This window comes from Harpia harpyja, chromosome 4, assembly GCF_026419915.1.
Source record: "Harpia harpyja isolate bHarHar1 chromosome 4, bHarHar1 primary haplotype, whole genome shotgun sequence".
NCBI classification, from domain to species: domain Eukaryota; kingdom Metazoa; phylum Chordata; class Aves; order Accipitriformes; family Accipitridae; genus Harpia; species Harpia harpyja.
The window spans coordinates 19,740,914-20,029,271 of NC_068943.1; the positions used below are offsets into that span (position 1 = coordinate 19,740,914).

The 288,358-nt window shown below is 36.4% G+C and overlaps 1 long non-coding RNA gene across 2 annotated transcripts; it reads left to right on the forward strand.

The window, feature by feature from the left end:
• The first annotated feature begins 81,565 nt into the window (after positions 1-81,565).
• Positions 81,566-218,370, forward strand: LOC128141363 (uncharacterized). Of its 2 annotated transcripts, XR_008234979.1 has the most exons (4): positions 81,566-81,704; positions 85,022-85,115; positions 170,830-170,967; positions 218,232-218,370. It is a non-coding gene; the product is annotated as an uncharacterized LOC128141363 (long non-coding RNA). The 2 variants fall into 2 exon arrangements; XR_008234980.1 differs by lacking the exon at positions 85,022-85,115.
• The last annotated feature ends 69,988 nt before the right edge of the window (positions 218,371-288,358 follow it).

Genomic DNA, 288,358 nt, shown 5'->3' on the forward strand with positions numbered 1-288,358 from the left:
GGCTTTGTGAGAAAACTAAGCAGTGTGTAAGTGTACACAGAAGTCTCCTATAGGGTAGTTTTGACCTAAAAAATCTTCACAAATGATTTGTAATCAGTCTTTCATGCTGGTTAAATCTGTGGATCAAGTGTTTTGAACTCATATTTTGCCAAGAGATTTACAATGGTCAAAACTTGCTCTTGAAAGGTTTGTAGGCTTGTTGTTTGGGGGTTTTTTTGTTTGTTTTGTTTGGGTTTTTTTCCTCCTCCATTAAAACCTGGCTTTTGGATTGGCTTTAGCAAATGAGCCCTGACTTGCCTCACTCATGTGGACTTGAAGACTGAATAAAAAGGTTAATATAAGGAGTAATAGATTTGAACAACCATAGATTCTTTATTAATGGAAGGTAAAGTGACTGAATTTCACCGACTGGGAACACATTTCAGTTTTAAAAAAAACAAAACAAAAACCCTTTTAAAATTTAAAAGAGATATACTTATGTTACTGTTTAAAAATCATACAAGACTTAAAATTCTATTGATTTTCTATTACTATCTTAAATTTACGATATTCAGTAATCTATCCTGCACATAATTGTTAACGTTTATGTGGACATAACATTGATTCACACTATCTACCCGACATGTGTAGAAAGTTAATTTGGGGAGGAGAAGAAGGAAGAAAATGGAAGTCAATATCCATTTCTACTGATGGATTCAGCCAGCTGTGCCATTTGAATTGTATTTTGGATCTAAGGGGGCTATTCCATGGCACTCATGAAACTTCTATGGCTCAGCCACTTTCAAAAGTCTCTTTAGTGCTGAAAGGAGTCCTTAAGCTTTACAATCCTGTTAAAGCCTTCATTTTCCACTCAGATTAACCTTTATACTTTGAATCATTGGGGTATTCATCCTCACTTGAAAGCAGACTGAGGAAGCTATGGGAAGTTAGAGAGAGAAGTTCATAGTTTTGAGGTTTGGCTATTTTTTTTTAAATGTGGGGGAAAAATAAACCTCTCTCTTTGAGCCCTGCAGAAAAAAAAAAAAAAGAAAAAAAAAAGCCTCATTCTAAGGAAGAGACATAAACTATCAAATGTAATGAAATGTTTTTGTTAAATAATAAGCAACAGAAGCATAAAGAAATAAATATTTTTCATAGAGGTAAAATATATACAACTATAAAATCATAAATATACTGGAGAATTATAATATGAATTTGTAAATTGTATGCAAATAGCTTGAAACCAGATCTACAAAGACATAAATAAAGCAACAAGACTGAAAGGTTTATATGTTGGCTTGTTTATAGAGTAGCACAAACATTTTTCTTTTTTAATTGGCAATTAATTTTCGGCAGCCATCTAGGTACTTTCATGTCAAATTACTTTCCCTATACTAAACAAGATTAGGCATCCAAGCAGCAAAGCACTTATGTGAAAAGTGAGAAACTGACTGTCAAGTAGATATTTTCCACATATAACCAATTAAAATGTTTCTTTTGTGATGAATGGATGTTGTAATTCCACATCTTGTATTTCCACTTTGGTCTGCACACCTGCCTAACTTCCTGGTTCTTAAGTCTGAGGATAGATAAAAGCAGTACTGAGTTCTCTTACTGTTCTTCTTGCTCTTTAACTCCAGGACAAATGTAGTGTACAAGCATCTGTTATTGAGGTCTGAGTTATAAATAATATATCCAACCAGTAATGCTGCCCATACATATTTTAGTTCAGATGAATACCCACAATACAATGGATGAATGTAAGCTTTTTAGCAGGTCATTGCTTTGATGACTTTTTTCTTTTACCTCACTTCAATATTTTTTCTAGATATCTCTACATTTAGATGTAGGGCTACTGACACATAAGGTATAAAGTAATATATTATTGATACTCTTCAAATGAATGACATAAAAAGGAAAATATTGATTTTAAGAAGATGTCTCATTTTTCTTATTTCACAGAAGACTGATGCAGGTTCATGTGGCTATCAATATTATTTGAATTAATGCATATTCCTTACTATTGATTGTTTTAACAATGATTGTCATAACTGATTTATGGGCACTTATGCATGTTAAATTTTTAAAAAGGCAAATATCAGATTTGTATATATAGATGGATTGACTTGAATAAACAAGATTGCTAAATGTTAATGACACAGTGTTTGATAGAATTTACATTATAATACATTATGTTCAATACTTTGTTTTTAAAGTCCTACTGAAAAAACTCAAAGACTTCTTGGAGAAATTTTTCTGTAGGACAGATTCTGCTACTCTCATTCATGTTATCTTATTCATCAAGTCATACCTTTGATTTCAACGAGATTTATTATAAATAAATAAAATAAAGAAAAAACCTAAATTTACCTTAAAAATCAGTGGAAACATCCACATTGACTTCAATAGGCTTTGGATCAGGCTCAAGGGTGGTCCCTATTTAACCTGAACATAAACAGGAAAAAATGGGTGAGAGGGAGGGAAGCCAAACCTTTTCAGGGGAGGTGACTGTCTTTAATAGGGAAATAAACCCAGGTCAAAAGGAATGACCAGATCAAAGTAGTTGAGATGAGTATAAGGAATTTAAGATACATAGAAGAGAAATTCTGTATTTCAGAAGTGCCTTGAATTACAGAGAATAATCCTGGACAGCACCATACAGTGACTTAAACTACAGAAGTGCTCTGATATAGTTAAGAATACATTTAGGGAAACATCTAGAAGGTTTATGAATTTGTCTTGCTGTGTGTATGTCTAAAGGACCAGTATTGGCTGAAGAGTTGGGCTGCAGCACCTCAGCTGTTGGGCAAGTGCACTAGAGAGAAAAGTACGGATTCATTTCATGTTAAGTTCAGTATCTGTAGGGTCGTTGCTAGTTTTCTAAGTCTAATCAAGTCACCCACACATAATAAATGGGGAAAAAACATCCAAAAGACAATGCATCTCATCTTTAAATGGCTTTGCAAAATAAGTGAATTGAAACATACTTCTGAACTACTTATTTCTTTCCACTGACTGGAAAGGAAAACCAAGATGATTACTTTAGCCTTAGTAGACTATGTGTTAAATATTTCCAATTAGGTGAAATGAATTGCAGGTATTTGGAGAGTGCTTATAAACATCCCAGTAAGTAAAACTGTCTGGATTCTGTTAGGACTCAAGGAAATTAAGGATGACCAGGGTCTAAGTTAGAAGCCAGCACAAGATCCTGCTGTATGTCCAGCAAAGCAGTTTCACTAGGATAGTTACCACATTTGCTTGACATGACAACAAATCTCTTTTTCAGAAGAAATCTTGAAATAAGCAGAGGAAGATTTAAGGAATGTTTTGTTTCATCCCAACCCTGACTGAGAAAACAGCTTTTGAGCTTATCTTTAATCACATCAGCATTCTTTCTGACTTAATCGTATCACTTTGTGCTTAAAGATAAGCATGCACTTATATTGTGGGTTCGTTTGGTTCATTTTTTTGGTTTGGTTTAGTTTGGTTTGGCTTTTTTTGTTTTGTTTTGTTTTTTTTTAAAGAGCCATACAAACCAGTTTGATCAAGGCCAGAGCATGTAACTTTTTAACCATGCATTTTAAAAATGATAATCCCTTACCTCAAAATCTTGAGGGGCAATTATCCTAAATTCACATGTGATTTAACTGTAAAAATATTTATTGACGATACTAATACACAAAATGTCCAGACTGCCTTTATATCAAAAACATTTGGAGGGGGTTTTTTGTTAGCATCTCTATTAATTACAATGACAATATTTCTAATATGTAATGACTTCATATTGAGAGCTCAATCGCTTCCCACTCTTACTACGGTTCCAACAAAGCAGCTGACATCTGATAATCCTTGAGATGCTTTGAGTTCTGTCACTCTCTTATGTCTCAGATTTGGATTGGATAGATTGCAAACAGATATACAATTATTTTTTACTCACAACTTATTTTACTACGTAATTACACAGTAAATACAGTATAATTACAAGAAAATCACATGCTTGCTTATCTTAGTTTAAAAAGTCAGATATTCTGCAGCTATTACTGTTAGAATCATGAGACAGTTACACTACAAATGCTAAAATATTTATCATATAATTAAAAGTAAGTATTATAGGTTTTATTTAGTAGAAAAACAGACTCCCAAAGACTGTCACCTTTGGAACTTTCACAGCACTTCATGCTATGATTAAGAAAATTATATCTCCCTTCATATACACATATCATACGTCTCCCACACAAGGGATAAATTAGTCTTTGCAATGTATTCAAAGTCTACACCAGTAAGAATGTAATAGCTATTTGCAAAACTTGTTTAGAAGACAGGCTTGAAAGATGGTGGCGTGATTTAGACAAGCGGTTTGTTTCCCAGGAAACATAGCTTTTTCCTGTCTCTCATTAAGTTTTTGTGGTTACGTCTAGAGTAAGGAACCTGAAAGTGTTTCTTGTATCCCATGATCATATACACACACTGGCTGCATCCTAAATCTACGTTAGGTGAGACCTAGGTTTGTTTTGCTGTTTATTGTTGTTGTTTGCCTGTTTGGTGTTTTTAATCAGCTTCCACAAAGAATACATGCTGAGGCATTGATCAGGTGGTATCCATGGCCTACTCCAAAACCTAGCCAGTCTCAACAGTGAGAGGAGTGGGACACTGGGGTACAAGAACAAGTCTAGATCTAGCCCAAGACCTCAATACCGCTATGGCTTAACTTTCTGACTGTGAAACAAGGACAAGGATACTTTGCCCATTTCAAAACATGAAGACAGGTCACAGGAAGATGGCTGTATCAATACTAGTGGTACTTACTCACAGGTTAGAACTATGCAAAGCTTATTTATTTATACATGCTATTGCTCTAGTAGGGTTATAAATGGCTACAGTAATAGAAAACAGGCAAGACTCAGGGAGGCCTTCAGTATATCCATTGAACCAATCTAACACTTACATATTAAATAGTCTTATCACTTTCATGTAAAATGTCACACAAAAATTACAAATCCATTACGCCAGAATTTCTATCATGATACAGAATATGCTGCATTCTTAGCTGATTTATACCTCCTCTCTGGAGCACGTTTTGTCCCATCAGTCAAAGGAACTGTGAATTTCAAGAAGAATTTCCACTACTGAGGAAGATCACAAAGTCTCATGGGAAATGTAGCTACTCTATGGATAACGACTTACAAGGAAGAAGGGGTATGTTAGGCCTTCAAATGCAAGCCTTCATGACTGAATAGGGAAATGAAACTTAAGATTGCTGTTAAATAGTGCAAATGTGAAGTAAATGGATGTTGTGGTTCAACCCCAGCCAGCAACTAAGCCCCACACAGCTGCTCACTCACTCCCCCCTGGTGGGATGGGGGAGAGAATCGGAAGGGTTGAAGTGAGAAAACTCATGGGTTGAGATAAAGACAGTTTAATAGGGAAGGCAAAAGCCACATGTGCAAGCAAAGCAAATTCATGCACCACTTCCCATTGGCAGGCAGGTCTTCAACCATCTCCAGGAAAGCAGGGCTCAGTCACACATAACGGTTACTTGGGAAGACAAACGCTATCACTCCCAACATTCTCCCCTTCTTCTTTCCCCAGCTTTATATGCTGAACATGACGTCATATGGTATTGAATATCCCTTTGGTCAGTTGGGGTGAGCTGTCCCAGCTGTGTCCCCTGGTACACCTGCTTGCTGGCAAAGCATGGGAAACTGAAAAATCCTTAACTTAGGATAAGCGCTACTTAGCAACAAGTAAAACATCAGCGTGTTATTAATTAACATTATTCTCACACTAAATCCAAAACACACTGTACCAGCTACTAGGAAGAAAATTAACTCTGTCCCAGCTGAAACCAGGAATATGGGATTGGTGAACTTTCCCTTAGACTCCCCCACACCTCTGCTGTAAAATTACCTAAAAACAATTATGCTGAAATCATTTCATTACAAGTGTAAGAAAATACTGCCTCCCTCTTCCTGATGTGACTATATCAGCAAAGCCTTCATACTTTCATGTGCCGGAGTAGCTTGGAGAAGAAAGAGGGATATCAGATTCATGAAACTATCATTAGTCAGTGACAAAGTGATACTGCATACTATGGTCTTAGTCTGGTGGTGATCTAAGGTACTGTGCTTGGCTTTGTGCTGAAACAGGCTAAGAGTATCCATTGGATCAGGTACTACACTTCAGGCAAAAGGGCAATAACTAGCTTCTGAGGACAGAAAATTTCTTAGATTATATGAATTTTTCTGTGATGTCAAACTTGTGGTGGTTTAATTTGCCCATAAGAAATCCTGGGCATAATTGATGGAAACCTGGATAATAACAACATTCTGTCTTACAAAGTAGAAATACAAAATCAAAAAGATGAAAAAGACATTTTCTGAGCACCAGTTCAACAGCAGTTTTGACAACAGTATGTATACTACACTTACAATACACATTCATTCTGATTAGTAAAATATGTGTCATTTAGGAAGGCTAGACGGATTCACGCACAGGAACAACTGTAACTTTTTAAATCAGAAAACAACAAAAAAGTAAATCCATACACAATTTATAGCATGGGGATACCTCAAGATTGTCTTGAGTGATGACATTAATACTTCTATTGCTGCTGGCACTTTGCTGAGTACACCCTATCTATCCTGTTTGCCTTTTTTCCCAGCTACATTATGCTGATGGTTCTCAGTTATGCCTACGGTTCTGATATGGTTCTAAAGACAGTTTTCATTGTATAAACACTCAGAATAGTTATTTTTGTTTTGGGCTGGAGTCCATAATTATTTTCAAGCCTGCAAACACATTACGCTTTGCCAATCCAACCGAATCTTTCTCAGCCATCCTCTACCAAATAATGCATGACCTCCTCGTTTCACAACATAAGGATTTAACATATGTTGTTTACAGTTATACGTTACCTTCACCATTACAACACTCAGGGGAGTGAGGATTTTCCTAGTATATGTTTTAGAAACACTGAAGTTTTCTGCAATTTCACCTTCTTAAGTAGCCTCTGACAAACCTGCCGTGAGATTACAGAAGCAGCAGACTCTGGATCAAACTCAATTTTATACTGCATTGCTTTCACTCGCAAAGGAACTCAAATAATAACTTCTAAATTAAACAGCTGTAGAGATGTTAAGGTATTCCCTATGGACTCTGTGCTGTCGTCTGCAAGCTGATGATTCTGGAATTCTCAGGTATGGTCCCCATGAGGTGCTTTTTGCACTGACCTGTACATCTTTTCTGTGTATGTCCCAGTTTCTTTGCACAGTGTTTGTCCTTGAACCAACAATAATTGGCACTGTGAGACTGTGTTTCATAATAAAAATCTACAGTCTGTAAGTGTTCCCTACATTGTCCTTCCTGCTCCTCTCCTGGTTTATTTGTTGATAAACATATTTTCTGATGCTGCTGTGACCCCTTGCCATCTTCAGTAGCAGTCCAAATTAAAATAATAATATCTAATATACATTTTACGGTGAAAGAAACCCCAATCAATAGCTGATTTGTGTTTTCTTAATTTTGCACACTACATACTATATGTCCCTTTAGAATTAAGAATTGTCCCTTAACTCTTCATTGAAATAACCTACCCACTGGCAATGCATTTCTTTAATTCAGCCACTTACTAATATTTTTTTGTTTTGTTTTCTTTAACCAGTCTGTAAACACTCTACAATCACTAGCAACTTCTGAAGTAAGGTACATTTCTAAAATTTCTACAATGTCAGCATTTGTTTATTACTGTGGTTTTGTGAAGCAGCAGAGGATATGCAACAATTTATAGGTTCAACCCCTACTGCACTCAATAAAAGTGCTACCTTTTTCTCATCAGTAGTATCATTATTGACTATATACTGTTACATTCTCTCAGTATAGGTGCTTCAGTCCTCTACTGAGCTATCAAATGAGAATGTTTTCCCCAGGCGGACAGTTTAAGTTCCTTTTCCTTCTATATTTGAGCTGCGCCACACCAGTGCTGCAGGATGTGGTTTTAGCTCTACTTTCCATCTCCAGATAATTTGTCTTTTACTGTATATGTGGAATAAGGTCTTGTGTTTGTCAGTAGTTATTATGTCTTGCTGCTTGCTTGCAGAACAGAATTTCAAATAATAGTATGTATTACCTGTGTAGGAGTGCACAGAGTGTGCTGCAGTCTCAGGGTTGCAATTCCTACAGTAGGTATGAGAGGCAGGTAACTCCATGGCTCTTGAAACAAGGCTGGTGCTTTCAAAGGAAGATGTTATCACTACATTCATTTTACAAAAGGAACTTGTGTTATCAAAACCAAAGTTGTGTATCAGACGGTAGACATTAACAAAAATCCAACACTCCGGTGCACCTAACTTACAGAAGAAAGCATGCACTTCATTTTGCCTTTATTATATACAACCCAACAGGTGTTTCATTTGTAACTAGAAACAATCCATTCATTTTGAGGTTATAAGGATAAGCTATAAGGATGAAGCTCAACAGCAAAATAAGTACCTACCTTTTATGGATTGTATTATAAAGGAAGAGATAAATCACCTAGTGGTATATTCTGCATTTATTTATTAATATTGAGAGAATCTATATGAAGCCTCATGCTTACTCACTTGTCAATCTTTGTTTCTGAGTGTGAAGGGATATTTAGTTTTAGATAACAGTCTGAATTTTCAGTAACAATCTGTTTTTGTGGATTTGCTCTATTACAAAGGATGTGTTAACATGTCAGGTTTCTGAAAGAGGGGAGCCTGTGGATAATTGCTCATATGTTTAAGCATTTAGTACCTAATAGAAGAAAATCCATTCTTCGCTTCTCACAAATTCAGCTTCTTTAAGAGTAGCACATAGCTGGAAAAGCAAGACGTCTAAGTGGACACTGCCATAACTAACTAGGTTATCATTCTCTGTACTACCATCAGAAGTATTCCTGTCTCTGTATTTCAACCAAGGAATGCTAGATATGGAGAGAGCTTTTTCCCACAGTCTCTGTAGAATATATATGGGTCTAACTAACACTATCTGTACAGTATTTCATAAACTTGATTCACATAAAATATATAGAAAAGAGGTGAGAAAAAAACCCACCTTTCTCTCTTCTTCCTTTTTCTAGTTCTATTTCTCCAACTGAGTAGTCCAAGCCTTCATTTGCCAGCACTCTTGTTCATCTCTTTATTTATGCAAATGGTTTACACTTACTTATGTGTACATTTTAGAAATGGACACTCAAAGTGTATTAGTGACCTATTGATTTTTTTCATATTATTGAGTATATGGTTTGTAACTTAAAGATATTGTGAAAAGGGAACTTCTTCTGGATTGTCAAATGTTTTTTGTTCATGTTTGGGATATAGCATGTCATAGAATCATAGAAAAGTTTGGGTTGGAAGAGACCTTTAAAGATCATCTAGTCCAACTGCCCTGCAATGAGCAGACATCTTCAACTAGATCAGGTTGCTCAGAGCCCTGTACAACGTGACCTTGAATGTTTCCAGGGATCTGGAATCTGAATGTTTCCAGGGGCATCTACCACCTCTCTGGGCAACCTGTGCCAGTGTTTCACCACCCTACATCATAAAAAATCTCTTCCTTGTAACTAGTCTGAATCTACCCTCTTTTAGTCTCAAACCATTACCCCTTGTCCTATTGCAACTGGCCCTGCTAAAAAGTTTGTCCCCATCTTTCTTATAAGCCCCCTTTAAGTGTTGAAAGACTTGGTGTCATCTGAAAACCTGCTGAGGGTGCACTTGATCCCACTGCCTATGTCATTGATGAAGACATTAAACAGTACTGGTCCCAATATGACCCCCACGGGGCACCACTTGTCTTTGTATCCATCTGGACATTGAGCCATTGACTACTACCCTCTGGATGTGACCATCCAACCAATTCCTCATCCACAAAACAGTCCATCCACCAATTCCATATCTCTCCAATCTAGAGAGAAGGATGTTGTGGGGAACCATGTCAAAGACCTTACAGAAGTCCACAGAGATGACAAGCTCTTCCCTTGTGCACTGATGTAGTCACTCCATCACAGAAGGCCACTAGGTTGGTCAGGCAGGACTTGCCCTTGGTGAAGCCGTGCTGGATGTCTTGAATCACCTCCCTGTCCTCCATGTGCCTTAGCATAGCTTCTAGGAGGATGCGTTCCATGATCTTCCCAGGCAGAGAGGTGAGGCTGACAGGTCAGTAGTTCCCAGGATCCTCCTTTCTACCCTTTTTAAAAATGGGTGCAGTGTTTCTCTTTTTTTCAGTCACTGGGGACTTTACCTGACTGCCGTGACCTTTCAAATATCATGGAGAGTGGCTTGGTAACTACATCAGCCAATTCCCTCATGATTCTGAGATGCATCTCATCAGGTCCCACAGACTTATGTGTGTTCAGGTTCCTCAGGTGGTCGTGAACCTCATCTTGTCTTACAGTGGGAGGGACTTTGCTCCCCCAGTCCCTGTCTTGCAGTCCACCCACTCAAGAGGTGTGGCAAGAGACACTGCCAGTGAAGACTGAGGCAAAAAAGTTGTGGAGTATCTCAGCTTTCTCCTTGTCTGTTATTATCAGTTTGCTAGTCTTGCTTGTCAAGGGTGGGGGTATGCTTTCTTTGATCTTCCTTTTTTGGCTGACATACGTGCAGAAGCCCTTCTTATTATTCTTGTTAACTCACATCGTGCCCATCTAGGCACTGAGAAATAGATTTGCTAAAGGAGAGGAGGAAAACATGAAACATGTTTGATAAGCCAAAAGGAAGAAGACTAATTTTTAACTGAGTTTATTGGAGAGAAGAATTGGTACAGGAACTTATCATATTTTTCTAGGGATCTGAGGATAACCTGGATAAAGTAGTGATCTTTTTTGTGCTTAAGGGCTGCAACTGTCTTTATCCATTACGTGTCTAAGAACTGATTTCCTTCCTTAATCTCATTAGGTATCAATCTGTACCTTGTTCAAGGATTCATACACTAATTTATGTTTTTACCTAAGGTGCACAATAATTCCAAACCTCCAATTTTACAGGACAGTTACAACATTAACAGGTTCAGTCTTAGTCTTTAACACTATGGGATAATGGTAATGGAAAACTTGAAATGAAAATAAAGAAATTTTGCAAGTTAATTTGTTTTACTTATGACTGTTTTAGCCACCCAAGAAATTTCTTTCCCTATACATTCCACATATTATGTATTTTAGACCTGAATGTTACACAAGTAGTTTTAAAAGTTTTTGTGATCTCTTGTTGAGTATCTATTCAAACATACCTCTGAATACTTAAGTTAACATGAAGACCAATTTATGGTTGAACTCTCATTCATCCTTATTCTTTTTGTCTCTAATTTTTGGTAGAGGGTCCATAGCTAGAGCAGACAGCAGTGACCACAATGACTATTTCTGATTATTTCCTTTTTTGGACTGACATAGTACAGTTGTTTTAAGTTTCTAATAATAGAGCAGGTATGCGAATCCTCAGTTTAACTGAGAACAATTTTTCTTGCAGAGTTCCTAAATATACCTTTTGTATCCTGTCAAGTACATTTTTACATATCAGCACCTCTCTCATTTTAAGGTGCTATATCTGAGGCCCAATATATCCCTATTATTACAAGTCTACTTGGCAAGTAGCCCAGTGTGTCTCTTTTTTAGCTGTGACAGATCTCTTTGATTCTTTCTAAGAAAAGGCAACTTCTCATTGTGTGATCTCATTAAGTAAGTCTATTTCCATAGGAGTTAAAGATTGTTTTAGAGCCCTGTGAAGGCTGGCTATAAAACTTTGAGCAAACTGCCTTAGATTTCTAATAACAATATCCAGTTCCTCCTTTGTAATGGAGCAACACAAGAATTTCTTTTCTTTTCCCAAAGGAATGACACTTCAAGATTGATTTTTAACCTTCTTTTTGGTTTCTCTCTATCTTCCGTTATAAAATTAACAGAAAATGTCCATTCCCTCTTCTGAATAGTGATCAACTTCACCTAATTTCATATTTCTTTAAATAACTAACTAACAGGGTTACTGTAACATTTTTCTCAACACTATGAGTATATCAAATAATCTCTCTTTTTTAATACAGTGGTGAAAGATCAGGCCAGCTTCTAAGAACAGTCTGTACCCTGATTTACTGTAGAAAATATTATTTATATGGTATGTATAATTGGACAGAAAATGCTGGGGTCTATAATACTAACACATAAATTAAAGGCTCATTAGCCTCAAGATCTCATTTCTTAAACCATGTTTTCAACGGTTCAAAAAATCATCTTTTGTGCAGTTCCATATGTAAAACTTTGACAATAAAATAGTGTGCTCTGACAACCTATAAGAGAGAAGTTCAACACCCATATTCACAATAGACCATTTATTTGATAGCCATGCAGTGTGGCCTTCTTACCTGCTAGCAATGACTTTGTCTGAACTTTATTCCCATAAGAGTATTTATTTCTGAGCTTTGTATTTCTTTTATGTGGTCAGTTGCTCTCGATCTCATGATTAATTATATTTCACTAGAAAACAAATTAAGTCATTAAACACCTGATATACTTAAAATAATATCACAAAGAAAAGAAAAAATACGATAAATTACATACATAGTATATATTATATATACAGGTAATGGTATATATGCATGTATATATACACATATATAGTTATGTACGTATACAGCTTTTATTCTTTTTCTTCAAGGCATATTCGTCATTTTTACAGTGAGAGCACACTATGTCCTAGTGCTGTTTCCTAAGAATGACAGACTCCTCTTTCTCTTGTAGCCCTTTGTACTCTAAACACATCACACTAGCCCTTTCTTTATACACTTTCCTTTCTTTAGACCCTCCTCATTCCACTAAATCTTCCCCTTACAAAATATTCTCCCTGTAGTCTGATGTATATGAAAGAAGTACAGACTTGAACAAAAATATTCTTTCCATTTGTACTCCATAGCACCAGAAGGTTAGTGATACAAGGCCCTAATGTTAGTGATACGGATCTGGGGATCTGGATTGCTTTTCAGAGTCTTACAGAGAAGAATATGGGCATTCAGTATGATGTCTCTGCCATCCACTTTGTCTGTCTAAAAGTTAGTGTGAGTTGGTCATCTAGAATCTCTCCATAATCATGGAGAGAAATGGGATCTTCCACAGTACAAGTTTGCTTTTAAAACAGATGAGAAGAATGGCTCTCCATTGACTGCAGAGGGAGCCAGAAAAATTAGCTTAGGCTACACACTTAAACTTCAGATGGCTTAATTTAGGTAAGATTAACCTCTTCCCACGAGTAAGGGATTTCTTCATGACTCTTTTTAAATAGGGAAAAATAATATCTTTCTATGCCAGAGGTGGTATTAAGCCAAATTAATATTATTGAAGTTAATTTCGTCTTACTATCTTGAAGGTATTGTCAAAATCCAATCTGCACCTGCAACGCCACCAATGCAATACTATGGTATGTTGGACAAATACATATAATTGAATAAGTTGTTAATACATGAATAAAGTAAAAATTGCATATTATAGGGTTTATTCTCTTTCAGGAGAAGGCTAGATATCAGAGTTAATAATGAACTACAAAGCTTAATAGCAACCTATATCTATGTCAACATTTTTATGAGTAGATTTATTCCCCTTCCATTCCTTTAAAATCTCTAAAGGACTATATTAATCACAGCAATTTTTTTGTCTTTTAAAAATCCATGTGGGGCTGGCAGATATGACACAGTACCTGCAAAGAACCCGTACCCTTCCAAAATGGCAGCTAAAATTGAGGTAGGACACTCTAGCAATCTCAGATGGTGCTTACGGTTAGGCAACTGAATCACGCTATTATGAATTACCACATGACTAAATTTATGGAAGAGCTGATGGAACTGCAAAGCATTTTCTGAACATATTAAATGTATTTTGTATTTGCACTGTCAAGCTTACTTTTTCACTCTCCTTCTTTGAATATTCAATTAATATTTCCCTGGCAATTAAAAGTTAAACAGCAACACTATATGTTTTTTCTGATTAGCAACAATGAACCTCAATGGGCCAAAATGATGAGAGCACAGATTATCAAATACAGTCCAAATTTTCTCTCACTTTTTGCACATAGCTAATAAAGGTTCACAGTAAAGGAACATCCACCCTTAGAATCACCGACCAAATATTTCTTTAAGGTCAGTTGTAGTGTATTTGCAAAGTTATATGATAGATACACAGCTGTAGAGTGCTCATTCCCACAGACTGGACAGAACGTCATGTCCAGCTTCAAGGACAGGGCTGGATGCTAATGCGACTATGCTTATGGTGACATAGGTCACCAATCGATACTCTTTCTGTGCCACCCCCATTGAATCTAAAGAAATAAACAGAGTAACAGTAGAAAAGAAAACAGAAAAAAAAAAAAGAGAAATAACATTAAACCAAAATAAAATAAAATAAAATAAAATAGGGGTTATCAAACATTAGAACAGTCTGCCCTGGGAAGTGGTTGAGTCACCATCCCCGGAGGTATTTAAAAGACGTGTAGATGTGGTGCTTAGGGACATGGTTTAGTGGTGAACTTGTCAGTGTTAGGTTTATGGTTGGAGTTGATGATCTTAAGGATCTTTTCCAACCTAAATGATTCTGTGATTCTAACTCCTCAGTAATACAGTGATTCACAGCTTCTTTCTCAGGGTATCCAACTATCTCCAAAATGTAGCTGTCTTCCAGTTTTTCCAAAGTCTCATCAGGTATTCAGTTTCCCAGATATTCCCCCTGCACAGCCCCTCCCGCCCCCCTGCCAAGTTTAGCTATCAACTTCTTTGCAAACATTTCCTATCATCCAGTCCAGCTTCCCTGGCAGTCTCCTCACTAATCCACCTTCTCTATCCACTCTCTTCATATGAAACAAGCTCAAGGCATTACTGCTTCTCCTAATGCAGAATCCTGCTTTTGATGCGATAATTTTATCACCTAAAGAGATGAAAGAGAATGAGCTTTACCTGAGGAGGCATGTAAATGGCACTGATTCTGGTCCTAATTGCCTAATGAATCAATTTTCATTGCAAAATTCAGAACAGAATATTTGCAGTACATTCTTTGAAGTTTTGTCAAGTCATATTCTACCTTATTTACAATATTGTCCTGGGAAAATAATTTCATATAATGGCATCTACGACAGAATATGTAGCCACATGCTCTGCTGGACAGGAGCTACACTCAATCTTCTTATAAACTCTTATACTATATGTTGAAACACTAGCGCAGTCGTCATGTTGCTTAATTGCTGTCTAAGTCCTAATAACCTCAAAGAGAATAAGAGCAGCTACTGGCAATTTAACAGCACTAACATCACAAGATGAATCTAGGTAATGGATATAACATGTGAGGGACCAGCGGGCTAATTTACTTAAAACAAAATGTGATTAAATGATCTGAATACAAAATACCGTCAGCAGGTCAGGTACATCTATACCATGTGATGAACTGCTGGATGGATGCCCAAGCCAGCTCTGGAAAGCTAGTATTTCTAAACTGTCAGTTCAGAAACCAAATGTGTTATAGCCTGTAGCAAACTTTGCATTTTCTAAGGCAAAGGTGAGTTGAGAGTACTGCATTAAAAGTGCTGTTATGAAGCTCTGAGGAATGTGATAAAAATAAGTTCTAAGTGGAAAGAAATAGGAAATACTGAAGTATAATTTGTCTGATGTATTTAGATGTCTAACTGAGAAGAGATGAATTGTACCCTAGAGTGCCTATTTATTTCCTTGGAGTATAGGTGAACTCATACAAAGATATATCTGGCTTGATTCATTTGCATGCAGAAAGGACTCTGATGCCACTTGAGACACTCTAGAATATCTGAGACAACAGTTCACAGATGTGACACGCAACCTAGAAAAGCCAGTTGCTTCTGCTATTGTAGCCATAGGTCAGATGGAGCATCTAAAGCATTTCAACTGGTATTACTGGCCTCTGTTGTAAAAGTGAATTGAACCCCACAGTGTAAGTGTGAGCAAATGAGACCTCAGGATTGCAGACACCCATATGTCGGCCTCTGAACATGAATGTCTAGCTGAGGGGTCTATTTCTAAGCCCTCATTATAGTCTACTTCCCTGTAAGGGAAGGGGTTTTGTTGTCCAAGCATTGGCATTTTAGCACCATTTCTATCCTAGATGAGTTTTAGTTGCTACTCCTGAATTGTGCTTGTACTCATTTTAGTTGATGGAGTTGGGAGAGATACTTAACTACCTATGGGTCTTTGCTTTAGGCTGCGCTCTGCAGACTACATTGATTGCACTGACTATATCTCCATTGACTGTATTTCCATTGTCTATAGTAAGAGCACGTTCCACATGTGGTCACCACCATTTAGATACCTGTATATAAACAAACTTGTTCACAATTTGGAAAGAAGTCCTACCCTGTAGTCTAAAGTTAAATCGCATAAATCCAGTGCCTTTTGCTGAGTCTCTCTTGACTCCTACATCCTGCAGTGATCTAGTGTCTGGAAATTAACTTCAGCACGGTTTGAGTTTAACACATAGAGACAGGTCAGGCCTGGAACTATATGAAAACTAATATGCCTTCTGGTACCTGTAGCACAGAGAAGCAGATTCAGAGAAGGCTGCCTTCTAGCTAACCTTATTACCTCCATCTTAGGACTGGTCTTCTCAGTTTTATGCTAGATTTTACCTGGCACAACGGGTGTCTCTACATTGTGTTTTTGAGCACTTTGATGGGATAGTTTATTAGACTGGCACAATGCTAAGATTGAGTTATAAGCCTTCTCAACTGAATAAAATGCCCAGAATTTAAGTGTAAAGAACAGGTGTGGAATAAATGGCTCAGCTCAGATCTGGCATATGCAGTACTAATAAAACTTGTCTGCTCTGTGTAGAAATCTGGATTGTCTCTTCACAAAGTTCTTGTTTCTAGAAACTTGATGCAGACGTTGGAGAGCAGCGCAAAGGAGATGGGCTGCAACACACAACTGCGTATTTTATCAGTCCCACAGTGCCCAAGGACCATACATTTTACCTCTCTTTATTAAAACTGTGAAAACCCTTTCCAATTCATAGACAATCAACAGTGGGGATAAGAGATTTTTATTTCTAAACTCTGATTTAATTCCATGTGAAAACAGTCCATTGTACTTGATGTATGCAGTGACAGCGAGCTGGGCAGGTGTCCCATCCCTGTGCTAGCAATATTACAAAGCAGTTTGTGAGTTGATTTTGCCTCTGTTCTCTGTACAATGCGAATGATAGTTATTTCTCTTCCAAGTGAGAGGAAACTGGAGATAAAGATTAAATTTGGGGTTTTGTTCAGCTAAAGCAAACAGAAAATACTTGTATGTATAAAGGATTTCTCATCAAATGCAAATACACAGGCTTTCCAGTTATTAGTAAATAATGAGGAAAACTTTAAAAGAACAATATAGAATATAAAAAAAATCACAATAGTTCTCCTGAGAAAATTATTCCATCAGTGGTCCTTCCATTAGGAATGAAGCGTAATCATTATTTGTTTATGTCAATCTTAATGTTGGTTGTGTATTCATAATGCAATATTTCAACCTCCTTGTGTTTTAATTGCCATGTGAGATTACCGTGCAGGATTTTAGCATGAGATCTACTGTGTGTTGCCAACATTTCCTTAATTTACTAAGGCTTATAAAAGTAAGACATAGTTAGGTTGGCATGATTTCTCTGTGACTACTACATGGTGCCTACTTTTTATCACCTTGCTTTCCTCTAGGTGCTTACACACTGACTGCTTTAATAAATGTTCTAGCAATTTACTAGCTATTGAATTTAAACTTGCTGTTCTGTAATTTCCTAGATTGATTCCTCTGCTGTTTTAGTGGAGGCTATCCAATATTTTAGAGAACCCGTTCTTCCCAGAAAAGAAAACATAATACCCGTTGAATGCTTTTCAGCAACATCTTTTCTATCTCACGTATACTCTCATGATCCACTGGTGTCAGTTTTAGAATATCCATGCATGGTATGAACCTCTGCTATGGTCCTTGGTCCAATTTGAGTTACATTTAAATCCAGACAAATTCCGTTGAAATGCTTTCAGTCAGTCTGAATTGCCTAAACACTTGAGAAGAAAATGAAGCCTCAGGAGCTATGGGCATCAAATTCTTAGTTCAGCTAACTGCATAAAGTGGGTTCACAAAACTGGAATATGACAACATTTGCCATTCTTTGTGATGAACTGCTTCCTGAATTTGCTTCTACTCTGTATAGAATGGTGATTTTAAAAAATACTTTTTAATAAAAAATTTCTTTTTCATGGACACATTTCTTTATAATTAGTCTTGGAGATAAAAAGTTGTGGTTCAGTGAAATGCATCTATATTCCAGTTGACTGCCTGTTTTACACCTCTACTCCAGGGAGCAGAGGATTGTACCAGATGCTGAGAAACAGAAGGTGATAGAAGGTTTAATACCAATAAAATACTTGTGTAAGGACATAAACTTAAAGAACAAACAAGCAAAAAAATATAGCCCTTTTAGGTACCTACTTATTTCTATCTTCCATAACAGGTATCAGCTACTGCTTAATACCAGAGCCCGTCAAGCTTTCTCACGTTTTCACACACTCAGTAAACACCAAGTTCCTTAACTATGAACTTCTTTGAAGTGCTTCCTTGTTTTGTAAGTTCTGTAGAGCTATGCTTTTGATTGGAAGTGGGTTCAATGGTCCAACAGATAATGTAACCAAAACTATGCACTCTGAGAAAAACTTCCTTCAGAAAAAAATTTCCTTTGCATAAAGTCCTTCATATTATCAACAGATTCAGAAAGCTTCAATGAGTAACATGAAAACAGAATCTTCAAAAAATAACAAAGAATTATTTTGATTTGTGGTATTATGCTTCATCCAGTTGTATCTACCTTTTCCACCTCATTCACTAGTATGCTCAAACACATGTGTATGTGAATATAATGGGAAATCTTATACAGGTTTATTGTTTCTAGGGCTTATAATATTGGAATGGCTTGTGTTACATGATTATTGAGTTTTAGGGGCAGTTTTGCTGCTGTATAAAATGCACAAAGCTAAAGTTACATGTGGAACATTTAGGGACTGAAATCTGTGCAAGCGCTAAGTTCATTTATTACCCGCTGTTTGTATTACAATTCACTTTTGAGACTATGCCTTTGGCCTGTTTACATCTTCAGTGTTTTGATAAACACTGGTAACCCTTATCTCTTATGTAAGAAATTGGAGAAGGGAAGGAAAATGAGGACGTTTAGTACTCTCTCATATGTCACCGAAACTCTTCCTCATCAGAAACAGCTAAAATATTATTTTTTCTCTCTGAGGAGCCTCTGCATGACAAATTTTTGCAGGTGCTCAGACTGAAAACATATGTTAGGCCTGAATAATGATGATTCTTAATGATGTCTAATTTGGAAATAAGAAAATCCCAGGGCCCATAGTATTAATTTACTAATAATATACACACAGAGGCTTTATTTTTTAGAATTTTACAGATACACAGTTTACATTCATCATAGTTATAATTACAAGGGAAAAATAAGCATATAATGAGTGAAAGATACCATTAATATTTTTTTTTAGCCTTTTTTTTTTTGGTTCAAATGTTCATGTTTCTTGGTTTTGATGAAGAGTGTTTGAGGGAAATTAAAAAGAGAGTGGTAAAAGTGACAAATAATTTTGCTACTAAAATTTGGAAGGATATATTTTATTATAGTAAAAAAACTGAAAGAGGAAATCTGGCTAAAACATGATCAAAGAGTCTGCAATTTTTTTTTCTCTAATACTTTATTTGTTTATCCAAAGAGATGCCATGATGAGACCCTGGGATAAACAGGAGGTTCCTGAAAGCAGTCGCAGGAGTAGAACAGGCTCTATTCCCTTCAGACTTTCTGTTAGGAATGTATTGAACTGTTCTGAGCAGCCCTTCCCAGACCTCAAGCAACAAGTTCAGGCATACTGTTAATTTGTGAGGGACAAGAGAAATTTAGATTGGGACCATGGATGCAAACCATCTCAATTTGTGATTTTAATAATAATAGGGGGAAAAAAAAAAAAAGGAAAGGGGGAAAAAAAAAGAAAAAAAGAGACATCAGGGGACTGTAAATCTAAGCTGCATGCTAGTGCCAAAAGATGCAGCAGCATCTCTCTCAACTTGTTGTGCTTGCCAAATTCACTGGAGTAATGTCTGTTACAATAACATCTTCCAAAGAGCAGCAGTGCAAGATTGCTGCTGTCTGCCAAAACAAGACAGCAAGTCCTTAGAACAGTATGACTCACATCTAGGTTCTTCCCCAAACAGACAAACAAGCCAATCCCCCCCTCCAGAATTACCACCCAGAAAAACAAAGGATGTGCCCAAAGTTTTGAGGTTTTCTTTATTTGTTTTCTTGTTTTTATGATGCAAGATTTGGTAGGTGATTTTGGAATTCTGAGCTGTATGTGGGCTGAGATTAGAAAAAAAATAAAAGAAGGATTTCCCCCCCCCGAAGTTTGCTTCCTAATTCAGAGTGCATGCTAATGGCAGTTCTTAGGTGACATCATGTCGAGTATGTCAAGTACAGAACTAGACCTTAGAGCCCACTGATACCTTTTATGACTTTTATTCCGGCATTTGTAAGAACCTGCAAAACTGCTTAAGTATTAGAGAAGATTTCAATAAATCAAAAGTACACAGATAACCTGCAGCAATGTAATTCCTAGTGCTTGTGCCTATATAAAAATGTTTAATGAAAAATATGACCCTTGTAATACATATAATGGAGATACTGTACACATATAGGATCTTGACAGTTTATCACATTCTTAGTGGAATTTGGTGCTATGTAGATCTAAAACCTGCCCTCTTAGTTAACTTGCTGTAATTATACTCTGTAATTAAACGAGCAGTTGACTGACCATCGCTGATACCAAGGACTCTTTATAATAAGGTCATGCTTATTGTAAGAAAAGTTGGCATATACCACACGTATTCCACTTGACAAGCAAGTCTAATATATCCCATTTGATCCAAAACTGGAGGCCTAAAAGGACTCAGACTTCATGCAGATTCTCTCTTATTTGCCTACTTCACACAGATATCTCAGGTACCACAAATGGCACCAGATACCCAAATGTTATTCCTAAATCAGACTCTAGAGAAGACCAAATGTATAGGTCTACTTCAAGGCACATTAAATCGTTGTCCAAAAGCTTTTCATGTACTAAGTAGGTCTGTGCTACCTACCACAGACATTTGAATACCTTGTTCAGATATGAAGATCTAAATGTATGCATTTAAATTCAGGTGTCTTCAATCTGATAGTGAACCCACTCTACTCACAAAAGCAATTTTTTCTTCACCTCTCTCTCCAAAGTGGAAAAAAAAGAGGATGCAGCTTCTTTAAGTAATTTGATAAAGAGATGAGATATAGCTGATATGATTGTATTTCTATGTTCTTCATTAGTAAAGTCCTACTATCCTCAACACAAGAAGAGTCAAATGATACCAGGTGATGCTCTGCTCACAGCTCCAAAATTCTTTAAATCAGCATTTTACTAACAGCTTGCTGATACTCATTTTTCTCTAGAGTCACACTGTCAGTTGAGCTCTGGCAGTCTTTTTTAGTTTTATCCTATATTTTTGTCAGACATATGTGGTCTTTCCATGATTTTGCAATTACAGAATAAGACAAAGAATCAGTATCCTGATTTTCAGTCACTAAGCTGTAAAGGAGGCATGCCTTGATCATCTTTTTTACCCATGATGCTTTTATGCATTTTGCAGTAAATGGTAATTCAGTAAAAACTAGAAATACGGCAGAGACTGGATCTCAGCTCAGTGATCTTCAGGCTGGATGCAGAACTGAAAGTCTTGAGTTCACAGAGATGCTATCCTGGGTGAAGCACTTAATTTTTTAGGTATTTCAGGTACTAAATCGTAAACACTTAACAAGGTAGGTCTCACTTACAATGATTTTAGTGATGCTAGAGCCTGGACAAAATTAGAGACTTAAACCTTTGCTGTCTAGCTCTCATGATACTATACTTTGTTAAGTCTAATGTAGAATTTATTTTTAATCTATTAGTCATTTTGTGCCTAGAATGTTATTATGAATTCTTAGATCTTTGATATATAGGTGAGATAAACCAAGGAAGAATAAGTTATATGAAGAGTTTTGAGACTAGAAGCTCCAGATTATAAGTAGATAGATAGATTCAGTTTCTGGTTGAAGGCATTGTTCTCATTTAACTTGCAGAAAACTTGTTTGTTGATAACCAGGATTCAATTATCATTCCATTTAATGCTAAAGAAAAAAAGAAAAAAAAGAAAAAAAAATCACCACTTCTAATATGGTCAACTTTTGGACTTCATAATATTAAATATATTTCTTTTTCTTAATCATATGGTCTTTTCTGCTTTTGCTCTGAGAGGAAATATGATTTCAATCCTCATGTGAAATTCAAAGCAGAAACAAGGTTAAAAATGTATAACAAATTGTCGTCTTGTTCTAACCAAACCGGACAATTTTTCTTGGTCCTTGGCATGAGCTTCTCACATCTATGCAAAACAAGTAAAAGAAGTTATTAAGTCACAGAGGTATTATGTGAAGTCATCTTGTGTTTACTTTGCATACACAGAAATATGCATCATCATGTGAAAAAAAACTGGAAACTAAACCAGACCAAGTGCCCATAGACTAAGCACCCTGCTATAACTATTGATGTGTATTTTTAAAAATTTTTTATTTCTATATTCTATTTGAAAGCATCTTAAAATGCAACTTAAAAAGCTAGAATTCTTACCCATTATACATGTAGTAATAACTTTCTAATTAGTGAATTCATTGCTACAACTGCATAATCAGCTTGTTGAAGACATGCATTATAGTAAAAGAAAAAAAACACTCAATAGTAACATAGCTGTCCCATTAAAGTCTTGATTAACTTTATAACAATAACGCAATATCATTATACATTCATAAATTAGAAGACAAATTGGATCTATATCAAGTAATGATCTTCTATCTTTACAAAAGGACACATGTTTAATTTAAAGTAAAATAACTCCAACAACATTAATTTCTTAAGAAATGGATGACATATATAAACTCAACACAAAAATGTAAATGAAATATTTTAACATCTCAACAGCATTATGTTGAAGGTTTCAAAGAAAGTTATACAGCTCCTAAGCATTAAATGACATGCAGTAACATCAAAAGAAATTGATGTGAGCAACGACAATTGATATTATCTATTACAGATGGGTTGACCCATCGAGGTTGAGTCCCAGTGCTCCTGTTTGGTCAGCAGGCACCTTTTACCATCTGCTTTACTTATATTAGCTCCATCTTTTCTATTATTATATAACAGAGAAATGGCTAGATGGCAATTTGGATCCAAAACGCAGTCTGAGAATCACAGAATTTTCAAATTTTCCAGTTCTGGAAAATATTTTTTCATTGTTCAAAATAAAAGCTAAGGTTAACTTTATGAAAATCTGGAAGAAGACAGTATTGATATCTTAATCTACAGTTTGTATGTGTATTTATAAATAAGAAAGCAAAGACTGGTTTCCATATGCCAGAACTTTATATCTAATACCAAAATAACTGAATGAAATGTTCATAGGCTAAATGGGACCTAAGGGAAAAGTTCTTAAAAGTAAAAAAGATTCTATATGTCACTGTTAGGAGCAAAACTCCTCTCACCCCACAAACAAACCCTGCAACATCATTGCCCTGTAACTATTCCAATAATATTTTTGAAACTGTATTGCACAGTATCATCTCAGAAATTGAGTGAATAACAAAGCATTTTTCATAAAATCATTGGATATCAATCAACCAGTCATTTAAAAGACTATACGTTGAAGTTCAGCCTCAAAGAGACATATGAGCTTAAAAGAAAGACAGTATATACAGAAGGAAGACTGGGTCAAACCCCCAATCCATATCCATGCCCCTACATGGCTGGCAATTTACTTTAAAATGTAGCTAATAAATTTTTGTCTACTCTTGCTTCTCTCCTCAAAGCCTATTGCATACAGTTCTAAAATTTTATATACTTTCTATTATGTTTATATGGTACCTGATGGTGGAGCTTCATCCAACATTTATGTACTAATACTTCATGTATTTTATAAGGTATTTCTAGCAGTAAGATATAAGGAAGATCCCAACTTTCATCTTATAAATAAAGTGAATCCTGTTTGAGGAGAAAATAAAGCAATTTATCAATAATTTCTTCAAAAAGAAATGTAATATACTGGAAATCTGAATCACATTATAGTAATGAAATATCTATTAGCTATTATCTTTTTTTTTTTTAGCCCATTTCCCAGATTGTTCCAAAAAGTACTCATTTTGCCTTATCCTTGGAGAAATAATTTGGATTTTTTCCTCATTGCTTTCAGCTCATGCAGAGATTTTTTGGAGAAATTTTGTTGTTATTCAGATTTTTTTTGGAAATGCTACAAAACAGAAACCATGAGTTAGCTAAAAGCAATGGGATTCTAGTGAATAAGATATCATATCAGTATCCTAATAATTTCACAGCCTAAAGACAACTGCAGTGAAGCCAACAAACAGCAAGTAGGGACTGCCAATGAGGCAGATGCTCCTGTTGGAAAAGAAATATCTATGGTTTAACATCTGGGCACTGTGAATACCTTTCAGAAATGAAGGCAAGAACTATCCTATGCTGAGGTACAGATTATGTTTATTACAATACATATCACTAGCAGATACTTGCCACTTAAAAAAAAATGTCATTAGAAGGTATTTCCTTGTAGCTGAATTTTTTTAAAAAGAGAAGGAAAATAGAAATGTATCCTCTAGAATATATTTTAAAGCAGCCCTTGTGCTCATTTTGAATTATCAAAAGTGGTTGATAGGAGTCTTGTAATCAATATGGCAGCTATAGTGTGGGTGTCATTTTGATTCTATTTGACTTTAAAGGAAGTCTTAGTTGTAAGCATGGTTTTACTTGTGATGTTATGCAGCTTCTACAGCTCATCTGGAGATCATTGTTTCCTAGCAGTCCCATTAGATGTAAGCTTTATCTGTGTAAAGGTATTGAATAAAGCAGTGATTAAATGGATGCTGCACATGCTAATTTTGATTCATCTTTCTCTAAGGACTGTAGCTTGAAGATGTGGGAACAGTGAGAATGAGATTGTAGGCATAAAGGTGGATGGTATATTGCATTGGTCATATTCTCCAGCACAAAGAACAAGCAGATGAAAAAGATGTGAATAAAATAGGCTGATAGCAAGTGTAACTTAACATTTTATGTTGTTTTTCAGTCCCAATTTTCATATTAAATGGAAAGGAAGCAGTAGGAATGGTCATAGTTTGTGCAAATACTGATGGGGAAGGCTTATGCCCTAACATCACCTTGTTTCTGAAACCTGCTCATATAATAAAATGGAAAAGATATGTGTCCCGGAATAATAGCTAAACTAAATCCCTTCAAAGTCTAGAAAAGTGGGAATTGAGTATAGGTGTACAGATCAGCTCTGCTATGGCTCAAACACTAGACTTCAGATTGTACTAGAGCAACGTAAGTAGGAAAAATGGAGGTAGTAAGACTATGGCCAATTTAGTCAATGGAAATAATTAAACATAACTTTTTATCAATCCCCCTCCTTACTTTTTTTTTCGCTGTATAAAAATAATTTTTGGAAATGTAAACTTTTAAATGAGACTCTTCATGGGAATGAAATGAGAATAAAGCTTACTGAATTCACATTAAAAACCATCTTCTTGGAAATATCCAATTCTACTTTTATCAGCAAATACTCAATTTTTTTTTTTTGTTCCACTAAAGGTAGCATTATGTACAATATTGCCTATCCACACTCAGGCAGGATGATAAATATTATCTAAAGCATCGACACTGTTAATGATGATAAAATATAAACATATTGTTTATACTTATTACAGTTCCTCTTTTTAAAATAATAAAATATAGTCACACAGAAAAAGCACCTTATTACATAACTACTCTAAGTAAGGATTTTTTTCAATAGGGTGCCTGTATACTTGAAATTTCTAAGTGTGTTAAAAGAACAGCTTAGGAAAATTGAGACAGGCTTGCCATTACCACAACACATGCTTTGAAGAAAACTTTTACAGAAACATGAAATCCAAACAACCTCTGAATTTGACTTGATAAGGAAAAAGTTCTAACATGAAGTCCTTAACCAACTTCTCATTCATTATTGATTTTATGTGGAAGCACTCAGAATAATGGCAATGGACACCATTATGCAATCCTGGTATAGCTAAGAGTCATACTCTATTCTCATTGTTATTATGATGTCACCAGCATTACCACAATGTCTTAGGACACACAAACCTTAAGCCATATCTTTTATGACTCTAGTTTTACCTCTAGGCTACTAATACCTGTGTGCTATATCATTATCTAAAAAATAATAGTTCTTAAAATCATGCACATATCTTTTCACATAAAGTGGGTGCCTGATGAACCAGACACTATAACATTACCTTTTTTCAAACAAATAGAAAATGTATCAAGAATAAATAATGTCTAGTTTCCAAATAAGAGTTTTATAAAATACTGCCCAGGGAATAGAAAATTTACCACAGTTCAGGAATAATGCCCATAGCCTTTATTTTCACATCATAATCACAGTTTCAGATCTCAGTAATTTTTTTTTCTCCCTTGGGTTATATATTACAGCTATTGACCTTAGAACCAGTCACTGTTTATTTGCTGCTTTTTTCTAGTGCAACATACACAATTTTGTGTTTTCTCTAGTGTGTTTGACAAGCATAAAAAGAAGTAGAAGAATAAGAAAATGGTTCCCAAATGCTGAAAGAAGTTGAATAAATTTAAAAGCCTCAAACCTTAAATGGGCTGCAGCAGCTGATATATCCTGTGCTCAGGAATTTCTATTTTAGGTCACAGAGTCAAGTGAACCTCTTGTAAGACTTTTGCTAGCTGCCTAACAATTGAGGGGAAAAAAAAAAAAAAGTTGAACAACTAGCAGTGCAATGCTACAAAATTGTCTTTATTATGAATAATACCTTAGGTCATATGACCCTATGTCAGCCCATTGAATTGTGCTTCGCTGTTAAGATGATAGAATCCAGTCCCATAATTCTTGGCCTTGGTTACAACACACCTTAGGTGAGGAATCTGACCCTCTGATATAAGGCAAATGTCTACAGGTCAAATTTCAGACTTATGCTATGTTTGTGGCTTTTAATTCAATTACAGAACTTCATTAAAGCCTGTTGGAAGTACCTATGGTGGACTGGAAAGACCAGGTAGGAACTACATCATGCTGCTTGTGTATGTATGAAAGAAAATGCAATCATTAAGATTTTATAATTTCTATAGGATTTGTTGTTGCATGAAACAATGCTTTGATGTACACTGTTTATTATATTTTAGTTTCATAATTGATTGCACATATTTTTAATGGAATTAACTTTTTGTTCATTTACTTCTAAATGCTGCTTCCATTTTCTAGGCTCTGTCATTTGCAGCAGATGAGTAAATATACTTATATGACTTTGAAACTACCCCATTTCTGACTGCAGTTTTGTTACTACTATGAATGACTTTCACAACAGGAACGCAGGCCAATTTAAAGTCCAGGCACCAAGCAATTTGAGATCCACCAGCTTTATGCAGTAATATAATTATTCCCTCCGAGGCTCTTAATTGTATTCATCACACCATGATTTCTGCACAAATTAAGCATGCATTTACTGCTATATATAACTTGCTTTGCAGTTAACATCCTGGAAACAAATTTCAAGGAGATAGAATCTTGAACTTAGTCATCCCATGAAATCACTAGTTTCACTGCTCGGAAAAGTCACTTAGACTGTAAGGTCATTATATTTTTATATCACCAAGTCATATACAGAGAAGCAGTGAAAAAAGACTGTGATGAAAAGATCAGCAAACTTTTATACAAATATTTTTTCAGACTTTAATTGTTAAAGCTTCTAGTAAAAAAATCCTTAGATATATTTTTAAGACACAAAGCAAAAAATGAACATTAACAAAAAACCTTGCAATCTGCAGAAGACAAAATGTGTGAAATTCAGAGAGAAAAAATATGATGGATATATATATATCACATATATATGTGTATGCATATGGATGTATACATGTGTGTGTGCCATTCTGTCCTTTGACTTCACAAATTTTATAACAAATCACACATTTCTAAGGAGCATTTCTAGTTAAAAAAAAAAAAGTACTTAGAAGGTACTTCAGATAATTGTCCAAATAATAAATTACAGTCAGTGTATCATCTTTGGGAAATAATTCCATGTCAAATACTTTTCCATGTATGGTTTTGAGCTTCCTTGTATGGGGGTATTTCTACTCTGTTACCCAGTTAATTTTAAAATATATAAGTTTTCATAATTACATCACAGTAGTGTTGATATATGTGAATCCAGAATAACCCACTGTTTTTTTTTTCTTGATAAACTAATTTTTTAGTGGGTGGTATAGGGGGATGGAAAGGAAAACAAAGTCTGATGTTACGCCTATCTCAGTAACCCATAGCTATGTGGGCCTAGGCATCCCTTTTGTATTTCACTGGAAATTGTTTTCTTTCTGTGGACTTTTCTCTATACCCACAATTGTAGAAGACACTTATGAAGCAAAGACAAAGAAGGAAACAGGATACAGAGCTTGTGATCCATCTCCACCTTTCCATACTCATTCTTCTGGGATTTTAAATTAGAGTACCATTTTGACATGTCTGTAAATTGCTGTATAAATTGTCCAGTATCCCACAGAGTTAAGAATCAAGATTTTAGCAAGCTTCAGAGTTGTTGTGAATAATAGAAATATGCAGAGTTAATGACAGAGTTAGGGGCTAGAAAAAAAAACAAAAAATTGGGAAAAAAAATTATAGCTTCATGACTTGAATTAGCCTTTACTTATTAAACATCAAACCAGAAAGCATCTCTGAAATGTCAGAGGCTGGTGAGCATACGTAAAAGAATACAGGCCTAATCTGATTGAGATGGTGACTCTTACATCCTTGCAATATTATTTTCTATTCTTTCCATCCTTTCTTCCCCCTATTTTTCCTTTATTATGTGTAACATGTTTACTGAGTCCATAAACTCTTTCAGGTTTTATTCTATTTGTATTTAATGAAATTGGAAAGACTGATGGCTAGTTTAATGTTTGCCTCTTATCTTAATTGTTTGAGGTGCTAGTAAAATAGTGAAAATATTAAGTGTATTCATAATCAACAGACCTTTCAGTAAAGGTTTGGCTTGGCCTTGGTGTGTGATTAGACTCAAAGTATAAGGCCAAAAGAACAATTTCTACTTTCAGGAACAAGCCCTGATCTCCAGATGCCGGTGAAAAACATCTATTGACTAATAAAATTAAATTGGATATCACCATGTGTAATGTGAGCAGAATTGCACTGGTATACTGATAGAGCAGATATCTCATCTCATCATGCACATATTATAATATAGAAATATTTCTGCATTGGTTGCATATATGAGGGAGAACCTTTGTTAGAAACTACTTGGGAAAATTCCCTTGAATATCTATAAGACATTTGCCTAAGGTCCTAAATTTGAAGTTTCAATAGCCTACAGGGAGCACCTCCCTCACAATTAATATACTTAAGAATTATAACATGGGAACAGCATGGAAGTGACTTGGAATGTTATATCAGGGCCAAGGGAGTCTTTAATTTAATGATCTCTTTTTAGTTGCAGTTCACATGTGTGAATCCTCTACCCTTCAGTCTGATATGAGCATTCTCTCAGAGCAATGCATAGTGTGAATGAGCAGCTATTATTTCTATATTTACAGTGCAGAAATGTTCCTTCAAAATGTACAAAAGATACCAGGCATTTTGCCACCAATTAAGAAAAAAACCATAATCCCTAAGCATAGAGCAAAACCAGCAACAAATTTTAACCAAAATACAACAACCAATCAACAAACATCTATTGCCAATGCAAACTGCCAGCCATTCCAGGTCACTAAAAGAAGCTTCTTCCTCAACAAACCTCAAGTCTCTGCATGCATTTGTTCAATACGACTAGCTTTGCAAAAATCTGAGAAGGGCAAGACATTTAGAATATTCTTGAATGAGAAGGGAAAGAGCTCCAGGAACATTATGGAAAATTAAGTGTTAGCATTGTCTTTGCTCCTGTCATGGGATTTGGAATTCCTCCCTGATTAATAGTAGAATAAGAAAAAAGCCTCTCCTGAGTGCCTTGCTCTAAGCCATTTGGAGCCTTAGAAATCAGGAGCAGTACCCTTGTGTCCTCCTGGAAAGAGGAGACAGACAGTGAAATTGTAAACCAGTTTCTTTATACTCCTTTAAAAAGATTATCTAAAATATTATTGAACTGAATTCCCCTCTCCCCCCCCAGAACGTCTTCCAAATGGATTCCGAGCTGAGAGTGAAGCATATTAGAGTAATCCAGTTCAGAAAATCTGAACACGGGCTATCAGATTCTTCTTCTAAGAAAGAACAACAGTCTCAGTTACTGCTGCTGTTTGTTTACATGAAACAGCTCAGAGTATGCCTTGACGCCAGAGCAGTAAGATCTGGCAAATGACCATGAGTCAGGAGTTGTTGCAGGAGACTTTCTTCTTACTTGGAAAGGGAAAAGTGGTAGTCATGCCCAGGTTTTATTCTTAACATCCTAATTTACAATAGCAACACATGGATGCTTCCTAAACTATAGACAAATACTAGCTTTTCCAGCACAACAGTATGACTTACTGATTTTTACCAGAATATTTCTTAACTCTTTATTTTAATCCAGTCTTTCCAGCTCCAAATACCATCCTTGATTTCTACATTCCCTGCTGAAAGAGATATTGTCCACTGGTTATTAACATAATAAAACTGAAATGCTAACATCCATGCATATATAGTTCTTGGTTTGTGAGATATATAAGGGCTGTTTGATCAGTTGGATTCTGAGCTCAAACACTTCTTGGGCCATTATTGCCTTGCTGAGGGTACTGCCACTTCTGGCCAGATCTCCCAATTTGGATAAAGAATTATGTTTATCTCTGATAATTTAGAGTACTTCAAAACTTATCAGAGCCTTTTCCTGTCACTATATAATATATGTTCATGTAGCAAAATGAAGACAAGATTGTAACATGTTCAGTAAATCTCTGTTTTCCCAATCTAATAATAGCATTTCAGGCATGGTGCCCAAGCCTTGGCATCTACTATTGGCCAAAATACAGGCTCCCTGTTCTATGTATGCCGTTATTCAAGTTGCTACTATGTGCTGAAGCACATGCCCTCATCTTCATTTGTTTTGTTGCCCTTGTTAAGTAGACAATACCAGAACACTGTTGTTTTGCTCCTTTGACAACTTAGCCATGTGAAGAAAACTAGAATTCTCTTAATTTTATACACCCTGAGTCCCCAAAGCCCTGCCAGATGGAAAGGATACTCTGTTTTGGATAAAAAGAAATTAAAATCTTAGTTTTACCAACATATTAAAATCACTTTGGATCACATCTCTTGAAAAGCCCAATCCACCAATCACTGAGGCTGGTAGATTTCAGTAGCCACTGAATTATAGAACTATCAGCTTTTTCACATGCACCAATAAATGTAGCTGCATATTTGCCACCTAATCAGTGTAGATTTTATCTCAGTAATAATAACAATCTAAAGCCAGTTACTTTTAATAGAAAGTATGTATGTAAGGCAGAAGTTCTGAGTAATCAGACAAAGCAGCACAATTAATGTAATAAAAAGCTTCAACAGGAAGTCTGTTGTGTCTGTTTCCCTCTTAATCAACTGTAAAATTATAAAGGAATTGCAGGCACTCACATGAGAAGTATGTCACAGACCTTTTCTTCGTTATTGGATGAAATTCCCTATTCCTGTTGGGAAAAGTAATCTGAAAAGGTAAATATTTTTTGTGGGTGCTTCTGACTTTTTCCCTTTCAGTTATGGGGGGACGAAAATCCAGATTTCATGTTGCTGTTTTTCTCATACCTGCATTTTGACATTAAAATAATAGCACCAATGAAGTGAACATATTTTTAGATTTATGTCACACATATCACACTGTCAGTTAGTAATTGACATAATGACAAAGTGGCCAGGGAAAATGAAGGTGGAAAAAAAGGGATTTGAACAAACAAGATGTGCAAAAGAAGCAGTCTGGAGAGTCTGCATACACCCAGTGGCATGACTAGCTGCATTCCCATTGTATTGCTTAAAAAAAATCAAATATTCTAGGTCTTGTGGGTATGAGGTAAGTCTGATAAACACAAACCTTCTAATTTTCTACTTCCAAAGAAAGGTCTGTCAAGGTTAATGCTGAAGGTTCCCAAAGAATTTTGATTGGCACTGAGCAATAGTTTGAGAAGTATAACTGAAGAAAATGAAACAATAGGCTACTGATATATCAAGGGAACTAAGATCGTTAGCAGTGTTCATACAGCATTGTACACCATGGCATCCTGGACATGAATATTCATGCAGCTACAGTTACATATGCACAAAAGCCTTAAAAAGTTCCCTGAGATATTATCATGCTGTAACTATTAATCCCAGTTAATATGTCCTGAAAAGAATAAGGCCTGGGACTACACAAAAGGAAACTTTTACTAGCAATACTTGGTTTATATAGGAAACTTCTTTATTTGTATACACAGAGTTTTGAGCTCTGGCATGAGGACATGAAAGGTGTTTGGTTGTGTCCTAGAGTAGTAGTACTACATACTTTGTGTTCATATTGTGTTCAGTTCTCTCTCTTCCCAAAACAATGATCCTGTCCATAATTTCTGCCAGAAACCATGCCAACCCATATCACATTCTGGATTGTAAGTGGGCACTGGTTTGTGTAAAAACATTCCAGGAAGCATACTAGAAACCAAAAACATGAATGATTTTGTGGTAGTGTTTGAGTCTGAGCTCCGGCCCTGCTTGATCTACAAATAACCAACAGTTACATTCATAGTTCTAATGAAGAGGGGCATGGATATGCACAACTGTAACTGGTTCTAACTGCTTATTTGGTTATTGTTTTAAAATTCACTCTCTGCTTTTTCTTTTTTTTTTTTTTTTTTTGGATGGCTCTCCTCAAAAAGAAACTGGTACAGAAGGTAGCCATAAGCAATGTCAAGCATGGAAGCCAGACATTGACAGTCAGCCTGTAGATCAGTGTTTGGTTCCTGTCCTTTTTTATTTAAAAGCATGGTTACAGAGAGTAAATACTGCTTGGTTAGACACCTGTTTAAAGAAAACACAGTGTCTAGTGGGAAAAGTAGCATAATCTCCAGAAAGCAGGGATAGTTCAGAAACATCCCTGCACTTAGCACTTCCTGTTGGCTATTCTCCAGGTGACTTCCCACGCAGTAATGTGCTTTCTGGTTCACTCTTTAAGAGACATCTTAATCACACCGTTGAGTATATAAAGAACACCACTGCTTAGTTTATATATTTTAACACTTTTGTTCACAAATGTGTGCAAAAATCACAGAGTTTGGCATTTATAATTATAATATATATAGACTCCTTCACTTTACACGTGAGAGTCCTATTACTGATGATTTCCAAAGGCATTGTAAAGATGTATGATATAAAATTATAAATCCTTATGAAGATATTCTAGCCAATGCTGAAATAGATCTCACAGATCTGCAGAACACCGAATTAAAAAATAAGCAGTTACTTAGAAGACGGAAAAGTCTCCAGTTTCATTTTATTGTCAATATAAAACATGTCCCCCCCAAATGACCTATCTGAATTGATATTCATAAATAATATGTAGCTACTTTAAAAAAGGGGTGTGTGTGTTTGTGGAGTTTATATAATGCATATTTATTTCTAGTTAAAGCAGCTCAGGAATTCTTCATTATAAAATAATATCCATAATCTTATTTGTAATAGAATCTAGCCATTATTTGAAAGACCTTTCTATAGAAAATACAGTTTAGTTCTACACAATAATCCAAGCCCAACAACACACACATGCAAGACCCATTACAATTTTCTCCTACTTGCCTCATTAGGCTCAATGCTCAAAAGAGATCAATGACTCCGAGGTGAATAGACAAAATGTGTACTTTACCTTTTGCTTGTGCCCTGCCTTAAACAGAGAAAAAGATTTAGTTTGTATTTATTTTCTGAAGCATTTCTACTTTCATTTCTCTAAGTATTACCACATTCAGCTGCTTTCACACTCTTTCTGTTTCACAAGCAATCTGTTAGTGATCTTTTCCTTTCATCTTTCCACATATATATCCTAATGAAATCATTATGGCTGACTCAACCAATCATTATGGTTGGTTTTCATCCTCCTCTATTCCTACAGTATATGGTGGTAATGATCTCATTTTATTTTGATACACTGACATTACAGCTGTCCTTTTCATCCCCCCAAATCTATTTTATGTTTATTTAAATAAATATATTTAATTATTCAAATCACACAGCTGTATAACCTCACTTGATGCAAAAACATTTGATTATCAGATATGGGATACTGACATGGCTGTTAACATTTGTTTTGTTGTGTAAATTACAAGTTGTTAAACCATAAAACCCTGAACTGCTGTATGACAAAAAAAGAAAAAAAAAAAAGGTTTGAGGATGGTTTGAAAGGTTTTGTTATTAAAGGGGGAAGATGTGTCTCATTTTATACCTTCTTGCATTATAATTCATTGTCAGCTCACATTATCTTACATTTTTAACTTAGAGGACAATAATTCTTCCACTATGAATCTATTTCACCTTTAGTCTCAGGACTTAACTGAAATGTGGAAGTCTTACCAAAGAACGGATTGCAACAATAGGCAACTATTTCTTAGTAGGCCACTGTATGAATAGTGGAGCTTCACAAATTTCTATCTATTTCTGGAGAACTTCTTGTGCAGTTTCTGGAGCTTGGAAACAAGTGGAAAGTTTAATCACCTTTCTGGCCTTGTGCTTTGTCTGAAAATTTCTCCTTACCCACAGAAGTACTAGTTTTGACTTAGTTCATAATGCTGGCCAGCTTTTCTTCATGAACAAAATGTAGTCAAGATCTAGGAAAAGGGTGGTGGGTTTTGTTTTTTTTTTTTGGTCTGCTCATTTTCCATGTTCCATAAGGCACTGTTGAAGGATTCCTTAAAAATGCATGATTTCCCTGAAGGTATATGCATAGGGAAGAGGGATTTTCTACCTCCTCCATCTTTCCCTTCTGTACTTCCCCATACTAAATGACAGAAAGAGCCTTCTGCGTAATGGGAAATTTGTGTGGGTTGATGAGAACTAACCCTTCAGCTGTCTTTAGCTGGAAACTATTGCTAACCGATGTGAAATATCATAGCTCATAGTTTTGATCTGAAATGTCTCAGCTGAGTCAGACAAAAACTCAACTAAACCATGTAGCTCACCAAATAAAAGCAATAAACAAGAGAAAAAGGGTGAACAATTTTGCTTATTAATGTATCTCCCTTTTCTTAGCTGTTAAAAAACCCTACCTCTGCTAGCTGCTGCTGCGACTCAGGGAAAGTTAAGGTAACTTCCTCTATTTCTTTCCCCTCTTCCAAAAGAGATACCAGGGAGTCAGTGCTGCCAAGGGAAGGACAGCCCCTGCTCACAGCCTTTCTGGTCAATGTCAGAAATGATGGAGTCTGCTAACGAAGTCTGCTAACAGAGTCTGCTAAGCAGTCCCCCTGCTAACTTCGACCCTCAATGCCTTCCCTCAACAGTAAGCATGGTTCAAATACTTCAGTATAAAATCCCAAGGGGAGGCTGATGGGACACTTCCACCTCATAAATGTACACAAGTTTTCTCCTTACCTCCTCTCTCATGAGAGCCAGAACTTGATGTCCTGAGGGTCAAAAGCACCCAAAGCTCACAGTTTGAACATCATTGACCCAGGTCACCCTTACTCTCACATTTTAGCTATCTTGACTTAACATCCCAGGCACACTATTCTTATATTAGCTCAACTTCCAGTATTACATTTGCACAATGATACTGCTACCTCAAAGAGTGTCCCCTGGAAAGTGATGTATTAAAAAATATATTTGAGACATCTTTTCTAAAACATTATGAAATAATGTGGCAGGTTGACCCTGGCTGAACACCAGGTGCCCACCAAAGGCATTCTATTGCTCCCCCCTCCTCAGCTGGACAGGGGAGAGAAAATATAACAAAGGGCTCGTGGGTCGACATAAGGACAGGAGAGAGAGATCACTCACCAATTACCGTCATGGGCAAAACAGACTCAACTTGGGGAAAATTAACTCAATTTATTACCAATCAACCAGCGCAGGGTAATGAGAAATAAACCCAAATCTCAGAACACCTTCCCTCCACCCCTCCCTTCTTCCCGGGCACAACTTCACTCCCAGATTCTCTACCTACCCCCCCTTCCCCAGTGGCGCAGGGGAATGGGGAATGGGGTTTACAGTCAGTTCATCACACGTTATTTCTGCCGCTTCATCCTCCTCAGGGGGAGGACTCATCACACTCTTCCCCTGCTCCAGCGTGGGGTCTCTCCCACGGGAGACAGTCCTCCATGATCTTCTCCAATGTGGGTCCTTCCCACGGGCTGCAGTTCTTCATGAACTGCTCCAGCATGGGTTCCTTCCACGGCTTGCAGTCCTTCAGGAGCACACTGCTCCAGCGTGGGTCCCCCACGGGGTCACAAGTCCTGCCAGAAAACCTGTTCCGTGGGCTCCTCTCCACAGATCTGCAGGTCCTGCCAGGAGCCTGCTCCAGCGTGGGCTTCCCACAGGGTCACAGCCTCCTTTGGGCACCCACCTGCTTCAGCGTGGGGTCCTCCCTGGGCTGCAGGTGGTTATCTGCTCCACTGTGGACCTCCCTGGGCTGCAGGCGGACAGCCTGCCTCACCATGGTCTTCCCCACGGGCTGCAGGGGAATCTCTGCTCCGGCGCCTGGAGCACCTCCTCCCCCTCCTTCTTCATGACCTGGGGGTCTGCAGGGTTGTTTCTCTTACATTTTCTCACTCTTTCTCCAGCTGCCATTTCTGTCTGTCCTGCAACTTTTTTTCCTTCTTAAAAATGTTATCACATAGGCGTTACCACTATCACTGATTGGCTCAGCCTTGCCCGGTGGCAGGTCGGTCTTAGAGCTGGCTGGTATGGGCCCTGTTGGACACAGGGGAAACTTCCAGCAGCTTCTTACAGAAGCCACCCCTGTAACCCTCCCCACTACCAACACCTGGCCAGACAAAGCCAATACAAATAAACTATGTTTTGGGGCTTTCCTTAAGAGCAAAACTTGCAGTTTATGCTTAAAGAAACTTAATATCAAGAGAGTTGTCATCAAATAGTAAGCTTTAGTTGAACTAGGTAAGTCAATAAGATCAGATATATAATGTGAAGTTTGAGTTTATATCCCTGGGTTTTCTAATTTACCACATTAAGGTTTATCTTCTGCATTTCGATCTAACTTAAAAAAGCAAGTTTAAAAACCTGAATATGGATTTTCATTTTTTATTTAGATGCAGGCACAATTCCCATGAAAATGTTATTAAGGAATAATGGATATGCACAGGATCTTCATAGGCCACACACTAGAGACTCACATCCTGTGCATAAGTAAGAAGGAGGATGCTAACTGAGAAACAGATATTAAAAATAAAATAAGCACAGAAAATTTCCATTTTCTTCCTCAAAATAAGAAAGATGTTTCAGAGTTCAGGAGGTTTCATGAATTACAAAGCCATAAAGCCAAGGTACATGTGAGAACAAAGAAGTATATGAGCAGGGGCAGTTGCATGGGGCAGCTACTTTCATTTCAGACTCAGCTTTCTCAAGATGTTGAGTACTACTGTATATAGGAAAGAGAATTAAATCAGTGTTTACAGTTCAAGGGTCTTGCTTTCTTGGATTCGTACTTTGTGTGAGAAATATCCATTTTTCAGACATCAGGCAAAGGTTCACGTAAGAATGATATGTCTGTTTTATTTTGAAAGTGAGAAAAGGTTTCATCAATACCTGAGCCTATGCTAGACTTCTACAAAGTAATAAAACTTGTTCACTGACTAGTGCATTGTTATCACTGAAATTAGTGCCTGAATAGATTACTATTCCATGTGAGTAAGGGGAACAGATCCAGGACTATGTATCTTACTATCAATCAGTGAAAGAAATAAGAAGCTTTGTAGCTTTGAAGCTTCGTCATATTTTAATAAGAGAAATCTAGTGAAAGGATTAGAAGAGAATGAGTAAAAAAAGAAATATAGTGTGCATTGGCAGGCAAATATGGTTTTGGGTTTGATCTTTACAAAGTATTTTATGTGTATGTCAAAAAAACCCAACCAAAGCATTATTTTTCTCATTTATGCAAACAGTAGGATGGTATATCCAGTAAATAAACTGATCTCTCTTTTCCTTTGAGGTCAGAGATTTAAACATAATGGACATATGAATTATCTATATATATTACATATATTATTTATATATATAGGCCAAGATAAATATATAGATGATTGTGGTAGTGCAACAAATATTTTTATTTTATTTCTGATTTAGCTATTGTTCTGTGCCATCATCTAAGCAGAAGGTATTATATCATCTAAACTCTGGGAATGACATGATAAGAGCAATGTTGATCAGGACAAAATACTTTGCTGTATTTTCACTAAAGGGTGTGAATCTCTCACTGATATAGTTTATACAGAGTCCCTTTCAAATATATTCCTCCTAGATAAATACTTTCTCTCAATCTTTCTTGTTTTTATGCTTTCCCATTCAATCTTTACTTTGTCATTTTACTCATATCTATGGAACTTTTGGAGTAAAACCCTTTCCCGCAGCTGAAATTTATTAAATACATGAGAAGAGGTTACTGTTTGAAAAAATGTCTGCTTAAATGAGTGGATGTAAAGTGACTTTAAAAGTGACATAAAAGAAATCATTCTCTACAGCTATTTTGTGCCATTTTTATTTCTGTACATATTATTTTTGATTAATTCCTGCATTTTCTGCATATTAACAATGTGCTTGATTTCAGGAATTTATGTTCAATTACAATGAATTCATACAATTAAACTCCTCTTAATTCCAAAATTACATACCCACATACTCCATTTCTGCAACCCCTGAAAGTAAATGTTTAAAAAAAGAGATAAGCTGAGTCCCTTTGGTAAAGACCAGCTGAATGGAACTCTTGCACATTCACAGGGAGGGTGGAATGAAGAATCAAGAAACGTCATCTACAGTTGCACAAATATTTTAATTTCTGAAAGCTCTCTTCTCCCGTGCTCATCAGTTTGTTCTCTCCCAATTCAGACATACAGTTTGCATTCAGTTCACTTTTTTTTTCTGTGTGAGTCTTTTAATCTGGCAGATGTTTGAACTTCTGCTACCAAAAAAAGCTCATAATTCTTTAAACCAACATGTTTTAAATTACTTGCAATCAATAGTGTAAAGTGATGAACACAGTGCTCTTTGCTCAATGGATTTTTTGATATTTTTGTTACAGTACAGGACTCATAAGTGTAGTGATTATGGTACCTTCACCTTGGTCTTAGAGTTTGCAGCCTTTAGGTCTCACCTGTCTTACAGCAGTATGTCACTGTGGTAGTTTAATTGTCCTCAGCAGAGGTACTCCCAAGAATATTCTTGAAATGTTTTGGGAAAAACATGTTTCCGTTGGTGAACACTACGCTAGACAACTCCTGATGAACTCTAGCAAACTTCAGCTGCTAATGACCTGGCTTTAAGTCTCTCTGAAACTATTCAGTCCGGAATAACCTTAAACTACCATTGTTTTTACATATCAATTATGATGTACTCTCTTTTTTTCTCTTTCTCCTCTCCCATTTCCCTTTCATGGGAATTTAATTAATTAATTTTGCTTGAATTCAAATCTCTCACAGAGTGAAGAAACAGGTTTTATTTTCTTTGTACTTAACTTTTGCATTTCCTCTTCTACTGCAAATTCCAGACAATTTTCCAGACACCAAAGAAAAGCAGACTGATTTTCATTCCTTTTATCACCCTAGTGTATTTTAAAACAAGAACAACATTAATATTTTCCAAATCCATGGAACTTATTTTGGCCACACAACAGTTGAATCACTTAACTAAATCAGTATGAATTTCATTTATTTAAATTGGCTCAACCCTGTCATGGAATACCCCTTAATTATTTTAAGAATTCCTTATATCAGTTTAGATTACATTTCTAAAACTATGTATTAAATGAATTGGATATTTTTGTTATAATTCTGATTGCTTTATTCTTACTTCTGATATTATAGCCTTTGCTCGCAGTGAATACTTCCTTATGAATGTATAGTTTTGTTCAAATATAGTCTGTTTTGACACACTCATCTCTTCCTGTATTAACCCTTTAACACCTGAAATATATTTGTTCAAGGTGGATATGTAAGCAACATTATGGTAAAAAAAATGTACAAAGAAAAATGATTCACCTGATGTATAATGCCTTCTTCCATTCCAATTACTGCCTTTTGCTTCAGTGAACTGTTAGATTTCCTACACAACTTTATTATACTTTTCTTGACCCTCCTATGTCTATTTTATATAAAAGAAAACACATGCCTATGAATGCATGGTACAAATTTTAAATAGACTTCACAGATTGAATTTCTTCTCCTTTGACGTAGGGCATTCTTGATGAGCTTCTTCATGTTTTGTAACCTTTTCCCAAAGTGTACTGTCTAAATTTAGGTAGAGCCCTTTTCCTGAAGATGTTGAATGTAGACATACTCTTGCTTGTGCTGTTCTCTTACTCCTTAAATTGAGTTCAGAGACAACAGCTATATGTTACTTAGTATTAAATAAAGAATAGCATTTTCTTTTCTTTTCTTTTTTTTTTTTTTTTGTAAAAGTACTTGTTTAGGGAATTGTATTGGTTTTGTGTGGCAAGGTTTTGGTAGCGGGGGGGGTTACAGGGGTGGCTTCTGTAAGAAGGTGCTGGAAGCTTCCCCTGTGTTCGAGAGAGCCCATACCAGCCGGCTCTAAGACGGACCCGCCGCCGGCCAAGGCCAAGGCAATCAGTGATAGCGGTAACACCTCTGTGATAACATTTTTTAAGAAGGAAAAAGTTGGGACGGTGGTATTCGGCAGCCGGAGAGAGGAGTGAGAACATGTAAGAGAAACAACCCTGCGGACACCAAGGTCAGTGAAGAAGGAGGGGGAGGAGATGCTCCAGGTGCCGGAGCAGAGATTCCCCTGCAGCCCGTGGGGAAGACCATGGTGAGGCAGGCTGTCCCCCTGCAGTCCATGGAGGTCCACGGTGGAGCAGATCTCCACCTGCAGCCCGTGGAGGACCCCACGCTGGAGCAGGTGGGCTCCCGAAGGAGGCTGTGACCCTGTGGGAACCCCGCGCTGGAGCAGGCTCCTGGCAGGACCTGTGGATCTGTGGAGAGAGGAGCCCACGGAGCAGGTTTTCTGGCAGGACTTGTGACCCCGTGGGGGGCCCACGCTGGAGCAGTCTGTGCCTGAAGGACTGCACGCCGTGGAATGGACCGACGCTGGAGCAGTTCGTGAAGAACTGCAGCCCGTGGGAAGGACCCACATTGGAGAAGTTCGTGGAGGACTGTCTCCCGTGGGTGGGACCCCATGCTGGAGCAGGGGAAGAGTGTGATGAGTCCTCCCCCTGAGGAGGATGAAGCGGCAGAAAATAACGTGTGATGAACTGACCGTAAACCCCATCCCCATCTCCCTGTGCCGCTGGGGGTTTGGTAGAGAATCCGGGAGTGAAGTTGTGCCCGGGAAGAAGGGAGGGGTGGAGGGAAGGTGTTCTGAGATTTGGGTTTATTTCTCATTACCCTACTCTGGTTGATTTGTAATAAATCAAGTTAATTTTCCCCAAACTGAGTCTGTTTTGCCCGTGACGGTAATTGGTGAGTGATCTCTCCTATCCTTATCTCAACCCACAAGCTCTTTGTTATATTTTCTCTCCCCTGTCCAGCTGAGAAGGAGGGGGAGTGATAGAACGGCTCTGGTGGGCACCTGGCGTCCAGCCAGGGTTAACCCATCACAGGAATCAATTATTTATGTTAGTTCAGAAATTTGATCTTTTAAGTCTTGTTCCATTTGGGTATTTGACCAACAACTATGCCAATAGATGAAGCAATCCAACTCTTTGTTTTCTATAGACAGTCCCATAATGGTCTTCATAGAAAAGCAGTCTAGGCTGAGAAATTGATTTCTTTTCCCAATTAATACCACATTCATTGGCAGAATTTTGGTGAGATCTTAAAGGACAAGTCAAAGGGTAAGATCTGGAACTGATTTTCATTCTGTGTCATGGTCATAGAAATTACAAAAATTGCTACTTTTAATAGTTTAAAATTATTTCCTACCTTTCATTGGTCATTTCATAAGGAATGGCAGTCTTATTAGAACTGTCAGCTGAACTATTGTTCAAAGTATGGGAAAGTAGAGGGAAGAGCAGGAGCAGTCTAGTGTTTTGTTTTGCTTTATTTTTCCCTTTTCTTTCATGGTGGTTAAGAGTCTGTTTGGGCTTCTGATCTGAAAATGAGAAAAAGAAAAGTCTTTGCAAACTAGAGTCTCATAAGTCTAATAACTCTAATGGGAACAGTCTCATTAAATATTCTCTACTTCCCTCTGGAAGCATAAATTGGATTTGGGTCTTTTTTTTTCCTATGATAGTGACCTCAGCCAGAACTAGTATTTCCATTTCTTCTCTGTAATAAACATCCACGTCAAAAGATTAAGATTATACACATAGTCTTTCTCGTAAAAGTTATTATGAAGTACAAAGGTAATGGGAAGGATGCAATGCAAAAACTTGGTGTGTTTGTGGCAGGACATGTGGCTTGCTGTATTTCTAGTGCATTTCTATCCTGGTGCCCTTTTCATGACAAACATGAAAATGATCAAAATAATAACTACTTAGGTGTCTAACTGTTATTTTAAAAAGTAACTCTAGGCATAAACACTTGGAAAAAAAGCCTGTAACCCTTGATTTGATGTTATTGTTCTCTTTCCCATATGAAAATCACTAGATTTTATGTTAGCCCCAATGCCTGAGTCTCTTATGATTTTTGGCTCAGTTTTTATTCATAAATTTAATTTAATTTCGGTCCCTAACATGCTCTGCAATTCCAAGCAAACTGTGTTACCCACCTAAGCTGTATGAAACCTACAGGCCCTCTATATAACTTCTGAAACTAGTGACATCTCTTCAAAACTTTAGTAATCAGTCATTATTATGTAAGCTATGGTCCCCAGAGATGGTGCAAATGTCTTCTCAGTGCATCCCTTCCCCTCTTAGTTTCTCTCTCTCCAGGAAACACTGATTCTAGTTCTGGACCCACCACTTCTCTTAACTCTGAATTCCCTTAAGTTAGGAGAAGTTTTTCACATAAAACTGCACTCACATGAGACTGGTGAAGTCTCTAACTGTTTCAAGCCCTGATCAGACAATTCTCTTGGCTGTATGTTCATATCCCCCCCTGCACACTGTAGGAGGAAAATATAGCATTGCATTAATTAATTTTACCTGAATTAGGAAAAATCTAATTAAATGAGCAATTGATTACTTGATTACTTTTCATTGTTAAAACTCCTAAGTTCTTCTTAAGATCTTTAACTTTTGCTGAGTGCATTGCTGAGATGATAGGTCTCCTGATGTTTAGTTTCAGATGTAGGTTAAAAGACATCAATAAGAATATAATGCTGATAAAAGCTAAATGAAGTATATAAAAAAAAATCAGCTTCTAATATAATATATGAATAAACAACTCCTCAGGGAATAACAAAACATAATAAAAAGCCTTTTTTCATATAAACCTACAGAATTTCTGTATAGAAGACTTTTTGGTAAACATTTTGGGAAGAGGGTCATAGAACAACTAGCCTTTTAACTAATACTATTTAATGTCATTGTTAACAAAGAATCTTTGATCTTATAATTACTTTAAAGTAGGACAGATTAATTTTATTTAAATTCACTGATTTAAATGAACAATTTTAATCATTATTTAAATCAGCAAGCTGAAAAACTTGATTTAAAAATGATGTAACATTTTTTTTCTTTTTACTATTTAGCAATTTTTCTAAAGAAAGACTGAGTCCTTGTTTTCTATAATGTTTTATTTTTTACTTGCCTTTTAGGATAAACAATGCCTACATATATTTAAAAATAACTAAGTTATTAAACAAAGAGACTATTATCTTTAGTTACTGTGCTGAAGTGATTGTTTCTGATCATTGTGTCCTTGAAGAACTTAAAACTAATATACCTTAGTTTCTCATATATAGATTTTAATACACTGTAAAAGCCTTCTTGCTTTCTCAAACCAAATTTTTGTTTGTTTGTTTGTTTTTTAAGTTTAAATAAACTAGTGTATTGGCTTTGTGTGGCAAGGTTTTGGTAGTTGGGGGGGTTACAGAGGTGGCTTCTGTGAGAAGCTGCTGGAAGCTTCCCCTGTGTCCAACAGAGCCAATGCCAGCCGGCTCTAAGACAGACCTGCTGCCGACCAAGGCCGAGCCCATCAGCGATAGTGGTAGTGCCTCTGTGATAACATTTTTAAGAAGGAAAAAAATCGCTGGGACAGACAGAAATGGCAGCCGGAGAAAGAGTGAGAAAATGTAAGAGAAACAATCCTGCAGACCCCCAGGTCATGAAGAAGGAGGGGGAGGAGGTGCTCCAGGCGCCGGAGCAGAGATTCCCCTGCAGCCCGTGGGGAAGACCATGGTGAGGCAGGCTGTCCGCCTGCAGCCCAGGGAGGTCCACAGTGGAGCAGATAACCACCTGCAGCCCGGGGAGGACCCCACGCTGGAGCAGGTGGGTGCCCAAAGGAGGCTGTGACCCTGTGGGAAACCCACGCTGGAGCAGGCTCCTGGCAGGACCTGCAGATCTGTGGAGAGGAGCCCACGGAACAGGTTTTCTGGCAGGACTTGTGACCCCGTGGGGGACTGTCACGGTCCACTCGGTGGACTCGTGATGGTTCGTTTGCTACGATCTCAAAAGTGCAAAATTAAGGTGACAAACACCAAAGGGGATAGCAATAATCACACAGTAAAACTTCATTGTATTGCCTGTGAAGAGGCACGCGATAGTTAGGGATGGGTGAAAGAAAGGAGAAAAGTAAAGTTAAGTTTAGAGAGAGGAGAAAGAGAAGTTATAGCTACCACCGCTGATCTCAAGACGTCCTAACAGTCCCGGGTCCAGCTAATGCTGCGTCATCGATCGTCGTGGTCCTTGGTGGGGAAGCTCCAAACTTCCGTTGTTCAGAAGTCATCTTTTATGCTTAGTAACACACCTTGCTCCACCTCTGCCTCAGGAGTCTCCGCCCTTCTCGAGCGAGGCTATCACGCAGGCGCAGGGTCAGTGTCCGAGGTGTGGTAAGTCTTGGAGGCGGGTAGCCTTCGACCAGGAGGTGTGTTTTGGTATTATAATGAAGCAAAGTTCATTTAAAGTTCATGATTTCTTCATCGATGTTATGGCAACAGTTGCAATCCATCCTTTTTGACAGTCTAATGGCTCTAGCCAGGTACCTTCCAGGAGCCTTGTACCGTGCGTTCTGTTCTTGGGATCGGCCACTGCGCTCCAAACAGGCCATTCTCAGGAAATGTACTGTTCATGTTCCTGATGACAGTGTTGAGACAATGCTGATTTTCTGACCGACTCCCACAGGGACCCACGCTGGAGCAGTCTGTGCCTGAAGGACTGCAATCCGTGGAAGGAACCCATGCTGGAGCAGTTCATGAAGAACTGCAGCCCATGGGAAGGACCCACATTGGAGAAGTTCATGGAGGACTGTCTCCCGTGGGAGAGACCCCACGCTGGAGCAGGGGAAGAGTGTGATGAGTCCTGCCCCTGAGGAGGATGAAGCGGCAGAAATAACGAGTGATGAACTGACCGTAAACCCCATTCTCTGTTCCCCTGCGCCACTGGGGAAGGGGGGGTAGGTAGAGAATCTGGGAGTGAAGTTGCGCCCGGGAAGAAGGGAGGGGTGGAGGGAAGGTGTTCTGAGATTTGGGTTTATTTCTCATTACCCTGCGCTGGTTGATTGGTAATAAATTGAGTTAATTTTCCCCAAGTTGAGTCTGTTTTGCCCATGACGGTAATTGGTGAGTGATCTCTCCTGTCCTTATGTCGACCCACGAGCCCTTTGTTATATTTTCTCTCCCCTGTCCAGCTGAGGAGGGGGGAGTGATAGAACAGCTTTGGTGGGCACCTGGCGTTCAGCCAGGGTCAGCCCACCACAACTAGCTACCAAATATAACTAGTTCAAAAACTGAAACAAAATATTCTGCTTGCATGCACAGAAGATGCTAGTTACTAAAAGTTGGTTCAGCACATAATGCAACTAGACTACATTACTGATGGTTAAGTCACATTTCAGTACTGGCCATTCTTCATTATATAAATATTTGGAAATTATTTTTTGTTCATCCAGGCAGACATGATTATTATGAAATAGCTACCCAGACCTCAGGTTGCATGGAGCTCCAGCACCTGGAAGACCCTGCACCTGAAGGTTGCAGTGGATGTCATAACTGCTAGTGTGCCCAGCTAGAAGAACTCTTCAAACAAGTAGCTGTGGTACAAGAGGAGCTCAACAGGCAGCGGAGTCTCTTGGAATGTGAGTGGGAGATTGATGCATGGTATTGCACACTGTCCCAGGCTGAGTGACAGCTCTGCCTTAAGGCTGTGCAAGGGGAAACTAAGCCTGAATTCAACCTCAAGCTCACTGAAGCAAGTAACCCACGAGACGAAGGAGACTGGACCCTTGTCTCTGCTTGGGGCAGAAGGAAGAACCTTCCCCCTTCCTTCCCCTAAAGTGCCCCTGCAGAACAGATATGGTGCTCTGGGGGGGTGGAGAATGAACAACACGTGAGTAATGGACAGGATCCAGGGGAAGCTAATCACGCAACTTTGATCCAACTGCTGAACTACGTTAGAACCATTGCCACCAGAAAAAACAGGTAAAGTATTACTAATTGCAGATTCCTTACTGAGAGGCACTGAAGCACCCATTTGCCTTTCAGACAATTTCTCTAGAGAATTTGCTGCTTACCTGGAGCTTGCTTTCTCAACATCAGTGAGAGGCTGCCGAGCCTGGTGAACACTACAGATTATCATGCACTCCTACTATTCCATGTAGGATCCAATGATTCTGCAATGAGACAACTTAAAACCATCAAAAGAGACTATATGTCCCTCGGAGCAAAGTTAAAAGCATCTGGAGCACAGTGGTGTTCTCCTCTAGCCTCCCAGTCAGAGGAAGTGCCCTAGGAAGAGATGAACTGTGTGGCTCTGCGCTGTACTGAAGATTTTGGCTTCTATAATCATGGGTCTACCTTTGAGAAGCTGGTCTGTTGGGAGCTGATGGGATTCACCTGACCAAGTAGAGCAAGACGGTCTTTGCCAACAAGCTAGCCAGACTTGTATAGAGAGCTTTAAACTAGGGTTAGCAGGGGAAGGGAATGGAGTTTTGAGCAGCCAGGGGCTGCTGATATATTAGGAACCAGCAGAGAAACACCTGTGAGGTGCCTCAAAAGAATTAGGGTGTGTTCCTCTAAAAAGGTGACATGGTCAATAGCCCAGCTCAAGTGCCTCAACACCAATGCATGCAGTATGGGTAACAAGCAGGAGGAGCTGGAAGGCATCGTACAGATAGAAAGCTACAATCTAGTCGCTATCACTGAAATGTGGTGGGATGAATCGCATGACTGGAGCACTGCAGCTGATGGCTATAAACTGTTCAGGAAGGACAGGCAAGGAGGGAGGGGCAGGGCAGGGGGGCATGCCCTCTATTTAAAAGAAGGCCTGACTAATCTTGTAGCCTTCTACAATGGAGTGACTGCATCAGTGGACAAAGGAAGAGTTACAGATGTCATCTATCTAGACTTCTGTAAGGCCTTGATACGGTCCCCCACAACATCCTTGCTGCTAAGTTGGAGAGATATAGTTTTGAATGGATGGACTGTTAGATGGACAAGAAACTGGATAGGTGGCTGTGTCCAAAGTGTTATAGTCAATGGCTCAATATCCAGTGGAAACCAGTAATAAGTGGTGTCCCTCAAGGCCCATGTGAACCTCATGAAGTTCAACAAGGCCAAGTCCTGCACGTGGGTCAGGGTAATCACCAGTATCAATAAAGACTGGTGGATGAAGGGATTGACAGCAGCCCTGCAGAGAAGGACTTGGAGGTATTGGTGGATGAAAAATTGGACACGAGCTGGCAACCTGCACTTGTAACCCAGAAAGCCAATCGTATCCTTGGATGCATAAAAAGAAACGTGGCCAGCAGGTCGAGGGTGGTGATTCTCTCCCTCTACTCTGCTCTCATGAGACCCCACCTGGAGTACTACATCCAGCTTTGGGGCCCCCAGCAGAAGACAGACATGCATCTGTTAGAGTGGGTCTAGAGGAGGGCAACAAAAACAATCAGAAGGCTGGAAAACCTCTTCTACGAAGAAAGAGGGCAGACCTTCTCATTGGGTCTGTAACAATAGGACAAGGGGTAATGGTTTGAGACTAAAAGAGGGTAGATTCAGACTAGATATAAGGAAGAAATTTTTTACGATGAGGGTGGTGAAACACTGGAACAGGTTGCCCAGAGAGGTGGTAGAAGCCCCATCCCTGGAAACATTCAAGGTCACGTTGGACAGGCCTTTGATCAACCTGATCTAGTTGAAGATGTCCCTGCTCATTGCAGGGGGGTTGGACTAGATGACTTGTAAAGGTCCCTTACAATGCAAACCATTCTATGATTGTATGACAGGCTGAGAGAGTTGGGGTTGTTTATCCTGGAGAAGGGAAGGCTTCAGGGAGAGCTTATTGCAGCCTTTCAATATTAAAAGGGGGCTTATAAGAAAGATGGAGAGAAACCTTTTACCAAGGGCTGTAGTAACAGGACAAGGGACAACAGTTTTAAACTGAAAGAGAGTAGGTTTAGATTGGACATAAGGAAGAAATTTTTTACCATAAGAGTGGTGAGACACTACAACTGGTTGCCCAGAGAAGTTGTGGATTCCCCATCATTGAAAATGTTCAAGGTCAGGCTGGAAGGGGTTTTCATCAACTTGATATAGTGAAACCTGTCCCTGCCCATGGCACGGGCGTTGGACTAAGTGACCTTTAAATTCCCTTCCAGCCCAAACTTATCTATGTTTCTATGATTATTATGCCTGTAAAAGTAAACTTTTCTAGAATTGAATGACTAGGATAAATTTTGATCATCTTGTGACCAAATATCAAACAGTTAAAAATACAAGTCAGCAATTTCAAAATCAGTATTATTTTTCCAACTGAAATTATTATTGTTATGAGATATCTTTTTCATAGTACTGAAAATTACTCACGTGTATATATATTCACACATACACACACACATAGATATACAATTGTACAAATGAAGTGCTAGGAAGAAAAAAAAAGCTTATATGAAATACTTTTCCCCTTTCTTCCAAATATGGAAGTATTTTATAAGGTCAGCAAATCCAGATAAAGCAGATACACTGCGGTTAGCTCCTAGCTAATATGCAATGGATTAATTTCTTAACTTTTTAAATAGCTTTTATAACCTCTGAAAAGATTCTCATCTGTATTTTCGATCTCACTAGAGCTCAACAAAGGATAAAATGGTCTCATATGTCTCCTACTTCTTTTTTATCATGTTTGAGGTGCAAAGATGAGTTCACCTAGCTTAGAAGCATAACTAAGTCACTTTCCCTGCAAAATTGTGGTTTTCTGACTTAACACTCCTCCGCGCACACACATGCAAACATGCACACAGAGTCCTAGTCAATGGAGAGAAATTGTGTTTCTCAGTTGACGAGAATGTTCTGGAAAAGGTGATCCAGTCCCTGTGTCCAGTGTGTGCTCTTCTATTGGTATACAGAGCAAAGAGGAAAAGGGTTGGTCCCCTCTGCTCATTTAGCAACTCATCGGTTCTCCCTAACCTGATGCTGGGCACTTAATTCTTTTGATGAAACCCAGTATCTCTATGACAGGCTCTGACGTGACTACCTGCCTAGGAAATGGAAGGTAAGAATTCCAGACTGTGTCCCCATTTCATGCATCCAAAGGCATATCTAATAGACCATGGAATATATTTGTGGAGATCTTTCTATTGGCTGCCTGTTAAAAATGGCCCACAATGCAGTCAGATACAAGGTGAGTAGGTAAGTGCGTGATGGTTCATTTTTTTAACTTAAAACTATATATCCATGGGTTCTGGTTTCCACTGCTAAGGTATGTTTAAATTATTATTGTGGTTGTCATTCTTATTGCTATTAAGAAAATTGATAGGCCAATGTAAAGAACATTCCAGAGACAGAGATATGGGTTTTCCAGTTTGACTCTCAGTGCTTCATGTTTGTATCTTCGGCAGCCTGAATTACATCAACAACGCATAAAGACCAAACAGGGCAAGGTCAGCTGCTGAGCAGTGGGGAAACCTATAGACTTCGAGAAATTACTTCTGTGACTGAGTAATGAGCCTTGGATTCTGCAACCTGGCACCTGCCATGAGTACTAAATTAATTGAAAAGGAAAGCCCTTAGAGTCGTTATAGAGACATAAAAGCTGGTGTTACAGAGTGGTGAATCAAGCAGTAGACTTTATGAATAGATACTGCGGTGTTTTACAATAATGATCAAAAGCACTATAGCTGGTAACACTATTACTGGACTCTTTATGGATAAGAAGCATTACTCTACTAAGAATTTTTATAGTTCTGAATCTACCAGGCTTTGTTGTAAGTGGCCCTCCGTAAAAGACTTTAAGGTAATACCAGTATTTTATGCTGTACTACCTTTGCTGTGAGGCCAATGTCTCCATTCGTCTTTATTATATTTTGGTAGATGGAACTGTAGGGCCAGATCCAAGAAAAAGGATTTGAGTGAGTTTAAGGTTTTATGCTGGAAATTGTGATCTAGAAAATCCTCTCTGAGATTTTGCTTAAAGTATTTGCAGTCAAAATTTGCTAGGTGTCATTTCAATGAGTTTCCTGGGAGCCTTGAATTCTTCTTCTACCTGACTTTGGTACCTAATGGGTAAATCACTTAATTATGAGGACAGAGGCCTATGATCTATTTTATGCCTATTTTCATCCATTGACTCTTAGCGTAAAATGCATTTTGGGTTTTAGCAGCCACTCAGCAGTCTGTCACCTACAGTTTACAAATTGCTGTATCTAACCCTATATTACTAAACTCTTTATTGGATCTGGCCTTTATTACATTCATAGCTTTAGCAATTATTGTGGTCATATTAATCGTTGAACTGGTAATATCATTTACTGTTGTATGAAGTACACACCATTCAGATATTCCTTCTTTGAAATTTGTGTGGTTCTAGTGTGTTTGTTCCTACAGAGAACCATGTTAAATATAACTAATATAAAGGATGTTCTGATGTAGTTATGGCATATAACTTTAAGATTATGGCTCTAGGAATATATGTTTATATGGTTATAGTATTATGTTTATACATTAGGCTCCAAGTGGCATCCCATAAGAACAGGCTTTCTGCATTTTGTTGATATGTAACTGGCCATTTTGTCCTCTTTCTTTTTTCGCAATCTTCTTAAAAGATTGTAAAACTTTCTAATTCAAGATCCTTCTGATAATACTGCAGTGAAACATGTCATTTAAAAGATAACCAGCTGTGGATTTGACAACGTGCTGCATAAAGTTACAGAGTAAATATATAATGTATCGAAGACTTCTGGAATTCTGCTGCCAGCAATGAACTCGACAGGCAAGCAATACCATATTAATTGGGGAAAACCTGTTTTAAAATCTGTTTAATTGCCACAAGGGGAATAAACCACAAGGATTCGAAAGAGTATGACGGGCTGATTTCTTTTGAAGCAAAGCTTTAACAGTTTCAGGCAAGTCCATTTATGGATTCACATTCACCTGATCGTGATTCCTTTAACTGATGCTTCCCTGCTGGTTGTACTACCACTAGGAATTTCTGCTGAGGCATGCACAGGACTATTTCTGCCTACAGGATTAACAAAACTCTACTTAATCTGGATGAACCAGTGAATAGATGAAGGTAATAATGTCCTGTCTCCCTCATCCTTTCCCATTCTCAGATTCATGCAATTAACATCTTCATTGCTTATTTACATTCTAGGAAAACACAGTAAAATAAAATATAAAATATAACACAATAAAGACTTTCTGAGCTCACTTTATTAATTTCTTATGGCCATGGTGCTCATATTTCAATGCAATATGTGTTTTCTATGCTACATGTGCCATGAAATACAAGCAGTATACGAGCTTAAGACATTTTTAGCACTATTTTGAAAAGACCTTTACTGGTCTTCTTAGATGTAAGTTAACCTTTTTCATATATGTGTGGATTCTTTAAAATATTTTTTTTTAATCCTGTATTAGGTGAATGGTTCAAATGAATTTCACTAAAGGTACTCAGTTTCACTGATGTTAATACAAATTTTTGCTAACAAATGCTGCAAACTTTGTCTCATATCTTCCCACACAGCTTCAATACTGGGGAATGCTCATGATAATGCAGTTTTCTACATCCATTAAGACATTGCAGTAACTTTCCGTTTGCAAGCCCATATGGTACAAATCACACAGTCCTCTGACATTAGAGGACTCTGATAGCAGGCAGAATGAGATATGAAATGTCACATCTCTTTATCCAGTTCAAGCTAGTTTGAAGTGCAAAAAGCTTGGGATACGGATTTCTGTATTGCTTGTAAACCTTGATAGTTCACTTCGGTGCAATGGAAAATGTATCTTGAATTTCCAGGATAATCAACACAAAGTTTCTATCCCTTAGCTTTCTCTGTTCATAGTGCATGTTTCTTCAGATGTATCAGAAAGCCTTATTTTGCCAGGTACCCTCAAAATAAAATTGAATGGTGACAGTGATTCTAAAACATAATAAAACTTAGAGTCTTTAAATTAAACCTTTAGCAAGATGCTTGATATTGCCAGCTGTGGAGACATCCTAGAACCTCCTTTACTGCCCCAGTAGGGGCTCTTGTCTGAACAGCTGATCTAGAAAACGTGTCACTCAGCCATGGAAACATATTTTCATGTCATAGAACTCCATGAAAATATCTATGACAATATTTCATCTTGGAAAGATGCTGTGACAGAACCTAGGTATGTTCAAACTGGGGGAGGTTCCTCAGAAGGTAAAATGTTCTTCATTCTAATTCCATGTAGATAAGCATTTCCTCCACCTCTATTTAAACAGAAGGATTAATCTAGGTTTTCTTATGACATAAATTTTATACTAATTTTACATAATGAAATAGATATTAATAGATGTTATTGTGGTTTAACCCCAGCCAGCAACTAAGCACCACACAGCCGCTCACTCACGCCCTGCCTGCCCAGTGGGATGGGGGGGAAAATTGAGAAAAGAAGTAAAACCCATGGGTTGAGATAAGAACGGTTTAATAGAACAGAAAAGAAGAAACTGATAATGATAATGATAACACTAATAAAATGACAACAGTAACAATAAAAGTATTGGAATGTACAAATGATGTGCAGTGCAATTGCTCACCACCCGCCGATCAACACCCAGTTAGCCCCCGAGCGGCGATCCCCCCACCCCCACTCCCCCCAGTTTCTATACTAGATGTGACGTCCCATGGTATGGAATACACCGTTGGCCAGTTTGGGTCAGGTGCCCTGGCTGTGTCTTGTGTCAACTTCTTGTGCCCCTCCAGCTTTCTTGCTGGCTGGGCTTGAGAAGCTGAAAAATCCTTGACTTTAGACTAAACACTACTTAACAACAACTGAAAACATCAGCGTTATCAACATTCTTCACATACTGAACTCAAAACGTAGCACCGTACCAGCTACTAGGAAGACAACTCTATCCCAGCTGAAACCAGGACAGATGTTAACAACAGTGAAGCATCAAAAAGGAAGATACTATTAAAGCAAAGTTAATTCAGGCAGGTGGTTGTCGTGGTTTAACCCCAGCCAGCAACTAAGCACCACGCAGCCGCTCACTCACTCCCCCCCACCCAGTGGGATGGGGGAGAAAATCAGGAAAAAAGAAGCAAAACCCGCGGGTTGAGATAAGAACAGTTTAATAGAACAGAAAAGGAGAAACTAATAATGATAATGATAACACTAATAAAATGACAACAGCAATAATGAAAGGATTGGAATGTACAAATGATGCGCAGTGCAATTGCTCACCACCCGCCGATCTACACCCAGCTAGTCCCCGAGCGGCGATTCCCCCCCCCACTTCCCAGTTCCTATACTAGATGGGATGTCCCATGGTATGGAATACCCCGTTGGCCACTTTGGGTCAGGTGCCCTGGCTGTGTCCTGTGCCAACTTCTTGTGCCCCTCCAGCTTTCTCGCTGGCTGGGCATGAGAAGCTGAAAAATCCTTGACATTAGTCTAAACACTACTGAGCAACAACTGAAGACATCAGTGTTATCAACATTCTTCACATACTGAACTCAAAACATAGCACCACCAGCTACTAGGAAGACAGTTGACTCTATCCCAGCTGAAAGTGGTGAATAGTATATAGATACCAGACATAACTTACTTAAGAAGCACTTTTAAAATTTTTTTTTTTTTTTTTTAGTTCAATTCAATTTCAGCTTCAAAACTTCAGGAATCATGCTCACTACAATTCTTAAATAATCAGATCTCAAAGGCAGAAATATACATCAGTATCAAAACCATAAAAAAATATCCCTAAGGAAGAAAAAACTAAAATACAGCATATTCAAAAAGCTTTCTTTTTCAAGAATATGCCTCTATTTTGTGGTTGCTTTTCAGTCTTGTAGCTGCCTCCTCTAAGCGTTTTCTGTTCACATTAGAGGAGAGGATTGTTTTTTGAATGTTGTTTTTACAGTTATGAACGAAAATAAAAGGTGAGGGCTACAAAGATAAAAGTATTTACATAAGACTGTTTTATACTTGAGTTTTTACAGTCACTTATTCTCTTTTTTCATTCTTATATTGTGATTTGCATTACTATAAAGTAATGCACAGCTTTTGCAAAAGATATCTTTACTCATAGGAAAATGGAAAAAACAAACACTGACTTGTCGGTGTTATTAGGCAAGGAAAATGGTATCTGGAAACTGTGACATAAAAGAAAAATATCAAAACATAACTGAATATTTTCCTATGCACATAACTAATTTAAGTTGTAGGATTTGCAATAATTACTTTGTATATACACAAAGTTATTCACACCATTTAACATTAGATATTTAACTTCACAAGCTTTATTAGAGGACTGAACTCCCTACATGTCTATGAAATCTGGAAAGGAAAATTCATAACATGTATGCTAGGAGCTGACTTGTCACATTAACAAGAACCTAATGCTTTAACCTGCTGCTTAAATACAGGGGGTGTACAATCCCTAGCAGTGTGAGGCAGCTTCCATTTTGTGACTTGCCTCTGCTGAAAAGGCCTGCAGTGATAACCTTTTCTTATGGCTGTACTAGAGTAATCTTTGTGCTAGAATACATGAGAACACATAGTACGGTGGATAGAGAAAAGTAATAGAAGAAAAGGCGTTAAGCAGGATATCCAACTTCTGTCTGGCTTGGGAAGCTTCAGAAGGAATTATATAGTACTGTTGTGGGAGAAGGAGTATATTGAAAGGACAGGTGAGAGTGTTAACAGTGAATGTATTCAAAAGCAGGAATTGTCATGGGGTAGAAATAGGACAGCAATATCTGGACCTGCAGGAAAGAACAAGTTTCTAAGATTCTAGGTTGTAATATAAGCTCTTTTCCCCATGTAACTAAGTAGAAGGATCATTATATCATTGGAGGTTTCACGGAGGCTTGTGGTCAGTTATACGTAGTTGATTTTTCCTTCCCCTATTCTGAAGTCCTTCATTGAAATGCCGATGTTGACCAAGGTAACAGATCTTATACAGCAGCAACTGGAGCTTCTGAATTTACAGCTGAATTGTATTAGGGGAATAGCTGTTTCCGTCACGAGTTTCTTACCCCAGCTGACACAATTTCTGAGGCATCTAGATATGGCTCGTTGGGCGAAACTGGGAAAACAAAAGAACTATAATTCTTTGGCTCTTAGTAGCCTAATCATGATGTGCAAAATAAATACACAACACTGTACACACAGCTCAGATTGATAGATCTCTTTTTCATATCTGAGAAACTCTAGACTGTATAATCATGCCAAAGATACTGTCCCTATGGTTTGTAAAAGTATTTCAGCATGTTGGTCTTCTCCTGGGTAAATTGTTTTGAAACTAGTGAGTGTTCAGGCTGCTGAAGTAAGATGAAGCATAAAGGAGCATTCAGATTTTTGTGAAGTATTTATCTCAAACAAGAGCTGTTGCCAGAGATGCAGGCCACATGCCAGGCAGAACTGGGATCACATGAATTCTGAAGGGAAATCAAAGAGCTGAATTCTTGCTGTGCAGGGCTTGTGTATGTGTGAGAGAGGACCAGATGAAATAACACAGAAGTATTGAGAGAAAGTAAGCAAGGAAACTCTAGAGATATCCACAGAAACAGGAGTTATTCTGTAATTGAATAGTCTGGAATAGTAGACCACTGACTATCCTTCATTCTGATTTATCACTTTTGTTTTGTCTTTGCAGGAGCTTGTGCTAGCCTTGTACAATAATATTGACAGAATGTTGAAGAAGATTGCTTTTGGAAAGAGAATGCTTAAGAAGTTTAGGTGCCTAAGCATGGCGCCTAAGCAAAACTAAGTTTGGGGCTGGCAGATGGGCTGCTTGGAAACAGCAGCTGAGGATGAGGAAAGATATCTCAGGACAACTCAGATGGCATTGCCCAGCAAAATTAAGGCAATGGAAAAATTCCTTGTATGCTCAGGCACACAACAAGCCTTTGGCCTTGTTGATTTAACTACATAAAACTAGATAGCAATTTGAAATAATCTGTATGTCTGGAATTGTGGGCTTGTCAGGTACTTCTGTGATTCCAAAAGCCTTGATAAAGTTTTGCAGCAAGCAGAAAGAAAATGGTGAAGACCTCTTCTACCTGAATTAGTTGTTGGGTGGCTGATGTTTTGCTGTGCTTGTGATTAGTGCACTGTTTCTCCTTGTTGGGTCCTTGTACATTTTATGGAATTTATTTTGCAGCATCATGTTCACATATTTAAAAATGTCATTACTTATTATTAGCTGTATTGATTATATGCAGCCACCTGCATTGAGATCTTTAGTTTCCACTGATGTTTTCTACTATTTATCCATTAGTAAGTGCAAGTAGGACTCCTCCCCTGCCTTCAGCAGCCTGAACTTTACTAGGTCAGAGCCCCAGGGCTTTGTGAGGAAACAGTCTGGGGGTTTTATAAACCAAATAACCTCAAGCTGTTCAATAAAATATTTAAAATGTAAGTACTGTACCACTAGTGTCATTAGGACCTCAAATGTGCAGCACTGTGGCTATCCTATTTCTAATACAATATGAAATTATAGATGTTTCTACATAATATTGATTTATGAGACCTAGCAATAAAATAACATATGCAGATGGTTTCTAGAATGCACTTGGAGCACCTCAGAAAGATTCTCACAGTAAGCGGCACCTTTGCATAGTGGGATAAACTCCAGAGACAAGTGTGCTACATTAGTATCAGTGTCAAGCTGACATTTCAGGGTCAGTGAATAAATATCCTAAAGCCCAAGTGTTTATTTTTGAGAAATTTCATATATAATGACCTTGACTTTACATTGGTTTTTTAGGTATGCATATGACCTCTATCCAAATCACAGTTTGCTGTGATTTACTTCAGGAATATTATTCCTGCACTATTAAAATGAATTAATCAAAGCTTGATACAGTGTTTTTTCTTTCCCATTTGTCCTTTTATTTTTTCTCATCTGTTGATGAAATAGAGTAATGACTTTGAATTATTAAAGCACATGCACCCACACATACATACACACATATATATTCATACATATATAGGATTTATTTCCCTGATCTCCAATTTGTAACCATATGATACATAAAAATGTGTCAAAATAAGGAAGATCCAGTTCACTATTAAACCAGTTGGTAATTTTTCATGTGTGCCTGGTGAGGTTACTTTCCTGCTTGCTCTACAGGTGAAAGCCACTATGCAAAGAGATTGTTACAGAATTTACCCTAGCAGAGTTGCCATGAAACATATTTGGCCATAGAAGATACAGGGACTTAGTCACCGAACCCTACGGATCTACAGATTGTTATCTTGTTTGCCTTTAACCTTGCAAGGAGAGTTTTCCACTACCTTTCTGAAAGCAGAACCCTGTTCTTCAGTGAGTATGGAAAATAATCCCTTCATTGGAACACTGTAACACAGAACAAGTCATACAGCCGCGGAATTCCCAACCATATGAAATTTAACAAGAGTAAGTGCAGGGTTCTCCACGTGGAATGGGGTAATCCCAGTTATACATAAAAACTGGGGCACAAGAGGTTAGAGAGAAGCTCCATGGCAAGAGATCTGGGGGTTTGGCTTGACAGCAAGCTGAGTATGAGTCAGCAGCGTGCCCTGGCAGCAAAAAGGGCCAACCGTGCCCTGGGGTGCATCAAGCAGAGCATCACTAGCCGGTCGAAGGAGGTGATTGTCCCACCCTGCACTGCACTGCTGCGGCCCCCCCTCGAGCACTGTGTGCAGTTTGGGGCGCCTCAGTACAAGAAGGACATCGAACTATTAGAGTGTGTCCAGAGGAGGGCGACAAAGATGGTGAAAGGTCTCGAGGGCAAGACTTACGAGGAGCGGCTGAGGTCACTTGGCTTGTTCAGCTTGGAGGAGAGAAGGCTGAGGGGTGAGCTCATCCCAGTCTACAGCTTCCTCATGGGGGGCAGTGGAGGGGGAGGTCCTGATCTCCTCTCTCTGGTGACCAGTGATAGGACACACGGGAATGGAATGAAGCTTCATCAGGGGAAACCCAGACTGGGCATTAGGAAAAGGTTCTTCACTGAGAAGGTGGTTGGTCACTGGCACAGGCTCCCCAGGGAAGTGGTCACCAAGCCTGTCAGAGTTCAAGGAGCATCTGGACGATGGTCTTAGTCCTACGGTTTAGTTTTAGGTAGTCCTGCGAGGAGCAGGGAGTTGGACTTGATGATCCTTAGGAGTCCCTTCCAACTTGAGATATTCTATGATTCTGTACTAATCTATACTATACTATTCTAAGTCATTGAAATTGAAGTTTTCAGTATGAAATGAAAGAACTAAAATCTTCTTGCAGCTGTTACTAAGAACAGATATGCACACAGGAAATGCAACAGCAGCAGTTGTGTGCTGCACCTATTATTTAACAACACTCTTAAAAGATGTGCTTTTCTGACGATTGGGGTAGGGGCTGGGTGAGGGGGGAGTTGACAGATGATGATTATTAATTATTCATGGGCATCTGGCAGTTACTTATTTTATCTCTATATTGTGATTGAGAAAGTGGGCTTCCAATCTGAGTAGGGTTCTTTGTATTTTTATAAAGCTGTTGTTAATAGTGATATTGACTGCTATCTTAGAAAACGTACTAGTGCTCATGAAAAGATGACAGACCAATCTTGTTATAAGATGAATATCTTTGTTTCTTCATTGAACAGAATGCATGGTATAATACAAACAGTAGCAGTTTAAGATATTCCATACTGCCTGTCCATGAGGGACATAGTCAGGCCTGGTTATGAAGAACATGTTTGTCATAGATAAAATCTCATTTAATCATAGACACAGATCTGGACCTATGCCTTCTGTTGTTTTTGCATCACATTAAAGCTGCACTGGGTACACTTTCCCCACATCTACCTGTACCTGAAACAGGAAGAAGGCTGGTTGGACTCTGCATCCCTGTGTTATCTTCTAACTTCTCTGAAAGACTTCAGTAAAGGGGACAAGGGGGAGCAGCCCTAATGCAGCTGTAAGGTATCCTGGAATCATTTGGCCAAATGACTCAATGGACTGATTCAATAAGACATGTACATAAGAGAGAATGCAGCCTCTGTGGTATACACAATGACCTTGGCTCCTGTACTGACAGCAGTACAGCTGTGTTACTGCAGTGTCAGCCAGGGATAGAAAAATGTTTTGCAGTAGCTTTCCACTGGCTTGATGATTTCTGTACTATGTTCCATTTTGTAATACAAAACATGCCATATGAAGACATTTTTGTGCTGCATCATAAATTAACTTACAGATTTAACCTCTAGGCTGAAACATTGGTCCTTTAAAATCTGTAGGTGTTTTCCCAGGATTTCAGCTGATCTGCAGTTTCATTTTGATCTTTGTTTAAGACCTGACCTTTATGTTTCATGGGCAGTTTTGCTTTTCTTTTCCTGGATTCATGATGCATGGAATTTTTGAGTTGGAATTTAGTAGATTTTATTGATTCCACTATTCCATACTCTGTTTTGTCATAGAGGTTAAGTTTTCAATGAATATTTTGAAAAACTGATTTTTTAATTTCAACTTACATTTTAACTTACTACATGGTAGAAATTTGTGTTCTGTGAGACGGATAAAAATTAGAGAATTTTCAAGAAGAGAAAGTTACAGATATTATGTATTATTACCCTCTCTTATTTATTTCCTTCCTATGTATGCAGATCCTTAAAAATATTTCTAAGAATCTCCTAAAGTAGTGTTACAGTTCTACTCAGTTGTCACTGATACTTCCATACTTTTCAGCATTTGAGTCTAATCTAAGATAAAGGTTTTCCAACTGGCATTTCTGTTCTATGTCAAACTTGAGAGCAAAAAGCAAGTCATGCATAGGTTCATCTACCCGTTTTTGTTACTGTTGATACTTTTAACCATCAAAGGCTTCAATAGGAACATTAGCTCTCTAGGTATCTGCTTTTATTTGTTAGAGATATCTAATTCTACATGTTATGAGTCTATCTGCTCTCTCAGTGATAGGTACTGGTGAATTGAACTGGAATATTTGGCTCTCAACTACCTTTTAAGCATTGGTAAATAGTTACTTCACAAAACCTCTCTTATTTATCCATCTTTTCAGATGGGAAAACACTTTTCTCAGAATTGATGACTACTTATTTTTCAGCTAAAGTAAATACACATCTATATCTCTTTTCATTTGTGCAAGAAGCTGACACATTCTGTCACAACATAGCATGAGTAAATGGGAAAGTGACAGCTTCCTGGCAAAATTTTAAAGAGATAAACATCTATTTTTGTTTAAACAGCTACTAAAAAAAAAAGCATAGAAGCTTTCCAAGCTGAAAGGCTGTAGAATATATGAGTGTTGCAAACTGGCAAATGAATGCACAAGTAAGATCCTGACGCTTATTGTTACCCCTACTATTGTTACTGTATATGTCCATTACCTAGTATGAAAAGTTTAAGTAATGTACAAGCATTATTAGCATAGGTATGTGAAACTATATAGCAAACACTGCATTTTATTATTTTTTAAAAGAAAAGATAACCAAATAAAAAAAAAATTCTTCTAAGCAGCAATGCATTTTTGCATAGTTGCATGCTGTTTTGGATTTATGTGGCAAGGTTTTGGTAGTGGGGGAAGGGGAGTACAGGGTTGGCTTCTGTGAGAATAGATCAGGAGCTGCCCCCATGTTGGACAGAGCCAGCTTCAGCCAGCTCCAAAATGGACCCGCCGTTGCCCAAACCTGAGCCCATCAGTGATGCTTGTGGTGCCTCTGTGATAACATTTATGAAAGGGTAAAAAATGCTGCATGGCAGCTGTGAGAGAGAAATCAGAAAATGTAAGAGAAACAACTCTGCAGACACCAAGGTCAGTGAAGAAAGAGGGGAGGAGGTGCTCCAGGTGCCAGAGCAGGGGTTCCCCTGCAGCCTGTGGAGAAGACCGTGGTGGAACAGGTTGTCCCTTTGCAGGCCATGGACATCCATAGTGGAGCATATATCCACCCTGAGGCCTGTGGAAGACCACATGCCAGAGCAGGTGGATATGCCCTGAAGGCAGTCCACTCTGGAGCAGGCTTCTGGCAGGAGCTGTGGTCCATGGAGAGGTGGCCACACAAGAGCAGGTTTTCTGGCATGAACTGTGGGGGACCCACACTGGAGTAGTCCATTCCTGAAGGACTGCACCCTGTGGAAAGGACCCGTGCTGGAGTAGTTTGTGAAGAACTGCAGCCCGTGGGAAGGACGCCGTGCTGGAACAGGGGCCGGTGTGAGGAGGAAGGACCAGCAGAGACGAAGTGTTATGGACTGACTGCAACCCCCATTCCCCATCCCCCATGTTGCTCGGCGGGAGGAGGCAGAAGAGTCAGGAGTGAAGCTGAGTCTGGGAAGAAGGGAGGGTGGAAGGAAGGTGGGTTTAGTTTTGGTTTTATTTATCACTATCCTACTCTGTTATTAATTGGCACTAAATTAAATTAATCTTCCCCAAGCCGAATCTGTTTTGCCTGTGACAGTAATTGATGAGTGATCTCCCTATCTTTACCTCAACCCATGAGCTTTTTTATCTTATTTTCTCCCCTGTCCTGCTGTGGAGGGGGAGTGACAGAGTGGCTGGGTGGGCACCTGGTGGACAGCCAAGCTTAACCCACTACACACACTTATAGATAGAGTGCTTACAGATTTTTACACCAATGGATTCAAAATAGTTTAGACAGTTATTAGATTCTTTTTGCTCAAAATTAACAGGATGATGAGATATCAGAAGTTCTTTTACTATATTTCTGAACTTAGAATTCAGAAATGGTAAGGAGCAAAAATAAAAAAAAAAGAAGAGATAAATGAAAAGGAAATCTCATAAGGAAGAGAATTATGGGTACAAGAAGAAGAATGAGAATGTCAGACTGGGTAAAGGATAAGTTTGGATAAGACATACAGCAGCTGAGAAAAGGTCAGAGAAAGGATGGAAAATGTATGCCATTGTGTGAAAGGAAGGCAGGAAAGACATTTATGAAGGAAAGGAAAACAGAAAATGAAAGGTTCACAGGTAAGAGACAACTAAAGAAAGAGTGAAATGCTGGGAGTGGGGAAAAAGACTATAAAATCACAAGAAAGAGAAGGTAAAAGATCTGGATGAAGGAAGAAGAATCATTGGATAATCTAGTCAAAGATCACAGAGATAAGTGGCATGAGAAAACAATGAGATAAAACAAACTTGCTTTTTTTTATGCTGCTAGGTTTGTAAGTTTCTTAGGCTTCTTCTTTAGCATTACAAAGCTAAAAGGAGAGCATTTACAAGGATTGCTGTCCAGGGCCTATGTGCTTTTTTGTTCATTTTGAACACTGGATATCTCTGAAGATGACACACAGTGTTGTTTAGCTATTGGCCAACATATCTGAGCATGAAAGTGATTTTATTAGCTCAGTTTTGCAAATGGGGAAATTGAGGTAGGGAATAACAATTTTCCTGGGTCTTCAGTGCAGTCACAATGATAAAGCCAGGATAACTGTTGCATTTACTTTTGTTGGGATCAGTGTAGAGCTGACAGAAGAACGAGAGTTGAGCTTGGATTTAAATACAGTATATCTTCAATTTCCATCAGTGTTTCTCACTTAACACTAGAGGACAATTCTTCTGCAAGCATCTGCAGTGTCAGTAATTCCATTAACAAAGCAGCCACTGTATTATCAACACACTGTAGCTTCATTTTAATGTGTCATTTGCACTTCAAAGTCACATAACTTTTATTATGGTAAATCAATTAAAACTATTTCTCATGATAATTTATCTTCTACTGAGTTTATCATCTCAGAGAATGCAATATTTCCCAATTTAACTTCCAAGACAAAAGTGATGTAATTTGAATGCCTTTTACTGAGCTTATTAAGCATAAAGATCACAGAAATTTCAAACCCTGAAAGATAACTGTTTCATCTATGTGATAAAATGGAAGTCACATTTTGTAGCTTACTGGAGGTAGTAGGAGACTGTATACTAATTAGTAATATAACCTCATTTACTCATTTGGTATGTCTCTTGTTTTAAATGATAGTCTGTCTAGAATAGATATCCAGCTTGATACAAATATGAAAAGGAAATCAAGTGAAGCTACTGTATATTCAATAAAGCTCTGTGTAGCATTCATTTGATTATGCTCTTCTTTGTGTGTTTATAATCCAGGAATCACCTTGAAATAAACATTTTCAAAGATCTTGCAGTGAAGAATAGAGGTTCATATAGAAAAGTTCCCCTTCAGAAGGGAGAGATGGGTCAGATCTTCAACTAACATAAATTGTCACAACTCCAGGGAAGTCAGGAGAAAAATGTCAATGTACAGGAGTTGAAAACCTGATGATGTACAAGTGTTAAAAAACCCACAACAAAACAAAAAAACCCCCATCCAGTATACAACAATCACCCCCTTGAAATCTAGAAGCATTAATATGAGATGAAAAGCTCATCTGTATCTTTAGTGCATGTATTTGAGTGTGACTGATTGTTTCTTTAGTGGCAGAAGGCTTGATTTTCAAATACTTTTTTTCAAAAGTGCTTAGGTGCACCTGCCCCCGACCTGCACTGTGATTTGTGCTCTTGGCTATTCAAAAGGTTTTCAAAATGTTTCCAGTCTCTAGTTCCTATCTCTTCTCCATGTAGAAGTGCTGGGTTCAGACATTACATTGTAATGTGGGTGAAACTAACAAATAAGAAAATAATAGTCCTTGACTCTCAAAATAAGACCATGCAAGCATATGCAGAGCAGCAGCAAAAATAGTCCCAACATCCAGTCAGGCCTCTGGCCCCCTTTCTTTGCAACTGCACTAGCAGTAAATAACTGCAGGACCTAAGCCCTAGACCTTTGCCCAGCAGGCGAAGGGAGAACTGTTACTGGGTAGTGTGTGTCATTTGATGGCCCCTCGCTAATGCCTCATGGCTTACCACGGGAGTCATTGGTGCATGGCAGTTCTCAGCTAGAGTGTTTTTGGCTGGGATACCTGGGAACACTGAGCTGCCCTTTAACCTAAAGCAGAATACATATTAACTATTTACAGGACTGACATAAAATCCTTGACTTGGCCTCTTTTTGGTCTCTGTTTCTGAAACTGGAGTATGAGGAGATGCTTCTACTGTAGGTGGAGTTTATGTTCATATTTTACATGGTGAGGATGCTTCTCTGGAATTACCATTTTGCACAGTGGAAGGCTAAACTGCTGAAAGTATTCTGTCTCGCTCTACAGTACTTACGCTTGGAAAAAAATTTAATTTTGTGTCTTTCCATGCAGCCTTGCTCATAAAAATACAGTAGTACCTTATCAGTTCACTCTTTGGGCTGTAAGACCTTTAGTGCATTGCTGGATTTTATTAACGAGTGATGTAAAAATCATTGAAAACAGGGTTTGTGATGATGCATGGAGATATAACTACATAAATGGGATGATGTATATATAAAAAAAAGGAAATTTAGACTGAAAAGCTGCCTTAATGGTGTGATTTATTGGACTACATTATAGTCTCCCAAGGGTGGTGGTAGAAGCCCCATTAAATAATGGAAAAACTCACATCTCCTGAGGACCAGAACATATGGGAACTAAACATAGGAAAACTGAACAGATTTTATCTAAGCTAGAACTGGCCACTTTCTCCTGCCATTACAGTATTCCCAAAGGAGTAGCAGAACAGCTATACAACGTTTTCCTACCATTTGTATTTGTATGGCATGAACAGTATGAAGTATGTTCCAAAATAATTTCCCTTGATTATGATTATTTGTTACTATGCAAAGTAACCAGTTTAACAGTAGGAATATTGTCCTTAAATTAATCATTTCATGTTATGGCCATTCAAGGAAGCAAAAAATGAGCCTTCCTTTTGTATAATTAGCCTGGAAAACTCTCACTTAAGAATCGTATATTAGGACTTGCTTTTGCACAAGTAAAAGGGAGTTTTGCTATTGACTTCAATGGGAACAAAGAGCCAGTTTCTCAGGAGATGCTGAGGCCTTTTTGAAATTGGTTATATCTGACTTTACTCAATATACGGAAGAAAATGCTTAGTATCTCATTGACAAAACCCATTTGGTCTAGGCCTATCCACTGCTGAAGTCATTATACTCCTAACATTTTGAGAACAGAATTGCATTTTTAACCCACGAAGGACCCAAATATCCCTTGCTTTGTACTTTGTTTAGTCCTCTGCACTCTTGAAAATGAATATAAAATCCCACTCTATCACTGCTTTAGGGTTCACAATGCAATTGTGCTTCCTTTGCTTTGATAAAAAAGGTTTCTCATCAACGTTCTATATTTCAGCTATTGGAGAAGTAAAGACCCGCTTATGCAAAGTTACTTATAAGAATTCTTTTTTCATACACTAGAATTATGCATCAAAACATTTGGACTATAATGCAAAAAGCTGCCTATCTATTATATTACCACCTGAATGTGTTATTAAAATGTTACTGGAGTGCTGCACTTTGATGATTTCATGCAGTCAGAATCCAACGAACAGCATTTTAGAATCCCATCTTTGCATTACTATTTTTAAGGGTATTGATTTTTTTCTAATAGCCTTTCTGAACTGTTTCTTGGGTTCAGTGAGGTTTCTTTATTCCCTAATTACAGAAAGCTTACTGAAGATAATACTGTTTTGAAAGACTTTTTTTTCAGTTTAGTTTAGTTTTGATATGCAGACGTTTATGTAAATAAAGACCTGTTTACTCAGTTTCAATATATAGTAGTCCTAAATCAGAGAGAGCTCATAATAAATATGAAACTAGAACATTCCTTTTTGTAAACACATCTGCAAGCCTGACTGCATCTCACTAAGCATTTTATAGGTTCATTACACTACTTGGCTCACATTGAAGTCACCTCAAATTTTATTTTTATTTTTTCTAACCATCATATGAATAAACTTTCGCTTCTGTTTAGACTGGAAAATATCCAGTATCTGCTTATAATCTACAGATTCAGGAAAACATAATGGTTATTACTGGTAGTACGGCATTTCTCTGCACCTGTGTGTCACATACTAAACTTTAGGAGGGGTCAGCAGAGGTGTCACTTACTAGAACCGCATCATCTATTTTATGTAGAGACCTGAAGCTAAAATGAATTGACTTTCACTTGTGTAAATGTGAAGTGTTTGGAGTAAAGTTAACTGACATGCATAAGTATATAACAAATGGTAATGAGGGATGGTTTCTAAACATCTTCTTGTTATAGTCTGACCAAGAGCCCTGATAACAATTATAACAATTGTTTGTTTATTTTTTTGTTTATTCCCCATTACAGCGCAGATGCTTTTGGAGATCTTCATCATTAGCTGCCTAAGAACTGGTTTAAGAAGCAGTTTAGAACAACTTCAGCTGGGAGTTCCCCTACCTGCAGTGATACAGTGCTCTAACAGGCTACACTGGATCAGCTTCCCATCTGGTCCTCTGGCCATTAAGATCCTTGCCACTCTATATCATATGCCTACAGTGCACTCAAAGAGTGTAAGATTAGGTCTTTGTTAAGAAGTTATCAAACGCTATTTCAATGTTCCCAGGAAATTCAACATAGTGTCATTATGAATTATATAATACTATAAACTGTAGAAGGACAAAGATACATACATATGCAGTCATGGCTTCAGCTAGTACAGTATATAAGACTACATTAAGGCATTCTTGAGAATGCATGAGCAAGTAATATAATGAGGAGTATATACTATACACTGAAGGGTATCAGACTTAAAAAAATACATTCTTCTTTTAACAGGATGCTATACTTACTTTGCAAACCCATTGACTTCTGCATAAACTCACCACTTGTAACAAAGTCAAGTCCATCAATGACAATACCTGTATTGTAACTCACAAGATTCTTTCATGCATAACAAATGATTAACTCCTTATCAGCATGAACAGAATGCTACTTGTATTATTTAAATGTTATTATTGATAGTTATTCTAAGTTGTTATGTGCAGCTAGCTAATATAGCAATTTCTGGAGAACAGTGTTATAAAAGTATTGTATTTTCCAAGACTAATATTGAAACTTAGTCACTTGGTCAGCTGGATTGGAAAAATTTTAATTCATCACTGTGAACAGTGTTGCAAAAAGTCAGTATGGTTAAGATCAATCACATTCTACTTATTGTTTGGGTGGATGTAGAACTGTCTAAAAGCTTGGAAAAAGATACACAAATAATTTACTTAATCTTGGCACTGCTTGTAAATCTTCAAGTAATAATTATTTATTGAATATATACTTGAGGTGAAAATTAGAATTCAACAATTGAAAATTTATTCAAAGATGTTTGGATCTGTAAGGGTTTTTTTCTTTAAATTTAAACTTTAAACCAGTCTCTTGAGATTCATCTTGTTTCTGAGAGCCCTAGGGAATAGCAGGAAATTCATACATATTTAATATTAGTCAAATCAACCAATGCAGTAACCATGCTAAAAGAACAATTATGCAGACTATTTATGTAAATATGGAATAGGAATTACGTGGGTTTATTTAGAACATTGGAAAGACTTGTAAATTATTTAATTTAAGAAGACATGCTTTGGAGTGATTTTGAGCAATTTATTTACTATATATATCATAGAAAAATATTTTAATATATTTGTATTTTCATATTCATTTCAACCATAACTAGGTTAAGACTAGTATAATCTTCAGAGAACAGAATTGCTTTGTCTTTTATGGAAAATACATACAAATGTTTGTAGCAGAGATAATTTATTTAACATTTTATTTAAACTTTTTTGAACTAAAGAGATGTGGCAAAATTAATTAACTCTGTGTTTTCAATAATAATAAAATAATAGTATTTTTCATGCATATAATAGCTTTAAAAATCTGCAAATATGTTTTATATTTTCCTGATCATTTTTTATATTTTTCTGATCTAATCTAATGATGGTGAATGATGCATATTTTAATAAGCCTGGAAACCAGTCTCCAGTTATCTTCCATCTCCTAGGATAGATATGCTTTTAGAGGAACAGTGGAAGTTATCCACAAAAACCATGAATTCACTCTTTCAGAAACTACTTTCTTATTTTAGTATCGTAGATAATCCTCAATTATTCATGTTTCTTGTCAAGTCTGTTATTAGATGAAGAAAATCTTGTGTTCAGAGGTTTTTGCACTGAAACATGGGGTGAAGAAACAATGTCAACAGTTAGGGTCACTGGAAGACCTTTGGAATCTCTGTGCTATTCAAAGACTTAATGCTGAGAAGGGTCAGAGAATTCTTACTAATTTAGGTCAGTTCAGAACTTCTTCACAGCCATCCTCTTAGTTGCTTTCCTGCAAAAAAAACCCAAGATAACTGAATTGGCAGTAAACAGATTGTTTATGTCAAAATGGGGGGAGGGAGGGGTATTATCAATTGATTTGACAAAGCCATTTTGTGGGTTTATTCTGGCCAGATGATGGCAAATGTCTAAACCAGAGAGAACTAGGCTCTTTCACAGTCATTTTTCTGACTCATTTGATATGTATGCATAAATATAAGATGTATTTTACACTAAACATGCAAGCTTTTCATTGACTGTAAGGAGAAGCTACGATGACTAGCTCAGCTAGTCACTCAACTAACTCCAGTGGAGGCGTCTGTAGTGTAGACACCGGTATTTACTCCTGCCAACTCTCCATGCAATTACACCTCAAATTCTCTAGGTCTCTACTGTTACATTAACTACCTGAGCTGGCACTTTGATTGATTATGCTTTTGGTGTCAGCCAGCACTTTGGCTTGATCCCAGAATGATATAGCTGGCCTGCCAAAAAAGGGAAATTGAAGATGGGTGTGGTTTCAGTTTGAACTCTGCCTTCACAAAGTTTCGAGCCGTATAGGCTGGCAAGGCTAGCCATAACTGTGCAAAGGTGCTTAACAATATAGTGTGCAAAACCATGGCTAGATCTAAGAAAGGGCTTGGATCCCTGGAATTAGGTCCTTCAATTGAAAACCCCGAGTTGAAAGCTGCAAATCTGACAACTAAGTGTACAGAGCTGCTACTTCTTTTGAGAGGCTGTATCTCATGCATACACGATGCTGAAATCCCACCAGATTTCAGAAACTAGTCCTTTTTACATTTAATCAGAAGCACTTCAGCTACTAGGGCTTCTTAAGAGAAAATCCATGTGCACTTAAGTAGAATGGGGTGTACTAAACACTGCAAGCATAGCTGCTTTCATATAAGAGGTCAGAAGAAAAAGATTAGCCCTCATTTTTATATAAAAACTCAGTGATCAGAATATTTACCTGAGTTTCTGAGTACAATCCCTGTCTGTCAAGGAAGATTTTGTCCAAGTTCCTCTTTTACAGTAGTGCACAAATGACATAGGGAAGGAAGGAAACATAAAGGAAAGGAACTCACTCTCTTGTTCTTTTAAGAAATTCTCTTTTAGCCTGCTGCTCAGGAAGGCACATATGGAAGCAAGACATTGCCTCCTGGAATTCAGGAGCGCAGCTCCGTTTGCCTTTCTCCATATCCAGCACAGACAGGCATTTGTATTGGGTGGCATTAATGAATGGGATGAATCTGAACATAGTGATGAAGAGATGTACCTTGAAATTCTCTCTTCAGTACGCTTTTTCTGTGACAATTTTTGGTTTTAAGATAGAAAAATAAAATCATAAGATAAAAAATAGTCTTAGGGACAAGGCCAGAATTTACGGACCATCCTTCTGAAGACAGTCTAGCAGTTAGTCTTGCAGTTCCAACTGCTGGGTTGTATTCATAAACTTCTGGTGTTGAAGAATTAAACTAACAAGTAGCCGTCTATTTCCTTCCATGGTTTCAGTGTTTCTTTTCCTCCTCACGAACAGAAATAACATTTTTTCTTTTTTTTTTTAGCTAGAATAGGGCCAAGATACTGTCCTAACACCTTTTAGCTTTGGCCTTGTCTTTTCAGGGAAAAAACAAAAGATGTATTTATGCCTGACAGGCTTAGCGTTATGAACCTTGCAACTAATATGCCTGCCTTTACTGCTCTTTTCTGCCTCTGTTCTGTTTCACATTCTAGAAAAGCCTACAGTGCTAAACTTAAATTAGAGAGCAGTACTAATTGAAGATCAGCTGGAAGAAATCAATAAAGACATTACTATATATTAACTGTTACTGTTATCCTAAAAGAAACATTGCTTCATCGGTTCATTTCAGAAATTAAAAAAAAAAAAAAAATTGATGTGATAGATTCCTGAGCAAAACAATGTAAAATATGAAGCTTCAGTAACTGCAAACAGTTGCAAGAACAATTTTACCTGCTGTGGACAAATGCTTTGTATTGTAATCCTGAGAAAGTCATGCAGCAAACTAGATTGGCAATTACAGCACTGTGGATTTTCAAGCATAATTTAATTATTTCATAGCCAGTAAATCAACATTTATTTTTACACGAACACCCATGGGGTGAATACTTTTAAAACCACTATGTCATTCTTTACTTCCCAATATTCTAATTTATAATTATTAACTGAGCTACAGTTCATACTAGGGGATATTTTGATTTATAATGCATCTTTAGCTTAAATCGTATTATTTCATCGTACCTGACCTGACCTAATAAAGTTGCTTTTGTTGTTGTTTCATTAGAAGTGTAATAGTTACTTTTGAAATGTTTATCCTTTCTGTTCTTTAATTTCTAACAAAGTGAAGTTTATAAACTTAAACTAGAAATAGATACTTTGTGTCAGACCCCATCTAGAACAAATAGGTTCTGATCTATTCAAGTCTAGAGAGTTATCTGATTTACTTGGGAATCTGGCCCATATGTCTCTTTTTAACTCTAATTTAACAGATATATTTAATTAAGTTTTAAATGATGTAGGGAAGACAATCCTCAAATCTTTCTTTTCTGATTGGAAGACACAATTCATTAGAAAACTGGAAGAAATCTGTAGGATCATCAGGATATTTCTGCAGAATTTCACTTTAATAATAATTCAGTTTGGTCTTACAACAAAAAAAAAAAACCCAAATGACATCATTACAGTGAGCTTTTGATAGTTAACTAAAATGATATTATCTTGGTAACTGCATTGCAGAAAGCAATAAATTTGTTTGTTTGTTTGTTTGAAATATAAATTATTAGTAGTATACCTAAAATGGTGTGTGTGTATATACATGTATACATTGTGGTGGGTTGACCTTGGCGAGCTGCCAGAAGCCCACCCAGCTGCTCTCTTAGTCCACCTTCTCAACAGGTCAGGGGGAGAAAATAAGATGGAAAAGCTCATGGGTCAAGATAAAGACTGGGGATCGTTTACCAATTGCTGTCACAGACAAAACAGACTCAACTTGGGGAAAATTAATTTAAATTACTGCCCATTTATTAAAAATAGAGTTGGACGGTGAAAAACAAAGTCAAAAATTAAAAATGCCTTTGGCTCTGCCTCTTTTTCCCAGGCTCAACTTCACTCCTTCATTCCCAATTTGTTGACCTCCTCACCCTCTGAAGTGACACAGGGTGATGGGGAATGGGATCCACACTCAGTCCATAACAGCACCTCTCTGCTGCTTCTTCCTCCTCATGTTTTTCCCCTGCTCCAGCTTGGGCCCTTCCATGGGCTGTAGTCTTCCAGGATGAACCGGCTCCACTGTGGTCTCTCCATGGGCTGCAGGGGAACTTCTGCTCCAGCTCGTGGAACACCTCCTCTCCTCCTTCTTTGACCTTGGTGTTTGCAATGCTGTTTTACAGACCTTTTTTCTTCATACCCCTCTCTGCTGTGCAGCATTTTGCCTTTTCTTAAATACGTTTTCCCCGAGGCACCCCCACCTTGGCTGCAGGGCTCAGCGGTGCCCTGCGGTGGGTCCATTGGAGCCGGCTGGAACCAGCTGGAACCGGCTCACAGAGGCCCCTGCAGCCCCCCGCTGCCAACATGTGGACACCTACACCAGATACAGTATATAAATAAAAATGTACCTCAAGATATATAAAATTTTTCTGATTTTTCTGTTTGTAAACCAATAACAGGCTCCACAACAGGGCATCAGCAGGAATTAAACTTATGACCAGTCAAACCAATCTCCTTTGGCCGTACCTATAACTGTAGTACTCAGTCAGTTAGTCAGCGCTGGAAGACTGATATCCGAAGTAATTAAAAACTAGTGATCCAGATAGGTCCATGATCTTGCTTTTACACTGGATATCTATATTGTATTCATTGGCTTGAATGACTAGACCACAAGAATATGATCTGCAAGTGTTATTGGCAGATTGAGTTCCTTTATTTCAAATGGAAGAAACTTCATATTAAAGGTTTCAGGTTCAATCTCTACAGGTGATCTCCATTTAGGTATATTACATGTGAGCGTAATAGAATGGAACGAAAGGTGATATAAAGAATTTTATTAAAAATGCTCTTGCATATTTATGCAATGTGAATACAGGAGTTTTTAATATACACATTCATCTTAGATTCTAACAGAGAACAAGACGCTAATTCTGCAAACACAATAGAGCTACTGAATCATAAATGTTACATTGATGACTAAAGTTTGTGACATCAAACTTGTAATCATATGTCTTAAATCAGTATGGTTATATTTTTAAATTAGGTTGTTATATTAGCTTTATTAGCCTCTGTGACAAAATACACAGTGATTTTCTGCTTTAAAGGCAAACTGCAAAAAAGGCAGCAGAATTTATTCCATATATAGCTTATCAAAAGATAGTTTCAAAGGTTCTTTTTAACTCTGGGGACTATGCCCGTTTATATACCTAGCTTTTGCAGTAAAAATACAAGGGAAAGTTAGGAAGCACAAAGCTGAAGTAGGTTAGAAATGGCACAAGAATCATACCTGCAGATTTTCCGACAACATCTAAATGAGGTTTAAATTAATCTAAAAACTTGAGAGGTGTTGCTGAGCTATGGTTTTAATGAACAGAAAACAGCAGAGATGGGAACATAACTCTGCATTGATGGCAGCAATAGATTTATCACAGAATTTCCCATGGTCATCAAACTGTGTGTAATTGGTAGCCAATACCCCCTGCCATATGACTACTGAAGTTTTCGGAAATGTTTAGTTTTCTGTTGACTACTGAGGAGTTTTATATGTGCATTTATCCTTGGAAAGAATATATAGCTCTCTTTTTTCATTAAAATGGACTCCATTGATCTTGGAAAAATCAAAAGGTATTTTAATGATAGAGCTACACAAGCAATTTCTTATGGAACTTGCTTCACTGTAGGTCCCTGTCAGACTGGGTTTTAGTTACATGGCAATGTATAGTAGTTTGGGGCAGCAATGAAAATTTTAGTTACCAGATGGTCAAATGTCTCCATAGCCAGTGTTAATCTTTCAAATGACCTAAACTGGGTTTTAAGACAAAGTTGAATTAAGGTGTAGAAGACTTTGGCAGCTTTTTTTTTTTTTTTTGGTTTTGTTTAAAGCAAACTTATTATAGGCATTTAACTATTAATACATAGATATCTAAAGTCAAACTGAAATTCTTTTAATGATCTACTTTGAAGGACAAATATACAAAATGAAACCAGGGAGAAATTACTTAGACCAGGAACCATCACATTCCAGCATTTTCACGCATTTATGTTTCCGAACTGCTTTTCTCAAATTCCAAAGCATGTATATACTGGTTAATAGTGGCCCACAACATGCAGATACACAGGCACATCCCAGCAAACAGCAGAACTGTGAAATGTCCATACAGTACACATACAGGCTAATGGTGAGAATGAGGACATAACAGCTAGGGTAGGTGGATGTTACAAGTATGAAAAATGCATGGCAAAAGGGGATCCATTCTCAGATCTCAGAAGTTATAACAGCTCTCATCATTTGTTTAACTAAGACTTTAAATTAACAACTAACTGGGTAATAAATGAATTAGAGGTGTATCCATAAGTTTCCCAAATCTTCCAGTCTCTACAGCTAGCCTTCTACTTCAGTATCAACAGAAATCCCACATGAAAAAACAAAATGAAGATTTGGATGAGACCACCCTCCTTCTTAGTTCTGTGGTTCCTCAGAGAACTTCAAATTTGCTGTCCTGTAGTTTAAAAATACAGTCAGATAATGTTGATTTCCTGTCCCTTTTTGCTAAAAAAAGTTTAAGACTGGCATGCAAAGTTAGCTCAGTTTTCCTCTTCTTTCTTTTTCATGCACCAATGTCATCAAGGGAATGATAAAATTCTTATTTAAATTTTTGATGATTACTGAAAGTTGATGATGAGAAAATACAAGATAAAATATGGATTGAAGCAGTCAGTATACTATGCAAATTATGAATGGTAAATTGGACAGATTGATTAGATCTTAGTAGGTGGAACAGTTTGAGAAATGATGCCTGTCATCTAAGCTTTTTGACAGGTGTCAAGTAAACTGAACAATTTTTTTTAAGGGATACCTTTTAATTGAAATAGTATTCTATAGTAATGCTTTTTTCTGTGCTTAGGGTCCAGTTATGAGCTTGTTGAGTTCTGGAATAAACTGTATCTACTTCTTCCCTTCATTTCCAGGTATCATTCCTGAGTTAGGATACTTGGTATTCTATTATTTTTATATATATATATATATATATATATATAAACTGTATTTTTCTGAAAATTAATCTTCCAAGAACTAATTAAAAGAAATATTTTAAATAAAAAATGTTGGAGAAACTTTAGTTCTAAGTTAAGATTTAAAATTATCCCTAGGAGGAAAACCCAACCTAAAAAAAATGGATATGACAACTTTAAAGTACTTCATGAAGTTTCAGCTACCCAGCTGCTGCATTATCAAAGTGAACAGCATTGATAAAATTCCAAAACTCTTGGAAAATGTCTCCACAAACACATAGTTAATCATTGCTATTAGATTAAGTATAGTCAAGCAGTAATAATTTGACTGGTAAATTACAGTATATTATGGATTATACTGTAAACACACATATTCATAAGAAATAATTATGTATTTTAAAAGACATAAAGCAAAACTTACACTTGTAAATGACAATTCCTTTCACATAAATATGATGCAAAGACATATTTAGCAAGTACAAGTATGACTTTTAAATTGGTTTCCACAGATTTTAGTGGCATGATGTAGATATATTTGGCCAAATATATAGGGGTTAAGAAATAACTCTTATTGGAAGCTTTGATCAATGGAAATGTTCACACTCAAAAAAAAAAAAATCCCAAATGAACCTGTTTAAAAAAAAAAAGTATTTAATCTGAGTGAATGCAAAATTTTCTATAGTTCTAAGTTTATCTATATGCTACAGGGTGAGCATATTAAGAAACAATAACAAGATCTATGTATCTATCTGTTTATATTTGTTCTCATGCTTGTAATGTCTAAGTGCCTGAAAATAAAAACTGTTTAGAAACTGGCAAGTAAGGAAAGTGAATCTGACCAGCCTCCTTTATTATCCAAGCCTAAAGCAATGCAAGATTCAAACACAAGGCAAAATTAAGTAAGCTTGCATTTAAATAAGACATGACAGTCTTAGATTTTGTTCTAGCTCCTTTCTCTTCACCCATTATATTCTATTGAATGCAATAGTCTATGTTTTAACAAGCTTTTGGTGGCAGCGTGTTTAGACTGGTTCCAAATTTAGCAAAACAGTGTACAAGAGGAATGGGAGTCTTAGGCCTGCAGAATCAATATGTTGATAATTGAGGATACCAGTTACAGTCCATTTTCCACAAATACTTATGTCGCTGCATGCATATGACTTGAACTCCCATGTGTACGGTTTGTTCAATCAGAGTGTACGAAGAAAAGAAAAAAGGAATAAGTTGTGTCTGCTATTGGACTAGGAGTGTTAAATTCAAATGAATAGGGGGCCTAGTGAAGTCTCTGGCAAGGTGTCCCCCTGCTCTACCTCAGTATGCCTGTGTCCATATTCCCTTTCTCTTTCTGTTCTGTCCCATGGTGGTATCTCTACTCTCAAGTCACCACTAATCATCTTTCCTTTACTGAAACATACTATCTTTCTCCTGTGACAATCCTGCAATGTTGGAGGGTGCCAGGTTGGCGGCTGAAAGATATTAATTAGCTAAATGACTTGTATCACATATTTCTTCTATCTTCACAGGGTACCAAAGAGCATGTACAGATGCTATGGAATCAAATGGGACAAACATATTGTTTGGTTGGATGTGTGTCTAAATGAAGGGTTACTGGAAAGGTAGGAAGACTACTGTTGGTTTATAAAGTGGGCAGGAAACATTTGCAGTAGTGATTTTGGGAAGCCAATTTCAAATCTAATCTCATGTTTGCAGTTCTTTAGCTAGCAAACTGAAAAGTCTTGCTTTATAGATATTTACAGGTTGCTCAGGGAGACTGTGGAGTCTCCATCCTTGGAGATACCCAAAAGCCATCTGGACATAGTGCTGGGCAACTGGGTCCCGGTGTCCCTGCTTGACCAGGGGGGTTGGACAGGATGACCTCCGGAGGTCCCTTCCAACCTCAACCATTCTGTGATTCTGGGATATATTTTGTATTTTTACAGTTTATAAATATATCAACCATAATTGTATTTTAAATCATTCTCAGGTCATTTTATCATTCTGTAAAAAATCTTAACTTGCAGGAATTTGTAAATCATTAACATGAATTCCTTTTTTAATCTGGTAATTTACTTCAAGTATGCAGCATACGGAGCAACAACATGGAATGAAGCTATTGACATCCACTACTTTAGCTTAAAAATATTATAAACCACTTGATCTTCACTTTTGTGCTTTCCATGATGTGGGACGACCTCCTTGAAAAGAAAGTCTCTCTCTCTCTTAAAAGGGAAGCTGTTTTCACCTTCCAACTCCAGTTATTAATCAATGCAAAACTGTTAGTTATGGCTGAAACTTCTTATCATGATATCATAATTTTGCTCTTGAAATGCAGTTTCCGTTTTAAGATATTGATAACAGAAACTAGATAAGAAACTTTCCTTTGCCTTCCAGCATTAGAAAATGTCTTGCACTGCTAATCAATTATCTCTCTGCTTTTAAAATAACTCTACTTTGGGAATAATAGGATTCTGTGTATGAATATACAATGTGCCCTTGTGTGCACATGTGTATGTGTGTAGATGGGTATGTACTCTGTCCTTTTTGTGAACGTAAGGCAGAGTTTTAAATAACTCTCTGTTCTCAAGGAAAAGACATCCCCTTCCTCTCTTATGGAAACCAAGATGAAATCTTTAAGCAGTGATGTAAAAATAGGTTTCACAGATGAACCAGGATTTCAGGCTTACAGTTAGCATGTTTTGTTTTAATATTTATTTTTTTCATGCCACATTAAAATTAGTATATATTTAACCAATAGGCAGTCTGTTCACATATTCCAAGGTCTTTTTCATGTGTTATATAATAATTGGAAAGTTTCTTTTTTCATTATGGTAAGAACAACAAAACAAAAGCTCTATATTGGGCATTTTTTGTGTCAAGAATTGTAATTATGTAGACAAATAGTTCCAACAATACATGTTTTTCATAGAAATGTTTAAAATCTCTAATCAGATTAGCAGTAATGTGGCCAAATCATAAAAGGTAATTTTCTTGAAAATGAGACTTCTTCCTAATTTTAAAAAAAAAACCCCAAACAAAATCAATTAAAAGCTATACGGGCCAACGGATTAAGATCAAGTTTCTCAATGATATTGGAAAATATAAACTTCTGCACCAGAGTAATTAATTCCCTGATTTGTGCAGCTCCGGTGTAAGTTTGTCGGCGCTCCTATAGCACTGCAAAACACCAGTCAACGCACTGACTAAAATTTCCCGTCTTTCATTAGGAATGCAACTTTTTAAAAAGCAACGTAAGCTTTTACGAAACACTTAGGAGAAGAGTTTTCCGCTGCTCCGAGCAGGGTCTGAGGGAAAATCAGGCGGGGGCCAGGCGCCACCTATTGCCACGGCTCGCCGGCTGCGCCCGGGCTGCGCCGTGCCTCTCCCGCTTGTGCCTAACGAGCACCGCCGGCATTTTAGGATGCGCCTCTCTCTCGCAAGTTGCGCTGTTTTCAGGCTTCGTGCTGAAGTGTTTAAAGGCTATATGTTCAAACGTAACTAAAGCTAAATGAATATTTTACACGGTAGTAATCCTGTAACATAGGAACAAAGAAATATTTTTCTTTCTTTCCCTTCTTTCCTCTGTCTTCTTTCTCTCTCTCTTTCTTTCTTCCTTCCTTCCTTCCTTTCTTTTTCTTTCTTTATTTCTTGTTATCTTCCTGTCTTTCTTTCTTTCTCTATCCCTTTATCTCACTCTCTTTCTCTCTTCCGCTTTATTCTCTGTCTCTCTTTTTACCGGGCGCTCTTCCTCTCTTTGTCTTTCTTTGCTCTCTCCCTTTCCTCTACCCTTTCCTTCTTCCTCCCTTCCTCCTTTCTCTCCCTGTTTCTCTCTTTCCCCTCCCCTCCTCCTTCTCTCTCTCCTTTCTCCTGTCTCTTGCTCTTTCTCGTATCTCTTGTATCTTTTTTCTCTCTTTAAAAAGAGCTTTCTTTTGTGATGTACAGTACAGAGGACCTGGGGAACAGCTTTAACAAAAATTCTGTTACAAGTGGTAGAACATGAGGCGATACAACCTGCAATACCTTCAAGAAGTAGTGGAGAACTACGTGCCGAATAGACAAGCTCATATATCTTCCAGTAGTTAGGGGGATAAACAGTTCATTTTCCCTTGGATTAGGGTGGGGTTTGCTACAGATATCAAAAAGTTGGCAACAAAGCAATTCTGATTTTATATTCAAAGATTATTGTGTAGATATTGCAATATATTTTTAACATATTTCAAATCCTGCCAAGATTTCTGGAATTTGACTTTTTTTTTCCAAATGGGCGTTAATGATGTACATATTGTGACTTTTAAATCACTGCGTTCAATAATGAATAGTTCATTGGCTGCTGGTTCAATGAATTGTGTGGAAATTCATGGACCATGCAGGCAAAGAGAAAAGGTAACTGTTATTTCAAACGAAGATTTTATGTCTTAGTGGCATTGTGAAAGATTGACCTTCACATGAGATATTGCTGTTCTTGCATTACCACCCTGATATCAATAGAAAACTGCTTTTAATCTACACAAAGGGTCCTGTTATCCTCTCAATGCATGGGGGATTATCATGCTTAACTCTCCAGAACATCGAGAGGCAAATAGACCCCACAGTGTCTATTGCTTGAAGCAATTTCTTGAACATATTTCACATGCTTTTAAATGATGGGTTTGAAAAATTTTGAGGGTTTTTTTTGTGTTTTGTTCTGCTTTGTTTTGAACTAGGAAGTTGACATTTTGTTGTAAACTTGTACAAGAGCACTACTGTATTTGATATGTGGTAAGTAAGGATTTACTGAGTTCTCAATATTGGTAATTAGATTAAAATATTCATGATCACCTCAGTTAACCATATGATCTCTTCTCAGTAATGCTCATTGTAGAAGCCAAGTACTTTGTGTTGTAATGGAACTGTAAATGTGATATTTATATAGGAATCTGGCAGAGGGAAAATCTCATTTACAAAAAAACCAGGTAATAATGATAATGTATTTGTTTATCAGTATTTGTTTTCATAATCTGCAGTTGTGATGGTACTCTTCCTTACTAAAATTACATTGCATATCTGTCTTTTGCATTTCCAGATCAATATGGTGACCATGAGTTACTGTGTTCTTATGTCTACAAACACATATATATATCTGTGTGGGTATGTGTGTACTGTGTCCACTCAGTGAAAACTTTTAAATATTAAAAAGAAGTATTGCATCCCATATTTCATCTATTCTTACAAGACAAGAATGACAGTATTAAGATGCACATTCAGGATAGCACTCTTTCTACTTTGAACGCTGTCAAGAACAAAGTGCTTTACAGACTTAAAATAAATCTAGGTACTAATCCATTGAATTTCTGACAACAGGAGCCCAAGGTTTCCATGCACTTAGCTGAGTACTGCATAAGAGCTTGTGCATTATTTATGTCCACTAATGGTGTTGCAATGCTCTTTGTGTGAAGCAGTGACAGTGCAATCTACTAAGATAGCTGCTGCTGTGGACAAAGCCATACATTTTCCTGGGCTTGAATTTTTGACAGAATACTCTATTAATGCCAATTCTGCTTAAGTAAATGCTGAACAGGGGTCAGTTCCTCCCCCCTATTCCCCTTATTATTTAAGAAAACAGTGCCATAAAACTGAAAATGATGTTCTGGGCTTTGCTGAATTTTGCAACACAATAGTAGCTGATAAAGGTCAGTCTGCTTTTTTGTCTACTTTTATGATTTTGTGTGATGGTCCACGGACTAAATAGGAAAGCTCTTAGCATTAGAGAAGGGAGGTGCTATTAATTCCAGTTTCATTGCCATTATACTCTTCAGTGGATCAATAGAATTAAATGAGCTGAGATATTAGGAAAATATTGTGAAGAGAAGTAGGGTGGTATTATTTGACCAAGGTTAGGATGAATAGAAAATAAAGAACCATTTATACTGGGATGTCAATAAATCATAGAACCCATATATAAAATGGAATAGAGCATAACAATCATAAGCATTCAAATGACCGTAATATCTTTCTTTTTTTAAATAAGTTAATGTTTGGCTGGCAATTTAAAGGGCCACTGCAAACATTTTTCTTTTTTTCTAACTGGATGAATTTAAAAAATAATAATAATTCTGTTTGTATAGTAGGTCCTGTTTAAATTGAGTAATCATAGTAAGTTTATAATGATTCTTTCAAAATATCTTCTTTACTTGCTTCTCTAACCATTTAAGACCTGGAAGTTCTAATGGGGCCATGGCTGAGCCCCAGGTACATTTTCCCCTGTGCTTTCCTGTTTGTACTGCCTGCTGCCTCTGCAATTTCCATTTCAGCCTTGCAGTTGCTGCTCCTAGCAAATGCTTTTCTGGAGAGCTTGTAAAACACTGCGTACATCAAATAAATCTGCAGAAATGACTAACCCAAAGGACATGAAGTAGCTCCTTTTGGAGTCAACATACACAGATGCCAGTGGGAGATAAGCAAAGGACTTTCAGGTATTTGACAAGGCGGGGGGCAGGGGGGGGAGGAACAATGGAGATTAGTGCATTTGTCTTTATTCTCTCTCAGATCCACAGTATTAACAGCAACAGTTCTCACCATCTGAAGAGCTCAGTGACTAAAAGCAAGCTTTTTTCATTGTTTCCTTTCTACAGATAGGAAAACAGATTATATACAGGTGAAGTTTTCCTAGAGTAATAGAACTAAAGGCAGAGATGCAGTCTTGTCACAGGCTTAATGGCTATTTGTAATGTAATTCAGCTAGAAGTGAATTCTTATGTATTTATTTAACTAAAAAAGAAATCAACAACAAACCAGGTTAACCTGTGTAATAATTTGGGATAAAACTGACAAATTGTAGATCTAAAGTTTTTGTTTAGCACTAGAATGATTCTATTTACTTTACATAAGTCTAGTAATATAAAATTAATAACCTTTCAATAACCTGTTGAAACTGAAGAAAATCTTCTCATCTTCTTCATGACCATGCTTTTTTTTCACCCTTACTCTTCAGTTAATCTCTCACTCTTTCTGCCTGTCCTGCCTCTGCCTTGTAATATAAGCAGTCTTCAAGTTTTTTGGTCTTTAAAAAATAAAAAAATTGTCTTGTCCTTTCTTAGAATCACAAAATCTTGTGGATTTTTCCAGGGCCTCTGGAAGTCTTTTGTCCAATGCCTCACTCAAAGCACATCCAGGTGTAGCAGGTTGCTCAGGGCTGTGTCCAGCTGAGTTCTGAATGTCTCCAAGGGTGGAGATACCACAGCTTCTCTGGGCAGCCTGTTCTGGTGTGCGCCTGAGCTCAGTATTTATTTGTTTTTCTTTTTGGGACAGAATTTCCCATGTTCCAACTTGCTTCATGACTTTGTTCTGTGCACTGTTGAATCTGGCTCTGTCTTCTTTATACCTTCTCATTAGGTAGTTGTTGATGGCCGTAAGGTCCTCTCCCAACCTTCTTTTGTTAAGGGTGAACAAATCCATCTCTCAGCCTCTCATCTTGGCTTACACTGCAAACTACAGAATTGGTGCTGTAAGCCAGTTGTGTTTGATTCATCCGCAACCTCCTCCAGCCAGTGGTGCTCTTCTTCCAGGAAGAATTTAAGGAATTCCAGGAAGAAATTCCAGGAAGAAATCTTAGTTTCTCTCAGTTTATGCATTCTGTTCTCCACCAGTTTTCCTCCTGCCTACCCAGTAATTACTTCAGAACTTTGTTTCCATATCACCATTATAAATTTTTGTGGGATTTCTACAGAGCTATGTTTCAGCCCTGTTCCTCTTTTCATTTTTAATACTTGATAGAGTTATATCTTCCACCTTTAGACCTCTGCAGTGTGGAGATTTTCACTTGAGATTATTGTCTAGGCTACCTTCGTTGGCATTTATAATGTGTGATTCATCTACTTTTAATGACTTATGCAGTATCTCTGATAATTACTTTTATTTTTCCTCCCCACTGGCTGTCATAAGGGACCACTGCTACTCAGTCTTAGGTTGTATGTGAGATGAACACTGTCTGCAGAGAACATTTTAGAATATTGACTATGCTTTCCTCCACTGTACTGATGTTTGTCTCTCTCACCCCCCGCTTATCTGTCTATTTCTTATCTCCAGACTATAGTCCCTCTGAGCAAATATTGTAAGCCTACCTCTTTAATATCTCATTTTCCCCCTCACAGTGTTCTTTCACCTCTGCCATAATGGGTAACTAACTTCACTATCCTGCTTATGAGTTGGGTAATATCTTTAATTAACTTCCAGGATGTATCTAAATTTGAAGGTTCTTCTTGCACATTGACTCTGATTCATGGTCTGTGGTATCTCTCCACAAAATCGGAACACTTGTCCAGGCTCTCATAACTTTGTGTCACCAGAAGGTTTTCGAAGATCTTTATGGGTCTTGCCCTTTCTATCACATTAAATACCATCTCTTAAATTTCCTTTTCAAGACTGTTCTTAAGCTACCCCTGACCTATATTCACTTCACATCAAGCACAGTTTTAAACACTAACCTTTGAGCACTGTGTGACATGTGCCATCACTGTCCGTTTGTCATATTTTTGGAATCATAAATCATTGTAGGGCATGCATTGTATGCCATGGGTTCCTTAGAAACATATCTAAGCCTACGTGCAGTCTTCCTTCACTTCTCTCACTTAAAACTCTGATGTGATTTCTTGTGGGGGGAGGGAAGGCAAAACAAACACCCTTGACAGCACTTATGTCAAATACATATTTGGCACCTTTAGCTAATATCTCATTGCTTCCCCGCTCTTAGCTTTTTTATTTTTTTTTCCCTAGCTCTTTTGACAGCCTTATTCTGAGATCAGGCATTGTATATTTGTTTCACCTTTGTGTGAAATCTAACTGCTCCTTGACTACAAACTTTGAATGCTTATAGTGGAATTCATCTTACCTAAGACTGGCAATGGAGATATCTAGAACCAAACTAATCAAGTTACAATACCTGCAATCCAAAGGGAAAAATAAACATAATTAATCTGATCTGTTTTTGATATCTGCATTTTGATGGAGTGCATCACACTAAAATTAGTTACTTAAGTGGTCTATGTTTGGTACAATTCTGTGTCTATCTATCTAAGCCAGTGGAGAATATATTGGTATGTTAGAGTCCCGAAACAGACAATTACAATGACAAAGAGTAGTGGGAAAAAGTGTAGAAGTCCCACAAAATGCTCAAATAACATAGAAGCAGGTCATGCTTCCTGTAAAAGATTAAGTTCAAAGGTCACTCTTGAGAGACAAAGATTAAATCATCTCTCTATTTAAGCTCTTATATAATTTAGTTTGCAATCTGTATTCTGAACTATGGCACTGAAAATCTGAAGTAGTTCAACAGTCTTGCAAGGAATTTAAGTAGGAGCTGTGTCTGGTCTACATGACTGGCTTTATACAGATAGATATATGCCTGCCAGCAATGTTGTAAATGTCTATATCTTTTCCTGATTTCACTGACCAATTTGCATGTGTTGAGAAGCTGATCCCTTATACCTAGAATAGAAGGAAATAAAAGCAAGCTTATTTAGTGTTACTATATAGCAGCTTCTCTATTTGTGCCAGCAAATCCAACATAAACCCTGATTTTCAGTGGTTTATCTCAGACATAAAAAAAATCACTTGAGTTTAAACTGGGTGCACCAGGTCTCTGCCTGAAGCTATTTCATTTTTGTAAAATTTGAAAAGCTGGTTGAGCTGATTTTAGTTATAAAAGTGTCAAGAGAAGTCGCTAGTGGTTTCAGAGAGTTGTACTCTCACAGCTAAAATACTTCAAACCTTTAAGAGCTCCCTTCAATTACAGATATTTTCTAGCTTCTGCAGAAAAGAATCTGTGGAAATCTGCTCTGTAACCAGACAGCTGATTCAGCAAGAAAGAAGCAATAAACAGTAGAAGTGTAAGTTACCATTTATTGCATTTGTTTATTTCTAGTAGGAATCTTGTATAGCTGTAACTTCTACCAGTATGCATCTCTACTGTGGCTGAGAAATGGTATGGGAGATACTAAAACTTTTTGGAGGTATATTACTACTTCTGTCACTACCAAAGAACAAGGTTCCTTCCTACACACACTTATGTCGTACAACCTTGTGTGACACCAGAGTACACCTGAGTTCATTGATCATCTGTGCCCATAGCATCGGGTCTATCAGGTCAGGAGGAAGGAGAGAGATGGCAGTGCTTGCTACAACTTGGTGCACGCTACTTAACATGTCTCTCTCTCCTCTCTCACAGTTGAACAATATGCCCCTTCTTGTTATGAGTCCTGTGGAGCTAGATGCATCCCATGGCATGTGCCAGACTGTTTTCCTGAGAGAACTGTGTGACTAAGTCTATGCCAGTACACTAGTAAATAAAACGGACTGTGCAAAGGTTCAAACAGCATACCAGGATTTTCCAGTGTTTAATTGTGATTTGTTCCCTGGCTTCTTTTTAGGTCTATACCAGCTACCACCTTACAGACAATGTTCCAGTCACTTTTATTTAGTAACATAGATGTAGTCTGAGTGCCACTCTAATGAGCACTAATTCCTATTCTACATAACATAAGGAAGAATACAAAACCACTTAAAGCTCTGGATAAGGGAATAACATTTAAGCCACTTGGGAAAGGAGTAACAGCTATATACAATGTTTTCCAAGACCATTCTTTTAAAAGTTATTTACAGTAAAAGTTAGGCAGAAAATCTCAAGCTAAAAGCAATCATTTTAAGCAGTTTCTTATAAAAAAAATCTTTATTTAGGTACTGAATCACAGTGCCAAAGATCATCCATTTATCCTGTTTCATAATCCAGATGCTATTATAATTTGACAGTGATTTTAAACAGCTAAGAGCTAAATTTGTCAAGAAAATTACCTGTGATATGTTCTGAACTATTTTAAAAACTTTCAGGGGAAAACAAATAAAGTTGTTTAAATAGTACAGCATATAGCAAGTGGTCTGTGTATTTAGTTCACAAATATTGTGTTCTGTCTATATGGCTATGTTTATAGTAGTTAAAAAAAGATGCCTAGGACTGTTTTCTGGCACTGAATTCAGCTAGCACTAAATAACTTACACCCATGCATGTCTTTGTCTGTAAGCAGGGTAGCCACAACCACCTGATGGGAATAGTTCCCGTCCCAGGCTTATTACTGAAATATGTTCAGAATTCTAGTAGCTGCATGTCTTTTTAAAAATTTGTTCATATACACATCAAATTCTATGGGCCTGAAACATTTCCTACACTGATGTTGTACATATGGTATAGCTGAGTGGATCACTGAAGGAGTAAGTTGCCAAGGCCACAGTAGCTACAACTTCTGATTTAATGATGAGAACAATAGCAAAGGATTTGAGGAGTATAGTATGGGACTGAAGTCTTTCTTACTTCCCAGAATTGTGCCCCAATCATCAATCTATTGGGTGAACACCTGGCATTTATAATTCATCCTGCTGAAGTAAATGAACTACCAAAAATGCAAGAGCTCTGGAGCCAGAAGAACAGAAGGGGGAAGAAAATGCAGCTTTACTGTCTCTGGAAGTATTAATAGAACAAGTTGAGAGTAGGAACAGCAGAGGCAGAGCACACGTGGTTATTTTAGATATGGTGTGATTGCTAGAGTCAAGAAACAGTCATGAAACTGGAGTTCACATTCTGTTTAGGAAATTTCAGTCTAATTTCGTAGATGTAAGAGTTAATACTGCTCAGAGTAAAGATGAAAACATAAGAAATACCTTACAGGATCTGGCCTTGTCCAGATCTAGTCCAGATCCAGTCTGGCCTAGTCCAGCTCCAGATCTAGTCCAGACTAGTCCATTTAGCACACTACTATGTGTCTGGTCAAAGATGCTGTTTAGGAAGAACACACTAGTTTCAACCCTTTCAGCTATTAGTCCTTATTAGCCCTTTCAGCACACTAGTCTCAGCCCTTTCAGCTATTAATTCTGCTCTTACAGCAGCCACATTTTTTATATTAAAGGTTTTAGAAGGTACCTCCCTGCTTGGATCAATATACTGGTTCAACTCTTGCCCACTTTACCTACCTTTTCGTAACATAGTTGTTCATAAAATGGTTATTATTCACCAGTTTGGATAGGCATCTCTATTGGTTCAGTAGCAGGTTAGCAAGCTGATAAGAAGGAACAATGCTGGGAACAACCACATAGAAAGTAAAAGAACTGTGAAGACATGCCTGTACATAATGTGATACTTTTTACATTGAAATCTTGGCACGTCTTCCTAACTCTCCTCTCCCTATGTTACTGTTGCTGAATAATGAGTCTATAAGCACATAACTTGCTTATGTTACTGAATGTTAGTTGTACTATTAGATTAATTGATTTAAGGTTCCAGACATGGAAATCAGAAACAATTAAGTTGTTGAATATATCTTCAAAGTGTATAAATTCAGAGATTTACATCCTTTTAAAATTTCTGGCAGAAAACAACACTGCTGGTAAATATATAACAGATGCATCAATGTGCCTTGAGATGAATACATTATGGACAAAAAATCATACTTATTCCCATCACAATAACAGTTTGTTTGGATCACCTGCTCTTTCTGGTTGCACCTGTGGCTTGTTCATTTGGTTGGAACATGGGAAAATGCCAGGATCAATACAAGCTGTGGATTCTTGCTCCCTTGTGTGGGTGTTTCTTTTAGTTATTCCCCAAATGTTCTTTGTGTACAGTCTTTAGGTATAATGAAGAAAAAAAAAAAGAACCCCCCCCCCCAAAAAAAAAGAGAAAGACATTAGTGCAATATTAAGGCTTGAGAAAATGAAGCAGTCAAAACCCAGGGAATTCCAAACTCCAGAATAGTTTCTAAACTTTATCTCAACTGTACCTTTAAAACATGGTGATGAACAATTCAATTTTCTTTGAAATGAAAAGCAATTGAACAGTATCTACAATATTCTTACTAGTAGGGGAAACATATAAATACATTGATATTTTGTAGGTGCAAAAGCAGTACCTTTAAATTTCTTAAACAATCTGTGTGTGTCTCCTGTATGACTTTTGCCTGTATGTCATTTCAAATTTTTTGCTGCATACACATGTAACATACTGTAGAGATGTTATTCACAAAGAGCTGCTCTCTCCTCTGCACAAAGTTCTACTGACTTCAGTATAGTATGTTGAAGAAGAAAGATACATCAATAAAACCTATACTGTTTAATGAACTGCCATGATAGGGAGAATAACTTTGTGTTTTCCCTTTCAGATAGTCACCTTGCAATGTTTAAGCTATATTCTCTGAAAAAGCTGTATTTTCACTCCTGAATTTGGGAGTAGTTACTATTCCTTGTGTTCAAGAGAGATACATACTACCCAAAACAGCACACCAGCATGTGGCATTTAATGTAGGAGCATCTTTATCTGACACTTTAGGTAAAGATGGTATAAAGTAGTGGGCACTTCCTCAGGGTGAAGTGCCTTTGAAAGGACATATCTTTAATTATTCAGTATAGCAGGAACCTCCAATGGCTATGCTTCTGGTTTACTTCAGCCAGGTTCCTAAAGTCAGTGAAGATTAAACCCAGCTTAAGGTTTCCAGAGATCCTGAGACATATGTACAGATTCAGATGCAATATAATTCTTTGAGTTATAACTTCTTTTGAGTTTTGTTTTACTGAATGCACGATAAGTGTTATGTTTTTCTAGAGAATCCTAATGTACCTGTAAAATATCCAAAACCAGTTAGGAAAAAGAATTTAAAAATTGTATGTGAATAGTCATGCACAATACACTATGAAAAGAGAAATCATTTGAACAGATTTATTTTAACATGTTTAATGCACTTCAACATATTTGTCTCCAGGAGTTATTCTTCTTCAGTTATGGTGGGAGAGGAGAATTCATAGCTGTGAGTAGTAAGCAACCATTTCTGATGTTATTTTCATATTTCAGGTTGGAATTGCTTTGTAATAAATTTACACCTGAAAAGATGTTTTAATGTTTTAGTTGATCAGTGTTTGAAATGTCTAGTGCATTAAGGAGCTCAGGAACTTGGTTGCTGTGTAATGATGTCTGGGTTCATAACAACACGAAATGTGAATCAAGATGTTTCTGAAAATGTTATCAGTTCAGGTCAAATACCATGATAATGGGTATTTTATGCCAACATTATGCCACAGCTTTTTTCTCAACTTTATGCCAGAGCTGACTCTGATCTGTGAAAATAAGGGTTGATCCAGTGCATAAATATTCTACCCTTCTATGTAACAAACACTAACAGTGTTGCACTAACATTTTCAAACTGTGGACTGTATCCAAACATGTCACTCTGAGCCAATTTCTTATTTATAAGACATCATTCTTTTAAAACAGAGGAACACAATTATTATTGATTAGAATAAACAGAATGCCTGAAATGGAATCTGAATCACTGGACCTCTCTGCATCCGGTATTGCTGAACAAAAGAACATATCCTCTATTTAGTAAAATGCATGGATTTGTGCCCAGTAAAGTTATCTGCTATCAGAAAGCTCTTCAGGAGATAAGCTTAATTTCCTGTGACGATATACTTTGCTGTCTGAATAAATAGTGAAAGGGGATAGCAGTCCTTGTGATTTCCTTTTTGCATGATACTGAACTTTAATATTCACAGAAAGAGTTAAAAGACTGCACTGATGATACAGCACCATCCATTCACCAGGAATGCTACTATGATAGTGTAAACTCATAACAAATCTTCCAACCAGAACAACTACTTACAGCTATTTGCACCAGATATAGTCTGAATATGAACATACAATATATCCCTCTTTTGTAAGAGCCTCTTAGAGATTTACTAGTCACTGGAACTTTTCCCCAGATGTGCTATCCTTTAATCTGTTACTTTTTTCTCAAAAACTGTGGGTCATTAGTTAACAGTGATGTTTTACAATGTGAGATTTTTCAGTCACATTCAAAGGCCAAGGCATTCCAGCCAAAAAACAAATATGTGCTTTTACACATCTTCTGTATTATAGTGTCAGTTCATTTCCAAATTTTTTTACCTCAATCAAAAAGAAACAGTAACAACAAAAAAAATGTAGGTAAAACCTAAGACTGGAAGATAGGATAGATAAATACACAGACGAACTCAAGCTGAACAAACAGATAGCTAAAATTTAAGATTAACCAGAATATGAGTTTACAAGTCCTTTAAAATTCCTGAAAAGTTGAATTATAAGTAAAACACCACAACTCTCCTCTTCAGCATTTTTTTCTTTTCCTTCTCTTATTTTTTTTTATGTTTAAAAGAGGGAATAGTTTTTCTCTGGCCTCACAAGATATCAGTTCAAGCTTTCCAATTTTGTTGCTCAAATTGCCATGACACTATATGAAATCCAAAAGTTGAGAAAGATGTTGAAGAGTCAAAAATAAAGATTAATTATTTTCTGACAGATTTCTCTCTGATATTCTTGCATTTGTTCACAAATGATATTCCAGAAGAGTGTACATGATTTGTTAATCATTGACCATAATCCAAAATTTCATTGCTTTTTACTGGCAGAAAAGCTAATGTTTGACTGCATTTCTTTGTCAAGTAGAGTTCTCTTAATTAACTGAGTACACAGACTGTAGAGTCAGCTCCAGATCTACTGAGCCTTGCTTTAAATGGCAGATTACAAGTTACTGAATAACAATTCCCTGGATTGCATTTTTCACATTTATTATCTTTCTTTTATTGCAATACATCTTCTTCTGTTGGCTAAGCAGAATTTAAAAAACAAAAGTATGTTTTCTATAGAAAAATAAATAAATAAATAAATAAATAAATAAATCATTCTTATTGAGTTTACAATGAGGGAGAAGTTATGGTTACAGAAACTCCTCTGCTGCAGATTATTCGTTGATAATGCCACAAAGGGGGAATGCCTTTAAATAATTTGCTTATATCATTAGATAGGTTACTTTCTAAGGGTAGCATATCTACTGGGTTATCATGTTTTTTAGTTACTTCAGGTAAATATCATGACTTGTAGTGAATTTAACTTTTTCCGGAATACTCTGACTTCTATAGTAAAGGGTCTAATAATTCCCATAAGTATAGTATTTAATGCTGCTTATGACATCCTGCATATAACTTTACATAATCCATCTTAATAGAGTTATTTTGGCAGGCAACTTTGTTAGAAGTGGTTATGTGTTTACTACATTGCTGTTTCATGAGGTTTCCAAGAAAGAGTTATAAGCTTGGCTGAATCACAAGCACTAGAGTTTTATTGCCATTCTTTTCAGTAGTTTTAACTGGTACTTATCCCACAGGGGTGGATAGTAAAAGGCAGATGCTTGTTTATCCTTTTTTTCTTAGTTTCCTTGGGTTGGAAGCCTTTAAAGATAGTAGTAGGAAAGCAATTCGTACAGAATAATGTGACAAATGCCATTTCAAAGTCCTGATTTCTCTTCCCTCTCTTCAGTCCATTACTGAATGATGTCTTTTGAGTTACACAGATGGGTTATTTGACTCCAAAATGAACTCTTAATTTAATAATGAGGATAGCAATAGGTACAGTAGATAGGTACACTGTGGTGATTTCCTCCTAAGTCCCTTACAAAATTCCCAGTTTTACAAAGTAAATAAAATTCATGGGAAATGAATGCCCATTTTTCTGCTGTTACTTTGCAGTTAGTGCTCACCTCAGGCAAGCATAAAATATATATAGAAGGGGGGTTTATGTCTTTTTAAAAAATAATTGTAGTTTTTTAATTTTTTTAAAACTTTTTCCATCATGATCTATGCAATGTTCACAGGGAAATAATCTAATTTAGCTGTGGGGTTTTTTTTTCCATAAGTATATGTTTAAAGACTGATAATTACTTCCAGGCATAGAAGAGATTATTGAAAATATTTACCAGCTGAATACTTTTTACAACTTATGATGCCAAATTCAATGGAAACATCATAAAGTAGAAAGAGATAACACTGATTTATCCTGAATATTTTAAGCTGGTGGCAGTATCTCCACTATTTGACCACTGCATTGTATTATATCAGAATATTGAGCAATTGGACATATTTGATATTTTCCACTTTTTTACGTGAATAGAATGATGAAAACTCTTCTAGCCACCAGTGGGACTGCAATAGCTATTAGAGACCTGACAAGTAGAAGTTAGGTGATATGCATTAGCTAATGGATTACTTGTTAATAGTTAGCGATTTTAAACTAAATGTTTGATGTTTAATATTCAACAATAAAATTCTGGCATATTGGGAAGTCTAAACTTAACTTCAGTGCTCAGCCTGATTAAAATTAAAGTGATCTCCATTATCTCCTTCTCTTTATGTATTTCACATTTTTTTTATCCCCTTTTCACAACTGCATTCAGAAACACACCTGTAGAGCTCTGGATATTAACCTTGCCTTATTTGAACAGACAGCAAGATATTGGTTTATATGTCTGCATTCAGAAGTTTAAGAAGTTTAATTCATTTATAAATGGTGCTTGGAATAAAAAATAACTGCAGACTTCAAAGAGAAGTGCTTAGACTTCATGAGATAGTAAATAATGATTTCCATTGTAATTTTCTTTGGGGCAAGCTTAAGCAGAACTTAAATGGTAACATAACTGAATACGGTTAGCGGATATCCCTCCAGATTCCACTGCCTATGTTGAGTAGATGCTTGATACAGTTCCTGTGATGGGTTAACCCTGGCTAGACGCCAGGTGCCCACCAGAGCCGTTCTATCACTCCCCCTCCTTCTCAGCTGGACAGGGGAGAGAAAATATAACAAAGAGCTTGTGGGTCGAGATAAGGACAGGAGAGATCTCTCACCAATTACCGTCACGGGCAAAACATACTCAACTTGGGGAAAATTAACTCAATTTATTACAAATCAACCGGAGTAGGGTAATGAGAAATAAAACCAAATCTCAGAACACCTTCCCTCCACCCCTCCCTTCTTCCCGGGCACAACTTCACTCCCGGATTCTCTACCAAACCCCCCCAGCGGCACAGGGGGATGGGGATGGGGTTTACGGTCAGTTCATCACACGTTATTTTCTGCCGCTTCATCCTCCTCAGGGGGAGGACTCATCACACTCTTCCCCTGCTCCAGCGTGGGGTCCCACCCACGGGAGACAGTCCTCCATGAACTTCTCCAACGTGGGTCCTTCCCACGGGCTGCAGTTCTTCACAAACTGCTCCAGCATGGGTCCTTTCCATGGTGTGCAGTCCTTCAGGCACAGACTGCTCCAGCGTGGGCCCCCCACGGGGTCACAAGTCCTGCCAGAAAACCTGCTCCAGCGTGGGCTCCTCTCTCCACAGATCCGCAGGTCCTGCCAGGAGCCTGCTCCAGTGCGGGGTTCCCACGGGGTCACAGCCTCCTTTGGGAACCCACCTGCTCCAGCGTGGGGTCCTCCACGGGCTGCAGGTGGAGATCTGCTCCACCGTGGACCTCCATGGACTGCAGGGGGACAGCCTGCCTCACCATGGTCTTCCCCACGGGCTGCAGGGGAATCTCTGCTCCGGCGCCTGGAGCATCTCCTCCCCCTCCTTCTGCACTGACCTTGGTGTCCGCAGGTTTGTTTCTCTTACATGTTCTCACTCCTCTCTCCGGCTGCCGAATACCTCTGTCCCGACTTTTTTTCCTTCTTAAAAATGTTATCACAGAGGCGTTACCGCTATCGCTGATTGGCTTGGCCTTGGCCAGCAGCGGGTCCGTCTTAGAGCCGGCTGGTATGGGCTCTCTCGAACACAGGGGAAGCTTCCAGCACCTTCTTACAGAAGCCACCCCTGTAACTCCCCCCGCTACCAAAACCTTGCCCCACAAAGCCAATACATTCCCCACACAGGATGCCTAGCATTGTCTAAAGATGCCTGGCACTTTGCATCACGAAACATTGAAAAGAAACCTTTAGCATGAATGAGAATCAGGCTTTACTTTCCTGTTGATACAGATGCAGAAAATAGGAAGTATTTTACTTCCTAAAGGTACATTCTTCGTATTCTTTTCAAGCTTTAGCATGAGCTGATTCTAGCATATTTGGCAACACTGTGGAATATAGGAGGAATCCATCGGATCCAGGAACATTGAGATCAGCAGAAATCCATGTACATTATCTTTACCATAAATGGGTAATACACTAGTTCCTCTGCCTGATAAAACTAAACTATTTGCCAGTTGTTACCCTGCTGGAATAAGATGCTCAAGTTAAACCACATGAAGGACAAAAGAGGAACTAGAGTTTATATTCTCTAGCAAAATATCTTTACAAGTTTTATCTGCTGTACGTCATGCTCTTCATCCATAGTCAAAAATCAACGAACAAGGTTGCAATTGTTATCTTGTAAATGTATAATAAAAGCCCCCAAAATTATAAAAGGGAAAGTGTTTCAATCCAAATGTCGATGTTTTCTGCTTTTAGTTTTAAAAGAATAGTTCCAATACACAGTGGCAGCCAGGAGGAAAAAAAAATAATCAACAAAACTTCTTACAAGAAAATATAATATAAAATAGAATAAATAAAGGAGCTTCTGATCACCCTAAGCAGCACCCAGGTTAATACCTGTAGCAGCTGTCCTGATCTCTGTGGTTTAAGCTTTTAACTAACTTTAATTAAATAGAATCTTTGGTGTACCAGGATGCATATGACTGGGATATGAATAAAAGAAATAAACAGCAGAGACTGGCATATGGTTGAAGACACATGCATCATATGATTCTTGTAATACCTTTTTTTTAATCTATTTTAACATTCATGAGCAGTAAAAGAGCTTAAAACAGAAATAGAATTGTCTCATTGGATTTGGAACTTCGACTGTTAGTGAAGGTTCTCTTTATTATTTTTTTCCATTGCAGAAAGTATATTAAAAAAAACCCCAACACCATAGGTCTTAATTGTCATATGCACAATCTGCAATGTTTAAATGGACCCTGTGGATTTTGGTCCCAAACCAAACCAATCAGTTACAAGGTTTTTTTCTTTTCTGTTAGATGTTCTCCTGCAATATTTGCATAAATGTAACCATGCTGTCCGTCTTTTAACTTTCACTCAATTAATTATGCTCCCAGCCCCCTGCTGATGGACAAAAATGAGACTTCATCTGCAAATAGCTTCAGCAGTTTACAGCTTATTAAATGCCAAAATCTAGTTAAGACAGTTTGAGAATTCTCATGTCAGGCATTTCAACATGCCAGTTTTAACACAAAACTGTTATTAAAAGGGAAAAAAGTGATCCCACTACCCAAAGACAGGGGGAAGAAAATGCAATAGAATAAAGGTAATGGACAGATAAGAATTTTCTACAAATTACGTACTTAAGATATGTGGCACAGTCTGAGTATGTTTTAATTGGTTCCCCTAATAATGAAAAACATTGGAAAAGACTACCAGTTGACAACAAAACGGTCTCTGCAAATTGGAAACATCTTTAGTCTACAGTATGACCTTTCATAATTTTTATAAAAGTCTGAACAAACCTTGGAATAAACAGATTACATACTAAAGCATTCTTAAAAAATAACTTTTCTATGACTCTTTTTGACAGGTTTTACATTTTGCATCAAGCATCTGGTGCTTTCATTTTTCAGTACACAGTGTTCTGGTATACTTTATGCCATTCTGGGTTGATTCTTGATTTAAAACAGTAATGGAGAAGCAGTATGGTATACCGGAAAACTGAAGTGTGCCATGCTCCAAAATAAATTCAATGCATAGTTTTACAGTATAACCTTGACCAGATCACTTAACTTGCTGGAACTTTAAGCAGTTTCTCTTTAAAACTGGATATAATAAAGATCTCATTGAAGAATAAATGTTATGCCTGAATGTCAGCTTCTCATCTTGAATGAATTATGAAAAGAGGACTAACAAAATTTCTCTTCAATATTACAAGCTACATTTAATTGTTTCCATTCATTTTTGTTGTTAACTTATAAACATTCCTTTAGCTGTCTGTTGTTAGTGAAATACATATAAAAATGCCAGTCAAAAAAAGAGACACAAACACAAACTTTAAAATAGATTATTTCAGTTGCAGTTGTGAAGAATATAATTTCAATTCTTTCTTTTTTGTGGGGGAAGGATAATGCCCAAGCTAAAAGAGAAAGATTTTTTTTTTTTCCTAAAAATTTCTGACATGTTATCTGGGTTATTGTGACATATTTTGTCATGTTTGTTGTCTCATGTTATAAACTAAAGTGACTGAGCTGAACATAACATGACTATTCATGACAGAAATGTCAGGAATTAAGATAAAGAAATACAACTCATGTCCAGTCATATTGCAATTACCAGTCCTCATATAAAATGCTTAGATTTTTCATGTTTAATGTAATGGAAAAAAATTACGGTGTATAATATTGTATCAGTTTCCCACCTTAATATTATCTTTAATTTTTGAAGATTTATTTCAAAGTAGTATACACTAATGAACTCATCATGCAGAAGTGTAGTGAAATTTGGTGATCTATATTGAGATACATTCCTCAACAAGTAGACCCAACGCTCAGGCTGTTCCACATGAAAAGCCCCGTGTGCATCTGCTGCCTGTAGTCTGAATTCCCACTGTATTGGTGAGAAAGTATCAGCCTTCTCCTTTGTATAATTAAACGCATCTTCAAGCAGACTTCTCTCACAGTCAGAATACAAAGCACACATGAAATATGTTCCTGTTTTGCATTATTCTGTTGTTGCTAAACTGCCCCAAAGTGTTTAAAATATCAGAAAAGAAGACATAGATAAAAGATATAGTGGGGCATTATTCTTCCATTATAATATATGTCCTTTATTATGTCTCTCAAAGCTGGCTTTTTTTTGTTAGCTAGCTTCTTTCAGGTACAGTGGTGGAAGCAGGCACTGAGGACAATTTTTAGAGATAGTAATGGCCTCATAGCTGACCTGTAGGAGGGTGGTTGATCACCACTGCTTCTAAACACTGTAGAAAAAAGGACAGAAATAATTGTGGGAGAAGTGGTTAAAAGAGAGATTGATTTTAATGTAACTGGTAGAGTATCTTCAGGCAGCACAATAAAAGACTGGAGTCAGGATGTAACCAAGAGTGACAGAAAAAGAGTGGGGGTGGTGATAGTGGTGGAGAGGGCTCAGGAGGAAAGATAAAGTGGGCATTTTCCTGACATCTGTGTTAACTCACAACTGGCATATAGAGGAAAAGTGTATTTTTCCACTTTTAAATTTCAGTGTTTTAGCATCATGGTGAACAGTATGCCCTGGAGACCAAAGTCTTGTCCTCCATCCTGGGTAGCGACACTGAGTTCTGCTGCATGCATTCCACCTCTTCTTCTTCAGTATTGACATAGAAGGACCACTTCTAGGCATGACATGGTAGGTTATGCTCTGCCAATCAGTGTGCCAATTAATGCCAGTTATAGAGATATGTTTTGTGAGATTAATATTCCTGGAGCCTATGAATGGCAGAAATTACTGGAGGGCAGCACCGGAAATATTAGTGGGTTTGGCAAAGTGTAAAAATTAGGATTATCTTGAATGCTTGTTAAACTGTTTTAAAAATTTTTTCAAGGAGAAGGTGATTTCTGATTAAGTTGCTTTGGGTTTTGATCAAATTTTCAGTCAGAATAATCTGAATTAGATTCATCGAGGTCCATGGAGAAAAATGAATATTGAAATATTAAAAATACTTTTCTGCTGCCAGATACTGATGCCCAGTAGTAATTTCTGTCAGATAAAGTGGAGTAGATTTGTTCTATCAAGAATGAAATTCAATAATGATTGAGGTAATTCTCAAGTTGGGAAAGTAGGAGGGACAATGCAAAATATAATAAAGTGAGTTTTTAAAAAAAATTCCAAAGGAAAATTGGGAGCGCATTGCAATTTTCCTTTTATATCATCAAACTTCATGTACAAGACTATGTGATGCAGGTAAAGCCTTGCCTCAATCTAGACAGAGATTTTCTCTACCTCATTCTACCTAATTACTGTGTGGAATATGACATATCATGTTTGCCATAAATGCTCATTTCCTTTTTCCTGCTCATTCCTGTTTGGATTTATGAGAGAAAATATGCAGTTTTCTTCTGGCAATCCGAGTTCATATGAATTCTCCATTTTCCCCAGAATATTTTTATTCACTTTACACAAGGAGTCAGCTATTACAAGTATTTTGGTAGGTGTGTTTGAATTTGTTTTTGCATAGTTTGCTACTGCAGGAGCAAAATATGTGCATTTCATTTTAGCTTTGAAACTTTTCCTTCTTCTATAGTGAAAAATGTATCTTACATATATCACTAGATAGAATCAGATAAAGTCAAATCTTGCATTTATTTGGAGAGAAAGGACAATAGGATTTAGTCCATAATGACATTTTTTTAGTATATTTTATTATTTTGAAGATCACGTAAGCCCTAGAGTACAGAAATAGCATCTTAGAAAAAAATCTGTTAATCTAAAAGAGATTTTTCTCCCTTGTATTGCAATATCGTAAGTACTGTAGAATTATGTAAACCAGGAAAACGTTTCCACCTGTAGCATGAATGTAGCAAACTTGATTGTTATTACAGAAGCAGCAAAGTTAAAACATATTAGAAGAGCAACACATGCTGTACTGCTATTAAAAGTTCCCCAAATGCTCTTTCTTTAGTGCTATGACTATAATGTATTCAAAGCAGAGATATATGCTTCATTAGTTGTAGAGGTGTTGGCACTTGCTGCTTTATAGCCAGAAAGAAATAATAGATCATAAAGAACAAGAATGTGTAAAGGAATGAAAAACAGTAATCAAATATATATGTTTATACACAAACACAAACCACAATAAGGATATACATACACCTGGTTTTAAACATATGCGTGTACACCCTTTATGTAGAAAGCCTCCAGAATGTGGATATGCTTATTTTTATATGTTCAGGTTTCATGAAAATGTTGGACATCATAGGGATATAACATGTAAACAGATGTCAATTTTATATTTTGAACAACAGAACTGATTAACTATTCTGTGAATACTATAGTCTGGGACTGATGATAAAGAACTGAAACTGTTCAGACATTTATTATGCAGCATATTTTCGAAAAGAGCAGCTTCCTTTTATAAATCATTATAAACTCACTACCTAACTGTAGTTAGAATAAAATATTTTGATTCTGCCTTTCTTAGTGCAGCAGTGGTAAGAACACATTCTTAGGCACTGAACAACAGCCTTTTCAGTAACTTACTCTGTTAGCATGCAGAATGGCTAACTGAACCCTGCAGAAATCTGGACAGCCAGCATTATTTCTCACATTCCAACCCCCTATGATTATTTTTTGTTTACTTATATTTATAACTAAATGGAAGACTAATCAAGAAGGGACCCCATTTGCAAAGTAACGTACAAATACAAATATATTGTTGGTCCCACTCTGAGGAGCATGCAGTGGAGAGGTAACAATGAACAAAAAAAAGAACAAGGGGGAGGGGGTGGGGAAGGGAAAGGGAAACAAAGGCAAACGTAAAGGTGAAGGTGAAGGGAAAGAAGGATCATGGAAAGGTAGCTGGTAGAATTCAGGGAAGACCAGGTATGAGGGCCAAGTAAGGGAAAAGATGAATAAATTATGAAGAAGAGAGTGGGAAAAGTTTTTGGCAAAGAGCTACTTAGCAAAGGGTATGGAAAATCTGTTCAACATGCTGAAATACTCTGAAGCAAGGATTCTTCTACCTGAGCTTTAGACAATGTGGTGAAGTAGGCACACCTTATGTGTCATTCATCGGACCTATGTTAGATTAAGTTCCTTGATAAAAATGTATACAAGAACATACTGGTTTCCCTATCAGTTGCCCTTCTGAATCAACAGTTTTTCTGAAAAACAGAGATTTTTCAACTCTACCTCATAAACAAGCTTTTTAATTCAGACCTGTTAAATTGCTCAGCAGAGCCCTGGACTGAGGCTCTCAAAATGCTCTTCATATAAGTTTACTCTAGATCTCCTCAGAAATGAGTTTGCAGATTTAATACTTTCAGTCATTTGTTAATAAGCCTGCAGGAAAATACAGTTCATGCTTCTGCATGTCTAGGATGTCTTCATTGAGAGGTCCTGTATTAGAGTTGTGGATGTGTAATACCCATCTGCAGACACTGCTTTCTCAGAAAACCAGGAATAAGTCAAAAATTACATCATTTTTTATTTTCAACTAACTCCTTCCCACTTTACTACTGTTAATATATCATGAGTGATATATCAGAAACTCCTGACTTTGGACTTTAGGCTATGCCTGCAATTTTTCATAGAATCAAATCCTCATTGGATTTTTGTATCAACTACCAGTTTTGACCACTTTGAAATCTCTAGGATCAAAATCTCTCAGAAATAGATTTTGCTGGTGAATTTTGTACTTTTCTTATTCTGCTGAAATGTAAGCAGTTGAACACATGTATTGCGAAGACAGCAGGTGTTTTAAGAGTCATATTTTTACTCCCTCTTGCCTATAGTCTCACTTCAAGCCATCTAAAAATTAGAAGCATGCAATTCATATCATCCAACTTCAGCTGCCTGAAAGTAAATCATGAGTATAAACTAATCTTTCTGGGTACTCAGTGGAATCTACAGCTGGCAATTCAGAACATCCCGAAATAAATGTCTAATATACTTGGATTTTCTACTCTGGTGACACCCAGTTCTTTTCATTGTTGTTTAAAAGTCAAACTTAGACTATAGGAGGTTAAGTATGACACTTAGACTGGATACTTAAATTTTAGAAATTAATCCCATCTGTAACTCTGTATCTACAAATACTGCTGTTCTAATTACTATTTTAAACACATTTTGCACAGATAAAATTAGATGAGAAAAGCAGCAGATAAGCAGGCCCAATGCAAAGCTGAAGGGAGTATAATTTGGTTTCAGGTTAACATTAACATTTTTTCTCTCTTTATTCTTTCCAAACAGTCTTTGCCATTTTCTCTGATCTTCTTCCTTGCCTGTTAGGTACTAAGATGGCTTCAGTGGTATATGACAATTGCAGTTGTAAAAAAGCCTAGTGAAGCATATGTGAATGCAAATACTCATCTTAGTGACACTAATAATGGAATATAATGCTAGTGAAGCCAAAAATGTATAACGCAATTTTATAATACACTTTGATTTTACATATGTGTATTTAAGGACAGGGTGTATAATGAATGTACTGAACACTTTACCTTTAACAATTTTCTTTTTTGTACTCATAATGTTTCAGCTGCTGAAATCTGAAATAGTGCTGGGTGCTCAGTGTTCTACTAAGCTTTCAATGAAATATTTCAACATAACATTAAAGGAATAATGGTACTAGAATCAGAAGTGGTGTTTGGGGTTTTTTTTGTTTTTTTGTTTTTTTTAAATTTTATTTCTGAGCCACTCTGTGATGTCTGTGGGTAATAACACAGAGTATTTACATTTATTTTCTCTTTCAGAACAATGATTTGAATATTATTATTCAATATTTTATTATACTGATTTCAGTGTAGAAAAATGGGTCAAGAGGGGACCCTGAAAGAGGAATGTTCCTGAGTAGTTCTGAAGATGATAACTCACAGAGCAGTATCCGGATTTAGTGACTTCATCCTTCCTTGGACTGTTGCCAGTGTCTATGCAATAGCAGAGAAGTGAATCTCTTGCATTCTTTCTAGAACCCGCCCCTAGGAGTCCTCTAGGTTTGATCAAACATGTTTGAACAGCATGAGCAAGTACTTTCCATGTTATGAACCAGCATCAGGATCCCTTAAAACACAAACGACTTTATATGATACTTCTTTTTAGGTAGTTACACAACTAATTGAAATGTTAAACTTGAACAAGCTCACTGAACTGAATAATAACAAACTAAAATTAGTGAAAGCATGCCTAGGGCAAAGTGTAGCTTCTTGCATCTGTTTTAACTTTCAGCTCAGCTCTTTCTCTGAAAAGTATGTGACCAAGAAAATCCTAACAAAATCACATTTACAATGCTGTTGTAAAATACAGACTCATAAGACTGGTTTTCCACAGAAAGAGTATTTGTTTTTCCACAGTGATGTTATTCTTTTTCAACACCCTTTCCTGACATTTATTATTGACTGGTTCCTGAGAATCTGCCTGGGAATCTACAGCTGTCCTGTTCTGTGCAGGAAGAAAATCTCCCACTTTAAAACATACACACCTCCACCCAGTAAAGGAACTGTTGTGACAATAGGTTATAATGTACCTAGGTTAAAAAAGACAAAATAGCGTATGTGGTAAGTAATTATCAGGCAATTATAGTAGCAAGTAGTTATTCTCAATTGCAGCTCCAAATACACTGATTTTATGTCTGTGTCTTAAAAGCTAGTATAGATAGCTGATGATCTGGAAAAAAATGAAGAAATGCAAAAAGAGAATCTTATAGCTGATAAACCAAAGGAAAAATGGTATCCTAGAATTTACAGCTGAACCTGAACCAGTGCCTAGGAAATGACCAAAATACAGTTGGATTTCAGAATCTAGTGTATATGGGTTTAGGTATTTCAGTGAAACTAGAGTCCAAAGATTAACCTAGTCCTTACTTCCTAACTTATTTTTGGTTTTACCCAGTGACTTTCAAGTGCGGAATATATGCTAGAGGTAGTAGCTTTTAATCTCAGAGTTGCAGTCATGATTAGCTGGAGAATACCTAGAAAACAGACCTTAACTAGAATGTTGTGGGCTTCAAATGCTAGCAAAAAGGTGAGTTTGGGAGATGCTGAGTATGGTCAAAATAAATTAATCCAACAATACTCGAGGGAATTAAATAGGTCAAGAGAAACTGCCTAAGTTTTGCATAGACTTAATGGAAGATGCTTGTGTAGCAAAGTAACAGGTTTAAACCATGCACCTCCATGACAGAATATCTGGAGGTGAAGAACCTGATTAAATCTAGTCTTTAAAATGGCATGCTATACCTCAAACTGAAATAAAGTGTCTGCAGTCAGAATAACTATACATGTTGTTGCATATGCATTCAAGCAGTATTGAATAATTCCTTTACCTTATATTTCCAGTGGGTTTGATGTTGTCTACAGCAGCAAAGGAAAGGAAGAAGGGAAATCTAGTTAATTCTGCATATTTTAATGAATTTTACTAACAGTTTTAAAGAAACGTTATGTACCTATTTAATCTTCAAAAGAGAAATCTGATTTTGTAATGACTTACTTTATTGCACCATGAGACCAAAAAGAGCAGTAGATGCTGCTGACTTTCTACGTCATTTTGTACTGGTCATTTTTAAATTGTTACAGCCATACTCCAGTATGGATAAACCTGCACTGGAAGGCATCAGGGTTCTGCATATGTGGTGTTATGCGGGAATCACTTGAAAGAATACTTCTTATGGAAAACAGAAAGCAGTGGACAGTTTTTCCCAGGATTTATTTGGGTGGTCACTGTCCTTCTCCATAAATGTTGTTTGCTCATGTATGAAAATTCCTTGAGCTTCAATGCTCCAGGAGCTTATTTCATTCCTCAATTTAATCCTCTATTCACAGCAACATCAAAAGGTTTTATCCTGGGAGATTTTTAAGTTTTATTTTCTAACTACTTGTTTGCCTATTGGTTAAGAGACATTAAATATAAAATTACTATATTTTAATTAGTAAAAAGTAATATCTCTGTACTGGAGACACAGGATGCCCTTATTCTACTTACTTTCATCAAAAAATGTAGTTATTCAAGAACACATAATTAGCTTGTTTTAATCTTATCATTTTCAGAGGCATACTACAGTAATTGGCTTTCTTTCCTCTCCTTTTTAGTTAGAAGATTGCTAAAGGATCAATGGAGAATACATTTTTCTATTCTGCTGCATCAATTACGATGACCCTGGGTGTAAATTTATTGATTTTTCTTATTAGAACATTATCACCAGTTATTCACAGCATGGTGTTTATTAATTAGTAAGGAAAATAAAGATTAATTTGTGAAAAATCTTCCTTTTAAGTTCTCTACCTAACACATTCATAGCTATATGAGATCTCCTAATTGTATTCTGCCTTTATGAACTACCATGCAGTATTTCATTCCCTATTCTGTTTGTTTTTTCTTATCATCCTGAAAAAAAGTTACAGAATTGTCAACTACAGTTCTGAGGTATAGAAAGTGTCAATTTTGACTATTGATTTGCAGAAGCTGTACAAGCCTCCTGCATTTTATGCTCATGATGGCTACTTTATTGAGAGGAAAATAATGGGATATAATGGAATGCTAAAACCAAAAACATTAAAAAAAAGAAAAAAAAAAAGGAAAGAAGAAGAGGAGGAAACAGGAACTTATTGAGTTATCTCCTAGGTACAGCTCAACTTTCCAGTTATCCTTGCAGAAGGCATACCAGGCAGATAGAAGGAAACCAGCTTTTAATTTAACAGTCTTGCTAATCAGAATTTTACAGGACCAAGGGAGAAGAGAGCAAAAAATCAGTAGATAATGATTTTTTTCATTGTTTTTTTCCCATGAATTTGATACCTCCTTAGTATTTTGGTTTTTTGAACTGAAGTAAGTAGTTATCCCAGCTAAGATCTGTATTCTGGCTTTGGATGGGGGGACTTGGCACCTCAGACCATGACATATTAGTTAGTGGGTGAAGGGAAGCAGATGAAATATTCAAAAGAACATACAATAATATTTTTTTCCTGTGGAGTACATGACTGATAACACATTTAAGATGTATGAATAACATTTATATTAAAGTTTAATGCCACAGTTGTAGGGCCCTGTTAAGTTAAAACAATTTCATTTAACAAGACAGAATGTGTCCAGAGTATGTATCAATTTATAGCAATTATAACAAAGAAAGTATTGCTGTATTCAAGAGGTTGGACTAGACACCACAAAAATCTATTCTCATTGGTCAGGCCCTGTGTTTCTGTTTTCATGTATAGGAAGAGAAATAATTTGTGGCAGAAGAAATTAATAATATTTTGAATAGGATACAAATAAAATCTAGATATCCAAGAATTTATCAACAATTACAGATTTTTTGGGGGGGGGGGGTAAAATATATCACTATTAATTTGAAAAGCCTTTAGCTAAGTCTTTTTTACAATGTGAATTCTGAAAATAATACAGGTCCTGATCCTACCACTATGTTTGAATAGGAACAATAAATTCCATTTAAAAAAATCCTGTTGAGCTAGTATAAATGTTCTTCATTATGACCTACCTGTAAGAATTGATTGCAACTAAAATACAATGCTTTTCATCTGCTATGAAAGCCACAGTAGTCTGTATGAGGCTTCCACTTTAGTATCAGTTAGATATAAGATCTTTAGATGATAGGTGTCTTTCTAAGGGCTGTAAGCAAGTATGGCTCTAAAAAGTTGGCAGAAAGATTTACACTGAGCACACTGAAAGCAACTGCCTTAATGTCTAGAACATGAAATGACACAGGATTGAACTAGAAATATAGGATGTCCTGTCTGCTTCAGATTAGGAAATGGGGCTGTTTTAATTTGAAAAATTTGAAAATTAGTTGTTAAAAAACAACCCCCTAAACAAACCCCCAAAACCTAGAACCAGAAAACACTGAAAATGAGTACTGTAAAATAAAGCTGTTATTAGTTAATTTTTGTCTTACATAAAAAAGCTGCACTCATAATAATGTGAATAAGACATTTTCAGTTTCAGTAGTTCAGCCTTTGCAGCAAAGATACAATATCTTGCTGCAGTTTTGCTCGAATAAAAGTCCAGCATAAAGCACAGTATAAACAATATTTAATATATAATAATAAATCAATCTTCAGTTGAATAATTGTATGTGAAACCCCATTAAAGATAATTTTTACAAGTGAGATATAATGAAGCTAAAAATCAGTCTTGAATTAGAAACATAGGATCTTACATTCAGCAGCAACAGGGGACACTGTTGTAATAAATTGTCATTCCTTTTATCAAGTACTGAGATTGCAATTCAGTCCTGAAGGCAGTTCGTGGTATCAGCAGAACCTTCTGATGGAATCAAATTCCATATATTATTGGACATGTCAATATACGGGTTACCATTGTCTATGTATTTTTCACATTAAGTTTTGCTCGGTTTACTAATCAGAATGAGTCGCTTGTGCAGAGCTCTGGGGGTCAAAGCTAGCCATATTCTATTACATACATCATTACCAACATTATTGATTCTTGAAGTGGATTTTTATTTTTCTCTTCTATTTAAATACATTATTATTATTGATGATTATGTGAAAAGCAAAAGGTAGATGTTGATTTCCCAACTAGCTTTATTCATGCAATATAGTCAGTAGAGTTAACATTAAAATCTCCATTAACCTCAGCAGTGTTACTATTGATGGTTTCATAGAATATAATGTTAGATGTCGATTCAAAAAGTACAAATTTGCTTATAAAATACACATGGAAGCATTATCATACTAAAATCTCCATAACTTATAAGAAGTGAGCATATAGCCATACACTCTTAAAGTCTAATGTCCTCAAATGTTAGGGATAGTTAAGCACTGGAACAGGACAATTCGAAATAGTGAAATATCTTTATTGGAGGAATAGATTACAAAAATATCAGTGTACATGTATTCTTGCTTCAGTTAAGAAAGATGAATTTGATGACTTTATATGTCTTGAGGACAGTTCCAATCCTACATCACTAGGAACTGACATATGTTTTAGAGAAATCAGTTGCTAAATCCTCATTAATGCAATAGTGCTAATGAAGCCTATAATCCACTTCTCTGTCTCCATTTAGAAATAGCCTAGAGTTTTAAACTTCTTACTCTTAGCCTAGTAAATAACATTCAAAATGAATTGCAAATTGTTCCTGGACAGTACTCTATCTGGAACTGTTACAACAAGATGAACAGATGACATAATTTACAAATCTATTTATTAGGAATAAAGTTCTAGGAATACTGTTTTCTAAGCTGTAGATGAAAAACATAGCATAAACGGTAACAAGAATCTAACTTTAATATCTGCATGTACTACATGTTTAAAATTTGTAGTATAAGAAATACTTTATTTCAAGTAAGCATAAAAAGGTCTTGAAGTTACTTTAAATGCACAAGCCCTCTGAAGAATCTTCTTACTGATATCAAAGTCTGGATGTCCAGAGAGAATCTTCAGAGATAAGAAGAATGGAAGGGAAGGATATTTTTAATTTTTTTTTTAACCAAGAAGTCTTTTATTCTTACTCTTGTATAAAAGAAAAAGCATTGCTAAAAGGATATAAAAAGCATCATTAAGAGGATATCTATTAAAAAAAAATAGTCTTCTTCCTGTGCAAAAATGGGTGCTGCAATACCTCAATATTTGGTAGAATATACTGTGGTATGCAAAACACTTTTATTCAGGATTAACAATTTTGTAGTAGTTTGGTAGCTTTACCAAACATACAGCCTTCTAGAAAATACCAAGTGCCTAGGAATACAGGCAGATACTGCATATATTACTTTTTTTTCTTTACAAATGATATGAAGACCATTTTGGAAGGCAGGAAAATACGAAAATGGAGAGATGAGAAAAGTTGCTTCACTTGATCACTGTCCTTGGAATTACAGATGTAATATTTTATTGTTTTGTATGCAGTAAGTGATTGCAATTAATGCTTTCCTAAAGATGACTGCAGTGTAGATTACAAGCATACAGAACTTCTCAACAGCTTCATCTAGCTCGAAATTAGGAAGCTCATAAAATCAATGACCATAAACTAAAAATACAGATAGTCTGCAAAAAGAGGTAATAAAATCACCAAAAAAAGTCTATAAAATTGGGTGGTCTTGAAGAGAGTATTCTTTAAAAAAAAGATCAGTTAAAATATTGAAATATAGTATTCTGCAAATTGCAGTTCTTTAAGTCAAATCCCACTGAATATAAGAAGGTCACAGGTACTATAAAGCAAAAGGAAAGACAAGTAAATCTATGATGAATCATTTTGTGGACAAACATTTAATATATATAATTATGATGGTTTTCACCTATAAAGCTTCCATCTGAGGATGGCAGATTACTACAGAACTAATTAAAAAAAAAATCAAAGGTACATAGGCACTTAACTCATTACTGTCAGCTACAGTAAGGGGCTTTTATACCTGTGAGAATCTGGACTCAAGTGGTAAGTTCCTATCACATCTAGAAAAAAACCTCTGAAAATTCTTCTGATATTATTCGCATTGGTTTGTGCTTAGGAAGAGCTAGTGTGTTCTTCATCTGATGGCCTTTTGCCCTTTCTTAAATACATTTTCCCCGAGGTGCCGCCATCTCGTCCAGCTGCCAGCTTAAAGTAGGACTATCAGCAACATGGCATCAGGTCAGCCCGCTGGGTGGCTCCAGGGGTGCGGTTGCCACAACCGCTGTAGATAACCTGCTGCATTAAGTTCATTGAGAAACTCCTTTCCCAGCCAACTGGGCCTTTGGCCAAAATTCCCAGTCTTCCTGCAGAATGGAGGTAGTTTGTCCCCGAGATCCCAACACATTTTCTTTTGAAATCAATTAGCTCTCCTCACTGCCTTTCTCCTCCCTTTTGGCAGCTTCCCCAAGGATTTCCTAGCACTTGTTTAAAGAGTTTGAAGTCTGTTCTTATTAAGTCCAGAGACCTAGCCCTGGTGCTTATCTTCCCAGCTTTCCTTTAAGGAAGATAGATTGTCTAATAGCCAATGCAGCCCTCGTTGCTGCCTCTGAGCTTATTTGTCATAGCATCTTCCCTGTTTGTGAGCAGTGGGTCAGAAGGAACTTTATCCCTGTTTGGCCCCTCTAGTAATTGCATTGGGCAGTTGTCACCCACATGGTCTAGAGACTTCCCGGACCGCTGACACAAGTGCGTGCTGCTCTCTGAGAGCTAGCACAGGTCAGGAAATGTTCAGAACAGCTGCTTTGGACATTTGGCTGCTGTGGTTTAGAACGTAAGAGAATCTAATAGTGAGGATGTCAGCCATATCAAACAAGTGACCTCATAGCCAGAAAATGAATGCTTCTGGGTACAGTTATTTATTAGAACAGACTACTAAGCTAGTATAGTTTTAGAGCTATTAGTACTGATTTTAGAACAAAAGTAATGTCATTCAAAACTTTAAAAATTTCTAAATTTTCTTTCTCTCCTGAAAAGCAGTCGAATGAAAGGTTGATACATGTACTGTCTCTAAAGGATTAAATTGGCACTTAGATAAGTATTTTCAGCTAGACTGAGTCCTAGAAAAGCAATTCAATATAAAAATAGATACTAATTTTACTGGAGCCATCAAATTTTGTAAAATGGTAAAGGCCAATGTTTTCACCATTGAACTTAGTGATAGTTTTGCAGATTTGAGCATAAATCTAGGAAATGCACTAGATTTGTATTTTATAAAGCCTGTTATAATTTAAATAACTGAAAAAAAAAGTCTATGAATACAATGTTAATGTCTAGCACTTTTGAAAAAAATACTCAAGAGCAGTTCCTCCCAGGGAAAAATATCATCCCTGGACTGCTGCCAAGGTCAATTCCAGTTTGGATTATCTACTGCACATGTGCCTGTAATTCAGTGTAGCCTCATGCAGGGGTTGCTCTAACATGCACATTATCCTGCTCTGAAAAGGATGATTGCTCTTGAATCAGTGGTCTTTGCTCTCAGAGTTCATTTATGCATTGCTAAGTTGTGCTCCTAATGGGGGTACATTTCGTGATGATTGAGAATTACTATTTGTTGAATTTTCCATTAGGTATTGAATAATAATTATTATTATGTAGAAACAATTATTTTAGATGTACTGTCTGTATAGGTATATGGAAAACTGGGAGCAAAGTAAGAAGGCTTAGGGAAGGAGAAATATTGAAAACCTTTTTTTCAGATTTCACATTCAGGACAAAGGACCTTATACAGCTGATTTCCAGTAGTAGAAAAAGGGTTTGCTTGCTGTTTGGGTTTTCCTATTCACATTCAAATCCAGGTGGGGATGGAAGAAACAGAGTAAAAAAGGGTATCTTTCCCTGTAGCTATCAAAGACTGTGAATCTTTGAGTCACAGTCCTACTTGAATTCCTACACTGACCCCAAGGCAAACCTTCCTGACATATCTGCCCCAATAAGTATACCACCGGCACCCTGTCTTCACCACAAGGCAAGAAATAAGATACCTGCTGCCAAATCCCCGTCCTATGTTCAAGAGTATTCAAGTGAAATGCTTATGCTTCTTGAACAGTTATCAAGGAATGGCTCCAGAAGCAGGTCTAGACTTTTGGTCTGCTAAGCTCAGAACCAGACAGAGCCAGTCAGTAGGAAATGAGAGGCATAACAGTATTTCTATACACATTTGAATAGTAACTACCTTAGAATTATATGGCTCCATCTATAATCCACATATTGACAAGATTTTTTTTTAAAGTTAAGCATATAATTGCACATAATACCTTTTTCAAAATATCCTCACGTTTTAGAGCGTTTTACTGGTAAGTAAAAGAAATATCTTCTGGACCCTATCTGCACATCCACAGAGCACATTTAATAAAGGAAGACTAAATACTAAATACAATGAACTCTACCTGTAGATCACAGTACAGTAAATACACTCAGAGAATCTTACCAGCTAAACAGCAACATTCATGTTTAAGAATTATCTTTGTGCCAGTGAACTTAAGTATCTGCTGTCACTCTGAAGACTGAAGTCTGCTGATTTCAATCAATCACAGCTGCATTTTGGATTTAATACAAGGCTAATATGTTAGTGCTTAACCATTAGTTTACAGACGTACTCTTTTATTTCTTTGGAAACATCCTTTGTAACAACTGCAGCCTACGCAAGGTCAAGTCTCATAATCCTGTTTTTGGACACCCGATGGATGGGAGTTGCCAGTAAGGCTGCAAGATAGGTACTCTCTGAGGGTTCAGTAGCATTAAGATGCAGACAGTTCTGGCCATTCTTTAAAAAGTTACCCTAAGTAAGCCTACACCAAGGCACATATGACAATATTTTCTGCTTGATTTGACTCCATGTGAATGACTTTTTGGCACAGAAACAATTTACCTATGCCAGGGTAGCTCTTAGCATGAAGGCCACATTGAGGTAACTACAACGCTTCTGGTACCCAGCCTTAATCTTCAAGGTGTCACGCTATACCGAGCCTGAGAAGTACTAACACCCTGTATTGTACTGCAAGGCATACTGTAGACATAAGTACCCAAGCAACTTCTGAAACATGGATTCCTGAACTTAGCAGCTGATCTACACTTTTGACTTTGTCAGATAAAGTGGCAAGGAGATGTGTAGGTCCTTTTACAGATCTAATTGTGAGTATATTGACATGAAAAGCAGAGTAGTGGACTTTTTAAAAAGTAACCGATGATTTAGAAGAAAGTGAAATTACATGGTATGATAGACCATCAAGGGTGTTCCATTTCAAAGATCCTTCTTTATTCCTTAATAATTATTGAAAGACACTTTGGGATTTACACTGATAGAATTCCTGATCAGTTTATCTTTAAAAATTGTATTTATCTTTTTAAAAGATTGGGAGTGAGATGATCCATACATATACGATTTTTTAGTAATAATTTTTAAAACGTAAAAGAGTATAGGAGAGTCATTCATGGCTTGGTTTCCTTTTCGCCTTTTGTTAATCACAGTATTATCAATAATAGAACAGAAATTGTGATTTTAGAGAAGAAATTGCTGTGTGCAAGATATTGTTCTGATAAATGTCTGCTCTTTCTCTTTTGACAAGAGGAATGCCCTCAGCTGGTGTGGGTAGTGACATTCCCAGAAAAATGGTTAAAATTGATTGCTTTACTTCGGAAGAAATGGAGAATCTTTCCTTATTTTCCTGCCAAAAGAAAAGTTGTAAGAGTCTTCATATTGTCATCCTTTGGGTATATTCAGACCTTGCATAAATGGACAAAAAGGAGTTAAGTTAATGTAATGAATAAACTGAAGGTAATCACTGAATTAATGAGGTAGTTGCAAATTAATTAGCTCAATAGAGTTAGACCATTTAAACCAGGTCTGAATTTAGCCTATTTTTTAAAAGAAATCTTAGAAATAAATTGAATCCAAACCAATCAAACAAACCCAAGAATTTTAATAAATAAATAAACTAAGTAACTGTGATGATAATAGATATCTATGGCAAGGGCTACATGTTTTCTTAGTGATTATCTGCTTGGCATTAAAGTTTAAGGATTTTTTTTTTTTATTAGGCTTATTTATTTTCAGTCTCTGTACTCTACATGCTATCATTTCCAGAATTAATCTGACTGAATGGATCCAGGATGTCTCTGAACTTAGTTAAAGTATTCATTTGAAAAACAAGAGAGTAAAACTTTGTCTTCTACCCACTCAAAGTGTTCCTTTGCCTTTTAACATAGCAAAGCAAATGTTTAAAGTAGGATATGTACATTCCCTCAGAGGGAAATAACATAAAAAAGAACTACAGAAACTGAGGCACAAAGGAGGAAAACAATTTATGAATACATGCAAGAGCTTTTCCTTCTCCAAGTAAATTTCACAATATTTAAATGTGCCTTTCAGCATTAGCAGTAGACTAATTCCATTATCATAATTTATTAACCAGATCTTTTGTTCTATGTAGTAATACACTGTGTTTCCATGCTGTGTATTTTTTATCCTGTGACCTAATTTGCGTAAAAGGAAACTCTTATAACTCCCTTGTTGTAATGAATAAAATGTTAATGAAGAACTACAGAGAAATCCCCTTTGTATTAGTTCCTTATTCCCAGGAACATCATCATAAATTTGTTTGCCTGGTTCTGACAATGGTAGTGATGTTCAAGCTGTGGAGAAGCAATAGTTACACTAAATGGTTCTGATGGAAAAGTTAAAGATATTCAAGGCACTGTCATCAGGGATGGACTATTGGAAGTTATCTTTTGGAAGAGGAACCTGATGGATTTGGCCACAATCCAATTTTTTTTTTTAAACATTTATTATCTGCATTGATAACTGCACTATGAGATGCCTTTTCAGAAAATGTAAATTAAAAAAAAGTTGCGAAGAAAGTTTTTTTCTTCAGCACATGGAAAATTGTAGATTAGTGCACTTCTCCACTGCATATTGGTTATATTATTCAGTAATTTCTGACAATGACGTCATGGTAGAAGTATTAAATTTAAAGAATATAAATCATTATGTGTTTGCAGTGATTATAGATTACTTGTTAGTAACTGTATCATATTTACTTTATTAGAAATTACCAGGTGCTGTTAGCCTTTACAGTCTTTAAGACTAGACGGAATGTTAAATCATACAGGAAGATGGTATTCCACTTAAATAATTCAACTTTTATTAAGAAACAAAATATACACTAGTTATAAATTGTATTCTGACTACTCTGTCAATATTTGTACAGAACTTCGAAAATATGAATGGTCATTATAAATTGTACTAAATTATGGCCTCACTGTCTGACACCTCTGGATTTGCTTCAGACAGCTCTTTGGAACTGAGGCATACTCCAGTCCTGAGGCACTCATATCCCTCAATGTCAGAGAATTTGTCATTTACCCTTCCTTGTAGATTAACAAACTTATTTTAGCAGCAAAGGGTTCTTTCTTTAGAAAGATCTGACCTACAGATCATGTCACTTGCCTTGCTGATATAATTATAAAGATACATTTGCAATTGTCTTACCACATTTTAGGACTGTCTAATTTGCAAGCAATTATTCCTTCTGGTTTTCCTAAATGGAGTTTTACAGACATTAAGATTAACAGTTCAGACAGACAAAAAAGCTTCTTTGAGAAAAACTGGGTATAAACCTCTATCAGTTGTTGTACAGTAGCATTTCATGTTCCTGGTCTTCTCTAGATGAGAAGTACTTCAAACATAATAAGCACAATAAGTGACAAATGGATCAGCTTGCATGCAGCTGTTTGCCTCCTTCTGTTCCTCCCAGTACAGCATGACTTCAGTGGGTCATGGGTTTGCTTACTCAGCACAAGTGACTGGTCCTGTTCTTCAGAAATAGCTGTGTTGACTGTCTCTCCTCAGGAAAAATGGTAGGAGATTTTCAGCTTTTACTCTGTATAACCTTTTGTTCATGAATCTTTCTTTTCAATATGTCAGAATCAAACAATAAGTACATATCACGTCAGACTTTTAAAATACAAATATATTTAAAATTTATAGTAAATTAAATATTAAAATAAGCTTATTATTGTTATGCTAACATGAAGTTTTCCTTTAACTGCATACACTTATAGAAGCAAATTATATTCCATGTTTTCTCCCACTTTCCAGACAAATTCTTTCCTCAGATTGGAATCACAATAAGTATAAAACTCAGGTGTTACATGAAAATGTGTAAAAATGAATTCTCTTCATCTGCTTCTGAAATCCAAACACTCTTGTTGAGTCAGTATCTGTCAAAATGCCTGTGTTTGGTCAAGAGAAGTGTTCATCACGCCAGCAAAGGAGAGGGGATATCACAGCAATGATATGTATCCAAAACCGGTTTGTCAAGTCATACCACTCCTCCTATAGCTCCTTATATATCCCCTTAATAAAAGTGTTTACATTATCTGGACTGATATGTTAAAAAAAAAATCTTCAGATTCTTAGCTAGCGATTTACACTAAGGTCAGCAAAAATTGTAGAACAAAGCTCCAAATGCAAAAATGGATTGAGGCTTCATATAAGGAAAAATTGCAGTCCTAACACCTTAACTAACCTTTTTTTTTTATCATCCTAAAGACCCCAGCACTTTGAAAAGCACTTCAGAAGTCTCCTGGGTTTCCTGTTGTGCTTCAGTTTATTCCCTGTTGATCTTGACAGCTGAACATCTTGAGCTCAGCACTTGTTTCTTCTCCCTGTGTCACAGACTCAGTTTGATAAATACTAACAGCATGTGAGTTTGGTTTCCACAAAGTGGAGCAGCAATTTCTATGTTCTATACCATAAAGAATACTAGAGGGAAGTCCACTTTTTATAAGTAATTTTGTTTTTGAACATTCACTTGGATCTGGGTAGTTATAGGACCAATTCACTTCTCTATTCAGGGGATTCAGACCCTTACCTTGTGCCTCCTTAGAGATTGTCCTGTGCCCAGGCTGCTCTGGAATAGCTGACAGTTTCCCTGTGAAGACAAAATGAAAGATTAATTTTTAACTAAATGAAAGGGATAAAGCAATCTGAGGGGGAGGAAGGGTTCTGTTGTGATCCAGTTTTCAAAATCTGCAAGACATCAGAGACTGGTAGTTTATGGTGGTTTAAGTACATGCGGATTAAAGCTTCCAGACCATTTTGTACTGTTCGTATTAATCCAGGTTTGTTTAAGAGAGAGGAAGCAGAGAAATTTCAGGCATGTGTCTACAACTTCTTGAGTTCTGGTCTTGCTGGGATCAGTTGAGCAAGGGGAAGTTCAGGCTGAACATTAGGAAAAGGTTCTTCACTGAGAGGGTGGTCGGTCACTGGCACAGGCTCCCCAGGGAAGTGGTCACAGCACCAAGCCTGTCAGAGTTCAAGGAGCATTTGGATGATGCTCTTAGTCATATGGTTTAGTGTTAGGTAGTCCTGCAAGGAGCAGGGAGTTGGACTCGATGATCCTTATAAGTCCCTTCCAACTGGAGGTATTCTATGATTCTATGATGTAGCTAGAAAAAGTCATACTGAATTCATAGATTTTTAGTTGGATTAATGTTATTGCTATGAAATAACTGAGGTGATGACACAGAATAAATCATTAGTATTTTATTTTAAAAAGGAAAAGTAAGTCCATTAGTTAATTATCTTCATTTGACTTAGCTAGAATAAACCCTCCATAATCTGGGAGTTCACCTTTTTTTGCTGGTGTGAGTACTGCCTGTATACCTTGAAGGGATAGACATGTACCAACTAGTTCAAGGAAGAATAAATATTTTTAAAAAATTAAAAAAATACAATGGCATAAATGTATTTCTGATTGACTACTATGAAACTCCAGATAGAGAAATTATGTGGGATGCTAATAGCTTTTTATCTATTCTGAACTGACAACAAGATGTTATCTTTATAGATATTTAAGATGGCAAATACGTACTTAACAATGAAAGAGGAAATTATGATTAATAAGGAGTTATCAAATGGCATGGAAGATATAGCAAAGGATTGGAAGTGATCTCTTTGTTATTGAGCTCTTCTTTTGCCCTTACTGGCATCAGACCACATAAACCCATTTAGAAATTGATGCAACTTTTTCTGCAAATCAGTTGGTGTTTTGCTTCCATCTGCCACTATTGGAAGACTGTATTACTTCTGATGGCTAAAAATCTTTACCTAACTTTCAAAATAGCCTTGTGTGGTGGGTTGACCCTGGCTGGATGCCCCTCCTCAGCTGGAAAGGGCAGAGAAAAATACAGCAAAAGGCTCATGGGTCGAGATAAGGACAGGGAGAGATCACTCATCAATTACCATCACAAGCAAACCAGACTTGACTCAGGGAAATTAATTTAATTTATTGCCAATCAAAATTCAGAGTAGGGTAATGAGAAATAAAACCAAATCTTAAAACACCTTCCCCCAAACCCTCCCTCCTTCTCAGGCTCAACTTCACTCGCAATTTCTCTACCTCCCACCCCGCCCCAGCAACACAGGGGGACTGGAAATGGGGGCTGTGGTCAGTTCATCACACGTTGTCTCTGCTGCTCCTTCCTCCTCAGGAGAGGAACTCCTCACTCTTCCCCTGGTCCAGCATGAAGTCCCTCCCACGGGAGACAGTCCTCCACGGTCTTCTCCAGTGTGAGTCCTTCCCACGGGCTGCAGTTCTTCATGAACTGCTCCAGCATGGCTCCCTTCCACGGGCTGCAGTCCTTCAGGCACAGACTGCTCCAGCATGGGTCTCCCACAGGGTCACGTGTCCTGCCAGAAAACCTGCTCCAGCATGGGCTCCTCTCTCCACGGGGCCACAGGCCCTGCCAGGAGCCTGCTCCAGTGCGGACTTCCCATGGGGTCACAGCCTCCTTCAGGCATCCACCTGCTCCAGCGTGGGGTCCTCCCTGGGCTGCAGGTGGATATCTGCTCCACCGTGGACCTCCCTGGGCTGCAGGGGGACAGCCTGCCTCACCATGGTCTTCCCCACGGGCTGCAGGGGAATCTCTGCTCCAGTGCCTGAGGCATCTCCTCCCGCTCCTTCTTCACCGACCTTGCGGTCTGCAGGGTTGTTTCTCTCACATATTCTCACTCCTCTTGCCAGCTGCAGTTTTTTGTCACATAGCAACTGTTTCCCCTTCTTAAATCTGTTCTCCCAGAGGCACTACCACTGTCATTGATGGGCTCAGCCTTGGTCAGTGGTGGGTCCATCTTGGAGCCGGCTGGCATTGTCTTTATCGGACATGGCAGAAGCTTCTAGCAGCTTCTCACAGAAGCCACCCCTGCAGCCCCCCCCCCCCAAAACCTTGCCATGAAAACCCAACACACCTTGTTTTAAAATCATACATATTCACTAATTCTTGTGGCAACAACAGGCTTTAACTTAAACAACTTCCCCCATCCCCCCCCATTTTTGTGTCCATTTCCATTAGCTTGTATATCAAAATTAGGATATGAATTTTTCTGTATTCAATTTATTAGACCACATACGGCAAATTCTCAGTATTTTCTTGTAGTAGGTTTTAATTAGGCCAATAATAATTCAGTTGGTTTGTTTTTAAAGAAAGTGAGTTAAATAAGTATTCCAGAAGAATCCTCACTAGTATCGTATATGAACAAACGATTCTCTGTCTTTATTGGAAAGCATTTCTTGGTGCATCCTAAGTTTAGTTAGTACACCTAGATTTCTATGGCTATGTCTCCAGCATTAAAAATATCTTCTTCAAGATACAAACCCTTATGTCCAGACTAAGGGCTCAGGGCTGATCCATTCTAGACTGAATTTGGCATGCCCACATTGAATGCTCCTTAACCCACAGTGTGTGCCTTTATTCTTTTTTTTTTTTTTTTTTGGCAGGTGGGGCATTTTTTTCATCCCAAAGCACCTGGGTATTAGAGTTATGTCACAGTCAACAAGATTAATTTTTTTAAAAGGTAATAATGAAGACACGTCACATGCCTCAACAAGTGATATGAAGGCACACGGAGTGCTTGACAGTGCTGCTGTGACAGCAATGGAGGAGCATATATAAGATGGGGTAATCTAAATTTGGTGGTCTTATTCTGTACCAGTTCCAGAGAAAAGCCTCTGGAGTGAGCTGAAGATATCTTAGCTCTTCACTGTCCAGACTCTCATCTCTTTTTGAGACAATCTAACTATTTTATGCCAAGCCATAAGCAATGCATTTTGTGATGTAGGTGAGCTTTATCACCTGATGAACTTAGTTCTTATAGCAGTCATTCTTGCTATTAGTGTCTAAGTACTTTGAACTCTTCCATTCCATTTCTATTACTCTAATCTGATTTGTCATTATTTCCTGCCATATGATATTCTGATCCTATATCGGCAATATTTCCCAGCTTTATATCATTGGCTCATTTCATTAGGAAGCTCTTAGTTTATATTCCAATGAAATGTATGTCAAAGTATATGTCAGCCTGCAGCCTGGTACTTTAAAAGCTCACTCTCATCTCAGGAAGGATGTTCTGTTTCGCTGTCATTTCAAATGGTGTGCTGACTCCTGTAGTATTTCTGGCTTGAAAGTGTGACAGAGCCTCACAGGGACATTTACCGGGCTGGAATGTGTCCAGGTAGATTTGGCACCGTTACATACCCACCTTCAACATCACCAGTTAATCCTTTACCTCCACACTGCACATCACTGCCATTTCTGTAAGCTGAGGTAATGCATTTTTTCCTTGCACCATGCTTAACTTTTAAGTTCTAACTCATGTTCTCTGCAAAGTGACCACCTTTTTTGACTTCTTGTGTTTTATCATAAAATGTTTGGGGATTTTTTAAAGGTTTAATTCAGTTTGCCTTTTAGCAATTCTTTTTATGCTTTTATATCTTGATCTCTGAAAAGTTTCATTCTTTGTAATCAGTTCTGTTTTCTATTTATTGTAAGCTGTCCAAGGGGCATTAAAATTTCCTTTTATAGATGGTTTATCATCTGGTTATATCTAAAAGCCTTCGCTGCAATCTTTTTCTCATGGTTTGGAGACATCTCCACCTTTAAGTGTTTTGCTGTTTTGTCTAGCTAATTTATAGTCCTCCAAGTTTCTATATTTTTCATTTTTGGAAATTAGAGTATTAATTACAGTTCTGCATTTATTCAGCCTTCTAATTTAAGCAGAACTAATACCTGACTAAGTATGAATACACGATTTTATAGCTAGTTCTCTGTAATGTCCTCCCTACTTGCAAAAGCAAGTTTAAAATAACATCAGTGTCTGTTAGTTTAGTGATTGTTTACTGAAGAAATGCTGGCTATCGTCTCCACGTTACCTGAACCCTACTGTTGTTCATAGCATGTATTTCAGTTCTCTCTTCAGACTTTCACTGTTCATTATACCATCAACATTTACAGCTACCTCAGTGCCTTTACCTTTATCGCTCCCTGACATGGACAGAGCAGATTTTTGACAGCTGTGTTTCTCTTCTGCCTAATGTTTCACCAACTTTTTCATTTCACTATTGCCAGGATGGTTCTGTAGTGTTCATTTTGCTGCAATAATGTGTAAATAACAAGTATAGGAAAGAATGAAATGGATGTGAGCAGTAAGGCTGATATTTATTATGCTTAGTATTTAGAAATTTTATTTTTCTATCTGAAAATGTATATGGTCTCCTAGTTCTCTTGTTCATTTTACACTAGTATGCCATTCCTTTGTTACATTTTATCTGAAAATAAAAGAAAATAAGGTTCCTCCTCCTGAAAGCTTTTCAACTATTAGAACTTTCATGAAGTGGTTGAGGATTTTCTTTCTTTTTAACAGAAACTTTACTTTCAAAACCATGTATGTGTTAGTTTAACCTTGGTACATATGCTTAGCTAGAGGCTAAGAAAAGAAAGGTTCACTATTAAATGACTCATTAATCAGCTTTAAATCTGATGAATAATACTTTACAACCTCTTTGACATATGGTAGGGTCTGCAGCAAGTTTGGCATAATGGTTTCACTTAATAAACACCTGATTAGCATTGTTTAACAGGTTTGGATTGCATGAAAACAGTAAAATGGCCACATTCTATCTAGTTAATTCCTCATTAGCAGCCTTATATTCACCGTGTTTGACAGACTGTATACTAGCTTTGACACAAGGTGACCTCTTGCATGGGCCCGTTCATCACCTTCAGTCTGTCATAAATGGAGTCAGTATAAATGTCAATATGAATGTGCCATCACCAGAGATTTTTGAGAATTAGAATCCATCTGGTATCATAAAGGTTATTTTTTCAACCTTATCATTACAGACATGATGAAATTATATTGAGTAACAGGTAAAAATGTAAGGAGATAAAGCTGCAGTAAAATGTCTGGGTGGAGACTTTTATTTAATAGGTGTTGTAAAAGCTTAAAGTTTGCACTATGTAACTAGTTTCAGAAAGTAGACAAAACATATCCTGGCTTATAAATGCATTGTTCTTAAATTTTAAACAAATATGAAAATATTTATTCAGTTAAAAGCTTTGGGGAATTCTTTACTACTATAATTTAGATAAACCCATTTCTAAAATATATTCCTTTTTTTTCTTTGAAGAGTGATTAGAGTTTGACAGCTCATTCACTTTATTTCCTTCCAGTGGGGGTTAGCCAGGAGCTAATCACATCCAGTCCTGGTAAGGGGACAAGAGGACAACTTTACCTTAAATGAGTGGAGAATCTGATGTAGTAAAGCTATTCTCCAATATCAGTTCATCCTAACTTCTTCCCTGTGTGTTCTCCATCTAACAAAGCATAATGCGATATCAGGCAGTGCAGTGGTCATAGATCAGAGTCACGACCACATGGCACGCAGTACATCTACAAGTAGAAAATAGATCTTCTACTGTCTGAAAGTCCTGTGAATTTGGTGAACGAAAAAATCTTACCCCAGTACTAGTTTTTATCATTAAAATTCTGATAAAAATTCTGTCATCCTTGATAAGTTATTTCTGAATTAAAGATAACTGTTTCTGGAAAAATTATGGTAGAATATAAAGTTCAGCTCATTCTGCCTGCAGTGGAAAGCACAACAGTTATGGTCGCTTCCTATAGAAATCATGGTCAGCTGGTAAATTGGAAAAGACACAACAGTCATAAGAAAAATCTGGTGGCAAAAGCAAGCACACAGGAAATGAAAGAATAAGTTCTGAGCAATCCTTTGCCACTGAGCCCAGTCCCCAGAGGAGACCCCTACCTTCCAGCCTACAGCTGTCTACCCTGCTGTCTCTCCTGAACAAGTGTAGACACCAAAGAGAGAGAGAAAAAAAAAAGGAAAGTCGGTATCTTGGTTTAGATAGCCACTGTGGTTTGAGTGACTGAAGACAGTCCTGTTGGAACTGGGCTGGGGTGGAGGAGCAAGAAAATTTAAAAGCCTAAATCAACATTTACTTACCCAAATATTCAGTTCCTCTGAAGCCAATATTGTCTTTCTTCCATTAGATATATTCAGACTTTTATCCAAGAAAGTACTCAAATATATGCTACTGTGTCTCACCTTTCTCATATATCTGTGTAGAAATCTAGAACAGCTGTACGTAAACTAAAATGGGGGGAAAAAAATCCCCAGTGCAGGAAGTGAAGATGAACTCCATATTCTTTTATGAGGATTTCCTTGTGTTCTCTGCTGAGGTGCTGTGCGGTCCAGAAAAAGGCCTGGAGATTCAGCACGTAAGATCACACTGTCCAAATTTAGAGTACACAATTTTATTTCACAGCAGTGATTGCTTCAGCCCTCAGGAGCCTCAGTATCATCAATAATCTTCAGGAATTCAGCCTAACTAAGAGAGACAATGTCAAGAATGGTCACTAAATCCTGCTTATCTTTGTCCACATGATTATTCTAATTAATTTGATTGAGATTAATTATCTTAGTAAGGTGGATTTCATGGCCCAATACGTATCACGACTTTGCACAGCACTTTGCCTTCAAGTTCATATTATTTCCCTCTGTTTTAACTATCCATAGCAGTCCAGAATTGTTGATGATTTCCTACTGGTGGGTCTAATATCAGAGTCAATACGTACTAAAGTAAAGAATCAATTTTTCCAAAAGATTTTGAGACAAGATTTACCTAAGAATAATCACTGCTAGAACAGATAAAATAGGATAAGTTACTCAATTTGAATCTGGGGTACAAATTTAAGTATGGGGTATTGTCTTGGATGTCTGTTTCTTAATGCTACTTTAGCCCCTGAATACAGAGACACAATTATAAGATGGGGAAATAAATCCATTTATATGGAATCTAATGATTCTTCACAGTGCTGACACTGTAATTTAGCAATTACATGTGGGATTTATTACTATTTAGCAATTACATGTAGAATTAATCACAAACTGAAACGTAAGGTCCTAAAATGCTTTACAAAAGTCAGAACAAAATAACATGGAGCATCCAGGCGTTCCATGCCTTTGGAAGTAATCCTGAAGACAACTTTCCTGCAGTGCTAGCAAGAGTACAAAGAAAGTTGCTGTGCCTACAGAAACATTATTGTTGAACACAGCCTTATACTTTAAGCAATTGTTTCTGACAGGTCACAGTAATATAGAAGAGTCACTTGAGGCATAAGTTCATTTAGTCATGTCCAGTTTATACACATCAGACAAGAAGCTGACCTACAAAAAACACATTTAAATAAGACTTTGCTGATTTCCACCAGCTGAGAACTGGACTCCTGATTTTTAAAGCTGGTTTGTGGTTACATTTAGAAATGACAAAGGTTAACTCAATGATGTAATTTTAAGGGCAGAGACTTGATCTGATCTAGTAAAAAATTATATATTAAAGGAGATGTGCTGTTTATCATAATTACTTTATCACCTATCACAATCAGTGGAAACCAAGGTCCTTTTTAGTATATCTCTTACTGGTAGTAAAAATGTAAGCTCACAATGGACTATTCCAGTTGTTGTTTAAACAAAGAGAGATGGAGCAATAGAAACTCTCTCATTATACTATCTATGCCATTGGTAAAAGAAGGTGATTCCATGTTCATTGCCCAGAATTCAAACTTGCTCAAAATGTAAATATTCCATTCAAAGTTATTTTTATGGAATTGTTGTGGTTTTAGAAGTTTTCAAGGTAATTTTCCACCATCCCCCAAAATTCTGATGAAAATCAATAAAAAGTAGTTTCTATAAATTTAGGAATTTTAATATATATACATTATTAATATAATTTATTATAATATTATTATAAGTAGATCTACAAATGATAGTTTTTAGTTTTAATCTTACTGTTGCTCGCATGTTTCTATTTCTTCTTGTTCCCATGCTAGTGGAGAAGCCTAACAAAAAAGCAGAACAGAACAAAGTAAATATTCAGTTTGGATTTTGGACTAGATATCAAAAATTCAGAAGTTTTTAAATTGTTTTGGAAAGAATTTGGGGAATTATATTTTATTTTCATTCTTTCATACACTACATTTTTCATGTTCTGCTCATCAATATGAGAAACCACCATCACATTCTTATACCTGCAAATAATTACATTCACAAGTAACTGTCACTACAAATGATAATATTTGCATATCTGATTAAATTATATATATCTACACTAATAAATCACACAGCAACATTTTCCCATTTACACTAACACTGAATTGTACAATTGGTTGTGGGACTAGAGGTGCTTTTCTGATACTGGAGGCTAAGTATCTCACTATGAATAAATGTGTAATCTTAAAATCACCTGTTAAAGGGAAATACAATACCTTAACTGTGGTCTAAAACTTGTACCAGTAACTGTTAACTGTAAGAGGCAGAAAGGCTTAAATTAACCTTTTTTCTACATTTATTTTGTAAGATTTTCCTACAAAATATAAGCATAAAATTGTATATTTTTCAGTTAACAATATGCAGCGTTCAGATAATAATATTTCATCCAGTGCACATTTATTTAAATGTGAATTTTGTATCTATATTTTCTTTCTTAATATCAATTGTCTAGTATTCATCCAAGATGGAGAGGAATAACACAAAGTGAAGTAAAGTCTTTGGTCCAGACACATTTAACATTTAAATTCACATTGCTCGTGCATTTTGGCTTCCTTGAGATGCAGTTCCTGTATGCAAACACATTCATAAAAAGGGAAATCCTAATGGTCTGCTGTTTCTTCAATCAAGCATGAATAGAATGAAGAGAAAGTATTAACAAATACTGATGTGAATGAGAACACTATTTTGTTAAAAACATAGTAGTATGAAAATTCTTCACATACATAAACTCCTTTTTCTATCCTGACATTCCTTTACATCAACTATTTTTATATCATTAGCATATGTAATTCTATTAATCCGCACTCATTCCAGATTAGCCAAGGTACAAGCCTCTTGCACAAGTCTAGCTGTGTTATTCCTCTTCTTTTACATATCCACAGGGTATTCTTTTATGTGTTTTGAGTTTGGGTCTTGCTTTTTGGTTTTGGTGGTTCTGGTTTTTTTTCTTTCTCTGCCATTGCTTATTTCAAGTTCTTCCACCAGCCAACTTTTTTTTTTTTTAAATTCTTGTTTTAACCATATTCTTTAAAGGAGATATCTTACTAAACATTAAGAATAGTTGCTGTTCCAGCAAAAGAACACCTTTAAAAGTATTTTTATTTCTTAATTATACCTCAATATACTGTGGAAGTGCAAGAAGTCAAACAGTTTGTAACATGCACAGTATTTTAAGTAAAAAGTAATTGTTCTGATGTTAAACTTCAACAACAGAATAATACCCATCAATCTAGTGCTTAAAGAAAATATGGATAGCTAGTTTTACTAAATTTATGTCTTGTCAGTTTTTAAGTACCAGCAGTAACTTAAAGTGCAGAAATTAGTTTTGAAAGTGTTAAAAAATTTTTATATTTTTAATTTCCATACAATGTCTTTATCATTGATTCATCAGTTTTGTTATAATTTACAGAATAAAACATGAAATATAATCAACATTTAATAAAAATAGAATTCAAGTTCTTACTGATGTGATATCTTTTTTTCTATGAAGTTCGTAGTCATCCATCTTGAACCCAAAGCATGTAGGAAGACATAGGTAGAAGTATATTAAATCTGACAAATGACCTCCCATGTGCAAAGGAGGAAATAAAGATTCATTCTCCGTGTTTGTGAGATCATTCTGATGAAGGGAAGGCTAATTGAGGATGACATATATTCTAAATCTAATTCAAATCAGCATTTTTACATGAAGACTCATCACATTTCCAATGGTACACTCTACCATAAAACAGCTTAGTAAAGACATTCTGAATTTGATTCTGGATATTTTTTTAAATGCTTCATCAGAACTGACACTTTTAGTGGTAATGAGTTTCCAATCTTAGTATTAGTACAAACGAGATACCTGTGGTATTTCACATCTCTTATAACAAGAAGCTGTTGGAACGAGTCCAGAGGAGGGCCATGAAGATGATCAGAGGGTTGGAGCACCTCTCCTATGAAGACAGGCTGAGAGAGTTGGGGTTGTTCAGCCTGGAGAAGACAAGGCTCCGGGGAGACCTCATAGCAGCCTTCCAGTACCTAAAGGGAGCCTACAGGAAAGATGGGGAGGGACTTTTTACAAGGGCATATAGTGATAGGACAAGGGGTAATGGCTTTAAACTGAAGGAGGGTAGATTCAGATTAGACGTAACAAAGAAGATTTTCACTGTGAGGGTGGTGAGGCACTGGAACAGGTTGCCCAGAGAGGCTGTGGATGCCTCATCCCTGGAAGTGTTCAAGGCCAGGTTGGATGGGGCTTTGAGCAACCTGGTCTAGTGGAAGGTGTCCCCGCCCATGGCAGGGGGGGTTGGAACTAGATGGTCTTTAAGGTCCCTTCCAACCCAAACCATTCTATGATTCTATGATTTTTTCTTAATATAATTAAGTCTCGTGTTTCAGAGAAAATTGCAACTAATATGTGATTATGTTTAGAAAACAGGCAGGAAAAGTACAAACACAGGATCTTTTCCTGTAAAAACAAATCACCTTGAAATCATTATAATGTTAAATTATAGACTTTTTCTCTGACACCCACAAAGTAATCAGATTTAAGAACAAATAGTATTACTATTTCTTTAAAATGAGAAAGAGTAATATTGTCCTGCTTTAACTTAAATGGTAAAAATTCTTCTTTGAGATCATTAACTTAACACTAAATAGTTCAGCTCCTTCAGAAGACTCATGTCATCTTACACTGTTAGTTTTGCTTTGTTAATACTGCAGATTACAGCTTGTGGATGTAATACATACTATGAAAAATCATGACCATTTCTCACAGAAAGATGAAATTGCATTTTGAAGATGTTTATGAAATTATAGTATAAAACTCTGTGTAACTTTGTGCAGTGGGTGAGCAGGACAGAACATTTAGGAGATTTGCTACCTTAATGCATGGGTAATGCTTCTCAACCATTTTAATTAAATTTGCATGAAAAAACATTTTTATGCAAGGAAGGATGGTATAAACATAGCTGATAATAAGATATTTTTATTTATAATACTTAATTTCCACTCACATAATGATCATTCAGCCTTCTCTCCATCATGAAAAAAATAAAAATAGCTTCAGGATTTTCTAGCACAGCACTGCTTTAGAGGTAGCTGAGTACCGAAATATGGAAATTTTGTTATACTACTTGTGGAATTCTTTTCCTTGAAAATTCTAGCACTTTAAAACTGTGCCATAAAACTTTGGAAATTTACCATTCATACATTGACAATAAAGCAGAAGTAGTACTTAGAAGCTCTGACTTACCATTTCAGACATTAGACAGCACTACAGTAAAAGTACTACTTAAATGTTAAAGGAAGATTGCTTTTCATGGAACAGCCTCTTCAGCATTATGAAGGAGTTATATGTGACTATAGTCTTACCAAAATTATTCAGAAAAAAAAGACAAAATAGGAGTAGGACAGACAAAAATAAAAAAAAGGGCAATTATGCCTACACTTTGCCAGCTGTGGATAATGGCTCTAATGGGGCTGTTGCCCAGAAAAAGGGGCTACGAGCCTTACTGAAGCAAGAATGTCCTCAAGCAACAACTGGGAAGACTCCAGGGAGAAGAAGTAGTATTGACATATGCTGTCATATGTTTGGGGTTATGAAAAGATTATTTCCATCTGATGGGTGCTTAGTAACCACTGTGAAATACTACTTCTACATTGGAATCCAAATTATATATATGTTATATGCCATAGAAAACATGTGAAGATCCGAGATGATGCTTTTGGGGCTGCAACTAGTGTTATTTTCTTCTTTGTCTTTATTTGTGGTCACCCCTTATGCACAGGTACTTTTTAAAAAATAAATAAATAAATAAATAAAATGAGCCTTTATTTCCTGAAAGTGGAAACAGAGCACAGATATATGTAAGACAGATAAGCATGTCTAAAAAAACCTAAGATTTTTTTCCTTAAATGAACAGTAGTATTTCCTTAAAAATCATGTTACTTGACTCCTGGATCTCATCCTAGCTTAGCCTCTGCAGTGCGCTTCCACTCAGGATGAACAAATTAAATGGAAAGAAATACTATTTAGTGGATATTCACCGAGAAACAGAAAGAAATTTCAAAGTGCACCAAGGTCATTTACTTGTATAGATATTTTACTGTGTAATCACTTACAACTTCTGTCACCTTCCTGATCCATTAACAGAAACTTTGGATAAAAGGAGAGCAAAAGGACCACTGTAGTATGTAACTCAGGCTCTGTTGCTTGTAATGATTGTGTTCTTCTTTTAAGGCTTCATTTATTCTTGACAGAAACAATTATTTGGAATAATTCTATCAAAAGGCAGGTGGTATGCAGTGTTCATTTTGGAAAGTAGAGCATTGTTTGCTACTTGGAATATCCCCAGTATTGAATAGAAGTTGTATCAGGAGGCAACAATATTAAATCTTTTTAATTTATTATTTAATTCAGATATCATAGTAAACACAGCTTAACTAGACAATATGCAGAAATAATCCAAGCATAGTTCCAAAGCTAGGGGGTACTTTAAACGGAGATTATCACCTACACAAATGAAGAGATTCCCAAATATTTTCAGTCAAGCTAATTGCTGCTGTATAGGATTCTAGCATCATAAATGCAATAAAAATTAACACAAATGTATAAACTAGCTGAACTTATGCCTGGAGTTTCCATATAATGAAAAAATGCATATTTTTATCAGTAGAAAAATAATTGAATTAATAATAAAATAAAAAACTAGCATCTGTACATACAAGTACATTAGAGAAGTGGTTTATGCTGGAATTTGAAAAAAAAAAAAAAGAAGAAAAATTGTTCCATCTACCACCCTATTTTCATCCACTGTTATTTCACATTTTTTCCTATGCTTTAGTTGTAATAATGGTAGGTAGAATCACTGAAATGTTAAACCAAAGAACCTTCCCCAAAGTAATGTTAGTGGTAAGTAATTTGCTTCTCTTGTAATGTGCAAAGAATCAAAAAGAGGGAAGGCCTGCTTACATTCACTGGAACTAAATATTAGCACCCAGATTCAATCTTAATGTAAGCAAGAACAATTCCATTTAGTTTTACTTTATGGGAGTCGTGGCAGTACAAGAAATAATTCCCTATCTTTTGCACAATGTCACTAAAAGTATAGAAAGGAGTCAGGGATTTTAGAAAAGAGGAAATATTAAGTGCTTTTTGATTTCTATCTTTAAAGCAGAAACCTAGAAATGTCTTTACAAAATTGAATTTTCTTCCTTAATGACATTCCAATAGATTTACATATTACATGTAAGTTCTTGGCAGAACGTTAAATTCTGTGGGGAAAAAAAAAACAGTTAAAAGAATTGATAAAATAAGAAAGATTTTTAAAATACCAAGTAAAATTTTATGGCTTTAGAGCCATTTGTGAAATCAGGATAATTAATGTCTGGTTTTTGCTGACGTCTCACTTTGAAAGATGATTTCTTGCTATTCAGGTGGTCTGTTTGCCAAAGCACTTGTCTCTGGGTTTTGGAAAGTACAATTCTTAAGTTATATTTTCTCACTACAGAACATCTGTTTCTTTTATAAAAAGAAAAATGTTCCTTGCCACTTCCCAGTAAAGCCCTTTCCACTGTGATTTCTTCCTATGTTAAAATCCTTTTTTGACGTGTGTCATCATTAATCATTAGTTATTAACTGACTTTCCCCTTCCCTATCAGCCAACAAGAAAAGAACTTCAGAAATGAATATTGTCTACTTATTTACACAGTCACATTTGTAATTTTTCACGGGTATTATAAAAGCTGAGTATCCAGGAAAGGTAGAAGGGTGGTTTATTCTTCCATGGGGCAAAACTTAATGACAACAGAGTTTGGCAGGAGTTGGATCTCCAGCTGTGATTCTTAAAGCCATCCCAGTGAGTACTGCTTTAACTCATAGATGCTCATACCTAGCTGTATGAGGAATAACATACCTTATAGGACCCTATCTGTGCTTAGTGTGGAGGAAATTTAGGCAAATTTCAGTGTGTATTCTCATTTCACCTGCAATGAAATCTTAGAATTATTCAGAACTTAGCCTCATGTAGACTATTCTTATGACACCTTTCTTAGTATCTTTATATTACAATGTTTTTAGTTTTTAGCTTTCTGTTTCCTTAATATTTTGCTACATTTATTTTTCTCATCATCACTGCAAATGGGATTATAGCAGTTAAGATGTATTTTTTGAAAGGTCTTATTTTTCTAACACCTAAATGTACAGGGTATCATTTCAATTTTGCTACCCTTTTCTCCAAATGTATGCTTCAAAATACAAACAAACTATGCTTTTTAGACTTGTCAATGGTAAATACAACCATTGAAGAATTTGAAAGTAATATTGCGCAATCAATTTCAACATCAATTACATCAAGTAGATCTGATGTCACTTAATTTAAACGTTTTACGTGTTGTTACATTTCTCTGTATCTAGGTCTACAATAGTTAGATTTGTTTACACTCTGACATCTTACTGAATTACACCAATTTCTTTCCTCTTTATTGGAGGAAAAATGTACCATCCATAAGCACTGGACACGTTTTGCAAGATCAAATCTGTAAGATCAATTTTCCCTAACGTCTTTCTAATAATAATTCATAGAATTATAGAATATCCTGAGTTGGAAGTGACCTACAAGGATCGAGTCTAATTCCTGACTCCACACAGGACAACCTAAATGTTAAACCATATATCTAACAGCGTTGTCCAAATGCTTCTTGAACACCAACAGACTTGGGACCATGACCACTTCCCTGGGGACCTTGTTCCAGTGCTTGGCCACCCTCTCAGTGAAGAACTTTGTCCTAATATGCAACCTTAACTTGCCCTGACACAGCTTTAAGCCATTTCCTTGTGTCTTATCACCAGAGAGAAGAGATCAGCACCTCCCTCTCCTCTCCCCCTCACAAGGCAGTTGTAGACAGAAATGAGGTCACCCCTCAGTCCAGTCTCTTCGTCTTTAAGCTGAACAAAGCTAGTCTCCTCAGCATCTCCTCATAAGTCATGCCTTCTAGTCTTTTCACCATCTTTGTTGCCCTCCTTTGGACACATTCTAGTATTTTGATATCCTCTTGCATTGTTGAGCTCAATACTGCTCACAGAACTCAAGGTGAGGCCAACCAGTGCTTAGTATAGTGGGACAATCACTTCTTTCGACCAGTTGGCTGTGCTGTGCCTGGTGCACCACGGGAGGCAGTGGGCCCTTTTGGCTGCCAGAGCACATTGTTGACTCATATTGAGCTTATGATCAACCAAAACCTCCAGCTCCCTTTCTACAGGGCTGCACTCCAGCATCTTGCCTCACAGTCTACATGTACATCTAGGATTATGCCATCCCAGGTGCAGAATCTGGTATTTGTTCTCGTTTAATGACTACATATACATGTTTATTACATGTTGAATGAATATATATACAGCATATTGTAAATTATCTCTGAATACACCTAGATAGTCAGTTTTGAAGAAGAGAAGGAAGAAATGGATCTTTTTTCTCATTGGCAAAACTGCAACAAAAATGCATATAGGAAAGGACCTAGAATTCTCTGTGAGTTAAACAGGAACTTTCCAATATTGATGTTTTCCTAAGGAAAGATTTGTTTTCTGTATTCTAAAAACTATAAAATACAATTCCACTAAACTTTATCTAAAACAAAATAATAATAGTAATAATAATAATAATAATAATAATAATGAAGTAACAAGGATATTTATTTTCAGATGGGGAGTATGAGGCACAGGATAGGTATATGACAAGTTAAGAATTAATTATATTCTTGAAACTTTCATTCATTGCTGTACTTTTTTTTGAGAACTCTATTCTTATTTCAAGTCATTAAAACTAGATTCAAAGATGTCAATAGTAAAGACCACAAAAGGTAGGAAATAGAATTCATAATGAAGTGTTTTCCCAGCAGTACAGTCCCTTTTTGTCACCTGCAATCTAAAAAAACTGTTTTGAATCAAAAATAAATGTTGTTCATACTTCAAGTATACTTTTGTGTGTGTAGTGTTCCTCTTTCCTCCCACATATTCTCCACCTACATGTCTGTCAGCCTGCTCCAGGCAGCATTAAACCACAGGTCTTTTTTTAAATTGAACTCGCAAACACATAATTGTATTTTAATGTGATGCCTCACACAACATAAAAAAAGGTTATAACTAGTTCCTCCCATGCAGAGTGAAACAATATGAAGGAAATGGATTGCAGCAGTATGGAAGTGTTGTTATAGTTCAGATGTACGTGTTTCCAGCAGTAAGATCTTTGACTCCCCACAGTTGTTACACAACGTCAGAGCGTTTAATGTCTTTCATCATTTTCCCATAGCTTTTGGTTTCATTACCCTCTCTCCACTTCTGTTTGGTCATTTTCCCATTAAATACTGCAGTGAGCAAGTTTGTTATACTTTTTCCGTAGTCTTGCCTCTCTTGCTTTTTTATTACCTTTTTCAGGGAAGTGGACAAAAGACCAAAAAGAAAAAGCACAGAATTTTAGACTGTATGAAGTGTTAAATAATACCACCATTTTGCAGATGTGCTTTGAATTGTAGGAATAACATTAATGAATGCATGCTTCCATTTTTTTTGTTTTCTTTGGAGATTACTAGAAGTTCGTGTCTGCCTGACACCTTCTTACAAGAAATAATTTTAAGTTCTATCTGTTTGCACAAGGCTAGGAATATATTAAGGTGGCCTGCAATATTGGGGAAAAACTACTGAAATAGTCTGTCTATCCTGTTTTGAACAAGACTAATCTTTTTTTAAGCTACTGCTTCTCTAACTACAATTTTATCATAACTATTTATATTGTAGTGGCATTTAAAATGTGCTATTCACTGTGTAAACAATTAAATATTCACTTCGTATTAAATAACATATTCTGCCATCATTACATGTGCAGACCAGATCAATGGCAGGATATAGTTTCACAGTACTATAGGGAATTATGTTACAGTATGCAAAGTGCTAATTTCCTAACATTGTAATTAAAGTTTCTGAGTGACAAACTTTGGAAATTAGATGTAAGTCTCCAGTGTTTAAGAATGTCTGAATCATTTGCCATCATGCTTGAGTACCTTTTCTCCTCAAAGTATTCACTAAACTGACTTGGGGGGGAAGGGAGGGAGAGAAATTACTTGTTTATATTTCTTGGCTTTTCCTTTGGTGACTTGGAAGTACATACATCACATGTCTCAAAGGTAACAAATTTGCTGCCATCTCCTGTGAATACTATTGAAGGTACAAAACCTATATGTGTTTTAAAGACAGAAAGAATTGGGGAAGATGGCTATAAGGAGTATTTTTTGACATTTTTTTCCCCAACATTTTAATGAAAATCCTGACAGCTACATTATTTCTAAGACTTTTAAGTTTTTTGAATTTTAAGGTTGAATTTGAAATGTCCTGAAAATGACTTTACTTATGTGGTTCAAACAGCTTTCAGTGTGGTGGAGAATTGAAGATTCTAGATTTTCTTTTTTCTTTTTTTTTTTTTTAATTTCAGATTCATAAGAACAAATAATATGTTATACCAGAGAAATTGTTTGAAACTAGAATATTTATTCTTACCCACAGCAGAGTTTTTGATCATGATGCCAATTTTATCAAAACTGGATTCTCAAAGTATAATTCAAATAAAGTTCAAGGTCTCCCTATATAAAATGGTGACTGTCAGAAAAACACTACTTGCATATCAATCAACTAGGTCAGTTTTCTGATAGCTAGGACACCCAATGTGCTGCCTAGGAAAGGAAATACTTTGCATTAGTACTTTTTATTCAGGTAGGAAGTAAATTATCTTTACACACTTCTGTTGTCAGGGACATCAAAAACATTCATATCCTGGAATGAAAATATGGCTTATAACTTTTGAACTAGTATTACAAGCAAGAATTATTATTGCTATTGCAGAGTTCTTGCATGTACTAAAGAGAGGTCAGAACCTCTAGCATCTATTTACAGATAGCAAAATTTATATCTGACTCTCAATGATTTGTAAGGGTTAGAGGAGGAAGCCTCAGCAGCTGAACCTCCATATGGTGATCCTGGCCAGGGCCCTGCTACTTATGAGGCTATACTGTCTCTTTTGGAAAGCCCTAGCAAATCTGAAACTGTCTTCTATTTTAACAGTGCCTTATACTTCAGCATACAAAATATACGTAGCAGTAAAAAGCTCTCTTAGGGAACTGAATTACAAAAGAGATCTGTACTCATTCTCTAGGAGCCAGTAACCCAGAAGCTTGCTTGGAACTGATGATACCAAAATTCAAGTTTTCAGGTCGACTTCTGTAAAGCAAAAACTTTGATGTTGTTTTCCTAAATATTTTTCTTCATTAGTTACTTTATGTTAGGAACAGAGAATATTTTGATACAAGAAAAGCATTATTTTCCACCTTTTACTTGATTTGGAGAATTTTGTGTTTTCTGAATACAGAACTTTTTTTAATGCTGGTAAAGCTTAAAAGAGATGGGGGAAACTGTTTCTTTGCTGCTCTCTTCTTTTTTTTGTTCTGTTGTATGAAGGAAGGAATTGAGAATACTGAATAAGGTGCATGCTTACAAGAGGCATTTCAATTTCCAATCTAAAAATTAGCTATACATAATCAGATGGACTTTCATCTCATTCTAACTTAGGTCAGCGTATTGCCATGCAGAAGTGCTTTTAAGAGATATCAGAATAACTAAATGCCTAACCTGGGGCAGATGACCCTACAGTTTATGTTGGAAAAGAATAGTTGAATAAATTCCATCTAGCTTACTAATATTTCACACCTAGTTTCTCTCTCTTCCCTTCCTAATTTATCCCCCAGCTTCAGCTACTAACCACTCTTTTGTCTGATTTCAACTTAGAACAGTTGTTCTTAAATTATATTTACTTTGAAGTGTTTTGATTCTGAAGAAGCTTTTGAGTACTCAAAGCTTTTTCAAAGCTTCTGAAGTCTTGTGTGCTCAAAGTTTGTTCAAAATTCTACATCTGCTACTCCAAAAACATTGGCTGTCCCTACAAAACCTTGCTTCACTTGATATAATCCAAAGTGTGGCAGGAACATAAAGAAATATGAATGGTCATACTAATTCAAGCCAAAGATCTATCTAGCCTACTGTCTTGTTTCTAACAGTACCCAAAAGAAAAAGTAAGGAGGAGTAAAGAGGACAAACAGATTAAAAGTTCTAATACTCCTCTTCCTGAGCACATGTCCAAGCACATGTCCAATCTCCCATTTCACCCTCCTCAACTTTTGGCAGAAAATGAAGCCCAAATATTTTAAGAGTTAATTAATATATTTACTTTAGCAGCATGAAAATAATGTGCCTTTTTTTTTTTTTTTTTTGGTCATGAATGTGCAAAATTTAGATTAGAGGTATCATAAAGTTTGGGGAATATTTAGATTCAATCATCAACAGCCTTAGGACTTTTCAGGAAAATGTAAGGAAAAAACATTAGACATTTATAACCTTTTTCCTGTTCAAGCTCTAGAACAGTCTCTTAAACATTTCTTAATCTTTAAAATCTCCTGGTAAGTTTAACTATGCTTGTTAGATGGATAACTCTGGCAGAATGTTTTACCTGAAAACAGTTGTATTGCCTAAGCACTTCTAACATTTAGTTTAATTTACGGTAAGTGTTTTGTAAATTAAATTTCTTGGTGTGCTTGCATCTATTGCAAAGTTTTTGTCTTTCACATACTTCAGTACCAATTTAGCAAGACCTTCATTGTGAGAATTAGTTCTGGATTGCCTAAGAGAAAACTCAAATATTTTCTCATAACACTAAGTTATATGAGGTTGGAATTTTTGGTTATAGCTCTTTGTTATGCTTCACATGGTGGAATTACATTGAGGTGAAAAGATATGTTAAGTTACAAAACAGCAATGGTTTTAATTTAAAAGGCTTTCCTGTTTCATTACTTTTTACTCTTCTGTGGATCTACAGAAGACTGGAAATGAAGCTGTAGGAACTGAGTGTTAACTTAATGCATCATATATTTAGGGTCTTACCATATTTCCATAAAGACCATCTGTAGGGGGGGAAAAAACCAACAAACCAAAACCATACAGGCTGTATAATAAAAGACGTATATTCCACATTAAACAGTGGTTTTCACAAAAAGAATTTTCATTTTGCATTAGAGGCTCTTATTTTGATCTCTTGGAAGTCTATGAATGTGTTTTGTATGTTGCTATTCACTGTTCTGCCATTCCGTCACCTGAAATGCACAGCCAGGTGATGTGAAACAGGTTTAGTGCTACATTCATTTTCAAACCTGTAACAGGGAAAATACACATTGTTATACAGGATTAAGCAGTTGATACTTCTAATCTGGTATAAACTGCTAAATTATTTTAAACTCTAGATAAACAAAAACTTATTTTCTTTCTGAGTTTTTTTTATTTTATTTATTTTTTTTATTTTTGTTTTTGGTAGGAAATATGCAATGATCATTAATTTGAACTTTGAAATAAGGACAAGTTACCTTATGTAATACTTAAAAGAGAAAAATGCTGTTACTTTTCCTCAGGCAGAGAGCTTGAATGTAATATTTCCATCCTTATCAATGCTTGTACAGTACCTATGCACCGATACAAAGTGTGTGTGCTTTGGGTTACATAAGCTAAATATGTATTTTAGATTATACTTTTAAACAATGACAAATAAATAAAAAATATAGTCACACTGAGTAATAAAATTTTAATTAATTAAAAAGAAAATATGTTGCGATGAATGAATTAACACAAAAAATGTATTTTTCTTAATTTTGCCTATATTTCTCCATACCCACTATTGCTTTAAAATTTTCTGATTTTAAGACTTCTCTTGACTCTTTTCAAATTATCATCTAGATTAATTTAATTCTTCAAGAAGAATCACTGTAAAACCAAACCAATAAAACCTGCCCTTTTGTAGAATATAATGTCAACTTTCTCCTTTTTTTAATAAATTACCAAAGTTTTTTAATTATATTGACATTGAATCACATCTAGAATGCCAGAGTTTGCTGTGATCTTGCTGTGACTCAAAGCCTTTCTGCTGCAGCAGCTGCACTTCAGAGACAGATTTTTGGCTAGTTTTCATTTGTCCTAAATTTAGATACCTCCAGTTAGGCATGAGCATGTGAGGTCTTTTTCCTTATAGCTGCTTTCCATATAACTGCATGTAGAGTAATGAGTGCAGTTCATCTTTTTGCTAAGATGGACTTTCATCCCAGGAACAGATGAAAAAAGACCCTAAAAGTCTCTATAGGCTGTGTATGAGAAGACAGTTCAGTTATACATAAACATTTAAAGTTAGGTGAGAAGAATTCCATTCTTGCTGCTTCAGTGGACAGGCCTATATAAAATAAAGGCTGTGTGAAACGAATCATTTTGATTTGGATAGTTTATATAGGGTAGTGTCCTGAGCGACATGATGCAGATAGTTGAAGGATTACCACATCTACTTAAAGATAAGGATTTTTATCTAGAGGTCTGATTTGTCTGCTTTGTACATTATATTAAATGAACATGTAAACAGCAGTTACAATAGCTCAGGACTGAATTTAGGACTAAAAGTCAGCAACTAATACACAATGAAATAACAAAGACAAGTTATACGCATTGGGAAGAAAAGTAAGATCAATGACATGCTATTGAAGAGAATGACAATTAAGATAAATCATATGTTATGCTATTTAGCATATTTTCAACAAAATATATTATACACAAACTTAAATACATTTTTTTTCTCTTTGACAGTTTGTGACTGAGTGCTTTGTGAAGCCATGAACACTGTTGGCACAGATTCTCTGGATCTCCCCTGGGTTATTCTTAGTTTTTTTATCACATTGCTACTAAAGCACTGACACTAAGTGCTGAATATGTAACTTGTTTCTAATTAGATACCCTCTGTTTGCAAAATCTGTGACCAAAAAAAAAAAGTGTTTTTCTAAATCTAATCTGGATAAAGGCAACTCATTATGAGTAGCATGTGATATGTCTAAAGGTTCTATCAAACAAAAGGAGGTGTTTTCATGCATTCCCCTGGAGCCCTGCTACCCTGATGGTAATTTTAAATTTGAAATATATTATCATTTAAAGAGCCTGAAAGATGTAAAGAATTAATTCTCTCTACTAAAGTCAACAAATAATTATGAGTGCAGGATTAGATTGATAGATTAGTGGCATGGTAAATTAAAAGTAAAACAGGAAGGGATATATTAAATCAATCTAGCTACTTTGAAATTCTTTATTAATACTCTATTTGGGGATTTTAAAAGGCTGATACTGATGACACAGCCACAGTGGCTGTGGGGATCCAAGTTTAAGAGATTTAAAATATAGCTTTTTTTTTTCCCCTGCTATGTGTGCTCTCTAGCCTTTTGAACACTATTAGCCTTTATTAGCTTTTCACTTTTGATCAGGAGTGCACTTCTGAAAAAAAAATCTTACACTTACAGGGCTGGTTCAAACCACAATATAGTATCACCCTATATGACTGGCTTCCTTTTGAATGAAAGTAAACCAAGAGTTGTACAATAGAAACTAACCTAACATGATCCAAACACTAGTAGGTATTTAGTCTGCAGGGCTATTCTAGAGCTAACTGGAAGTAAAACCTCCCGAGATGTGTACAGCGTGGATGCCAGGTCCTCAGCGTTGTCTGTTTTGCTTAGTGATAAATTCTTGTTGTGCCACACTGCTAGCTAATAAGACATAGCTTATGTTTCTGGCACAACTGGGGACCTCAGGATGAATCCAGGCCCCTACTCCTGGGTGCTGATAACCTCTGTTCTCCTTGTGGCTAAAACAGTACTTCAACCAAGGTGCTTTTCTGTATGTCTTATTTTAGCATTTAAGTGTTATTTGGTGTATCAGAAGCAAAATTATGTGGTACGAAACCATGATTGGCATCACTGATTAGGATTTCATACAGATTCACTGACCTCCAGTTCCCTTTGCATATTGCTGTGGTTGAGTGCATCTGCCCTGCCTCTCTTCATGTCTTGACTGAAACAATGGAGAAAAAAAACCCCAAACACAAACATTCTGACTTTGGCCCCATGTTTCTTGTTTTATGAGTCGTGAACCTCTGCAAGAACCAAACCTGTATCCATAACTGATTTTTAGGCTACTAGATATTTTTATAGTTTTTAGAGTATGAATAAACTGTGGAATTGACAGAGCAATCTCTCATTTTACTCAGTCAAATGGAACCCTTATTCACTCCCATGACATGCTGTTGGCAGCTGCTAAAAGAGACATTATCACTTTGCCCTTTCAGTAGTTTGAGGTAAACTGGAGCTAGGGTATGGTGTGGATTAGCAAAATATGTGGGATGAAATACAGCACTGCTCAACAAAAGGCTTTCTTCTAAACTCTCGGATGCTAGAAAAAGACTGTGACAAAGAGAGGGTGAGCCTGAAAGGGTTGCTGAACGCTTGAGTGGCAGCTCTCTGTATGACAAGTCTTGGGGGATTGGGTACTTAAATCTTAATTACAAAAAACAATCATCATCAGGTATTAAAACCCTATAGGGAAATTGAAGGACTCAGAGAAGAGAATCCCAGTAGTGGAGATCTGCTCTACGCAAATTTAATTGACTTATATTATACAAATAAACCTGATAAATTAAAAAAAAAAGTATCTCTAAGAAATTGTTGAGTGATTCTACCATAGACCAAATGCTGTGAAAAAGACAGGGGGTGGGATTTGCAACCTGAAGAAACTCAGTGACTGCTTAATGAAGAGGCAAATGCCACAGCTGACCAACTTTTTTAGAACAATCTATAATGCAGCTGAAAGCAGAAAATCTTTTAGATCAGTAAATGTCATGATTTGCAAAACATACATTGATAGTTACATGTTATTTAGGGTTTGTCACGCTTCTAAGATGCAAGCATGTAATAACATTTTGAAGAAACCACATTGGTGGAAACTGTCTTTACAATATGAAAGAGTGCTTTATTGCAGAGGTGCAATAAAAAGAATGGGTTATACTATCATTCCTTGGAACTGAAGAAGAGCAGCAGTCACTGTCAGTGATGGATTTTATGGTAGCGGTGAGCAGGAGTGTAAAGTAGGACTCAATTCGGAGGAAATTATTTTCTAGTTAAACAGTGGCCAATTTTAGATTTTTCAGAAACAATAAGATAGTTCTGTCACACTCAATTCACCGTATAATTAACAATGGCAGTTTTTTTCTTTCATATTTACTAAGCACTTCAGTTATTGTACATGACTGACCCAGCAGGAAAAATAAAGCTTATAGATTAACCACATCAAAAGTTCTGCTTAGAGTATACTGCATTTGTTCTGTACTTTCTTTATTAACCCTATTGACAACAGCAATAGTCATAGTGACAAAACAGCAGCTAGCCACCTCTTCACAGTCTTTGAAGAGAAAAATTTTCTAAATAGATTTCTACAGCATGGACAGCCATGGCACTGCATGCTCACATGTATCAAATCATGCTTCAATTCTACGTTTTTTTCTAGTGACAAAGGCAGCTTAAGAGGTTCCTCATACTTCTTGGACTGTCCTGTCATTTCTACCACGATTCACAACTTCAGCTGAATTAACTGTTTGTCTGAGCGTGACGTAAACTGGACTAGGAATGATGAAAGTTATAAATAAAAGCAAACCTTCCTTGGGAGTCCTCCCCTAAAAACTTAATTGAACATAATTCTGAGGACTATAAATGACTGTGTGGAACCAGGAACAAGGATATGAGGGTAGTAACCTTGTGGACCGCCTTTGACATTAGAAAAATAATATAGCATGGAACTACACTCTCAGACATTACTATTATACTAGCTTTTCTAAAGCCATTTTAGAAGGGGGTCAGTCTGACTCTGGAGAATTTTTTTTTCTCTTTCCCCAAACATAAGAAATTTAGATGACAAGCTTAGACTAGATGGCTAACATTTGGACACCTAGAGGCAGGAGTGATGAATAACTACCGCATGAACTTTGAAATACTCTGTAATTAATGTATGCCATGTTTCCCTTAAAATATTGGTTGCTGTTGTCTCCTCATCCTTTTATGTATATCACAGGCTTCAGGAACTTGTGACTTCAGTTGTAGACTCTCTGTGTACAAAACTCCTTTTAAACTCAGTGGGAACTCAAATTGTGGAATCTGTCAGATCAAATCCTCTCTTCTCTAGAAATGGAAAAAGAAAGGCATGACTGAATATGGAGTAAGGTACTATACTATCAGTACAACAAGATTGCTGTTCTTGTCTTAGCATTTAGCTTGTTTAGTAAAAAATAAAAACCCCTCACCCTTTGTTTGGCTAAAGCAAAATAAATAATTCTTCACAAGCTTTTGTGTAAATCTATAGATTTTTTAGCCATTCCCACCTCCAGATACCCAAATGCAAAAGCAGCAACAAAGTCAAAGTACTTTACACTAGAAAAAATTTTAATAAATGAAGTTACTGACATTAGAGGCTGGAAAACTACAGTCATTAAAAGGCCACCCACTGACACAAATTCTGTAAAAAAGTTGGAATTTCACTCTTCAGGGCATCTTTAACAACATATACTGACTATTTACTGAAAATTATAATGAACATGTATTATGAAGTATGCTTGGGCAAAGTTTGTAAACAATGGAATAAGTTTTGAAGAACAAGTAAATAAACAAAGTCCCAATACTTTTTTTGGTGCACTTTGTTCTTTTTTTTGCAAAATGCAGAGGTAATTCTTGTTTTGCAGTAATTACCTAACCTTTGTTTTATAGTATAAGCTTTCCTCATAAGCCTTTCCTTAAATATACTTATGTGAAATTCTTGGAAATATTCCATAGATTTTTGTAAAATAAATCATTGTAATTTTTCTCATAAAATTATTAGGGATGGATAATGACTTTAGACATAGTTATGATCAATGAGTTATTTTCTGCAAAACTGTGCCATCAACTTTTAATGATAACCAATATGTATGCTTTAACTGTCATGTGTTCTCCATCAGTGGAAAGATAGCCCTGTAGTATTACTGGATGAAAGCTAAGTAAGAATGCATAGGTGATATTTCTCTGAAAAACATAGAAGCACAGATTTATGACTCTACCATGCATGCCTTACTCTTATAAGTACTGCCCTGATAAATACTTATAGACATATATTTTCTCATTGTCTTTTCAAATCATAGTATGTCTGTATGCAGCTAATCACGCTAAGGATTCTTAATGTTCTAATTAAAAATTACCTTATTTAAGGGAATGTTTTCCTGGTGTGATTAATGTAAGAAATGGCAAACCAGAATTCTGATCTTGCTGAGTGAGATTACATAAGCAATAAAGTTGCTCAGAGGAGTGCATGCTACAGAAAAATGTCTAAGTCACCCTATTGTTAGCTTGTTATGGTTCTGCCTGAGCCTGCTAAGACAAGAAGAATAAAAGTAAGAACAGTCAATATCTCTTTGTCACTGTTAGCCAGGCTGTATATGGCATCTTCAACCTAATAATAAAAAGCTCTGCTAAGCACTTGATTGACTTCATAGTGCTGCCTCTTTGCTAGCCCTGCTTGATAACATTTTTGATGGAAAACTTCCATCAAGAGAGCCAGTTTCAGCGTGATCTAAATAATCTGCAGGGGGTCATTAATTGAGAGGAATTTTTGCAATGCAAAGTCAAAATATGATGCTTTGATCAAGCCAAAATGCTTCATATTGACAGTTCCATTTTTATTTATTTCATAATGATGATGTATGTGTACATTATGTTTGATATTATGTTCCTAAAATCTAATACTGGTTATACTACTATAATATTAGAACTTCAGTTCAGATATAAAAATGTATGAATTAAAAGTATAATATTGAAAATAAATGCTTAACTGACTCAAACCGAAACAAAAATGTTGAGTTTCACTTCAGAAAAAAATGTTTCTTATCTAAACTAGAAGAAAATTGGAACGAAAACGTTCTTCCAATATTAAAATTTTGCACAGAATGGAAATTTATGTATTTTGATTCCTGCTAACCTTGATTGCACCAGAATACTTCAGTACTTTGTTCAAACACATTCTAGCCTAACTGAGAACCTTTTAACAAAAATTCTACTACTGTTACACAGTCTGGTATGGCCATCCAACAGAAGAGAGACAACTGTGTCACAGAGAACCTTGCAGTATGCTGGAATGAGGCACGCTGAAAAATCTGCAGAAAGGCAAAGATGGAAATACTGATGCAAGGAACAGGAATATCACATGAAGAATCCTTTTACAACTACCTGCAAAACATCATTTCCTCTGTGCTTAGGATGGACAACGTTACTCTTTAACATTGTCCCAGATCTGAATTTACCCAGAAGAAAGAATGTCATTTACTGAATCATCATTAATGTAGTTTACAGATTATTCTAATTCAAACTTGGTTTTCAGCTTTGAAATGAACTGATAAAATGCTCCAAAGTGACTTTGAAAGAAAAACAGAGAATTGTTTTGGCATTGGATTTCCTTCTTTGTAGATTTCTTCCTTATAGCCTTTTTAACAATGAGAGTTATCAAGGAAGGGTTCTGTTCTGTGAATTTTTATTATTATTTTGTTTGTTTGTTTGTTATCTCTAAAGTGGGGGGTTTGGGGGAGGGAGGGGCTTGTTTAAAAAAATACTGTTTGCAGTCATAATTAAGAAAATATTTAAACCTGCTGTCAATTAACTTAATTGATTTAAAAAGTTGATGGGCACCTGGAATGGAACTATTTTGCCTGTAGCTGAGCTGAATTCAAGAGCAATTTATTTTAATAATGAATGGTGGAGGAAAAATTGAGCAGAAATGCTGTGCAGGAAAGCCTTAGAGGGTTAAAATAAACATGTACAATGGCTGGTGATAATGTTTCTGACAGTGGACTGAGATTTATTAAACCTTTTAACATTAGTGCAGTAGAAGTACTTTAAAAATAATTGGGCAAATACATTTCAGAGTAAAAGGTATCATCTTCCTTAGGACTGAGTCAAATTTAGTGGTGATGTGGAGAGCAGCAGTTTACACAGTAAGTGTCAGTTCATCAATAAAACACTATTTAATACAGGAAAATAACTTAATTGTCATAGATATGACGTTTTGTGACTGTGCAAATTCTAAAGTGAATATAATTCACTTGCTTTGAGACTATGGGGCTGTACTCAAGTCAGTTCTTCCAGTCCCCACTGCTTGTACAAATGATCTAAGATAAATTGTATTTTGTATATCTGGGGGCTCATGTTTCATTCAGTTGTGACCAGAATATTATGAGAGTTGCTTTTAACTGGAGATGAACTAGAAGGAACACGTTTCTATGGATTACCCTAAATTTCTGCTAAATTATGATTTCATGTAATTTGGACCTTTTTCCCTAACAACTCCATGGAGTGGCCATTTTGTATCCTGTAAGTATTATATTGCTTTTTTTAATATTTTTTTTTCTTCATGAATGAATAAACCACTTGAAAAAAACAACAACAACATTAAGTGTTTGGCTGCAATTTCAGGCTGATATTAAAGTTGAAGAACTGGTTCATGAAGGAAGAATTTGAAATCAAATGGGGAAGACAATATTAGTGCAAAATAAGTTGTGATTGAATGTGGTCTCTGCTTTAAAGGACTTCAAAGTCTTTTGAAATATTATGTTCCATAAATGAAGAGACTATGGATCAAGAGTTCAAGGTGATCACAACTTGTCTAAAAATGTAAAAGGGGAAAGGAAATGCTCATGGTGAAGTGTTATGTAAGTTCAAGTGATTTAGTGGTGAAGTAAATGCTATAGACACTTACAAATAGAAAATTTCCCTACATGTTATTATGAAAGATAAACGAGAAGTGAGCTCAATTAAAAAGTGTACAGCAATACCCCAGAACATGATCACTCTATTTTTCTGTTCCAGTACTCTGAAAGGAAAGTATCTGTGTTTTCAAATGTGCAGTATTGTCTACAGAATCCTGCTTTAGTCAGTTATGTCCTGATATACTATAACTGCAGATCAACATGCTTGGAGGAGGACACTTGTGAAGCCAAATGTTGGGCATTCAGCACTTTTGAGATATATTAGTTCATTATGTTCAGGTTGAGAAGCTTACTGATGCTAATAAATTAGGAAGTCTTCAGTGCAGACTTCACTTTGTTCTCGGTGAATTTGATGCCAATACAGTCACTCACTGAAATAAAAGCAATTTAACTTGTAGTAACTGTTTCCAAAAAATGCAATGTATGGTTTTGAATGTTTTGGGCATTGTTTTACATTTTCCGTGTGAATCACACTTGTGGGTTTTAGAAGCAGAAAGGAGGAGTTCTTTACCATAGGAAATAATGTCTTTTTACAATTTACTTCTATTCAGTTATTTGATATATTCATCCAAATCAAAATCCAGTGAGACTTCCTGATTAGTAGATATTTCACCTACCATTTAATATTTTAAATATTTATTCAGATATTTCCTTTCACACTTAAGATACTTTATCTCAGGCATCCAAAGCTGTAATATGTTCAAGAGCAAAAAGAAAGCAAGTAATTTTTAAGAAATTGAATGATATTACTAAGGCAATATGTCTTCCTTGAATATAAAAGCAATACGTTTTGAATCTTTCAACACCACCAAATAGGCCCATTGTGAAAAGTAGTTTAGCCAAACTGTATCTTAATATAACGATGCAAAATGCACTGAGAGAAAGGAGCATTACCAGGCCAAATGGATTGGCTTAAACATTTTCGACACATGCCACAAGTTCACATAATCAGCCTGAGGCAGTAGGAAACTTAAAAGCTAGTCTGATAGTGTTTCTTACAAATATTCTTTGAATTTTATTACTTGTCTCCCACATGAGGCGTAATAGTTTCAATGTTCTAATTAGTACTTGTGTATATTGCTATTACTTTGTCTCTTTAATCACGTTATTAAGTCTGTTATGGAGATTCCTTATAGAATCACACTTTATAATAGTGTTTCTAATTTGAATATGTCCTTTTTTATGTTGTCTGAATCTGAAACATCATAAACTCTTTTTATGGGTCCTTTGATAGTAGTCACTTTCCTGTTTTATGCTTGATTAGAACATACAGTACTAAGTAATAAACTTCCTGAAGCTTTGGAGTTTTAGTACCAGAAAACATTTCAACTTCCTCAGGCTTTTTTTTCTCTCTCTGACATTAGGTCACATAAATATATCCCTTTGTCCATATTAAAATATTGAGCAGGGAATATGTAAGAAAGAAAGCACTTTTCTTAAATTATAATAGTTTTTATACAATTTCAGAGATTGATTTTCAGTCTGCTTTCTAACTACATATATAATAAGAAATTATCTAAAACAACAAAGGAATTCTGATAATTTTCACAAATTGAAAATATAGATACATATAATTATAAACATAAATTTAATTTGTAAAATTATGTTTAAATGCCATTGAGAAGTAAGAAATAATACAGAAATCTCTCCCTCACTCTGTCTTTCTCTCTCTTACCCTTTCTGAAGAGATAAACACACCATCAAATTCAGGGAAAATTGGTTCAGTTTTAAGGGACTTCATTATAATATCTCTCCTTAGCCTGATACCGAATTTGATAAAACAGGAAATTAAGTGGGATTTTGTAAAAAATACAGAAATTAATACTTCTGGTAAAACATAAAAGCAATTGTACAGATCAGAAATTGTAAGAGATATGCACAAATGACAGAAGGATTAAAATTATTTAAAAGGCTTCATGTGAATGAAAAATGGCGAAATAAGGTAATTCTGGTTTACATAACAATTAATAGCTATTAACAAAGCTTAAGAAAGCAATAGCCCCATATGGTGTCCTCACTGGAAACCTCTAAAGTCATAGTGAAGTGGTTTCCATCTGCAGTGGGGTTTGGATCAGAACCTGATTGTCAGTAGACTTCACAAAGACATTACTATCAGCTCTTGTTAAGCTCTCTCTGGCTTGGGAAGGTAAGGAAATTGGTGGAATTCAGCGAACAGCATATGTGATGAAGGATTTATCAGTGGAGATTAAAACATTAAAAATACCTATTTTCTGAACAAATGATGAAGACTGGGGATAGATGCAAGAATTTATACTTGCTGACAATCATCTGAAAATTAGAAAAAGAGTATTAGCTTAATTTAAAACTAAAATCTGATCAAAGGAAAATAATGGGAAATAATCCACTCCATCAGATCTTTTGCACTCTGCAATTTCCTTCTCAAGTGAAGTAGAAGCTGTCTGCTCATTACCAGCAGTTTGCAAACAGGCACAAAAATCCTTTTTCCAAGATACATACAAACAGTAATTACTGGTAATTATTTATATGTAAGATCTAAATGACCAGGAGTTATTTAATGTTAAAATTATCCATATTGAAACTCCATGCCTTAACATTTCTAGTCATAATTGCAATTTCATTGTCTGGTAACATTTAGTATTTACTGTGTTTTTGTCAGTGTGTTTTTTGTTTTGTTTGTGGGTTGGTTTTTTTTTTTCTCTCCAGTACTATCAATCAGCAACATCACAATAAAAGTAAGTCAAGTGTCAGCAATTGCTTTCTCCCAGAGTTCAAATTTGGCGTAAAACTCACTACTTCCACCTCATCCTCTCACAAAGTAAATTTTTTGCCCTGACAGGACAAAAAAATGGAAAGATAATCTGTCTTTAACAGTGCTTAGGAAATGCTGGTATTTTCAAGCATTCTTTGGGGATTTTCTGAGCTTTTTCTAAAATAGAAAAGCTTGGAAAACAAAAGATGGTAAAACAGAGGAAGAACTGTTCTGAGGTTTCCCCTCTCTCTCCATCTGATTTTTGAATGGTTTTTGAGGAAAACACTTATAATTTAAAATGAGCCAGTCTTGTTCTGGAACTTTCTTCTTATTTTCTCTGTTTATTGGAAACCTGGAGTTTCAACTGGAGTTGAGGTCAGCAGTTTTGTTGGAGTGAATATATACAAAACATTCTGTGCTACATTCTCCGCTACATTCTCCTATCCAGAATATAATACAAACGTCTTTGGGATTCTTTTGCTGTTATTCCAGTGTAGAAACTTTAGTAATGCAAATAAGGATCTAAATGTGAGAAAAAACATATTGAGGTATCACCTACAAGAACTGAAGAATTAAATTTAATCCTTATGGGTTTTCTAAGGTCTGTTTGTAAGAAAGACGTATGTTAATTGACAGTCTGGAAAGTGAAATTTATTCACACTTTTTGTTCTTTGTGTTGTAGTAAACACAGTAGCTAAATGTTAAACTTGCAAGTTTCAAGAAAAATGAGAGTTAAAGTACTTAAAGTATGTATATGAATTTTTTACTTTCTCTCAGTACTGTCATTGCCATTTAATGGCCACTAAGTGTGGGTAGTCTTAGTCTAATTCCCCAAAACATAAACAGCACCATAACAATTGATGGTAGATGTCACTTTTTTTGGTAATCTCAGTAGAGAGCAGCAGTGAATAACTAGAGGATGATTTAGCTTCCCTACTCAATAGAGGACAGTTCAGGAATTGACCAGAGGTATGTACATGCAAACAGTTACTGCTTGTGCTTTATTTGTTCTACAGATTTGAAGTAATTTCCTGGCTTATCAGTCCTGAGAGTCTGCTTATGAAAATTAGTAATCTTTAGAAGAATCAATATTTTTTATTTCTTGTTTGGATTTGTTTGGAAGCCTAAGCACTCAAAGCTAATAATTAGACATTCTCAGCTAGAATATACTTATGTCTGTCTTTCTCAAAAAAGTGTCTATCTCTCTCTCTCATCTGTTTCAATTGTAAAGTTTCTTACTGTAATTGCATGTGGAACAGTTTCATTTGCATGTACAACAACAGTAATTATTTGAACATATCATATCATTGCTCAAAGTTCTTTGGCTGCGCTACCAGGATAAGGAATTTTATGAAGTTACTTTGAAAAAATAAGTGTTATAGAAGTGGGACAGAGCTCTTGAGTTTAGATATTTTCTCTTACTCTGCACAGTTCATGTTGAATAGAAATATACTTGCCAGTTTCACACAGCTTTAGAATCTTTCACAGCTATTACTGTGTTTGTACAAGACAGAAAATGCTGATAAACTGTGAAGCCACTAGCATCTATTATAATTCAACAGCAAAAGTAGAAAGATTAACGTGCGCATAAATAATCTGAAGTAAGAACACACTACACATAATGAGAAAGTAAAATATTTTTCAGTTTGTTCATATGAACAAAAAAAAAAAAAGGAAAGCGGCAATATGCTTGCTTTAACGTGTAGCAGCTAAAGGAAGGCTTCTGCTAAGACAGAGTGACAATTTTGTGGCAAAAATGTTAACTATAATGAAAAAAACCCAAACAAACCAAGCATTAAAATAGTAATGGAAATAAGGTACTGTCTTATGCTGTCTAGGTATTTAAGATATGTCTGCTTTCACACTGCAAATTATGATTAACTCAATAGGAAGTAATTTTATCTACAGGACTGCAGTGAAAGAGAAATCATAATCAGATTCAAATATTGTAAAACAAAGGAAGAAAAAGAGAACTGTTTCAATAGTTGTACGTATTCTGGCTTCAATAAGTGCTGGGTTAAAACAAGTGTAAAAACACAAAGCAAGCTATCTGAGTAGCTATTCAGATTAAAATTTTAGAGAGTAAATTCAGGCCATGATCTAGCTCCAAAGTATAAATACTTAAATTTAGATAGCAACATGTGAGGTAGGTGTCTAAGCTCCCATGACAGAAAGTAAAGATCTAGGTTTCAATTCATCAATTGAAACACAGACATCCAATCACAGCTGAGATGTCCAGGATATTGAGGATATTCACACATGCCCCAGAACAGTATATTTAACTTTCTCTTAAGGTGTTGTCTTGGTTTAGATTAGGCAGATGATGTTATGAGATATAGGCATGTATACAAATATGCAATTGATATGAGGAATCAGGTGAAATTAAGTATTCCTTTGGTGAGCCTTCAACAAAGAGTATCAGCTGGAAATTGAGAAATCACTGGGAGGAAAACATGCTAAAGGGAACTAGAGGTTCTGCATGAAGTAGAGCTACCACCAGAAATATTTGAATGGCCTATAAGAAGACTTAGTCACTTACTCATTCTATACCTCCATGATATTCATGTCTGGAACACCAGAATGAAGAATATAGTTCTGAAGACCAAAATGAGCATCTCGGGATTTAGAATTTTAAATCATGGAAAACACCAATGAAAGAGCACTTATGCTCCAGTTATTTAGTTGTTGATTGTTAATCATTTTCCATTGCAGAAGCTGACAAATTCCAACTTCATCCAAATACATTGGCTCAACACACTATTCTGTCTGCTGGGATAATATTTTTAGCACTGTTACTCTGAGGGTAGATTTGTTTCCTTTGAGGACATCAGAAAAAACTCTGGGTTGTTTAAAGAATATATGTGTTCATGTCACCATGTATGTGACTGCTAAGAAATGTTATTCAGACATGACGGCTTGTAGGGCATCTCTCTAATACCAATAGGTGACAGAAATGAAATCATTCCTGTTTTGGCTAACAATCAAGTTTTGCAACCAGCAGAGCAATTTGTAGCAATATCCCTATGAATAAAGGACATCTGCGCTGGAGCTATCCAAGTATTTAAAGTTATTTTACTCCATTGATTGTTTTTGTTAGGTTGGGGGTTTTTGGGTTTTGGGTTGTTTTTGTCAGCAATCCTTTGTTTCAAACTCCACCAAAGTGTAAATTTTGGTTAAGGAATGCAGTTAGGAAAAATAAAACTGTAGATAGCATTCACAGGAGCTAGTATTCAACTGAGATAGAAATCAAAGTGTGAGAAAGCCAGGCAATGAAAGATCTAGACAATGACCAGGAAAAAAAGCATCAAAGGAGAACAAAGAAAGGAAGAAATTGGAGCAGCTCTTCCAAAAGTAATGTATACTCCAAGAATGATGGAGAGCTTGGAAGCTATAATCAAAATGATATAAAGATTGTGCTTACACTTCCAGTAAACCCATTTTCACACTGGATTCAATTGGAATGTCAGACAGCAGCAGAAAAGAAACTCTGAAGGTTGCTCTGATTAAACAGTTCATGTTAGCTGAAATGTACCTTTGGCGTGACATAATGTAATGGTTCTTCTATCATTATGTTCTACTGACATCTGCACTTTTTTGTCTTCAAGAAACAGATGGACTTGCCTGCAGTACGTGAGCTGAGTTACTGATAATCTAGATTGAACTGTAATTTCATATCAAAAAGAATTAGCAGCCTGGAAAAGCAGCTGAGTCTGGCAGACTATTTAGGTCCTAGAAATTGCAACAATGATAAAACTTCTTATTTCAAACTTATAAAAGTTTGGAAGAGTGAAAGGGAATTTGTATGAACTTCACTTTTATACAGAGTGCACTTCCAGCCTTAGGTTAAAGGTGTATCTTAGATTTCAGTTTAAATATAGATTTAAGTATGTCCCTTTTTTACCCTGCTCTCCTTTCAGTATAACTGGAAGGAAGCAGAGTCATCTGCTTGCTGGAGCTGTCACTTGCAGTGTTCTAAGAAGTCCTTTGATCACTGTTAAGAAGTATTAAAATATTTCTCAATCAGTCCAATTTCTTTCTGATTCATTGTATCAAAAGGAGGGCTTTTGGAGGGTCATTTTGCCTGATTACCTGCAGAAATGAGTTAGCAAGGTGAAACAATTTGTAACAATCAGGTCATGCATTTAACCAAATATCCTTTGTCTCATTCATCACAGAAGTAAATTATGATGCTGTACCTTTAATGAATCAAAAAATCATATTGTTCCTGATTGCTTTGGTCTGCTAGAGTCTATGCAAGCATTATGTAAGTTTAGTATTAACATAGAAACTGATCCCTCAAACAAAATTAATTAAAGAGGAACTTATGAAATCTCAGGCTGGAGTAGAAGCAAGCTGGAGAGGGTAAAGCCTTTGCAAGCAGCTGGTGAAAGTACAAAGCAAGGAGTAAACACTGGGCTACAACAAAAGCAAAGAACTTGAGCAACCATTTTATTGTGGCCATAGCCTAGGTTTACATACTACCGTAGATAACCATTTTTTTCAAGTCTCAGGGAAGTTGCTTATTCAGGGAAGGAATTGGGGCATGATGAGGTTACTGGGCAGTAGAAGACCAGAAGTAACTCCTTTAGCTCTTTGGGTGAAACAAATGAAGAAATAGTGAATATGCCTGGAATAGTTTCTAGTTGCTTTCTTGAGATGAGTAACAGATGGTGGTATTTTCTCTGTGCTCAAAAATACCTAGGACTAATTAAAGCTACCAAACTTTTATGTATTTAAAAAAATTTATAAAAAATAATTTTAAAAGCTTAATGATTAAGCTTTTACCTATATTTTAGTATATTTTAATGGATAGTGGGATGAGATTAATCTCACTTTACTTCAAAAATTCAGCTTTCAGCTAATCAGATAAATAACCTACAATACTTTTAAAGCTGGTGGACAAAAAGAAGTGCTAGCAAAGAACAGTTCTTAAAGTAAATGGTTAAAGCAGGTTACATGAGCTGTACTCTAAAAGTGCCTCTGTTTTTTCTCTGAGCACAGGAATAGCTCCATGAAAAACTTACTCCACCTACTATGAGAGTAAGAGAAGTTGCTGTTTTACCAAACCCAATTGCAATTGGAGATTTCTTCCCCTATATCTCAGCAGATAGAAAAATACTTTGTAAAACTGTCTTCAAAATACCTCTTCTAATTCTGTTTGCAATCAATATTTTGCTATATTTTATTTCAGTGAACATATATTGCAATCGAATGTTTGACAGTATTTGACATTAGCACTGAATTAAAAATACAAATAACGTAAAGCATACAGTGCTTCTCACATAACAAACATTAATTCTAAATTCCTTATCAATTTAGCTATCGTGGTTCCCATGTCAATTTATTTTCATATCCCAGATTCATCATGACTGGGGAATGGATTTGTTGCCTTACCCCTTTTAGATTAAATACATTTAATTGTAGCCAAATAAGCAAAAGCCCCACAATTATTAAGGAGCTGATATTTAACTGCAGCAAAGAAGGAGTGAAAGCACAGCACAGAAGAGTGGTTGTGGGATAGTACGTTTCCTGGAAATTTGCACAATCTGGGATGAATTCAGCCACCACTCCTCTTTGGACTGCAGGAACAGCATTCAGCATTGCTTCTCCTGTTGGCTGTGACTCTGCTTGGGCATGGAGAGTTGCGGGGAATGGCTGTCATATTGAATAATCCTGTTGTGTACTGACAGCTGAACTATGTCTCCTGTGTACCCCTTATTCTCTCTGGCAACACAGATATCTGGGAGTAACTCAGTAGAGACAGGGGTGAGTAGAAGGGGTCAGAATGCAGTACAGGTATATCTCCCAGATACACAGCTTTCCAAATGTATTTAGGAGACATGCTTACTACTAGTTCTTGAAATTGTGGCATTAACATCTTCTGAGGTGCAGACGCGGACTTCACCATTATAAAGCAACTTGCACAGGACTCATTTAGCATTGTAGTTTATGCAATTAAATTGGATTTATCTAACATTTAGGCCCCACAATGCCTCTTTGACTGGGAAATAAGTCACTCAGAGAGCCAAGATATAGTGGACCGATGCATGGGCCAGACCTTGGACGATTCTAGAAGCAGTGGCTCTTTTGCAAGTATTTCTTCATTAGAGTAGCCATGATTTGGCCATGAGGATTTATTTATATAGCTTTTGTTTGTGTGTTCACTTTATTGAACATGTAAAACATTGGATTAATCCATAACAGGGCTAAATTATTAGAACATGAGCTAGCCACAGAGGTTAATGAAAATATAATTAGTACTGCTTGTGCTACATGCAGTTGAAAAGAGGGTCATAAATCCTATTAATCCTTCTTAGTTCGGGAATTATTGACCTGAAAGACCATAATGGGTATGGTCTATAGTATCAGTGAAGTTGAAGTGCAAGCAGATGATATGTTACTGATCTTCATTCATTTGATTCATTTTGAATATGGGGAGGGGAAAACTGAAGTAGTTTTGCATCATCATGATGCAGCGTAAGCAAAGGAAGTGGTGAACAACAAAGGTTTAGTATTCATTCTGTAGTGCCATACATGGAATTCATAAACAGAGCTGTAGCTAAATATCTTGCATAATATTCAGAGACAAGCATTGATAGTTAAGACATTTTATGCACTTCTATAGTGTAATGTAAAGGTAGTAATACCTTTATAATAACTTACCCAAAAAAGAAAAAAATAAAACAGCAAACACAAACCCCAGTACTCCATGTTGTGAGATATGAGTCTGCTAGGTATATCTAAAGACATTTCCCATAACTAGTTGTGGGATTAGAAATGGAAAAAAGTAATGTTTAGCTAAAAAAGTTCCAAGTAAAAAGAACAGTTGTAAATAAAAATAAAAATACCAAGCCACAACAATACAGCTCTGTCTTTAATTAAAGTACACAGGAATTAATAGTTAACTATATTAGTGTTTGCAGGCTTCCTGCATGCCTAATTCACAGTTAAAGTGTATTAAGGCTTCTCTTTCTTTAGATTTCTTCTAACTGCTTGCACCTATTTCTATTTTTGATTATTTGTTAAGAATTGTCTTCCATAGAGTTCACAACGACTTAATCTGAGAAAGCTAATATTGTAAAAGATAATTTAGGCACTACACTAGTATTCATTAGAAACAATTTTAGAAACAAGTAAGTATAACTGGAAATAATTTTTTTAGTTCAGACTCTTTTTGCAAGTGTGCTAGGCAGCAGTGATTCTCTTTAGTTCCTTCCTGGACACAAAAAAATATTGCTAACATGAAGCAATGACCCCCTTTGGAATTTCATGCCTGTTTTAGAGGCTTTCAGGTTTGCTTGGGTCAACTGTTCTAGCTATTTTATGCAATTTATAAAACTTTGTTCCATTCGTAGAAACAGACAGTTGTCTCATAATACCCCAAAACATCAGCTAGCTTTTTAAGATATTAAAAATCATAGCGTCATTAATGGTTTTACAGGAGTTATGTTCAGAGATGCATTAGATAACACATTCAACTAACACACTGAAATACTAGTGTAGATTGGATTTGTGCCTTTAAGGTTATTTGGTTGTTGTGGTCAGCCCTAGGGAGGAGTAAATAGTTAGTGAATAAAATCATCCCTATGAAATTTAATAAAGGTTAAATTTATCCCCAGATAGTAGTAAAGCATTAAGTTAAAAGTTAAGGCCTTGTTGTATTGCACTGCTCAGTAGGACAAGAGCAGCACTATGGTATGACAAACCATGGCAAGATGGAGCATTGTCCACATTAGAAACCACTCCCTTTCCCAGACCCCTATTCTTCAATGCTTGGCTTGGAATCAGTAATGACATAATAACATAAATCATTATCTTTCACATGTAGATCATGTGATATTGATATGATAAGTCAAATGCATCCATTCCTTTTCATACCTGCATCCTCACTGCAGATGAGAATTATCAAGAGTGTACGTTCTAGTAAGCCAAATAGAAATTGGCCTGTGTAACTTAAAATTAAACATAAAATTTCTCTTTTTATGAAGTATGTATTTTATCTTTTTGTAACAGTAAGCAACAGACAAGACTTGATTCTAGCAGGCATTCTGCACATAAAGTCTTGGTTGACTGGATAGGAACAAGTGTTTTACATTGAGTTTTAGAAGAACAGACATCATTGCTACTGGGGAAAATTGGATGGTCTTAATTTGCAAAAATTATTAATCAGTGCTTTGGTTCTTGACCATACAGCTGGTCCCTTAAAGAAAAATGATGCTCAGTCATATTTGAAAGCTGGACTCTTTTTCAGCCAAAAATTTCAATCTGCTACTGGTCACTTAAAAAAAGAAAAAAGTTAGTGTGCCTTTAAGCTGCTAAAAATAAACAAATTCATCAAGCAGAAACATAAAAGTTGGGGGGGGGCGGGGGCGGAGAATACAGAATATTCAAAAACATCATGAGAGAAAACAGACTATTACCTTGCAGGTTTGCATGAGCTCCACTCATCCCAGCAGAGTTCTAAGGGAGCAGAGGACCTGCACACATGAATGTGGCCGCGGGATTGGGCCTGTCTTCCTTCCTACTGTAGTTCAGCACAGTCCTACCATGTTTAAAGAATGTGACATTGGTAAGACATAGAAAAAGGAAAGCTATGAATGTTGCAGAACCTGGCACAATGCTTGTCAAACACATAACTCTAATCTAAACTTTATTAAACTAGTTCCCAGTGTAAAATCAGTGTGAGCTTAAAACCAGTGTGTAAGTGTAAGAAACACAAGTATCTGATATTTTATTAAAATTCTAATAAATTAGATGTTTTTAATTCCTCTTTATTTTCTTCTATTTTTCATTCTAATAGTAAAGTTATGAAAAATATCTTTTAAAAGGGAATTGAATATTCAATATCTCTGTCATCTTAAGCAGTCTTTTCTCTAACAAATGGTAATAATAGTTTTTATACCTATATATTATAAACTTACGATTTTCTTATTGCCTGGATAACGTGTTTAAAAAAAAAAGGGGAAATTAATTCATTCAGAACTAGAAGTTTATGCCTGAGTGATCTTCTAAAATTTTGAAGACAACTTTAATGGTCTTGTTAAATGATCTCTGCCCAGAATAGATCCTAGGTGAGTTCACAATATTTCACTTTGTCAGAGAACAGTTTCAATAGATAATAAAATATAATTAACTCTTTTAACAAAAAACTATGCTAAGGTCCACTTTACAGTACAAGTGGTTTAAGATCGCTGAAAAAATTGTCTTCACAGAATCAAAGGTGGGTACCGTTCTAAATTCTTTCAAGGCTTGAGGGTTTGAATGCCAGTGTAAATTCCACCCCCTCCCCCCCCCCCCCCCCATAAAATATTGACCTCTTCACCTTGTTCCGGCACCTGTTTTAAGAAGTCTGGAAAAACATGATCTTCTGTGGTACTGTGAGATCAAATTCTGTGGCAGAGTTTGTGGTCTAAGTTCTACATGCTACATTAATCCACAATATTTCCATTCTTCCTCATTTTTATTCCTCCATGTAAACACATACACTGATCTAGTCTATACCACAAATGTTTACTGATGCACAACTGCCCAGTTTCAACAATCACTAATTTTTATGATGATTCTGTTACTTTTTGCAGAGAGAATAAATCCAAATGACCTTATAGGTATATATATTATTTGTGTCTTGTAGTACAGAATATCATTGCCTTGTGTCCTGGTTTCAGCTGGGATAGAGTTAACTGTCTTCCTAGTAGCTGGTACAGTGCTATGTTTTGAGTTCAGTATGTGAAGAATGTTGATAACACACTGATGTTTTCAGTTGTTGCTAAGTAGTGTTTAGACTAATGTCAAGGATTTTTCAGCTTCTCATGCCCAGCCAGCGAGAAAGCTGGAGGGGCACAAGAAGTTGGCACAGGACACAGCCAGGGCACCTGACCCAAAGTGGCCAACAGGGTATTCCATAACATGTGACGTCCCATCGAGTATAGGAACTGGGGGAAGTGGGGGCGGGGGAATTGCCGCTCGGGGACTAGCTGGGTGTAGATCGGCGGGTGGTGAGCAATTGCACTGCGCATCATTTGTACATTCCAATCCTTTCATTATTGCTGTTGTCATTTTATTAGTGTTATCATTATCATTATTAGTTTCTCCTTTTCTGTTCTATTAAACTGTTCTTATCTCAACTCGCGGGTTTTGCTTCTTTTTTCCTGATTTTCTCCCCCATCCCACTGGGTGGGGGGGAAGTGAGTGAGCGGCTGTGTGGTGCTTAGTTGCTGGCTGGGGTTAAACCACGACACCTTGTCTCATACATGTCACTGAAAGGGCATATATTCAAAGTAATTTTAACAATCATTTAAATAAATTGAGATTCTGGATTACAATCTTGCAGCAGTGGATATTGTAAGAGATTCGGAAATCATGGATTAAAGGAGGGCTCTAAGGGGTGGGTGTTCCCTTGTTAAACCTAAGAGGTGGGTTTCAGGTCAAGATTCATATACTGAGGTATAAGAATAACTCACATTCTTACAATTTGTAAGTTGAAGAGCTTCATTTAGATGCACAGACCTAGTTGTCTGGTATAATTTGAGATGACCTAGGCCATCAAACATACTAGTATGGGACTGGCAGGTATAACAAAACAACTAGGAGTGATTCATGCCCCTCTCAGAGTGGTAGCTGGAGGCAGAACGACACCTGTTAGTGTCTAAAGGCAAACAAACTGATCTTCGCTAGGTTGCAATGGGAACTTAGACATCTAATTCACATATCAAAACCTTCACTGTAGACATGAAGGGCAGGTTTCAGCTGCCTAAACAGAGGCACCTGATGCTGTGGGAGATGTCCTGAGGTAGGTGAGGTATGCATACAGGGCTGACACACAGGACACAATAGCTAGGAGAGATTTCCTCCTTTCTGAGAGGCAGCTGGATCCTATTATGGATGTATTATTGCAACTCCACAGGCACTAGATGGTATTTTTAATGAACTGAATTGATCTATAGTTCTCATCACCTGAAGTGGAAGCTTAGATATCTACCTCTCATATAAACAAATACATGCATGTAGCTCAGTCTGGTTGCCTATAGTCTAGAGCTGATTGAATTCCCTAAAACGATGATCTTGTGCTGTAGGATGCTGCCTGTCTCTACCTGCCACTCAGAGGTTTGCATGGATGACCCCTAGATGTTATGTCATATCTGCTAGCTCCTGAAATATTTATAAATGGCACTATACAGACTTTTTTGGGGTAACTGAGCGAAGTCTCCTATGTTATGTTTTGGGTTTAGAGGATTTCAGTATTACAATAATCTGGACCCAACCTTTTCTCCTGACAAACATTTACAGCTATCTGGAAGCTCTGAGGTGAATTTACTAATCATTAGGCATCTCCACTGCCAATGACATCCTGTAAGTGGAATTTCCTGTCATCTTTACATCTGGAATTCCATCCAAGTGTTCTGAGTCACCACTGATGAGTCAATAGTAGGTTCTTCTTATTGACATAACATAGAATAGGCAACTGTGAACACAAATGCTGCATTATATGGAAACCGCCATATACAATCCCCAAGCAGCTAGATACAGAATTGTATTATTTCCCTATACTCATTAGAGGAACTTTCAGCTTTCTGAGCTGGGAGAAAGGTGAGGAAACAGCTGGTAATTAGTATTGTGCTTTGTCGTGGAATTGTTTCCCGTCTTGTGGTTTGTTTTTTTTTCCTTCCTTATTTTAAATCAATCGAATTGTAAACTAAATACTCATTCTTAAAGAGAACTTGTAAGTGATCTATAGAGTGTTTATATACATGTACATACACAGACACACACACATATATATGTGAGTTGTATATATATGCATATGTGAAATAAATGTGTATATATATGAGATATATGTAATAACATGTTACAATGCACTGGTTACTCATTGCTAACAGACTCTATGAAGGGTGATTATGATATGCTTTTTGTAACCCCCACATTTAATACAACATCTCTGTTGGATAAAGTTAGACAATGACTGAGAGCTGAGGGGAACTATTAATTTTCTTTGGTTAAACTTAAGGTTTCAGTGGCTGCTAAAAAGGACTGCAAATTGCAACCTAAACATATTTTGTCCTTAGTCAGTACTAAATGCCTGAGCAGGCAATTTTGTGCGTATATAGTTTTCTCAATAGTGTTAGATAAAAGTTTACCCAACCTACGTGGAATCCTCAAAAGACTGATCAGCAGACTCTACAGCCACTTCTTCCTCAATACATTATGCAAACTTTTTAGAAAGGAGATTAGTTTCTTCCCAGATAGCAATGAGATGTTGTTTCATTAAAACAAGTTAATGAATTACTGAAGCAGCATTTTGTAGGTAAAGTTTGAAAAGACTATTTTCATGTTATTAGTGATTACAGACTAATATCTAAAGTAGCTTCTCAGTTTTATTACACTGACTTTCCGCATCTCTCTCACAATCTATTGAAATAATACAGATCTAAGTCATAGAAATGTCACCCAAATGGAAACATTTTCAGAAAGAGGAAATGAGTTAGGACTACGCTCCGAACATATGAAATAGAGGCCTAAACCCTAAACATATTCAAGTTTTCAGGTTTAACTCCAGGCAGTACTAGAAAATACAGGTCTATGTTCAGTCCACATCATTCAGAACAGGATAGAATATTTGTATTCACCCATTCTTATAATATTCTATTCATTTATCTTTCTTTTTTTTTTCTGACAGCCTTATATTGAATGTTTCTTTAGCTATCCAAACTACACTACTCACTATTACTGGGAAGCCTAATCTGTGTTTAGGCCTTCCAATGAAATTATTAAAACTAAAGTTATGCCATGAGCTGATGCTAAAGGCTGATTGCACCCAGGGCTGCAAGGAATGCAAGATAGAGGTAGATACTGCTTGGAATCTTCTGGTCCTCCTTAACACCAGTTGATTTAATACATCAAAGTTTGGGCTCTCCAGAGAGCATGAACTGTAAATTTTTGGTGTTAGGATGAGATTTAGCTTGAAGCACAGACTACATGTTGTGGAATATCAAGACTTTGTCTTCTTGCTGTGCTCCAGCAGGCTGCTTTTAATTTTAAGGACCAGTTGCATCCCAATTTTTGTTAGTACAAAATGCTCCTGTTTGTCCTAGTATCTTATTTATCCTACACACCAGACTTTTTATCTGTCCACTATTAAATAATTGCATCAACTGGCTTTTATCTTCTAATGCCAGAGATAAGAAAGAACACTTATTCATTTTTAATTGTAAGCAAACCTTCATCCTTTCTGTAATTGTCAATTAGAACGTACCATAGCCACACACTACCAGAAACCATGTATTACATTAAATGTACATCAGATAGACAAAATGTAGTTTCTAAGCTTCTAGAATCTACAGCAGTTTGGATTATGTTTTGATAAAACCTGTAGAGCACACACTTGCAATTGGTAATTTACCTAGGAAATATTTGGAGCAAGATAACAGCTTTTAAGTAACTCCTCCATTAGACTGAGAAGAACCTCTGTGTACTCTCAGTGGGCTTATACCTTCTTTACAGAATACAGCTGACTTTTGTAGCGTGAAATATAATTTTTTTAAAAAATTACAACTCTGCCTTAATCAGACTCCCTGGCAATTAGAACCCAATGGTTATACATTACTCATATAAGCAATATAAAGCATATCAACATATATGACTATTGAGAAAGAAAAAGGTACTTAAAAAAATCAAAATATACTTGCAGTGGTAAATTCTGTTAGAATTAAGTATATGTCTATTAATTTAGCCTTTAATTCAGTTGGGATTTGAAGAGTAATGTCACAAGTTTATGCATGTCCCAGGATGAGTTTTCATAGGACCTGGCATGAACAAAGTTTAGAGAAGACCGCTGCAGGATTCAGTGTGCTGATGCAGAACTGCAATTTAGAGCAGTAGCAAGGTCATTAAGGGTTATTTTTCAATCTTCCCTAATGAGCTGCTCAGCCTTTTCAGCATTCATGTGTGTTGTTGCTGACACAGGTCTCCCAGATCATGGTTTGTCACAATTGCTAGTCTCACCTGACTTGAAATGTTTCAACCATCTGTACACATTTCTCAGTTTCACGGCTTCAACCTTGGACAGTTTGCATATTCTTATGAGTCTTTTTACTGCCTGAACTTTCACTTTGCAAAATTTCTTTCCTTACACAGTACTGCCTCTTACAATGTTCAGTTCACTAGCATTCAAATGACTGCTTTAGAAACCCTCAAAAGCTGAGAAGATATGGATGCAGAATCCTGTAAATGCTTAACTCTAAACACATTAAGAATATATTTTTTCCTCATTTTAAAGTTAAAAGGCTTATGAAACTCAAGAAATTTTAATCTGTCTGCAGTTTGTGGTAACAATAGAGCTATTGCCTAAGAGTTTCTGGAAAATCTATTGATTTCTGAATTTCTATATCCTTCAGCTGCAGATGATGAAAGATGAAAAAATATACTCAAACGTGACACTATACATTTGCCATCTTCTTGTGTTCTTCTTTCAACCTTTGCTCTTGGATATAGTCAGAGACATGACTGAGCTAAGTGACCCATGATTAGACTTGGTGCAGTTGTTGCATATTTACCACGTTCCTATAAATCTATTTTACAGAAATTGACCATCACAACAACTCTGAATTAAAATTAAGATGAAAAAGAAACATGCAAAGTTGTTAGTTGCCTTTTATGGATAGGGAAAAGAATCAAGAGGTTCTTAGAAACCAAGTAAATGAAAATAAGGAAAATAGTCATTCTGGAACTAGATGAGCTGAAATTAAATAGCTTAATGAAAAAAGCCACAATAAATAAACAAATAAATAAATAAACCAAAGCTAAACAAAAATGCCCCAACTATTGGCTTGAGAAGAAAAAATATATATTGAAGAGAAAGAATTCTGGATCTTGATTTGTTTCAAATTAGCACTCAAAGAGAAGGTAAGAGAGAGATGGAGAAAACATCTAAAGGATGCTGGAGACATTCAGAGGATCTGATGTTACATACATACCTCAGCTCATACGTTTCTTTTTTTTTTTCTTTACTGTTGGTGGTATATATGAAGACAAACATAATTTTAACTTGATTAGTGAAAATGGAACAGATTTTGTATTTCCGTGGTGAAATGCATTATTGATTAAAAAAAAAAGGAAAAAAAAACCCCAAACTTAAATCCCAACATTCTTCATCCAACTCCAGCTGTTAAAAGCCTGTGACCAGGGAACCAGAAATGCAGATATTTGTATATGCTTCCATGACTGTTTACTGGGTTTATTTGTATGCACTCCTTTAATAGTATAATCCAAATGCATTTTACTTGGTAAGTTTTTATGCAGATCTTACAACACATTTTTCTACCACATGTTGGAACATTTGTGCAAAAAAAAAAATCCCATCTTTATGTTTGAAATTTATGGGAACACAATTAAAATGAGAGGGGTCCAAAGGTATCAAGATAATTACATTTTTCTAATCTTACTAAACAAGATAAATTACCTGCAGGCCCTCTTATAAAAGATGAAATCTTCATAATAAGTGAATTAATCAAGCAGCAGCTTGCTACTGCACATGCATTTATAACAGGAATGATTCAAAGACTTATTTTATGGGGAAATTAATGGAAACAGGCTTTTCATTCTTCTGCACCAATTGAAAACCTCAGCAACCAGCTGCCCACTTGTCAAGAAAACAGAAAGAAGCTGGAAACAAAGATAAATAAAAACACCTTTTTCCTGGCACTTTTGAAGAGAAAAAGCAGCTCTCATTTACAGCAGCCATCTGTTTGTTATTTAATATGGGTGAATTACATGCTGTAATGAGTTTGTTTCTGCATCACTCAGTGCAATGGAACACAAGTTCACTCTCATAATGTGCAGCAGTTTTTAAAAGCTAATCATTTAATTGGACACAATAGTCAATGACAAATGGAGATGTAAAAACTCAGCCAGCTGTAGAGTGAATATGTAATCATTGTGAAATCATATTATTTTACATGCATGAAGAGTCTTTAATAGTAGCTGATGTTGGTCAGCACTACAGACTCTGAAGAATGGAAGAAACATGATGAAAAGCAGCATTTCAAAACCATTCTTAATGTAATTGGGCTATGTTCAGGCACATGCTGTAGCTGCCATTAGGTTTAGGTACTTTATCATCTCGAAATTGCTTAGTGGCCTCTCCCAATTTTTGTTTACATTTGCTTTCAACATTTATGGTTCAGTAGGCATGATCTACAGTTTGTTGGGAGTCATCTGATTAGTTTCTGTTCAGGCTGCCTCATAGTTCCCACTGACTTGCTGCTTGTTTTATTTACAATGCTACATTAAAATAAAGAAAAAAGTAGAAGGAGTGAATCTCAGGGACAAAAATGGATTCAGGGAATCTAAACTTTGGTTTAGATGGTTTTTATCTTGTGGTAAGGGATTTATCTGTTTTCAAAACTTCATAAGGAAGCAAATCAATTTGTAAATTTGTTTTTCTTTAGACATTTCACAGGTTCGGCCAGTCAGTGAGCTTTAGCCAATTTCAGTAGATGTAGCTTTTTTCTGCTGTACTAATTTTATGAGTTCTTCACTTCTGAAGACTAACTAAGCAACCTTTATTTTGGCTTAAAAATAAAGCAAGAAAAGTTTAATGTTGATATATACCTCTGGATAAGGCAGGACAGATGTGGTTTTTTGGGTAACTATTAAAAGAAGCCAACTTGAACCTGGATTCAATTTATGTTAAAAGATTCAAAGTCTTAAAGAGATTAGATGGAGCCCATCAGCTTTCTGACAGCATGTTTGAATGTGTATTTCCATCGTGTTTCTCACTGTTATGTAAGGGCCTGTGTACTGGGAGGCAATATAGACAGATAAGTCCACCACCTTTTAAAATATGAAGACATAAGTGAGAAGCAATACTCATAAATAAAGCTGAAGCAATAAAGTTTATTTCCTCCTTCAAAATTTTAAGGAATTCAAGACAAAGAAAAAAACCCCACAAAGCGTGAAAAGGGTATCACCTCAACAGCTTTGGGAGAGGGTACTTAAAGTACCAACAGGGGTTTAAGTACCTAGAAAACAGGGGAGCAAGTGAAGCTACAGAGTAGAAGAGTAACAGATAGATTATCTCCTTAGACATAAAGAGAAAATGTGGAAAACAGCTTACTCATGCCAAAACATCCACCCAGGAAATAAGATAAAGAGAAAGGCACTGTAAATTGGAAAAGCTTTTCAAACACACCTCACAAATACAATCAGTAGGAAGGAAATGTCACACAGTTCCTAGTGGATGATTAAAAACCAGTTAAGGAGAATAAATTATGAAGTACTTTCTAATACAAGAGTTGGAACTAAAGTTCAGAAGAGCCAAATGTTAAACTTATTAATGATACACATAGGATGGAGGGCATAACCATTTACATGGAGCAAGCACCAGTTAGAGTGGCAATGTCCAAAGAAAAGCTGAATGCATCATAAGCTCCAATGTGGCTAACTTCCTTTATTTTAAAGGCAACAAGAAGTTTTTCAGTTAGTGCAGGCAGGCTGAACAGTGACACCACTTCTCTTCCAGCTATTGCAACCTGACACAGTGCTACACAGCTTCTGCTGCCCCTATGGTTCCATCCCTTCTTCTTCTCTAATCCTATCATCCCCAGTAGCAGTAGTAACAAGAGCTTAAATATAATACTCTTGGTGGTGGGTGGATGGAGGATGAAAATAAATTGTATCTGTATAGAAGGAATATGGGGTTGAAGCTTAATCATGGAGGGAGAAAGGAGAAAAGTAACTGCATGAATAGGGGGTAGAGGAAAAGGCTGATTTTTTTGCATAGCGCAGCCTGCAAGATGGTGCCAAAGCTCAGATCTGAATCTGTAGTTGTTGTGTTGGACCACAATGTTAGAAAGAAAGTATGTGTATCATATTCATAGGAGCAAAATGGCCAATTTCAGAAAACCAGGTTACAAGTGCCTTATGTTTTATTTTTAATGTCAGATTCCAAATTTTGAGGAAAGAGATAATGAAATGCATGGAAATCCCCATGACTGTGTACCAATTATTTTTTCTGCAAGAGCAATAAAGTAACATAGTGTCATTTAATCTGATGTACTCAGCCAATCTAAATGGATGACACCAAGCCCAAGTGTATGCATTACTTCAGAAGGTTTGCCTGAATGTTGACATGCACAGAATGGACATACATGTTCTGTGAACACATCATTTCAGAAAAAAACAACACCACCAATTCCAGTAGAAAAATTCTTAGTAAGAGGGGTATCAACAGTTCTATTAGGATTACCCATTTTAATTATAAGGAGTATTGCTTATTGAAGAAATTATAAGGAATCAGTATTCATCAAATACAGAACTAAAATTTTACTGGCAAGCTATCTGCATAAGATGAATAAGTGTAAATTGTGGCAGAAATCACTGAATCATATCTTATATTGACAGAACATAAATGCAAATGAAAGTACATGATTTTTCAAATGCAACTGGCAGTGCTAAGACTGTGTAACTCTTAGGTCATAAGAAAACACTTTGTATCATTGTATCCTTACCTTGTTTTGCTCAGGTAATCATGTAACACTATTAAAACAATGGTGTTTGTCCATGGACAATTTATTTCAATAGATTAATATAGACTTTATCAGAATAATTTAATCTTTGAACTTGTTTCTGAGAATGTCATACTGAAGAAAATGGCAAATTATATCTATTAATTTCCCCATTACTTTTAAAATCCTCTTAAAATCAAAACACATACTTTAGACAATTGTGCTTTTGACTTTTTCATCTCTCCATTTCTCCATTTTCCCCTCTCTTTTTTCTGTCACTTCTGTATGGACAAGGAGTCAGTAATAAAGTGTTTTACTCCCACATGCTTCCTAACTACTACTGGGAGCTATCATATTTGATATTAAAGAATGTAAAAAAGAAGGTAATCTCCCTTGAAGTGCTATTTTAAAGCACCAAGATGTACAAAGTCCTTGTAAGTTGGAAAGAGCTGAGCACCAATGAGACTCAAGTATTTCAACAATCTCCATCATAAACCTGAATAGGTTCTCTTGAGGCAATGTCAGGCATTAAGATTTCCTCACAAATCCTGATGGAAATCTTGCACATTAACAATACAGATTCCTCTACTATTTGATGATATACACTTTGAAATGAGTCCCTTCAGTTCTGAAGAGATAGAGTCTATTTATTCATATTTTTAAACAATTGCTTTGTTTAGCAGAAGGCGCCATGACTGCCAATCACTTCCTGAAGTTACTTGTAGATAGCACAGCAGACAGGAACGTACGGTCAAAGCTGTACATAGATGCTTGTGAGCATTTGCCCCCATTGCAACTGACTTGAATCTACCAATATCTAAATAAAGAGGATTTTACTTTCTGCCTTGACCTTAGCACAGGTACGTGGGGAGAATGCTAAGACTACAAAGAGGTACAAAGGCTATTCCTTCTGTGCAGCTTCAGATAAGGGCCAATGGTGGGTAGCATGGCCTCTGTATGAACATCAGATCAGACTATTATACCGTTGGGTACAATTCAATCAGTTGTAAGAAGTGGTGAGATATGTGCTCATCTTGGTGCTCATTTCTCACACTCAATAGTGTTTAAGAAGTGGCTTGATTTACATTCATGTCAGAAATATCTTTAAAACTTAATAACAACATTTTTTAAATGTATGAGCATACACTCACATGTTCTTGAGGATCATCAGCATTTGCAGGCAAATCTTTGTCTTGTTTTCCGCAATCCAGAAAGAAGAAAAGTGTAGACTGAAAGTCGCAACAAATTCAATCCTTTTTGTATAAAAAAGGAGAAAAAGACTGGCTTACAGTCAAATTCTAAACACTTCCTGGCTATAGGAAAAAAAAAGAAAAAAAAGGAAAAAGAATAAAAGGAAAGGCCATAAAGACAACAAACTTAGAAGAAAAAAGTTTTTTCACTTCCAGAACAAGTACTGGCCACAGAACAAGATCACACTTTTCAGATGATTACAGGCTAATGTTACATCTAGTCATTCCAGAGATGAGGTTTAAAAATAAATTTATTCACTTGCAATATCTGCAATAATAATGGCATTTAGTTAGTAGGCTTTAGATAATAAAAGAAGGGTTATGTTGCAAAGACATATTACTGTGACAATGAACTGCTCATGTTGAGGTTTCCACATACAGGTGAAAGAAAAATCTCACTTCCTTTCAATGGAATATCTAAAAGTCTCACCTAATTGATCACCTGTTAGTAATTCTTACTTCTAACTTGAAGACTATAAAAAGATTTAAGATTTTTTTTTTCTGATAGGATTGTTTACATAAACTTTATATTATGCATCTATTTCCCAAAATAATTTTACTACATTTTATATTAATTAACTGTATTACTTGAATAATAGTTTTAGTCAAGTTCTTGCAAGATCTTGTTTTAAATATTTTATTATACTGGGATTTTTGCTTTGAACTTGTTTTTTTAGTTCTTGGCTATAGATCTGAACTTGTTGTGTGAAGTTTTTCTTCTCAAACTAAACCAGGTTTTCAACATTATCTTTTGCATTTTAAAATGTTTGCATGACACCCCTCTAAGCTCTAGAATGGGCTTTGAAAGGTGCATAGTGGACATTTATAAGAACATTAGTACAGAATAATTGCCTAACTGCTACTCAAAATGCTAGTTTTAATCTAGGTTGAGTGCCCAACCTGCTTAGACATCTTCCTGAATCATGCTAGAACCTGCCATTATGTTTAAGTAAGTGCCAACATATTTTTGAAAACCTAAGCCCTGTTGACTGTGATGATGAGGGCTTTAACAGGGAGAGACACAAGAGAAGTTGTCTATTATTTTAGATTTCAAAGAATTTAAAATAATAAGTAGACTCACTGCCATCCACTATTTCAGTAGATCAAGTAAAAGCTTCAGATTACAAAGAACTGCACCATAAATCTGTAGGTGGCCAAGAGATTTGAAAACATGAATTTATTTGCAGATTAGTACTTTATTCTAGACATTCATACATTTACCTTTTATGGTGAGTGAGAAAAGGAACATTAGATAATGTTCACAGAAATCTAACATCAAAATTAGAGTAAGGCACCTGAAATTCAAAAGAAGTCTGAACAGAATGTCACCAGTATGTTCAGCTGTGTAGGACCAGTTCAGGCCAAAAAGAAATGACTAGAGTATAGTTCATTCCTTGTAAACTGAATAGTTTTGGGTTTACTTTCCTTTCATTATCACATGGAAAGAGTAAAATGAACAGAAAGAGTTGGCCGAACAAAAAAGAAGTACAAGTTGATACACTGGAAAGAGAAAGACAAAACCAAACCCAAAATGTAGTCTGCAAATGGAAATGTCTATTTATTACTAAATATTGAACCATTTTTGCTCTTGGCAGTTTAACCATGCATGTGAGGATTGGAAATGATCTACTATGTTCTTTTTAAAAAATTCTGGAATGTAATTCTTCTGACCAAATGTGGTCATTGGCAATGCAAACACTGGCATCGCAACCAGTTTCCTTTTATAGTCAATGAGTGATTAGTGCTCATCATTATTTTTGCTCTTTAAGAACTGCTCAAATATTCCAATTTTAAAAATGGAGGCTTTTAAACTAGATGCTATAGATATAAATGAGAGAATCCTTCTTCCCGAGTGCCTGAAAGCTAATTAAAAACTCCTAAAATAAGACAAAAAAAGACAGGCAACTGTCCATTTTTTTATTAGTCTAAGACTGGGACTGAAACTGAAAACTTTGGCAGCTAAGTCATACTTCTGAAAATGGAGACTGGCCCATCTCTTCCAAGATCTGTTGAGGCATGTTTTATCTATCCAAAGGTGAGAATTTAACCTCTAGGCACCAACATGTCAACCATTTATTTATGCTAAGTCTTCTTTTTGTAGTCACTGAAGAGGAACATCCACTGCTAAGGAGTGATTTATCTTGAACCAATGTAAACATCTAAAATGTGTCAATTGAATTGACCCAAGACGTGCCTGTTTCTGTTGTCTGTCTATAAAAGCAGTTTAGACTAACTTAGAGGCAGGTATGTCCCCTGTAGATGTCAAAGGCTATATTAGAGAAATTCACACCGTAAAAATTATATACCCCAGCTTTTAGCATTGTGGCAGTGTTAAAAGCACAGCACTCAATAAAAAGTGACTAACAAGTGCAGTTCTTTCCACAATCGGTGCGGATTTAAGTTCAAATTGGACATCTCCAAAGGCAGTATGTTGACTGTCAGGCTACAAGCAGAGGTTAGTTGAATTAAATGCAAGGAATATTCTCGACACTTTCTTTTCACCAGCTATGTAGCTAAGATGTCAATATTCACTCTACCAAAGGCAAGGAGTTAGAGGAAGCAAGCTTTCTAACTTAGTGAGGAGGGCATTCATGGTAGGATGATCAGAAACCTGGGTCTTGATCTGCAAATCCTATCACAGTTCTAATATTGTTTACATATTTTTCCCAGTGACACCTGGAATGCAAAATACATAGCCAGTCCCTTTATAGATCTGGGCCTTACAGTCAAAAACAGAACAAGATGTGACAGGCAAATCTCAATACAAGGGTGACAAAGACAAAGATGATAGTGATGGGAATCTAAACTTTTGTAGCCTCCAAGGGTTTATTGCTGTGGTATGTTTTTGGATAAGAGAAAGTAAGATACTGATGAATCACCAACAGGCCACTTGCCTAGAAAGACCGTTGGTTCTTAAGACTTGTTTGAGCAAAAAACTCTCAGTAGAGAGTTTTATGTAAGTATTAAAATATGTATCATGTTATATTGCAGTTGATGTTACTGCATATTATGAATCTGTAAAAAACAGAGCAAGCCTGTTCTAGATAAGTCAGCAGTAATGTTTTATGGTATTTGAACTGTCATTTTGCAGGCACCACAGATTCAATTAGATTAGCTATTTCAGTATCTGTTGAAAATTGTAAACATTTCCCCCAAATGTGCTCTATATATTGTACATTATATGACATAATGTTTCTTTATAAAGTCTGGTAAAATGCCAAACAAAAATGATCCTTTGTTTAGGCACAAGTGTGTGCCGCCTATAAACTTTCATGCCACCTGCATGAATCTGAGAGCAGAATTCATAATGACATAGACACTGCCTAATCTAGGGTGAATCTTTTACTCCCTTCTAGTGGCATCTTTATCAGCAATGACCCAGAATGACAACGAATCATTGAAACAAAAAGCTCCTATACAGAGACTAAAACGTTCAGCAAGTCTGTCCTCCTCCCACTTGATGGTATGTCTCTATTCTCAAAATGTTTCCAAATGAATGTTTGGACACATTATGCTTAAGTCTTACACTGATGCAGAGAGGCATTGTATTTCCATTTTCTGTGTCTTTATCTTTCTCTCCTTAGAATGACATGGACAGATTCTTAGCTAGTGTGGATCTCTGCAGCCCTATGAAGCACACTGTGAAACATCTTTCTCACTGTTATCTGCTCAGAGGAATGCTTATGGTTAAGAGTTTTTGGCATCCTAATTATTCTTTAGCAGAAGAATTCTCTTTTTCTTTTTTTCATAAACCAGATTGCTGTAGACATACATCAAGTTGTGTTCTTATCTGTCTTGAGAAAGCATCTCCTATAGAACCCTTTCAGTGCTGTAGCAGAAAATTGTCATGAGGTTACCTCACAGTATTTTATTTCAACATTATTTATACCTCTGATCTTCGCCTCCAAATAGTATTCATCTATTATGAATTTGGTTTAGGATCTTTATCTTTTAGTGTGTTGCGAAAACATCCTGAATTACATTGTAATGATTTGGTTTCTATCTTGTAATTGTATGTTACAGGTAAAATCGTGACTGACCTTAACTGAAACTACAGGAATGAATGAAGAACCATATACCCTCTGACCTTCAGTGCCAGCATAATGAACCTTAAAACATGGAGAAGAACAAGGAGTGGCAAATGCTATATTTTCCCCCGGGGTGAGTAATTCTAGGGGGTATTGAAAGGACATGCATAAGGCATGTATGGAGCCTTAATTCTGTCTTCTATAATATACCAAATAGGGCAATTCACAAGGGGGAAGATAAGCCATGTATTATAAAAGGCAGCAGTAAAATTACTTCCCCCTACAGCAAAGGGAAAGCAAAAAAAGAATTGTGCCTGTCTGTCCCTGGGCTCCTCCTAGCACAGGACTAAGTTTAAAAGCTCAGTCTCACTCTATGTGAGCAGAGTTTTTAATCTGTTTTAGCTGCTTTGCCTTTGGAGTGAATTAATAAATTTTGCTGATGGAAACAGGAAGTCCAAGATTCTGTCTGACTAATGTGATCACTATAAACAGCAGTGGAAGTTTGTCTTAATACTTGTTTACAACAACTACAAAATAAATACGGCAAATAAAGAATAAGAATAAAAATGTTAAAAGACTACAGAAGTTAAAGGAAAGCAGGAATAACAAAAGAAAATTAAAAAAAAGCAGCAGAATCAATAGATGTGCTGATCTACTCAGTTTTATGATGGAACTTCAGGGGTTTGTGCTGAATTTTGGCTATTTCATGTCTCTAGTTATAATGGTGAGATGATATAGACTACACTAACTTATGGGGTTTATCTCATACACATGAGTGCCTCATAACTTATTAGTACCAGAAGCCATACTGAGTTATGTCACGCTTCCCTTGTATAGCCTCCAAAACTTGTAACTCACTACAAGCCATGAGCGCTATCATTAATTCAGCACTTTTTCAGTCTTAGAGATTCATATCCAGACTTTGAGAATTCTTCTTATACTTCACCAGTGATGCATGAAGAATAGAAATGAATATGAGAATGTAAGGCTGATGCAACTACTCTGGCCTACTGTTCTCTGCGTAGCCGAGAAAGTACTTCTCTTAAAAGGGTAAGGTTTTCAAGATGCAAAGTATCCACTGGCTCTTAGTGGTTTTCATAAGACCTGGATGGTTATCTGCAACTAAGAAATTGTCTTAATTCTTTCAGCAGCATGGATTTATGATCCAGAAACTTTGAAATCTAAAATCCTTCAATCTCAGTGCACCCTAACTCTGGGTGGAATTAATTTTTTTAATTTATTCTGGCTATAATATTTTTTAGGCTACAGTTGAAGATCAGACTGGCATATTATGAAAGTTTTTATATGGAGATAACACTGTACCTTTAAACATAGTGAAATCTGATTTTAGAACATTTATAAGGAAGCTGGGTTGACTCTGTTTTCATTAGCACTCACTGTACACTACTGTATGTATTTAGCTATATTAGCTAATTGCTAAAGAATAACCTCAGTGGAATAATTCATGATTAACAAAGAAGTAAATGAAAAAAGAAACATGACCAGTAATTTCAACTTTTCTTAGGCCTTATGCAAGTAACTAGAATTTCTCCTCACCACAATTATAAGTATTTCAGTATGTTGGAAAATAAAGCCAAAGCTTACATGGAATTACACAGGCATTTATTGTTACTGTTTTTTATTGTTGTTGTGGTGGAGAGTCTATTATCATGTGATTTTAGAAGGGGTAGTCTAGTTACCAGTTCCTAGTTATCCTTTGTTGATTTTTTTTTTAGTTCAGTAATATAATTTAGAAAAATGAGAAGTACCAATTTATGTAACTAAAGCAGTAAAAAACCTCTCTAGCACTTAAAAAAATAATTCCTGTGTTATTTGAAATTTCCTGCCCTTCTCATTTTTATTATATCTCTGGTTGTGGTCATTTGTCCCACATTTCAAAGGGCAAGAGCTTATGATTGGTTTCTGGCACTGTTAAGAAGTACATTTCAAAGGATTTACATGATTTAAAAAATGTATTCACACAGGAATAAAGAAGTTACATTTCAGCTCTTTCTTTTAAGAAGCACTATGTGACCTAGACAGGACAATGTGCATCTCAGAAATAGGGCTCTTACTTTGTAGGGTGCCTTGCTGAGGGTTCAGACAGGCAATCTAATAAGGTTAAAGCTCTTGCTCAAGTAGCTCCACTTAATCAATGATACATGTTCCCCTAAGTGTTGCAAAATGTGATTGTGCACGTACACAGTGTAGGTGTAACTTACACAGGTGCATCCTGCATTAATTACCATTTCATCCCAAGAAAGTCTATGTTCAAAGAACAACAAGATTGCAAAGTAAATCTTAGTAACTGTAAGTAATCTTCAAGCATAAGTCAAACGTAAAAGAATTCAGTTGGCTGCTGCAACCTTTAATCTGCCACAGAGGGCATATGCATTATGGTATAGTCTTTCATTGTAACCATACCAATGGAAGCTTCTTATAATGAATAAACACATAAGGTAGATTTCAGATTGCTTGATCAGCCCTAATTCTAGTGATTCCTATCTTGTAAGGGTTTGACTTTGAAACTTCAAGTTATATCTTCTTAATGTAATTTCTGTGTGATTTTTAGCAGACACATTGGTGTTTTATCATGCAATTCTATCACACAATTACTTGATTAGCGACAGTCTTGAATGCTGCTTTCCTAGCACTTCAGCACAAACTCCTTGAACGAAACTAGTTGATGGTTAAGGGCAAAGCAGTTGCATTCTGTGAATTAGAGAGGGATCATGTAATGTGCCAAAAGGCTGGGTATCATTCACAGAGAGTCTAAACAGGACCAAATAAGATTTAATAAATCAGGTACCAAGTATGGGCCCTTTCTATCCAGCCTGTGATCTTTTCTCCAGAAGAGATGAGGGAACTTCAGCGAGAGCTTCCTCAGCTGCATCTTCTTTTACATGGTCAACTCCAAGCCAATGGAAATGGGAATGATAAGGTAATCACTTTTCCCACATATGAATGACTGCTTTCCCTGATGGAGAAGAAAAGTTTTCAGATAAGAGGTATGTTATCTGTGCCATGTGTTGTGGTTTAAGACCAGCCAGCAACAAAGCACCACAAGGCCGCTCACTCACTCCTCTCCCCCCCGCTCTGGTAGGATGAGGAGGAGAATTTATAAAGAAAAGCTCGTGGGTTGAGACAAGGACAGGGAGGGATCACTCACCAATTATGGTCACGGGCAAAAGGCAGGCTCAAGTTGGGGAAAAAAACCCAAAATCAGTTCAATTTACTACCAACCGAATCAGAGCAGGATAATGGGAAGTAAACCCAAACCTGAGAACACCTTCCCCTCACTCCTCCCTCCTTCCCGGCTCAGCCCCACTCCCAGTTCTCTCTCCCTCCTCCCCCCGGCGGCGCAGGGGGAAGGGGAATGGGGGTTGGGGTCAGTCCCTCATACCTTGTCTCTGCCGCTCCTTCCTCCTCAGGGGGAGGAGGACTCCGCACTCCTCCCCTGCTCCGCTGGGGCTTCCCTCCCATGGGAGACAGTCCTCCACGAACTGCTCCAGCGTGGGTCCTTCCCACGGGCTGCAGTTCCTCACAAACTGCCCCGGTGTGGGTCCCTCCCGCAGGCCGCGGTCCTTCAGTCCCAGGCTGCCCCAGCGCGGAGCGGCGGCCATCTTGGGGGGCCTCCACCCCCTGCTGCGGCATGGGCTCCTCTCTCCCCGGGCTGCAGGTGGGCATCTGCTCCCCCGCTCCCCTCCGTGGGCTGGGGGGGGACAGCCTGCCGCCTGGTCTCCCCACGGGCTGCAGGGGCATCCCCTCCTTCCTCCCTGCCCTCGGGATCTGCACAGGGGTTCCTCTCCCATCCCGATCCCCCGACTCCCGGCAGGTTTCCCCTCTGGAATCTGTTCTCCCAGAGGCACTACCGCCGTCGCTGACGGGCTCGGCCTGGGCCAGAGGCGGGTCCGGCTCCCAGCCGGGGAAGCTTCCAGCAGCTTCCAGCAGGAGCCGGCCCTGTGGCCCCCTCCCCTGCTACCGAAACTCCGCTACACAAACCCAAAACAACATGTCTGACCACAGTTCTAGGTAGAGAAACAATAAGGAATAAAATTGGGGTTGCTGTGTGTTCTTGGCTCAGAAGAATCCTTCAAGTTGCTCTTGTTTCTACTGAAAAACAGGCGAAGTCCCATCCTTCAGGCCGCAACACTAATATGACAGGTTTTTACTGAGAAACCAGGGTAAAAAGATCCAAAAGTTTGGTCTGCTCTAATCAAGATTTGGGTTGCATTATTAGTTTTTGTATCCTCTTAGTGAAGTAGGAGATTTCAGAAAAGATTATATAGGGAAAAAAAAAAATTAGTAATAACACTAACTAGAAGAGAATCCAGCATGCAGCTCTCTCAAATCAATAGGTAGGCTAGCTTAATACATAGTACTGACATGAATTATTAGCATCAATGAGAACATTTCCCACGAATCTTCCACAAGTTTTGTACAACATAATCTAAAGCAAATGAGATGAGAAAATAAAGTGCATGCTCAAAGTTCATAGCTACATTTGTTAATAAGCCAGGAATGAGGTGCAGCAGGTAAAATAGAAATCCTTATGAACCTGGAAAATCCAAGTAGATATTTATAGGACCAACCAGATTCACTTTTTTTGATCACAATATGATGTTTCTGGCACATTTCAGAGGATTTTTTTTTTACATGTAAGTAAACTTAACTATGGATAGGTATGTGAAAAAAATATATTATGTCAAAGAAGGGTGAAAGAGGTGCATGTGAGTGGGTGCACTCTACTGTTGACTGACACTTTCAGAGAAGGATTAGAACTTTTTTGGTTCAGAGTAAGTATTAAACAAATATTTGAATATGCAGAAGCTAGTTTCATCTAATTTATATTTATACCCAGTATATTTTCTCTGTTAAAAAAAAGAGAAATAATTAACTTTCTATGCTAAAAACAATGAACCTAAGCTAATCTATTTATCTCATTTTTATTATTGTTAACTCCCATATGCCAGACATGAACTGAAGTAATAGAATTTTTTTAGAGTTAGAAAACTTGGGCCATCTTGCTGGGTGAGCAGATATATATATACACATGAAGCTTGCCAAACCTGTGAGCCATGATGAAGGAGCTTAATTAAAGTTCATGGACAAATTAAACGTGAGAAAAAAATAGAGCAGCAAGAAATACATTAATTAAGAAAACCTGTATCTTAAAAAGAGCAGACCCAAGGGTATCAGTACAGTAATAAGTAACAGCAGGGGTGACCATCAGGCAGAAGATAAAATGGAGTAATATGGGCTAAGAGAGCAAGCTGTCCAGGTGTAAAGTTGTTATAAAGTCCATTTCACTATGGCTCAAGAGTAGCACTGAAGAGCTCCAACTGAGTTGTCTGGGAAAAGCTATCGTTTACCTGTGTCAAGGAAAGGTCCCATGAAAGTATCTCCTGTTTGACATCAGAATGATTTTTGGTTGTCTTTGTCACAGCAGTACTATAATTCTATGTTTTTGTATGCCTTTGGCTTTCAGATCTGTTTAATAAATAAAGGACAAGGTGTATTTTTAATGTAAAACAAATAAAGAATATTCTGTTGCAGTGAAGAGAAAAGATTTGTGATCCTGTGAGATTTTTCTTTAGTATTTATAAGGCTAACTTTCTAAGAAAACAATATGCTTTTTGGGATACTTTTATATTTGGTCTTCACAAAAACTGATCTGATTTTTATTTTCCAGATTCCCTACAATTTCTTATCATCTTTTTGGAGGTTTTCACACTTGCTTATGGGTTGTTGAGGTTTTTTTCTGCTTTCCCTCCCAACCCCCTGCCAGGTTCATGAACTCATGACCTGAATATATTGGTCTATAACTGTGGGTAGAATCCACAGATAGCCACCATAGTTTCTCTCCAGAGGAGAAACAGGTACTTCTAGAGATTGGTTCGTTTAATTTTCCTGTATACATATTTCTGTCTGTAATAGGTAGGTCATTAGAGATGTTTACACTGTGCCTGATGCTTGTTGAGAGGAATCTCATGCTGTTTCATGGTAATGGAAAGCTGATGAAAATTTTCTGTTTCAAGCAATTAATATTAACAATTTTTATCACAACTATAGCTGTCATTCTGCTCTCTGGTGACAGCAGCTGTAGCAAGGCTGTGGTAAAGGCAAAATAGGCAGTGGATCAGAGACTATTTTGTAGCCCTTATTAATTTCCTGCCCTGACAACAACTGCTTTGTTTATGCACAGAAATGGCTATGATTTAATACATTGTCCAGAAATTTTCAGAAATCACTTGAAAAAGTTATTATTTGTCAAATCAGAACAAGAATTCAATTTTAATTGTGGTACTTTTAATAAGCTGTTTGATTTTAGACAACTAACCCTGTATCTAGTTAAAATTAATTGGTAGGCTGGTTCATTTAAAAATGATAATAAGCATGTGTCACTTGTTCTTTTCCTCGCATTCTTCCATGAGACAGGATTGGAGAAGATGGAATATGTCCCTCAGTACCAGCTATAGTCTGTTAGACTTATTTGTTTTCCTTCAATTTTCCCTATTTTCTCTGATCCTGCTTTCAGGTTTCTCCATTTCTAGGAATAAATATGAAACATTTAGAGAATGAGAAATTAAAACTATTAAAAAGTGCAACTTTAAAGAAATGAAAATAAATCAGAAAAGTCTATTTTAACTTTTAAATATTTTGAATGATAAACCGGCATTCTTGACACTGTGTTCAGCCTGCAGTTATCACATAAAACAGCTTCATAACAAAATTCTGAAGCAATTGAAAATCCAGCTATTGCAATGGTGTAAGTACAATATTCTTGTCAGATTTTCAGGATGTCCAAGAACCTATCTTAATGTGATACTTAACATTTTACTTCATTATGTAGCTAAAATGAAAAACAGTATCCTTGCAGATCTAAGAGGATGTGTTTACTGGAGTTTTATTTTCTCACAGACAGCACACAAAACAACCTCTCATTTTTTGAAGGTCATGTGACATTCAGACCAAATAGGTATAAATATGGGTGATTTCTTTTTCAAATTGTTTCTAAACCTTTTCTCCTCCTCACTTAAATCCAATATTTGTTTTAACCTTGAGCTTCTTAAGACCTGAAGTAGGAAGCTTCAAAGTGTTTTAAAAATCATATCCTTTTTAAATCTTACTCATTTGAATGCAAGTGCCTTACAAGCTCAAACAGTGTTGGTTGTTCTCACTGAAGTTTATAATGCCTTAGATATTCAAATCAGCTTTATGCCTTCCATTTGTTATGCAAATTTGCAAACTTTATATATCACATGGTTTATCTACATTAATACAGCTTTCACTAACAGGACTTACAAGAATAGATGTATACTCCAAAGATGCACATTTTTAGTACCTTGAATTATCATAAAAACATAAAAATAGTATGTATTGCTCTACTCTAATCAGACTCATTTTTATGTGGTTGTTGAAAGCCCTTTTACATTCCATTCTGTGTCTGGAGGTCTGTGTATAAAACCAATTCAGAAAAAACCAAAGTGAAGACACCTGCTGGCTTATAACACAAATACTAAAATATCTTAGAGCCTGCTGAAAGGAGAATTGGAACAATATGTCATTACTGAAGGCTCACTTGCAAGTTCTAATGTATTATAATGAAAACAGTATGACAAACCTAATGAGACAGTGAAGATTTGGGTAATTGTTCCTACAATGTATGGTAACTTTTCCAGCCGTTATTGGCAAACATAAAACCTAATGAGATTTTATTAATTTAAATGCAGTACATCTGCAAAACATTTCCTTAGTTGCAGTCTCCTCTGATAATCTTCCTTCCCACATGTACTTGATCCTTTTAAGTTAATTGTTCTGCATAGTATACTTTCTAAACAAAACATACAAAACAGTTACTATAAATGTGCATTAACTCATTTTGCCAGGTTTACTTTTTGTGGGTACACTTTCATACTGGTTGGATAGACTACAGCTTCTTTCCTCTCTGTGAAAATGTGTATAATGAAACTTGTATTTTTACTTGGAATTTGATTAAGGCAGCATCTTCACATAGAGCCCAATTTTGTCACTGTTCTTCACATTACTCTTCCAGGAGTCCTATGGAAGCAATTCACATTTTGGAAGAGTAATATTTACTATGACTGAATAAGGTCAATACAGTCATACTTTAGAACTTCAATTATTTTTTCTACAAAAGCATGCTGATAACTAAAACATACATCATGTTTATTATCTGGCTTTTTATTTCCTCAGCTTAATAAAGCCAAAAAGTTTTAAGGAAGATTTCATAAATAATCTACCATCTGATGTAAAGTTTAATTGTGTACTTAACATTTCTAACTCTAACCAAGCATGAAAACATCAATAACTAAATTTTGCTATTATCATTTCTTTGAATAACTAGTGATTAAACTTCACTATGAAACTGTGATATTCATCAGGGTTTTCATTTAAATGTTGATCTTGGATCATTCTGCAAGTTTTGTTTTTAGAATTCTGGCATCTCCTCATGGCAACCTCATCAGTAGCTCAGGTTCAATGTGTATCAGCAGCTTAGGTTCAACATGTCTGGTAAGGAGGTCTTATTGTTTCCTTCCAGATCTCCCTTCTGCCCTATTTTAGCCATCAAAATGTTTCAAGTCCAGAAATTGAATGTTGTCTTTGATCTGAACCTCCTTCTGGATACTTATATTTGGCCTATGATCTTTCTGCATATTAGTTCTGAGACAAGACCACTTTTATGCAGCCACATATCTGAATCCATCTGTTAAATGTTCAGATAATCTTTCTTAATGCTTGCTTTGATACTTTTGCTACAAACACCTGCAAAGCTACACCACTACCTTCCTGGAAGACTGTACAGTTAGAACTACACAAGGCATCAGTCAAACTGCACAATGCTTACCATGCATAGACAACCACCAAGGATGACACTGCTCTTTGATGGTTTTTCTTTTGTTGGTTGGTTGGTTGCTTGTTTTGGGGGAGTTTGCATTTTGGGGGGGGGTGCTGGTGGTGGCTTGTTTGTTGGTTTGTTGTTTTTTTTTATTTCAGTTATCTTTTATCTAATTTGGGGGTTGCAGTTTCCTTGGGGTATAAGCTGTCTTCCTGCCTCGTGTTTGTGTTATGTGTGTAGTTAAGTGATATAGGTGAATTCATCTGTCATAAATAACCATGACACAGATATATAAATCTAGGCTAGTTTTCTTACTCTGTGTACTCAATGGAAAGCAATAGGCATCTCGTAAGAGAGGCATCTAGGAAAGATCAGATGAATTGCCTTCTGAAAGCACTATTTCTCTCCACTGCCTATAAAAGCAGACAATGGTAGCTAGCTTAGACCTTGATGTTACATTTCAGATAAATATATTTCAGGTGTGATGAATCCCAAACATAATATTACAAAAAGCTTCACTCACTCCCTTCTCTTTGTAATTCTACACACTTAATTTATTTCTGTAACCTAAGAGATATCTTTCAAATAAATTAAATTCACTTTTAATATGCAATCTTTCTTTAAAAAAATGTAAAATACTGTCTGTTTGTAATTATTTTCATGAAAAACAAATATATACAAATGTGTTGCCCCTGCCATAATGACTAATTTGTTACTCAGTCACTCAGAATTAAATGCACTTCAGATAGTGCTGATTTCTGGTTAATTTTCTTCGTTGTATTTAGTGTTGGATCTTTTTCAAGTTACAATGTCATAAAAGGATGACAAGAAAAGTCTTGACTTTGCAGTCTTGGATGAAAGAGCATTTCTGGATGAAGGTACCCATAACATACTGCCAAATCATGGCACAAAAAGCAATAGAGCTGTCATGAAATTCAAAAATTATATTGTCTCTGCTAGAATAACTGGGAAGAGATCATATTCACTTTTCCCTTGAGTTTTGCAGGTCATTTTGGATTTATAGCATAGCTTTTTATTACAGTTTGTAAAACTTTTAGGGAATGTAGTCATCTTTATCAATTATTCTTGCACTTGGTCAGATAGTCCTGCACCACGATATCACAAAATGTGCCAAAAATAATTAAATAATTTCTCTTAATTGTGCACCATACTCTTTCATGCCCTTGACACACATTCTAAGAGACAGGACACAGACAAGACTCAAAGCCAAAGTGAGCTGCACACTTAGAAAGCACAGAATTCCTGGGTCTGTGGGAGGCACTACTAACAAGAGACATCTTTCTTGTAGCCTAATTCTTCCCGGAACCATATTCAGCCATAGCAAGATTCTGATCTGAGCCCTTCACTCATGTGGTGAAACTATGGAAAGTAAACTCCTCTGCTCTGGCTAATTGAGGCTTTCTCCTAGCTTATATGAAAATCAAAATTTCTACAAAAAGTCTGACTTCCCTAAGTAAGAATAATTCGAACTCGGAAGTTTGAATTGGGAGTGTTTGGAGATATGACAAAGGGTGAAATCAGGAAGTGTCTCACTGCCTATGCTACTAGTAGTCATAACTGCTAAGGATTATACAGACTAGTAATTTACTGCTGTCATGAACTTCCTAACAGAGATGAGAGCATCTGAAGGCAGACACAACTTTAAATAAACACAACCAGTTTGCATTTGCACATCAATACTACCATCTTTTTTGCTGGGAGTAAATATCTTTCCATTTCTTTCTTTCCATTCCTGTGTTTGAATGTTAAGTTAAAATGCTGAATATTTTTATAAGAATTAGATCAATATATTTTTGTTATAATGATTGTCCTTAGTTCTAGCAGCACTGAATATATATGAAATGACAGAGTTAGAATTAAAGCTTCAGTAGAAGCTCCTATGCAGAGCTTCCCAGAAAAGTATTCTGGATATCTCAGTTTGTGATCTTGAACCATTTGTATGACTGCATACAGCCAAAAGGGGGTGAGAGGACTGTCTGCCTTTAGCAAGCCCCTGTGGGCTAATTGTAGAGTAAAGTGTATTAAATAACCAGCAGGTAAAAAAAAAGGAAGATAGTCTGCCAGCCAGGACAACAGCCAAGGGAGACTTTAATCAGAAACTGGCAGCCTCCTTTTTGCCCCAAAGACTGCATAAAATAAGAAAGGTCTTGGAGACCTGCCAGGGAAAGGGAGCTCTGAAGTTAGCAGAAGCATGAGAGTTTTGACTTTTCTCACACCCCACCCCCCCGATTCACAAGATTTCCCTCCTATATTATGCAGAATATTAATATTATTTTTTATGTTTATATTATTTATTTTTTATTATTATTTTATTACAGAAAGGAAAGTAGTGGTAAACCATACCTGAAATGTTTGATTCCCAAAACCTGAGAGAAGTGAAAACAGAAGAGATTCACAAAAAAAGGGATTCTTGCTAGTTTATGTTGGGACGGACCTCCAGAGGTCTCAAAGCAAGATCAAATTCATTTTTAGCTCAGGTTGCTCAATGCCTTTCTCCCTCATATGCCATTCTAATTTCTGCTCTCATTTTTAAATGAAACTCCCATAGTCCCCTTCACCTGAGAGATGAGTTTTACTTTCCTGTTCTTCTTGTGCCTTGGCTGTACTCTTTATTATATAATATTTAATATTTTGATAATAGTGAATGTACTTATGCTTTTGCATGACTGAGGCATCTGGTTAACACTGGACCTAGCCTTCATGCAGCCCCTCTTCACTGCACTCTTCATGACTGCAAACATGGGCTCCAGTCTGTTTCAAACTCAGCAGTTTTCTAACCAGGGAAATCCTGACTGACTAGGAGCAGGTGCTCTCTATGAGGTCCCATATCTATATATAAGCTAGATGTGAACAGCAACCTTATTTTTCCTCTCCACCAGCCATGTAGAGCCAACTGCCCAGCAAGTGACGAATGTTCTTTGCTATCCCTATGCAAGTCAGCCTAAATATGGCCATTGTCTGACTTCACCTATTTGCATTTGAAAGTAGTAAAAGTAGTCCCAGTGGCAATCAATTAGTAGAAAGACTGCAGGTAAGATGATCTAAAGGACAGGATAAATGCAATTTGTCACTAAGCTCTTTAATTTATCACATAGATATCACCATCACTTACATAATGTGTATGTGATAATATATCTCTTAGTGTAACCTTATTTTAAACACTAGGGAAACAATGATTCTACTGTACTCTGATTTTTTAGTGTATTTGTAGTAGAGAAATCAGATGTATTTGATACCTCACTTCTGGTTCCTTTTTGCCCTTCCTTCCAAGATTTTAGTAAGCATTTTGTCCAAGACACTAAGTCATTTGGTTCTTACTAAAATCCTTATCCATGTTCATGACATGTTATAAACTACTGAATACAGAGGACTGTATATTTTCTCTAATCCAGACAAAATTTTGAGTGTTATAAGTATGCCTTTCTATATGTATCCCTATTCTGTCTCAATCTGATTAAAGTATGTATGTATATTTTACAGTGTGTTGTAATATCACCCAAGCCTGATTTACCTTTCATGCAAAATCCCCATTGGCAAAACCTGTAAAACACAATCTTACCTCTATATACCATATATTCTTTTCTAACATGTGAAATTTTGTAGCTCTTATTACTTAAAAATCTGACCTTTATTAGAAAGTAATATAGTTTTGTACTTAACAGGAATGACCTACCAAATCAAGAGCAGATGATCACATTCTACAACCAAGAATTCAAAAGGGAAACTAAATTTTCTGTCCATTTACTATGAGATATGTCATACCTAATTCACATGCTGTTTTTATAGTAGTAGAATAATGTGCAATAAATTCATAGATTAAACACCACTCTATTCCAGAATAATCAATCAAAAATGACAGCTGATTGATTTCTTTTTTTAAATGAGAATTTACTTATTGTTTAATTGATTTTAATGTTCTTCCAAAGGTGATTTGAAAGTCATATGTTTAAAGAAAGCTTATTTGCAAAGCTAGTGTGTTTTTTAACATAAATACAGAAACATGACTGATTTTGACTGCTAGTGCTCTTCCCTTCTTCCTAGAATAATGCAAGGAAATCAACAATTTCAAATTCACAGCCAGCAAGAATGCCAATACAATTAGAGGACTTGTCAAGAAGTTTCAGTTTTAAAAGTTTGAAAACATTTTCCCATTGACTACAACTTCTTAAATTCAGTTGACATATTTCTTCTGAATGAAGTAGTGAATGTCTGCTATACCATGAAGAAAAAGTAGGTGAAAATCTCCCTCGGGTCCTATGGTTGTAGAACTCAGGTACTATAACTAGCAAGAAACAGATGGCTCCACAGCACAGAAGCATTTTAAAATAAACATTAATACAAGTTGGGATAAAATTCTTATTAGGAATGCAGTTTTAATCATGTTAACTGTTGTTGACATTGGTACTTAAAACTGTTTCATAGATCCTAAAGGAAAGAAAAAAATCTAATTAATGCAAGATATGATGAATGTATACCATTAACTGTATTATTTACAGTAAATAGTCATCTCCTGAAAAAAATGACTATTATTTTGGTTTCATGAAACATAGTCTATAAATATTTTTAATTGCTTTCATGATATTTTCAGTCTGCTTGTTACTAATGTCTAGTCATTTACTTGTTCTAAAATATGTTTGCTGATTTATATGGCATACTAACCTCAAGTATCTTCTGTAAGGAAAGCTGTGATTCTTTGGCTATGTAATCATAAGTGTTTAATCGACCATTAAAAAAGGCAGCCATTTCTTTATAGTCAACTTGACTAGACACAGAAAACCAGAATTTGTTTTTATTATATTCTAATAACTATACTACAGTAATGAAGTGTACTATAAGGGATGTCATTGGAGCACCACCTAGAAGGTCAGCTTTGAAATAATCTTTCAGTCTGCTGTTTCTGCTGTTTCCTCTGGGGGAGCAGCTTTGTCGTGAATTCATAAACAGCACAAGAAATTTATTAATCAGCCTATTTTCATAGGCTATGAAACAGATTACATTTTGGAGAACAGATTTCTCCTTAGATCTTTTTTTTTTCATTCCATGAGGAGTACAGAAATATCATCTAACCTGTTCATATCCTTGATACGATATTTAAATTCCCAAGTATTATTTTCAAACCTGTATTTCAGTTTAGATATATACAATAGAACAATGGCAAATAAAGAAAAAAAAAAAAGTCCAGACTTAGCTGTTTAATAAATAAATAAATTTATTTAATAAATACATGTAAACTCATCAGTTTGAAGTTCAGAGCTGGACAATAAGAAGTGAATGAATTCCATCTTCCCGACGGAAGATATCAGTATATTTGTTTATTTCATTTACCTCCATTTAATTCCTGCTACAGTTTTCCATGTGCCATTCAATTCATGGTTTGTTTTATTCTGTGTTGAGTCACATATTCTTGAATTCAGTGAATACCTGTGAAGTTAACAAGGATAGTATTGATTTCTGTTAGCAATCCATTTCAGCATGCAGAGCTTAAGAGCAATCCCTCCAAGATACTTCCATCCTGAATGGAAGATTGCTTGAGTTTGCATGATCCTTCAGTGTGCCTGACTTCAGCCTAGCTGCATTCTTACGTTGGGAAAGTTTAGTCGCCTGGGCTGTCAGCTCACCCACGAGTTTGAAATTGCTAGGTAGTCAATAGGGGGGCTAACTTTGAGCTGTGTGTTTTGAAACACCAGACAACCTGGAAGCCAATGTGCCAAACTCAAAAAGATAATTAGATATTTCAGTTTTAGAGAATCATCGTCTGGCAGGCTCATTTTGCCAGGAAATTCTTTCACTTCTGCTGACACATGAGTCCTATTCATCTGAGTAAATGCTGATGTCTACAATATAGATGTCCAAATCTCAGCTAATCGTGTTAGATACCTTTATATTTAAAAGATACCTTTAGGGCATGGTTCATCTCATCCTGGAGTAGACATATACATTCAATCAGATAAATTAGGCTCTTGAAGTACTTATTGCTCTCCATTGAGTAGAAAATGACCCTGTAATGACTGGCTGGAATGTAAAAGTCTGTGTTGTAGGTGTCTACATTTAGATGAGATTAATTTCTTCCCAAGGATGGCTTTCAGCTGCCTCATCATAGTGCCATGTGAGATGTCTTGTGTTTGCTGAGACACCACATGGTGTTGTCAGATATGAAACAGGATGACCTGAAAAATGGCATTAGGTAACGTGTGTTTAAACAACTGAATCTCTCCCCAAACTCTTGAACCATCTACTTAAATCTCTAGATGGATTTATAGTCTATAAGAAGTAAAAGAAAACTGAGTTTTACACAACCATTCACAAATTGGATCAATTCTGAATGCCAGGAAAATTCAAGCATACAAACTATCTTTGTCATCTGGCAAATGGCTTAACTTTTTACAAACCAAAAGTTAAAGACCTTCTGGTACTACCTTTTAGTCTGCAAGAAAAGATGTTTCCTATATATCAACTAAAGTCAGTTTAAGGTTTCAACATAAACTATCATTTATAACAAGACTACTTACAAGTTTTTCTCAAATTTCACATTGTAAAATCTTTTCAGTTCACCTCTTCCCCTGTAACTTAAGACTTATGCAACTGATTTCTACTTTAGATCCCAGAAGACATTTCAGGCAATTTACCTTACAGGACCCCTTAGGCCTCTCACTGTGATACAGATTAAGCTAGATATCTCCCTGAGAAGCCAGCAGTGGAGGTAGTGACAGTACCATTCTTTACAGAAAAACATTGTTACAGGGAGTTTAAATCTGGGTTTCAAGCCCTTCTCACTTTGTAGAAGATTAGAGCCAAAAAACCTGCACCCAAGCTGAATGAATCACCTGTGTAAACAGGCGTTCATCATGGGGCTGAACAGAGGGAACTCAGAAAATTTTCTGACTTTAGCATAATGACAAGGGCACCCAGATATGACTGGGACACTCCGTATTACAGGGGCAGTTTTTGTTTCTGTCCTGAAACAGTCACTATGAATTTCATTATATTCCAGCAAAGTAGAAAACCTTTGTCTTTCACTTAGGGTGAAGCAAATATCAATGTAAAAATTCTAGCCAGCAAGGTGAAAGAAGCTGGTTTAATTAAACAAAGACTGAAAAATAAAAGGGTGAGAGAAATAAATAGATTTTATGGGGGAGTCAGGAAAAATTGTCAACAAGAGGTACAAAAAGGAGTAGTGCAGGAGAGGCAGCTGGACTATACTACTTTGAGTATAAGGTCTTTGGGACAGAGACCTTATACACCGGGGGGATCTAGCAGAGGCTTAGTCCCACGTGGTGATGTTTGCAGCAACAAATTAAGAACTGTTCTGGAGACTTGGGGTAGATGGGTGTAGGAAGGGAAGAAGAAGTACATGGACAAACCTATGTTGAAAAGGTGAGAACTAGAATTCATTTGGTAGGAAAACTGAGATCAAAATTAGGAATTAAATGGAAAAAATTTTCTGAAGAGTATAACACTAGATTTGGACAAAAAGCTACTCCAAGAAGTAACAAAGCAGACTTGAGCAGGGAAAAAAGCCAGATAAGAAGAAACTTCAGAAGATATAGAGAAGATAAGCTGTTGTGGAATAGGAAAGACTGGGACTACCTAGGAATAGAACTAAGAAAAGAGCAAGGGTACTGCAGAGATGAGGGTCAACTATCCAAATGTTTCTGCTTTTCTGGAGAAGCAAATAAAACGAGTATGACTCCACGTGCTAGAATTTCAAACTCAAAGTGTGTTTGTTTTTTAACTAAGAAAATAATACACACAAGCCCATCTGTGTTAAAGAACATTATTACATTTGCAAAGTTGAGCAGTAAAATTTAAGGAAATGCTATAACAAACATGCTGTCTAATTTACCACAGCTGCCTTCCTACAGACATAATGAGCAATGTTTCTAACTACATGATGCAGTTTAAATGCTGTTATGGCTATTACTATTGAAATCTTGTATTAGCTTTAATGGCATAGGGAGAGAAACAGGCAAGACCTTGGACATGCATGTACAAAGTTTGTACTTCTGCTTACATCATCACATCCTAATTTTTCCATGGTAGATTACTTGTAGAAGCAGAAAGATGATGTCATGGTCCAAGCAAATAAATACTACTCTGGAGAAGTGGATCCTTTCACTCTATTTCACATCTTCTGAGTGATAAAGGCAAATAATTTATATCAATATCTTAATGGTTTACCATAGATTATGTAATCCCTCTTTCCAGAGTGCTGGACTTCTGAGTTGGGGTTTGTCTTATTTATAGAAGTGTAGATGCCCCAGAATTTTGACTGGGGCTGTAGGAAATGCACTTTAAATATGTAATGCCCTACATGATGTTCAAAACCTGGCATTTAAGGTGCAAAATTCAGAAAAAGTAAATATTTTAAGCTTTTTCTCTTTGCTTCAGTTGTCATTCACATGGTGTGAAAGCAAGCATACTAATATTTTGGAAGTGCTATCGTTACAACCTCACAGAAAAGTTTAGATGAAAATTTATAATACTGTCTTCAGAGAAAAATATGTAGTAGGAAATTCCTAGGGCCTAGGACTAAACTTTGAATGATGTAAAGAAAAAATATTGAGTAGGCGTTAATAAACGAATGCCATCTGTTATCTGCATTAAATGAGGAAAGGCTCAATTGAAAAGTAGCAGATGATTGCACAATTAAGATCTGTTGCAGATTATGTATATGACAGAAAGAGAAAAAATTTAAGGTATGGTAGATCCTTACTGCTGTCATTCCTTGATTTTTAGGTGTTTAACTTCACAATAAATACTGCGCTATTAACAAAGTCTTCATGTGTAATGACATAGACATAGATATAGATGCTTGTGTTTGATTTGAAGTAATGACATGAACGAAAATCATCATATTGAATATTCTACAGATTCATTTGGTGATATTAGAAACTACTGCTATTGCATTTCTTTGAAATAGGAAAAATGTATCGCTGGGAAAAGTGTTCTTGGAATGATTTTATTTATGTGTGTATGTGCATGTGCATATATATGTTGTATACGTATCATACGTACATATATAATTGTATATTATTCTGTATAATTATATATATTATTATATTTAATATACATTAACTGTTATTATATATCATCCTTTGTAACAATGTTATATTTTTTAACTTTGGGTCGTATAGTGACACTTTTGTTTATGATTGCCTTATTCCCCTTGGAACCAGAAAAATATCGGTGGAACTGTCTGGCTCTTCCAGAATTCAATGTCTATTTTCACTCAGCTCAATTGTTGACTAGATATCCAAATTTAGATGTTTGCAAAATAAAATCAAATCCACTTCAGTACAATAATCAACTGGGAAAGCAATTACATACTTCATATCTGGAATTACCTTGAAAATAAAAGTAGAATACACATATCAGTATATATTTTCTTTTGTCAGCATATTATCATAATATAATAATATAATAAAGTGTATTTCATAACATCATAATATAGTATAATATGTTACATATCTTTATATGTTCATTAAGAATGACAAAACATTAAGTGACCTTCTAACTGGAAACTAATCAGACATTTATTGGGTAACTCATAATCCTTTCTTGTGAATCTTCCATTTCTAGCTCTGCAGGACATCAGGTTGCATGACTTTAAAACTATGACAACACACTATATTTAAAAATGAATTCATTTTCTGCTTGTTGTAGCAGAGATTCCACCTCTTCATTTCATTGATTTTCAGTTAAATATATTAATTTATGATAGATATTTGAATAGAGTGGGAACTTTAAGATTTGTGTTTAATGTTTAAGATTTGTGTTTAATGTTTCACACTGGTTTGGGCCTCTTAAAGTAAAAAAACCTAATTTTTTCTGTTTGTTTTGTTTTGTTGTGTTTTTTTTTACATTTATTAAAAACTAGATCAGAAAATCAGGTTGTATTTCACAAAGTTACCATCAGTTTTGTACACAGTCTTTGCCACGGTACCAGTTATATTCACCACTTTTCAAAATGACCTCTGTGTTCTGCATTTTACAAGAGAATTAAAGACACTAGGAAAGAAACTATCTTCAGCCATTATTTGCAGTGATTTGGGGATGTGGTAATAAGACTGCCTCTGAGGCTTTTTTTCCTCATTATTTGCAACACTGCTGAAGTCCAATCATGAAAGTGATTACATCTAGGTAGAGAAAATATGAGATAATTTAAAGAGATCAGTCAGCCTCAGTAGAGAGAGGAATACATAAGTTGGAGTGGGAAAGCCATAAGGGTATAAACCACTGATAAACTGTTGTAATCCTATAATATCAAGAAGAAATACCTTTCCTCCTGTCAGAGAAGAGAGATGATGATTTTCAATAATTTGTAATGACTAAAATGGAAAGCTTTTTATAAAAATGTTCATATGGTTTTCATCTGTTTTTCTAAAGAGCTTTGACCCAGCAAAACTGATACAGAATTTGGCATATTTTCTGAAGTCAGTCATAGCTGTGAGGAATGTGGAAGAACACATAACATCTTCCCTTTACATGTTTGCTAAACAGCCTTTTTTGTTTAGTGTCCCCACACACTACCAGCTACCTAGGTGAATTCTTGTCTTGTCTCCTTTCAGTGACTCACCCAGAAAAACTTTTAGAAAACCTGTGTTAGAAAGAAATTATTTTTTTAAAATTTATGTGGTTAGTCAAATGTCAGATTGAATGTCTGCAATTTCTATAATGGAAAAATATGGGGTGCATTTTAACTGTTTCAGTAAGTTCCCACAGATCACTTCTGTAGATAATACCAACCAATAAGAATTTCTAAACATTCAAATGTGTCTTGCTTTATAACAGGAAAAGAAACTCTAGAAAAATATGAAAATCAAGTTTCTGTGTAGAATATTGTTACAGCTCACATAAACCAAATGTGAAGGGGAATGGTGTGATTATCTGCCCCCTTCATATACCCTGACTGCAGCTATAAAATTCTGGAATAGTTCAGCTCTGCCAGCCCAAAAACCTGCAGAATTCCTTGCACAACAGGGATGGAGAAATGGAGCAGCAATTAGGTGCACTATTTAGTTTGTACTCTTAAGCACGTGATTTTTTGCTATAAGCGCAGCTTAGGACAAAGCACTAAATGGAAGTACTTGAAACTGTACCACTTTTCCACCTTCCACCTTATGGTCATACTGGTTTATTTATTTGTGTGTGGTGGACAGGAACTGGACCTGTCTGGAAAAATGCAAAAGCTATTTCTCCTTTGCACCATCAAATGAAACATATAATAGAAGAAGAAGGAAAAAAAAGAAAAAAAAAATTCCTGGAAACTCTTTTTTCAAAGCTTACTCTTTAGCAGAGCTAAAAAGGTAAGTATAATTTCAATTTAGGATAAATTAATTTGACATCTTTTAAATAAAAAGTTAATCTGTTGCCTATTTGGAAGAGTACTGGAGTTAAACATTTCATACATTGTGTGTGTATGTTTACTAATTAATTATTTATTTTGAATGAACAACGAATGTTGAAGTATTCTTTTCTGTTCTTCAGAAACAATAAGGCATAAAGGAAACCTGGAGGGAAAGTCAGGAAGTATCATTCCTTGGATCTCTCTACTTATTCTTAGTCCTTAAACTGTTGATAATGGCCAAAGCTTGGAAAAGGACACTGGGGTGCATGGACATTTATTTTGATCTGCTATATGCATTATATTTTTATGACGTAATGGTAAACCCTGAGCTTTCAACAATACCGTCATGTGGTTTACAATATTGACATGCACCGTAGATTTCACTTCAATATTTTTACGGAAAGTAGTTTTTATGGAAAACACATCAAATGTTGCAGAACCCCATTCAGTAGAAAAGATCATGAAACATAATAAAACTAGCAGTTTTGGTGCAAATCACATGATTTGTATCAGAGGTAAGCCAGACAGCTAAGCTCTTGTCTCATCTTGGATGTACAGGATTTCTTCACAAAAGACATACTTCCAAATATTTACTATCTAATTTTTATGGAAGTACCATACATGAAGAAACATTTTGGAGAGTACACGAAAGATCAAATCCTCAGCTGGTATACACTCATGTTGTTTCTTTGTAATGGCTGTTAATTTATAGCAAAATGTACAGTTTTGCAAATATACAGGTTAGCTGATATAGCTTTGTTGTGTTAGTGTGTTTTTGCTAGTCCTACGTTCTTGAAAATTAATTCCCACTCCCAACAAAATTTTCTGCTTCATTTTGTTTTAAACGGTGAATAAAATGGTTTATGTCATTAGATGAAGAAAGTAAACACTCAGAATTCGTGCTGTAGGCTTTTCAACACAGTATAAAAAGTCAGTACTGGTTAACTGTTCATATTAATAGATTTGTCACTAATAGCTTCTGTAAATTTATAGTAGGTGTACTTAGAATATATAAGATAAGTTATGTGACACTTGTGATGTTTCATATTGAACATGAAATGAAGTGAGGCAACAAACATAGGCCATGAGTGCTAGAGGGAAATATTTTCTGGCAATCTATTTCTTTGAGCTATGAGATTAAGATACAATTTTCATGAAATATTGAAGGCTCTTTGAGTCATTTTTGGACAATGGAGAGTTAAAAATGAGCATGTTTTTTGCATTTTTTTTTTTAAATTCTGTATACATCTCAGGGTGACAGATATGCTTATATTCTGCAGAAATGTTCTTCTGAGTGACAGAAGCCTTGAAATGTTGTTTATGTGTTTAGCTCTGAATATCAAGGACATGATTTAGTAGAAAGCCATCATGTTAACACCGTTAATAGCATTTTCACCAACATTTATAATCCTATACTGGATAAGACCATTTACTTCTAAAACAGACTGTACAGTGTTTCCACATCTGAGTCACTACTATTTCATATACTATCAAAAGTTAAAAGTTTCCTACTAAAACAGTCATCCCCAAGTAAAGAAATAATACATTAATTGATGAGAGTTCTGCATCGTAAACATGAAGGCATATACTTTTTTGTTGTTGTTGTTGTCATTGCCAGAAATTCTGCTTGCATTTTCTATTATTAAAATGAATGTCAACAAGGAGGAAAGTATGTTCCTGCTGTCACAGGGTGTATGCTTAGACTACATCTGAACATTGTTTTTCAGGGAGAAGTGTTCAATGATTTGATCACCTGTCAGATGTGTCTCTGTGAAATGTCTTGCAGAGCCTTCAGTTCTCTTTCTCTTACCATCTGTGAAGCAAAGAACAAAGCCCCCTTCCCTATAAGCTATGCTGGCATAGAAAAAAAATTCACAAGCATCCATTTGGGGCTTTTGTTGTCCAGGTGGAATTCTTGTTTCTTCCACAGAAACATACAAAATCAGTATCAAACACTATTTTTTACTGTTTGTCTGCAAGCCAATATCTAATCATATATTTCTATAATCTGCCATGCATGTCCTCTCTGGGGTTTTTTTCCCCTTTCTTCAGAGTTTCCAGAATTCTTTGCACAAGTATTTCACCACAATAACATATAATGCATGTTTCTGTAATGTAATGTTTTATGTTAAACCACTGAAGCTGGAACATCCTAATAGTTCTTAAAATAATGATTGCCAGTTGAGTTTATTGAATTGTTCTTTCAGCAGAATAGGCTTTTGCATTTCAAAACTAACAATGACATTGATTTATGCTCAGTCAAAACATAATAGGCTACTGTTACTCATCCTGATGCTCCATGCCCCTCTATCATATCACACCTTGTCCAACTTCCTGGCCAGAAGAAAGTATTTCAACTGTATCTTCTTATAGCTTACAAAGATCTCTCATGTACCCTATAGCAAGAGAAAAGAAGCATATAACCGTGTTTTGCCAACCCAGTGAAAATTCTATGAAATTGTAAAATTCTACACTTGCTCTGATAAGACTAAGGGATATCTTGTTACTTTGCTAATATTAATTAATGATAGTGACAGTTTTCAGTAATAATTGTGCTTAATATCATGCTCATCTGTATGTCCAAGTGTCTATGGTAATGTGAAAGTGATGGGTAGCAAAGCTGTGCAATCAACATTTATTCAATTTTTGCTCTTTTATACAAATACCTAGCAAATGCATTATCCCTCAACTACAGATTCACTCTGTCTGACTTTTTGTTAATATCTAAATATTTATTTCAAAATGGAACATTATTTCCTTTGGAACACCATTAATTTACTCACTGTGCTTTCAGGAAGGTAATCCAAATTTCAGTTTTTGCTCCAAATCAGACACAAAAGGGATATAGATCCTGCCCAGGAAATTATCCACGTCAGTGGGTAAAGGATACAAGGGTTTTTTTCTGAAACTCTTTCATACAATGTCTGACAATAACCGTATTCTCAAGACTTCAGTGACTGCTGTATAGACAAGACCACTTGATTGTTAAGGGTATTCAAAACAGACAGTGGCTCTTTTCAGAATCTTGACCAATCTGTACAAGGTAGGTTGATGCTGTCAAATATCAGCAGGTAAACATAACTGGAGGAAGAAGAGAGGCAGGCATTGAAGTGTTTGTTTAATTTTTTTGGTAGAGGAAAAGCAACCGTCCAGGAGATTCCAGTGGCTTCAGATTTAGGCGGTGGGTGAAAGAGAGTATTCATAGAGCAGTAGTTATGTGCCTTATTGCCTTTGTGACATTAGCCATAGACGTCTAGGTGTTTAAGTTGCACCAGCTAAATTTTAAAATTAGGACTACTCCGAATTATGTCTTCTGAGAGATATTTCTGTGGAATTCTCTCAGTTTTTAGCAAGGGACCTTATACCAAAGGCTAAGACACATGCCTGCACTTTCTGAATACAGAAGCCTTCAGGATTTTCAAATGAAAATCAACATTCAACTAGGATTCTCTTTATTTAAATAGACTTATTAGAAATTTAAAGCAGATGAAGATGGTTTCAATGAAATGAATAAATAATTAAGGCAAATCTGTATACTTGTCAGAAACTCCATATTAAGAATTAAGAGAAGGTAGACAGCCTTCTGACAGATCTGTTCCTTCTTTATAGCTAAAGGTAAAGTGTTTTTTTTTATGCTTGATATTCTTTTTAAGTTTACCTGATCAAACCACAAACTAAAAAATGTTGCCAGGTAACTTACACTGGTAATAATCATAACCTTTAATCACAGATAAAAAGAACAATACAATGCTGTTTATTTAAAAAAAATGTGGGCTTGGTTTAAGAGGCAAGTTATCATGCTTCAAGCAACTTTGAACATTGATTTGACTGTGAAATACAATAACAGATTGCACTTTGCAAACTGGTCACTAGCAGTGCATTGTCAGCAGGTCTAGACAATAATCCGTGAGTGTTGTAGGACTGCTGCCGTTAATAACTGAGCTTGTTAGTTAAAAGCTGGCAAAGACTCGAGTATTTAAGAGGATTACTGCTACAAACCGTATTAATTTTTTTTAAACAGTCAAGGCCTTATTCATTAAGGGCTTTTGCAACAGAAACAGCTACATCAGGATATGATTCTGTTTTGATAAATGCCTAGGGCCTTGACCTTGCAAATGTTTGCAGTGGGCTCTTTGAAAAGTACCTGAGGGAGTCAGGTAATCAACTTCCATATATGAAGTCCATATTCTCTGTAGGGAGTCAACGCACTACTCAGCCATCCTCAAGCAATGATGAAGTTGCATGGGTTGAGGTTCTATGGGTTAGAGATCTTGGCAAGAGGCATGCTTCAAGCGCTGTGCTTGTTACGGACTGATATAGCTCATTCTACATTAGGCAGTGCACTTTCAGCCATAGCAGAAGTACTCCTTCAGATCTGCCCTTGATAGAATGAGACCATGAAGAGTCACAAAGATGATCTAAGGGCTGGAGACTCTGCCCTGTGAGGAAAGATTGAAGAACTTAAGTCTTTTCTCCCCAGAGAAGAGAAAGGCACAGGTGGGACCTCGTCACAGTATTCCAGTACTTAAAGGGTAGCTACAAAGAAGATGGAGGCTCTCTCTTCACGAGTCACATGGAGAAGACAAGGGGCAACGGGTACAGGTTGCATTCACAGAGGTTTCATCTCAATACAAGAAAGAAATTTAAATTTTACAGTGAGAACAATCAAACACTGGAACAACCTCCCCAGGGACATGGTAGAGTCACAGTCCCTGGAGATTTTCAAGATGCAGTTAAACAGGTTGCTGAGTAATCTCTTCCAGGCTTCCTTTCCTATTAAAGATTGGATCAGATGATCTTTTGAAGTCCCTTCCAGCCTGAGTTGTTCTATGATTCTGTGATTCTAAGACCCTATGCTATTTTTTTTTAATAGAAGTTCTGTTTCCTTCAAAGCTTTTTCAGCCACAACAGTCTTGTCGTTTTTTTCCTGAAGAATGACATTATAAAGAAGGATGTTGTCTCATATGTTCTCTCCCTAGTTTTATCCTGCTCCACAGGATCAAAGATGTCCATTTTTTCTTAACAAATTTTCGATGGTTACAAAGGCCAAGACCACTGGAATTTCCTCAGTCATTCTGTGGCATACTCCAGCCATAGATTTTGACCTTTGTTGTATTGGGTTTGTGTGGCAAGGCTTTGGTAGTGGGGGGCTGCAGGGTTGGCTTCTGTGAGAAGCTGCTAGAAGCTTCCCTTATGTCCGACAGAGCCAATGCCAGCCGGCTCCAAGACAGACCTGCCACTGGCCAAGGCTGAGCCAATCAGCAATAGTGGTAACGCCTCTGGGAGAGCAGATTTAAGAAGGGAAAAAAAGTTCTGGCAGGCACAGGAACTGCAGCTGGAGAGAGGAGTGAGAATATGCGAGAGAAACAGCCCTGCAGACCCCCAGGTCAGTGAAGAAGGAGGGGGAGGAGATGCTCCAGGCGCCGGAGCATGGAGCCCATGGGGAAGACCACGGTGAGGCAGGCTGTCCCCCTGCAGCCCAGGGAGGTCCACGGGGGAGCAGATATCCACCTGCAGCCTGGGGAGGACTCCACGTCGGAGCAGGTGGATGCCCAAAGGAGGCTGTGACCGCCTGGGAAGCCCGCGCTGGAGCAGGGTCCTGGCAAGACCTGTGGCCCTGTGGAGAGAGGAACCCACACTGGAGCAGGTTTGCTGCAGGACTTGTGACCCTGTGGGGGACCCACACTGGAGCAGTCTGTGCCTGAAGGACTGCAGCCCATGGAAGGGAACCACGCTGGAGCAGTTTGTGAAGGACTGCAGCCTGTGGGAAAGACTCATGCTGGAGAAGTTCGTGGAGGACTGTCTCCCACAGGAGAGACCCCACGCTGGAGCAGGGGAAGAGTGTGATGAGTCCTGCCCCTGAAGAGGATGAAGCGGCAGAGACAACATGTGATGATGGTACACCCATTCCCTGTCCCTCTGCGCCACTAGGGGTGTAAGGTAGAGAATTTTGGAGTGAAGTTGTGCCCGGGAAGAGGGAGGGGTGGAGGGAAAGTGCTTTGAGATTTGGTTTTATTTCTCATTACCCTACTGTGGTTGATTGGTAATAAATTAAGTTAATTTTCCCCAAGTTGAGTCTGTTTTGCCTGTGACAGTAATTGGTGAGTGATCTCTCCTGTCCTTATCTCTACCCACAAGCCCTTTGTTATATTTTCTCTCCTCTGTCCAGCTGAGGAGGGGGGAGTGATAGAACAGCTTTGGTGGGCACCTGGCGTCCAGCCAGGGTCAACCCACCACATTTGTATTGCTTATACTGTGTGCTATAATGCATTTTGTGGCATGTGTTTTTCAAGGCTAAAAGAAAATATTTTTATGGCCTTTCTGTATTTAACGTCTTTTAACAGACTGAATTGCATGTAGAGAACTAGAAACAGTGTTTTAGGCAATCCCACCCAGTGCCTAATGATGAGCTATTGGATTTCTATGTGATCTTCTAGCAAAAGTAGAAGGGAATTTTACTCTAGATACCTTACTCATCCAAGACAGAAGACCGATGGATAGTGACATGAAATTTCTTGGCTTGACCATTTCTATACAACATATCACCAAGACAAACGAAGGAAGTTGTAATCTGGAAATGAATTAAATATGAAATGAAAAAGAAAAGAAAGGCAATTGATAATTGAGGCCTAATAGCTGGGATAGCTAAACGAACACATTCTGAATTTTATTCTGCTTTAAGTGTGAACTTCAGCCTTTGACCTTCAGGGCTTCTGTGATCCAGAAGATACTTTATCCTGTTTTTGTCTCTACATTTCCTATGCCTAAGTCTATATGTAAATTAATAGGAAAGAACCTTTTCTTTAAAAAATCACCCCCCCTAAAGCCCCACCAAAACTTTAAAAATATATACACACACATTCACATAAGCAAGCACAGCTACGATTTGGTAATAAAGTAAAATTACACCATATTTAGCTTTTTACCCAACTATTTCACAGAAGGCAATTCTAATTGCTGCTCAGGTGCAGTGGAAGTCATGTTCAGAGAAAACTTCTCTTACTTTGTATCTTTTCATGTTGGTATTACACACTGCTTATCAGTAAGCAAGTCAGAAGTGAAAGTACATCAGCATCTGCAGCATGTTCTTTTCATTCATCCTCAGAAGGATGTTGATCCTGTTTGTCAGCGCATCAAATTATCAGCTTCTCTATCACTATGTCTTTTTTTTTTCCCCTCTTCTGTTTTCTGCTCCAGGAATGCAATATTAGGAAATGAAACACTGATGGTATGTTATGAATCAGCTGAAGTAACAGTAAAGTTGCAAGACTGGCAGCATTTTTAAAGTCTTGTCTTCCAGCTTTGCAGGTGTTTTCTGACAAAGTAATCATAGGAATTTATAACTGGCCTGTGTACAACCATCTAAATGCTACAAGAACTGAAAGAGATATTCCATAAATATTCCACATCATTTGACACCTTGAACCTGTTTAAAAAAAAAAAAATTAGAAATGCTTAATTATATGTCATCATGACAGATCCAGAAGAACAAATTGAATATTTATTATATATTAATTAGATGTAATTTTGATTGTAGTTATTGAAAAGGACCAGTACAATGAGAATTTTGTGCCAACATCACACAGAAAATTTGGGACAAAACAATGAAAGGATTTTTGAAGAGACATTGTAACATTCATTACATACGGGATAAATGGAATGGGAAAAACAGAAAACTTCCGAATTTTTCCTTAGCAAACTGGCTTTGCAATTACAAACAATTCATCAAAGAGAGATTTTATTTATCTTTAAATAAACAAATATTATTTACTTACATTACATGCTTTATATACATATAAAAATATATAAATGTACATGTATATACTTTATATGTATGTTATATATACACATACACTTGCCTTATTTAAATACATATCAATTTTTAATTCCTTTAATTTTTGACTGAATGTGATACGTATTTCAATCCAATATACAGTAATAATAAACTTAAAATAATTTTTAATTATCTGGACCTGGAAGAATGCAAAAATGAAATTTAAAAAATAGATTTAATGTAAAACTATAAATGTGAATTTGCTTAAAAATCTTCAGAAACATTACCTGGTTTTCATCAATCTGAATTCATGTGATTTAATTTGTAAATTCCAGGTAAAGAGAGTTCTGCTTAACTCTGCAGTTTACCTTAAAGTCTTGGGGCAGATTGGTGAGTCTTTAATATGTAAAGCCAGTCTAATGCTGCATACATTCCATTCTTGAGTAAACCGAATGTACAGAACAACAGAATTTCTGAGAGCTAAAAATCTTTTTCAGAATTGGGGGAAATTTAAAAAATGCTGTAACTGGAATATCTTTATGAACTTTGAAATCTTATTGACCTCATTAACTCATTGAGGAAGAAGAAGGTGATACAAACTCAATTTGGCAAGCAAAAACATGAACAAAATGAAAAATTTAAAAAGACATGCAGTACTAATGCTTAGTTTTGTTTTATGCTTTCATCCTCTGCTACACTTCAATAACTGATATTTTTATTATTGGCAGAATTTTCAGGTCAATCTCCATGACAAATATAATGAGTAAACATCAGTCAGAGATGTTTGTGGTACTTTTAAGACACTGAGATGCTCACTGAAGTTCAAATCTTTTTTCTAAAGAAAAAATGTTTATGTAAAGCTGATTCTTGAAATCAATCTTCATTCATAGCTGTGTGATAGAAAGATTCATAAAGCACTTTTTTCTTTCACCTGCAAAATCAAATCTATCACAGTATATTGATAAATATACTTAGATACACATTGCAAATGCAACTGGATATTTTCTTCCAAAATCTAATTTCAAAACTCATCGATACCTCCATTTAAAATAATATTACATTCAATTGGAGCCAAAAAGAAGGGTGGACAGCGTGAATGGAGAGAGATTGTGGATTAATAATATGACCTTTCACTCCTTTGTCTGAGGTCAAAACTGACTGAAGCAATGCTTGAATAAGACACATACCTACAATCCGTTATAATCTAAAATGTTAAAGTTTTTTGCACGCTATTTGTAAAGGCAGAAATCACATTCTGATGTAATTGTCTCCTCTTCCTGCGGTGGTTCAGGAATGTGTTTTCTTGTACTGGAGTGGAACCACATTCTTTGCAAATCAGTTCTCAAACAAATCATATGGAAGTGTCCTGACAAAATATAAATTACCAAGAACCAGACTAATTTGAGGATGTAAATCCTGCCTTCCATGAAACAATTACACAATATTTAGAAAGAACCCAGGAGAATCCAAAAGACACAGTTTGTTATTTGTATTAAGACACCTTTTCTGGATTTTTTTGTTTGTTTATTTAAATACTCCTCTTTGGGCATGTATGCAAGACCTTATGCAGTGCTAACTCATGGATTAGGGGGCCACTAGGTGACATTGTTCACATGCATTTTCACAAGTGAAAAAATTTTCTGTTTCTTCCTGCATTGTGGGAGTAAACAAAAAAAGAAGTATTCTGAAGATAAATCAGTTTTCTTGCTTGTTTTTCATGAGACAGTCTTTATACAGACAATCTTTATACAGGATTTTTTAACCATATAACAAACTACTGAAAAGGTATTTGCTTAGACAGTACCCTGTTATGTCTACCAGACTGAGTAGAAGACAGCTTGTTATTCTTGTTTCAGGTAGAACATTGGTGTCTTGTATTACATGAATGAACTTCCAAGAAACAGAAAATTGAGTTGGAAAAGTGACATCTGATGGTAGGTTTTACATGATTAGCATGGTTAGGGAAACTCATTTATTCTGTATCTGTGTGTCTGGGACATGAGCCTCAGTTTTTTTAGGTAAGTTGTAAAACTCATTAGTACGTATGCATGGACACCAAACCACATCTTTTAGCTTTATTATACATTTTCAAAAGGCACAGGCCTCCTGAACAAAAGCAGAACAGTAGATTTTGAAATATACGTACAAGAAAAATTGATTGCATTTTACACATACATGAGATCAGGAACACATTGGTAGATGGTGAAAACAAACATTTAGAACTTAACAACTTGTTGGTGTGTTACACTTTTATACATACAAATCTAATGATAAATTATTAAACCTGTATAAATGAAACCTTATAAAATATTAAGTGTGATCAGGAAATGTCAGAAAACATATGTTGTAATTTCTATTTAGAAAATCATAATAATTAATAATATAGGATTAGCAATACCACTGACTTAGAACTAAAAAGTGCTTACAATGCAATGAAGTTCTGTATTTCATTTTTACTTCAACATAAAGATAAATACTGATTATAACTGGGGAAAAAAAATCCAAAACCTAAAGCCTTCTCAGATCTTTAACATCCATAAATAAGTGGGACCTTGAATTAACAAGTTCTTTGACAGGAAGCACCTTTATCAGCAATTTCCCCTAACACTGGATCTGAAACAGAATTCACTTAAGGCTTTTTTCTCTTTCTTTTTTTTTTTTTTTCTTTCTTTTTTTCATTGATTTAACTTGGCTGGCTGCCAAGGTGTAGAATCAACATGGTAAAATCCAGTAGGACAGGAAGACGAATTAACAATACACAAGTTAAACAGACCCACTGTGCTGAGTCAGTTCTGACTCAGAAGGAATAGTACTGATTCACCAGAATCAGTGTGTGTTATATTACAGGAAGTTTGTCATTTTAAATATTGACAAAATTCAACCTTACACAGAGTTTAAGACATGACAAGAACAAAGGACAATGTAATGTTGCTGCAAGTCAAAAGAGATTAACACATATTAGTATTAACTGAGAAAAGCCAACTATCTGGAAAAGTGGGAAACATTTTTAGGACTTCACAGAGGTTTGGAATAGCTGATATCTGAAAATTTAGTCTTCAAGGAGCTGACTCATTTCTTGGAGTACACATAGGAGAAATTATTTGGTAATTATTTCCCAATTTCAGAATATAATAGTAAGCTTCAGTGTTTCTTCTTCAGTTTCCTGTCCAGTATTTTTTTAGGACTTGCTGCTGTTGTTTCACTCATAGGCATACACCACACAGATCTGCATATATACATGCACTCACTCTCTCTGGCCCATGCATTCTCTCTCTCTCTCTGTCATAAAACCAGGTATCTACAGTCTCCAGGTATTTGATGGGTTATCATTAGTGAAAAAAAAAAAAAACCAACCATGTAATATTTGTCTAATATATTTACTTTCAGATAGTTCTAGCTAACTATAAGGCAAGTTCACAATGCCCACTATCAAGACACTCCCACACACATCAGAAAAAATGTTTTGTTCACATTCTTGAGAAATATTTAAGAAAAGTATATAGTGAATAATCTATTGCAGAAGGTAGAGACAGATCAGGAAAGCAGAAACAACATAAAAAGGAAACAAATTCCTCAAGAAAATTAAAGCAGTAATGGACGGTGCAGAAACAAACTTTGGGAAAAGAAGAAGAAAGAGAAAATCTGGAATATTTTAAACCTGGAATAGGGGAAAGACTACAGGAGCATCTTGTATGATCAAAATAAAATCAACAAGCAGTGACATATGTTCCATAATCCTCAATTGCACAAGGCAAGTTCATATGAAATGTTTTCCTTTATGATTGACCGGCTAGCTTGCCCTTTAACATTCTTTGGTACTGAAACTTTTTCTTTCCCATTTGTGGGCTTGGAGGGTTGAATATTTCACATAATTAGTAAGTGTTGTCAAGCCAGAGCAAAGCATTGCAGTAGCTGGCTGACTGCCCAGAAGTAGAAACAGAATAGTAAAATCTTGCAAACAGGACAGGAAGAGAAGTTAAACAAGAGACAAATCCTCCATTTTTGGCACATACTCAACTTGGCAAATTGGGAAATTACAGATGGAAAGTGAAAAAAAAAAGAGAAAGTTATGAAAAAAATAAAAAAAATATGCAGTCAGATAATTTTACAATATTCATCATTCCATCAATCTTTGGATAGCAGATACAGCACATGCCATACAATATACTAATGAAAATGAATCCCTTCAAACTAGAAGTTCCGGAGATAACTAAGCCAAACAGATCAGGGAAGACATTATCAGATACATTCATACTAAGACTGCCTATGCAGAGAGAAACAGAACTCAATTTTATTCTTTGTTGATTGAGCAGCAAATGAAGAAAAAGAGCTATGGAGCTCAGAAATATAATTGTACAAACTTTTTTAACAAGTTGTGTAAAAAGATGAAACATTTGGAATATACTTTTTTTTTTTCTGGACAGCAGTATGGAGACTGATGTTCATATTAGTACTGAAAAGCTTGATAAAAAATACTCCTTTTGTCTATTTTTGTCTTCTCCTTGACTATCCCCCTTTTCTGTAAGGCTGTGCACACTTTTTCTTCACTTACTTCTGATAAGAAGCTACCTTGTAGGCCTATAACTTTTTTTCCTGGTTCTCCTATATCAAGATGTTTAAAACTTTAAGGGTCAGATTCTTGCCCTTACTGTAGCTTATCTGACTAGTCTAGAAGTCCAAGGGATAAACGTGGACTGTAACGGCTCTGGAAGGTATTTTCCTAATGCAAGGACAGTGTAGGGCCAAAGCACATTTTAATAGCCTAATGTATATTGCCCAAATATATGAGTATGACAGAGATAAGAGCCAGTGTGTTGGCGACAAAGGCGTTCTTAATTCATAACCTGTGGTGCTGCTGTGAATGTCATCAATATAGCTTTGATAGCTGAAAAAAAACCAGATTAAGGTATTTACAATTTGCTGTACCATGAACAATACGAAAACTTCGTCTCTTATTTTCTCGCCAAGTTGTCAACCTTCCACTAAAGATATCATCCAAAAGCCACATGTACCTGACCCAACAACACTATACATGTATGCTGGATTATTCAGACTAGGCCTGCATGCAGGCCACTTACATAAATACACTTGATGTTTACTAGGTAAACTTACCAATGTGATATTTTTTTGAAGTTTACAGATTAAAAAAAGATATTTTAAACAGCTAACAACATGTGTGTGTGAATGACTAATCACCAGTGAGTGCATATGGTCCAGAACTTAGGTTTGTGTGATCTTTTCTGTGCTTGTTTGTGATATTAATGATCTTTGTGTCAATGCTTTCATTTCTTAATCTCAAAAATTTTTGGTAGCCACTTTTGTATATATACAAATTACAGCAGGCTGTAACACAAATACTGCTATGTATAAACTCATTTTAATCAGAAGTTATTCAAAACACCTGACAATTTATTGAAAAACTCCATCTGTGTCTGAAACGTGTGATTGAATTAAATCATGCATATTGTAACTTCACAGCCTCCTGTGCTGTGAGGTGTATATTATCTGATTAGACAAACAACGAGCCAATATAGCATGAGAAGGGCCACTCATATTGTTCCCTAAATTGCTTAACAGCTACTATAAATTGTGAAAATAGTTCCTCTTTTTTATCTGTTTTTTAATTAAAAGAGAATATTCTCCAAGATCACCAGCAACTTCAGAGAAAGGCATTTCTGAAACACTTGCAGAATCTTGGCATATGTTTTAATTCTACTCTGTCTGGTTACATTAGACTGTGTAATAGGGTGAAGGTTTTACCTACTATCACACTCAGGAGATTAAGCACAATATGGTCCTTCCATATGGTATTTGTGCCTAAAAACCAATGAGATTAGAATGCCTATGCTGAACATCACTCCATATGTTCATCAGAATAGCCCATAGGTCTTGACAGAACTAGTGATTTTTGGAGATTTAAATTAATATCTTTAACAGTGCCCCAGAAACATCTCAAGCACTGCCAATAATTGTCGTGTTTCATCCCCCCCTCCCCAATTATGCTATTATATGTTATGCTAATGATTCTTTTGTTTGTTTCCAGTATATATTTTCCTTTGTTAAATAAGCATAATTATTTCGCTTCTATACTGGAAAATTTATATTCTATTTAGGAAAAAATAATCTCTTTTGCACTTTAATATACATTACACTTAAAGCAGAAAAAGTATAGGAAGTAAGTCAACAGTTCACATTGGTTTCTTTGCTAGGTATTTCAGTAGTTAGTAAGTTGAATCTCTGCAGTCACATCTAATTTCCTGCCTAATATTCTTCACATTTAATCTTGATACTGAAGTGACATGGCAACATCAACTTTATCCCTATAATTTATGGAATCAGAGAAATCACAGGTTTTGGAAAGCACGTGTGCAACTCCAGAAGTCATATCCACAGCTCTCCCACAGATGAAAGTTCCCTCTCATCCTCCCAGCCTTGAGTAACTAATGTATCCTGAAACTTGAACATTATTTTCTTTGATTGTCCAGCAATTTAAGAAAAAAATCCAGCAAACCTCTCTCTTTTCTTCTTAGGTGAAATTCACTGTTTTTTTCCTTTCCAACAAGACTAGGGTGAAAGGTTAGGAATACTAAAATGATACCCTGAAGGCAAGGCTAAGAGTGAGGCTAGAATAGTAACAGTCAAAGAAGATTACCTCAAGGAAGGTAATCTTTTCATAGCTTTATCTTTGCATATCTTATAATAAGATTTCATCTTATGCCAAGTTGTCTCATTACCCTTTGTAACTGTTTGGGGTTTTGTTTGTTGCATTTTTGGGGGGAGGGAAGTCTGCTTTCTAGTTGGTCATGATTATTTGTTGCTCTTTTCTCTTAGTTGGTCCTTTTTCTGACTGGATATTGGATAGAGTGGAGGCTTCTGTTCCACTATTTTTGCCTCTCGTTCTGCCACCATTATCTTTGGCTGACTGAATCACACACCACTTCTCTCTCTTTGTCTCTCTCCCCCTCTCCACCCTATGAAAAGACAATATTAATAACATCTCTCTATCCTGAAATAGAAACTCTTTATTGTTGTTGCTACCATGTTACAGAAAATGTTCTAAACCCTCCTGCAGCAGTGATTTGCTTTGGAGCAACAACATAATACATAGTGCAATATATTTTAATTTGTGAAGATCAACTTTTAAAATGTTTCAATAGAATCTAACCACAGAATGATTATTTGAAATCCTAGTCAACATGTATATATATATTTATTTTTGCTTTCTAATTGAGATACATTTTGAAACTCACTTATGTCTTATTCACCAAGATTGTTTAGGATACACTTCGTTAACATTCTGTCATCTCATTTAACAAGGAGCGTAAATGTGAATGAACACAAGGAGCCACTGATATTAATAATGATGACTGTCACTCAAGATGCCTTTAGGTGTATTAAATAAGATATTTAATCGTTCCTTGATAGACATAAAAATCTAATATTTAATTTGAATTACGGTTTTCTGAATTACTATATTGCAGAAGGAAATATCTTCACTCCATTGGCTTAAGGTATTTTTACTTTGCACTACTAATCTTACATAAAAAAGGGATTATTTTACACATCATTGCAATCTTTATAACAACCTAAATGGACTTCCTTTCAATGCTGCTTGCAGCTATCATTTAGGAGTAATAACAGAGTGGGTTTAAAAGAGAATATCCCTTCATACAGTATCTATCTAGTAATTTTCCTCCTCTCTTACGTATCTTAAGAAGGATTTTCTTTTTCAATTGACTGTTTCAACTATAAGAATTCAAACTTAAATTTCTCTTATTCATTTTAGCCCGATGACACAAAATTGGAGTTATTCATGATTCTGTTCAGCAACACAGTCATTTTATGATATTTTCCTAGCTCTGATGTATTTTTAATAGCGATATCAGTACAAAGAGATTGAAAGTAACACAAAATAACAGGGCAGTGGAAGCCAAATGTAAAATCAATATAACAGATTCTCAGAGAGCATTTAAATAGAAGACAGTTCACTCTGTAAATAAATAAATAAATAAATAAACCATTGTGACTTCATTTTTGCACAATTCTTGATTTTGTTATTGGTTATTCTATTTTAAAAAAAAAGATAAAATATGCCTAGTCCTGCTGTAGTGTGATCAAACTATGGCAGCTCTCTTCTTTGAGTCCATTTCTATTACTGTAGTGGGACAACACGGATTAATTACTGTTATTTATTGCAGTTAAGTTACGCATAAATCCAGGTTGCTCAGAATATAACCATGCCTTTAGGAGCAAGAAGAAAGTGTCACACAGGTACCATATTTAAAAATCACAATCATACTTTGTCAACCACCTCAGTAAATCAGAAATTCCACCACTTACAAAATTAATTTGGAACTTGCAGGTATAAGTAAATCTGTAAAAATAGTAGTAAAGATATAGTGGAAAAATTTTACAGTTTGGCCTCCCTTTATGTCACTATTTTGTGGTGAAATTATCATATTTTTCCCATGTAATAGGGAGTTAGGTATTCAAATGATATCAATTACACTTAACAACCTGATTTTTACCTGATGTGCAGAATCATTTTACCTCCTGCCTTGGTTTATTCACGTGAAGAATGGAAATGGTATTTCAAACTCTCAGGCCTGAGTTTCACAGATCCAGAATCTTAGTTAAGGTATAGGGATTAGTATTTTGCTTTAATTCAGCAAAGCACTTTTAATCATATTTTAGTTTCAGAGACTTCTTTGAGACTTCACTGGCTCTTTCTGTCTAAGCTTTTTAAGCATGTTATTTTCAAGAAACATCCTAACTCAATATAAAGATAAAAGTGGAAAGACTTGTAAAATAAGGTTTCAGGATCTGCTTTTGAGCCTAACAGGAAGTTTTCTGGGGATGAAGTCCATCTGAACAGTTAAAACTCTTTTAACCCTGATGTAAAGGATATACCAAAATAAAGTACAAGGGTTGTGGTGCAGAGAAGTTTTGGCAATTTAAAAGGTAAACTTGGACGTTATATACACAAAAGAGCCTGGGGTTTAATTTTACTTTATGCAATGAGTCTGCCAATTCAAGAGCTCAAATGCTCCCATAAAACCTGTGAAATCTCAGTCTGTTCAGGAAATGGGGTCAGCAAAGCTACTATAAAGAAAATTATCTTAGAAAAAACTTCCTAACTGGAAGTTGACTAGCCAAGCTTGTACATGTCTATATGAAGACTTTAAAAAAAAAAAAAAAAGTTTTAACTCATCTGAACTGTTTAAGACTACTGACACATGTTTAGAACACACAGAATTTTGGATTAACATAAGAGTTAAGTCCAGGGTACCTTTTCCTAACTAAAGGACATGAGAATATCAACTGGTTCCATCCAACAGGTTTAAAGACCATTTGTACCAAGCCTACATTCATTAATTGCCCTCAGAATTTGTTCTAGCTGTAGGTATTGGCAACTAAATCCTTGCAGGTAGATCCTCTTTGCCTCATCCCTGACAACATATGATTATATATATGAACATAATAAAGGAGAAGGCTAGATTTGCATGTACTAAGACATTGTTTATTGTTGGTATAGAAAGCATTTTTTTAATAGAATCATAAAGAAATACGGTTGGAGGGGAGCTCTGAAGTCATCTAGCCCAACCTCCTGTTCAGAGGATGGCAATATTCGAAGTTAAATTTGGATGCTAAGGGTTTTGTCAAGCTGAATTGTGACTGTGTCTAAGGACATAGATTGCCTATATGTGCAACCTGCTCCAGTGCTTAACCACTCACACTGTGAAGCTTTTTTTCCCCTCATGCTTGAACCTGTGACTGTTGCCTCTTGTCCTTCATCTGTGCCTCTCTGAGAGGCCACTGGCTCTGTATGTTATAATAACGTTTTAGCAAGTGTAAAACTGCACTTAAGATCCACCTTTGCCTTCCCTTCTCCAGCCTAGACAACACATTAAACTTAACCTCTCTTCATATGTTACATACTTCATGTCTCAACCTTCTCCATGGTATTCTGCTGCATTTGCTTCAGTATTTTGACATATCATTCCTATTTTTCTCTCTTCATGAAGTGCCATGAAGGTTTCTGAATGTTTCCTTTTTAAGCAATCAGCTTCAAAACAGGAGTGACAAAGGACTTTCAGGTTACCAGTGTAAGTAAGAGAGCGTCATTCACTCACAGACCCACATATCCTTCTTCCCGCCACTGCATGCATGCACACAGACACACACAAACATGAACAAATCCATTGGCTTGGTTCCAGTTCTTTTCACAGAGCATTGCATACAGAAACTTGACAACTCGTGATCCAGACTGTTTTGGGGTGTGTGTGAGGGGATATTCATCTGTTTACATATCCATTTTTCTCTGACAGTAAATGAAGAGTAATTTGTTCTCAAGCGAACCTCGGTATTTTGATCAATTTGCAGCAGAATTACTCTCTTTTCTCTGCCAGACTTACTAAGATAATATATTTCAATATTTAAAGTAGAGGCAACACTTTGCATCATCTATTTAGTTTGACATATTTATTTGCTGATGTAACTTCTGTATAAAAATGTGTAGTTACAAATGGTTACATAACTGCTGTTGTAGGATCTGTTGAGATTTTATGAAGCATATTTCACACTCAGTGCCACAGTTAAAATACAAAAAAAAGGAGGAAAAAAAAAAGTTCAAATAGTAACTACTTATTCTGTAACTGGAAATCAAGCAAACTTTCTGTCTAGGACCCTGGTCTTGCTGGCCAAAGAAGTAACTTCCAATCTTTTATACCTAAAATATAAAACAGGACTATAAGGAGAAAATAAAAGTAAGATTTAAACCTCTTTCTGCCACCTCTACAGAAGCTTTGTTTTGCAGTTTATGAGTCCAACAGCCAGAATTTTAGATCTAATCCATCCCTCATGGGGCAGAGCAGAAGCCAGGCCTTCTATCTGGGCTATTATGCATGGTAGTATATACTGCATTTGCCAAAAAATAAAAGGTCTTCTGTCATGAAAAGTTCTCGTCAGAAAGCCTTGGAAACCTTACATCTATGGGCACTTTGTGTTTTCATCACAGTTTCAAATTAATTAGTGAGACTACTTCAAAAGCTTTAATCTAGGCTATGGTATTAAGAAACATGCATCAGGCATTTCCTGTTTGCATTTCTACATTGCTTGTTTAAAGAGTTCTTTTACTTTCATCGAAGACTGTTGAGGGCCTTAATGTACAATATTGACAGAGTAATAAAAATAGCAAATTATGTTTCTGGCTGTGTGCCAACTTCATTAAATTCTCAGTCATATCAAAAACAATATAGAGGACAGAGGAAAAACAGCCTTATTCAAGCTTAATCAGGAATGCAGCTGAAATGTGATGAGGAATAACCAGTATGTTCCTTTTCCACTAAACAACTGCCCCCATATATTGCTTCCTGAGTCATGTTAATATTCTGTACTTCCCTTTTCCTGGATACATGTTAAAATCATGACAGGCAACAGTCTGCTTCCTATGAGTTTGGTAGCCTAAATGTTTGTCTTCCTGAAATAATGCAATACATTTCCCTTCTCAATTATAGTATCACAAGATCATATACTTTGAGGTATCAAACATTAACTCCCTAAGAAGGTTTTAATATTGAACCTCTTGTACACAGCAAACAGCATCTGCAAGTATGACTTATTCCATCTAGAGAACATTTTGAAGTATGAAAATATGAGAGCAACTGAAAAAAGAGACCTTTCAAATGGCACAGCTTAATGTAGAACCATATATCAGACCAGGAAAACTTTCGGAGGCAATATTTAGATTTCATTAAAGACTTCAGCTGAGAGATTCTTACACTAATGGCTGTAAATATTAAATGAACATAACAAAAACATGTTCAATAGATTTGAAATGCAGGGGAAATGCTAGTGTGGCATTAAAACTTTAGAAACATCTGAGTAAAAAATCTGTTCACTGTGGATAGGTGCTCTGGCTATAAAAGTATATGTATTTTTTAATTCTCAGCAGTCACTTGTAATTATTTTTTTTACTGAATATAAGCCATGCATAAGTACAAAAAATACACTTTTCTAACGAAAGTGTTCCAGAAATGGGGCTAATATTAAGTAAGATTTATGAAAGGGTTTTGTCAGCTGGCCCTTGATATATTATCCATAGTCTGGACTCAGATGTCATGCTTTCTTTACAATATTTTATGCTTTATAAAGACATCTTGAAAAATCAAAATACTGAGTGGACAACTGCTTAAATTATCCAGGAGATAACACAGAGGAAAATGTGCATCCTTCAGGCTTGATTGCCTGAACTGTATGAAGCTATTTTACTCCTTATGGATTTGACAGCCTCATACTCCTACTAAAAATCTTTCTTCCAAAACTTTACTCATTTCATTCTTTCAGAGCAACGCTGACTGCCCTTGAAACTATACACCGAAAACTTTGGAAATCTTGTTTAAACTCTTCACGGTGTTCCAAATATCAAAAAGACTTAAGCATGTCAGCCTTTCTTGACAAAGAGCGGAGAATACTCAGACCTTGACTCTGGGATGTCCCAGTCTTCACTTCATTAGATTCATTTGATAAGGAAAAGAACCTGCGTGGCTATAGAGTAAAAACATTCCACTAGAAGCTGCTTTCCAAACCCAGCTTTACTCCCTACATAGAATGTTAAAGGGAAGGGGAAAAAATCCCTTAAGGGTTTTGTTTCTTTTTTTAAATCCTTTAAGTGATTTAAGGCATACTTAATATCTCTATTCTGGTAGGGCTTAAGCTTAAGGCAGGCATTCAACTGGTTGAATATTTCCAGAAAACTGTATGGATATGTGTTGCTCACACCAGGGTCTGTTTTTTGAGTGTCACGGGTTCAAATTCTCAGTCACACAGACTGGGAAACTGGCCAGAGTGTGCCACAGTTCTAAATCTTTTTAGAAAAATGGGGGAGATTGCATTTTCATAAATCTTATCCTGACAGGGAATTGGAAAAAATGATGGTACCCATATCCAAGAGCTTGGAATAATTTCTGCATTCTAGAATTATATGGAGTATATTTTCCTGTTGTATTTTGTAAAAAACTTAGACTCTTTCAGAGTTTTGTGGCAGCTGAGTAGGGGTTTTAAGTAGACTTGTGCATTTAAACCTTCCTTTCAATCTTGTTCTTTATAGCCAGTCCCTTCTAGTTTAACTTAGTATGTTTTGTTTAATGTTAATTGCTGTAATGGTGTTGCAGTAGTAGCATCAAAAATGCTTTTGTGTTTAAATTATATTAAATTATATTTTAAGACATTAAAACTGTATTTTTTTTCTGTCAAAATGTTTTACCCTTTTCTCATGACTGGAAAGAAAGGTGAGTGAAAAGAACTAGTTAATTGGCTCATCAAAAGATAGCTTCTCTCCCACGTCTAAGGGAGGAGACACAAAAGGCATGCAGACACTATGTGGAGAATAGACTAGAAAGATTTAAGAAAGCTGCCTGCATGGAGTGTAAAGATCTAGGGAAGAATGAGTGCAGAGGTGTAAGCAAGATCAGGACTGCACACAGGTGCAAATTTGAAAGAGAGATTAAATTTCATTCGCAACATGAGCAGATGCAAAGCTACTACAATGTTATTCACAAGGATTGAAACTGTGGGAGAGGAGGACAACCTACTATATCTGAAAAGAGAAAACTGAACAGCAGACAGAAGAGTTTCCTGTAATTGAGATAAGAATGATGCTGTCTTTTAGGGTGGGGAAGAAAGGACCAATTACATAAAAATGTAAGCCAAAAAGAAATCTATGTGAGCCAAAATATTACACAGAAAGATGGAATAGCAGGAGCCATGCATGACTGTTAAAAGAGAATGTAGATCCAGAAGTTGAAGAGAAAAAGAGAGAGAATAATTTACTATGATTGAAAAATTCAGGTAGTGGCTTTGATTGCATAAGGATATTTTCTAGCTAATTTTGGTCAGTAAATTAAACATTGTTTTTTTTAAAAAATGCTTTTTAGAAGACTAAAATATTTCAGATTTTTGAGGAGTAATTTTACAACCCTTATATCAGTCTCATCTGACTCTCTCTGGTTAACATTTATTATCATTTCTAGTGCACTACTGCAGCATCCCTTTCTAGAGGAAAGACAGAAAGTTTTCTGGACTCATACTACTCACATGCTCTGTCTTTTTAGAGAATACTTTGCAGTGATGAGACATTTAGGCTTATTACCTAATGGAGAAATTTTTTTTAATAGACGGAGCCCAGTGGGAAGATAGAATCAACAGAAGGCAAAATGGGCCCAGGCTACTAGCACTTAAAATGAATAATCTCAGAAGAAAATTCCTAAACAAAAGACCAGGAAAAACTGGCAGCTCTGACAGAACTTCCAACTCAGAACAATACTTTTTCTAAGGAATAAAGTCATTACTAACCAACAGGGAAAATAACTTCATTGCAGCAAGTAGCACAGAACCAAATAAATTGAAATTCTATATTCTATGGATATTATTAAATATTTGCTATTAACTATATAAGAAGAATGGTACTACTAATAGTGAAATTTTAAGAGAAATTATAGACTATGAAGACAAAATGAACACTATGGATGACAAACCGTGATTGTCCCCTGTACTGGGTCTGGCTGAAGTGGAGTTAACTTTCTTCATAGCAGCCTGTATGGTACTGTGTTTTGGATTTGTGACTAAAACAGTGTTGATAACACACTGATGTTTTAGCTACTGCTGAAAAGTGCTGGAACAGTGTCAAGGCCTACCCTATTTCCCGCTCTGTCCCCCCAGCGAGTAGTCTAGGTGTGGACAAGAAGATGGGAGATGAGACAGCTGGGAGACATTTACCAAAGCGGTACTCCATGCCATGTAACATCATGCTCGGCAACAAAAATGGGGCATCGTTTTTCCAAAGTAGTCATTGCTTGGAGACTGTTTGGGCACTGTTTTGCTGGTGGTAGATGGCAAATATTGCCTTTGCATTACTTGTTTGGTTTTCACCTTTTTTCCCCCTTTGCTTATTAAATTGTCTTTATCTTGAACCATAAGTTTTTCTGGCTTTTGCTCTTCTGATTCTCTCCCCCATTCTACGACAGGGCAGGGAGTGAGCAAGTGGCTGGTGGGTGCTTAGCTGCTGGCCAGGGTCAACCCACCATACTCCCATAGAGACTGAATAAATCTTACACAGAGAGATGTAATACAGAGACAAAATACAGAAACAAAAGCTTTGTTCTGTAGGAAAATAAGCAACTCTTATTTATTACTGACCTGTACACAAGACATTGACAAAATGCAAACATAATGTATTGATCACATTCAGTGTCTTTGACTTTACATAAAAGTTTGATTTGATAATGTTTAACTTAAAAAAAAAGGACAAAAATAAAAAGGATAATAAAATAATCATCAAGTATATTCTAAGATAATATGAGGAAAAAAAAAGTAAGCACATCATTATTCTGTTGTAGGAAAATGTGGATATGAACTTTTCTGTAAGACCTATTGTGGTTTTAGTGGATTTCTCCTGAGGACTATGTTGCACTTGAATACTGTTGGACTGCTTCCTTGTTAATATGGAATTTTTTTCAGTAAAATATTGTGTTCTTACATATATACTTACCTATGTTTGGACCAGGTGTTACTTAATTTACTTTTTGATTCTTTTAGTACCCCCAGCCTGGGAGTAGCACTGGGAGGATGTTACATCCTTCTTGACAGCTGTGGGCACTATGACTTAAGCCTTTCTGTTGAAAACATCATCTTTTTCATATGTGACCATTGAGTTGGCTACAAAATAAATTGGCCTCATCTTTTCAGCCAAAGAATACGCTGGAATTGTGTGAAGTGTTATTGCTATTGACATCGGTGAAACTTCATCTGGAGTACTCCACAGAGTTTTCGTGCTAGGGAAAGAGGAAGCCAAACTAGAGTAGCTTCAGAAAGGGAGGACCAGCAGGGTGGAGACTGGCTTTAACAGCATCTGTTAATGAACACTGTTGAATACAATACACTGGGTTAGCTGAAAAGACCCTTGGCCTTACAGCCATTCTTATACTAATAGGATACAAAAGATATGTTCATATTCTAGGCATATTTCTGCTAGTTTTAGATTGCCAAGTAATGCTGACACTGCAGCAGAGAGCTTAATGCAAGATACGGTCTCCAGGGAGCTGGAGGAATACATGAACAACTGCCTCCCTTGCATTTTAAGTTTTGTAGTGTCTGTGATGTAAACATGGAGTACAGCTTACTCAGTCTAAAAACCCACTCTGAACAGTGTATGACAGTTTTCTCCGGAAAATACTAGACAATGAAAAATTCTATTGCAACAGATGCATTTAAATTGATTAAGACTACATTTAAGGAAGCAGAAAAAAAGAAAAAAGCTTTATTCCTCAATAAAAGAGGATTTTAGAACTGCTTTCTATGAAAAACAGTGGGGAAAAGAGAAGTTAGTCAGTTCTAAGATAGAATTTGACATGTTTAGTAAAAGTATCTTTTAAGAGGCAAGGATGAATTGCCATGCGATGATAAACTGCATTACCCAGGAGGTCCTTTGCAGTCCTAGGTACCTATTTTAGGCAGAATTAATTTCCAAGTAATTGTTAATAAGCATTATTAAAATGCATTGCAATGATAGTTCACCTATTCACACAGTTTAAGACTTAACCTAGCCTGTTTTTCATGTACGTTTTAAAAGCATTTTGTGTGCCTAGGTAAGACTGAGATTTTTAAGAAGTTCTCAAATTATTTTTATCCCAGAGCATGATGTGAAGGAAAGAAAGTAACTGTTATCTGAATATTAGTCATAATATTGTACGAGAAGCTACATTATATATTTCATTATGGCCTCTATCTACCTGGTTAAGCTACTCACTGGATTTTTCAGTCAAGTCATAATTTGTGCCAGAGATGAGTGAATTAGGCTAGGGTTTTATTTCTGTATTCTCAAATTATTAAAAGAGATCACTCATTGACTCCTTTAAATGAGAGGCATAAAATAAGTAGTATGTACCTAATCACTTGGCTGCATAGCTTTGGAATGAAAACATTGCTGAAGTGATTGGTGAATTGATTTTGCCATTTACTATGGGTTTCCAGCAAACATTTCATCGATTTGATATGTAGCACTGACCCATACAAAGACTATGAGCTTTGTCCTGGATGTTTATCTCTGATATTTTTTTTTTTTTCTCATTATTTTAGAATTCCAAAACAGGAGCATGCATCATCACATATAAAGACCAGTGGTGTCAAATCCATCTCAATACAGGAAGATAAGCAATGTTGTGGACAGGTTTTGAGTATGCAGCTGTGCTAAATTTGCATTCAAATGACCAGCTATGCCATTAATTTGAAGCTCTTGTTCCTGCAATTCTGAAAAGCCAGGGCATGAACATCACAGTGCTTTTGTGAGGTCAGGAAGTATTGTCTTAGGAAAGGGTAAACTGAGACACAGCATTTTAATGTAATTCTCCATGTTCTTTGAATCTGTGACAGAAAGCAGTAAAGTGTGATGATTAATTCTTCAAGCACCTATTTCACAGTGGTTAATGCCAAAAGGGATCACTAAGTCTACACTGACCTCTTATCTGTCAGGAAACTACATTTTACTCAGCTATGTTCATGTTGGGCTCTGATTTGTTTTAGGATAACATATTTCATTGTTCAGAAAACAAATTGTTATATACCACAGGAAGGAGCAGGAGACAATGAAACTGCACCCATGCTAACAAATTAAACTGTTCCTGAGCACCAGCACCAAAGTGTTGTTGCCTCCCCACATCAGACTGTTAGAATAGTTAGAAGTCTGGGTTTTGCTCCAGGACATTTAGCAACCTCTTACACAATTCCCAGACATTACCCAGGAGTTTCTGTGGCCAGGGATCATCGGCAGGAGGCAATCTGCCTATGGCCACTCTGTACTGGTGGAGAAGAGAGTTCAGCAGTGTGGATTTGGGTCAGTCTGTGTGCCAGAGGCTGGTCCCAGGCAGGTTTATTTTCCTAGCGTAGGCATAACATCTTCTATGCCACCTAGCTGCAATGAAGTCGATCAAGTAGCTGAAATGATCCTACTAAGAACAAATTGTTCCTGCAGTACCAAGAAGAAAAAAACTGTACAGGTTGCTGTCTGTCTTTCCAATGCCAAATGTGATGATCAGCATACTCCTACACCTGCACACAAGTCACATCGAAAAAATTGTTTGTAGAGAAGAACAACATTGATTCATCTCTTGTCTTGCTGTGGTACATTTCTGTTTGTTTAAAGACAGCCAGCATAACCCCTAAATCCAAGAATATATCAACAGAAGACTCTGTGAGGAAAAAAGTATATAAAGAAAAAGCCCTGATGAATGGGAAGTGATTATAATCTCTATCGTCATATAAGGCTGGAAAAAAATTAAGATTAAAGCAGTTTAAAGATATCTGTATTTTGCAGATCCATGGAAGAGAACAGATGTGACTAGAACACATTATCATGATGGCCCCATACGGCCACCAGTACACCAAATATAAAACTGTCTGGAGTTTAGATTTTTTTTTTTTCTTTTTTTTTCAGTTGTTAATCTATATCAGAGGCCCTAAGCTACACTTATGTGTCACCTGATAAACTGTTACAATATTTAATTAGGTTTTCTATGAAGAGCTTTCAGTATATTACAAGGCTGAATTTGTCCAGCTATACCTCCCATGATCCAAATAGGTGTGCTCTTTTCAAAAAACCTGATCCCTGTCTCATTCTATGCATGAGTGCATATGTAATGCTTCTCTCCTATACAATACTTTTTCCATTATATCTCCTACCACAAAGCCATGATTTATTTATATGAACCTGATTTATGTTTGAAACAGCAGTTAAAATACAGGTCCAGCTGGTATAGGTACGTGTTTTGGCTTAGGGAAGAGAAACCATTTACCATTTGGACAAAGTTAGTTCAGAACTTTGACATTATGCAACAGCAATTTCTGCACTTTTGCAAAAAACCTGTTATGATTATGCCTCCTCCCTGTAAGTCACAGAAATGTTCTCTTTTTAAAGCTAGTAAAAAAATTATTTCTGTAGTTGATATTTCTTTCACTTTTTTAATAAAGTATTTTAACACAATGTTGTTTCTTTAAACAATGAGATCTAGTCTGAAGGTATTTGTCCAAATAGAAACAGCAGCCCTAGAATACAAGGACAACCAGTTAAAGTCTGGGATATACCAAATAATTATGGAAATTATCACAGTTCTTAAAGATGCAAGGTAAATTTTGTGATAAAAAGGAGTCTTTCTGGGGGATTGAGAACTCAAGATTTGTTTAACTTATCTATCCCATATAAATGGGTTGCCTTATAGATTACCCCTCCTTCCACATGCACCTAACAGAACCCCTCTTCTGTGATTAGTCTCCCCACAAAGACTACTGTGTCCTGTGAAAGGAAACAGAGCAAGGAGTAGATACTGAATTTGTGTTTTCTTTCAGAGAAATATGGGAAATGGAAATAAAGAGGACTGGCCTGCTCTGCAGATCATCAGCAGTTACTTTGCTGCCTACCCGTGTCACCTCTCCAAGGACTGCAACTGGGGGTACACCTTCTGGTTAACCTGAGGGTCTCACTCAGAGCAACTGAGTATAAAATTGAATCAAACAAATAAAGAAAAATGTTCCCCTGTGTCTCTGTGTTGGTGTGCCAGGTGTCAGTTCTTTCATTTCTCTCTTTACTGCTTCCTTCATTAATGTTAATCTAGGCCTTTAAGGAGACTGCCACATTTTATAAAATTTAGGGGAATTTAGCTTACAGGAAAAGAATCTTTCTCCTGCAGGTCTGTTTAAATGCCAGACTTAAAGGGATTCCCTAGTGCCATAATAGCTGCTGTTGTCTGGCTCCAAGGGTCCCACCTGACTGTTCAGTGCACTGACAAGACCCACAGCAACACAAACTGACATCTATTAAAAATAAAACTTTCTTTAAAAGTTTCTTTTTTTTTCCTTTTTTCTTTTTTTTTTTTTTTTCTTTTCTCTCCTTATTCACATTGGGCTTTCAGATGAGTATGTTTGTTTATAAAAAACCTGAAAGAACCAATACTGGGCAAAGTAATAACCAATCCAAAATTATTATCTATAAAGTTTCAGTGCTCAGTGGAATTCATGCACATTTTATCTATAGCAAGGTTTGACACTCATACCACTGCAAATAATAAAATACAACAAGACATCTTAAATCTCCCCAAGCCTGTGTTGTCAGCATTTGTTTTTCGTTTGTTACGTTTTTGAATAATCATCCTTTGTGCTTCAGCCAAAGTTTTAGCTAGACTTTCTGATGAATGTTTTTTGATTGTGGTCATTATAGCTTCATATTTCTTATCTACCAGTCTGCAGACATCTTGAATGAAATTTATCTAAACAAAACATAAATATCTGTTATGTAGACATCCAAGCAATACATAACTGATCACACCTTAAAAACTCTTATTTCTCTCCATTCACTATAAAGGGAACTTGAATCATTAGCTTAGGCATAGACATCTAGATAAGAGATACGCAAAGTGAGGCAAGTGAGTCTGTTCCTTTTGTCTTTTTCTTTCTTTTTTTTTTTTTCACACTGACAACCATTTCTTTTGCTCTAGCTATGCACAATAATTGGTGAAATGTAATATTTATCTTTGAATGAAGAGGCTCTGTGCTATGTCATTTAAAAATGTTAGATGCTTTCTGCTTTCTTTCATTTGCTTGGCCTGCAGCAGAGCAGGGACTGAAGGGACTAATGATGGGATTCACATTAAATGAATTACAAATAAGTATGTTGAGATTTGGCTGCTAGGCCTTTTCTGTTCTGGTCTAATTTAGAAGCCAAAGATTTAGAAGGAAGAAGCATGCTTTGAATAGACACTATATTTTTATATTAGGTTGTCTAAATCAGGACATGGATGGACTTCAAGAATTCGACGTTATTTTTCATGTCTCTGGAACTGATCTGCTAAATTTTCAGAAGTATCAGCAATATTAAAAATCAGTGAAGAATTTTGATTTTCATTTTTTGAAGGTGTTCTCTTTAATAATGTGAATCTTTTATTATTATTTTAGAATTTTCTTCCATCATCAGACGAAAGATACTACAAACACAAATATAAAGAAAATACAACTTTCTATATCATAAATCAAACAGGAAGAATTCATTGTCAATAGCTTACATAAATCTAGCAATTTTAAACTCAACATTATCTAGTATCCTGATGCACAAAAAAAATCACATAAGCTACTTTCTTTGTGATTTAGATAAAATTTGCAATATGTTGGAAGACAGTGGGGTATTTTTTTGTTTTGGTTTGGGGTTTTTTACATGAAAAGTTTCACATATAGTCACATAGTTCCAGACAGTATACATGTATAGCCTGGAACATAAACTGAAGAGCATTTACTACACCTTGAATAAGAGTCAGCAAAAACCTTTTGAGAAATGTGAGGGAGTTGTGAAAATCGTCTAATTTAGAATGAAGGGAAAAAGAGGATTTTATCTATGAAATGAAAAGATTCACAGATTTCCAGGCTAGAAAGGAATTTATTTAACACAAAGACTGTTACTGAAGAAACAACAGTATCAACTCTCACCCAAGGTTTGCATTAAACCACTATACTCCTGTAGCACAGGAGGACGCTAGTTACCTCTACATGCATAAGATTTTAGGAATGTCTGAAGTGAGCTGTACTCAGGCTCTTCCTCACTAGTGTGAATTTGGACAACCTGGCTTAGTGTGAGGAAAAGCCGTGGCTAATATCCATCAGGTTTTGTAGGGATTCTGCACATTTTTTACTGCTGCATTCAGATCTCTTGCCTTTTAGGTGTTAAATCTAAACCTCTTGGGTTGTAAAGATCAACCTTCTGATTATCTAACCTTCCAACTCCTTCACAGTAAAATGATAGCATTTATATTCAAATGAATTTCTCTCATATGCTTATGTTACCCCTTTTATTCCACTCCAGGTCTCTTTCCAAGTAATGTTCTACAAATTAACTTTTTTTATTATTATTGTTTTGTCTGCTGGTTTTTGGTTTGGTTCGGTTTGCGGGTTTTGACAAAGTTTTATGAGAAATATTCAGCCACAGTTGCCTAAATTTTGTAATTGTTAATGTGCTAAATTCTGCATAACTGTAAAGACTTAACATTGAATTAGGAACAGAGTCATGACAATGGCTCCTCTGTAATAAGTTGAGAAAATGGGCATTTTAAGGATGCCTTAGCTTACCTTAAGATGCTTAGCATCTTAATGTTAACTTTCTTCCACTGACTAAAGAGTGGAGTATATGATGGCTATGTTCATACTAGCATTGGTAACATGAATCCACCTTTATGTCTTTGGAAAAGTAAAATCTTCATAACAGAGATTTTCATTTTACATGTCTGTATTACTCCTAGTCTAACTAGTCCATGATTTCAATCAATCTCTTTAATACCTGCCACAACAGACATAATTCTAATATTGCCCACCCCTATTAAGTCTAGATACTGGACTGAAGAGATTGTCTACACAGATCTTCAGTCTGTATTTCATTATGGTTTTCAGAGAAAACTAAAAAAACCATTTATTTTAAGTCTACATATATGGTTTGTTTTCTTTTACATTCATGTCTTTTGGAACAACTTTAAAGCAGGTAAACCAGATATTAAGCCTGTGTTATTTTGGTAACTGTAACTTTAACAGTACTTCTAAATTAATCAGGAGTTTAGATACTCTGAGGAAGAATAAATAGCTGAGTGAGGCTGATAATATGCAATGTTATACAACCCAGAGAGAATTGGAGACTGTACTGGAGATTGCATTGACTATCTGTTGTTTCAAAACACCTTTTTTTTTCTTCTCCTATTCAGACTGAGTATTTTTTTATGCATAGCATGGCCAGTGTTATGGGAAGATGTTGCTTACTGTAGAGCTTAATCTCCTGGCAAGAAGAGCATGGCAGAAACATGCAAGTTTATAGTTTCTGGAAGCAGTGTAAACCTATGCACCACTAAACAACGTAACTGGTATGAAGACCCTGATTTGTTGCAGGCATGCTGTCCTCTGTGGAAATAGTCAATTAAACAAAAATCAACTTCCCCTCCCCACCCTCGAATAAAATACTTGTATGAAAGATAGGACAAGGTAACAGATTGTTTTCAGTATGTCAGGTTAAATGGGTTATTTTCGAATGGAAAGAAAAAAATGTTAATTCTTTTAGTTATTCTGATTAATCTGCACCTATTAAGAAAGCCGAAGAGAATGAGATTCCTTATTGACAGATTAAGTTACTGGAATGATTAGGACACCTTGCTCTATAATATTTTTCTACACAAAATTACAACTAGTCCAAACCAAGTGGAGTTCCTTTTTAAGTATTTGGTTTCTTTTTATACATATTTAACCGTATGGATGACGAGGAAAAAAATATCATCACCTGAATTACTAGTGTTTTTTTGTTTATCTAGCAATGTTCTGCTGACATATAATGAATTTTCCTTTTATTAGTTTGGAAACACAGCAGTGCAAGAAAACTGTTACTTGTCTTTATGGTCAAGCTACTTTGAGATGCAACTAAAATGATTGTATGGAGGAAGACAGAACTAGTTTTGAAATTTTCTTAGTCTGAAAATTTCTATAAGTGGAAATATGAAGATGAAAGTCATCTATTACTCCAACGTGTTATTTCACTTCATATCAGTGCTTGAAAAAGCATGTTGATTCTAAACCTAATTTTTGAAACTAAAGAGGACGTCTGACCAAATAACTTTTCTCACTCTCTGTAGAAGACGTACATGATACAGAAGAGATTGTGGCACATTTTTTTCCCCAGTTGTTTTTTCTTTTTTTTTTTCTTTCTTTTTCCCCCAATAAAATAAATGCAATGACTGTAAGATATAGATAGCTAACCTACTAACCTGAGGTGAAGGATTACATCCATCTTCTAAATGTATACACTATCAGAATAATTTTCCTTGAAAACATGTATTTCAAGTTATTTAACTTCTGCAAATTACCCAAATTATCTTTTGCTCCTGTAAATGGTTGTAGTTTTTGTCTTCATTTCTCACAATCCAAATAAATTTGAACTTGTAATAAATTAAATTCATTTTCTCACTTATCAACCTTTTTTCCTCACTCCTCTCTCTGCCGTGCAGTCTTTTGTCCTTTCTTGAGCACATTTTCCCCAAGGAGCCAGCACCTTGACTGTGGGGCTGAGCGGTGCCCGGGGGTGGGCGGGTTGGAGCCGGCTGGAACCGGCTGGAACCGGCTGCGTCCAGCACAGGGCAGCCCCGGCCGCTCCTCACAGGGGCCGCCCCGCAGCCCCCCCACTGCCAGCACTTTGCCACACACAGCTGGTACAAGTACATATATGTGAAGTATACAAAGCATATAAACTATACTATTGTATGCATGAAGTGCAGTATACAGAAGTATATATTTGGTTGTGTGTGAGTGTGTGTGTACACACATGAGTAGAGAAAGGCTGGAAAGAAGGATGGATGGATGTTACTATTATGCAACTATCGAACTCTATTTTCAAAAGTATAATTAATGTTAAATGGGAAAAAAGCCCCAATCAAACCCCAAGTAAAGCTATGAGAGTAAAGGAGGGTACTGACCCAAATTCACAGATACTGTATTTAAGTGATTTTCCTCAATTTCACTACTTTAAGAGTCGGGTAAATTATGTTAAGAAGTAGGATGAAGTATGGATCCTGATATAAAAACAAAAGGAATTAAACATGAATAGAAGAGAGATGTCCTTTATATATACATATTTTTTTAAAAGTATATTCAAGATGTCATCTAAATCCAAATCCATCAAAGGGAAGACGATACATAGTCCTGTCATTAAGTGGGCTCACATTAATGCCTAATGCTTTGGGTGAGAGTATCATAAACAGTTCATCTCTATGAAGATTTGACTCCTTAATGCCCTCAGTATCGGGAAGACAGCATTGTTTCTGCCTGAGTGACCTAATAGTTGTTCTTGTTTTATTTTACCTCTTCATTGGTGGTGGTTTGGTTTTTTTGCCAAGCTTTTTCACTCAAGTAACAAGTTTCTAAAAATGTATACCATGTGTATGGGCTACCTGCACAAAACAAAATATTAACAAAGCATAAATAACAAAAATTTGTTTATTGTTGTATCCTTTTATCTGTATAGTCTTGATTCAAAGCCTGTCAAAGTCAAGAGAAAGAATCTAATTGTCTTCAAGTAAATTTGGGAAAATGCTTATATGTGTTTGCAGCAGGTTGCCTCTTGTCACCAACCATTAGCTATGAATCATGTCTGCTGTTAAAAACAGCAGACATCTGAGACTCACATTCTATTATAATCCGATGGGAAAAAATTATTCCAAGTTTCTTCAAAGCAGTAGAACATCCTTGTCCTGATTATTTTCCCACAGAAAATTTACCTAAATTTTTGCAGCCTTACCTGAAGAAATGAATAACTCCATCTTAGAACACACAATTTTCAGAAATGTCAATAAATAGCATAATATAATAAATCCTTTACAAGGAATGCCTTTATCCATGTTTAACCTTGGTTACTGAAATATCAGTGGAAGAATATTTTACTACATGCACATAAAGAATATTTCCCTTAGCTCTCAGTCATTAAACCAAAATTGACTAGTCATTAACAGCCAGCTTATTAGTTAATCTGTATATGCAACTGGCAATTTTGAGTGACTGGATCAATTTACCCAACCCAAAATTCCTTAGAAGAGCTGAGTTTTCAGAGTGGATGTTCAGAATTTCCTCCAAAAAGAACTTTTCAATGGTGTCTGAAGATAAGCCCCCACTGTTGAAAGGTCATGATAACTAATTACTAAAAATAACCGACTCTAAACCAGTTGTGTAACTTCTAAGAAGATATTTTAATATCTAGCTTTAATTTAACCCCATAACTTTTTCAGGTATATTATACTTACAAACATTTTCTCATATACTTCCAACTCATCCACTCTTCTCATTGTCCACCAAGCTTCCCTCTTACAGCTCCTGCTTTTCCAGATAATGCTTAGTAAAACATTATGCAATGCTTATTATGTGCCTTATCCTGGAAAAGGAAAAGAAGATGCATGAAAAGGTACTTAATGGCTCAAACTTGTTTATAAGGAAATTCTTCTAATTGTTCTAGCACAAGCAATACATGATTAAAACTTTGATTAAGAAAGAATATTTCAATTAATCTGATCTTATACATGCTATGCAGTATCTGATCACTGGGGAATAAAGCTCTTTTGATATTAGTTAAAGGTAAAATTTCAAAGCAGTGTAAAGATGCTTTACTCCTATTGATGTTGACAAGAGTTGCGTGACCAAAGTCAAAATTCACCCTATTAATTAAGAAACTAGACTTCAGAAATACTACCTACATCTTAAGATGCCCTGGAGTAAAAACTTCTGTTTCTATAGAGTCACTATACTGTATGCAGTGTACTTGGTGTCCTACAAGTTTTGCCCTTGACAGTTCTTGTAATTTCAGAGAAACTGAGTGTCCTTAAAACAACAAATGGGTCAATTCGGTAATTCTGCCTGGAAAAATGGTCTTTTAAACAATTATAATTAAATAGAGAAAAAAAAATCCTCTTGAATGTATGTTTTGGTATGCACTCACAACACAATAAATTATGCATACATTTTATCATCTGGGCGCCTATTTTCAACTAAAATTAATAGCAGAACATCACTTTAAAAGAAATTTGGGGGGATGGAGTGTTAAGTTAAGGTTTCTGGTATATACAAAAACACAATACCTTTTCACACACAGAAGCTGTACTATTTCAGCTCTACAGGTAACATTGGGTAACTTTTCTTAATGTTGGTTCATTTACACTGGTGTATATACAGTGATATAAATATGCTACTACCACTTTTCTCCTATGTAAGTATTTTTATATGGAAAAAACCTTCCCCAAGAACACCGTAGTCCTCCCTCCCTGCCCCCAAAACCAAGCAAGCAAATAAACAAACAAACAAAAAACCCCATAAAAGCTGTGTATTCCAAGGTAGGACATTAATTCAGACTGATATGTCTGATGTGTCCTTTAAGGCTATGTCATTGGCTTAAAGTTGCAGAGGAAAAAAAGTAATATTTTTGCTGGAAATAGGAAGCATGTTTTTTCAGCTTTAATAAAGAGACACACAAAATAACATATGACCTGTAATCATCTCCCTGCTCAACCAGGAGCTCATTCTCTCTGTCTTGGACTGTTCCTTTCCAGCATAAATTTGCTACATAGGGCCAGGCCATTAGCGATGCACATGTGAGGCAGTGAGTGCCAATGAATCTGAGGGATTGAACCCTCATCTATCAGTTGTGTTAGCCACAATGTCCACACATATATTATATCAGTATAACCCCGGTCTTCTAATTAGACCTACATATCTTAAAGTTTTGGCTGCACTTTGTGTGCAAAGTGCCCTTTGATAAATTATGTATATTTGATCTTGTTCATAGGAGCTGTCAAAGTGAGGAGGAGCTACCTCCACCCGGACTTCCAAACTCCTTTCATTGTTAGTATGATCTAGTAAATATTTTCATCTTTTGTCAGTATTTCCTTTGGAATCCCAATTACATAGTCACAGGACATTATAGATATAGGGAAACTGCAAAACTACTTTCAGAATTCCCTTAACTTCTGATTTTTTTTAAGATTTTTTCTAGTTCACCAGATGTATGGACCGACGAATGTTGTCTTAATGGAATGGCTGCTCACTATAGCAAAGGTTCTGTAAAAAGTAAGTGTATTAAAACAAAATGTTACTTCTATATGTTTATTCCAGGGTTGCACCTTCTCTGGGAACAGCAGGCATAGATCTTTGTTTCAAATACCATAAGAATTTCATTTTCCCAGGAAACCAGCCCAAACTTATTTTCATATTTGGGTTTGGTTTTGCTTTTTTTTTTTAAATAACCATATAAAAAAGAATGATAAATAATTGTGTCTGCTGGTAAACTGAAGTTCTTATTAAGTTGGGGGTTTTTTTTAATATAGTTTGGTTTCATCAGATCTTGCAAGGTGCTTTAAATGTCAAGTATGTTATTCTTCACAAGTATGCTATGCTTGTGAACTCTTGTTAGGATGGAAGGATTTGCTTTGACATGTCCTGAACATGTCTATTTATTTATGAGTTCAATGAGTGAAAGATCCTGCATGCAATAATAGAGCAGATACAACCTATCTGAACAGTAATTAGTGTTACGATTTAAGGTGGAGTAAGTGGAGATTTCCCCTTCCCCTCCCTGTAACTACCAATACAACATTACAGACTTTTAGCATTGCACTACACATTTGCTCTTAGTTCTTCTGAAATTTGGTCTAGGTTTATCTTCTGTATGTTTTTGGCCACCATCAGTTAGATTCCCCTTAAAGTGGAAGGGAAACCAAGAAAAATGGACATCTGTTCTCTAAATCTAGCTGACTTGGGGCTCAGTTCAGATTTCCAGTCATCTTGTGCCATTTGCAGTGAGTAAGTGCATCCAGTCAGGCCTCTGTCTCTTCTTCCAGAAGAGTAGAGGTCTCCTGCATCTCCACAATGTCACACCTACCCATCCCGTGACTTCCTTACCCTGAAGTATCTTAAATTGCACCAGGTGCCTATATGTGAGAAGCTAAATAAAACTCTAGGTGACGAATCCATGCATTGGTGAAGTTAGTGAGGGCAAATCTTACTCACTATCAGACTTTTATTATGAGTATTCTTAAAAGTTATGAAACCTAATAGTTTGTTTGGTGGGGTTTGTTTTTTTTTCCCCTAAAAGGTTAATTATAAGAAGCTGTATTCCTAAGGTTTCTTTCTTTTTTTTTTTTTTTTTTTTAACTGATTTGTGATTTTTCTAGGGATATAAAGCCATTTGTAATAAAAGTCCAATAACTCCTGTTTCAGCTTTTTGATAAGCAGCCAAGACTTTCTATGATTCTTAAAGCCCATGTTTTTCCAGCAGTCTATAGTTTGTAATACAAATGTTTAGAGATTCTGATTATAGAAATAATTCATTATAGTGTAAGGAAGGTAGGATTTAGAGAACAAGTAACATAGTCATTTGAGGAAGATTAAGAAATGAGACTTCTGGAGGGAAAAACCACATAATATTATTACGATTATTATTTGTTAAGATTTATATAGTAATGCCTGTATTTCTTTGTAATTCTAACTTAATAATGTCAAGTGCCTAAGATGTAAAATTATATGAAAAGATAAAAAATACAAGAAAAATAGTGTTTGAACATTCAAATTTGCTCTCTTAATGAATATAATCATTCCTTATTGAAATGGAAGGAAGTGGAATGGAAATGAAACTTTGATTTATATTATTAAAAAAACCTAAATTATATTGCATGTTACATGAGGAAACTTAAAGAGTATAAAATGAGAGAAATATAGAGAAAGAATAAAGAGGCAAGCGCTGCAGATGTAAAAAGCTAATATAAGAATGAATATAGACAGAAATGAGTGGAACTTTTGGTGGAAATCTAAGAAAAAAAAGCCAAAACATGATAAAGGTTAGGCAAAAGAAAGGCATGAGGAGCAGGAGGCTATTTTAACAGCTTTGTAATCTCTTTTTTAGATAACAAAACATCATTCTTAATATTTATTTTATTAACCAATACGGTCTTCATTGTTTTTCTAATCCTTTCAGCTTTTCTTTTCTTTTTTTTCTCATTCACTTGCTTTCCTCTTTCCCTAATTGTTCATTTCTACTCTGCACTTTTTTCTCACTGTTTATTGCCCTTTTATTTTAGTCCCATATTTATCCTCTTCCTACCAACTCAGTGATCATTCTAGAAGTGTCTTTACTAGAACTTTTCTGTTATTTATGCTGGAAAAACAGACTACAGAGAGGAACAGACCAAAAGCATTTAAAATTATGTGGAGAAAGCAATGCATAACATTGAAATAAAAATGGCAGACTGAGATTTGGCCAAGATCATGCCATTTGTAATACCTTTAAGGACAGCTTCAAATACTGATGCATTTACCATAAATAGAATTGTTTTAATAAGCATATGTGCAATGAAGCAATTTTTAAACAAAATATCTCTCATTTCCTGGTAATTTAACTTTTTCAACCTTTATGTATTTTAAAATGAAGATTCTTTGGACATTATAAGACTTAAGTTTTATATCTTATAGAGACATAAAGAAAGAGCTATTCAATCTTCTTCTCAAACTTAAAACTTCATTTTGTCCTTTGCGTTTGGATAACAATTGCCAATCTTGAACTAAATTTGGTTTAACATGGTACACACACAAAAATCAAAGTTTTAGAGTTCCCAGAAATTACTTTTTTATTTTAGAATCCGGTGAGTTTTCTGTCTGAGTGACATTATACCAATAACGTACTGTCTGCAATTGAATGAATATGATAGCTTTGCCCTTCACATTTTTGTTTTTACTACCTGTTTAGGTAATCAGTACAGTCTGAATGCTATTGCTAATATCAATTAAATCAGGTCAAAAGCATAACAGCAGGAAAAAGAGATCAGTCAGTTACCATATGAAAACCCAAGACGCTGGGGCACCTTATGGTATGTGCAAACAATTCACTATACAATTTCTGAAGAGAGGAAACTGGCATACTGTTGAATACTGTTTTCCTTTGGGTAAAATTTTAATTAAAAAAGCAGCATGGATACAGATTTTAGATCTTCACTATTCAAATAGCTGAGATAGCTGTTTGAATTTTAAAATCTTATAAAGTATTTCATTAAAAAGGACTTCTGTTATCTCCGTCTTAAAACTGTTTATAATATGGTTGACCAGAATTTATGAGTCAAGTGAAACCTGAAGTACACCATAACAAAACTTAAGAAGGGATATTGAAAAGATGCAGTGACTCCTCCTGGATCAAACTTTAAAAGCGAACACCTGTTTTTATATCTGGGGGATGAGGAAATGTAGCTCCTGTTACACACAGCTGCTGTAATTCACAGTCACCAAGGGTGTCCAGAGCCCTGCAATCTTTCTGCCACTCACCTGAGCGTGGCCAGACACCCTTCTGTCTTACTGAGGAGGCACGCAGCTTGGATACTTCTGTATTCATACAGCTCTATCATACAACGGTAACAAGAGAGAAAAGGTCACAGAGGGGCCATGTGTCTGACCCTTAAGCTGTATTTCTACGTAAGCAATTCTGCATGCCCTTTTACCACACTTCTGCTCTGCATTCAGGGATGATCACATTTGTATTCACATAATACATTTGTGTAAATAGAGTTCCATCAAGATATGCTGTAACCAAGGGTAAACGTTAAAAAAAAAAAAAGTAAACATTTTCTGTAAAGATTATTTTTCCTTTCTCAGTTAACATGGTTACTAGAGGCATATGAGCACTTAATTGACATCCTTTCAGTTTGTGAGGCACTATGCATTTGTGCAATGGGTAAAAGCTCCATTAACTCTGATTCCTAGACCCTGGAGGTGTAAAAGTTAAAAGGATTTTTTTAAAATTTTTTTTTCTTTCTTTTCAAACAAAACATCAGTTTCTGCTTACCTTTGGATATATGAAGATGCGACACCTGCTTAAAACCCACAGAAATGTAAATACAAAACTGGAATAGTCTCAGTGGTAAAGGTCAAGCATTTAAAAAGTCAATATAATAAGAGCTAATACAAGGAAAAAGGAAAGACGTACCTTCTTACTTCTAAGAGACGATAAAAGCAAACCCAGAAATATCCATGAGGTATACATAAAGAAGAGCATAACTTGAAAACATTTACAACTCACTGTACTTCTCAAGTATTTTCTGTACAGGAATTACACTCTTAAGATAGATTCTTCAACTCCATTTTGACATTTAAAAGTTAGACTTCTATTTCTGAACCAGTCGTGTATGCTACATTTACAGTAGTCAGAGGTACAAACATGAATAGGAAAGTCATTTCAGTGTCTAAACCTATGTTTAAATTTCAGCTTCTGGGAACACCTCTGAGACCTCACACATGTCTCTGTTTGTGTCCAAGATGTGTCTTGACTCCATGTTAGAATTAAGTCTGGTCACACACTATTCCTCTTTCTGTTCCTTACTTTCCTATATTTTTATAGAAACAACCATCAAATGCATGAATTGGAAAGGAGCTATGGAAGGGCCCAAGGTCCTCACCTGCACATTTAGTGGATTAAGATATCAAGTCACACACCCACATTATTGGCATCAGCTGCACATCACCCAGGTGATCTAGACAGCTGATAATAAGCTTCTGGAGGTACCTACCTCTCTCCATTGATTGTAAAGTCATAGAATAATTTAGGTTGGAAAAGACCTTTAAGATCATTGACTCCAACTGTTAACCTAACACTGCCAAGTCTACCACTAAACCATGTCCCTAAGCACCATGTCTACATGTCTTTCAAATACCTCCAGGGATGGTGACTCAACCACTTCCCTATGCAGGCTGTTCAAATGCTTGGCAACCCTTTTGGTGAAGAAATTTTTCCTAATATCCAATCTAAACCTCCCCTGCTACAACTTGAGGCCATTTCTCCCAAGTAACAAGCGATTGGACAAGAGGAAGACCAGCACCCACCTCACTACAACCTCTTTTCAGGTAGTTGTAGAGAGTGATAAGGTCTCCCCTCAGCCTCATTTTCTCGAGGCTAAACAACCCCAGTTCCCTCAGCCGCTCCTCATAAGATTTGTGCTCTAGACCCTTCACCAGCTGTGAATCCATTTTGACTAGTTCAGACTCAGAGGTGTAGACATATTCATCAAATACCCTTTGAAATCCCCTAGGTATCTTTCCTGGTTGCCACGTGCTACTGGAGGAAGACACAAGTTTTTTTATCACATATGAAAGTCTCCTACATCTGTTGCAAGTCATCTAGAAACATAAAATAGATATCTGAGCTCCCATTATCATCAAAGAAGATTAGGGATCTAGAAAGCAGTTGCCCCATATAGATAACTAGTCTGGCTTGAGATACTTGGCTCCCATTTCATACTTAACATACCTCCTGCTGAAAAAGAACATGGTACAGACATGTTTCTGTGTGAAGAAATTATGGCAGATTATCTGCCATGCAGATAATATATTTAAGTATATACATATATATATAAGCATCAATATTTATATGGATGTACATATAGCTGAAGAGTTTGGCTAAATATATGTTTTTCAAACTTTTTTCTGTGTAGTGATATTAATTATAGAATTATAGTAATAATAATTATTTCATTCTCCTAATGAAACCATGTTATATATTTGATACCAGTAAGAGCTGGTTTTACTATTAGAAATAACCTCACTAACATGGACTTGAGGACTTCCCGGGAGATACAGAAAAGAAAGTTTTACCAGTACCTGTGGCAGATCAGGTCTCATATGCAGTTATTCTGACACCTGTAGTATTTCCTTGTGCTTATAATTTATGGGATCAAGTTTGCAGGAAAACACAAAACTCAGAATTTGATCTTCTAGACAAGACTGAATGTCCAGTCGAGGGTCTCTTACGTACTTGCTTTGTTGTGTTCCAGATCCATCTATCTCTGTTCTGAAGAGAACTGGAGATAAGGAAAGATTTAATTTTTTTAGATGCGAATCAAAGTAGAGGAAAACCATATCTCTGTATCTTTCACCATTTTCTTGGACTGTTTCCCACTCTAATTTTGTGTGGTACCTTTCTCCCTGCATTTTTATTTTCTGAAGTTCTGCTCAGCACCTATGTCTAAATCTTCTCCATAACAGGCCATAGGTCCTTGCCTTCTGCAACTACTGTCCTAAATTAAAATCTTTCTATACAACTGTTTGCTTTCTTAAAAATAGTGAAAGTTACTAAGCCCACCACAACCCTTTCTGTATGACTATCTTGTGGGTCACATATCCTGTTCACAATATACTTCAGTAAAAAAAAAAAGTTATTGGTTCTGTAAAAATATTTTGTATTTCACATGTAACCTAAAAAATCCAAAATGGGGAAAGATATAAAGTGTTGATTTAGGGAAACCATTTGATTAATGTAGGTAAAGTCAACACCTACACCCAGAATATGGGTGTGTTGGTTTTCGGAGGTGTTATAAACCTTATTTGCATCTAGTGCATGGCTATCATAATAGAAAAATAAAATTTTTATGATAAACTACCTATATAGGTTTATATATATAACTTCTTGCATTTAAAAGTTTGGATTGTTAAGTTTCTCTGTTTTTTTTAAATATTGAGCACTGATTTCCATTATGATGTTTCCAAGTGAAAGCTTGATAATAATATTCCTTGGAGAAATTGTTCTGTTTTAAAGAATGGCTTTAACAGAATTATTTCTAACATATAGCAATGCACACAATCTTCTCATGCCTCCAACAACAGATAGACAAGTACCTTGCAAGGCTGTATCTAAAATACTTCTCTGCTAATAATAGTGAAAGGTGCTTTCGTGGGGTTACAAGATGTTTAGTATGAGAAGATACAGATACAAAATAAAAGTAGACTCTAACTGTGTTTTAGGAATAGCGTAGGTATGCTTTCTGATTAAATTTTCTCACCATTATGTAAAATAGTTTTCCAGTTAAGTAATGAATGTATATGGAATACTCTACAGATACCCCTTGTTATTCTTTTGGGTAGTGCTGTTAACAAAAGCTTTTTCCACAATGGAAAGTGTACCTAGTCAGAACTTTGTCTGTTTATATAAATTATACACACACATAAACTAAGCATACAGATTTATGTTTTGTGTGACCCTTTTAACTCTCTGTACTTGCTGTTAAGTTGTATATTTTTCCATAGGAGCACTGTAACTCATAGGAAAATGACTAACGCTGAAAACTCAGTTAAGTCTCAAAAATAGGCATTAGTTCTGAGGCCTGGCACTCCTTTTGGGAAATCAAAGTTTTTATTGCCAGATAAATTAGTGTTTCAAAAGTATGAATACAGATGCTGTTTGCAAATTTGTCACAATCTGTCTTCCAGCAGAAAGAATTTATACTGTATATAGTAATGAAAAACAGAAAACTGCATATTTCACTAAATTGCAGCTGTGTATGGAAGATTTATATGGTTGTTTTGTGTCAGTGAAACATGTAGGTCTTACAGTATTTCAGTTCAGTATTCCACACAGAACTTTGATATTCTTATTTTAAAGTTATTTTATACTTTTTAATAGAATAAATTAAATATAGCTTTTCTTGTAAAGAAAGCCATACATAAAAACTATGTTTATCAATGTTTTACTGCAGAAGACGACTGTGGTAAAAATCTTGTTATTCTCACTACATGCTAGACAGACCATATCTGAGAATTTCCAGTCTGCAAGCCATTTTCATAATTCCTAAGTATCCACTTGGTACAGTATTAAATGTTTTAGAGGACTTGTATATCATGCTAGGTGAGCAGTTCTAAAAGAAATGCCCAAACTAAGTGACAAAGTCACAGTTTTATTTTTATTATAATCAGGTTCATTTAGAGATTGAATATTCTCAAATAATAGAAAGCTGCACCCAGATGGCAAGTTTATTTTTGTTTGCATGCCTTCACATAATGGAGTCCTACTTTTTCTTTTTTTTTCTTCTTTTTTCCCTACTGTCAGTTTCCTTACAGCAACCAGCCTTCAAAACAGGAGCTAACATTTTTTGCAGTTGTGAAGTATTGGATCCAATTACACCCAGCAACTAAAACGAGAGTTTATTTTAATAGGATTTGCAGTAAAACAAGGCATATAAAAATCAGATGCATAGGCAAAGAATTTTTCATCTTTAATCATTAAGCTACCAGTACAAATTGAGCCCTGCAGTTATTTCATTCCCAAAGGAGACCAGAGATTTAAAGAATTCAGAGGATTGAATATTTGTGTTTGAGTGAACATGCTAAGTGTTTTTTGTGGTTGCTATCATTAAAACTGTATTTCAATACTTTATTTTAAATGCATACAATGCACATTCTCTCTAAATGATAGCTTGTAACTCTTCCTAGATATGGGGCATTAAGGGCATCTGTGTTATATTACCATCCTTCCCACAGATGCCCACAGTTTGTCTGGTTTCTAATGCATTGTTACTCTTTGTCAATACAGGCAATTTAAGCTTAGCATTTTTTCTTCACTAGCAAAGAGCTACATGCTACAATCTGTTATTTCTATGACAAAAAGATATATTGCTGGAGAAAAGTGTGTTCTTCCTCTGGAATACATGAACCCCTGAAAATCAAAATATGTTCTATCCAGATTATTCACAGTATTTGCCAAATGCCAATGACTTGTTTTCCCATGGGAATGTAAACGTGGAACAGGTGAAATTTTTATTACACTGCTATTAAAAAAGACTAAGAAATTAACAACAAGATAACAGAATACCTAACCATTGTGAGAGAAATGGGTGAGAACTTATCTCAAATACAAGTAACACACATGAAACAGGCCAAATGAAAGTCCTACACATAGGGTTTAATGTTTCTTCCAGAATAAATGCTTATTGATGATGCATGCCCAATAATTTTTTGATTTCTGCATAATTAGGACATTTCTGTATGCAACAAACATATGCCAGGGTCTAAAATATGTTGCTGGCTCCCCAGATAGCTATAGCACCTAGTGGTCTGCTAATCTAATGTTTTAATTTATGTTAAAGCCCATTCTTTACTTTCAAAATCTCTTCTTCCTCATGAATGTTTCAGCTACTACTGTGATCTTTGTTACACCTCTTGTTACATATGAAGTGTGACAAAAAGTCACAGTTTTCATGGTCTTGCTGGATCCTCCCTTTTATTCTCTTTTAATAAGACTATTAGGTTGGAGAAGGAAGGTAGGAAATGCTTCCCAGTAAGGAGCTACACATTTCAGTAGATTACTGAGTCTGGCTTTTTAAGAATGAAGATGAAGGATGTGAACTTACTGGAATCTTCTGAGTTTCAGCATTTGGACCTTATTCAGAAACTTTCTAGGGATGCATTCATGACTCAGGCTTTTGGGTTGTCACCTAGAAAATGTGTTATTTGCCTTAACTATACTAAGTAAACTAATGAAGATGTCAGCTGGACATTATATAGATCAACATTTCCTATGTCAAGTTCGTATTTTATTCAATCTGTACTCCTCTTTTGTTGTAATGAATTTAAAATTGATACAAATAACTCACTCCATATTTGAATTATTTTTATCTTTTTATTCTTTATTTCTTATGCTACATAATTTTTATCTTCTTAGTAACATAGGGTAATTATAATTCTCTTATATGCAACATTTTTATATGGCCTTCTCAAAAGTCTGGCATGTAGATTGGACTATATGTAATGTCTGTATTTGAATAACTGACTGTAGACATATTCAAGAGCAATTAAACCCATTTCAAAATAGCCACTTACAATGAAAGAAATGAATAATAACATAACATTGCCAGTTCTGTCCAATGATTATAAAGGCAGCCTGGATGTGTCAGAAATTGCATCCCAGTGATATTACTAAACTGAATACTGTGTACAGGCTGTGTATTCAGAATTGCCTTGCCCTGACACAAAAGGTTGCCTATTCAGGATTCCACGTGCAGTTCAGTTGTTCAGTATTCCTAGCATCCACAGTAAGGGGCCCCAATAATATTTGGTAGTTTGGGCGTGAGAACCCAAGACCTGACTAATCAAAATCTGGGTTGCTTTAAATTCCAATTCCTATACTGGAAGTTTAAAAGCTGGTTTGGAAAATATTCTTCTAAATGTTCACACTCTGTCATCTCAGCTATTGTCTAGGTATCATGGGCAAGAATCTTTAATTAGCAGATCTCTTGAAAAGCTTTAACAATGCACACCTGCAATGGTATAATCCTTGCATGAAGAGAATGGAACTGATAGGGTTGTCCCAATTCAGGAGTATGAGTTTTGTATAAAGAAATCCAGATGGACTGTAATGTGCAGGGGGGCAAGTGCAGGGTGTGCCTGAGAGAGAGAGAGAGGCTGCAGGTGGTGTTTGACTGTTGAACTGATAATATGTATCTGTAATTTATCTGGAAGATGAGGTAAACAGCACATTAATTAAATTTGCAGATGATACCAAATTGGAATGTGTTACAAACACCAGTGAGAAAAGATATAAAACAAAGTGACCTAGAAAAGGTTAGAAACACAAGGAAGATTTTTTAAAGCGATATATAGTCTTGAGAATGAAATTTAATATATTGAAAATACAGCTATTAAACAGAGATGACTGGAAAGCAAGAATATTAAGACAATTTAAAGTATTTTAATGGTTGTAGTATGACCAGTTATTAATTTTTCTCTTCTCTTCTCTTCTCTTCTCTTCTCTTCTCTTCTCTTCTCTTCTCTTCTCTTCTCTTCTCTCTTTTTTGTGTCTGTTTTTGTACAGTATCTGCTATATTTTTGTTGATTATATTAAAAGTGCAGTTCACTTCAAGTGCAGAAGATTTGTATCACAACCAGAGAGATACTGCCCCATATTGTTCTCTCACTGGCCTAATGGTCTACTGCTACAGTTATAAAAATCAGAGTGACATTGGATGAAAACTGTCATTGTCTTAGAGACTACTAAAAAAATTAAGCTCTTTGTAGTCTAAAAGTAAGATTGGGTTGCTCCAATTGGCTAATAAGGATAAAAAAGCTATCAGAGCTGTACACCACACAAGATGTGTATTCTAACATGTGGACATTGTAATCCAGGAACTCAGAATCCTGAATCTGGTCATATAAACATAGCTTTAGGTACCTCATTCTCAGAAAAAAAAAAAACCCAAACATTTAAGAACCTCATCTTGTTATTGCCTCACTCCCTGCTAACATCACCTTTATTGCACAGGAGAGGGATACCTTTCCTTCCATTTGGTCTAGCCAATGTACATCTAATTAAACTCAGAGGAGTTGTTCTCAGTTTGTGTTTAGCTTTGAAGTTTGCTGCTTCTGTTAAAGAATACAGAAGGGTTCTAAAGCTTGTTTTATTTTTTCCACCTGTACTACTTAAGTAAAACATATCAACTCCCTTTACAAACACCATATTAACTTTTGGTATTGTGATTACAATAACACTGTGACTGACAGTGAGTTAATTCATTACAGTAATTTAATTTCAAAACATTCAAAAAATGAAGAAATATGCATCATTGCATGTAATAGTTACAGCCCTCATCCAGGAAGCGAGAACTCAGTTTCACCTCTTCCACTGACTGACAGAGTTTGAGTCTATGGTTTCCATTTTATGGTCAAGTATGCAAATCAGTTTTGTAGGAGGGGTTTAAGAAAAAGGAAATAAATTAGAATAAGGACATGCAGTGAAGAAGGAGGTGAGTTTATATTTTACAGGTAATGACCCCTTTTATTTCCAAATGCTTACCCAGAATTCCCTTTACTACTCCAAGGATTGCTTTCAGCTCTTGTCCTTTCTTCTCCCTGAAAATAAATAAATAAGTAGTCCTGGAAAGTGAGATCAACAGCCCTGGATATTTTGATTGCCAGGACACCCTTAACAGTTATGGCTACATGGTACATTTAGCTATGTGGCAATATTTGATACAGATTACACTTATGTTCCTGGCTAAATAGTAGCTTCATCTTAATAGACAGATTATGAAGTACTCCAAATTAATTCAGTCTACTGCTCACAATTTTCAAAGGATGCAGCAGGTTTGGTCTTTTGAGGCTTAGAAATAAACAGAGTCCAGGAATCTTACTAGCAAACAGGTAAGCTATTTTGCAAGAGGATCTATAGTACCAGGTGTTGTATGCAGAAAGTATATTTTGTGCTCAAATAATAAATTGTTTAACTGCAGACAGGAATATGTGTTTATGAATCCAGTTTCACAGAAGCACCATTCTTAAAGCTTCTTAATCAAAGTGACAAACTGATTCAGACACACCTTTTTTCTTACTTTTCTCCTGGCTGATTAGTATATCCTTCCAGTCTACAGACTGGCTGCTGAGTATCCTGTTGTCATATTGCCATTACAATGCTTAGGCAATGAACAGCTTCCCTTAACACTGAGAAGGCACCTGCCTCTTTCTTCTCCTTCCCAAAGGGAATATATTGTCTTTTACTTTGTATGGTGAACCTTACTGGTTAACTCTTAAAATGAGCATGGTGCATAGACACAGAAGTTTGCAATGCCTCCAAGGTCCCTTTCTATATCTGGCTGCAAAAAGAATACTATTAAAATCCCAATCAAAATCATGTACAAATGACACCTTGATGGAAACTAATACAACAAAACCTCAGTAACAAACTCCAAGATTTTTTAAAGAGATTGACAAGTACTTAAAAGAAAAAAAAAAAATCCCTGAATTATTGGCAAAGTTTAAGACCAATATGCTTGGGAAACATTTCTGAAGTACTTGCAATTGACTGCAATCTCTTGAGTAAGTAGTGGAAATGCATGTATCCACAGTTCAAAATATTTGGATTGCTTCCTAGCAGGAAGAAAGACAAAGATTTAGAATCCATTTTTATTGATTCTTTTGCAGAATGCATATTGAATTTTTCCTGTCACACATGCAGAGCAACTCCACTTGCAAGGATAAGAAAATGAGCAGTCACATCAGGAGACCATGCATTCATGTTCCATTTAAGGAGACTAAAATCGAAGGTTCTGGTTATGACTTTGTAGCCATTTATTTATTCTCCTTTACACAACTTTAGTGGATCCCTGTATCATGGAGAGGGAGTTTGGCCTCTCTAGCCAAAACAGAACCCTGTGACACGTATAGATCAGAAGTGTATTTATAAGGGTATAATTAATATTATTTTGCCTTGAACCCAAATAAAAGCATACCAAAATAGTGCAACCAACAATAGTATATAACTATATAATATTGTAAAACTGTTATAGCATGTTCAGCTACAATGTATAAGCATTTTACAGAAGTATATGATCAATGTGATCCTGAAGTAGCAAGCATCTAAGTAAGAAATCTTGCCAGACAAAGGGCAAGATAAACCCAAAGGACTGCAAATAGGCAGAAGATCCTGCCAAACAAACCAAAACAAATATTAGCAGCAATAGGAGACCTGCCCCTTTTGAGGGGAGCAGGGGCAATTACATACAAACATTGTGCATTAGTGAAGAAAACTGGAGAAGAAAGAATGTAAGACAACTTCAGCTGCAACTTGCCTTAAAGAGGTCTGAAGCTTGATGACCATCAGCTCAGTGAACCACCAAGGACCACAGCCATTGGTACTAAATAAATGTAAATAATATCAGCTCCACAGTACTGTATATTTGGGTCTAATTTAAGAAGTAAGTCTTAAAGACTAAAGGTTTTGTGTTCACAATGGTGATGATTAATAAGATGTGAGAAGTAACCATTAACAAGAAGTGTGCTGTTAATGAATGAATTTGTAAAGTTTAAAGTTTTGAACTGTCCTGATTTATCAATCTTATGACATCATTATCAATTTCTAATTTTTGTATACATATGTATGTATACATTTATTTAATGGCAACACTTCTCTCTCCAATAGCAAACTCAACAAGGTTGTAAAGGCTGAACAATTTTATTTGAGAGACTGGTATTCTTTACTTAGTATCCTTATACTATTGTTGTGTTCTCTTGCCTTTACTCCCATCACATTTTGCCCCAAAATGCATTTATCATTAGGCAATCAAGTTTTGGTTAGGGTATTCTCAGTATAACTGTGGTGAAAATTTAGCCTTGAGCTTTCTATTGCCATGCAGTATGCCCGTTTTTGTTTCTGTGTGCATATGAAATTTGTTTTTGAACAGAGATAAAGTCTAGAAAAAGAAAGCCAAGATAATGCTGCAGAGATATATGACTAAACCTAAATCTTTCTTTTCTAAATGATTATCTGGTTTAAAGTAACTATGAGATAAGTGCCGAAAACCTAATCATTATCAGTAATTTATAATCACGATCATAGCTTCACTATCAGTCTTCAGAGTGAGATGATTTAAAATTATTTTCTTTTGAGCAGTTAATGTCTCATGAGTTTTCCACAGTGCCTGATGGCAACAGTTTGCAAGAGAAATATTTTTCCTTGTAATAGACAAATAGACAATAGATTTTTATCAGATGACAGCTTACACAGTGGTGAAAATAATAATAATAAAAAGATTCTATAAATCAGATAGGTCTTGAACTTTTTTTTTCTTTTTTTCTTTCGGCATCATTGACTATAGTGGAGTGATCTGGTTTTAAAGAGCTTTAAGCTTATGGATGACACAAAATGTTCCTAGCTTTTAATTTTGGTTTTAGTTTTTTGGCTTTTGGTTTTGGTTGTTTGTTGTTTTTTTTTTAAATCTGTATACTTAGACCCTCTGCTGGTAACTTGAATGGAGTTATGCCAAGTTACATTAACAGTGTTGACACATATTTGGCTGTGGTTTAAACTGAAGTATTTTTCATCTCATATATCTGCCCGAGCCTGTTATCAGAGGCTGCTGTCCCTATGGCAAGGGCAGACGAATGAAAACTTATTTCTTAATCAAGGTTAATGTGTTAAAGAAACTTGAATTCAGCATTAGCTTACCTTAATGTGACTGGCTGTACGTTCAAGAAAGTGTTGAAGAACAATTCAGCTCTTCCTGTTCCCATGGTGGCATCTTCCACAAGTGGGATAGGCAGCTAGGGGGTGACAGAGTCAACTGTCCCAGCTTAACATGCTGCAATTTTTTTTCTTTCTGACACAAAGTCTGTTTCAGGAGAAAATCTACTTGCAGCTGTTAGGCATAGAAAGTTACTGTTCCTCACAGGTCTGCATCGTTCACCTGCCTAAACCTTCTCTGGGTTAGAAAGCAAACTGAGAAATAAAAATCCAAGCCCACAAAATATACTGATACTGTAAAAGTATTAACACTCTGTTAATGGAGAACTTCATAATGGAAGGATGTGCTCCATTTTCAGTTTGGCATCCCTATTTGATGCTAGACGTTAGATGTTCATTCTCCTATATAAACTGCACAGTGATATGCAGGGAGACAAGAGATCTTTAAGCATGTGAAATATCTTTTTTTTTTTAATAAAAATATGTATTTCCAAAAATAAAAGTCAGCAAATAAGGCATGGGAAGCTGTTCTGAGCCCTTGACAAACTTAGCCTGAAATATTGTGTGTACTTCTCCTAATATCAACCTCATTAAAAGGTGACTGGTTTTGTAGAACCAGTCCTTACAGTATTCTAAGTACTGAACTATCTGAGAATGAGAGAGGAGTCTCAATAATCCCCTAGGTAGTGAAAATACATTTTCAATATTAAATTCTCAAATATAGCTCAATGGAATTTTACCAATCTTTCCAAAATACTGTGTTGAGGGGGAAAACAAACATGAGAAATATCCACCTGACAGGTAGTGAAATGAAAAGCATTTGAAAAATGCTGCTTATAATGAAAATGCCATTCTGGCCCTAACCAGAACATCACATTACCAGCTCTACAGTTACTTGCTTCCTTCTGAATATCTCTCTGCCTTTGAACAGAAGTCTTTTATTATTCATTCAGCAGCTTTCCCAGGATGTTTGCTAAAACACAAGGAGGAATAAGGATTTTAAACAATAAATAACTCACCTCAATACCACTTGGTTGTAGATTAAGCACAGAGGTCACTGAAAGCGAAATGAGATTTGACCTTCACTATTTCAGTACACATTCAGAAGACCAGTGCAGAGCAATGTGAGCAGGCGGTCTGAGCAGGTGTTAGGATGACAACTCGCAAACAGCAGAAAAAGGCACCTATGCCTTAGCCATCCACAATTCTACTCTAGTGGAGTAGCATGTATATTTTCAAAATGAATTTTACTATTATGCTTCATGCATTATATTGGTGTATGAGACTGTGAATTGGGATAGCTGAAGAATGGAAGGAAGGTATGGGGGTTTTGTGGTGGGTTTTTTTGGTTTTGTTGTCTTGGGGTAGCTTTATGTTTTGTTTTTTTTTCCCTACCACTCTACCTCTATGCCTGCTCGCAGAGAGCTAAGGACACAAACATTACAAATAGTTTTGACAGGTTTGAACTACCATTGCCTTACCTATTTTCCTCATTCTACTGACAGCAACTACCATCCTTATGGCGGTAGCAACAGAGAATGGACAGTGTATCCCAGTGTCATCCATTCCTGTTCTTGTTTCTTTGCACATATCCTGATCTCTGCCATTTCTGTTAACATGGTACGTATTTTTGCATCTCTGCTGCTACATTTAAGAATGTCTAACAGACAAACCTCTTTTCCATTGCCACAGCTGCCAGAGGATGGCAATTTCCACCAAAAGTGTAAGTAAATATAGCTAGAGAAAGAACTTTAAGTTCCTTATTAAAAGATATGGTTTGGTTTGGTTTGAACACAATGAAATGGTAGCTGCAGACAGTTTGTTCCTCCCTCCCCTTCAAATAAAAATTGTATTAAGCAAAAATATTTGCAAATTCAAGCAAAATTCAGCTAATAGCTACAGTTAGGGGGAATAAAAATAGAGGAAAATTAAACGGAAAAGCTGAAATGTTTGTCTTTGATTTTTGAAAGAAATATTTGAAGTTTTCAATTAAATTATTTTTCAGAATCACTGCTCCTTAACTAGTAGATAGAGGGTTGTTGAACAATTAGTAAATATCTTGCATCTAACATAGCCTTTTTTTTCCCCAGTTCGTAGTTTTAGATACCAAGAATTTAATGAATTTATTTATACATGTGTAGTTCACTGTGGTGAACTTTTTGTTGATTTTTCAATAGCATGTGATTATTTGGGAGTCCCCTAACCCAATACCCTTCAAAAGCTTCAGTAACTTTGTTGTCAGTCAAACAGCAATAGTGGGAGAAATATTTCCCTTAAAGTCTGAGTGATGAATGCTTCTTAACTATACCTGTGCATGGAACTTGATCCACAGTAGGCACTATATTTTCTTGAGGATGCATTGCTTATCTTTTACCTTTTTTGTGGTTGTCACCTCAAAACTTAAAAATATAATATGAATTGGAAGCCTACCGCCAGAATACACTTTAAATAAATTTGTTCACAACATATTACTATAGCTATTGTAAGTATTTGATTGGAATATATTCCTGGAGTTCAATACAGTTTAATTTTTTTTTCTCTCTAATTTATCTTTCTGAGCTTCAGAACACGCTGTAAATGCTGCTCTTGATAATAGTACCCACACCTGCAGAAAACCTTGACAACCTGTTCGGATGGTTATTCAAGACAGAACTTTTGTTTTGATTTGAAAGTCTGTGGTGGGTTACCCTTGGCTGGCTGCCAGATGCCCACCAAGCCACACTATTACTGCCCAGGCTGCAGCTTCCCTCAGGGCACATCCACCTGCTCCAGCTTGGGGTCCTCTCTGGGCTGCAGTGGGGACACCTGTTCTGACATGGTCTTCCCCACCAGCTGCAGGGGAATCTCTGCTCCGGCGCCTGGACCACCTCCTCCCCCTCCTTCTTCTCTCACCTGGGTGTCTGCAGGGCTGTTTCTCTCACATATTCTCACTCCTCCCACTCACAGATGCTGCGCAGCATTTTTTACCCTGTCATAAAAATGTTATCATAGAGGCACCACCAGCGTTGCTGAGTGGGCACTGGTGGGACCGGTTTGGAGTCAGCTGAAACTGGCTCTGTCTGAGAAGGGGGCACTTCCTGATCTCACAGAAGCCACCCTTGCAGCCCTCCCGCTACCAAAACCTTGGCATGCAAACCCAACACAAAGTCCTTTGCTGCTGTTCGTTTCTATTATTTCTTTTACCTTGATTAATATAAAATTTTATTCCTCTCCTGTAATTTAAAAAGAAGAGTCTTCTTTCCCACATTTCTGTCAATGGTAACAATATTTGTATGTTTCTCTGACTCATGAATTCCTTATTTCCCTTTTTGTCATTGTCAATATAACTCTCATTCTCATATTATACAAATTGGCCAACATGCTATGAAGCAAATGCTATTGGGTACCCCCCAAAAAAAAGAAACAAGAAAAAAAAAAAGGAAGAAAATGGACAATTCTGAGTTACAGAATTGGACAAAAAAAATGTTTAAAATTGCAGGAGATTTTATTGCATTGCACCATCTTATCGAGCATGCAGTTTTGGTTGCTTGGGGACAGCTAGATGTCATGAACCTTTAGAAATATTTTCCTGTTTCTGTGCAGTATGGTTTGCCAATGTATCTTATCTGTTCCACAGCAGCTGTCATCATTGGGAACAACTGAATACACTCGATTTTTGATGTCAAGTAATAAATAAATAATTTATAATGAAAATGGGATAAGGCATTTACACTGTAACTGTATATCTTAAACCTGTGAAGTGCATCACATCACTTTGCCAGTTGTTCGCAATCATTCTCAAGTGGGAAAACAAACTTGTAGCAAAACAAAATCCCAGATGGATAATAACTACTAAATTTACATCCACCAGTGAACACAATTCTACATATGCTTTCCCTGTATAAGATATGGCCATATTGGCCCTTTCTGCAGGAAAACAAACAAGCAAACAAAAACACTCAGTGGGAAGTTTAATACAACAGTGTGATTCATGTATGATTCCTTCTGGAAGAAAAAATTACACTTGTGACAAGAATTAGGAATGGAAAACTTAGGTCATTCCCATTAAATTTAGAAGGCCTAACTTCATCACACAAACTTCATCAAACTTAGAAGGCCACAAACTTCATCAACTTACACACCCACCCAAATATTTGCTCAAAAGTTGCACTGTCTTATGTACTTATCTTACAGTACAAGATGAGGGCATAATGCCGATATACATTTTGAATAATATTAAAATGTGTAGCTTCCTTAAAAAACCCGCAGGACTACTGGTAAGCAATGGTAAATATTAGCTGATGCTGTCTTTTTCCTTTTTCCAACCTCTTCCTAGAAGCCTGAGATAAAAACCTGATTGAATACAAAGCCTAAGACAAAAAAATTGAGTTGGAAATGAATAAAATGCCCCATATGTCTGAGATTTATGAGATGGCTAGTTCTTTGTCCATGCTGACATAAGCAACTAGTAAGTCTGAGACTGTCCTAGTCCTAGTCCAAGTCTGAGATTGTCCTAATGGTCAATAGATGCAGGCATCTGCAGAGACTGATACATCTTTGGTGTCTTAAACAAGTCTCAGTCTGGTATGTATCATTCTTTAGAAGTACTAGTCTGTTTCCACTAACTATAGAGATAGCAAGTACAATCAGCTTAAGCTAGCTGTTTTAGACAAAGTTAGTAAAATGAACATTAGCCTGAACAAATGTCTGTCTCAGCTTTCAACAAAGAACTTAGAAAAGCAATTTGTCTGATGTAGTAGAAAAATTCTGGAAACTCTGAATAATGAGTAATTCAACAAGTTGAATTTATAGTTTCATCAAAGTAAACCTGATATCATCAAGATAATGATGTGAAGACTTTTTAAATATATACAGCATGGAAGTTACATCAACAGAAGAAAGTTGATAGAAGAAGAAGGAAGTAAAGAAGCAAGTTTAACTTTTGAGGGTTAAGTGTCAAAGAAAGGCCATATGCAGTAGTTTCATTTCAGTGAATGAAGGAGATATGCTTTGTGAAGACCAGAGAGACATCTTGTCTATTGTTCTATATTTTTTTATATGTCTGATGTTCATTATGATGTGCATGTGTATCATCTAATATAAGGAAAGTGAAGGGAAAAAAAAGAGAAAAGGAGAGCAAAATAAAAGCATCAAAATTATTTTCATACAAATAAAATGATAAAACTAGTGGTTTCCTCCAACTTCAATCATCAGTGAGGTAGATAATTAGCATAACAGTCATGTAGGTTTCCTCTGTACTCCAAAGCTTTACTAATCCCATCCTAAAATAAGTGCTTAGCTATGTGGGATGAGTTGTCCCTCAGGAGGGGCACTTTTTCCTCTACAGAGAGACATCTAGGAGTTGAATTTGGTTGCTCGGTTAGGTTCCTAGTGCCCTAAGGAAGAAAGGCATCTATGTAAGAAGGATAGAGACAAAAAAGGACCTGTGGGAGATGCATGTTCCTCTGAAGCAGGAGCTGGATGCCAGATGATAATGGGAATCTCAAATGTTATTGGACACCTATATTTAGTCAACTGACACCCACCTTGATGCTTTTTTCAGAGCAGTTAATGGTGCTTCATTCAGCTGCACACTCTGCAGAGGTGTCTCATGCCATTTACAGACCATGGGGTTGTCAAAGGCATATGCGCAGGGCTGATGCGGCAAGCATACAGTGTCATCTGAAATATCCTACATTATTCTACCTGGCCTGAGGCTGCTGGTTCAGAACAGAGTGGATTTCCTTTTTTTTTTTTTTTTTTCTTCCCTTATCTAATACAGATATATCTGACATCCTAAAAAGTTTCATATAACACTAGACAGCAATATTCAGATGGCCCTATGGAGTCCTTGAATCTCTTTGGCTGACAGTGGTGACCAGATTACACTGGACATGTTAATAAACTCTCCATTAACTGTAATGAAAGCTTAAAAACTTGGCTTATGGGTGAACACCTACATTGAAACACCTAAATTTTTAGGATCAACAATCTGAAGCTGGATTTCATCCTTACAACTCAATTTGGTTACCTAAATATGGGCATATTATTTGAAATGCCATAGGTTTTTGAAGACATCCATATGTGATGGCCTTTCCATTGACAGGTGAGATAGGATCCCCTAGAATGTCTCAAACAACAAAATAGTCTCTGTTCCAGCAATTAAATTCAGATCTGAATGCTGAATAATATAAGTCTTTTGACTTCTTTGTGGCCAGGATTTTACATTAGTTGTGAGAAGTTCTTGATAAATATTACTAAACTACAAAAGTATTTTGGAAACATATATGTAATAAGACTCTTTGTAATAGCCTTCTTAATAGTGCCCATTTTAACATTAATTTACCTTTTAAAAATGCGTCTAAAAAGACACTCAAAACTTTATTAACATTCCATGCATTTCAACAGCTGAATTTGTTTTCTGTGTTGTATTTGTATTATTAATAATTTAGAAGATCATTATTTTATTTACCTTTGTTGTTGTTGTCACTACAGTCTTTGTTGTGGATAAATGTTTTGGGGTAATTCTGTCTTTTGAGCATCATAAACAGTAACAAATGTTTTTTGATTCACTTACAAATTATAAGAGAAGAGCCATGAAATTTTCCTAACCTTTTCTGCAGCTCAATAAATCACAAACAGACAAGAAAGTTAAGCACTGCTTCAGTGGAAAATCAGCAGACAGATGTAGCACACATTCCCCTCAAAATAATTCAGAACCTGTTCCAATTTATCAAATGCCTACTTTATCTGTCAAAACAATGTCCTTTCTCAAATAAAGGGCATTGTTTCTGCAGCAAGAAAAAGGTTCTGATGTATTGTTATCTGCAAATGGATGGTGGAATAATGGAACAACAGGCAGCGTTTCAAGCTAAGAGATCAAAGGGCAGAATACATTACAATTCTTGCTAAAATAAATTAGGCTGAAATCGTAATTTTAATAAAGACATTTATAACCTTAAACAATTTTTGGACTTTACAGATCAGCAGAAACAATAAGAAAATCCCTTTCAATATATAAGTTGATGCATTTCTTCCTATTGTGAGAACTTCAAATTTCAGAGAAACCAAGATTTACAGAGCTGTAATGTACATTAGCTGGTATCTTGTGCTGACATTACACTATCTTACATTTGCAGAGGAAATATATTCAATTGCTTTATTCATTTTTTTGATGTATTTTCATATTACTTTCATACTACAAAACCATTTCTAGATTTCTAGATTAAGAATTTCCATAAGCAAAATTTAACTTGAAATCTTCCAAGATAATTTTGATCTTTAAATGTTAGATAAGGTATTATGATATTGTCACAATATTGAGTCAAACTCCTCTTAAAATTACCCATCCTTTCCAAATTCCACTTACAAAATTAAATTAAGAATGAAATAATTTTAAAGCCCTATCCTCTCTAGAGTAAATTAGAAAACAAAAAAGTAAACTGTTAATAATTATCAATTAATTAAAAAAGCCCAGGAGTTTTAAGCATTCAGCAAATCCGTACACTCAAACCTGGTTCTATTACCAAGTCATTGTAATGCTCTTACACTTTCTTTTAACCTCAACATGTCAGATATTTATGATGATTCCTGCAGCCAGCTTGATCCTGAGCTGAACTGTGACAACTTTGCACTGATGTATCTGTCTCCTCCATGATTGCATGTGGCTCTTACTTTCTTATATTCTTCCATTTTTCAATTCTTTTTTATGTAACTGTGACCTCTGTCAGTTATTAGGTTTTTTCTCCTTATGATACGTTTTTAATATCACAGAGTCCTCTAAAAATACATGATTGAATGAACTGTTTTAGAAAAGTATTCATTTATGATCAGCTAATGACAGCTTCAGAAGTTAGCAATATTTCTTTTTTTTTAATAAACACCACTTACACCTTGATATTCATAGATCTGTAAAATAGGGTCTTAATCATTCTATTAAACTCTATGATCAGAATCATAGCAAAGTAAAAAAAGAACATTTTGCTAAATACCATATGATAAGAAAGTCAGATTTATTTCAATCATACTAGTTTTTATTTCAGTGACATTCCAGTGCAAGGCAAAAACTAGGCCCAGCATCTTGAAATTTGGACATCTGTTAAAGCTCAGTTAGGCCAGCTCTTACTCAGCTGCGTAAATAGATGTCTGTGTTTATAAATAGTCCAGCTGAAATCAATTAGTCCTCGTACAGTACAACACAGCTGATGGGGAATTCTAGGATTGTCCTAAGATTAGACTAACTCAGAAAGGTTACTAATATCAAAACAAGGCTTGACAGTGTCAAACTGAGTAGTATTGTGGAAAAATAATGGCATCCCCAGCTGCACATCACCAGTCCTTTGCTAGGGGTAGTTCCACACACACTTTTGCTAGCAGCAGTGCGTGAGAGAACTCTCTGGTCTGATGCAGGCTAGTTTGAACAGTTTAATCAAGAAATTTGCACCAATACAATAGATTTTGCCTGTGCTATACTAGGGAACACTCGCATGAGCAATGCCAGTGACTGAAAAGCTGCAGGATGACTGCCAGCTAGTGGGTAGTGAGAAGAAACTGAGGGATAAAAATTTCCACTCCAGCACAGCCCGAATGAGAAGGGGTTGTGCATTTAAGTCTCGAAGGTATGTAGGGTTAGGCTAGCACACCAGACTAAAATTCATTGAGAAATATCCAGAGACATTTTTTCACTGCTCTTTGCTGCTGGAACAATTCAGAACAGCACTAGTTTGTCTTAACCAAGCAGCAGGGCAGTGTTCAGGATAGTTTTGTCAGATTAATCAAAACAAATTGAAACCAACAAATAAAAAAAGAATCCTGTGAGCAGAGTAAATAAACACTAACATTCCGAGAAAGCTTGACACGCATAGTTTTAGCAAATATTCAAGCATCACTTCAAAATTTTCATCCCACCTATTTTTTCAAGAAGTAGTTGATAACGGTTACCATCGTTTTATAAGCCCAGAGCAGAAAACTGGGTTTCAAAGGTGACTCTACTTAAGGAATTATGAATATATACATTTTTATGACTGATATTTACACTCATGAGAGTGATGACAATTCAGAAGTGAGAAACTACTACAAATGTAATTTTAATTTAATAAAGATATTCTGTAGCTATTGACAAAAGAAAATGGTCATTAAATAAAGATTAATGAGGAAATGAATTAAATTCAAAGAATGTGAAGATAAAATAAAAAATGTATCTGGAGAAAACAAACCTTTCTCTTCCAGATATTCTTGATCAAAACCTAAATTCAGACACAAAACCTAAATTGAAATAGTTAATTAGGACCCAGACCTAAATCTCTAGGCAACCAAAATGCCAGCTGAAATTACTGAGGTTTTCAGAGGCACAGATGATTAGGAATAGGATGATCCCAGATCAATGCAATTCATACAGAGGACCGCAATCTCTATTGAAATCTGACTTTGGGTTGCTCTGGAAGCAAGCTGAAAGAATAGAAAACACCCGGTTTGAATATCAGCCATAAATACTATCTGAAACCAAAGTCAACAGAGATACATCAGTGTGAATGGTTGGCAAAGAGTAAATAATTTGCCAGAATTCTCTGCAGAGCTGCACCAGAAACTCTTCCTCAGAGTAATTTCTGATGCTGAGAAAGCAAATTAGGACCTTGTTAACACTAGCCTCTGCTGCTTTGCCCATTATGTCCTCACTCCCCTCCATGAAACAAACATAAAAGTGCAACTCCAAATGAATGGATAATTCTGATGTGATAGCACATTTCCCAGGGGAAAATGACATGACAAAGCACAGGCGACTGGGAATTAAACCTTCCATATTTAGGACATGCAAAGTACCCCATGTCAAGTAAAAACATCCACAAAACCACTACTGCTGTCTGTGGAACACTTTCAGATTCATGTTTCTATATGATATTTTACAAAAGGAAATCACACAGGATATTTTTTTGGTACTGTTTCCTGTCTTTTAACTACATCTTTCCTTTGCTTAGGAGAGAATTTTCTCACCAATAGTTCAAAAATACAGCGTATAAGAAACAAAGTGAAAAATTTTTAAATGAAGGTGATCAGGACTATAAGCAGTATTTTCTGTGTGAGAATGAACGCTGACAGAAAAAAAAAGATAGGAAAAAAAGTTTGCCTTCTTAAGGAAGTTAAAGTATTCAGGAAATGTTTTATTCACTGATAGCCAAAAAAACAGGATCTTGCCTCTTTTTAATATGATGTAATGGAAGAATAAAATAAATTACACACAACTGATTTGACAAAGCTCTTCCTAACCGTAATAAAATTTCACAAGGTGGTCAAAACCCACATTGTTATCAACACTTCCCACCAATACAATTCTGCTCAATTATAATTTTTGCTTTGAAAGCTAGATTCAATTTTTGCAGAGGTGAAAGGAAAATGAAGCCATGTGAGTCACTCTGCTTTAAAAAAAAAAGTGGTCTGTGGTTCATATTTTCATCATCTTGTAACAGAAATTCATAGGAAATTAAGTATGAAACTGAACAGATACATAATATCCTTATTTTCCACTTGATATTCACATGTTGCCCTCGTAATTAGGGAAAGAAAATCAAGACAGTTTAATCTGGCTTCTCTCAGGAAAATTACTTGAAAAATACAAAGACCTGCATACAGGTACTAATTTAGGAGTTAACTATGACCAATACTTACATGAACACTCAGACTTATGAAATCTTGATCTCATCTGCTAAGTAGCTCTATAAAAGGTGGTCACAAATGGAACTCCTTTTCCATATATCATTTAGTTGAAAAAGACAAACCAACTCATTTCATTTAAATTTCAACAAATTATGTTGACTCTGGTAGTGTATAGTATCAAATTAAATTGCTACACATAATATTTTTCTCCAAAGTTAAAATTAATTGTGACGTTGAGTAGATACTTAAACATACAGTAAAAACGACAATTTTAAAATGAAATATTTAATGCTTAATTAAGAAAGGTTATGAATAGCTTCCCATTTGCAGTGTTTTACAGTTCTTCATCATTTGATATACACATCAAAACATGGAAATACAAACTATGGATCTTCCAGTCTAATACACAGCTTACAGTAAAGGGAACTTTGAATATCCCCTTAGAGATTTCGGCAATGATTTTCCACTCCATTACACCAATTTCATACTGGGGTAAGTCCATTGATGTCAATGGTGTTACATCAGCTTAAAAACCATATGACAGAATAGAAGATCAAGGTTATTCAAACTCTTATTTATGGTTATGGAAAATTACACACGTCTGATGTACATGTACATAACAAGACTCTGTGTTGTTTTGTATTTCTTTGATAATGAAAATGTCCTCATATACAAAAAGCAGAAAACTGAAGTTGAAACATAACAGGTATTTACCAGCTAAACATACATAGGTGTAGACAGCAAATGCTGGTTATAAAATAACCATGCAGGATGACAGCTGCTCAGCTACACTAAAATTAAATGTGAGAAAAGTTTGAATAGACTGAATTTTCAGAAATGAAGAAGTCACAGGAAACTATAAATCAGGAAGCCAATACCTTTAGAGTTGTATATACTCCTGCATTACATTAGTATTTTATTTTTACTTATTTTATGTTTCCAGAAATGTAAGCAGACTCATTGAGAATTTCTGAAGTATGTTACTCTTGACACAATAGCCACATAAGTAAAAATGCTGCCATAGTCACAAAATTAACTACAAAGACAAACTCCTGTCAGGAACATAAAATTGGTCTAACTGAATCTTCATCATAACTGAGAGAGTGTACCTAAGAGCAGTCTGAACCCCAGGTTGCTTCCAATACAAGGGCTGCCCAAATACACCACCCAAGTGCAAGCTGTTTACCCATCTCGCCTGTCCTGCAGCAGATCATGTCTGAGCTTTCTGTGAAGAACTAGAGTGTCTGCAGAGGGGCATCAACTTCTCTCTTCTTCCAGATCCTATTGCCTCCCACAAGAACAAATGAGATAGCTAGAGACAAAGGATTCTCTCCCTCCCAGTCCATACTGCAAGTAAATCCATGCTGGAAAGACAGCAAGCTCTTAGGGACCTGCAGATATGCCCCCAAAACTTTGTCAGGAACATACACAGACAGGCAGTGTGCATGGGTAGCTGTTTTATTCTCAACCAGGCCTGGGTATCACATGTTCATGGAATCCTGTGTCGCCTTATTTAGCTTTTCATTCATGTTACTTCTAGATTTCTTCTACTGAAGTAATACCTAGTAGTACTTTCGCTTATCTTGTATTTGCATAGTAATTTTTGTCTAAGAAGACTACTTTACATTTGTATTATTGAATTGCATGCTTTTTCCTTAAGACAGTTTATCTAATTTGCTTAAATGTTTTTGAATTCTAAACCCCAAATCTCCTTACATCCTTTCCTCTGCAGCTTGGTATCATTTATAGGGTAAGACCCATAAAGAACATGTGCTCTCTAACTGTCAAAATCAGTAATGGAAATATGAGATAGACCTAGGTTACTCTTCTTATTTTTCTCTTTCCTTCATTTTTCCAATATGATTGTGATCCTCTGATTAACATTTTGTCAGTAGTTTTCCAACTAGATAAGTACCTAGACCATTTTTGCCAGAAGAAAACATAACATGGGATCATGTCAACAGCTCAAAATTTGTGGCATTTGCTGCTTTTTACTTCTCACAAAGCCTGCTGTCTTGGAAAAGGAGAAATGTTATGTTGTTTAAACATAAATATGTGAATTGTTTCTTGTCACCTTAATGTTATGATGATTTTTTTTTGTGTCTGGGTTTTGGCCCTGTTGTTTTATTTACATTATGGCTGTAACCAGATGTTCTTATCAGGCTCAGAATCTTATTATTACAAGGAATTGTGAGTAAGGCTACTCTATATAAATGAAGCAGTATCCACTGCAGCATTATTAAACATGCTAGCTGTTACATTTTCCTCTGGAATATTTTGGAGAAGAATGGACAGTGTGACATCTGCGAGTAAAATACTTTTTTTTTGTTTTTAAAGCATCACATTTCAGCACCTAAATTTAGGGGTTTACAGAGTAGGTATCTACTTATCAGCAGGAAACCCAATCTATTTGTCTAAACATACATATGTAATACCATCTGAAAAAGCAGAGTCAGGGTATCACACTTCACCTTTAGCTTCAGAAAGGTATCTACTTCCAGTATCTCCTGTGACATATCTGCCTGTCACAGAAGTCTTGATATATTTGAACATATCAAATTGCACCAGGTCCTAAGTAACCTATCTCTTCTGAGTATAATGGAGCTTTGACCTGTAAATCGTATGTAGACAGCTATACTGTAAATACTAAATTGAGTGGTTTTGAAACTACACTTGATTCCTAAGCAAATTTCACATTAATTTAACTGACCTATCAAAAATAAAACTTAAATGTTGTTGAAAAAAACACCCAAATGGTAAGCCAAAATCTAAACATAATGACATAATGTATAAAAAAGGAGAAAAATACTGATACAAATAAGAATGAGACAAGTCTACAAGGAAGCATACCATAGAGAACTTGAATATGAAGATACATATTAAGTAAAAAAAATCAATTTGAGGTAGTACATTAGAATGAATGATTTCTTATTTCTCCTGTATAAAAAGGTAAGTTAAATTAGACAAGACCCTCTGCCAGGTCTTTCCTCCTGTTACAAACTTATTTCAGGATGAACTAAGCCACCTTCTGGAAAGATCTATCTTTCTTCTTTCATGTAGAATGAGAGTAGCCAAGTCTTTTACACTAGCAGCTAACATTCAGATGGCTAAAGTTAAGTGAGATTAATCCCATCCTGTCTTTCTACTCACCAATTCTTTGGTAGAGTTTTAATCATCTTGTGCTTCAAATATTATATCAGTGGGGTAACCGTTGCTTGCCATAAACCAACCTCATTACTTCCTGGATTAGTTCATTGATCAGTGTTTTCATCAGTGATATATTAACACTTAGCAAGCTGTCGCCAAAAATATTTTTTCTTAGTTAGGCCTTTACAATGTCCAGAAGTTTGGGGGGTGGGGGGGTGGTGTTGCTTGGGTTTTTTGTTTTTTTGTAGGGTTGGGGTTTTTTGTTGGTTAGGGGTTTTTTTATTTATTTCTGTTGTTGGTCAGCTGGAGGTATTGGGAAAATAATGTTTTGAACATCATTTCTGAGTGAATACAAGTTCGTACATTGTGGTGGGTTGACCTTGGTCAGCTGCTAGAAGCCCACCCAGCTGCTCTCTCACTCCCCCTCCTTAACAGGACAGGGGGAGAAAGTAAGATGGAAGAGCTCATGGGTCAAGATACAGACACTTACCAATTACCATCACAGGCAAAACGGACTTGACTTGGGAAAAATGAATTTAATTTATTGCCAAACAAAAATAGAATACAGTGGTGAGAAACAAAAACTTTCTTAAATACGCTTTCCCCAAGGCACCCTGGCCTTGTCCGTGGGGCAGAGCGGTGCCCTGGGGTGGGCGGGTTGGAGCCGGCTGGAACCGGCTGGAACCGGCTGTGTCCGGCACAGGGCAGCCCCGGCCGCTCCTCACAGGGGCCGCCCCGCAGCCAGCGCCTGGGCACCTGCACCCAATGTCATGCATCTCCTTCTAAAAATAGATTATTTCCTATAGATAATATCCTGCTTTCCTTACAGCTCAAAATATTTTTTTTTCTAGTTTTCTCAATGCTTTATTTTGGGTCTTAATAAATTATTGTCTCTCCAGGGACTTGCCCTTACCAAGCATTATATCTGCTTTCATTATTCCTTTCTTTCATTCATCCTTTTAAGTGGTTAAAAAAATGCATGGGAAAAAAATGGAAAGCTGAGATGATAAATTTTTTTCAGGTCGAGCAGGACATTTTCTTCAACTACAAAATAATAATAAAAAAAAGAGTCCTCAAATTATTGTTTTAATCTCACCAAGAAAACACACAATTTATAAAAGATTATCCCCTCCAAAATTAATTATTTTTCCTCCCCAGATCCATGTACACAGTTTTTCTAAACCAGATTTTTTCTAACTGCTTTGCCTCATTACCACTTTTACTGGTATTTTCCTGCTGGTAGATTCTTGTAGCTGCAGTAAATGCTGGCTAGTTTGTCTGGGGCTCATTCAGCAATCATTGTTTTTTCTTGGAAATGGTTGGTCACGTTAATGGGTGACTGTTGAAATACAGAGTACATCCCTAATGTTTCATGCAGTAGCTTAGTTGGTACAGGTATCCTCTGACAGCTGAAGGCTTCTTGATTTTCCTGTGAGGATCAAAGAGGCAGAACAGATCTTCTCAGGATCCTAACAGTTTATGGAAATCAAGCCTGCTGTCTGGTGGATATGGGCATGACTAATCATTGCTATTCATACTCTCAGGAAGTGTTATGCAGACAAAATGGCAATACAGAGAGGCCTCATCTCCCTCTTTGTGAATTTTCAGAATGGCTGTAGACAGAGGATATTGTGTATTTTGTTCAGAATAGGAGGAAAGACAAATAAGTGCGCTTCTCATAGTGGTTTAAGCAGCAGGTGTCATTATTTTGCTGTGGATAGGAGAACATGTTACTGTCAGCAATGCAGAAATGACTTATCTTTACCATGATGATAAGCAGGTTTTGATATAGGAGATCAACTGAATCATGATAAAAATATTTAAACAAAAGACATTAGGGCTACATTTACACTAAGTAAAACAAGGCCAGAGCATGGGTACAGGTGCATGACTGTCCAGGCTGCTTAACTGTTAACATGTTCCAAAGCAGTTTCAGGCCATGGAGCTAGCGCTCTCCCAGTCATTGCTCAGATGCACCTCAGAAGAAAATACATGCCAGTGACCACACACAGTAGGCAGTTTTGGTATAGATACCCTGTTTTGCATGGAAAAAAAAAAAACATCTCTGAGCCACGTCACGTGCCTTGTGCAGCCTGTGAGACCAGGAAGCAGAATAACACAGAATAAGAGTAAGGAAATTAACATTGTGGAGTCACTGTGTGAAGCTCCACAAGCTTCAGAGTCTAGAGCTTTCCAAAAGATTTTTTTAATTTTTTTTTTTTTTTTTTACAACTCAGCTGGAAAGTTTGGAGGTTTTTTGTGTACTTGCCTTTGTTTAGCATGAACAATTCAAATCCAAATACTAAACCTAAGTGGGTTAGCCAAATTTGGATTGTTCCTCAAACTAAGCACCTGTTTTCCAACTGGGAAACTGAAACTTATGTCAAACAGTCCTTTTTAAGTTGGGACCCAAGTTAATCTGTAAACTTGGATTTACTTTTCAATGTATTACTAAAATCAGCTTAAATGGACACATCACAAAATCTGTGGTGGTGAATAGTAGTAGCTTTATGTGCTTCCAAGGCATCTCTGTGTGTGTGTGTGTGTGTGTGTGTATGAATATGTGAGCATGGACATGTTCTGTAACATAATTGTGATATAAAGATTTTTCAGTTAGTCTTTTTTTATATCCTGAACCTATTTAAATGTAGCTTGTCAAATCATATTTCTTTTCTCTTTCTCTTTCTCTTTCTTTGTCTCTTTCTTTTTTGTTTCTCTTTTTCTGTTTTCTTTCTCTTTCTCTTTCTCTTTTTTTTTCCTTTTCTTTCTGTTTTTTTCTTTTTTCTTTTTCTTTTTTTTAAGTATCCATTGAAGTAAATGGGAATAATGCCATTAACTGTATAAGCTAAAATGAATGAGATGGGATTTGATAGCTAACCAAATCTTTTTTGAAATGAATGGGACTTGATGGCTGGCCTCCCCACATTACAATGACTCCTGTTCCAAAGCAATTGCAGTTGCAAAAGCAAAATGAATAGGATTCAATAACTAACATAGCTATTGGCATAGTTATCAAAGCCTATTTATTTCAATGGAGTGGTTTGCCATCTAACTCCTACTGGTTCTGTGTGAATCGGTGTTTTATTTAATCACATTCATTTAAAGTAGAATTCATTAGCTGCCAAATATGATTAGTTTCTATGTGTACACTTTACTTAGAGTTTATCTTTCAAGAAAGATGGAGTTCCTTTACATTTGCAAGATTTTGGTAAAATATTATAAAAACATACTTCATTTCTAATAACTCATTCATGGGTCCTGATCCTGCAAAAGGCACACACACAACAATCTACACACTTATAGATACATACATCCTTCTAAACATAATTGCTGAACATTTTTATTTTAACATCTGTACTCCTTTTGAGATCAACGAAAATGCTTCCCTGAGCAGGCAAGTCCACAGCATGGGTTTTCACAAAGGATATGGGAAAGATGTTCACTGTGTATTGGACCAGACTGTAGGTGGAAGCCGTTCTTAACCGCTTTCTAACTCTACTGTGAACTACATCCTCTAACAAATTAGCAGACCTACTCATGTTTAATCAGCTGTGCAAGGAGACAAGGCTGAGCTAAGAAGGGAATAGTATGGAGGTCTTACTCCTGTGTTACTAAAATAAACAGGCTGAGAGTTTAAGAGGCAAGGCTGGTGTATAGTGACTCAGAGGATAATTCTGCAGTTTAGGACTCGATAGGCATTAAGACAAAATCTGGTTGAGCAGAATAAAAAGGAAAATAAAAAGGAACAAATAAATAGTCTAGCCTTTCACACATCATGCAAGGAAAAGGAAGAATGTTTTGTGCTGAATGGACATGTGATTTGACTTGATGAAATTAGGTGTCTTGTAATATGTTAAAGAGATGAGGTTAATTTATCACAGACCACTGGCTTTAAAATATCTGAATCTATCTACATATTGAAAGAAATATCCCTGTATTGACAGATAGCAATGAATGATGGACTTCAACTTGCATGTCCTTTGACTGTAAATAAAACCACTGAAATCAGTAAGAATATTCCCATTGACTTTGGCAGGCTTTGGATACAGCCCAAGGATTTCTAATAGGATTGTGCATGTTTGAAGGGCTTGTGGGAACTGTCCTTGGAAGAAAGGCCCAGAAAGAGAATTAGTTCAATAGGCAATAAGAAGGCAACGTGATTCCATAGAAAGGTCTTTCAATCCATATGGATCTCACGGTTCCACACTGAATATGAAAAATAGTCCACGTTATTTAATAAAGAATTGCTGCCATGTAGCAAATGCAAAAGATCTAGTCAGTCCTTTAAATTAGTCCAAGTGTCAGACAAGGCACATTACTTATCCAGAGTATGTTTTCTGATCTGGCAAAGGATTACTTATACACTTTACAAAAGAGACTTTTCCAAACTTTGTGGTCTCCAATGAATGCTTTCGAATTTGAAGGAGTTTTGCAGCCAAATTTATTTTGTATAAAATGTGTAAACACTCCAGAAGAAAATAACAACCCCCTTGTGTACTTCTCTGAGGCGTGTGCCTTAACTACTAAAATAAGAATCATGCCCTAACTTCTATGAAACTTTCATTTTTCCCTACAGAGTAATCCAGCTTCATCAGAACTGAAATGGTCACCATGCCTCACATCTCCTCCACCATAATTTCTGCACTGTGTGATGGTAGGTAGGACACTCTGTTGTGCTGTTAGAACTATTGGTTTAAAATCCCACAGGCCAAGTAGCAAATGAAGCCCCTTTTTCTCACTTTATGAGAAAGACTACTTACCAGTAGCCTAGATAATCTTGTTTATTTTCTCTCCACTCCTCCTCAGACGCAATGTGGTGCTAGATGTTATTTAGATAACTGAATACAGCTCACACACTATTTTTATCACATACTTAGTTACTCAGAAGTATTCATATGGAAAGAGTTTCACTAGCTTGTACTGTACAGTAAGTGTTCTTCTCAATATATTGATAGCTATGAGCTTATCCAGCATACACTTTAGACAAAAAAATAAAAACATTCTGAAAGAAGTGGGAATTATTGGGACAAACTGGGTACTTTCAACTCCCTTTTGTGTTTTGGTGCTTCAAAGTTTTCCTAAGTATTTTGTTCCCAATGTCTTCAGCTGCTACACTTTTTTTCTGGGAGTAGAGCTAAAACAATTTTTTAATCCAGTAATAGATTTATTTCTTTCACAAAGTTACAAATTGTAGGCTTGTCATTTGTTTATTTACCCAGACATTTAATTTATTCCCTTAATGGGAATTCAGAAGAAGAAAAATACTGGTTTAGCTCAAATCAAATAGGAATGATTTTGATTATTATTATTCCAAAACAGCAGCTGGAAGAATTACTTTGAATCAATTTTTACCTATTTCATTCTTGAGTTTCTAACCCTCTAATGTTTATTGTATTTCTTTTTATATGGCATTTAAAATTTAAAATAAAATTTTGTGTTGCCAAAAAAGCAAGTGAAAAATTTAGAAATGTACCTTAGAAATGTCATATTTCAATCACTGTCATATTTATTTGTTTGTTTCAGTGTCCAGAAGATTAACTCCTTTTCACAGAATTTTGTAAAATTCACATGACTATAAGGAAACAGATAACCAGTATATTTTTGAAAGTTATCACAAATACTGCATAGACGTAGAAACTAATGAATTTTACCCAGTATTTTCAGCATGACTATCTGGCTTTCTAATGCTGCATCTAATGCCAACTTCAAATTAATTCTGAACTGAATATCCAGGTATGTTTGGTGTCAATCTTACAGAATTAATCTGATCTGCTGTTTCTGTTCTCATCTTTATTTCAGATCCCTATAATTTTTTCTCAATTAACCTCTCAAAATTTCAGCATCCTTTGGCCTTGAACATGCTATACTATTTCAATGTTTCTCTGTTTTCTGTACTCTAATTAAAACCATATTACTTGATACATTTTTCCTTGTAAAACACTTCTCCCCTCTCCTCATTTTAGGAATACAGTTTTCATTAGCTTCCTTTCTCTCATTTAACAAAAAACTATTAAAATACTCAATAGTTTCAGTATGAAAGATTTTAAAAATAAAAGTGTTTTTTTGTCTTCTATTTAGCTGGCATGCACTGTTTTTTGTATAGAGAGTGAAGTGTTTTCTAAATGACTTCCCATTGTTCTCTTTATGAGGTAACTGCTTCATACATCTCAAGGTAATTTTCTTAGTTCACAGTACTCCAGGTACAGTGTATGAACAATTACTCAAAGCCAGGTACTCTTACAAAGGTCTGGCTGTGGGTCCTCCTAAGAACAGTTCATCTTCTCATAAAATATGTTTGAGGTAGATGAGATAAATATCCTCTTGAAGAGGCTTCTTTTTTCTTTTTTTTTTTTTCCTGCACAGACAAGGCTTGATACAATTGCTCACACTTCAGCATGAATTGCCATTTGAAATCACCAGAAAGTATCCTGTGTTAGTCCCATGCTGTCCACACATCTCTTGTGTCATATTTTCAGGCTGGTGCAAAGGTCTCAGATATTTTTCCAATGGGACTAGACACATATTTTTAAGCTGCTCTGTGAAGACTGTAGTCCAAACACCTGCTCCAAATTGGCATCTACCTTTGGTCAGGTTATTTGGCTATACTGACTAAAGGCTGGACTCAGTTTCTAGTATCACTTCTTGTTTTTTTATTTTACAGTTGATTCTTAGTTGCTGCCTAACTGCTGATATTTAGCTAATATCCCTGCAATGTAGTTATAAACAATAAGAAGCTCTCACAAACTGGGAGTAACATCCTGGCCCCACAAAAGTCAATTGGGATGAGATTTATATTTCTTAAAATTCAGCACTGCAATCAATTGCTTAAACATAGGCATCCAGTGATGTGTGAGATACCTGAGGGTATCTAACCTGACCTGCAGTTCTTCACCAGAAGCACATGTGTTTCCCATAGATCCTGCATCAGATATACCAGGTGTGTGCAGAACACCTCAGACGTCTTGTGGCATCTCAGATAGTTCTCAATATGTATGCTTTGGAAGCTGTATCACACCACTTAAGATTTGTAGGTAAAATCCACCTTGTGTGTATTTATTCAAACTTACCCAAATTGTACAAAATAAACATAAAAATTAATTCTAGAAAGTTTGTGTAAGACCTCCCTTAAAAGCATCTCCCTATAGTTCAAGTATTTTTTATATACTGATTATAGAAAGAATAGTTTGGTCCGTACCGGAATTAAGTGATCATACTCCTCATACTCTTCTTCAGGGGTCAGTTATTGGTTAGATGTGAACATTTTGGTTTAAATGAGTACTTTTCTTATGCACTTAATCAGAAAGTGACTTGAAACAAGGGAGAGAAATTATGATTACCTTTTTTTCAAATTTAATTAGAAATCCCATGGAGTCAGCAAGTCCGTACCTTGAGGGAGGGACTGACTCGTATTAGTTAGCAACAAGCCATCTGGTTTCTTTAGAAGAAACTTTGATAGAGTTTCCAAGTATCCTTGGCCAGAGGAAGGGACTGTGGTTTTATTTATTTATTGAGACACAAATATCTATCACTAGAATCACACTGTTTATGCAGTTTTGTTTAAAATTCCACTTCTGAGAAAGAGAGACTTCTAACACTTTAATTATTAGCATTCTGTATCCTAACGTTATTCCAAGCCTGGGTATGGTCTGACAGTTGCATAAAAAGGGAAAGTCATGAGCAGGTTGTCCCCCTCCCGTACAAACACTGCCTCCGTGACGGTAACATCCACAGAGTTGTCACTGCCCCTTCGCCGATCTGTACAGGGTTGTGAGCTCCGGCAGCAAGGAGACCAGAAAAGCGGCTAGCTTAGATGAAGGCAGAACTGGTGATACGGAGATGTGCTGGCTCACTGGTGCCAACAGCCTTTGAGGTGAAGGGAGAAAGTGATTCCCTCTGATTTGAGTGCTTCTACTTTGGTCTCAAAGGAGACTGTTAAGGAGGTAGTTTTTGAAGTCATATCGGCAAGCTGTATAGCCATGTTAAGAAAGAAAGTAACGAAGTGACCTTTGGGGCTGAAACACTGTCTGTACCGGGGTCTGCTGGAATAATACAAGTTACTCAAAAATGCTAACAGGGTTTTGATTTTTATTTATTTTTTTATCCAGTCAAACATTTCTGTAAACCTTTTGCTTTTGTCTGAAATATTTCAGGCTTTGTTAAAATGGTTTGAAAAGAAATAAATGCTTCTATTCAAAGGTTATGACTATATTGCTAATAAAAGAGAACAAGAGACCAGTCCCTGCCCCTGGGGCCCACTAGCACTGATAGGTCACATTCCACCTGATTAAGGATAGCACCTCTGTTGCAGATTTATCTCAGAGAGAGCTGGCTGTAGCAATTCAGAACTGACAATTCAACGGGGTAAACAATCAAGAATTTTAGTGTTCAAGCTTATTCCCTAGCCATCTTTTACATAGTAATATGGGCTGGAACCAAGAGAACATTTTTAGAATTTCTTTTGTTTTGTGTTAGAGATGAATGAGGAAATTGAGATTTTCATGTTCAGTATTTTGCTTTTTTTTTTTTTTTGGTGGTGGAAGGATAGAGAAAAAAACAGTAAGAAAAAAAAAAATCCAATGCCATCAAACTAAATTGTGTTTTCCATTAAATGGATTTGAATTGTATTTTTTTTTTCATTCAACATTGTTTTGATGAAAAATACATAAACACGTGAACTAAAATACTTTATTTCACTCTAAATTGTAAGATAAAAAAAGTTCTCAGTAATACTAGTAGATGATTCCCTTGAAAAAGTCGAAAATACAGTCTTAAAGGAATTCCAGCATAAAAAATTTTCCTCCTAATATACCTCTGTGTTTGTGAGGGTTTGGTATGTATTATAGATGTAGACAGCTAAACAATCTGCATTCATAGGTAAAAGCAATATGAAACATTTTCTAAATCTTACTTTTTTTTTTTTCCCAAAGCAATCAAACAAACAAGCAAGCAAGATCTCTCCAGAGTCTTCTTGGATTTGATGTAACCTAACTCTGAGAAGAGGGATGGGCTTTTTTGTTATTGTCTTCTTGTTTTAATTAAGCGTCTGTTCCGTTAGAAAATAAATACCTCAAGGAGCAAGATCACTATATGAGATCTATACTGAGTTCCTGTAAGAGATCTAGGTCAAAACATTTATTAACTTTACATCTGTTAAGATTTGAATTGTTATTAAAACCCAGTAAAGAGTTTGGCTGCTGTAAAACTGAGTGCCAGATTCAAATTTCATCAAAGCCAAGGCCAGGCTCCGTCCAATTTTACAGCATAATATCTATCTGTAGGTTCAGCAGTAAAAGGTCCTTTTGAGTATTTAGATATATGTTGCCATGTATCACAGAATAAATGAATTACTCCACTTTGCTCTTTTAAGTATTGCAGACCTAATGCAGGTAAGAAAGAGTTGCTAAATTTCTGCTACAAAACCTTTATTCCTGATGACAATGATTGTACCAGAAATAATTAATCTTCTACATTCTAAGACAAACCCACATATTTCTTTCCAAATAGAGGAAATATGCTATGGGAATCAGCAATAATCAATAAAAAAAAGCAATTATTACAAAGGCAGTGTTCATAACGAACGCACGTTTTTATATTTCATGCAACTTATTATAAAGAAGTGATCCATTGTCATACAATGGCTTTGTTTTCAAACCTGATATTTTTTTATGAAAGTAGAGGTTTAATTGATAAAGCTAACTGTTGCTACAGTACATTAAGTCATATGACTGAATTCTGCGTGTCAAGCTGTTAAAGAATAAGCATGATACAAATTCATTGTCTCATTACATGCAGTCACACAAAGAGAAAAGTAAATAGGAAATCATTATCAAGTGATGTTCCTTTTGGAGTGCCATAAAGATCTGTTCTTAGTTGCAGTATACGCAGAGCCTTTCTTCCTGGTCCAGAAAGATGAAGAAATAAATACAATGATTACTGGTAAAAATTTCCAGATGGTTAAACATTTATAAATACTACACAATAAAAAGAACTGGCCAGCTGTGTAGAAAAGACTTGGATTGTTTGACAAAGAGGATCATATGAATCATAGGTATTTTTGTGTGGTTTAACAGGTCATAAACACAGGAGCAAAGAACGCAGTCACATTCAATTCTGAAATTTACTGAGATGGAGGAGGATTTAAAAATCACAGCAGAGAACCACATTAGCTAGCTATAAGAGGTCCCTATGCAAAGCTGTAGCCAAGGGAACAAACATAACCTTAAACAGAAATAGGATGCCAGAAGTTTTTACACCTGTACATGGTATTCATGAAAACGCTACTAGAAAACTCTAGAGGTTTCTACTTTTTTAAATTTTAAAAAGGGTGTTTAGAAAGATTAGGACATTTCAGAAATAAATAAGGAACAAGAATGAGTGTGGCACACTGAGACAGTTCAGTCATGCAAAAAGGCATGCCAAAGCATGTGGGCTGCGCGGATTGGCACAGCAAGGCACTGGGGGTGTGCAGAAAGGCACACCAACACACATGGGCCAGGAAAAACAACAAAAAAAAAGCAAACCAAAACAAAAAAAATCTGTATACATCCGAGGCCCCTCAGACCAGACAGAAGTTTGCAAGAAGGCAGACTTACCCTCTGTGGGTAGACTTACCCTCCCTAACTAGTTAGGGAGCACTTGAACAAACTAGACACACACAAGTCCATGGGCCCTGATGGGTTGCAGCCATGAGTCCTGAGGGAACAGGCTGATGTCATTGTCATTACAAGGCCCCTCTCAATTAACTTTGAAAAGTCATAGCAACCAGGAGAGATTCCTGAAGACTGGATGAGAGAAAACATTACTCTTGTCTTCAAGAAGGGCAAAAAAGAAAGCTCAGGGCAAATACATGTGGGTCAGTCTTACCTCTGTCCCTGGGAAGGTGATGGAGAAAATCCTCCTGGAAAATATCCAAATACATGAAGGACAAGAAGGGAGTAGTCAGCATGGATTTATGAAAGGGTAGTCATGTTCAACCAACCTGAGAACCTTCTACAATGAAGTGACTAACTTGGTGGACAAAAAGAGAGAAATAGGTGTTATTTACCTGAACTTTAGTAAAGCCTTTGACACTGTCTCCCATAACATCTTCATAAACAGACTGAGAAAATACAGGTTAGAAAAGTGGACAGTGAGGTGGATTGAAAACTAGATGAACAATCAGACCCAGAGAGCTGAGATCAGTGCCACAAAGTCCAGCTGGAGGCCAGTCACTAGTAGTGTACCCAGGCAGCAATACTGGAGCCAATACTGTTCAATGTATTCATCAATGACCTGGATATTCGGATAGAGTGCACCCATAGCAAGTTTGCAGATGATACAAAACCAGGAGGAGTGGCTGAAGTACCAGGTGGTTGTGCTGCCATTCAGAGGGACCTTAACAGGTTGGAGAATTGGGCTGACAGGAATCTCATTGAGTTCAACAAAGGGAAATACAAAGCCCTGCACCCAGGGAGGAACAGTCCCATTCACCAATACATGCTGGGTGCCAACCAGCTGATAAGCAGCTCTACAGAGAAGGACCTCAGGGTCTTGGTTGACAACAAGCTGATCATGAGCCAGCAATGCAACCTCACAGTGAAAAAGAGCAACAGTGTCCCGGGCTGCATTAACAAGAATGTTGCCAGCAGGTCGAGGGGTGGTCCTTCCCCTCTACTCTACACTAGTGAGGCCACACCTGGAGTACTGTGTCCAGTTCTGGGCTCCTCAGTACAAGAAAGACATGGACATACTCAAGAGAGTCCAGCAAAGGGTCACAAAGATGATGAAGGGACTGGAACATCTCTCTAATGAGGAAAGGCTAAGACAGCTGGGACTCTTCAGCCTGAAAAAGAGAACGCTCAGGGGGATCTTTTCAATGTATATAAGCCTGATGGGAGGGAATGAAGAAAGAAACAGGATAGTCTCAGTAGTGTCCAATGACAGGACAAGAAGTGCATATTAAACCACACAAAATTCTACCTGAACATATCAAAACATTTTTTTTTTTTAATCTGAGGGTGGTTAAACACTGTAACAGGTTGCCCAGAGAGGTTATGAAGCTCCATCTGTGGAGGTGATCAAAACCCAACTTGACATGGTTGCATCCAGAGGGTAGTGGTCAATGGCTCAATGTCCAGATGGAGATCAGTGACAAGTGGTGTCCCTCAGGGGTCCGTATTGGGACCAGTACTGTTTAATGTCTTCATCTATGACACAGACAGTGGGATCGAGTGAACCATCAGTAAGTTTGCAGACGACACCAAGCTGAGTCGTGCGGTTGACACCATCCTGAGGGATGGGATACCATCCAAAGGGACCTGGACAAGTTTGAGAAGTGGGCCCATATGAACCTCATGAGGTTCAACAAGGCCAGTTGCAAGGTCCTGCATCTGGGTCGGGGCAACCCCCAGTATCAATACAGTCTGGGGGATGAAGGGATTGAGAGCAGCCCTGCAGAGAAGGACTTGGGGGTACTGGTGGATAAAAAGCTGGACATGAGCCAGCAATATGTGCTTGCAGCCCAGAAGGCCAACTGTATCCTGGGCTGCATCAAAAGCAGCGTGACCAGCAGGTCGAGGGAGGTGATTCTGCCCCTCTATTCTGCTCTCATGACACCCCACCTGCAGTACTGCATCCAGTCCTGGTGTCCTCAGCACAGGAAAGACATGGACCTGTTGGAGTGGGTCCAGAGGAGCACCACAAAAATGATCAGAGGGATGGAACACCTCTCCTATGAAGAAAGGCTGAGAGAGTTGGGGTTGTTCAGCCTGGAGAAGGCTCCAGGGAGACCTTATTGTGGCCTTTCAATATTTAAAGGGGAGTTATAAGAAAGATGGGGACAAACTTTTTAGTAGGGCTTGTTGCGATAGGACAAGGGGCAATGGTTTTAAACTGAAAGAGGGTAGGTTTAGACTAGATATAAGGCAGAAATTTTGTATGATGAGGCTGGCGAAACACTGGCACAGGTTGCCTAGAGAGGTGGTAGATGCCCCATCCCTGGAAACATTCAAGGTCAGGTTGGACAGGGCTCTGAGTAACCTGATCTGGTTGAAGATGTCCCTGTTCATTGCAGGGAGGTTGGACTAGATGACCTTTAAAGGTCCCTTCCAACCCAAATGATTTTATGATTCTATAGCTGTGTACAACTGGCTCTAGCTGATCTGCTTGACCAGGGGGTTTGGACTAAATGATCTCAAGAGGTGTCTTCCAAGCTCAGCCATTTTGTGGTTCTGTGAGTGAAGAACTGGAAATCGACTTCACTAAGAAGCTCGATTTATTCAGCATATCCACAAAAGATTACATTTATATAGTTTGTAGACACCTATCTGATTAGAAATGTCTAACAATGAACAATTTATTAACCCACCAGTTATACAAAATTCAGAGGTAAAAGCTTAAGCAAGGTAAATTCTCTTTAGAAGTACAGGCTGGGTTTTAGCAGTCTGAATAATGAAGCATTGGAACAATTTGCTTTGCACTTTAAGTGTAAATGCCTACTTCTATAAACAATATGAGAAAAATCAAACAAAAGTGTCCTGGTTTCAGCTGGGATAGAGTTAATTGTCTTACTAGTAGCTGGTATAGTTCTATGTTTTTGAGCTAGGTATGAGAAGAATGTTGATAACACACTGATGTTTTCAGTTGTTGCTAAGTAATATTTAGTCTAAAGTCAAGGATTTTTCAGCTTCTGATGCCCAGCCAACGAGAAGGCTGGAGGGGCACAAGAAGTTGGGAGGGGACACAGCTAGGGCACCTGACCCAAAGTGGTCAACAGGGTATTCCATACCATATGATGTCACATCTAGTATATAAACTGGGGGGAGTGGGGATGGGGGGATCACCACTTGGGGACTAACTCGGCGTCGATCAGCGGGTGGTGAGCAATTGCATTGTTGTGATGGGTTAACCCTGGCTGGACGCCAGGTGCCCACCAGAGTCGTTCTATCACTCCCCCTCCTTCTCAGCTGGACAGGGGAGAGAAAATATAACAAAGGGCTCGTGGGTCGACATAAGGACAGGAGAGATCACTCACCAATTACCATCACGGGCAAAACAGACTCAGTTTGGGGAAAATTAACTCAATTTATTACAAATCAACCGGAGTAGGGTAATGAGAAATAAAACCAAATCTCAGAACACCTTCCCTCCACCCCTCCCTTCTTCCCGGGCACAACTTCACTCCCGGATTCTCTACCAAACCCCCAGCGGCACAGGGGGACAGGAATGGGGTTTACGGTCAGTTCATCACACGTTATTTTCTGCCGCTTCATCCTCCTCAGGGGGAGGACTCATCACACTCTTCCCCTGCTCCAGCGTGGGGTCCCGCCCACGGGATACAGTCCTCCATGAACTTCTCCAGCGTGGGTCCTTCCCACGGGCTGCAGTTCTTCACGAACTGCTCCAGCATGGGTCCTTTCCATGGTGTGCAGTCCTTCAGGCACAGACTGCTCCAGCGTGGGCCCCCCACGGGGTCACAAGTCCTGCCAGAAAACCTGCTCCGTGGGCTCCTCTCTCCACAGGGCCACAGGTCCTGCCAGGAGCCTGCTCCAGCGCGGGGTTCCCACAGGGTCACAGCCTCCTTTGGGAACCCACCTGCTCCGGCGTGGGGTCCTCCACGGGCTGCAGGTGGAGATCTGCTCCACCGTGGACCTCCACGGACTGGAGGGGGACAGCCTGCTTCACCATGGTCTTCCCCACGGGCTGCAGGGGAATCTCTGCTCCGGCACCTGGAGCATCTCCTCCCCCTCCTTCTGTACTGACCTTGGTGTCCGCAGGGTTGTTTCTCTTACATGTTCTCACTCCTCTCTCCGGCTGCCGAATACCTCTGTCCCAACTTTTTTTCCTTCTTAAAAATGTTATCACAGAGGCGTTACCACTATCGCTGATTGCCTTGGCCTTGGCCGGCGGCGGGTCCGTCTTAGAGCCGGCTGGTATAGGCTCTCTCGAACACAGAGGAAGCTTCCAGCAGCTTCTTACAGAAGCCACCGCTGTAACCCCCCCCGCTACCAAAACCTTGCCACACAAAACCAATACAATTGTGCATTATTTGTATATTCCAATCCTTTTATTATTACTGTTGTCATTTTATTAGTCTTATCATTATAATTATTATTTTCTTATTTTCTGTTCTGTTAAACCGTTCTTATCTCAACCCACAAGTTTTACTTCTTTTCCGGATTCTCTCTCCCATCCCACTGGGTGGGGGGGGAAGTGAGTGAGTGACTGCGTGGTACTTAGTTGCTGGCTGGGGTTAAACGATGACAAAAAGTTATACTTTTACAGCAGATGTGAAGTTTTTCTATCTATACATTGTGAGGTAACCATAACGGTCGCTATTTATCTAAAGTGCTGTTATTTAAGATGTAAATCTAATCTATAACTAAATCTTTGTGGCTAGAGAGATAGCAGGAGATTTAGAGAGAACAATCAGAACTAAACAGCATGTCTTTGTTACTGAGATGAGGACAGTTTAATACCTCTCACATGAATGTTCCCACCTATAACAGTACTCTAGATTAAAATTTAGGTGCAGGGTAGTCAATGCAACCATCAAGTGAGTCACAGAAATGCTGGGATCTTACAGCAGTCCAGAAGAATGGGACTTACTCTAGGAGAATGAGACATCTGTACAAAGCCTGAAGTTTCTCCTACCTCTGGGAGCCAGGAAATCAGATCACTTCTCTACATAGTAGATTAAAAAAAAGAAGAAAAATAGAAAAGATTGGAAGAAAGAGTAACTGCACTCTGTCACATAATGCAAGCAGTGTCTCTAAATCTTCTGGCTAAGTATCACTACAACATATTATGCTAGAAGAATGATCTGTCACTATTTTAAATATTTCTGCCTTGGCTGTGTATTTCCATAGCTGAATATCACATGTAACATTTGTAGCACTCTCTCACTGTATTGCACTACTGAAATCTGAAGAAGTAAGAAAGAATTTATTTATTTAAATGACATAAATTACGTGTATTTATAAATTAAATATATGAACTTAACTTTTGGTTGTGGTGGTTGTTTTACTTCTGCCTGTCCTGTGGAAAGAAATTGTGATTGAAGATCCTCTTTGTTCCCTTACAAACTTCATCATTTTAGAAGGATGAGTCCTTGCACCTGAGAAGTGTTGAATAGGTGGCTTCAGAAGCTCATAAACACATTTGCTGTTGAACTAAGAAGCTTTGTATGCTGAGTACCTCAGATTAGAATCTCTCCCAGTGTTAGCATATTCAGCTTGCCGAGAGGCTTCATCATTTCCACTAACGAAAAGCAGATTCTTTACACATTTGTTCCGTTGTAATTTTTGTGGTCTGATCCACACACTAACTGGAGTGCAAGGACATTTGGTTGGATACACTACTGAAACATTCTTTGTAGTGCATGTTATTATTCATTAAATAGGAGAGGATTTTTTTTTTCCTCTAATAGTGTGATAAAATAAAACACTTCTATTTGGGGGTTGAATTACATGGTCACAGTCATCACAAAAGTAATTGCCATCGTGTAGCTGTGCCACTGAGGGTCTACAGTGATGAACAATGCACTTTAAGAGTACACTTTTGTCTTTTAAGTTGGGCTTCTTCCATAAGCCATCAGGAGAAGATCTTTAAACAAGTTATTAAGGTCAGGGTTGTTTTGAAGAATGTTCCAATGTTTCCCTGATAATTGCTTGGATTTCTCCTACCTGTTCTTTAACCTAGTGACATGGCTAATAGAAAGTTATTTGTGTTTTGATGCAGAGTTGTTTCAATAAGAGCTCCACTCACGCTTTCTTAACTCCAGGTTTATTCTAAGCATAGGGGAATTGTACTTAAGAAAAGCACCTATAAAATAAATAAAACTTCTCTCTCAGCCCATCAGACCTTTTCAATAAAGGCCTTTATGTTAGAGAATCTCTTGAATATAAAATGTTATTTAATCAGTAAGTCCTGGCTTTTATTAAAGCTAGCAATTTTTGTATTTTTTTTTCTTTTTTTGCTTGTGAATAGGTGTATTTTCTATGATAAGCAATATTTCATCTTGAAACTTGTTAGTAAAACCATGTATCAAAATAATGTCCCTATTTCCCATTATGTTCAATATGGAGATGAAATATTTTATGAATTTTTCTCTGCACCTGTCAAAATAAACAAAATAAATATAATTTCCAGGATAATTTGTAATGAATTTTAAACTTTGGGATTTTCTTAGCAAGTTATATTTTCATCTTTTCAATGTGGAAATAAGGAAGATTCATGTATGTTTTTCTCTTGATATAAAACATGTTACTTTGACTGGAATAAATGAGAAAGCTTATGGAGTAAAGTACCATTTGTTGCAAGTCAAAGTATCACAGCATGGCCCTCTCTGTATTTTGCTACAGTAAGATATATAAGATCTACTAAATAATGCAGAAATTATTACCTGTATATATTTTGCAAATGAAATAACTTGCATATTAATTACATTTCCTCACTTAATTAAATGCTATTGTCAATATATTTGGTTTTGTAAGAGAAACTCCATGTAAAGCCTATATTTTGATTTATGATGACAAAAAGCAGAAAAAGAATGATGTTTACCTCCAAAAGAAACAGCATTTTATTATTTATTTCAGTGTTAGAATTCCTTGTTTGGGAGACCCCAGAGGTGTCCATGTGGAATGAAGAATGTACTCTTCATTCTCCTAGCATTAAAAAAACCCCTAAAGTACAGAAAGAGAACACCTGTAATTGAAGTGAGTAACAGTTATGACTAAAATGCTTGTGGAAAATCTACAAAAGGGCATTAAAAGGGCTTGTAAAGGATCTGAAAAAGTAAAGTTTTAAAAGAAGCAAATTAGAGAAAAAAAAAATCTATTTCCTGATTTCTAAGCCCCTTATTAAGGCTGAGACTTGGATGTGTAACATAAGCTAAAAACTCAAATGGTGAATTAAAATGATTGTCCAAACCATAATGATCCTAGCCAGAAACTGATGATAAAGAAAATACACCCTCTACGAAACTGGGAAAGGGTTTATCATCTGAAACCCAGAGCACAAATTAATCATTTGTGTAATTTGAATGAAGTCAGTTGGAATTATCCCAGGAATGAATATAACCCAATTTGTTAAAGATATGGTACTGTAAATACTGCACTGTGTCAGAGATACATCTGTTCAGCAACTGCCTCAGCTAAACAGATAAGAGACTCTTTCCCATTAGCTAAAAGCAACCTAAACACTTAACTCAGACCAACCCATTCTGTCAGGGTGCAGAAGTGGCCTTCAAACGAAGCACCTCAGTGTTTTTCACTTGGAGTCAGGTAAGGCATCTAAAATTGGTTTAAAGAAAAAAAATGAAAAGAAATAGCCAAAGCTCAGAAACGAATAAAGGGAGGAGGGCAGCATGAAGGAGTATTCAGAGTACAACATTCAGTCACTAACAGTCTGATCTTCAAAGGATTTCAACCAAGTCATTAAAATAGGAGGTTAGTTTTTAATGAGAAGGTATACAAGATGCCCAGTATAATTAGACAGTGGGCTCTGAGGATTTACAGGACTTACGAATTTTTGAAAGAGAAGAAATAGCTGAGCAAACTGAGTTTAGCAAGTACTGTCCCTAATATTTTGCACAACCTACATCTGCAAGTTGTTTTAATATGTATGCTTTGAACCTTGTGAGGCACTGTAAAACAACAGTTCCTTTCTCACTAGCTGTTTCATCGGAAAATCTTGCCATGGATTGTACTGGATCCTTTCATCTTCTCTCCCCAACATTCTCCCACAGCGAAAGCTATCTTTTTTTTTTTTACTAGACAATCCACCATGTATACTTCACTTATGTACAAAACAGTTTAGCAGGGTCAGTAAGTGAAAGCAAGGCAATGCTTTCACGGAGGATTTTTTTTTTCCCCCTTTGTTTACTACTATGCTGTTAAAAGGATCAGAGTTTTGCACAAATGCATCTTTTACTTGAAATACTTATAATTCCTTCTAGTGAACAACACCTCTTAATTCTAGAAAGTAACAAACATTTATAGTGGAGTAAAAGAAAAAAGGTATTTTTATAGACAGGCAGAAGCTTTAAATGATATTTTGCTTAAGCATATATGAAGCCTATTGCATTGTTTAGAGTTATGTTTCTCTCTGGCTTAATCTAGTCATTGAGCTGCATTTTTTTTTTTTTGTCTCATGGGCCCTTTTCCTTTACTTTGCTTTGTTTTCCGTGTCTAGATCTGGTGGTCTCCTTCTTGAGCTCTCTGTCTCTCTTTCTTTCTTTTCTTATGAGAAGGTTTTTGCATGTAAGCACTTACCAACCCTTTTTATTTTTAGGAAATAAAAGAGCTGAATGCATGTTTTAATACATTTTTAATGGCTATTGCTGACAGACAAGACACTTTGTTGGTATTGTCTTGCATTGCTATTATGTTAAAAGACTTTTATTTTTATCAATATCTATTGTGCTATCCAGTTAAAATGACAAAGACTCCCACGCTGAGCAAATTGAACGAGCTTTTCACTTCATTGAAGAAAAGGACTAGTTCTGGCTGCAATGGCTTTTTTTGGAGAGGGGGAGTCATTGTTCGCATTCTATTGACTCTATAGTTCCTGTTAAATAATGTTCATGTATTATTAAGAGAATATTCATCTTTAGTGTACAAATAACTTTCTTTAAACACGGTTCCATTTATATTAAGCTGTTCAGGAGACTTAGTCTTCTGCTGCCACCTATAGACAAGATAAAGTATTGCTGCATGGTGTGCCTTTTAGATAACGTAAATGACAGTGGCATGTCTTCATTATGTAGTTTTGGAGACATTTCTCCAGTTTTATGTATCAGCATTATTTATTCTGTAAACTATCTCGGAGAAAGCCATGTAGAGAGACTAAAAGAGAAATTGAAGAATTGGGCAAAACCGTTCTCATTGTTTACTTGTACTCAAAAACTCTTCTGTGTAGGGTGAACATACTCTAGTCCATTTATTCTCCCTCCCAAAGTGAAAAGAGTTCCTTCATTTAACTTCATATGTCAGTTCTGTTCTGTGTTTGATCTATTGTTTGTAGCGCCTCTTGTGTTCAATGCAGGACTTAGTGATAGGGTTTTCTTGCATCCCACTCCAAGTTGGTGAAATACCCTTCCCTATGTCCTTCATGCTCATCATTCTTTCATGGTATCAGCCTGGAAGGAAAATTCAGAACAGTGGTTTTCCTCTCTCATTTGTAACACACAGTACAGACGAAATTCTGCCAGGGTGAAGGATTAGTGCACAGGCCTCCTGGAGCTGTAAATCTCACAGCAGGCACTGCACAGATGTGTGTCAGAAGGAATAGCAACCTTTGCCTCACTCTGCTGAACCTCTGTGGGTACTGTGAAAGGAACCTCTGCTAAGAAATTGTACAGCATAATGAAGTGTTAAAAAAGGTGTAAAAATGAGGAAAACTCAGTATATTGCCATTTACTCAAACATGGTGATCCACCATCCACAGAGGCGTGAGATCAAGATGACTCTTCACCTCTTCCATCTATGGGGTCTTATTTACCCCAGTGGCAGAAACATGCTCCTGATACTCATTCAGAGCAAGCTGCTGAAAGGCAACAGGTAATTTTGTGTGTGTTGCAGGGGAGGTGGAAGATGAGTATCCAGACCTGACCTTTTGAATTCTCAAGAGGAAGCCTGCTACATGCTAGTTGCAACTGATACAGGCTAGTGGTAAATTTTGATATCAATTGGACTAAACAAAAGTGGCACTTCCTGAATCCTCCATTTAATAAAGAGGCATGAGACAGAACAACCAACTAGGACACTAAGCAGGCATTGTGTTTCTGCATATAAACTAGATTGAGAAAACTGGTGATTGGAGATTCTGGAAAGTAAAGAAAGAAAGAAAAAAAAAAAAAAAGGGAGTTATCAAAAAGAAGGAGTAGCTTCAGGGAACACGAGGTGACCTGGAAGGAATAAGGTGAAAAACCCTGCTGGAGGAAAGATCTGAGAAGCAGGTGAAGATCCCAGATGTCAGACAGATGCATGGAGAAGAAGGAATGGGGATGCCCAGGGACCTTGCCTTGTGACCCCCAAGACAGGTAACTGCCAGCAGCAGCACAGTGCAAAAAGACATGACTTTTTGTCTGATTTTCCCAGACCAGCAGGAACCTTGCTGCGGTGAGGGGAAGCTGAAACCCAGAGAGTATAACACTGGGGAAAATGAGCAAGTGTGTGCCACAAATGAGTGGAGTGAAAGCTCTAATCTTGCTGGTTCTTAAATAAACCTTGGTGTACATATCCACTAAGGTTGTTTGCTCTGTCTGGCCCCCATCAGTATGACAGACTGTCTCCTGCCCAGGAGCAAAACAGTTGCAAGTACACAAAATCCCTGGTGAGATCCCTACTAACTCAGTAGATCCCAGCTATGGTTTGTTATTCTCTCTGTTGTCTTTGAAACAAAATCTGTTCACAAACTAAAGAACAAGCCCCTTAAGTATAAGCATAATGCTTAAAATGAGCACTACAAATTAAATCAGTCTAGTCACTGTGAAGCCAAATAAGGGAGCTTCTGAGAAATCTAGAGCTGAAGAATCTTAGAGAGGCTACTAGATATCGCAGTGCTTGAGGGGTATAGAGAAACTTGAAAATATGGTGAATTTGCAAACATTTTAATAAAATAGAGGGGGGGTATTCTGAAAATATAATCGTTGGTGACATCTTTTTCCTACCAGACCAATATTTTTTCATTCATCAAATAGACCAAAATTAAAAAATAAAAACATACTTTCATCTTCATTTTCTTCCTTGCTCACCTCCTCACTTTTATAGATTTTAATGCCAGAAAGACCCATGAAATTTCTGATTGACCTTCTGCTTAGCACAGTTTTTAACCCTGTTCAGTGCCTTCTCACAATAACACATTTGCATAACTATGTTTATCAGTTACAGTGACCTTCCTCTTGCCTTCTACCAGACATTGTAATTTAACACAAGAGGTATTTCATATACTACAGATTTTAATATGCATTTTGCTGAAGAAGGGCTCGTTTGTAAACACAACTAGAATATTAGTTTCTTCGTTAAATTTACTCATAGGTGTGAATTTTGTCTGTCTCTACTTCAGTATTTCCATTTTGTGATTTTTATTTCAAATAGCATTTTTCCTACTTAGAAATAAACTTTATTTTTGGTAGTAAAATTTAAGAAAAAATAGTTCAAACCCAGAAATAACAGATTTGACACAGCAGGCTTCTATAAACATAGGTCTTGTACTATTGTTTTCTGCTTAATCCTATGCTCAAAGAACATGAAAGAGAATGCAGACTCAAAGTAGAAACAAATGACTCCAAAGAGTTAATAGGGCAAGACAGTATTGTTCCGATTATTTCTAGATATTAAAATGTTAACTGTGAAATAAAATATTGCTACATTTCCATAAATTTATCCTCCAGGGTTGTTTTTTTTCCCCAAAGTGATACCATTTGCTATTTATTCTCTGTAATATTTATTAAAGGCAGATAGAAATTATAAGGGCTAATTGCTGTATACTTTCATAAACACATACACTACATATTTCGATGTTGTCATTTTGAAGTCAAATGAACTGCTAAGTGAGAATGAATAATGTGTACAACAAGGGTCTGAACTTTTCACTTTGATGGAAACAACAAAACCAATGTTATTTTCGTAGGCAATGAATATTTTGCAAATATGCAGTAATTAATGTCCAGACTCTCGTTCTCTTTTCAGATTATTACACAAATTCTTACAGACTCTTCAAGAAATGCTTCAAAGGTCAGGTCAAATATTACATACTTAAATTACATTTGTTCCTGTATGAAGTGAATAGTTTAAATATATATTAAAGGTTTTGTTCCTTACCAGCCAAAATGTTCATTCATTACTCCCCCCTCAATTGTCTCCTTTGCCTGAGAACTGGTATCTTTATTCATCTTAATGAAGGAGTTAACAGTATTTCATTGACATGGATTGAAGTACCCCTATCTACCATGAATAAGGTCTGACAAATCAATCCTGGAGTAAGGACTGAAGGATTTGGCCCAACACCTATAAAATATGAGGAGATAATTCTTTCACAAGGAAGAAGAATTATCTTCTATTGTCTGTTGATGAACTCTGTGATGACTGCATTACACAGCACTCTGGATAGCAGTAAATGACTATTGTACTTGAGAAGTCAGATTTATTTTGCACATGTAAGAGATTATTTTCATTCTTGGTCTTCAAGGACTCTTCATTCAGAATCTAAAATGTTTCATCAAACAATGTAGCATCTGTTAAAATTATAATCACTCACATCAAGAATCCATATCAAAAGATATACTGTACTTTACTTCCTTTGTATTTATTGCCCCCCAAAATAGGTGTCTCAACAATTTGGGAGATATATAGCAGGCTTATATGGTGGAAAAAAAGTGTTCTGCTGTATTTTTGTTTTTAGTTAACATCAGAAGTGCAGTAATGTTAATTTAGAAAAAGAAGTAGGTTTTAACTGTTTTTATGGGCAATGCAAAGACAAAGTAATAAAGCAAGCATGTGGGCTTTATTCATCTATTATGAATAGTGTTATTACCATGAAATATATTATGCAGACTTTAGTCGATTTTCACTGTGATTTGTAAGAAATTAAACCACTGCTTGTTAGTGTGAAGGTGAAGAAGGATATTAAATTCTACTAGACCTTGCTGTTGAATCTTGACTGTAGGTAAAAGATGCAGGAAACCAAGAGGAGATGAAAGAGAGGATCAAAGAATGCCAAAGATGTCTACTACCATATGGCAATTGCCATTCTCGCATCCAGTAACCCTCGTTTTTTTAAAACCACACTGAAGACATGAAAATACAAAAAATAGCTTAATATTAATAGACTAATCTTCTTTTGAAGCTCTGAGTCTCCTTTTCATTGTCTTTTATTTCTTTGCTAACTGGATCATTCTGTGCATATTTATTGTTAACTCTGGGACATGCTAATAAATTACAAGGTAGGAAAGCAAAACCTGCTCTTTTTTCACACTACTTTCTGTTTCTCATATATTTGTTCTCATTTTCTCTAAGGGTCATGAAGGTCTTTTAAATTTCCTTCTGGAGAGGCAGTATAACCTGGAAACATACTAACTTTCAAACTGAATTCTCCCTGCACACTAGGAAATCTTCTGTCTTGAATGGAGGGACAGAGGTGGGGAGAAATTTAGTCTTACAGAAAATGTTTAGGATTTGCACAGTCCCTTGACATGGGTAACACAGTGGTTTGACTTCATGTGTCTCTGTGTGAGAAACATGCAAATATATAAGCACCCAGTTATATTTGGGGCCTAAAATTTCTGATGTCTTGACATTAGGAAGGACTTGTATGCTCCTCCAAATTAATTCAAATTAAATTAAAGTGTTTAAAACACATTTGCTAGCCCAGTAAATCAGTACAGAAGCCATATCTTCTCTTTGGGACAGAAAGGGAAGAGACAGGAAAAGCCTAGGAAGAAAGAAATAATCACTTTTTTTTTTTTTCCCCCTAGAGAGCCAAATAAATTATTTCTTGAAATTACCTTGTGAAAGAATGTTGTCATTTTACCTGTAAGTTGGGTAGCTGATAGGTCCTTTACACCTCCCAAAGAAGAACCAAAGTCTTGCTTGAAAAAGATCCTGAAGTTCACTGAAATATTAACAGCCAGCAAGGGAAAAACAAGAAGAAAGTGTGTTTTTGTGGCTTGAACCTCAGTGCTTTATGTATGCAATCATGGACATGAAATATATCACACTTTTAAGGGCCTTTTGTCCTGCTGGAGTACTATGCAAACCAAATTAGGTCGCTCAGTTTGGAACAGACCTAGGCATGGTGCAGTGAGCTTGTACATATCCTATGAAGTGATGAGCTTATCTTCTACTTATTCCAGATTGCAATTCTGATTTTGAAAGCCAAAGTAAATAGTTTTAAAAACACTTAGGAAAAGCTTGGGTACATCAAAATCTCAAAAATAAAACATGGTACAATTAAACGGTACATGTGTCATATTAAAACAATTGGAAATGCATCCCAAGAGGACAAAAAAATCTCAAAAGATTAGGGACATATTTTGAAATACATCACTGAAACAATCAACAATCATTAAAACAAACAACATATCACCATAGGGAGCCCTAAATTAAAAATCCTTCATACTTCAGAAGTCAGTATAGTTAGTGTTGCCAATTGTACACTTGGGATTATTTTAATGTACTATAGGATTTAGCTGTTTGGTTGATATGCATAGTTACCCCTTTGATCAGTTCTCATTTGGAATTTCCCCTTTTTTATTTTGCAGATAATGTTTCCTGAGATTTATGTTCAGTCCCCTGTTTCGATGGAGGGATGATTATTTATTACACAAAATAGTTGTAGCTCTTAGAAAGAGGATTACTTTGTCATTCTTTTTTTTAGTAAGGGGAAGAGGCAGTTTGTCTCATTTTATGGTGTCCAACTGTTGTTTAATGGTGAGCACATTTACCTGAAGATGCTTATTGGCAGCTACACTTTAACTAGCCAGGGTACAGAAGAAAACAAGCTTGTTCCAGCATTGTACTCTAAGATCTTTGAATACCAATATATAGAAATATGAATGTCATTCAGTCCTGGCTTTACTAAACTGAAAAGGAACGTTGTTAGTGGATTGAAGATTTAATCTCAGTGTCTCCATTGCAGACACTGTTTCTGTGATTTTTTTTTTTTTCACTTCAGCAAGAACTGGGGAAAAAAGAAGGAAGCATTTTCTATTTTATCCCCACCTGATATATTTTTACTATAATCTTGATGTTACTGCAATATAAAGCATTGTATCCAAAATACTCTGAGACTAATAACATTTCCATGGGAGGTTTTACATTAACTTCACTGTCTGAATAAAGATTCAAGACTGATATTACACAGATATTCAGAAGAACAAAAATCTACATCACAACTAATACTGCATAAAAAAATCTGTTGCAGATACAGACTTTATAATAAAGAGACTGTAGCAAGAGAAAGATTTGTTTACAAAAATATTTTATATCAAGCTTGAGAAATGTTCTCGAATTTTATTGTTTCATTACAGTTATAAACAGGTAGTGCTGAAGGAGCTTTTTGAAAGGAGTAAATTACATTTAAAATTATGTGATTTATGGGAAATAGCTGATATTTGTTGTAAGAACTAAGTCTAGGACTGACACTGTCCAGCCTATAGTTATTTCAAGTCATCAGTGATATGTTGGTGTTGAGACAGAAACATCTAGGATGCCATTTGTTATTTGGAGGGTTGGACTATATGACCTTTAAAGGTCCCTTCCAACCCAAACTATTCTATGATTCTATGATTATTATGCCATTAAATTTTACAGAAGAAACACTGGAGCTGGAAGTAATTTCTGCTTGTGTTTCTCTTTTGATACTATGAAATGCATTCTGTGAAGAACAGGCCTGCACCTACTGATACGTATTAAAATAAACACAACGCTGGCCTTTTCTGCAAAGAGCAACAATGATCTCTAGTGGCAGCATCTTTTATTTCAAGCTTAGTGATAAAAAGAACATGGTGAAGATATTCCACATCATCATTTAGTTTAAGTTCTTGTTCTTTTTTAAAAGAAAGGTTTTTTTTAAAAAAAGCATTCAAGCAGCAGTAGTTTATGAAACTTAATTACCCTTATTCAGTATTTCTCTCCCCTCTATATGTACTCCAGTTTGCAAATTTAGCAGTCCCTTTGGTAATAACCCAGTTTTACATATGCAACTGTCTGCTATATTTTTTTTCCAAACTGTTTCAGATATATTACTTTCATAACTACTTTTAGCTGAGGCCTTTAAATCTCTGCGTTACTGTTGATATAACAACAGAAAACAACAAAAGGCTAAATTCTTTCTTCCCTGTACAATGCCTTTAAAAATTTGTAATTTGTTTTCTATCAAATATATAAGGTTCTGGTCATCTCCAAACAGCAGCATTGTGTTACCCAAGAAGGCATAATAATATAGGAATTAGTAGTATGATTAGGAATTCTTGTAAAATTCTTGTACTTAAAGAGGACCCAGGATTATAAGATATTAGGTTTTCTAGTAGTTTCAAAAGAAAAAAAAAAAAAAAAGAAAAAATTTAACTGGATTCTTTTTATATGCTGTTCTCATTGCTTGATAACTATTTCAGATTAGAAATTTCGGGCCAATAGTGTTTCCTGAACCTTATATTTACTTATGTTCTGAAAACGTTCTTCTTCCTCTCTCATTCTTTGTATCCTTTAAAAGGTGAGGCAAGGAAAGGAAGTGCATGTCAAAGCAAGGCAAAGCAAGGCATTCATGTGTAGGTGTAAGAAAGAATCCCACGTATTTATGTTACTGAAACCTACTTATTCTACTTATGTAGAATCTGTGGCCATTAGATCTCTGGCCACAGATTCTGTGGAGCCACATAAATCTGTGGCCCTTTAGCATCCAGAGCACAATCTCTATCATTTTCCTAGGGTCATCTTAAGTATTTTGGAGGACCAGTATGTGTTAGATGTATAATGTCAGAGCACTGCCCAACCTAAAATGAGCTGAGACCCTTTCAAATCAGCATACAATCATAAAATCACAGAACAATTTTGGCTGGAAGGGACCTTTAAAGATCATCTAGTTCCAACCCCTCTACCATCGCAAGGACATCTTTCACTAGATCAGGTTGCTCAAAGCCTTGTCCAACCTTACCTTGAACACTTCCGATGATGGGGCATCCACAACTTCTCTGGGCAACCTGTTCAGCACCGTCATTGTAAAAAAATTCTTCCTTATATCTAGTCCTTGGTAAAAAAATCCCTCTCCATCTTTCTTATAAGACCCCTTTATAAGCCATCAAGTTGGTCTGCACAGTAAGACATGAGGGTATTTGTTCACATAGCTTACTTGGCCAATGTGAAATTACATGTGTCATGGCTGTTGTGTTTAGCCACTAGAGTAAGACATTCTCTTTTATACTAGTACACTAATGTATTGCAGGTATTTACACTGGCTATATGATGATAACCTTGATTTATGCAGTGGTAGATGTCAGAAGCAGAGCTTTCAGCATTCTTTTTTTACCTTAACTTTCCTCTTCCCACACACTTTAATTGGCTCCACTTTTTCCCTTCTTTTTTGGCACGATACATGGATTATTACTATGTTTCATGGAACTTATAGTACCTGAAAGATGTTGTTGCTTAATTGTTTATCTGTCTTTAAGGGCAAAGAACTCAGAGATCTAAAAGACATGTGCTGTGAAACATATTCTTTAAGCATATCAAATGAAGTCCAAAACCCTGAGATAGGTGTTAGGAATAAATACAGTGCCAGACAAAGCACCAAGTCTCAAAACAGAACCCAAAGCAGCTGGTAATCTGAACACTGCTTCCTAATGACATACTCCCGCCTAGAATTAGTCAGTGGAGAAACATAGAGAGTTAGAGAAAATTTTCACTTACATTTTCAAGCCAGAGACATTTTTCCTCTTCTGTGATGTGATGATGTTCTGTAAAAACCTAGAACTTTTTCCTGAAAGCAGGCAACTCTGCTTTAGTTTATGCCCCCTCGTTACATAGTAGACTAATAGTTAGCCTGCTTGCCAAGACAGTGAAAGACTGTCTTCAGGCTACGCTGCTGTAACCTGTCTGAGCAGTATTAATATCCTATTTCCTTTTTCATTGTAAGATTTCCAAACTCCAAGCTATCTAGATAAAGTTTTACCTTTTACCTTTTAAATCCTCCTTAAAATCCTACTAGTTTGCCATCTTCTGAATCAGAAAGAAAGAGCATAAGATAGACCACTTTGCTACTTTAGCCTCAACTCCTTGTGACACGCAGTTAAAATGATATTGGTTTGTTGAAAAGAAAAAAAAAAAGGTTTGTATCTTGGTGATATTTTCCCTCACTGACACTGTTGGTAAGAGAAATTTGTCTTTTGTAAGAGAAATTTGCAGCATGAAGGTTCTACTGGCTGCCTGATGATTTTATTTAGATTTGGATTTATGTGGATTTGACACAAATACTAATAACTACTCATTATATAAAGACGTACACAACCACTGATATTTTTCTGGCTTTCACGCTGCATGACCACATAACCTTCACTACTTTGAAAAATATGGGGAAGCTACAGCTGGTAAAGCAGCTGTTGTCTTGCTTAGAAGTTGTAGTCAAAACTAGCACATTACTGCAGGGCTTCCAAGATCGCACTATCTCCATACATGCTTCTGGGTGCAATTCAAGGTGTTAATATTTAATTGCACCTTAATATGCTGCATGCTTTAGGGCTTAGCTGCTTGGAATACTCTTTCTTTCCCTTTATATTAATACAACAATAGATATCAGTTCAGGTAATGTGATTCCAGGTCCTTGGATATGCACATTTTGGATGTAAAGTGGACTATTTCCAATAAAGATTTTTTGACCAGATTTATATTTTCCTGGTGAATCTTCCAGTGAGCCATTTTTATTCAGCATTTGGCCTGAAGCAGACTGTGACCTTTATCTATACAATGTTTTATACTGGGAGAGTAGTTTGCAATACTTTTGTCAGCATGCTTGCATTTTTTTAAATACTCTATGCACACACAGGTTACGCAAAAAGGCTGGCAACCACAGTTGGGCAAAAGGACAGGAAGGGAGTAATATACTTTCCATTCACTCAAATCGCCCTGAAGCTTCCCTTTCCTTGTAAAACTTCCTTTGCACCCCAATCACCTCCTCTCATTGTAGCGGCAGGTGATTTCTTCTCTCGCAGTGAAGACCTCCTCCTTTTCCTTCGTAGCTTTTCTCTCCACATCAGCATCATCACCTCAGACCCAGTAAACTCCTTCCAGCTTTCCTCATCCACCACCTGTTCTGCCACCACTGCCTACATCACTGGAAAGCCTGGAGCTGGCTCTGCCAACAGCCTTTTGACTATAATGATTCTACATAAACTTTGTCATTCTTTCCAGCATAATTGCTGCTAATAGCTGGTTGTGCAGGCACTACACACATGTGTGTATGTATTTAATTATACATATTAGTCAAGTATTGCTTAGATCCCAAAAGAAAAATATTTGAATATGGGCAGAGTACTACCATCTGGGATAACAGCGTGGAATGTATGACAGCCATTTCCCACTGGAAGAGAGTCTAAAGGCCTAAAGGATTGTTAATACTTCAATTAAAATACTCTCCTAATTTAAACAAAAAGACAGACACCCAAACTCAAAATTTAACAGATGTTAAATCCCTTTACCCTGCAGAATTCTGGAGCTACAAATCCCAGTTTGCTACATCCAAGAACAGGCCTGCAGGTGATGAAGAGCAGGCTCAGGGGAGGAATGGTGTATCTCAGAGTGCTTTCCAAGTTTCTTGTTTACATGGACCATAAGGTTGGGAATTTGACGTGCCTGATTTCATAAAAACTGATAGCAATGTAAAAAGTTACTTGTAATAATCCAGTTAGAGCTCAACTCAGGGACAATACCAGATCATCAGTTATCCTCAAGGAATTTCTTGACTCATTCAATAACTCTGCATGGTCAAATGATTTAGCTTCCCAGCTAATTTGCACGATGTTGAGCCACTTAATTAAATAAATATTAATCAATTACCCACGCTATGTAGACATTAATTCACTTTTTCATTTCATTTTCAAGTGAAGCAACTAGTTGCTCCTGGAAGAAAGATTGGGTGGAGATTTAGTAACAGTTCACTGCAAAGGTTGCTCTCAAAGGACAGTATGAAAAATATTGCTTCAGATTCGGCTATCTTCACTTTACATTTTTCAACACTACCTAAAAGCTGTTGTGTCTTTAGATCCTTTCTCTGTCATCGCAAGGTATGCAACACATACACTTTGAAACATCTGGGTGGTAGGGTGTGATGCCAGCTTCATAACCTCTTCAGATACTTCAGATAGTTCTTCAGAGCTTCACAGACACTTTCATCTGAAAAAACCAAGATACAGTGAAAATAATAATTATGTCTTACACCTACAAGTATACCACAAGATGCATCCCTGGTCAATTGGTCTGAAACACCAGAGCCTCACCCAGTCATTCTGCATCATGTTATTTGGTAAGGCATGGATACACACTGCTACCAAAGTATTTGCTGATATAATCCTGAGAAGATCTTGCTCTCTCTTCTGAAAATGGTACTTTGATCAGATCCACAAAATCTCAGATCCTTCTTATACCTTTTAAAGGCATAACCAAGAAAGTGAAGCATCACCAGTAATTTTGTCTACTTAGGGACTAATGCTGCCCTCTGGAAAGTCCCATTTCTTTCTATTGACTGTGTAAGGACACAAGTGGAATCCAAAGACTCAGGTTAGACTCCCATCTTTGTTCACATTACATGGTGAGAGTTAACCATTAGGAATAGGAGTCACAAAAATCAGCAGGCTGAGCAGGGTATTGCCTAAGAGTAGGGTGAGAGCTATTACTTATTGTCAGCCATGAACTCTCCCTGGAAAAGGCACTTAGCTTTGTCAGTCATTTCTCACAAAATGCACCTGCAAGATCCAAATTAAAATCTTCTTACTTTTGGAGAAGGGATTTAAAGACATATCTCTTAAGCTGCTTCATTATTACACTCTATTTTTAGCTACTGTTCTCATAATCTTACCCAAAGTCATTCCCCTCTATAAATCATAGTCATTGGGTCAGAAAGACATGAGAATGGCTCAACACAGGTTTGTGCTCTGATGTGTATTTGATTATTTTACAAAATAGCAGGGACCTGAATGGAAAAGAGCGTACAGAACACACTCTGGAAGTCGTCTTTGTAGTGCAGGTATGTTCTGAGAATTGCCAGTCCCTGTAGATAAATACATGGAGACAAATATGAAAGGTATTTTAAAAGTACAAATATAAAAAGCAAGTAGTAAGTACAAATTTGATAATTTACATGTAGTCAGCAGAAACATAGATAACTAGGGATTTAGGCATACATAGGATTAAGCAGCAGCTGTGACGGAAGGGGTTGTGAGCTCTTTCTGGTGCCTTGTGTTAAATACTTAAGGAATTTAATACTTAGATACAAATGTTAAAATGACTCAGGACCTAGATTGTTTGAAATGGGAGCAACTAACCATCAGTTCCTCTCCCAAGCAGAACACAGGAAGTTATTTAAGGCACCTTAATCTTAAAAATTGTGTTGAATGTTCACCTTGGAAGGTAAAACATAGAAATCTGTGATTACTTTCAAAGACTAAATTAAAAATGAAGAAGACAGAGGAGAGTCTTGAAGACCACTCTACTTTGTAATCTGGGTATTTTTCTGAATGTTGTTAGACACATCTCCCTCCACTCTGGATTCTCAGTCAAAACCCTTTCTTTCAAGTACACCTATAATTTCTTTCTCAAAGCCAGAGGCTGCTATATGAGAACCAGCTTGTAAAATATTTGATCTTGATATCCAGTAACATGCTAACGACATTAGGGATGAAATTCCAGCTGCCACAATGAACGAATAATAGTGCACTGAATAATTTTAGGCTTTTGATGAAGATATTATATTGTAATTTAGACTTGGTAATCATGAAATTAAATCATTGAGCTAGGAATTGGTTTTGCCACAGACTGTAGACAAGGGAAAATGTGCAGACTGTGAATCAAAGACTATGTCTACCTTGTAGCCCTGTTCCAAGAGGATGGATAAACTGCCTGATCTACAGCATGAATGACATCCCACTACCACAGAGTTAGATAAGATTAGTTTATCTGAAAAGATGGGGAGTGACAGCTCCATATAAATTAGTTTGTCTTCACTCTTATGCAGCTATCACAATTATAGGTCATTGTTAAAAAGGAGTAAGAAGTTACCTTTCTTTAGCATAGGTGATTAAAAAATCACTATTTAGTCTACTACCATTGGTCTACTGCAACACTGCTTTCCAGGTGAAATAATGATGTCCATAGTTATAGGTTATAGGCACCATCAAAAACATTACAAGAGTATCATTTGCAAAATCAAACAGTTACGGAGAAAAAAGATAGACAGAAATTATGTTTTTCTGTCCAAATAGTTTTTAATGACAATTATAAAAGAGACATGGCCATAGATCTAAAAAATATATGCATCATTTTCCCCAAAGAATTTTTAAATTTATTTGTTCCTTATTCTGAACATTATGCAAATATGATCCCAGTTTTAATTTTATATTATTCTCAAATAAAATTTTAGCATGCCCTTTTTCAATATTTGTTGCAATGATCTCAAATATTGCTTAAGTAATTGTTTTGATCAAATTAAGTCTTGGCTTTGCTGCTGCAGTTTCATATCAAAAGCTCATAATTTTTCCATAAAAATTCTCTATTTTGTTAAAAGCTCCTAGATACAACTCAGGAAAAGTGCTGGTGGAATGTTAAATGGAAAGCTTAAAAATTAATTTATTCCCAGGATCTAGACCACATGCTGGATTTAATGAGGAAATGAAAGTGAGGATGCTGTATTTCATCTGACCTTCATTAGA